Source organism: Phodopus roborovskii, unplaced genomic scaffold, assembly GCF_943737965.1.
Source record: "Phodopus roborovskii unplaced genomic scaffold, PHOROB, whole genome shotgun sequence".
Classification (NCBI taxonomy): domain Eukaryota; kingdom Metazoa; phylum Chordata; class Mammalia; order Rodentia; family Cricetidae; genus Phodopus; species Phodopus roborovskii.
The window spans coordinates 9954777-10243134 of NW_026125295.1; the positions used below are offsets into that span (position 1 = coordinate 9954777).

General features: G+C 47.5%; 3 protein-coding genes across 4 annotated transcripts; 2 read left to right on the forward strand and 1 right to left on the reverse strand.

Moving 5' to 3' along the window:
- The first annotated feature begins 16874 nt into the window (after positions 1-16874).
- On the forward strand, positions 16875-69067 carry Snrk (SNF related kinase). The gene is made up of 6 exons (XM_051202806.1): positions 16875-17017; positions 32297-32991; positions 57271-57412; positions 61714-61926; positions 63592-63726; positions 65632-69067. Exons 2-6 carry the CDS (start codon positions 32403-32405, stop codon positions 66803-66805), a joined length of 2253 nt encoding a protein of 750 aa, XP_051058763.1. The 5' UTR covers positions 16875-17017; positions 32297-32402; the 3' UTR covers positions 66806-69067.
- Positions 69068-73446: 4379 nt separating this feature from the next.
- Ano10 (anoctamin 10) lies at positions 73447-183703 on the reverse strand. The gene is made up of 13 exons (XM_051202817.1): positions 183667-183703; positions 173137-173289; positions 171072-171269; positions 169726-169860; positions 162065-162184; positions 158654-159223; positions 157209-157264; positions 156731-156805; positions 155882-156064; positions 154121-154312; positions 152294-152422; positions 98632-98748; positions 73447-73855 (listed from the first exon to the last, which is right to left on the reverse strand). The coding sequence occupies exons 2-13, from the start codon at positions 173273-173275 to the stop codon at positions 73790-73792; spliced, it is 1980 nt and encodes a 659-aa protein (XP_051058774.1). The 5' UTR covers positions 173276-173289; positions 183667-183703; the 3' UTR covers positions 73447-73789.
- A 36398-nt stretch (positions 183704-220101) lies between these two features.
- Abhd5 (abhydrolase domain containing 5, lysophosphatidic acid acyltransferase) lies at positions 220102-244802 on the forward strand. Of its 2 annotated transcripts, XM_051202829.1 has the most exons (7): positions 220102-220184; positions 229412-229497; positions 231511-231883; positions 238805-238959; positions 242120-242231; positions 243992-244178; positions 244490-244802. In XM_051202829.1, the coding sequence occupies exons 1-7, from the start codon at positions 220141-220143 to the stop codon at positions 244586-244588; spliced, it is 1056 nt and encodes a 351-aa protein (XP_051058786.1). In that variant the 5' UTR covers positions 220102-220140; the 3' UTR covers positions 244589-244802. The 2 variants fall into 2 exon arrangements, with proteins under 2 accessions (XP_051058786.1, XP_051058795.1); XM_051202838.1 differs by lacking the exon at positions 229412-229497 and having other exon boundaries at positions 220120-220184.
- The last annotated feature ends 43556 nt before the right edge of the window (positions 244803-288358 follow it).

Genomic DNA, 288358 nt, shown 5'->3' on the forward strand with positions numbered 1-288358 from the left:
GCATGGTCAGAGTATGGGGAGCTTCTCAGGGGTGTCAAGCCACCACCGGGTGGGAAAGCCTGCTCAGTCTGCAATGCGCTTGCTAGGTTAGCATGAGTACAAGAATTCAGACCCCCAGCATTCATATAAAAGGCCGGGGATGGTATCCTGTGCTTATAACCCTAGCAACAGGGAGTCAGGGATCAGAGAATCCCTGAAATCAGCTGAATTAGCTCCATGTTCAGTGAGAGACCCTGACTCAAAATATAGGATGGCCAATGGTTGAGGAGGATGTCGTACATTGACTTGTAGCCTCCATATACACAGGAACACACACATATACATACCCCACACAGGAACACACATATACACACAAACATACATACCCCACACAGGAACACACACATACTCACACACACACACAAAGAGGAATATACATACCCCACACAGGAACACACACACACACACACACACACACACACACGAACATACATACCCCACACAGGAACACACACACACACACACACAGAGAAGGGGAGTTGGATCCCAGCAGGCAGTCATGAGTACTGAACAAATATAATAAGAGTGGTGGGCATATACAATTGTCTTGTATGCAACTTCCTGTATGTATTCTAATTCAGCCACTTTGGGGGGTCTCCTTTTATGTGTCCCTGAAAATTTGGAGAACTGAAATGAGAGAATCTCCCTCCCTCTGCCCCCAGTCAACCTGGCGGAACTTCCGGGGTGTGACAGGCCCAGGACAGATAAAGGTCATGTTCACCACAGTAGCAGCATTTGACCAGTCCATTTCTGTGGCCTCACCCGCAGCTCCAAGATTGGTTCCACAGCCTGGTGTTAAATACAGAACCCCTAAAACCTTCAAAGAAGTTCACTGGGCTGTTTCTGGGAGTTGACCAAGTGGCCCATTCAGTTTCCAGTTCTATGGGGTTCAATGTACAAAGCTGTGATTTCAGAAGACCACCAGACAACTTGGAGGACAGATGTGACACTGGAGAATTGCTGTATTGTCAGTGCAACTGACAACATAAGGAGCTTAGGCCATGCCAGGAGAGCAGAATCTCTCCCACTCCAGCCTGAGTGACTAGGAAAGCCAGGTGGCTGCATGCTGGGCCATCTATTGACTAGGGGAGGAAAGGTCGGTTTCCAGAGGACCCAAGGGGTGTTTGGGAGTGGCATTGGAGGTAGCAGTGCCATGGTGGGCTTTGGGGCTCTAGTGCAACAACCATTACTGGTTGGGTTTATAGTCTTGGGCAAACATCCCTTAACTACACTATGACCAAGAACTTCCTTCATCTTTTCAAGCAAGGGCCTCTGGGTAAAGGAGCATGTCAGTACTCTTCCTGCTCCCAGTCTTGCTCAAGTGTGTCCTCTTCCAAGGTTGCCTCTTCTGAACAGCATCTATCTGTGGTTGTTGGAGCTCGGCTTCCTTAATGCCCAAATTCAGTCTCCTGGACCCTGGGACCTCACCTCCTAGCACTGACCAGAGCTGTAATTGTGTAGTTGCTGGTGGGGTCACTCAAAAAAAGCCTCTCTTCCTTGCTAGGCCTCAGGCAAGGCCTGACCATAAAGGAGGAAGGAAGAGAGAGGGAATCGGGGAGCGAAGGAAGGAAAGCAGCCAGCCAGCATTTCCTCTATGCTCTGCGTGGCCTATAACACGGTGTTTGACTTACGCTCTTTGCTCTTTAAAAGGGGAATAACAGATGGCCTCCTCGGGCCAAATGCTAGGGTCCTCAGGATCCTGCCTCTGTCAAGCAAGAAATCAAGGCAACATTTTAGCCACCCCCTCCCTCCAGCCTCACATTTGAACCTCTGCAGGCAAAGACAATTCCAAATAGGCTCTCTACTTTCCCCTATCACCAGTGGAGTGATTGCACAGGCAATGTGCTTTATTCTGCAGCTCAAAAAAATCAGGCGGTATAAACATAATGACTTCTCAGTAGTTGGACATTGCCCATCCCTGTGCACCTAGGCTGGGATGTTTGTGGAAACACTGGCAAAATCTGAATAGGTTTTGTGGTTTTGCTAATGGTGTTGTACCACTGTTAATACCTTAGTTTTGACAAATGGTCTATAGTTACATAAGATGTTGCTACCAGGGGAAGTCAGGTGAGAGGAAATGAGAGATATATTATGCCTGAGACTTCTGTGTAAATCTAAAATTACCCCATCGAGAAGAAATTTTAAGAAAAGACTTTACCTAGTTTCTTCTTTAAAGTGCCGCGAAATATACATTTCTGGGTAGAGAGGTGATTAGTGCCTTTAGTGATCTTCCTTTCCCTTCATGTTTTCCGTAATTGCAGATATTTCTTTCCCAACCAGAAGAAGGGGTGTTTTATTTAAAAAAAAAATAATGAAATAGTGTGACCTAGGAATTGTCTGTATGAGCGGTTTTGCTTTTTAACTGAAGAGACATTTAAAATCAAATTGTTAGAGACAAATGTAACAGCCTGTAATTCGTCACTGCAGAACTAGACCCACAGTCTTACATGGAGCCATGCACATGCAGATGCCATTCTCTGATTCTGTAATCAGAGCTGGGTGGTCAGTCATTAATGTGGCTGTGTGCTTCCCTGTCTAGCAGGTGTGACTGAAGCGGATTGGGTGGTGATGGTCCCCCACTGTGCCGCTGCCAGTGCAGACCAATGTGCTTGACACATCGCTCTCCCAATAGGCGTGGCCAGTGCAACAGGTGCCGGCTGGGTGGATATCTCTCTACGCTGTCACGTTGGGGATATATAAATATTGGATGCTTTATGTGGGATTTTACTTTGTACATGAAATAGGCTGTAAAAAAAGGTCAACATGTCCAAGATGGCTGGCCTCTGATTTGGCCCTCCCTTCCTCCTCTGTCACTGGTCTGTTCTAGGAACATTGTTGCTTAATTTGCACAGACACATCTTCTGAAGAGTTCGTCCATGAATATGTAATTGGTATACACACACACACACACACACACACACACACACACACACACACACACAAATGGTGCTGTGGAATTATGAGGTCTTCTTAGCCGATGGCATGGGCTAAGGAACCTTGTATGATAGACAGCAGAGGTCTACGTTGCTGTTTTCTGCTGTGTGGTGCTCCTTGAATGGGTAGGTAGTGTGGAAGCCATTAGCTAGCGTTTGGTTTTGAGTTTTCTATGTATGGGACATGGTGTAGGATACGGAGCAAACCTCAAGGGATGGGGCCTAATGGCAGGTCTTCCGTCATGGACAGTCCTCTTGAAGGGAACTGTGGAGCCCTGGTGAGGGCGTTTGCTTTGCCAGGCGCTCCCTCCTGCAAATGTGCAATGGGGCCAAGCAGTCACGGGCTGGAAGCTCCAACACTGAGAAATAAATCCAGCCTCTTCATAAGTTGATTATCTCAGGCATTCGTCACGCCGATGGCACACCAAGGGCGTTTAGGTGTTTGCAATTTCCCTGATCGCACAAGTAACACTTTAGTGAGCGTGCCCAAACACACTTCCTCTCGGCACAGTGTGTGGGTTTCTTTAAGGTTAAAACTGTGGCCGGCTGAGTGAAACTGCCGGTTAGGGAGGGGGGAGAGTTTTGTGTGGTGTGTGAGGCAGCTGTGGCCCTCAAATCTTCGGATCTTCCAGGCTAATCCCTGTGTTTTCAGGCTGAACATTGTGTTCTCGGGGCATCTGAACTTCTGGTCCAAGGATGTTTCTACTCAACTCCCCAGCACCAGGGAAAGCTCGCCCTGTCCTTCCTCAAAGCTCCCTGGGAGTTCATCTAATCTTCTTGCAACCCTTAGAGGCAGCCCATGTCAGCACCCTCTGAACTGAGACCAGTCAACAATAAAACAGACCCAAGTCTGTCACAGTCAGTGTCCGATGCCTGCCGGTGTTGGTTTGAAAGAAAATGGCCTCCAGAGTTAGTGGCACTATTAGGAGGTGTGGCCCCGGAGGAGGAAGTGTGTCACTGTGGGGGTGGGCTTTGAGGTCTCATATATATATGCTCAAGCCAGGCCTAGTGCTTCAGTCCACTCCCTCCAGCACCAAGTCTACCACCATGCTCCCTGTTATGATGGTAATGGACTGAACCTCTGAAAAAGGAATCCACCCAATTAAATGTTCTCCTTTATAAGAGTTGCTGAGGTCACGGTGTCTCTTCACCAATAGAAACCCTGTCTAAGTCACTGCCCTCTCTGATCTTTGTGGTCCTCGGGGGCCAGGGACCCTGCTGGAATAAAGCTGCTTAAAGATTGGTTTAAGGAGCTGGAGAGATGACTTGGTGGTTAAGCGCACAGCTGGCTCTTGCACAGAGCCACAGTTCTCCTGGAACCCTTGTTAGGCAGCTCACAACTGCCTGTAACTCCAGCTCCAGGGCTGTTCTATGACTCTGACCTCCGTGGGTATTCACACTCATGTGTGCCCCCCACGGAGAGATACACATGTATACATAACTAAAGCAATAAAAAGAAATCTTTAAGTAAATATATTGTGTTAGCTGTGGTAAAGGTCAAACCTGGGAGCTTTCGCAGGCGAGGCAAGCACTCTGACAGTGAGCTGTATTCCCAAGCTTTGGATCTTTCATATAGGGTCTTATCACATAGCCTAGGCTGCCCCAGGCTCAGAATCTTCCTAACTCAGTTGCTGAGTGCTGAAATTACAGGCATGTGCGGTTGTTCTGGCTCTCAAGGCTGTTCTCATCTCTATAGTTGACTCCTAGGGAACTAGCTTGTAGCAAATCTGGTAAGATTTACATTGTAGTAGTCCTGGCATATAGCTAAGATAAGTTTCAGGAACTTTATCTGGAGACCTGTAGATGGGTAAGAGTTTCTACAGCCACAGTACACATTTCTGGAATGCTGTCCTAAGTGCTATTAAAACAAAGTCAAATATAGGCCAGCCAGTTGTTTTTGTCATGGTCCCATCGGTGAGAGTGAGTGTGCTCAGACCTCAGCATTTCGGTCTCCACGATGTCACATTTTTGTGTCAGGGAACAAAAAGACACTGAGCTGATGTACATTTTCCAGAGAGGGTTTCTTCCTGGGTCTCTGGGGGCCATCATGCCATGCACTGAGTTCCAAAAACAGTCCTGATCCCCAGCTCTTCAGAGACACACTCATTTTTTTTTCTTTTGACACTTTTTACACTAAGAAAAATGTGTGACTTTTCTTGATGAGCAAACAGCCAAAGGTGTTTGGGAAAGGCTTGTCATTTTTCTGGTGGTAAGACACTCTAAACAAAATTAATTAGCCGGTGGAGGTTTAAAATATCCCCTGACCTATATAAACCACTTCTTATGCCCTCTGTCAACATAGAGAAACTAGCTGGGAACATGATGCCTGCAGAACAAGGAAGAGCAGAAAGGAACTTGGAGATTATTCTCTTACTGGAGAAGATAACGACATCCACACCCCACTTCAACTCCTTCTGTGAGATCTACGGTTTTGTGAATAGAAATTAGCTTTTTTTCCAGGCATTAATTCCAATGTTATTTTTAGCTTTATGCATTTATGCCATTGAATTGTGTGTTTTCATACTTTCCTACCTTGTAGAAAAATCTCAGAGGGATGCTGGGATAGGACTTCAACTGTGTTTGTTCTACGAGTAACTAGAAGGAGTCACATGCTAAATGTTGGGCTGATGACTGTCACTTCAATCCACCGGTTCACTTCTCCCCACCTTAGTTTCCCTTTTCCCAAATCTGAAGGACGCTCATTCACATCTACCTGTATCTGCAACACTGGTCTCTTAAGTTCACGTGTACGTGTGACGCTCTGGACTCTGCTTTACACCGTTGAAGAGAAGTGTAGAGCTACAGTGATAAGAAAATTACCAGAGGGTCCTGCCTGTGATGGTTGCTCTGGACTGTCAATTAGGGCAGCCTTACAGTCACCTAGGGAACGCACCTCCAGACCTGTCTGTGAGGGAATTTCCAAGAGGTTTAAGTGAAGAGGCATCATCCCGTGGGGCTGAGGAAAAAGCAACGCCCCGAGCACTAGCATCCGTCTCCTGCAGCTCTCTGACTGCGTAGGCAAGTGAGCAGCCATCTCACATCCCTGCCTCCCTGGCTTCTCTGCCACGATGGACTGACTATACCCTCACACCGTGGTACAGAACAAACCTTCCCTTCTTTAAGTTGCTCCGGGTCAGATAGTTGTCACGGCAACATGATAAGGGACTGACACACAACTGGCTTGAAGTCTGTCTCCTGCTGCAAGCCTTGAAGAGCCAAGAATGCTGAGGTGTCAGTCAGAGCTGGTGCAGATGCCTGCTCATGGGGACATTCCCCTCTCTGTTGAAAATAAAAGCTGTTCAATTTCTACACTGCCTGTTGGGACAAGTTGGCATCAGATGGATTGTAATCTGGTAGGCAGCTGAGAGTTGTCATAGCCCAGTGCGTAGCATTAGGGAGTAGCCAGCTCTGAGCCTTGAGTATGGCTTTAATCCCTAGGATCGCCTTTTCCCAATGGCCCTGTAGTGGGACAGGCGCTGTATACGCTACTGAAATGGCAGTAACTAAGGAAGGGTGACTGTTGGAATCCGTGGGACAGGTACTTTATAACAGCGATGGTTTCAACACTTCGGGGCCTGGGTTTATAAACACGTGGAGGCAGTCCATTCCACATTCTTTTAGTCTACAGAGTCACCTTCCTCCCTTAGTTTACACCAGGAATGACAACCGTGGAGAGCTCTGGATTTGATTGATTTCGGCTGCTGTGGGATTAGGCAGAGCTCACTGCCTGTTAAAAGCAAAGCTCTGTTTCTGTTGCTTTGGATTTGGTCTGGCCTGTCCCTTCCCTAGGGTGCTAGCCCCCACCCCCAAGCACTTCCTTACCTTGAGTAACTGAGAGCTTAATGTGCGGTTGTCACACATAGCTCTGGCCCTCCCTCCCTTTGCAGAGTGAACTCTAATAACTAGCGCCAGTCCCAGACAAGGGGGGGGCCTGGTCAGGAGGGGCCGAAGCACCGATTAGGATCAGAGTTAGTCACCCTCTGGTGAGTCAGGTTCCATGAATCCTAAGGTGGGAAGTGTTAGAAAAAGGCGTGGCCTTTGCCTCCGGTCTTTGTCCCTCTCTCGCCTCTACCCTTCCCCTTAGCGTTCGTTCCTGGATTATTTTTTTTTTTTATGTTTTATTGTTTATTTCTATTTATGTGTCTGTGTCTGCCTGTGGGGAGTGCCGCTGCCTTTGGAAGCCAGAGGTATCAGACCATCTGGGAATGGGAGTCACAGGCAGTTGTGAGCTGCCCGGTGTTGGTGCTGGGTAACAAACCTGAGTCCTCTACATGATCAATGTATGCTCAAAACTGCTGACTAACCTTAATCCCTCCAGCCATTCCCTGGGTTTCAGAGGCAGAGGGGGGACCGGCCAAAGACAGTCAGCTCCCAGGCTGCTCATTCCAGGAAAGGCAGCTTCTTGATGAAAGGAGCTAAAAAGAGAAACAGAGACACCACATAACTCAGGCCGTCTTTCCCACAGACCTTTCCATCACTTTCTGAAGACTATTACACTGACTCCCCTTAACATAACTCCTTTAACTTAAGATTTGTGGACAAGGTTCCCTTCTTAATGAGTAGGGACAGACTAACTGCTGAATGTCTGAACTTCAAAGTTATTTACTCAATTACAAGGCTATTCACTAAAATATGTTTAACCTACGGTTACCACCTGTGGGGCACCGGGAACAGAGCTGAAAGTCTGGCGGTTCCTACCCAGGTGAGAGTTAAGGGGCCACCGTAAAAGTTCACTGGAAGAGCTGTGGCAGCTGTTTTGTGATGGGCTATGAGAGTAAAAAGTACCAAAGAGGCCACTAATCCAGATGGGAAGTCATAGCTGTGACACTGATGGTCAAGACCCAAAGGAACTTAAGGTCTAAGCCACTAAGGGAAGAGACAGGCTGGATTTCCTTTGATGACTATCAGGAAACAGGTCCCTCATGAAGGCGGATGCAATGTAGCACGGATGGTAACCTTAGGCCAAGGTTTGGCTTAAATGATCGACATGGCTTAGAGAAAACCAAGGCATTGTCACTGGGGTTGGTATGAGAGGGGGCATTAAAAGGGATACACTTGAGTCTGGCAGAAGAGGGCTCCTTGGGTCAGGCATGAGGTTCAGGAGTAGCAGCTTAGGAGTAGGAACTGTAATTTTGGGTTTACAGAAAATTCTCCTGTTCTAGGCCAGGAATCTCCTACACTTCCTTGGGCATAAGATATGGTGACTTGGGTCCTTTTTGTCCATTATCCAGTGTTCCTGTGGGATCTCTTTTTCAGATTTGATTCTTTCCCTCTGGTGTAATTTAACTCTCTTCCATTCCCTGTAAACTGGATTTGATTCTTGGTTAGGAAATGCCATGTTAGATGCTGTGGACTTTGTGAATATCCCACTCTAAGAGCTAGGAAAACAAACAACAACAAAAACAAGTTCAGTTTCCAGCTTGTTCCATCTATTCTAGACAGTTCTGTTAGCTTTACTCAGCAGTTGGTGATGATCAATGTCTAGTTCACCATTTTAGGAGGTGGCTTTCTACTTTGTTACCCTTCTTGAGTAGCTGAAGTTCTCATATAAGAACTTGTCATTTTTGTGGTGTGTGTGTGTGTGTGTGTGTGTGTGTGTGTGTGTGTGTATAAGCATGTTCATATGTATGTAGGCATGGGCACACATGAGTGTGCATGAGTGTAGAGCCTAGAGGACAATCTTAGTGCCATTCCTCAGGTGCCATCCTTTATTCTGTCTCTCTGTCTCTCTCTGTCTCTCTCTGTCTCTCTCTCTCTCTCTCTCTCTCTCTCTCTCTCACACACACACACACACACACACACACACTAGTCACGGGCTTGAAGCCAGTGAGCTTTGAGGACCTGGGCCTCTGTCTCCTGTCATGACAAACACTTCATAGACTGAGCCTCTCCCTAGGCTTTGATTTGAAAATCAGGGAAACCATCTATCCGCCCCCCACACTTTACCCATTTTCGACTTATTTGTAATCCATCACAATCATCATTTTTTAGTGCTCAAACTGTTTCCTGTTTCCTTCTTGGTCAACTGAAGTTCCTTTACGTCATTTCCGTATCTTATTTGATCTGGCCATAGTCATCTGATGTCCCCCTGCTTTCAGGAACAATAAGCAACCCTGTCTTCTTCCTGACACATGATTGAGATCTAGAACACCCTTAGTGCGCCTCCTTCCTGCCTACCTTTGAGTCTTGTTGGTTAGAACTGCTTTCAGATATAGGTCAACACAGTGGACAGAGTTTTCCGTTTGGACACAGAATGGGAAGTCTGGAGCAGGCAGCTGTTAGCATTTGTTCAGCTGCTCATGAGGTGCAGAGTGAGCATTGCTGTGATTCTCCCAGCCTCTCTCACAGCTTTAGAAGAGCAGCCCCGGATCCAGGCAGAATGCCCATAGTCAGAGAGGAAGGAAAAGGGGAGGCCAGAGCCAGCGGCAGCTGTCCTTTTGTATGAGAAAAACAAAAGCTATTCCCAAACCTACTGCCTTGGCCCACAGCTGAATTCTACCTAGATACCCTGGCCAGAAATTTAAAAAAAAAAAAAAAAAAAAAAAAAAAAAAGGCTGGGAAAGTGAGTAATTAATTATTCTGGAGCCACAGCCCAGGCAGGCAGGCGAGTTAGTGTTGACGGCAAACGTAGGGCTACTGTTTGGTCTGGGAGGCTGTTCTTAAGTTCTGAATCAGATTTACTTATTCGACTTTTCATTGTTGTTAATTTTACATACCTTTGCTCCTGATTCTGATGTACAGTAGGAAAGCTAAGAAAGAAATATTGGGGTTTGGGAGATAGCTCAGTCAGTAAAGGGCTTGCCTTCCAAGGGTGTAGAGGAGCTCCATGTAGAAAACTGTAGATGTACTGATGGATGCTTGCAACCTCAACTAGGGGAGGTAGAGACGGGCCAGACACCTAGACTGCTTAGGGTGTTTCAGGTCAGTAAGAGATGCTGTCTAAAAATCAAGGGAAGAGGGACCTGGAGAATGTCAGGCATTCTTGTCCTCTGGCCTCAGTATGCACACCTGTACACACATGTGCACTGGCATGTACATACACACAGCCATGGACTAGAAATGAGGAAAGCTGTATTTGCAAGGCTAACCCTCAGGAAATGAGTTTTGCTATTTTGACATTTGTGCCCAGATGGCTCATGCTCAGCTCCGTTCACTCATCAGATGCCAACTTCAGCCACAGGTCACCCTGTCACCTCCTGTCTGGAATGGGCAGTCTCACCTTCATCAGATGGACGTGGCCTTTGAGCTGCAGTGGCTCCTCAGGATCATAGAGTACCCGGTGACCATGGGGTCAGCAAGGGCTGCCCAACCGTCACGCTGTCAGCCTTGATCCCCTCAGGTCTAATTCCTAAGTTCTCTTTGCCTTCAGTATTCAGTCTGTAGGCGAAGACAGACCACAGAAGAGACCCTCTGGGTGATTTCATCTACAAGAAATTGAGTAAGAGGCAACATGTGTAAAATCTGTTCTGTGAAAGCAGGCAGTTGCTTGGAGTAGATACTGGTGGGAAAGGCCTTGAGAGCTTCTTGGATGCCTGTCTCGGTCCTTTCCGTGGTCTGGTCTGGATGTTTAAGATTTAGCCCAGAGTCCATCCTCCTCTTCTTCCTCTCAAAGACCTCCTTTCCCTGTTGGGCTAAAGGGAGCATGTGGTTGCCTGAAAACTACATTTTCCAATCTCTTTTGGAACTGGATCTGCTCATGTGACATACTTGGCCAATGAGAAGCAACTGAAAGTTCTTGGTGAGACTTAAAAAGTATCTCCTTGAGGTGGACAAGCTTTGTGGCTGCATTCTTCAGTCTTGTTAGGTGCCATGGGACTTGGCCATCTCAAGGGCCCATTCATTTGCTCATATGGGAATCTCTCCCCCAAGCTGTTTTTTCAAAAATCAAACTTACCAAGTGCTCAGTAACGGTTGGCATGTGTTGACTAGATGTGTTCCATGTTTTGGGCCAGGTCTAGGAAATGTCCAGGTGATAGGCAGACATGAACTGGGAAACCCAGATTGTGGATAACAAAGAGGGTGTGAATAGTCACTGATCGGACCTTGGCTGACAGGGAGGGTATAAAGAGACATTGATATTTAGATCTCAAAGTATGGGGCTTCTGACTTTTGAATAGAATGTAGAATCTTATTTTATTTTTCAAATTAACTCTGCCAGGAGGTAGGACTTCTAATTTTGACATAGTAAAACTATACTTGCCTTATAAATAATAATAATAAAGGAAATACTTCTCTTTCCTCTTCTCCTCACCTTGCTTCTTTGCTTCTGTTGGACGACAGGGTCTCTTGTAGCTTGCCAAGGGTGACCTTAGAATTCTCGACCCTCCCAACTATGCCCCCCCAAGCGCCGTGATTTTATGGGTGTACACCACTCTGCCTATGGATATTCCATTACTTTTCTACTGCTGCACAACAAATTTCCATACACTTGGAAGTGTAAAAATCTGTATGTGATGCTTAGTGTCTCACCAGGCTGAGGCCAAACTGCCAGTCAGACTGGGGTCCGAGGCTCCGGATAGAATTTGCTTCCAAGCTCATTCAGGTCGCTGAAAAAAAAAAAAAAATCCAATCCCTCACAGCTGCAGGAACGATGCAAAGGGTTCCGTTCCAGCTACAGTTAGGGATGGCAAAGCCGCCAGAGTCTTTAGGGACTCCCTTTCGGTCCCTTCTGTGCGTCCCTCCATCTTTGAACTCTTCTCGTGCCTGGATGTCTTCTGTCTCTCCTTGAACCTGCTTTCTCTACTCCCCCACTTGTTGGAGGGGGGCTCACGGGCGCAGGAGGGCCATCATATAATTTCCTTTTCAACATTCTATAATGGTAGGGGTGACATCTCCGGTGAACACTTTCATTCATGTTTAAGAAGGAAGGATTGTCAATGTTAGGCCCTAAAACAAACCCTGATATTACTCAGAAAACCAAAAATCTCCACAGTGTGGTCTCTGAGAACGACAGAATAACAAAGCCTGAGGGCAGAAGTAACTCTGAGATCTCAAGTATTGGGAACTCAGCGGTGGAATTTTTAATAAACCATGGGTTGAAGATGACCACACAGCAAAGTAGACAGAACCACAGCCCCTCAAGTGTAGGGGATGTGGATAAGTCCAGTTTCAAAGTAAATGTAGTTTTTGATGACTAACGCAGAAAAGAAAGGGTTCCAGAAGAGAGCAAATTAAATTCCTAACAGATGACAGATGCTAATAATCAGAAATAAAACTGATAAAACCGTGAAAATAAGGGAAAATAGCAAAAGCAAAAGTCAAATCTTGGAAAAGAAAAGATAATAAAAAAAAATCTTAGCAAGTGAGTGAGTGATGTTGCCATCAGCAGAGGCAGAGAGGCTTGCTAAGAGATGACATGAAGGATAAATGAGATATCTTAAGGGAAAGGTAGGTGACACTCTCAGAAACAGACAAACGATCTAAGCAAATTTGAGGAGAAACAGAAAGTCAGAGCAGAGTAAATAATTGAATTACAAATTAGAAGTTTTTCCATTAAAAAATGTCTGGGCCCTGATAGTTTTACTGGTGAATCCTGTCAAACATTTAAGAAGAGATAATGACAAATGTTAATGAGCTTTTTCAGAAAAAGAAGAGACACATGTTTTCTGATTTTGTGAGGCCAGAGACACTGGAAAATAGCATGTGAACACACACACACACACACACACACACACACTCCTTCTAAAGTGTCAGAAAGTTGAATATAGCAACATCTAGAAAGGACAAAGCTGGATTTATCCAAGGGGTGCAAGGTTGGTTTATCATTTGAAAATTAATGCTACACACCATTAATAAAGGACAAAGACCAAGTGGCTGTGTGAATACACACAGAAAAATCATTTGGCAAAATCCAATATTCATTCGTGATGAAACTCAAACTATGAAGTGTATCAACCAGATAAGAGGCATCTGTGGAAAGAAACATCACACTTTATAGTGACGACCTACAGGTGCACATAGATTTGAGGGAAAAAAAGGCAAATCTGCCCCCTTGTTCCTGTTCTATTTAATATTTTGCTGGAAGTAAGCAAAATTAACTAAGAAAGTTAAGTAAGAAAAAGAAACTCAAGACAACCGGATTGCAAAAGAAGATGTCTGTAGGCGCTACGGACAGAGGGTGTGCGTTTCCAGAGCCCCGCTTCAGGTTGGAGTGGGGTAGTAGTGGGTACCCAGCGGTGACTGGGGTTTAAAGCTAAGTATGGATTTAGTTGGAAGCAGAAGAGGAAGGAGGTTGTATTTTAAATCGAAGGGGACATAAAGGCAAAGGCTTGGGGGTGAAACAGCCATTCTCTTTCTGAGAAGTAGGAAAGTTGGAGGGACACAGAGACTACGGTGAGCACGAGGCGTCTATAATCTCTCATTGAGACTGATATGAGAGCATTGTGAGTTTGAGGCCAGCCTAACACAGTTTGAGAGAGAGAGTGTGTGTGTGTGTGTGAGTGTGTGTGTGTGTGTGAGACAGAGAGAGAGAGAGAGAGAGTGTGTGTGTGTGTGTGTGAGAGAGAGAGAGAGAGTGTGTGTGTGTGAGAGAGAGAGAGAGGGCTATGGTAAGGGATTTAGTAGGTTATATAGAAGCTTTGGACAAGTGATTATTTGCTACAGGAGTAAAATGCACATGTAACTTTGGGGCAGGGGGTTGTAAAACTGTGCCTTTTGACAACACCATGTTGTGTTGTTTTTATAAAACTGCCATTGATATGCTGCTCTTGGTACGTTAGCACCGTCTGAAGTTTATGTACAGTCAATGCCATCAACAGTGGCTCTCAAACTTTATTTCCACCTTAGGCACCTGGATATCCCCAAACAGAAAAACTAGAATTTCTGACTTAGTCAATCTGAGAGAATTCAAAACTCAGCCAAGGTTCCCGGGAGAAGTGGATCCTGCTGCTCGGGGGACCTGGTTTAAGAATTACTATTTTACCCCCACCCTTTGAGAGAGTTACCATCACCAATGACTGCGAGTGAGATGGCTCAGTTAGTAAGACTTACTGACTGGGTCTGGATCCTCAGAACTCATGCACAGAACTCATGCATCCCTGTGATCCCAGGGTGAGTGGGCTCCAGGCTCAGTAAGAGATGCTGCCTCAAAACACAAGCTGGAAAGATATTGAGAAAGACACCTGATGTGTGATGCACGCATGCACACACGCATGTGAATTAATTCACATCTGGGGTAAGAGAGTTAGGAGGTGTTAACTGATGCCAGAGAGTGAGGAAGGGGTCTATGAGGAGTCTTGAGGCCATTCAAATGAAGAAGTGTTTGTGTGTACTGGGATGAAGCCAAGATTTACAGATGCATCAGAAAAGTTAAAAATGTATTAATGTACGAAATGACTAGTTGAAAATGTAAGAGAAAAATCAATAATCACAATTCAAAATATTCACTTTAGGTGGATGATCAATAATCGTTGCTTTAAATATACTTTCGACTCTTTTTGTAATTGATGAAAGTAATACTGCCTGGGTAGGATAACCTTTTTTAATCACATTGCTTTTGAGGGAGGGTCAAGAACAGAACAGTAATTCTTCATGGATCTGCTTGGTTTCCACATTTTGATCTAATTCATCACACCTCCCTGGTTTTCTTCTAATAAACAACTTCTTCCTTAAATAGTCACCACTCTGTTGCTTTTTGAGACCTGAATCAGAGACTGTAACACAAGCTCCATCCTGTCATTTTGTACTGTGTATCTAATTAAAGCTTCCTGCAAGTCCATGAAAAAAACAAAAACCCAACATTAAAAAACTGTATATCAAAGACAGCCTTGAGGCAGATTCGCGAAGGGGTTTCTTTATCAAACTAAGCAAATTTGATTAAAAGCCAAGTAAAGTAATAGTACCTTAATTTGTATTTAAATATTTTTAAAATATTGCTCAAGCATAATCATGTCATGTTAACTAACACATTGAAGTATGGCGCTGAAAATGGATCACCTTCCTGTCAGCAGTGCCCCAGCCTCCTAGGAGACCCTGCGGGTGCGTAAATGACCACCATGTGCATCTCAGGAAGAGAACCGAAGCTGATTTCGCTTAAATCTATTTATAATTTTGACTCACTTCAATATATTATTGTTTTGGTCAGAGTCCGTGTTACACAGCTGTAACATAAACACCCGATTTTAAAGGGCTCCTGTGCGTAGTCACTGTCTTGTGCTTATGGATGCCCCTTTGGGACACAGACTCGAGGCCACTGGACTTCCCCTGGGAGACCTTTAGAGTGATACTTTTACTCCGTTGTGGGCCACAGTGTCCCCTGACTAGTGATTGCTCCCAGAGGGGAAAGGTCATGGTATTTCAGCAAAAGAGTGAGTTATGCAAGTCCACATTGGGAGTTAGGAGTACTTGCTCAATGCATGTCTAAAATAGAATCTCCCTGTCAGGGCCTCTGAGATGGCTTAGTAGGTGGAGGTGCCTGCTGCCATGATTGGTGGTCTCAGTTCATTCCCAGGGACCCACATAGTGGAGGGATGGAGGGACAGAGCTGTCTCTCCTACAGTTTGCCCTCAGGCTTCTACATGGGTGTCACATCACACACAACACACACACACACACCACACACACACACACACCACACACTAGCACACCACACACACAGCACACACCACACACACAGCACACACCACACACACAGCACACACACACACACACACACACCACAGGAAAGAAAGAAAAGAAGAAGGAAGAGGAAAAAGAGTGAAAAAGAAAGAATTTCCATGTCAGAATGGCGCTGTCCTTTCAAGATCTTAAGTCAGAGCGATTGCAGAGGCAGGGCCTGAAGCATCAGGGGCCAAGTGTGAGGCTCTCCTGCGTGCACTCCACTACCCAGGGCTAAACACACCCCCTTTTCAGCAGAAGATCTTGCTATTACCCAGAGACCACCTTCCCACCCATTTTGCTTCCTGGCCATCTTCAGGCATGCAAAGTAGATGTTGTAGCAATAAATAAATGAATTAAAAAGGAAAAAGACTTCTGACGTTGTCTCACCGACAGAGAGGTTGGTTGGTAAAAGCCGTTTAGGTTCCTTTGTCAGTCCAGGCAGCTCATTTTGCTCATGTCTTCCTTTCCTGGAGACCTTTCTTACGGGATGAGGGAACACAGTGAAAGCAGCTTGGTGTGTGTGTGTGGGGGGGGGGGGGGACCTGGGACCTGGCTTCTCTGCACTCCTCTTCAGAAACCCCAGAGGACGAGTTCCCAGGAGTGAGCTGGGAGTCCTCCCTCTTGTCCTGCCACCACTAAGGTCCCTTCCGGAGTCACCGTGGAGCAGGACTATGAACAACCACGTTAAGGCCTGATATGTACTTCTCCGTGCTGTCTGGCCTGGCCGGTGTCTTCTGTTGACTTGTTGGAGACAAGCCTGCGGGTAGGTGCTCCTTCCTGTTAAGTAGTAACAAAATCAACAGAATTCTTCAATTGGATTCCGAGAGAGAAGAAACAGTAAAGAAAAAAAAAAGTGTGTGTGTATGTGCATATGTGTACGCATGTTTGTGCATATGAATGTGCACGTTTGTGCACATGTGCGCATGTGTACGTGCATATGTACATTCCTCTGGCTGTCTCATTGCTTCAAGCTGGATGGAAGATGGAGCGAACCTTCAGGGATAAAGCGCGTGTGCTCCCTGCCCTCCACCCCAAGGCGCAGCGCCTGCCCTCAGCTGTCGGCTGAGAGCTCCAGCTGGAGCTGCGTGAGTCCCGTGGCTGGCCATCGCCTTGGCGCATCCCCCCCCCCCCTTCCTGTGCAACCCGTACTCTTCCGCAGCGCCCCAGCCCTCCATCCAGAGCCGGCAGTCAGTCCCTGGCGGCGCGCGGGGCCTAGCAGGTGCGCCTGGCCGGCCCCGCCCCGGCCGGGCCTAGGCCCCGCCCCCCCACGCGAGACCCCACCCCGTCGCCGTCGTCACGGTGACGTAGGGCCCGCGCACGCGCACTGCGGCCGCACCCCCGGCCGCTCGCTCGGTATTATGATTAGCGCTGGGTGCGGGGTTCCGGCGGTCGGGAGGGAGTTGTCGACGCCGCGGCCGCTGCGGACCGATGCCCGCCCGCCGGCTGAGGTAGGGCGAGTGCGGCGCGCCGGGCCGGGCCGGGCGGGAGCGTGGGCCGGGCCCGCGCTGCTCCTCAGCGGTCGCCTCAGAGGGGCTGGGCGGGCGCCGCCGCGGGCGGAAAGTAAGTTGCGCGCTCGGCCCTGCCCGACCCGACCCGACTCGGCCCGGCCCGGCCCGGGGCGCCCTGCGCGGAGGACGCGGCCCGCGCGCGGCGCCACCCCGGCCCCGAGCTCGCCGGGGCCTGCGGGCCTCGCGCAGTCTCCGGCCCTGCCCTGCCCTTGCGGCGGCCGCGGGATTGCGGCAGCACGGGGAGTCGCCGCGGCGCCGCGCCCGCAGCGGGCCCCGGGGCGGCACGGGCTCCGCGGGCCTCAGTTTCCCCGTGGGCCTCGGGTCCGGCCGCCGCCTCACGGTAGCACGGAGACGCGGGGCGTGTGTGCAGAGGGCGCCGGGCTGCGGAGGGGGCGGCGGTGCGGCTCCCCGGGGACTGCTAGGGTATATATGTGTATGTGTATATATGTATTTTCTTTCCCCGGCTTGGGGAGACGCCGCTCTTCTCCATGGACGTCGCCTGTTGATTTCTTTCCGAAGCATTTAAAATAAATGCAGACGCCTTTGCTGCCTTTTGCTTGGGTTCGGTCGGGAAGCTGGAAAGTGGCAACCCTTTATGCTTAGGCTTCCACGAGCCGTGTTAGTGCCTTCAGCTAGAACCCAGGAGCTCCGCTGTGAGTTCGGGTCAGGTGTGCATTTAACTCCGGGGTTCCAGGGCTGTGGAATTCAAACGATATGGGGACCTCACCGTCCGGGTTCTTACTTTCCCTTCCATTTAAGTGAGCATATTCTCCAAGCCTCAGGGGCCTTGGTGAAGCCACCTCAGTGCTTGAAGTGTCTTGTCAGGGTTAAGGTGAAGTAAGCAATGGACCTTCTGCAGAGTTTCCTCCAGATTCCTGTTCGACACTAAAAAGGCTCAGTTTGGATTATTTGTAGGGATTGGGGACGCTCTGTCCCAAATCGGTCCTTAAACTTATCACCGTATGTATCAGTGTAGTCAGAAGCCCAGGTTGTCAAGGATTATGTAATCAGCTTGTTAATTTCTAATCTTGTTACAGTGCTTTCCAGATTTATAAAGCCATTCCCTTCAGAAAAAAAAAAAAAAAAAATCTGTCTTCTACATCTGCTTGAATATGTCTCTTGGAATCGGGTTCTTGAAGAGGAATGTTCTGTGCGTGTGGTGATTAGAACGTACAATTATAATTAGACAAGTTTCTTTGTAAGAACACCAGATACATAGCAACTTTTCTATCTGACCATGAGTGTAAAATTGCCCCATTTTACAGACGTAGGAATGAAAGAAATTGCGTGACATTCCCAAGGTCACGTCTTGAAACTGGGTGAAAAGTCAGGAGCACAGCACGGCCTTCATAGTCCCATCTCCAAGGCTTTGGCGTCAGAAACTTTCCGTGCCATGCGTGAAGTTTCCATCCGGTTGCACAGCCGGTTATTATTTTACTTTGTGCACAAAATTTTCTCTTATCCTGTTAGTAAAATTTTATACAGTTCTGAGTAAATCTTAATGACTGATTGCAGTGTGACACAGTAGCTTAGACCAACTTCCCATTGCTACCACCTCACAGTTGTGGTGACCCCCAACCATTAAATTACTTTGTTGCTATGTCATAACTGTAGTTTTCTATTGTTATGAATGTAAATTCTGTGTTTTCCAGTGGTCTTAGGTGACCCAGTGAAAGGGTTGTTCAACCCCAAAGGGTCATGACCCACAGGTTGAGAGCCAAAGGTTTAGAGTATCCAAGAACTCGAAAGTTGTACTGATTTTTATTTTTGTACTGTTAATAGACCAGGCATACAGATTAGATCTTTATTTGGTGGTCATGTGACTTGACCACACAATTACAAAAGGAAGCCTTTTAAATGTCTTTTAATTAAAACCGAAGGACATTTATGTTGTTTTTACTGGGCACATCCACACCAGTGAGGGTGCTTCCCTGAAAGTGAAACTAGATAGATAACGGTTATTTTGGGGAGATGTTGAGTGGTTGTGGTTCTAAGCACTGCTATTAAGTAAGACACAATTTCTTCCCTTTCTGAACATCGGCCCATTATACTCTCTAGGCTGAAAAGGGACAAAGGAGCCTAAATTTTCTGACTTAAGCACATAGGTGAGAAATACTGAAGGCCTTAATTTAACAGCATCTCAGCTATGAGATAGACTTTTAGCTGAAATGTTACTGTAAGAAAATAATTCTGCACCTTGTCATATTGGTACTTTGGAGTCAGAGATAGGTTGGGCCAAAGTTCGAGTTATGCGTAATGTATATGCCATCTCAAGAACAAAAGAGTGCGTGAAAACACACCATGTAATTCCAGCACTTGGAGGCTGAGTTAGGAGGATCACGAGTTTGAGGCTGGCTTGGGTTTCTTAGCAAGTGCAACCATAGTGAGACCTTTTCTCAGAGTACAACAAAACCCTGCTGTTGAGAATGCAGGTATTTCCAATTTGTGCAGGCAAAATATTAGGTCTGCTTGGGTAGAAGGGCTGAGGAGATCTGGGAGGATAAACCTAGCCTTTCATCATGTCTTCCCGGGTCTCTATCTGTTTGGATGCAGTAAGTGCTTAGGAGCTATTGTGGAACACCAAGGTGAACCACCCTGGAGAGAGCTGCACAGAGCATGAGGCAGTGAACAGTACGGGGTGCTTCTCACAGGCTGTGGCTGAACCAGTCTCAAAGGCTAGAGTGGCAGGGATGATGGGGTCAGCTGTGAGAGAACTCAGACTGAGTGTGTGGAAGGGAGTCGAGGTAGTCACGACCCAACTGCACACTCTATAAAGCGTTTGTAAAGGAAGGAGGGTATGGCGTCAGCTTCGGGAGGGGTGTGTTTGCTTTTTGTTGTGGTTTTGGAAGAACCTCACTGTCAGATCCTCCAGGTCTGGTGGCCTTGGGAAGCGCAGCACTGCGAGTGTGGTCCTGCATGGGATGCACCGAATCTGAGCTGTAATGTTCACAGCCATTCCCTCATCTGCTTTTCTGCATGCCTGCTTTAGGTTGTGGCCCTGCATCCTTTGGGAAAGCACTCTTTGCCGTTGGTAGGAGAGAACCCTGCCTCCCTGAACACTCATCTGTCCGTTGCACTTCAAGGGCCTCCTGAGATTGGCCTTGGCCCCACCAGAATTTGTCCTGTGCTCAGCTAGGCTCTTCTGTGTAAATCAGGGTTCTGTCTCTTTTTTTAGGCTGAGACCCCCAGTCTACTGCCGATAGCAACTCAATCCAAGGCAACTCAGTGACAGGGCGTGATTTGTGTCCATGGACATAATGCTTTAAGTGTCCTTAGATGCAAAGTAAGAGGGTCCATCCATACCCTTGTGTTCCCCTTTGAGTTGCAGATTTGCCTGGACCATCTGTTGTTGGGTGTGAAGTCAGCATTCTAGAAATATTGACTACATATGGTGACTGGTCAAATCACAGCCTCAGTGGGCCGGATTTTCCCTGTTGTTGACATGTGGTTACTTTCTCAGGCAACTTCTTGAAGGCTGACTGCTCTGGTCTTTATATCCCCACGTGGGAGTCATGCCTGATACACAGTATGTGCACACAAGAAGTGTCTTGTTCAGTTAAAATGACCTTTATAAGCCTATTAATGGAAAACACGCCTGTTTAAATATAGCTAGACTGGATTTTAGTTGCTTTTCAGCCATACAGTTTCTGAGCTAGAAGGAAACCCTCACTCTGCCAGCATCTACTGCCGCCTCTCACTCTCCTCATGGTGCGTGTCCCTCTGCCTTGCCCCTTGGCACCGTGTTCTTGGATTCTGCCTCTGTAGCGTCTCTTCTATATCATCCTCATCATCCCTGTCCAGATTCCGGCAGCTCTCAGTTTTAAGCAATTAGTAATTATTTACCTGGGGACATTTCTAGCAGTCTTCTCTGCTGTCTGTCTCCCAGCTCTATTTCCCTTCCAGTTGAATTGAATTTTACACCTGGACTGATTTCTGAAGCCACCATCTGATTGCTGTTCCTTTACCCAAGATTCCTTTGGCAGCTCATGTCTATTTTCATTTGTTCATATAATAAAATGTGTCAGTGTGTTTGGATAGATACTATACCTAACAGTTACTATGGGTACAGATACTATACCTGGGTTACAGAACTGAATAGAGTGACATAATTCATACCTAGTCAGTGAGGTTGCAGATGAGTGACTGCATGGTCATACAAATTTGTGACACACAGTTGAGATGATAATGATGTAGGATGTTGTGTTGTGTGTATGGGGAGCTGATGTGTGACAGGAGGTGGGGACAGCACCAGCAATGATCAGGGTGGTGGCCTTTAAGCTGGTGGTAAAGCATGAATTAGGACCAGTCAGAGCTGAGACAAAGCTAATTTGGTACCAGGCCCTTTGGATCTGTGTTACACCTGTGACACTGTACCACCACAGTGTCTCTCAGTATTCCTCAGGTATCTCCCCTGAAAACCTCTTTCCCACATCATGATTTCAATTTGTAGCTCAAGTACAGACAAAAGATTTCTCTGGGATGCCTTTATGAAACCTCCAAGTCATAATCAAGGGAAAGAACACCTCTTTATTTTTATTTTTACTGTTATACATTTTTTATGTCTGTCCCTGCACAAGGTTGTAAACAGCCTGAGGCAGAGATCTTCCCGGTTAGTGTCATGGAGAGTTGTTTAGGGGGCAGTTTGTGGTGGTTGCTAGGGAATATAACAGGTTAGGGAACTAGCTTCACAGTCCTTATTCGCTCTTGAATCTCTTGGGAGGAAGGCAGAGAAGCTGGAGGGGATCTGTGAGTAGCTGTGGTCCCTCTCACAGCCTGTTACTGTGTTATTCTGTGGAACTGTCCAGGGTGGTGAGGGATCTTGCATGCCTCTCAGACCGTAGGTCTTAGGTATCATTCCCACTGCTTTGCCATTTGACTCTGTGTTGGAGAGAGCATAGCTTAGGCTTTTAAATCGTTTTCAGGGCGGTTTGTCCATGAAAGCTCACTTTAGATCTAGGAGGATGTGCTAATGTGCTCGTAGGTAGAGTGTGATGCTGTGTTGCAGAAGAGGATTGTGAGTCTCTTCAGTGATGATGTGCGGCACGGATAAGAGCAGAGAGGTTGAGTTTAAAGTTAGTGCTGTTTCATGTGATCTTCTGTAGGTTATATAGTTTTCTGTTGGCGTGAAGGATTATGATAGTACTAGAGAAACTTGAATGACAGGGTTTAGTCTGGTTTCAGGGACTGACTTACTCCCCTGCTTGATGAATAGTTACCAATCCCCTGAGAAGGAAACTGCTTTTTTGAAGCAAATGGAGAAAAATGTGGTTTGCAAAGTATGTTAAAATTGTACTTTGGAAAGGTACAAAGGATAAGGATTTTAAGAAGTAAATAGAACTTGCTTCGATTTTTCTTGACTTGCTTGCCTGGATTGGTTTGGGAAGACTCTTGGCTGTCCTCAGATGTGGACAAGAAATCATAGGATGTTGTTTTCAAGATGTTCTATTTTAAGGTGACCAGTAATGACCTCAGTCTATCTTCTACAGTTATTTGCCCTTAACTTCCTTTCTTAACTTAAACACAGATTCTCAACATCTCAGAAATTATTTGTTAATGATGCTTATCAGGTGAGCCCTTGCTGGCACTGGGAGTTCAAGACGGAGCTTTCTTAGTCTACTGCTAGGACCAGCACTTCCATGGCATGTCAGAATGGGAGGGGACGAGAAAGCCCCAGAGGTCCACTTTGGTACTCTGGGAATTAGTGGGACCTGCGTAAGAGGGAAGCACTGCATTATTATAGGAAAAATGTTTAGTTCTGGGTGGGGTCAGTGGGCCTGGAGTCCACTGGGCAGCTCTCACAAGCACAGGTGGGAGGCAGAGGGGCCCTCACCCACCTTCATGGCAGTGAATGGCCAATGTGAGGATTTTAATAGTACAACAAATGTAAAGCGACCCTTATGCACATAGACTCCCAGTAATTCTGGCTCCTCTTTCTGATTGCTTAAATTACATTCATTTGTGCGTGTGTACTCAGGCTTGTGCATGGTAGGCTGGAGTGCAGCTTGCAGAAAGAAGGTGGTTCTGTCCTTCCAGTATTGAACTCAGATAGTCAGGCTTGGTGGCAAGTGCCTTTACTGCTTGCTGAGCCATCTTAGTTGGCCCTTGGCTGATCACTTTAAGACACTTCCAAACAAACTGGAATTCTCAGGAGCAATTTGTTGCAGTAAGGAACACTTTAAAATTTGAAACAAGACAATAAAGAAGTCACTGGTTTTGCCATAAAATTCACTTCTGTCTACACAAAATGAGGTAACAGAGTAGAGTACTGTCTGTGGGTGGCAGTGGGTGGTCTAATACATTAACAAAAGTGAATGTTTATGAACTTTTGAAACTAGTTTGAAGTTTTTGATGATCTTATTCTTGGTTGCTTCGCTGTGGATCCTAAAAGTTTCTTCTTTTCTTGAAACCTCAGATCAGCTCTTTGACAGTTGTCTTTCCTGAGCATCTCCAGCGCGTTAGTTAGTTAACCACACTCTGACTAACTTACTGAGTAAATGGTTAGCCTTCTCCTTAGCTTACAGAATGCATTGCACTTCTCCCAAACTGTGTTTCCCTGCCCTGAGCCAGCCAGCAAATGCCATTCTCCTGCTGCTCTGTCTGCCTCTGCAGGAGCCTAGGTCTGTGGCTGACCCTGCCCATCTGTGGTTCCCCTTCTCACCCTGTGACATATCTGAAAGCTGCTTGTGGGCTTTTCCTGTAGGATCCTATGTTCTCTACTGGGTTGTAAGGTTCTAATGACTGAGGTGGTGTGATGTATTCCACTAAGACACAAACTGTCACTTAATAAAAGTGACTCAGTATTCTTCCCCAGCCCAAAAGAGCTGAGTACCTGCTCAACACATAGAGCACAGAAACTGGCCTTCAACACTGTATTTCAGGGAACCTGGCCTGTTCACAGATCTCTCAATGCAAAGCTACACTGAGTGAATAATTATATACAGAAAATAAAATTTCAGAAATCTCTTTCTTGGGTTATAAAATTCTAAAAGAACAGAAAATCTTAAAGGAAAATATATTCTTTTAAAGTAATATATTACTGATTTAACATTTTAGATTCTTACAGTATATATGGTCAAAGTACATAGTTATTAAAATTGTGATGGTGTGCTATGAGACTTTGTGAATGAATTGTGTGTGTGTGTACATGAGTGTCTGCGTGCATGCATGCATGTGGAGGCTAGAGGTCAGCCTTGGGTGCGTGTCAGACTAGGCTTGGCAGGTCAGCAGCCTCCAGTAACTCGCTTGTGTTTACCTCCCTGGTGCTGGGATTACATGTGTGCAGTCACACCTGAACTGTTTTTACTCTGGGATTACACCCGTGTGTAAGCACACCTGGCTCTTTATATGGGTTTGGGCATCTGAGGCAAGTACTTACTGACAGAGCTGTCTACATCCCTCTGGACTGCTTTTACTTAGCATTTTGCAGCATAATGTTAATACTGGGTAGACTAATTCATTTCACCATTTCTGTATTTCGGACTTCTGTGTTACATCTGAGTCTTAATGTATTTAAACATTAATGAACATTATTAAATGTAAAATATTTGTCCTCATTTTCATTTTAGACACACTTAGAACTAGTTGTCCCTTATCTGAAAAGCTTGGGATCAGAACTGTGTTTTGGAGTTTGCTTCCTTTTTGTTTGTGGTTTGAGGATTTTTAGAATGTCTGTAGAGATAGCATATTTGAGGGGTGGGATCCAGCTCTAAACTTAAAACTCATTTATGTTTCATGCACATATCCTGAAGATAATTTTGCAAAATTTGTAAGTTTGTTTGTAAAAGTTAGTTTCATGGTGTGACATTGTCTCCTGTGCCATTTAGATGATTTGGGAGCACTTCAGGTTGTGAGGCTAGGAATGTCCAACCTGTGGTAAGGCTATTAAATCAAGGACATTAATTTTGTTAAGGTTTTTGATATACACACTGTAAAGTTGCTATTCAGAAAGTTATCATTCAGCCTTACCCCTGTAGAGAAACTCTAGTGATTTTTTTAAGTCAGAATCAACCAATACTTTTAGTCTGTGGATGAATTTTCTTTTCTGATCCAGTGTTCTTTTTATGACCATTTTTAAATGGCCATCTTCATCTCAAATCAGAAAAAGAAGGGACAGAGATTTAAAATGAATTTGACAGTGTTTATACAGGCTTTAAAAGAGAGGAGGCTTAAAATATTAAGTTTAAAATTTTCCAACTTACATTCTGTGTTCCCAGGAAAAAGTGAGTAATGGTGGATTGGCTTTTTTATTTCGTAGTAATTTCCTCACATGAGCTTTTGTTTAAGTCATTATTTGTTATGTAAGCACTATGCCAGATCTGTCAGCACTCCAGTTTAAGCTCACTTACCCTCAGGTGGAGGCCTAGCCGAGAGGCACGCTCTGCTGGGGTGGTTGCACTTACCTGTGTTGCCACTCTGCAGGTCTGTGACATGGTGTCAGGGCCACCTGCATGGCACCCCTCTGCTCTGCCTCACTTGCTCGGCATTGTTGGATTGGAACTGGCCTGGCCTCATGTATGTTCCAGTAACAACTTGATCTGCGTAGACAAAAGCACTTTGGTGATTGATCTGCATTGGCCACACAGCAGCTGACTTGAGAGACTAAAGCAGGCCTCTGAGCTGGCATTGCTGTCTTGTCAAGGTCTAAGAGTCCCATACAGCTGCCTACTCAAAAGGAAATTTAGAACATGTTTAGCAGTCATACTGTTGAGGTATCAGGAGTGGAGCTCCCTTTGTTTCTAGGAGACATCATCTCTCCCAGAGTGGATTTTCTGCTTTTTTTTTTTTTTTTTTTTTTTAACAGGCTTTCTGCCCTCTCTTCCATGATGTTCCCTGTGCAGAACTTGTGTTGTAGATGTATCTCTGCAGTTTGGTCAATTGTGGTTTTCTATCATGGTCTCCGAAATCTCATGGGGCCCTACCCCTAGGCAAAAAACTTCAGTCGACTAAGGAATACTGAGAGAATTCCTCTTTTCAGGGATGAGGCCCCCCCTCATTGTTCTCCATTACCAAGTGGTCAGCCCAGAAATCATAATACAAGCAAATTCAGTGTGTGTTGTGTATGGACATGCAATGCATATGTCAGTAACAAAGAAAAAGCCATGCATTTTAGAGGGTGTATAAGGGAAGTCGTGGGAAGGTTTGGGGGAGGAAAGGAAAGGGGGAAATGTTGTAATTGTATCTTAATTAAAACAAACAAGAATACTCAGAACATATTTAGTAGGCGTTAACTTAACTTTGCAAAGCCCTTCGGTTTGGAGGTCTAACTCTTAATTTCAGTGACACACAGATTCCATCTAGTGAGTGCAGACAGAAGCTGCTGTAACTCCACAGTAATTTTCAGCACCCTCCAGCACAGCACTCTAGTTCTCCATGACCTGCTGTGAGTTTTGGAAGTCTTTGCTTTGTAGATTGTATTGTCACCCCTGGGAGGAGGATGTGCGCGCGCGCGCGCGCACGCACACACACACACACACACACTCTTAGAAAGCTGGAGTCTCGATTACTTTGATTAAAGAGAACAGCAGAGAATAGACTAGGGCTGTGCTTACTCTGCTTCACCTGAGGTACCTTCAGGGTTCCTATTGGCCACTGTATCACTTTTGTTGATAAGGTTTTAGCAAAAAGGAACATCACCTTGGTAATATCCACTGAGTGTTATCTGCACCATAACTTCAGTTGACTCTTTATGGATGTTTCAGTCTGGTTGTTCCCATGAGTAAGGATGATAATTTTCATTTTTTGATGTCTGTGGAAAAAAAGTACCAGCTTGTTTCTGTGAGGGAGAAGGTTAAGTTCAGTGATACTTCAGCTTTGCAAACTGAGCTTTCGGTTGTCTGTCATGTGAAGAGCTGCTGGCCTAGTTTGTTGGGTTTCTAGCAGTTAGTACTTTTGAGAGATTTTGTGGACTAGAATATTGATTGTTTCATTTGAGGAGATGTTATATCGTAAACAAAATGTTGAGAGACTTGGGGTGACCTGATGTTTGCACAAAGCCGGTTTTGTTTGATTTCTCAGTAAGCTGTGGGTCTGTTCAGTTGTGTACAGTGGTGTTTTTGATACCTCTCCTAGGAGAGACGAGCTGGAGGAGGCGTGCCTGTTTCAGAGACCCCACAAAGTGTGCTTCAGCAACAGTAACTGTGGCTTCCAAACTGACAGCAGGGTTAGCAGAGGCTGCTTCTACAACTTTCAGCAGCTTGCAAAGTGTGTGTAGGGCCACCCACACTTCCTTCCTCCTCTCTAGCCACACCTACATGCTCAGTCATTTCTACGTGCTTGAGCTGGAAGAGCATCAGTATATTCTTGTAACACCTAGCAGCACTTGTTTCTCAGACAGGAGTTTTCATATTCCAAACACTCTTGACTTAGTTAGCTTGCTTCATTTTAGGTCTAGCCTAGCTGTGCACATGTGTGAGCATGTGCCTTGCAACAAGGATGCTTTAAAGGGGCTGGTTTCCGTGATGTTTGTTCTTCAGAAAGCTATCGCTCAATTGTGGAGTTGTTAAAGATGCTGATTTTGAAGAGCTTAGCATGAGAAAAAGCTTATTCTACAAAGACAAAAACAATTAGCCATTGCGTTTAAGGCATTGGCTTTGTAAGAGTGTGTCAGGTTTGGTATCCTCCCCCAACACAGATTGCAGGTGAGTTTTTCCTTGTGCAGTTTTGCATTTTCCAAATTTGATGAAGTAACTATTAGTTTATTCAAAAATTTGTTTTTGGGAGAGAAATATTTAATAGTTAAAAACCCTTCTCTATGCCTGACAATCATTCTGTGTTGCTTTGTGTATTTCTGTCAGTTTTTCTAAAAAATTGTATCTGGCTGTGTACTAAAGGACAGCTGTAAAGCTGTGCTGTCTAGTTTATTACTAAAGAAGATTTGCAGATGATTTTTTTTTCTTACTATAGTCCCCACACTTTTTACCAACCTATATATTATTATTGATGTTTAATAAGGATCAGGAGAAACAAATAGGCTGAATAGATGTTTACTCAGGGAGAAATAACTTACAACATAGACAGATGAACACCAGCAGGTTTCTGGTCCCAAGGATGCCTCCGGATGTACTTCTGTCCCCATGCTGCAAGCAAGAGAGCTCTCTGAGCCCCCTCCTCAGCCTTAGTTCCCCCAGGTCACATTCGGCCCTGTCTCCACCCCCAATGGGCGTAGTCTATGCCGCAGGTGTGGACAAGGTGAATATCTCACTATATATTAAATTTGAATTTTTTCATAATTGAAATCACACTCCTAGAACAAAGGTGAGTGTGAAACCAGTGACAGTATTGCTAGCATTCATTGCTACTCTTGAAGTGAAAGCTTTCCTTCCTGTGCTTTACAGATTTGCCTGAGGAGTCTAGTACTTCAAGATGACGTGATGATGTAGCCCTATAACCTTGTCATGTGGGAGGCTGAGGCTGAGGCAGGAGGATCTTGAGTGGAGGCCAGCCTGGACTACAAAATGATACTGAATCAAATAATGGGGCAGGGGAAGCAAATACTTAGAGAGGACTCGGATGAGTGGTTGAGCTTTGTTGTACCTACTTTGCAAGTGCACAGTCAGGATCCGGCAGATGCAGATTTGGGACCTTCTACCCAGGAGCCTTTAGAAATGACCAGTGTTCTTGATGTCCATTGCCACTATTTCCTTAGAGCTGTGATTCAAGCTGGAGCTGGGGCTAGGAGTCAGGCCTGGGACTGGGGCTGGGACTTAGTGACAGAGAACTTGCCTAGCGTGAGCTTCAGCCTCTGGGAGTAGGAGGGAAAGGGTAATGAATAGCAGGGAGAAAGAGACTAATAGACTGGGTGACTGTGGACAGATTTGCGGGTTTTGGGTTTGTCCTGTCCTAGAATACATAGTTTTATTTTTAGCAAAATTGAAACAAATAGAATACACCAAAATTATCTTCTACATTTTCCTTTAGGAGAAGGAAATAACTAACAAATAGTGGTAACAGTAATTTGGCATGCAGTTTGCAAAGTATGTTCTGGAGCCATTACAGACTCACGTAACCCTCTCACAGCTACTTCTCAGCACTGCCATGGTGCCTGGCACATGTTCACTGTATGCATGTGTGAAGGCCAGAGGTCATCATTAGTGTCTTCCTTGGTTATTATCCACCTGATCCCCCCCAAATTTAAACATTTACTTACTTATTTACTTACTTATTCTGTGTGTGTGTGTGTTCACGTGCGCACGCACGCGCGCGCGTGTGTGTGTGTGTGTGTTCACGCGCTTTCCACAGCTGTCTCTTGTGAAGGTCAGAGGACAATTTCTGGAAGTCTGTTCTTTATTTTTATCATGTGGGTTCTAAAGATAGAACTCAGGTTGTCAAGCAAGGACCTTTCTTTACCCCTGAGCCATCTCACTGGCTCTGCACCTTACGATGTTCTGAGACACAGTCTCTCTCCGGGCCTGAAGCTCATTGGTCTGGCTAGGCTGCCTGGCCAGTGAGCATGAGCTCAGGGATCCACTGGTTGTGCCCACCCCCTCCCCAGCCTTTGCATGCTGGGTTACAGATATGAGCCACCATGGTCAGCTCTTCTATGGGTGCTGGGGAATGTGCAAACACTGTATACACTCAGCCATTTCCTCTGTCCCAGGTGTAAAATGTCCTCCGATTGATTTATCTAGTCTGGTCTATTTGCCACTTTCCAGAAATACATCTAAACAAAAATAATAGAGGAAAAGAATAAAGGTGTTTGAAGGTGAAAGGTGACATTGCAAGACTATGAAGCACACACATAGACGGTAGGAACCACTGAACCTAGAGTTAATTGAGGTTAGACAGAGTCTATGGCCTAATAAATAAGAGTTAAAGTTGCGGTGGGACCTGCTGTCCATGTGCAGAGACACTTCAGTTTAGATTTCCCAATATATACTGGCCATTGAGATCATAGTCCAGATGAGCCAGGGTAATGCAGAGGACAGAGGAAATTGGCTCTTTTTCCTGACACTTTCTTATATATTAGTGTTTTTTGTTTTTTTAAAGATTTTATGGGCTGGAGAGATGGCTCAGCAGTTAAGAGCACTGGCTACTCTTCCAGAGGACTGGAGTTCAATTCCCAACAACCACATGGTGGCTCACAAGGATCTATAATGAGATCTGGTGCCCTCTTCTGGCCTGCAGGCATCATGCAGGCAGAACACTCTTATAAGTAGACTATATACATAAATAATGTTTTATTTTGTGTGGGTGTGCCTGTCTCTTGCTCAGTTCCCCCTCCCCTTGTGTGTGTCCACAGGGAGATGTGAAAACTGGGATAGTACAGAACTTGTTGTGTGACCGGTGTGTAGTACTCATTCAGAATGGTAGTGCTGAATGAACACAGTGGCTTCTAAAATATGAAACATGGTAGTGAACGTTACTGTTGGCCTATTAAGTTTATTGTATGTGGATTTCTGAGGTGGCTCTAACTAAGTGATTTGGGTAATATTGGAGTCAATGTTTCTATGATAATGATTCCATGCATCGTTTCCATAGATGCATTAAAACTTACAGTTTCAGCATCCCAAGTATAACGTTACTCACTGGTCAGATTTGTCAAGAGAGGGCCTTGAAGGTTGAAAATGTAGCTCAGTGGCAGAGTACCTCTCCAGTGCTAGACTTTGGGACTGATCCAGTGTAGGCCTTGAAATCTGAGTTAGGCTGAATTTTAGCTTTAATACCTAACCTGTCATTTGTATGTAGAGTTTCCTTGGCTTTCAAATGAGACAATCTGACCTTAGATTCCAATGACATAATACAGTCTAACCTCCATGAATGTCTGTGGTAGGGTTTCAGTAAGTGTGGGCTTTTCTTCTGATCTTTGAAATAACAGTGAAGCGTAAAGGAATGGGGTGCTAGTGTTTGAGTGCACTACTGCCCTAGTATGCCTAAGTTTTAGTTTGAGGGTGTGTGTGTGTGTGTGTGTGTGTGTGTGTGTGTGTGTCTCCATCATTAAATAGCACAGGTAGCATATCTGCCTGCCTGCTTTTATAGCACACAGCTAGGAATATGAGAAAAGGCTTTACCAAAGTAGTGTGTGCACATTAATAGGCTGCGGTTTGCCCGGGAGGTCAGCACAGTCTTCTCTGGGTTCTGTACTCATTTCTTAGAGTTGTTGTTCAGCTTGTGGGATTTAAAGTGAGATATTTTAACTGGTTAAAATTGTTTGTTTGTTTGGTTTTCCAGACGGGGTTTCTCTGTATTGCTTTGGAGCCTGTCCTGGAACTAACTCAGTAGACCAGGCTGGCCTCGAACTCAGAGATCCTCCTGCCTCTGCCTCCCAAGTGCTGGGATTAAAGGTGTGCTCCACCAATGCCCAACAAATGATATAATTGTATATATTTGTTTTTCCTGAGTCAAGGTCATTTATAAGAACATATTTGTTAGAGGTTTTTAGGCTGAAGGTTTTAAGTGTGATATGAAATATGGCTTCTAGAACCAAACACTTTTTGAGACTTAAATGATCTGGAGAAGTGCATGCCTGTGTACTCTGGGAAAGTGAGCAGCCATGGTGGTTTATGTGCGAAAAGTCATGGCGATGGGCGCGAGTGAGTGGTCTCCAGCCAGAACTGTTTATTAAGTATCTGCTGTGTCTACAGACTATCTAATCCCTGTTGCCATGAAGCAGATACTTGCTTGGTAGACATTTTGGGAAATAAATTGCATTTCAAATGTAGTAAGGCAGTTTTGGTTGTCCTCTTGGTATCAGTATTGGTGTAGACTTGGGAAGATGGAGAAAATGGTCTTTAGGAACCTCTAGATACTTACAGATTACACGGTATCACTTGGAGATGCATGGACAGAAGGTAAGAGAAGGCTGTGCCTGAGGGCCCTCCATGTACCTCCTGCAAGTACAGCTAGTGTTTGGATGACAGGAGACAGCTGCTGGGTTTCTCACTATGTGAAGGTGCCTCTCCCCTTCCTTGTCAACTCTCATCATGTTTTTAAAGGCTGTTGGAATTTTACTTTTGTATAATATATTTATTGTTTAAACATAGTTTATCAGACGTGTCAGTTTATTTCTGATGCTCCCCCATCCCAAAAAAATACTTGCAACGAGCTACTGCTTTTTGTTTGTGGAATATGGCACTTAACTTCTCAACCTTTATTTTGAATTGTAAACTCTAAATATATAAATAAGTTTTTAGTGATGACCCTGACTTAAGGCTCTCAAAATAAAACAAATAAAAATTAGGAAGAAAGAAAATCTATGTGTTGATTGTCTCTCTTGTTTTACAGGTATCCATTGCTATGCTGATAATGAAGGCTTTATTTCCAGCAGATACGCTCATATGAGAAGACCCACTTCAAGAACTTTACGTATTTTTCCCCTTGTTGCACCAGCATGGCAGGGTTCAAGCGAGGATATGATGGGAAAATTGCTGGATTGTATGATCTGGATAAAACCTTGGGGCGAGGCCATTTTGCAGTGGTTAAACTTGCCAGGCATGTCTTCACGGGCGAAAAGGTGGCAGTGAAAGTCATTGACAAGACGAAGCTAGACACTCTAGCCACCGGCCACCTCTTCCAGGAGGTGAGGTGCATGAAGCTGGTGCAGCACCCAAACATCGTTCGTCTCTATGAAGTCATAGACACCCAGACCAAACTATATCTCATTCTAGAACTTGGAGATGGAGGAGATATGTTTGATTACATAATGAAACACGAGGAGGGTCTTAATGAAGACTTGGCCAAGAAGTATTTTGCTCAAATAGTTCATGCTATATCTTACTGCCATAAACTACATGTGGTTCACAGAGACTTAAAACCAGAGAATGTAGTCTTTTTTGAAAAACAAGGCCTTGTGAAGTTAACAGACTTTGGCTTCAGCAACAAATTTCAGCCAGGGAAGAAGCTCACTACAAGCTGTGGATCTCTTGCGTACTCTGCTCCAGAAATCCTGCTTGGTGATGAATATGACGCCCCTGCAGTAGGTAGGTAACCTACCCAGGGCTACCCATTGGCGTTCTGCCAGCTGGTGTTAGGTGGTTGATTCATGTGTTTATAACTGAAAATAATTCCAAAGAGAATTTTGATATGTGTTTTACTTCATAAGCTTGGCTTCATGCATACTGTGTGTTTCTACACCAGCAGGCAGGTTGTTTCAAACTCAAACTTACATGGCAAATGTCTGAGAGTGTTTTTAAAGCAGAGGTAATTAGAGTGTTGTGGAAGGGAACCCCTCAGGGCACTCACTGCAGCTTTTTCCTTAAAGTCTGAATTAATTTCCTTCCTGTCTTCTCAGATTGTTTTCTGGCAGTGACCCTGGCTGTCCTTTCCTGCAAATGTCCTTTAACAATCATGTCACACTCTGTGTGTGTGTGTGTGTGTGTGTGTAAAAACATGAATACTACAGTATTGAGACTTAGAAACTGGCTTCAGGCTAGCTGTGACCTTGAATAAGTAACTGACTTCTCTGCTTGCTTCCTCGTTTGTCAAATGGATAGCTTTCTTCTACCGTTTGTTTGCTTTCTCATTGTTCAGATGGGAACTTTGCCCCAATGCCGCATAAACAAAAGGCAGGCAGGGGAGAGCTGTGCCCAAGCCTGTGTGTGAGGGCTGTGGATAGGAGCCGGCCTTCCCATTCCCAGCCGCCCTTGCCTCCTCCCCCAGCATCCCTTGTGCCCTTGTGCAGAGTTAGCTGTCTGTGGTGGAAGCACTCGCTGCTTTTCAGGTTAGATCAGCTTTGTCTCCTTGGGACTGCATTAGTTGTGAAGGCCATACAAGTAGTTGTTCTGACTTGAACGGATCTGTTGAACTGTAGGTGCCGGCAGCTTTAAATTTTATTTACTCTCCAAGAAGTCTGTTCTGACACTGCATGCACATGACACCAGACTTCATGGACTCGAGTGTGCAGTGTGAACTGCACACAGGAGATAATCAACGACAACAACATGCTCTCATGTCAGATTGTCGACGTCATAATAAAACACTATGGTGAGACACTGAATTTCCTGTTAGGCTGTTGTGTTCTGGAAAAGATGGCCTCTGCCTTCAGAACCAACCAAGTTTCACTGAAGCCTTTTGTTAAGAGTATTTGAGCCAAAGATTTTGCTGAGTAAAGCCATTTAAATCAGAGAATAAAGTGGGGTTGACAACATAGGCATGGATGTAAATATGTAAGACACCTTCCTGCTTTCCACACCTAAAGACAAGTCAAGTGTTGTGAAAGTCAGGAACTGTTACATAATTTAGAAGGCAGTTTGGCAATACCCTGTAAAGAAAGATGCACATCATATAACCAAGTAGCTCGTGTGAGTGTGTGTGTGTGTGTGTGTATACATGTGTGCACACGTGCACACACACAACCCGTACCACACCCCCATGTGTACACACACACAGGGTATAGAACACTGGCCTGGTGATGCCGGTGGCACACACCTTTAATCCCACACTCAGAAAGCAGAGGCAGGTAGATCTCTGTGAGTTCAAGGCCAGCCTGGTCTACAGAGTGAGTTCCAGGACAGCCAGGTGCACACAGACAAACCCTGTCTCAGGTGAGGGAGGGAGGCTATGGAACATAGCCTTATGCATGCCTGGCCCAAGCATACCCCCCCTCTCCCCCAGGAACATGATTACATTACTGATGAGTAAATTGTACATATTCCTACTGAATTCTGCAAGTTGGTGAAAATGCATCAGGTATGCCCTAGCAATGGATTTCCTTAAGTGTATGTAAGGGCAGAAAGCAGATTGGTAAAGAGCACATACAGCACAAACTCTGCATGTGTCTAAAGCACAGTGTGGTGGTCTGGGTTGAGGGACGATACATATACCAGTCTCCATATAACAATGGAGATTATTTCCAGGAAGTCTTGTTTTTCTGTTCTATTTGGTACTTGGCATTTCTACCCTGATGCTCTAGTATTTTCATTGTGTATCTTCTTTTTCTCTCCCTCCTTCTTTTCCTCCTCCTCCCTTTTCTGTCTTACATATTGCATAATGAAACTTGAAAAACATTAAAGAGAAAGTGTTTGGGAGAATGTTGACCAAGTTGTGTTGGTAAATGTGCACTGGTTGGGGTCATAGTTGATTTCTTTACCTTTGTTATTTGTGTTGATTTTAACTGACCCTGTGCAGTGTGATGGGGATAAATACAGAATTGCTCTCACAAATGAAACAACAGTTTTCTTTTTGTTAACATGCTACTATGCCAAAATGAGTGATGTTTTGGCAAAATGAACATAGGCAAACCTCTGTCACTGAAATTGGCAGGGGTTGCTGGGTGAAGATGTAGGCTCCATGCAGTTCTTTATGGCACATGGCTTCTTTGCCTTAAGGTTTAACTCTGCTGTCATTTTATTCTTCAGGGTATCGGATTTTGGGTTTAGTTATTAACTACACCTTTGTTCTAAGCTGGTGTTTCCCTCTACTGCAATCTCTGCTGCTCCCAGCATCTCACTGTGGAGTTATTGTTCGTCTTCAGTGTGTGATTTCCTGTTGTGCTTTACATGAGTTCCTTTTTCATTTCAAAAGGCATACAGTTTGCTTTTTAGCTTATTGGCTTTTAATATCTAATTTTAGTTCATTGAAGTTAATGAATATATCCAATTGGGTTTTGCTTTAGGGAGTAATTTTGAATTTTTTTTTTCAAAATCATAGTGATTTTTTTTCAGTGGTGACTTGAGTGTTCCCTGCATGATGAAAGTATTTGTGTTGTGGGTGCATGAAGAGTTTTATACATGAAGTTGTTCATTGTGTGACCTGTTCCTTTGTAACCCCAAAGGAATGATGCTGTTTCTCACTCTGATCTGTGAGTTCTGTTATGACCAGCTTTTGCTTTGTGCATGTTGTATTTAAGCTATGTGAAGTTTGAATTATAATTTTATTTCCCATGGTGATATAATTATATTCATTGTGTATCTTCTTTTTCTCTCCCTCCTTTATATTGTAATATAAAAACAACTTGTTTGTATGGACATTCAGCTATACCTCAGTTCCATTATTTATCTGTACTTTAATTATTGGTGTTTAGTAATATATAGCTTTTATTTTTGCATATGATCTGTGAGTCTGTTTTAAAGAGGTAAATTTAGTCTGTGTTATTGCTGGAATATTTGAATTTATTTTTTTAAAATTTGTTCTCTTATATGTCATATTTCCTCAGGTTTCTCTTTCTTCCTTCCTTTCTTCCTTCTTCTTTTTTTTTTTTTTTTTTTGTAAATATATTTTGAGTCAGGGTTTCTCTGTGTAGCTTTGTAGACCAGGCTGGCCTCGGACTCACAGAGATCCGCTTGCATCTGCCTCCTGAGGGTTGAGATTAAAGGTGTGCGCCATTACCGGGCTCAGATTACCCAGGTTTCTTTTCCCAGTTGTTTGCAATATGTACAGTTTGTTTCTTTTTTTGTTGGCTTTTACTCTTAGCAGCCAGAGTTACTACTCATTGTCTATGTTATTTCTCCTCCCCTGCAGTTAAGAAACTTTAGTAGTGCAATTTTGAGTTGCTTCCCTTGGTTTAATGTTACTTTTACTTGTTTTTACAAATGTCTTGGCTTCCCTGTCCTTCACTTGGACAATTGTTTTTCTGTTCCTTATCTTGATGATCCTCCCATGGAGGGTTGTGAATGGTTCTCTATGTCTTTGTCTGTCTAAAATGTATTCACAGTGATACATTCTCATTAATTTTCCTCCTGACTTCTAGATGTTCTCTGCCATCCTTTTCTACAAAAGTGACAGCTGGGTGTCTGGTGTGAGACTGGTTTTGTTTCTTGTCACCGGTTCTGTGTGTCACTTGTCTGTAAGCATTCCGTTAAGTGGGTTTATCTGGGGGTTTATTCTTCTTTGTGATCTTAGTTCTTCATACACTCATTTGTTGTGGGTTGAGGGGACATTAGTTGTTTGTTCATCCTGTGTTTCTGAGATTTTCAAGTAGTTTACCTGTGAATGTGTTGTCTTAGTATTGTAGTCTACTTCTAGTGGATAGAAAACAGCAGGATGTGCACCTAAGCTGGGAGTCTTGATTTTTTTATTTATTGTGTGGCAGATTTGGTATGTTTTCTAGATGCCTACAATCCACTTCTTCTGTCCAGAGCATAGGTCTTCTAGGGCTCCTGTGTAGTTGGGAGGCGGAAAAATCAGAGCAGCATCCCTTGGTTCAATTCCTTCCTGTGTCCAGTGATTGTCTAGAAAGGAGCTGTGTAGCAAGCCCTGTGGGCTGGATATGGGATATGGATTCCTCCTTCATTGGGTCCCAGCTAAAGTCCCTCTTTTGCAAGTCAAGGACTGTGTGTGTGAGTGAGTGTGTATCTGTGAGTGTGTATGAGTATGTTTGTGTGTGTGTGAGAGTGTGTCTGTGAATGTGTATCTCTGTGTGTGAGTGTGTATGAGTATGTTTATGTGTGTGTGTGTCTGTGAATGTGTGTGTGTGAGAGTGTGTGTGTCTGTGAGAGAGAGTGTGTGTGTGTGTGTGAGAGAGAGAGTGTGTGTGTGTGGGGGGGGTGAGGCCAAGGACTGACTAGATCACATGTGGGAAACCATTGCTTTACTCACCTCTGGGCTTCCACACAGTTGTGTCAGGCTTCTTGTAGAGGAAAAAAAATGATGGTGTCCATGAAAGCCATGGAATCTCTTGTTGAAGTCTTGGGAGAACTGTGGGGAGGTCACAGGGTGGCAGTGCAGAGGGGGTTACCCCTTGGAAGAACAGGCAGTGGTATACCTTTCTGTTGGTTTGGGGAGGAGGGATGTGGCTGCTGGAGTGTGGGGGTGGGGCTTCTTTGTTTCCCAGAACAATGCCAGGAAAGCACTTGTTCTTTAAACTGTGCTTTCAAGTTTTCTTTCTTTTAGAACTCCAAGCTGTGAGAACTATATCTTAGGCCTCAGGTTTCCAGCTTTTCTACAGTTGCAGAACCCTGACATTGCTTAGGACTTCTCAGTATCTCTAAAACTTTCAAGTTAAAATTAAAATTGGCATTGAGACTTTTTAAAATCTCTCTTGAGATTTGTTTGGAGTCTTCCTGGGGTTTTCCATTTCTTGATTTGAATTTTCTTTTTTAACTCTTTGGGGTCCTGCCACCCAGCTCCCAAATAAATGCACTGAGAGTTTTTCTTACTTGTGAATGCCCAGTCTTAGTTTGGCTTTTTTTATAGCCAGCTTTTCTAACTTAAATTATCTCATTTCTCTTTAACTACATTTTGCCTCTGGGCTTTTTAACTTTCTTTGTTCTATAGTCATTCTTTCCTTCTTAAATCTGTGGCTGGCTGGGTGGCCGGCTGCGTGGCTGGCCCCTAGAGTCCTCCTCCCCTCTTTCTCTCACCCCTCCCTCTTCTAAACCCTCTTCTTCTGTTTATTCTACCTGCATGCCAGCTCTTTATTAGACCAGTCGGGTGTTTTAGACAGGGAAAGTAACACAGCTTCCCAGAATTAAACAAATGCAATGTGAAAGAATGCAACACCTCTTTGCATCATTAAATATTCCACAGCATAAATGAATGTAACACATCTTAATGTCCCACAGCAAAAACCTCTTCGTTAGATATTTCCTACTTTATAGACAAATATCTCAAAGATGAAATAACTGGTGTCTGAATTAAATTATTATGACCAATTATGGAGTAAATAGAATGAAATCTAAATTACTTTAAGTATGGCTTCACATTAATCAATGTAAAAGTTTAGCTTCACATTAAGCATGTAGTGCATTGGGGGGGAAATACCAGTGTATGCCTATGCTCCAGTATTTCTTATATTTGTGTCTCTGTATTTAATGGTGATCATCCTCCATGAATGTATGTACTTATGCATATTAATATATAAAAGGTAGAATTCTTCCTAAATCTATGCCCCATCATGCATCTCAATACTGGCTTTACATACACTCCATAAACTGGGAAATAGCTAGGAACAACCTCAGCCAGAGACCCAAGCATTGTGGTTTTTAACTGTGAGGGTTCGATGCTGTGCTCCATCTTCAGAAACAAGGCAAACGTGTCTAACTGCTATTCCTAACAGTGTCCCAAAGCATAGTGCGGAGGAAGAAATAAAACTGCTTCTACTTATAACTGACATGGTTAACTACCTAGAAATTTCAAGAGGTCTACAGAAAACTTACTAATAAATGAATTCATCTCACAGGACTTAAAATCATAAAAATCCACAGTTTCATAGAATAACACATGGAGGCCAAAATTTAAAACAGTAGTATTTGTAATGAAGTACACAGTGTGTGTGTCAGCCCATGCAACTGAGTGAAGAGACGCTAATGGAAAATCAGAGATTGAGTGAATGAAGAGCACACCCCACCCACTCTCTGACTGAGTGCAGTGTAGATGCTCACCCTGTCCATGGTGACTCAGTCAGCACACCTAGCAGATGCCCTGCAGCTCTGCACACACAGAGATACCTAAAGTCTGTAGGGAGAGAGAGGGCCTGGAATAGCTAAAAGTGAAAAAAGGCACTAACCAGAATTACGGAGGAATCACTAATACAACCAGATCTTTAATCCCAGCACTCAAGAGGAAGAGACAGGCAGATCTCTGTGAGTTCAAGGCCAGCCTGGTCTACAAGAGTGAGTTCCAGCACAGGCTCCAAAGCTACAGAGAAACCCTTTCTCAAAAAGGAAAAAAGGAAACCAGTGTGGCAGCTTCTTATAAAACAAGATGCATACTTACCATGCAGCCCTGTAGTCACCCTGGTGTGCGGTGTTCCCCAGAGAAATGAGTAGCTATGCTCACATGGACCCGTAAGTCCACCAGTGGGGAAAAGTATACCACCCATACCATGGGGCCTGCAACAATAAAAGATGCCTACTATAGATTCATCTGGAGTCCATTTTAAGGATCAGGAGGTGTATGCTTCAATTCCAGCACTAGGGATGGGGAGGCAGGAAGATGAGGAATTTAAGCCAGCTTTAGTTACAAAGTGAATTGTCTCATAACAAAAATAAACATGAAAACCCCACCTTATAACAGAATATGGTATACTCTATAATGTAATTCTTTTGAAGTAAAATTGTAGGGACATATTTCTGATTGCAAGGGGTTAAAGGTGATGATGGGTAATTTGACAACACAAGGCAGAGAGGGACTTCTTTGTCTGCCTGTGATAAAATTGCATCAAAATTGCACACAAGTATGGGATAAAACACTGAATTCTGAGCAAGCTGTGTGAGCTGTGCCAATGTCTGCATCTGATTTTGATCTACTGTATAGTTAGGTAAAGTTTTGCTCACTGGGGAGCACCACTTGTCACCTGTGTATGCATGGAGTATGGCCTGTGTTGTGAATCTGTGTGCGTGTGTGCACACGCATGTGTGCATGCATGCACATGGGGAACGGGGTGGAAAGCAGTCCATCTGTATCTCACTGAGTCTCTGTGTAATCTGTTGCTGTAGGCAGGGATTCATGGGAAGGGGATTCTTGGATCTGGGTTGAAGCTGTAGTTTCAGGCAACCACCAATTATGTGGAAACAGTTTGAGCCATTTCTTGTAAAATTTGTTAGGTCCTGGGCATTGTTTAGAGACTTCGTCCATGCCTAGACTCCCTAGGACTAGGAAAGCTGAGACCAGTGTGCTGTGAATCGGAGGCTAGCCTAGACTGCATAGTGAACCACAGGCCACCCTGAACTAGAGAGTGGTCAGCACCACGCTAGGGATTGGTCACCTACCCTCCCTGACTCCTCTTTTTGTTAGTTAGGTGGTTCTGATGGAATCTGCTGTGGTCCCTGCTGCTGATCATACTCTGGGCCTGGGCTGTCTGTCTCTGGACTTCCTCATCTCCTGTTCCTTTGCTGGAGCAGAATAGTCTTGTGTCACCAGGTCTGTGAGGCCCTTACGTCTCTGAAGGTGAAGGCCTCTGCATGGCCAATTCTCTAGGCTCTGTCACCTCCTGCAGTTGTGACACAAAAGCCCTCAAGACGGAGCTGCCTCAGTGCCTCCTCTGGAGTCACAGAGTGTCTTGTCTGTGCTGTGGTTGCTGTCCCATGGGGACATTTGGCCTTCGATCCTGGTTGTCTCTCGCTGTGGGAGAAACAGTATCTGAGGTGCTCTCCACTTGAAAACCTGCCCTCAAGGGAACTTCTACCATGTTGGCTGCCATGGGAAAATGGGGAGAAAGGGTGAGCCTGGGACCTTTGCTCACGTTTTTCCACATGTCGGTTTTAGCTTTATTTAACTTCCAGAAAGTCGTTTACATATACGTACTAGAAATGTAAACTGAAAAATGAAAGGTCTGGTATTTATTTCATAGTTGATTAGTCTTTGTGTTTAAAAAGAAAAATGTAGCTTAGTTGGTAGAGCACTGGCCCTAGGTTCAACCCCCAGTGCTGTGTAAAACTGGATGTTGTCCTGACAGAGCATACTGTGACCTCAGCACACAAGAGTTCAGTGGGGTTCAGAGTTTAAAGGTCATAACCTCTGTACCCCATCTTTCTCTTCCATAGCAGCGTGGACATGGGAGGAGGCCAGAACTTCAGAAGTGTTTTCAGAACAGGCAGGCAGCTGTCATTTTAATTCAGAATGCATGTAGGTGCAGAATATACTCATCTTCATTCTGGTCACGTGCTCAAAGCACTGACTCCCTCCCCTTTTTCGTTGAGATGGGCTTGGTATGTGGTCCAGGCCAGCCCCCGGTGCAAAACCATCCTGTCTCAGCATTCTGATTATGTGATTGTAAGATTAGGTCTGTGTTTTCTATTGTTGATTATGTGTGAAATGTATAACTTTTGACAAAGAAAAATTGGCTTGTAAAGCAAAGAATTGAGTGGTTAGAACAAATCTGTTTTTTGAAATGAAGTGTCCTATAGCCCAGGCTGGCTTCAGGCTTGTCTATGTAGCTAAGCATGACCTTGAGCAGTCAGCCGCTCACTTGTCCATCCATGCCGGCTGTGGTGGAGCAAGAGCAGGTGCAGGGTTGAGTTAGCCATGCCGAGTGATCTGTAGAGGTGGAGCCTCTTCACAGCTCTCATTCCAAGCGTGTGGCTTCACCAGCTTTCCCTTCTCACTCCCATCTTCATTTCATGCACTGCATACACCTTTGGCTTTTAAAACACTGATTTACCCAGGTTTTGTTAGTGAGCTTTGTTTTTGTTGTTTTTTTAAACACAGCCAAATTTTGGGAAGATAACTTACTTAGTAAGATGATTGGAGGACCTGAGTCCTATCCCCATAACCCACATTTTAAATGTTAGTGTGTGTTCTAAGGAGGTAGGCACAGGCAGATCCCTGAAACCAGCCTAATCTACTTGGTGAGTTCCAGGTCAGTGAGAGCCCTGTCTCAAATGGGATAGAAAGAGTGAGTGGTGCCTGAGGGACAGCTGAGGCTGTCCTCTGTCCTCCACACGTACGTTTATCCCTGCAAGCACGCATGCACACAAATACATGCTATATTTTATAAAGTTAATGCCCAAACTGATATCCCTAAAACTTAACTTAGAATCATGCTAGCCCTGAAACTCAGGCATACGGCTAGCATGTCAGCCTTTGTGGCTCTGTGTGTGGGGGCTTTCGAGGTAGAGGCCCTCTCCAGGGTAGATCCGAGGCCTGGGGCCAATGCAGTGGGCCTTGTCTGTGTGTATGTGTACATGTATGTACAGTGTTGTGGAGACCGGAAGAGGGCATTGGATAACCTGGAATTAGAGTACAGATGCTGGGAATTGAACCGAACAACCAGTGTTCTTAACCACTGACCCCCCCCCCAACCTTTTCCTTACTGTAGTTTACTATAGCTATGATTTGTGTAGGAGATGATGAGGAAATTTTTGAAGTTTCTAGACAAGGTTGTTCCCGAAGAGGCCATAACCAGTGGACATACAGTGTAATAGACTTGGAGGTGTTCAACACATTTGTTGTATGCTTTTTAAGTCATTTGGCATTAACTAAGTTTATATGCATCAGCTCTTCACTGGATCTTGAAATCTTTGCTAAGGTTCATAGTGGGCTGAGAGCTCAGTGGACAGAAGAAAGCCCCGATGGCAGGGTCCTCGCCGTGTGCCAGGCTGGGGTTCTTGTGTTTCTTTTCAGCAGTAATTACTCTCTAGGGGACTGACAACAAGTCCAGCCGGGCTCAGGTGATGTAAGCAAAGCATATTGAGTGTCAGTTCCCACATCCAAAGTTGCCGTTTTGGTTTGGAGCTCTTAGTGACTTTATGCTTTTCAGACACTTCACAAAGGAGCCTTTCCATCAGAAGATCATTTGCTAACTGGCCTTGGCTGTCGTAGGGAAGCATTGAGGTCACACCTTTGGGCTTGTGTTGGCTTGCTTTCTGCTTCATCTGAGAACGTGTCTCAGCTTGCAGTCAGCCCAGGTAAATGTATTTTCTATAGACAGAGTTTTTGTTCCACCTGGTCCCGCAGCCGTTTGGACCCAAATAAACACACAGAGGCTTATATTAATTATAAACTGTTTGGCTGATAGCTTAGGCTTCTTTTGTCTAGCTCTCTTAAATATTAACCCATTTCTATGAATCTGTTTTAATCTCCATGTGGCTTTAGCTTACCAGAGTAATGCCCAGCATCCTATCTTCCCGAGAGCTACACGGCATCTCCCCACTGGTGTGCGCTCTCTCTCTCTCTCTCTCTCCCCTCTCCTTCCCCCTCTCCCCCCTCTTCCCCCTCTCTCCCTCTCTCTCTCCCCCTCTCTCTCCCTCCCTCTCTCCCTCTGTCTCTCTTCTTCTGTCTCTCTTTCTCCCTCTCTCCCCCCTCTCCCCCTCTCTCCCTCTCTCTCTCCCCCTCTCTCTCCCTCCCTCTCTCTCTCCTTCCCCTCTCCCTCAACCCCCCCCCCCCAGCATTCTCCCTGTCTGGTAGCCCTACCTGTACTTCTTGCCTGGCTAGTGGCCAATCAGTGTCTCATTAAACCAGTAAGCTACAGGCAGGACATTCCCCATCAGTTTTCAGTTGGCACAGTGGGACCAGCCAAAGCTGAGATTCCATGCAGGGCAGAGACCCACTGTCAGAACAACTGTCAGGTCAGAATCACGCTTACAATTGTAATTACAGAATTACAATGTCCAGTCCATTAATATTTGCCAGATTTGGAGAAAATACTCTTATTATCTATTCTATCTTGATGAATCAAACTTTTTATACCTAAACAACTTTCTATCATAACTTGTATTACCTTTCTAAAAATACCTTTTTAGACATAAAACATTGCTTAGATAAATAACAAGTTTTTAAGTCTCTCAACCTTCTACATTTTATATCTCTTTTGTGAGTTTCTTTCCTGAATTAGGTAACAAAGGCCACTGTAACTATAATTATCTAGTCTTCAACCCCCTCAGAGACTCAGGTGAATGTCTGCACTTCCTGAGTGAACAGGAAGTACAGAGCAAACTACTTCCAAAACTACAGAGACAGTAGAGCCCGCTGACTTCCTGGACAGTCACCCAGGTTCCCTTAACACGGGGCTTCCACCTTGAGCCTGCAGGTCTAGAGTATCTGATAGACTTTCCTGCGATGCAGGAAGCTTTGAAGGACTGTCCTACCTTGTCTTGGTAAAGTCCGGCAGTTGCCTTCTTTTGTGTTCTTTTTGTCCAATTTGGAGAGTCAGCAGTTGAAGCAATGGCAGTTTCTTCCCAGGTGGCTGACTTTGCCACATTAAAAGCAGACCCCATATGGAGGCTCTTTGATGCCCATCCTCCTGTTTTGAAGTAAGTTGGTGGTGCCAGGAACAGATGTGTCTCACTGTCGTGAAAAGTGTTATGTTATTAAAACTCCTTAAATGCCATATTCTGTAGGTCTCTGGAGTGTTTGAAGACCATCTATCTAAAATATCTGTGTGACCTTAAAAACATATCTAACATAGCTACAGATTTGATTTTTATAGATGACTAATAACCTGCTTTTCTTATTATCCTGAATAGCTTTCAAAGACTAGAACTTTACATTTTGAATGAGCTGCATAGGTACAGTACCTTAAACAAGAGTAGAAACACACGTGCAGTTTGAATGAGCTGCATAGGTACAGTACCTTAGACAAGAGTAGAAACACACATGCAGTTTGAATGAGCTGCATAGGTACAGTACCTTAGACAAGAGTAGAAACACACATGCAGTTTGAATGAGCTGCATAGGTACAGTACCTTAGACAAGAGTAGAAACACACACGCAGTTTTCCCCTGACTGTGGCCAGCAGCATCTTACAACCACTCCTCTCCCCCAAACAAGGGCAAATCTCCATTGTGCACACAGAAACCGCCCACTCCACTCTTGGGAATGTGGGTGCTGTCTGGGGTGATGTCATTTTTAGGAGACCCATTTTTAGGAGATAATGATGGAGTTCTGGGAATGCTAGCTGTATTATTTTTTGTTCAGTCTCTGTGTGATGGGAAAGTGTGGGGCTTATTTGAAGTCCTGCCTGGATAGTCTGTCTGTGAGACGGGACCATCTCAGCCAGCAGTTTTGAAGCTGTTCTGGGTGCTGATTCCTGAGGGAACTGCAACAGAGACCCCTGAGAGGCTGCTTGCCTTCACTAGTGTCTGCTCTTCTTTTCTGAAAACACACGCATCTGCGTTGACACACGTATGGAATAGTACAGTGTGTACAAATCAGCTAAAGATAATGTTTTGTTCTATGTTTGAGCAGGTAAAGGGAATCTGTCAACTTTATAAGTCTGTTTGGACTATATAACCAAACTGTAATGTAAATTCCCATCCGTGCCATATGAAAGGGTGGCACGTGATAATGAGGACTCTGTCTCCTTCAGCCTCAGAGCTGTTCCCACGTCAAGGGGTCAGCGCATGCGTCACCTGTCTTGTAGTTCTTCTTGGTTTCTTCCTTCATGTCTGTGGCCAAGATTTTCACGAGTTCTCTCCCAATAAAATCTGATCTTTATTAATTTTAAAGAAATCCAGAGCTCTTTGTTTCCTGTGAAAACAAAGGCATAACCTCTCCCCCAATGCAACACATTTTCTGCCTTCTACTTGGAAGTTAAGACATTCTTAAAATATATAGGCTGATTTAATTCAGTAGTTAAGATTTTACTTTACTATTTTTAAACTATATTTCTATGACGGTCTATACTCATTTTCTTTCTTCAGTGTCTAAGCACATTTTTAAGCATACTGTACCCATTTAGAGGTTTTTGTTTTTTTTTTTTTTCCCCCAGTCAGGACCAGGCTTTATTGGTTGCCTGCAACATTTTCTTGCCTTAAACTGCTAGGTGGTGGCTGGGCTGCCTGCTGTGCTGGCGCTCTGCCCCACTTCAGGTTCACAGGCACCAGTGATCACTACATTTAATGGTCCCAACTCTTGGAAGTTGCTGAGCCCGCTTTCGGAAGTCCCTGTGAATAGCAGCCAACTGTCATGAGTGCTGTGTAGAGGCCCAGGTGGCAACTGCAGTGGTCCTTCTGTGTGGCCTTGACACTTGTTGGATGCCGAATGTAGCTAGACTGCCAGCTCCCCAGTGATGACTTACTATAATTATGAAAGCTTGGCATTTATTATAACTTAATTTACCTGATCCTATTCATCTGCTTTATTACCTCCCTTCCACTCTGTGTGTCCTCTTGTCCCGTGACTCTCTCTACCTCTCTTCTTCCCAAAGATTCTCTTGTTCCCCAAAAGTCCCGCCTAGCCTCTCCTGCCTAGCTATTGGCCGTTCAGCTCTTTATTAAGCCAATCAAAAGGTGCCTTTCACATGCTGTGATCAAATGTCCTGCAACAGCTGACTGGAAGGATGCTTTATTTGGGGGAGAAGGAATGGCAGGCCCCTTGGTATGCAGTCTGTCAAATGAATTCTAATTCAACTGTACATGAAGATTTATGGGGGAAAGATGAGGATTCATCTATGCTTGGCCTTTCTGAGCAGATAAAAAGGTCTTATTAAAAAACTTGTGTAGGGAGGCACTGTAGAAGAAAATGTTTAATCTTACAAGTGATGGTAGTATTTAGGATGTAGTTTGACACAATAGTGATCAAGATTGTGAAGAAAGGCTAAACATAATGAAAGAACAGAGGCCATAAATAACACACATATATATATTCAGCTACTTCTCAGAGAAGAAGGTGCCAATGTGATTCAGTGGAGAAAAGGCAATTTCTCAATATGGTTGCAAACTTATAGTACCTTACACCATTTATATAAGCTCACTTTGCCTCACAGGTCAAATGTAAGTCTAGAGAAAATTTTAGAAGAAAACGTGGCAATTTTTGCACTCTTAACCTTAGTTAAATGTGTTTTAGATACCACAACAAAAAACATGATCTATAAAAGAAAAATATAAATCAGATTTCATCAAAAGTTTGTACTCCAGCTTCTTAAATGATACTGAGTCATAAGCTGGGAGAAAATACTTACAAATCACTTATCTGATATAGAACTTGTTTCCAGAACAGTATTAAACATTCTTAGCTCAGTAGTAGTTGGGCAATGTGTCTGAAGCAGGAGTTCAGCTTGAGCTATATCGCAACATTCTGTCTCAAAACACTATCAGAGCAAAAGGACTCACTGATAAAAAGGCAGCCTAGCTTAAAAATGGGCCAAAGGCACCAACTTTAATCCCAGCACTTGGGAGGCAAAGCAGGCAGATCTGAGTTCAAGGCCAGCCTGATCTACAGAGTGAGTTTCAGGATAGTCAGGGCTACATAGAGGAAACCCTGTATAGACAGGTCATCAAAGAAAAGGAGATGCCAAGTGAACACATGTAGGCACTCTGACTCTGTCCCATTGGCCACTCAGGAAATGCAAGCTGAAAATTGCACCTATTAGGATGGCTGTAATTTTTTTACACTGTTAATAGCAAGAAGTGACAGGGACACTCAAGCGCAACTTGGCTTGAATGGAACAACCCAAACTCTGGCACATTTCTGGTGGAACCATAGAATCAAGTTACCTCTTTAGAAATGGCTTGCCTGTTTCTGACACTAATAGTCTACACTCACCTAGCAAGCACCAGCAAGCATACTCTTGGGCATTTACTCAAGGCGAGTGAGCATTTATGTAATATAATAGCCTGTAAACAGCTGGGAGTGTGGCTCAGCAGAGCACTTGCCCTGGGTTCAATCCCTAGCGCCAACCCCCCCCCCCCCGAAGCCTGTAAGCAGAATTGATGCCATTAGCTGCATGGTTCATAATTGCCCCCAGACTGAGTGCTCCTGTGAGGAGCCCCGTGCTCTAATGAAACCACTTGGCTGCATTTTATGACAAAGCTTAGTGGACACAAAGTAGCCCCGTGGGGTTGCACTGGGAGCAGGGGTGACCACAGGGCAGCACAAAGGAACTATGCATGGTGGTTCAGTGAAGCTGCTCTACAGCTGACTGTGGTGTAGTTATGTAACTGCATTTGTCAGCACTTGCTGCATGTACTTTAAATGTGGAGAATTGGGATGTGTGTAAACTATACGTAAAGAACTTGGAGGAAATGATGAACACTGTAGTATCTTTAATAGGCTAGTATTTAGGACAGTCTATGACATCAGTGAGCTTGGGGCCTCACAACAGGCTTCCAGTAGATCAATCTTACTTACATTAAAGATGCTTTACTTTCATAATCAGAGAACAGTACATGTTCACTTTACAACCAAGAAATAGGCCGTCACTTTTGAGAGAACTTTCTAGGTAAAGTTTTCATATGAAGACACAATCTGAAGGAGTTGACCAGGTTATATATTTGCTATAATTTCTAGGAAGCCATACTGATGCTTTTTGAAATCAGAAAAACAATGTACAATGTATGCCACATGGCTAGTTAAGGTGTCAGGTGTGGAGAATTGACCCAAAGAAACTTTCAACAGTGAATACATTGAAGTTTACTTTTCTTTCTCTTCAAGCAAGGAAGTCATCTTCTGGTGAGTTTAAGTTTTCGGGGGCAATGCTGTGTCCTTTGTAAAGGCTGCCTCAGTTTCCCCAAGCTTCGTTTTGTGAAACGCTTGTGACTTCTAAAGGAAGCCTATTTGTCTTAGCTAGGCATTTCTATGTAAAGGGATTTCTGCAGCTGATATTTTACTGGCTTTCCACTCATTTTCAGTCACACCTTAGCCTTTATGCAGAATACAAACCAACAGAAGCAGACGGCAGCTTGCCTTAGCAGCTGTTAAACCAAAGTTTCAAGTTTGTCATGCCAACTATGCTCACTCTAGTTGTGTTGTGCTGACCAGACAAATGGATTGGACCACATTTGTACTGACTTGAAATATTTCTGCACTAGTGGAGGTTTGAAGTCACTGTGTCCTGACAGCATTCTCCAGTGGGTATCTCTTTGAAAGAGCATCCGCACTGAAGCATCACGAAAAAACATGCACCCTTGTCTCCATGTTTTTTACTTTGATGATATGGACAGCTTAGACATTTGAGATCAGTATTAAACAATACTGAGTGTACCTAGATAATTTCCCTTAGAGCTTGTAAAGGAGAGTTAGTCATGAAAAAAGATTTAATTTTGTAAAAGTGTGAATTTATAGCTGATTCTTCACTATACTCTTTAGAAATATTCTGATTAGGTAAAGAATTTGAGGTAATCAGGGTGTTTAGGTAGACTTTGGTAATGTGCCTGGGTGGCTGTCTGTGTTTGTGCTGGCTTTGGTATCTCCTTCACCAAAAAGGTGCAACTCTATCCTGAAGAAAGGGAATGGAAGTGGTCAGAACAGCTGCCAGCACTGCCTGACTCCTGGTTGATGAGCATGGGCTCAGTTCCCTCCACGTGGTCATGTTGAACTTCTTGAACTTTTCCCTGTTTTGACTTGAGCAAACCAGTTTTCACAAGGCAGTAAACAACTGACTAAAGCAAACTTCAAGTGGTCTTCGCTGATTACCCCACAGTCTGCTGCAGGCTTCTGAGACTCTTTCCCCTCTTTGGTTTGTGTTTTAGAGGCTAGAAATAAGCACTACCTGCCCCGTTCCACAGTATCTGAAGAACTGTGTTCCCCACGGTCTTAGGTTCACCCCAGTAATGGGCTCAGCCAGGTCCAGGTGATGTACATTCAGAGACTTCTGCACAATGGTGAAGAACTAATGACAGCCCACAGCTGAGATGTCCTGGTGTTAGGTCTCCAGGTTAGAGGACACTGTGAAGGACCTCAGTGAATGTGGGGGTTGAAGGAGGAGCTCTTTGAGAATTTAAGCATGTGGTAGAATTGTGACCATGACTTGGGAGTAGTGGAGAATGCTGTTTCCTAAGTTTAGACACAGTGTATGCTATGCTGCCATGAATAGGGCCGGGCTGCGGTTTGAGTAGCATTGAGATGCAACAGATCTTGTTGGGAAGCAAGTGTGGAGAAGGAGCCTGGGATGGTCACATCCCTTTTGGCTCTGATAAAGGAGGGACCATGTTTCAGACTATGGAATAGCTGAAACTAAGGGGCAGAGATGCATTGCTGCCTTTGTGAAAGACCTGTCTGGGGATCAAATCCAGGGCTTTGCATATGCCCAGCAAACACCTTACTCCTGACCTGTAACCCTAGCCCAGCTTCAGTCTTAGCAATCTTTTGAGATAACCTGATAGTTCATTTGTGTGCTAGCCTTGGTGCCCTTTGGACTAACCCCAAACCTTGTTTAGAGCAGGAAAAAATCTTTAGTAACCAGCGCTCCTGGTGATTTTGGATGAAGACCATAGTTCTGGTAAAACACAGGCAGTTAGGTTGTAGACTATCATACAGGAAACAAGGGACCTAACGTTTATTGTAGGTCCCCAGGATCCACATACTTCTGAAAATAATTCTTTGCACATCAGTTGTTAGTAAGTGCTCTTGGAGAGAAAGTATGTACATATTAGCAGCTGTAGATGGTGTTGTAGGTGATGTTTCATTAGCAGTGGGTTTAGACCATTCTAGTTCTGTTTATTTATTGACTCGTGACTAATTCTGTTAAAAGAAAGCTTGAGGAAAAATTGATCCTTATGTATGCTGTGAATATATGTTTCTATTATTGGTAGATGAATAAAGCTGTTTCAGCCAATGCACAGGCAGTTTCTAGCAAGGCAGGAAATCGAAACAGGGATAGAAAAGGTAGTAGGCAGAGTCATACCATGTAGCTGCCGAGGAAGCAAGAGGCTCAGGTAAGCCAAGACCACATGGAGATGCACAGATTAGTAGAAATGGGTTAATAATTAAGAGAGCTAGCCAGTAAGAATCCTGTGCCATCAGCCAAACAGTTTATAATTAATGTAAGCCTCCATGTATTTATTTGGGACTAAACAGCTGTGGGACTGAGTGAGACAGAAACTTCCAGCTATAGAAAATAATAGAAGTTTCTATATGAAACCTTTCAGTCTTACTATTTTTATTACTTTCTAATCTTTATTTTAGGTAATTTGCTTTAGAAATTGTTTTTTAATTGGAGTGTTCTTTTGTCTTTTCATTTTGATCTTTTGGTAGCCTGCCTAAAAAAGACTTTCTAATATAAACTCTACACCAACCTAAAAATTAGCACCATTCAGCTATTTTGTGACTGATAATCCTACTGTGTATCAGCAGGGGATGCTTTGGGATTCATTTGGAAAGCAGCCAGTGATTCCTATCTTCTATAACATCAGACTTAGATCTGTCCACATCTTCATGTATTAAATTTACTAAATGAGCACTTATTTTTTCATTTTTGTTAGCCAAGAGCCTGTATATCTGGGTCTGAAATCACAATGTCACTTGAAGTAGTGATGTCTTTAAGTTTGGCTTAGATGCTTGCTGTTTGTTAACATATCTGCACAAAAATCCCATTAGTGATTTTATTTTTTAATAAAGGTAATGTGTTCCCCTGTGTCCCAGTTTCCAACAGTCTGGGCCTAGATGGTGGGTCCTTGCAGTACCAACATCTCAGGCTCAGGCTGTCATCTACATCTTGGGAGTTTGTAGATGTATTGAATTTTTTAATGAAAAAAAATGAAATAGGACTGAAATGATTTTTTTTTTTAATTAAGATAATGTCACTTCCCTTTCCAGCTTGTGAGAGGTAATTTTCTTAGTGGCCTTTCTGATCCTGAGACCTTTATTAGCTTTCTCAGCATTGTGATCAAATGACCTGGAAGCAGCAACCCAGCGAGGAAAGGTTTGTATTAGGCTGTGGTTTCAGGGCATTTCATTATGTCAGGAGCAGGGAGAGTAAGCCTAGAAGCAGGGCTAGGGGTTACCCTCCAAGGCCTGATCCTGACTGATCTTTGCCAGGCTTCACCTCCTAAAGGTGCCACAGCCTTCAAATAGCACCATAAGCCAGGACCAAGTGCTCAAAATAGGAGCCATTGGGGGAACGGCCTAGATCTAAGCTCCTGGCTCCCAAAGGCTAATGTAAAATGTGTTTAGTTCCCGTAGTCATACCAATCCCTACGCTGTTCTGAGGTCCAAAGTTCAAAGTCCATTTTTCTTAGCTGTGAACCCTGTATAATAAAAAAAGAAAGTGAAATATTTTCAATATGCAGTGGATCAGAGTGAACATTGCCCTTCTAAAAGGGGCAACTAAGAGGAGAAAAAGGAGAGACTGTTCCAAAGACTGAAACCCAGCAAGCAAAACAAATCTGATCACCCATGTTTGGCAGCTGGAGCATGTGCTGGCATCATCTGAGTTCCTTCTTGTGGCCCTAACATTTGCAACACTTATGGGCTCTATGCTGGAGAGTTTTATGTCAGCTTGGCACACACTAAAGTCATCTGAGAAGAAGGAACCTTAATTAAGAAAATGCCTCCATAAGATCAGCTATAGGGTAGGCAAGGTTTTAGGCATTTTCTTAATTAGTGATTGATGGGGACAGACACAGCCCATTGTGGGTGGTACCATCCCTGGGCTGATGATCCTGGGTTCTATAAGAAAGCAGGCTGAGCAAGCTAGGAAAACAAACCAGTAAGCAGCTCCTCTCTATGGCTTCTGTATCAGCTCCTGCCTCCAGGTTCCCTCCCTGCTTGAGTTCCTGTCTTAGGGTTTCTATTGCTGTGAAGAGAAACCATGACCACAGCAACTCTTACAAAGAAAATATTTAATTGGGGTGGTTCACCTTCAGTTCAGAGGTTTAGTTCGTTATCATCATGATAGGGAGCATGGCTGCATGTAGGCAGATGTGGAGCTGGAGGAGTAGCTGGGGGTCCTACATCTTGCAGGCAACAAGAAGTTGACTGAGACACTGGGCGTAGGAAACCTCAAAGCCCGCCCCAGCGATGACGCACTTCCTCCAGCAAGGCCACACCTACCAGTAGTGCCCCTCCCTATGAGATTATGGAACCAGTTACATTCAGACTACCATACTCCTGCCCTGACTTCCTCCAGTGAGGGACAGTAATGTGGGCCCCATTTGCTTTTGGTTGTGGTGTCTCATCGCGGCACTAGTAACCCTGACTTATTAGGTTGGCTCCACTCAGGAGCTACAGCTTCTCTCAGTAGGTGCCCTGTGCATTGTGTTTTTTCTTTTGGCTGGGGGGGGGGCACCACCCAGCTCTCAAGTAAATCACACATGGAGTCTTACTAGTTTGGAGTGTCCAGCCTTAGCTTGGCTTGTTTCTTGCCTGCTTTTCTTACCTTAAATTAACCCGTCTACCTTTTGCCTCTGGGCTTTTCCTGTCCTCTTAGTCTGGTAAATCTTACTCTTACTCCATGGATTGCTGTGGAGCTGGGTGGCTGGGTGGCTGGGTGGCTGGGTGGCTGGCCCCTGACACCCTCCTCTCCTTGCTCCTTCTACTTATACTCTCTGCCTGCCAGCCCCGCCCATCCTTGCTCGTGTCTTACTATTGGCCATTCAGCTCCTTATTAGGACCACCACAGCTTCAGAGTTAAAACAAGTGCAGCATAAACAAAAGTCACACACCTTAAAATAACATTCTACTGCTGTGTGCCATGTTCTCTAACATCCTGGGATCTGCATTGTCCCTTGGGCTTTACCCTCAGAGCTTTTTGCATGCCTACTAGGGGGCTTCCTGCTGGGTGCTTGATTGCCTCACATCGCCTGGGCTTACATACTTTTTGGTAGAACACTTGTGCAGACCTCCAGGACACCATCACTCTTGCATTTTGTGTGCCTTCCAAACCAGTACCTCATAGACCGTACTGAGTTCTGCCACCTCAAGAAGTACCTGGCTAACCTTGGACCCCAGCTACAGCAGCTTCTAGGTGCCTGCATGATTTACCCTGGAAAACACTTTTCTGTTTGAACAGGACACCCCTATGGTGCTGTCCTTTTAAATGAATATTTTAAATGGGTTTGCATTTTTACACTCTGGAACCCTCTCCGGGTTCGGTGCAGAGTGCAGCTTCCCTGTCCTAGCTGCAGCTGACTGCTCTATCTTCCCTTAGCTTTCCCTGTGAGCATGCTCTATTTCTTGCCACACTGCTTTTCAAATCTTGCACTTTTATGTCATTCACTGTAAAGTTGTCTGAAAGCTGCAACGATGACCATGGCACACTGCCTTGAAATTTTCTCCACCAAACAAATTAGCTCATTACTCTTGAATTCAGCTTCACTTAGAATCCCAGGAATAGGAAGAATGCATCAGTTTACTAACACAAATGCCCTTCAGTCCAGTTCTTCATAAAGGCCATATTTCTACCTGAAGCCTCACGGACACAGCCTTTGCTATTCATGTTTTTGTCTCTCTAGTCTTCAGACTTCTGACCAGAAGGCCCACCAAGCAGAGGTCATACACTCCGGGGCTTCCCTAGCTTGTGCCTCCAAACTCATCTCTATACTCCCACGAGGCAGCTTCTAGTATTGACGTCTAATATTGATGGTCAGGTACAGCACAGCAACAACACACTTCTGCTACCAGTTTTCTGCATTAGCTTTTGTATCACTGTGACCAAATTTCATGACAGAAATGGAAGAAAGGTCTATGAATTTTCAATCCATCATCATCTTCAAGGCCACCCCTAGTTGCCTACCTGAACCATGCCAGACTCCCTCCTAAGAGCTCTCAACCCAGGAAAATGACACCACTTGTTGGGGACCTAGTGTTCAGACCCATGATAGGACTCAGTTTCTTGAGTCATTGTCAGTCCGCCTCATTACTTTGAAGCCTCCCTTGTCATCCTTTTTCACCATGCCTATCCACTGGGTTTTCTTTCTCTTATCGCCTTGGTGCCTTTGTGAACGTGGCTCTGGCTTGCCTCAGTGAAATGAAAATCCTGTAAAAGCAAGAGTCACCCTGCTGTTGCTGAGTAAGGGCAGCTCGGCCCTTTGAACATTTGTGTTAAACACTTAGCAAGGTGTCAGGGTTTTTCCTTTCACTGCCCACAGTGGCTTTATGGGGATATAGATTACTGCCACACATTTGCATTTTTCTTCCATTTCTCCTCTGTGTGTGTGTGTGTGTGTGTGTGTGCGCGCGCGCGCGCGCATGCGCGTGTGTACGTGTGTGCCTGTGTGTTTGCATGCATATATGTGGAGGCCCAAAGTTACCTATGATAGCTCTTCAGTGAAGCAGAGTCAATCAAACCAGAGATCCCGAGATGGCTAATTTCTAAAGATGGCTAATTACTAGACAGCTTATTATGGGGATGCAGTCTCCTCTCTCCAAGGATAGATACAGGCAGGCTGTCCTGCCCATTTGACATTTATGTAGGTTCTGGGGATGCAAGCTCCAGACTTAACGCATTTAAGCATCTTTCCAGCCCAGATCCACACATTATAAAGTCATTTGTGAATATTTCACATTTGTTTCATGGACTATTTGTTGTTGCTTGTTTTGTTGTGAGATGGGCTCTCTCTCAGGCTTATCTCAACTTGTGACCCTTATACCTACCTCAATCTTGAGGTATATTAGGTAGGTACCACCACACCTGGCTAAAGCCTGTTTTTATCATTTTCCTTTGGCTCTTGTATTGCAAAAAGTAAAGTAGAGAGAAGAAAAACAAATGTGGAATATAAAACAGCCCTCGGTGTCCACAGATGATCGGTCCCAGGACCCCTCATATGAACTCCAGAGCATTGAGGTCCTTGTGTATCTGTGGGAATAATACTGCTAGCATAACTGTCAACCTGACGTAGCCTAGAAGCACATGAAAGAGTCTCAGTTGAGTAATTGTCTTCATTGGGCTGGGTTCTGGGGTATGTCTGTGCGGGACTGTCTTATTAATTGATATAGGAGGGCCCAGCCACCTGTGGGTGGCATTACCTGGACAGGTGACCCTAGGCTGTATAAGAAAGGTGATTAATTGTGAGCCAGCCTGCAGTGTTCCGTGGCTTTCTGCTTCAAGTTTCTGCTTGAGTTGTGGCCCTAAGTTCCTTCATTGATAACCTGAAACCTCAGAGTGTCAGCCAGATAAGCCCTGTCCTCTTGTAAAAGTTGCTTTTTGTCATTGTTTCATCACAGCAAGAACTGCAGCAGTGTCTGCATAGACATTCCCATGCATGTGCTGTAGGAGTCTGTGGATTCCCTTACATAATGCTACATACGCTGTTAAAGCTACGCTGTGGATGGTAAGGACAAGTCTGCATGCTCGGTGCTGACCCCTCTTCTTCATGGAGGGCTGTCTACTTCAGCTGTCTGTTGTGTTACCATATGGCTCTTCTGGAAGTGCTTTAAAGTTGTGTCCATTAGTGCAGCGCTGTATTTCTAAGTTCCTCAACTTCTAAGTAGTTCTGTACGGAGAAACAATACAGTCTGTGGTGTCTGCTTGTTGTGTTGATCTCCTAGTAGTTGCCCCGCTAACCATGCACCATGCAGCAGACAGAAACTGTTCATTTGCTTGAGGAACTGACCCTTGTCTGTCTTATGCTTGTATTGCTGTCCTAAGGCATGGTAACCAAGGCAACTTATAGGAGAAAGAGTTTATTGTGGGCTTACAGTTTCAGAGGGTGAGTCTACTGCTATCATGGCTCTCAGCTGTTTCTAGCAATGTGTGTTGTGGGATGGGGGGCGGGCATAGGAGTGCAGTGCCCATGGAGACCAAGAGAGGGCATCAGATCCTCTGGAGTTTGCTGTACAAGAGGCCCTGTGCCAAGGGCAGCCAGCTCCTAACAGGGAAGCTGGCTCCCAGTCCCCATGTCTTAACTTTTCTGTTGAGCAGTTTGCAGGCTGAGTACTTAACCCTTAGGCCCAGCTCTACTGTGTAATGTGGTACAGACCCAGTTTGGATTTGTATGGTTTGTGTGATAGTCTCTGAGCTGCAGAGTGAGAACAACATTTGCAGCCTCAGTTTTAATGTTTTTAATGCTAGGTGTGCTATAGTCAGTTGGAGAAAGCAGATCTCATCCCTTGGCTGAAGCCTGGGCACACAGATTTCCTAGTTTTCCTCTGACCCCTCTGCTCTGTTGAGGGTTTACAGTCTGCTTTGTGTATTTTTACTTTAAGTATAAAATACTTATTAGCCTTGTCCTAATGTTCTGGTTTTCTACAAACTATGATACTTAAATGTTGTCTTTCCTTTGTAGACATATGGAGCCTGGGTGTAATCCTTTTCATGCTGGTGTGTGGTCAGCCACCCTTCCAAGAGGCCAATGACAGCGAGACACTGACCATGATCATGGACTGCAAGTACACTGTGCCGCCCCGTGTGTCTGCAGGGTGCAGGGAGTAAGTAAAGCTGTGCACATAGTGCACCTCCATTAAACAGGCACTAACTCACCAAAGGGGACGAGAACCTGACATAACTTCAGTGTGCGAGGATTTGAGTTCATTTAACTCATGAGGTTAATGTTTCTACTGTTATTGTTTGGGGCCACCCATTAGTATTTGATAAGAAATTCAAAGGAAGAGTACATTCAAGTCCATTTTGCCTTTTCAGCCTCCAAAAAACGCCCTGCCCTGGCAGCTGCCTTTTTCTTCAGTGGCAAAAGCAAGACTGTTTGGAACTGTTTGAGATTCCAGAAAAGACTTGGGCTTTCCTCTTGGCAGGAGCATATCGTTGCGGGGTTCCTCCTGACTGTCTCGTGGTGGCATGTCTTGAATTCACGTGTCTTCCCACAGCACAGTCAAGGCTACGCTCTGGTGTGTGCCACAGTGGGAAGCCAGCACTGGCTGGCTTTGGGGTTTTTCTCCCTGTGAGTTTTCAGTGCTGTCACCGGTGCAGTGAGGAATGTCATCATGGAAAGGGCTGTTTGAAATTTGTGATATTTTTAAATGAACCAGCTGAGATTGTAGTTACCAGTTAAAATGTTTTTTTCTGCATCAACAAAGTTTTAAATTTTTCCTGTCAGCTGTAAGGAAGAGCTACAATAGATTGAGGGTTCTCTTCCCGTAAGAATCCCACCCTGGGCTCAAATACTGGCTTTTTTTTTTTTTTTTTTTTTTTTTTTTTTTGCTTACTACTGCCTATGTGAGCATGGTACAGTGTACTGTGAAAATGATATGAGGGTAGTGTAAAACCTAGTTCAGCCTGGAGCATAGTGTGAGGCTCTGTGTGTGTGATGGTGGAGGTTTGGGGATGGGACACATGGGAGGCTGTGTATGTGTTGCTGTTGGTAGTGATTTTATGCTGTAACACACAGGAGGCTGTGGAGGCAGTGATGATGATTTTAGTCTAGCACACATGAGAAGCTCTGTTTTCTGAATTGGTGGTTGTTGATTTTAGGCTGGAGCACATGAAGGCTGCATGTATGTTTATGTTAGTCAAGGTGGTTTTACACTGTAATACTCAGTAGATCCTCTGTGCTTGTCGATTTTAGGTTAGTTCACATATGAGTCTAGAAGTGTGTGTGCTGTGAGTATATGTGTTGGTGATTTAGGCTGGGGGCACATGGGAGGCTCTGTATATGTGTGTGTTGGTAGTGATTTTAGGTTGGAGCACACAGGTGATTTTGTGCTGTAGGACGGGGGGGGGGCTGTGTGTGGGGGTGGTGATTCAGGTTCTTGCTCTTACTATTCCCCTTAGGAAGCAGGTATACACCAAGTGCAGGTCAGATTATCTTCTTTGTCCCCCATTAAAAACAAAATCTCACTTTACATCAGACTACGTCATTAAACCTACAAGTTATAGAATCATCATGGATACTCCTTTCCTAAGGTCTGAGAGGTTGCCTCCGTGTCTCCTTCCTAGGATTGTTTTAGTAACTGTAAGACCATTCCGATAAGAAATAAAACAGTGGATGGTGGTGCTGCATCCCTTTAATAATTCCAGTCTTCCAAAGGCAGGGGCAGGTGGTTTACATAGCTTGTTCCAGGACAGCCAATGCTACACAGAGAAACCCTGTCTCCAAAAACAAAAAAAACACCAACTTTTTCTAGTGTTTTGCCAAGTGGCATATTTTAAGGAACTTGCCCATTTTATCTAATTGTTCGATGTCCTGGCCTTGAGTGGCTGTGAGACCTTTACTAACCAGGGTGCTGCTGTGTGCGCATGCTTCCTCCTCTTGTCTGAAGCCTGCTGCTTCCTCTGTCTCTTCCCGAGGACTGGCTTTGATGCTTTCTGCCTGTCCTGGTGCTGTGTTATTTCTTCTACCTGAACCAGGAGCTGATTCTGTTATTCAGAACCGTAGTTATTCAGCTCATAGAATTTCTTTTATGATTAAAATATTTAGGTTTAGGGCTATAAATTGCTTCTGGGACAGGTTAGCTTCATCATACTGAATTTGATCAATAGTCCTTGTTATTCAACTCATAGAATTTCCATTTTTCATTGTCTTATTTGATGCCTGCCTTGTTTACAGGTGGTTTTATTTCTACTTAGCTGATGCTTTTGATTTCTTAGCTACATTATAGTTAAAGAATATAGTCTGTGTGTTACAATATTTTCACTTTTTTTCAGGTTTGTTTATGCCTATCAAGAAGATAATTGTTATAGTCTTGTTCTTGATAGAATGTATCTTCAAGTTGGGGTCAGAGGTCTACATACATCTTTAAGGTCAAGCTCATTAGTTATATTTTTTCATTAATTACATTTTTAAAAGTTTTTTGCATCCAGAGTTTTCTTCACCTACTGAGATCATCTTCCACTGTGATGGTAACTTTATTCTTACGCTTTGTCAGTTTTTGCTTTAAGAGTTTTGAGGTAAAGTTCTTAGATGTAGGTAAGTTGAAAACTACTGTCTTCTTGATGAATTGAATTAGTTCTCTGTCAGTTTACACCAGAGTAATGCTCCCTGTTCAGGCTGTGTGTGGTGTTTTCAGGGCCACGCACACCTGCCTTGGTTGGATCAGCATCTGTGTGTGATAGTTTCCCTCATCCTTTTGAAAGGTCTGGACTTTGTTGAATTTCACAGCAGTCGCTGTTTTTGAGCTGTAGAGCTTGTTCCGTCTGCATTTGTTGTGGCCAGGGGTAGATACAAGTGTGCGTACGTCTCTACACTTCTCCTTTTGACCTTCTGCCTTGGAGGGAGGTGCTGCCATTTATCTTATGTTTCAGCTAGCTGGGGAGTTGTAGGCTATTATTTTAGTTTTTTTAAAAAAAAATCTACACTTAATACTTATCTATATTGTCTTCTAAAACAAAATATTAACTATCATCTAATACTTTAGTAAGTTTTTCTAACTGTACAAATTTAATGTTATATAGTTAGAAATTGTTGATAATCTTCTAGATGTTTAACGTGAACTTTGCCAGCTCCCTTCTGTTAGAATTACATTCTTCCACAAAAATTACTTCCTTCGTATTTTCGTTTGCTGTTGGTGGTTAATGCCGCCTTGGGAATGTCCTCATGCTATGTATCCACGAAGGCCACCCCCTGACTAGAGAGCCCTGGCCCTTCGTTCTCTGCGCTGGATGTCCTTCCAGTGCTTGTCGGAGTCCATTGCTGCACTGAAAAGTCAGCGGTCTGCCTTACAGCCCTGCTGCAGGCTCCGCTTTTCTCCTGGGGCGTTCACGTGTGGGGCTTAGACGTTAGGCTCTCTAGCTTATGAGTCACATTCTTCATGAATTTGGAAAAGTCTCAGCTACTACCTTCCCAAATATGCTTTCTTCCTTTTTTTTTTTCATACCCTCTTGGCACTCTGATGTCCGGCTGTTAGCTATTTGCACTGTCTCATCTTTCATTCTTGGTATTTTCTATCTCAGCCTACAGAGAAGTGTCTCCTAGGCTTTGTATTTCATTTCCTGAATTTTCTTATATTTAAGATCTTAAATGTGTCCATTGGTAACTTTTGTTCAATGACGGTGGTTATTTCCAAGTTTTGTTTCTATGTGAGCACAGTAACAGTGAAAGAAAATCTGTACGGGTGTTATGCATTGTCTGCAATATGATTTGCTGTTGCGGTCTTGCTGATGGCTCCTCGTTTCCCCTGTGGGTTTGATCTGCGCTAGTTTTTGAAACATTGTTCAGAAGTTCTTTTAAGGTAATTGTACAGAAAGGAGTGGTGTCTTCCAGAGCCAGTGCTAAGCTCACAGCTTCCTTCTCGTCCTCTGCTGAGGACTGGGTTTCTTTCTCGTGTCTCACTGGGCACTGATGTAGCCCTCCTTTTCTGAGGGCTTTCCATCCACTGTCACTAGCCACTGCCCCTTGTGTTCAGTGACATGAACCCAGTGTAGCCTTCCACACGAAGGGGAGACAGTTGGAGCAACCAGCTGTTTGTCCCCATGAGCCCTGCTTTCACTGTTTCAGCATCAAGTATTCCTTGTTTACTTTTGTCAACACAGTCTTAAAAAGTCCATAGATGGCATTGTTTCCATCAGGAGTCTTCCGTTCCTGTGAAACAAGCTGCGCACTGCAGTGTTTGTGTGCACTAGGCCAGCTTGCGATTCAGGGGCAGGGGTTGTCATTTAAAAAGCAGGGACGTCAGGACGACAAGAGGCTGAGAATGTTTTATTTTATAAATACAGCAACACCAGGTTCTCATTTGTCAGTGAGCCTTGAAATTGTGACTGTTTAAGAAACCATGTTTGTGGTGACACCATCGTTGCTTGCAAACAGTCTGCTTCAGTAACCGACTCCCTTCCTTCACAGCCTGATCACACGGATGCTGCAGAGAGACCCCAAAAGGAGAGCCTCTCTGGAAGAGATTGAAAGCCACCCTTGGCTCCAGGGAGTGGACCCCTCACCAGCCACCAAGTATAACATCCCCCTCGTGTCCTACAAGAACCTCTCAGAAGAGGAGCACAATAGCATCATCCAGCGTATGGTGCTCGGGGACATCGCAGACCGAGACGCCATCGTAGAGTACGTCTGTGTTTGTCAGTACTAGGGGCATCATGACAGGCTCACCTCTGGCTGCATGGTACTTAGCAGGACGGAGTGGCCCCAAGCCTAAAGAGTTTGCTATCTACTCCTTGGGGCCATCTCTGCAGCATCCTGCAGCTGCATATTATGTAGTTGCTCATGAAATCCATCAAAACCAGCCATTTTTAGTAACGTCAGTAGTGCAGTTCAGGAAAGTGCAGGATGATAGTGCTCCTGCTCTGTTCTAGTGATGAGTCAGTTAGGTAAGAAGTCCTGTCTGGAAACAGTAGAGCTCGTCCAGACATGAAGAGCAGCAGTTACTTAATGTGTTTAATGAAACAGATGCCCCCACTCAGGAAAGCAAGCAAGAGGTAACCATGGGGTGGCCACTTGGGGCTGGCTGTAGATCTGTTCCCTGACCTGGGAAAGAGGTAGGCGCAGGCTTGACATGGAGCCTTGTGTGTTGGCTCCTAACAGTCGTGTCCAGGGGGAGCTCTGGTCTCTGGGAATGATCATATCTATAGAAAGGGCGGATTTGCAAAAATAAAGCCAGGATTCCAGGTACTTGTGAGTTTTCCGTGGTTGGTGCCCAGCCATGTAAACAACCTGAACAAGGGCAGGATACTTGCAGTTTCTGCACAGACACTCACTCTCCTGTGTATAGAAAGCATTTTTTTTTTTCATTTTTGGACTCGATTCTGTAGCTGTGTGCAGTGGGGTGTCAGATATGAACACTCAGTGCAAACTCTATTACAAGCCCAGAGGTGACTACAGCTTGCCAAGCACATGGCTCCCAGCCAGGCTTACTGCTGGCTGACTGCTCACACTTTGGCTGAGTGTGCACACTCTTGAGACTCCGCTTACTCTGAGAGCAGTTCCTGGTTTAAAGGCCTGAGCATCTTAAAGGATACCCCTGAACACAGACAGCTGCTTTCTTAAGAATGTTTGTGAGAGGTCACTCTTCCTGAGTTTCACCCCAGTACTTGAACCCATATTTCTCATGTGTACTGTAGTTTACCAAAGCCGGAGGCTTCCAGAAACCAGAGCTGTGTGTTCCTGAGCCTTGTGAGTTGTCCCATGACACCCAGCTGCAGGAGGTGGACAAGGCCCTGTGCTTAATTGTTACGTCTCCAGCACCTAGCCACCATGCTGTGCTGTGAGCACTGATGTTTAAATGGAGCAGACACAGTGATTTTACTAAAGGAAAGGAAGAGAGTATCACCCTCTAGATCGCTTTAATCTCTCTCCGGTGCCTAAACTGCCAGTCCATGCAAAAGTAGAATTACCTCCAACCATTCTGATTGGTGTGGCTAACAGAGTGCCTTGCCTTTCCTTCACTCTTCTCATGGAAGCAAAGGGTCTTCCTCAGCAAAAGTCAGCTCCACCTGCCAGCTTGCTCCCAGAAAACACGCATGCTCTTAGAAAGACGCTCATGGCCTTTTCTTATGACTGCGGTGCTGATTCTAGCAGTTTGCTCTTGTCTCACTGATCTGAACACTTTTATTCCATTGCTTTTTTTTTGGATAACAGTAACAACCTAAGTAACTCCAGGGTTTAGTGCTCTCTACTTTGTATTCTTGTTTCACTTTGAAAGCTTCCCAGACTTTGGATTGATGAGGGTACACTGTCTTTACAGTCCTGTAGAACCTCACTTTGTTTCTGCAGAGCCCTGGAAACCAACAGGTACAACCACATCACAGCCACCTACTTCTTACTCGCTGAAAGGATCCTGAGAGAAAAGCAAGAAAAGGAAGTACAGACCCGATCTGCAAGCCCCAGCAACATCAAGGCCCAGTTTAGGTGAGAAAATGCCCTCATTGATTGATGCTAGGGAACTGTTAGTGAAGACCCTCTTCCTCACCGGGATGGTGGCTGCGTCCACAGAGGGAACACTGTGTTCCTGTGCTAGTGGTGGGTGGTTCCCAGTGCCTCACCTCTTACATCCGTGAAGGTTTCCTTCCTTTTGGTTACTTGGAAGAATTTTTTATAGGGACATTTAGTTAGGATGTCAGAGATTAGACAGCTGTATCAGTTAGCTGTTGGGTCTCAGGAAGGCATAACATCTCTGATTTGATGAGGAGGGGCTCAGTGAGTTAGACCAGAACCTTCCCTGAGGGTTAGCAGTCACTATCCTTCAAGGCTGTGTGACCAGTCTTGTGTTCTTTACCTGCAGAAGGGAGTAGTTCTAACTCCTTTCTAGACTGGAGTTCAGAATATTGGCCTTCACAGGCACTCTGCATTAGTCTTCTTCAGTCTCATCTGCAGCTTTCCTAGCGGCTTTTCTTCTCTTCCATTAAGAGATCTTTGCCCTGTTGGGCTCTACCAGTTGTCACCAGTTTGGACAGGTGAACCATGTGCCATATGCTCAGGAAAGGTGAGCTGCCAAACTGTGTTTTTTCAGTGAGAGCCGATGGTAGGGAGTGTTCATTAGGTATTTGCCAAGGCCAGGCCCGCTCTGGGTGTGGCTCCTCAATGGGTTTTGCTCTAAACTCATGGAAAGGGGAAACAAAAGGGGCCTGCATCCTGCTGCGCTGCATCTCTGTGGCCTGACTCCTACTGCAGGCATCGCTCAGTGCTCTCTGGTTATCTGTTCATCTGTGGCCTTAGCCCCACTGAACACATGCCTGTTACAAAACTCCAGCAGTGGCTGATGCAGGTAGCAGGTCTCCTTCCCTACAGTTGTTGAGGCTCCAAGTTGGGGAACTATGTCTGTGCAATGGTATTTTACAACTGTAGTTTTAATTGGCATGAGATGAAGATGCCACTAGGAAAGGAGCTGTTGTAAATGCCTTTGGCATCATTACAGCCTCTGTAATGTCTAATTAACAGTTTTGCTCTCCAGTATCCTTCTGTGGGTATTGAGAAGGTAGGTATTTATATTTAGAGATTTATTTCCATTACTCCGTCATTTAAATCCATTACCCATTTCCATTTATTTTGATCTGTGAAGTCTGTGCTGGGCATTCCAGGTGAACCACATCTGTACTGTGAGAGCCAGAGTGTGTGTGTGGCACATGTACATGTGTAGATAGATGATTTGTGTGATAACTGACCATGTGTAATTGTGAGTCTGTCCATGTATGCATGTGTGTATATGTAAGAGTATCTGAATGTTTGTATGTGGGTGTACTGGTCTGTATATGTGTAGATGTGAGCGTGTTTATGTGTGTATATATGATCATGTATGCAGATGTGTATGGGTATATGTAGAGGTACGTGGTGTTGAGGTTTGGGGAGAGCTTGTGCTCTTTTTCTGACAGCTGTGGTGTGCTGAGGCTGCTACATCTGCCCCCTGACATCCTTGCTGATGGACCTGAAATGCTTTTCACATCTGTGGATTTTGTCCTAACTCTGTGTGTATGCAACTTTGTATGTGAGGGCTTGTGTGCCATGGCTTGTGGGTAGAGGTTCACAGATACCTTGGGTTTTGGTTCTCATCTTCTACCTTGTTTGAAACAGGGTTTTCTCTGCCATGTGTGCAAGGATTTCTGGCCAGTGGTTCTGGAACTAATCCAGCCTCCATCCACCATCTTGTGATGGTACTGGGTTACAAGAGTGCTCAGCCTGCCACATCTGACCTTCCATGGGTGGCCACAGTCTGAAGGCAGGTCCTCACACTTGGGCAGCAAACACTACCACTGAGCTGTTTGCCTTCCCAGGATAGACCAGCGACTACATGACGATTATTTTTCCTCTGTCACACAGGCAGTCATGGCCAACCAAAATTGATGTGCCCCAAGACCTTGAAGATGACCTCACTGCCACCCCTCTGTCACATGCCACAGTCCCACAGTCCCCTGCTCGGGCTGCCGACAATGTTCTTAATGGCCACAGGAACAAAGGTCTGTGTGACTCGGCCAAGAAAGACGAGCTCCCAGAGCTGGCTGGGCCAGCACTGTCCACTGTGCCGCCTGCGAGCATGAAGCCTGCTGCCAGTGGGCGGAAGTGTCTCTTCAGGGTAGAAGAAGATGAGGAGGAAGACGAGGAGGACAAGAAGCCTGTGTCCCTGTCCACGCAGGTGGTGCTGCGCCGGAAGCCGTCAGTCACTAACCGCCTGACATCTCGAAAGAGTGCCCCAGTGCTCAACCAAATCTTCGAAGAGGGCGAGTCGGACGATGAGTTCGACATGGACGAGAACCTGCCGCCCAAGCTGAGCCGGCTGAAGATGAACATCGCTTCTCCGGGCACAGTGCACAAGCGCTACCACCGCAGGAAAAGCCAGGGCCGCGGCTCGAGCTGCAGCAGCTCCGAGACCAGCGATGACGACTCTGAGAGCCGCAGGCGGCTGGACAAGGACAGCGGCTTTGCTTACTCATGGCACCGGCGTGACAGCAGCGAGGGACCACCGGGCAGTGAGGGCGATGGCAGCGGCCAGAGCAAGCCTAGCAGCGGTGGTGGGGTGGACAAGTCCAGCCCGGGAGAGCAGGGCACGGGCGGTGGCGGCCAGAGTGGCTCAGGCGGGACCCCATCGGGTGCAGCGGGCTCCTCCAGGCGCTGTGCGGGCCCCGACTCCTCTTCATCCTCCCCAGCCTCCGCCTCCGCTGCTCCACGTGGTGCAGAGCTTGTGCAGAGCCTCAAACTTGTGAGCCTGTGCCTAGGCTCGCAGCTGCACGGCGCCAAGTACATTCTGGACCCGCAGAAGGCCTTGTTCTCTAGCGTGAAGGTGCAGGAGAAGTCCACGTGGAAGATGTGTATCAGCGCCCCAGGCCCCGGCCCCGGCCCCTCTGCTGACCTGGACCCGGGCAGGACCAGGAAGCTGCGGAACAATGTGCTCCAGCTACCTCTGTGCGAAAAGACCATCTCCGTGAACATCCAGCGCAGCCGCAAGGAAGGGCTGCTATGCGCCTCCAGCCCTGCCAGCTGCTGCCACGTCATCTGACCACGCCATCTGACCTGCAGAGCGCGTTCCTCTCCATTTGTTCTGACGTGACAGTGCATGGTCTTTGTGCATGCTGCTACACGCTACTTTTCTTTTCCAGCCGAAAAGTCTACTGTGTGATTTTTACATTCATGATTTCAGTGTGGATGACCAGAATGAAATTGTATATCTGGAACTCAACGTAAATGGAGCGCTTAGAAATTCATGTTCTGACTTAACCTGGAGGGAAAATGCTTTCATTTCCTTGTGAAAAGCCCAAATTCCTGTCTGACCTCCGGTGATAGGTAAATCCATGCTCTGAGGCACACCGGTGCCCGAGACAGAACCAAAGCAATAACGTGGTGATAGCCACAGGCCTGGGAGGCGCCACAGCTGCTGCCAGCCACCCAGGGCCTGTGCACCAAGAACCCAGCCACGGTTTGAGCGCCCACACCTGTTTGTCTTAAGCGATAGTGTGAAAACAGTTGGGGCTCTTACATTTTCATTGACAAAGATTTTCTTGTTTGTAGTAGGTGAGATCAGCTACTTAGGTTTGTGAGGCAGCTTCCCCTATAGAATTACAAGGAGACAATCTTTTGTGAGGTGATGAGGTGAACTCTTGTCTTAACTACTTAGAGTGTATGTGTTTGACAGAACAAACAGAAGCTCGGGGAAAGTTTTCCCTATGGACATACAGCAGGGCTCCTTCACACCTGTGGAGAGGAGACTGGAGGGCTTGCCTGCTGCAGTAGCCACAGCCACACGGGTGGCTGCAAAGTCACACCCACAATAAAACAGCTTCCTGGGTTGGTTTTTCAAGAGCCTGGTGGTTAGGTGGCCCCTGGCCTCTTCCATTCCCTGGCAGCGTTTGGCTCAGACGCAGAGAGCAGCTGAAGAGAAACTGCTCAGGAAAGGGTAGTACTAGAGCCCATTCTGTGGGCTGCCTGCCTGCCTCACACTGCTCAGAATTCTAGTCCGGACTGATTATCATCTCCCCAGGCATCTTTTCTGATGCACTAGCTTCCCTAATCTTGGGGAGCCCAGATGCTGGTTTGTTTTGTTTTTCACACTGTGCCCTGTGGGTTTCGAAAGCAGTACTTACAAGTGACCTGTGGGTAGGTGTGGCTGCCAGGCCCAGCGTCCCTCCCACACTCCGGCTTCCTTTCCTGACTTGAGTGGCAGCAGAGGTGCATCTGACCATGTCATTCAGGGCAGGCGAGGCACAGGCCAGTCACTTCCTTAGTGGCCACTTTGCTACCTTAGGGTTAATGTATATTACTCAGAACTTCACAGTAGAACCTGATACACTAAGTAAAATGATAAGATACTCCCTAGACCTAGGCTAACGCTCGTGCTTTAAGCTACAGTCCCGTTCAGCGTGGCGAAGATAGATGTGTGGGTGAAGCCATAGAACACATTTGCTGGAAATTCTTAAGCAGGGATCTTCAAAGGGCCAGAAACCAGTGTGGTTCACAGAGACGGTGAGAGCTACGTCTGTGTGAGCAAGGAGAGACGTTTATAAGGGGCATTGCAATAAACTTTGTCGCAGCCGTTTTCCAAGGAATGTACATACTTGTGTGGTCACGTCCAGCCTCAGAGTAACGCCTCTGAACTCAGCCGTATGCGTTTGGTCCCCAGTGGTTTTATATTCAGGTGTATATATGGTGCTCACTTTAGATCAGCAGTGTTGGCCATTTATGCTGCAGAGCTGTATCATAGCCTTATTAGTTGTGTGTGGTTGGTGACCCTTTGGGTACATAAATGTCTGTCCATTTGTTGACAAGTGGATGTTTGTGCATGTGTTGTATGTCATGGGATGTTGTCACGGGGAGGGAGCAGAACACCATCACACCAATAGTGGACCAAACTACTTCTTGCTCTAACCAGTTACTTGTCCCTAACCTGTCTTCAGAAGTCACATAGAGTTACAGTAGTGTATAAATTAACTATTGTGGGAAAAGTTAGTCTTGTATTTTTCTGTGTGTGTGTGTGTGTGTATATATATATATATATATACATATATATATAAAATTATGTACTTCTGGAATTCTATCTGTATTTAAAGATGTGACAATCTTGACACCGATTTTAATAGTCATGAGACTGAACAGACATGTCCTACCGAGCCAGAGTGGGTGTGTGCCGAGAGTACACACTTGTCGGCTGATTGGTCAGTTGCCTCTAGTTCTGGCCAATCTTCCTCCTTGTGTTAACGTTGACAGGTATGTGACAGCTGGGAAGTAATCCAATAATAAAGTGACATACTGGTGTTCAGCAATACAAGCTGGAATCTGTTGTTTTTCTCATGAGCGCAGTGCTGTGCTTGCCTGTCCAGCACACGGGCATGGAGTTTGCTTCCCATGGGCAGGCCCTGTGTTCTAGCGCTTGGTGGGGGTGGAGAGAGTCCTCTCTGCCAGTGTCAGGTGGCGCCAGAGTGGCCTAGTATACTATCCAAAGGGCAGCATTTCCTTTAAAACTGTCGGGACACAAGGGCTACAGCACGGTGACTATTCCATGCCTTCCCTCGCTTGGCTTGCTTGTCTCTGACTTAGCAAACAAGGCTCGGCTGTCTCCCTGTCTGCCCGTCTTCTGCCCTTCAACCAGTGTGCTTCCAAGGTCAGCTCTCTCCCTGGCAGCCATCATGCCTTGCCTCGGTCGTTGCCAGCTGTGGCGCTCTGCGGCAGCCCTGCTCCCTCTCACATTGGTGGCATGCTAGGTCCCTCTCCCCACGGAGCCACTGTGGCTGCTGCATCCAGGGCAGATGGCTTTGTTGAGTCACCTTAACCTCCACTTGCAAAACCTGGGCTCTTCACGCTTAACGGCTTTTTCTCTCTGCCTTAGAATGGGATGGCTCAAAGTTCTCTTTCATGAACCCACGCAGGCTCAAACACACATGCTTGCAAGTCTTCCAGACACCCCACCTCTCCCCCAGGGACATGTTTCAGTCCCCTCTTTGACAGAAGACCTAGATACATCCATTCACAGAGCATTGCAGTCTCCAAACTCCAAACACAGTCTTTCCTTGAAATTCTTCCTGTCCATCAAACGACAACTGTACAAGTTTTGGTAGCAGCCTGCACTAGTGACTTGTCTCATCCAGCATCAAAATACCTGGCTGGCAGCCTGGGGAAGGCAAGGTTTATTTGGCTCAGGAAAGTCCACTATGGCAGGGAAGGCGGGGCTTGAGGTACCTGCTCATACCGTATCCGCAACCAGGAAGCAGAGTTGCATGCTGGTACTCGGCTCTCCTTTTATTTGTCCAATATTGGGGGTGGGGGTCTTTCCACTTCAGCTAATCTGTAATTCCTCAGACCTTCCCAAAGGCTAAGTATAGACAATCCTCACAGGAATGGACAGAAGAGTGTCTCCTAGGTGACTCTGGATCCTGTCAATCTGACATTACAAGTCTACCCCTTGCCAACTTGATATCCAAACAGCAATTTTAAGCTGTAACTTCCTACCCCTTTCCATGGGTTTATGGCTATCTCAATGCAAAATACATTAGTACAACTTCAAAAGTCCCCATAGTCATTAACAGTTCCAATACCATTCAAAAGTCCAGAGCCCTCGTCTGATCTGATGCTCAAGCCGGGTCCTAGCTGTTAGTGCCTACAAAATAGTTACACGATTTCAACACATAGTGTTAGAGTGAGCAGCCCATACCCAAAGAGAGGCATGGGTGCCTGGTAAGGAAGACCAGACCTAAGTGAGACAGACAAGCCACTAGCTTCTCCTTGGTACTAAGTAGCTATAGCAGCGTTGCTATATACATTGCTCTTCTTCTGAGACTTTTAAATTTGCTCCAATTTTTCCCAGTCAAACTGAATATTTAAAATGCCTTGTGTTTTCCACTCTGGGTATCTATTAACTGTGGTAAGTCGCCGTGCCATAGCTTGAATGTTCTACTTTCTTGAATTTTCTTCCATCAAACCCATCAGTCTGTTTCCTTCAAGTTCAGCTGTATTCAAGATCTTGGGAGATGGATAGAATAAAATGGGTTCTTTGCTAGGATATAATTTGAATGGTCTCCAGCTCAGTCCTTGAGAGTCCTTGTCCCTCTGGAACCTCATGAAGGGGCCTCAGTGGCTCTCATCTCTCTCAGCATGTCTGTCTTCCAGGTTCCTTCCAAAATGTCCATTGATCTCTGCTGTGTTACAGGAGTCAACAGATTTTTTACTGGCCCAGAATTCCAAACTCACATTCCTCTCACAAAATGGTTCCAAAGACCCAAAAAGCAGAGTCAGGTGGACAATGGCAATGAGCCTGCTTCTCAGTACTGATTTTCTGTGGTTACTTCTATTGTTGCTGAGTTAAAATGTCTGATAAAGACAGTTTTAGATGGAGGGCAAGAGGTCCTGGCCTCAGAAACGTAAGCAGGCAGGTACATTGATTGGATCTCAGCTTAGCTTCAGGATGGATTTTCCCACCTCAACCCAGTCTAGACAATCCCTCACAGGGTGAGGCAAGATCTAATGGCTGAGCACCCACACCCACCGTTCTCTGGGCTCCTGGGGATTCACTGTGTCAAGTTAACAATCAAATTAGCATCACATACCCTCTTCTCTGCCATCCCAAGGCTCTACCTGCAAATGCTTCTTTCCTGACCTTTGTGCCTTCCCTCTGGTGCCGCTACTGCTGGCTCTCAGGACCTCCCCACTTGCCCAGGTTCCTTCTGGGTTTCTATTTCTGTTGCCTGTTCTCTGCCCAGAAATGGAAGATACTTTTCCGCTACGCCACAGGGATGGAGAAGTGGCTTGGTGGTTAGAGCACTAGCTGTGCAGATGACTGGGTTCAATTCCTAGCACCCAACCATCAGTGACTCCAATTCTAGAAGGTTCAATGCCCCCTTCCGGCCTTCATGGACAACACAAACATATGGTGTACAGATATACATGCAGGCAAATACTCCATACACGTAAAAATAAATCTGAACTGTGACGTTTTAGGGGAGGTGGGGAAGGGGCTTAATTTCCAAGTATGGGGGGTTTCCCACATCAGTCTCTGCTGAGTTTTCTGTCTGGGTTCTTTCTTCATGGGAATGCAATCACTTCAGTGTTTAAATGAACAAAGCTTGTTTTCTGGGATGACACACACAGCCTGTTTGGCAAATGTTCTGTGTGCACCCGTGGGTGCCCACACCGCAGCTGGTTCTTCACCAACCCTGCCCTCTATGGGTTCACCTGTGCCACCGGGAACCACCACGGGGTGCTCTGGGCTGGCGCTGAGCCACCCAGCAGAAAGTACTGAGGGAGGGGTGTGATGGGAGGTGCCCAGGGTGTGTCTGTGACTGTGAAGTGACTGGCCTCGGGCCAACCCCATTGCCATCCAGTTCTACTGACCTGTGGGACTCAGTGGCAGTTGTATCTCGCACTTGAAGGAGGCAAGTTTGAGTTGCATGTGGTGGGGGGGAGCCGGTCCTTCAAACCTTCCTTAGTTAGGCAAAGTGAGGCCCAGGCTCCACAGCCTCTGGCACAGGGAGTTAGGTCTCCCAGTATCTAGGATCCAGAGCCTTGTGCTCTGGATACAGCCCTGGAATCTTCTGGAACCTTCTGGGATCTGCTGGTGCAAGGACTTGGACACTGAGGTAGCTGTCCCTAGGAGCACCTCCCTCCTGGTGAGGGCTGCATCCACACTCGGCTGCTTCATGTCACGTCTTGCTGGGACTCTTCCAGGCAGGGCCTGTGGGACAGGCTTGTGTGAGAGACTGAGCTAACACTTGCCTCCCTTGGGCCTAGGGCTCTTCCCACGGCTGCCCTACATGGTGTGTCTCCCAGTGACTTTTGGGGAAGCCTCTGGGTGGCTAGTAGAATAGCAGGTATGGAGTCCAAAGGCACCTCTCATTTCCCATTGGTGAATGTGTCCCTTTTCCTTCTTGGGCCTCAACCACCCTGCTCTAAGAAAAAAATGGGTTGAACTTTATTCTGGTCTTTATAGGCCTGTCCCTGGTGGCTACCACTATCCTGGGTACTGACTCATGGCACTGCTTACCCCGGCCAGGTGGGGGCAGACATCATATTGTCTGGGCCTACTGATGAGAGCTGGGGGACTAACCTTGGGGTTTCAGGGCTCAGGTCATCTTTGGTGGCTGCCATTTACTGGCTGTTCAGAACATGAGCTGGATCTAGAATGTTCCACCAGGAACCCAATAAACCACAGCAGTACCATGCCCTGGAGTACCATACCTCCTTCCAAAGTAAAGGACAAAGGCCAGAGTCAAGGCTTCTAAAAACAAGTGATACCAAGCCAGCTGCCACCTCTTCTCTGGGTAAGTGTGACATGAAGATGCAGGACCACTGGGCTGCTCGGGACAGGCTATCGGAGCTCATGCTGGGAGGAGCCGGACAGCTTGCCTGCTGCCAGGCGAGCTCACAGGGTCCAGCAAGGGTGCCGGCTCCCACCCTTCCAGGCCTTGCTTCCTGGGTGGGCTCCGTGGGTGGACATAGGTTCAGGTTGGGAGGCACACGTCACTGCTGGCGGTACCAACACTCTGCTACACGTTCCCACCCACTCTGGGCTTCCCTCGGGTCAGCAGCAGCAGCGCCCCCCAAAAACCTGGGCCTGGCTGTGAGCTTCGGGGTTTCGCTTGACTCCTGGGATCCCCATCTTACCACCCAGCTCTGCAGGCAGTTGAAGCATGTATGGAGTCCGGGAGGGAGTACAAGTCAGGCGAGGGCGGCCTTTAATAGCTCCTTTAGAGTTTCAGTTAACACACAGCCAGGGTCAGGTGTGGGGCCCTCAGCATGGCTCCTGTGAATCAGCATAATGAGCACAGACCCTAAGCCAGGAATGAAGTTCTAGGGCAGCGTGAGGCAGCTGGTGGGGCGTGTTGACCTGGGAGGGTCCAGATATGAGGGCACCAGAGAGCTACCAAGGGCCCACTGTGTGTTAGCCCCGTCCCACAGCCAAGCATCTGGCCTGAGTGCAGATTGTGATGGGCGCCCTGTGCAGGTGTGAGGCAGGCTTCCCTCAGCAGAGGCTGGGGCAGGGCAGCCAGCACACTGGGGCTCAGGGCGCTTCCTTCTCATCTTCTGGGGACTCCTCCTTTAGGTTTTCCGACACCAGCTTCATCTGCTGTTGAGAGAGCACAGGACAGTGGATAAAACGCACGTCAGGTGGCAGAGGCCCCATTCTGCAGATGCTCGAGATGGAGGACTGGAACTCCAGGAAGGAGAATCGCCAGGCCCCTGCCCACAGCTTACCTCCTAAATGCCTCACCTGGCCTGGAGAGAATGATTAGTATAGGTGGAATGCCACTGTGATATTGGGGGCCTAAGAAACAGCTGGTTTTCCCCTGGATGGGGTGGGAGGGCTGTGCCCCAGAAAAGACACTTCACCAAAGTAAGGCCATGTGTTTACTCCATCCCTGTGAGCTTAGACTGTGAAGCTTGGCCTCGAGAGCCCAGGCACCCTATCTGTGCAGACAGCATTGTGCCCACAATACAGGCAGTCTACCACTTCCCTCAGTTTCTGCCCCCGCCGCCACAGGGCTGCTACTGCTACCCACGGTTCCCACAGCCTCCCTGGGGAACACCCTTCCTGCAGCGCAGAAGAACGTGGCCGGCCGTCTCTGCTCTGTTAATTGATGAGCACACAGAGGCTGCTGGTGGCAGGCATTTTAAATACCTGTGAAAACAAAAACTCTTTAAGGATGAACAGTGCTGGCCTCTGCAGGTACCAGGCATAAACAGAGTCTGCCCCTGCTTCGACAGAGATGGTCCTGGGTCTCCCCTGGTCTACATCCACACAGGGGCAGAGTAGTTTTTGACGGGAAAGGCAGGAAGGGCCTAGGGCACTGGGAAGACACAGGATTAGGACTGGCTCAGGGCCTAACCCCTGCCCAGTTATGATGTGTCCCCAGCAGAGTGATGCAGTTGGTTTGAATTAGTCCACAAACCTGCACCTTCCCCAAGGTGAGACCCTGGTTTGTCACATTTTCTATCAGCACCCAGCCTCTCACAGCCTTCCATGCCTGTCAGCTACCGACGTGAAACTGTCCAAGTCATGACAGCAACACCACAGCCCGGGTTCACCATGGCCCTGCCAGCTGGTGTCCCTGAATAACCATGAGCATTTAAAATGCCTTTATGAAGAAAGAATGAACGGACGGGTGGAAAGCGTCTACTTCCTGGCTGATGAGTAACTACGAGAAATGGAAGACTGTTAATTTAGATAGTACTGTTCAACCTCAGCAGAACTGGGCGGCTTCTGAGGCCCCTGTGAGGTGCAAGCTGCCCCTTGCGGATCTGTGGCTACAACAGGAGCAGATGACTGGACAGATGTGCAGGACAGGACAGGAGCCCCTGCTGGGATTCAGCCCAAGGCGAATGGGATTTCTTCCCTGAATGGCCACACTCTATGTGACCACTGTCCCCATTTGATCTTGTGGTTGCTGCATGCCCTTGGGGGAATACCCAATGACCACAGTCCCTCATGCAGGGTTCCAGCCTGCCTGGCTCAGGACTGCCCTAGAGACCAGTGGTGTCAGAGTTCTCAGAGCCTGTTGCTCTGCTGTGGCAGGGTTTGAGGGTGGTCAGGTTTTACAGGCAGTCTGGCCCTTATTTGCCCTGGAGCAGGGCCATGAGGGATGGATCCTAGTGGCTCAGCCAGCTGAGTCCATGTCAGCCCTGTGCTGACTCTGTGGCCAGTCCTCCAGGCTGAGGTCACCCTCACTGGAGAGTCCTGGTTGAGTTGGGCCCTAGCTGGAGGACATCTACTCTTCAGCTCTTTAGTTTCTCTGTAGCAGCTCTGGCCCAGGGTGTGTGGGGAGGAAGGGAGCAAAGTCACCCTTTTAGACATCAACTGCACTCTTTGGAGACCCTGAAATTAAAGCCTACGTAAAAGGCAGGCAGCTTAAGATAAAAGAAATAACTTTTCCCTATAAAATAGCAACAGCTTAAAGAAAGAATGGAATGTTTTTTTAAACTTGTGATTCATTCATTCACTCAAGCTCCCGAGCTTAGCCTGGGGAGGTGTGCAGCTGGCACCCTCCCCCTCTCCCTGTGAGGAACTTGAGAAGGATCTTCTGAGACTGCCCACACGTCCCCCCTCAGGCCCCTCGCTCAGCCCACACTAAAGTGTCAGGAGACCTCTCTGTTAGAAGCACTTGGAAACCTGCTTCCCATCACATCTATTGCCCAGCTTAAGATCTCTCAGCTCACTAACCCCTGGCTCCCAACATACACATTCTGAAGGAATCTGAGCGACCTTAGGCTGGTGTGTCAAAGCTCAATGTTGTTCAGGGGAGAGGAACACACAATGGTCTCCTGGGGCTCCATTCCCTGGAGCACACAGCCCTATGGCAAGATGGAGCTGGGCACCGGGTCTGCAGGGATTTACAGTCCTAGAGGTAGCTTGCTTAGTTGAGCAGGGCTGCCTGCCTGGGATAGGGATCCTGGTTCACAGGCAATGCTCACTTCAGTCCTGATTGAACCCATCTGGGGCGGGGCAGCTGTCTGGGTTTCTGACTATATCCCAAAGGCTCCCAAGAGTCCTTTTCAAATAGGTAATGCTGTGGCAGCTAGTTTAGCATCTAGATGAGGCATCACACACCTACCCTTGCCCACCTGAGAGAAACAGAGATGTTAGGATATTCCTTATGCACAGCGAACACAGGTGGTCACCAAATCTTCATATATGACTAAAATAGTATTATCCATTCAGAATGATTAGGAACTAGAACTAAAGCAATAGGAAGAGTCCCAGATGCACTTTCAAAACTACTCGTCTCTTCCAGTGTCCATCATCTATTTAAATAATGGCTTCCATTCTAACTTTACCATACATGATGCAATGTGCTTTGATCTCATCAACCCCATTCACTTGGCCTCTCAGCCCTTTTATGCTGGTCTCCCACTTTGGAGGCCAGTGACCCTAAGGAAAGCTAAGCAACCTGAGGCTCCTCTTGGCTGGGCCCTCATCTGCATGGAGCTGTGCACACCCTCCTTCAACAATGTAATACTGTCTCTTCCCTAGCAGTGCCCTGTCCTGGCCAATTTTCATTCAAACATGTCCTATTGGGCACAAGAGGTGTGTGTGTATGTGTGGGGGTGTTGAGCCTGAAGAGATTTGGGGTGTCTGTGCAGTAAGACAAACTGCATCCCAGAAAGCCATATCCCCATTCAGCATCTTATGCCTGTGCACAATTGGATATGCATATGATTACAATCAGATGCATCGTGGGAAAAGACATGCTTACTGAACAAAAGCTTGCATAATCCAAACCTGTCAATCAAAAAAGGGAACCACCCACATACACCCCTTAGCAACAAACTCCTCCTCCTGGCCCCATTTAAAAAAAAAAAAAAAGCAAAGCCGCAAAGAGTAACCTTGAGCCTGGCCGCTCATGGCAGGCGCTGTTCTCCTGCCTCACAAGCTACCACTTTTGTGAATAGAGTCTGTGTTAGTTCTCTGAAGACCACCAAGACCCTAAATACCTGGTCCAGACGGCAGCCCCTCAGTAACCCTTCCATCTTCCTGACTGTTGAGAGCCAGGCCCTCTCATGAGGGGAATGTGCATGTGTCTTTTAATTCCACTCATTCTCCTGTAAATGACGAGGCCATTCTGTGTATGCCCCCCTTTCTCTCTCTCTCTCTCTCTCTCTCTCTCTCTCTCTCTCTCTCTCTCTGTGTGTGTGTGTGTGTGTGTGTGTGTGTGTGTGTGTGTGTGTGACATTTTCTTCATCTGTCCCTGTTGCTGGCTCCTGGGCAGACCCCATTATTTGACTGGTATATACATGACTGCACAGCTGTCCACTGAATACTGACTGATCTGAGGTATATGCTCAGGAATGGTGTCTATTTTTAGTTTTCTAAGAACCCTTAACTACACGACTGGGCACCCCGCTAGCATACCCAGGGCCACACACCCACGCCTGGCCAGCATTGGTTGTTGTCTTGATGACAGCTGCCCTGAGTGGGGTGAGATGGGGTCTATGCCATCATTTCCAAAAACTGATGCCGACTGCCAAGGGTAGAGATGCCCTGGCACTCAAGTCTGACAGCAGCGGCTTCCTTTTCTGTTCCCACTCCACGCTTTGTAAAGCTGGAACAGTCTAGAATGGCTCCTCAACCATCTGAATAGTGCTCTCTTTGACCTGCTCTTTGGCCAAGAGATTACAGACACACTTTTGAGCTTTGCCATGGCCAATGTTGACAAGAGACACTGGGCTGCAGAGGTTTCCATGTAGAAGCCACAATGTCCAGGCCCCAGGTCTTGCTCCATCGTGCTTTTCAGATAGATGAGCTGATCTATCTAATAGGTGTTGAATTAAGCATACCTTTAGGATTTGTTCGTCTGATATTGTCTCTGTGTTCTGTGTGGATCCAAAACCAGCAAACAGCACAGGAGGGGAGGCAGACTGGTTGTTACCTAGCCCTAGGACTCAGTGAGAGCCAAAGTTACACTTTAAGCCTAATTACCATGCCTAAGAGAGCTATCAAACAAACAAACAAATCCTCTGATTTGCAAGCCCCTTGCCCAAGGACAGATCGTTCCTGAAGTGCTGGAGGCTGTGTTGATGGGAGATAATAAGCCACATTTCTTCCTTTCCCCTAAACAAGTTCATTTGACCCATCTTCCCAGGTGGGCAGGAGGTTCACAGGAAGGGTATACATCGGGATGTACGCTTGTCCCTGAGTGGATGTAGGCAGGACATATGTCAGGATGCATGCTTGCCCCAGACTGGACATGATGGGAAATGTGAATTCTGAGTTTGACCTTCTTAAGCTCCTGAAAAATGTGACAGATTTGGGGCCACTTCCCAGGAGCCTACATATGGACCTGGCCGGACCCCTTCCGCCCATCCAGTACTTAAACTGTGGTAGTGTCCCATCTGACTGGTGGAATTAACAACTCCCCTGGTAAATGTGTGGCTGCTGCCTGGGATGACCTGAAAGCCATTCCAATGAGGACATGGGATAAATGCTTCAGGAAAATATGGTCAGGGTGTAGTGGAGTATGGCAGATTCGTGGTTAACTTACATGTCCTTGGCAAAGGAAATGGAAACCACACTTCTCAGAGTCCTTTGGGGTCAGACAGTCACAGGCCGCACAAATAACCAGGCAACCTTCCCAGACCCTGGGTGTCTTCTAAGTGGTCCAGACAGCACTCATGCACACTTACTCACGCACACTCACTCTTGCACACTCACACACTCGCTCACACTCAAACACACTTGTGCACACACAACTCACACACTCATGCACACTCATGCACACTCATGCACACACTTGCTCACATACACTTGTGTACACTCACAACTCACACACACTTATACACACTCACTCGCACATACTCACACACACACAGACAAGCAGAGACTGTGTCCCTGTAGCTGGCTGGGAGAGCGTTTCTAACAGTGAGCTGTGTAGAAATGGAAAGGAAGCTAAGATGGAGAGAGCACCGGCTGGCTTGCCAGGCCTCCCTTGTCTGCTGCAGCCTCACTTCTGACTCGGGCGACCTTGCAGCCAACAACCCGCTGTCCACACCGCCTGCTCATGCAGATTCCTTTCCAGTTTCCTTTCTCCTTGTCTTCTCTGCTCTCCTCCCTCCCTTTCTTTCCTTTAACTTGTGACTGATGAAAAGCATTAGAATGCAAGGTGAGCTGCTTGGTTCCTCCTGACTGGTAGATTACCTGTTCTGTTCTGGCTCTGGGGCTGCAGCTCTCCCAGCACCCCCTCTGCACACACCAGCACCCCCTCTGCACACACCAGCACCCCCTCTGCACACTCCAGCACCCCCTCTGCAGGCCTGGGCTTCTCCCACTGGGTACGCTACTTTCATGTCGGAGCCTGTGAGGAAACCTTCCAGTCCTTCACCACGCTATGCACTGGCGTTCCAAAGCCTCCAGTTTCCCGCTCTTCCTGTCGGGTGTGCCCCAACATTGCCTTCAGTGTCAAGTCTGCCCATTGTGGGCACACTCTCCTGACAGACGCCACGCTGTGGGCACTCTCTCCTGATGCCACGCTGTGGGCACACTCTCCTGACAGAGGCCACGCTGTGGGCACACTCTCCTGACAGAGGCCACGCTGTGGGCACACTCTCCGGATGCCACGCTGTGGGCACACTCTCCTGATGCCACGCTGTGGGCACACTCTCCTGACAGAGGCCATGCTGTGGGCACACTCTCCTGACAGAGGCCATGCTGTGGGCACACTCTCCTGACAGAGGCCACGCTGTGGGCACACTCTCCGGATGCCACGCTGTGGGCACACTCTCCTGACAGACGCCACGCTGTGGGCACACTCTCCTGACAGACGCCACGCTGTGGGCACACTCTCCTGACAGACGCCACGCTGTGGGCACACTCTCCTGACAGACGCCACGCTGTGGGCACACTCTCCTGACAGACGCCACGCTGTGGGCACTCTCTCCGGACACCCAGGCTTCTGACCAGCCTGTGCCGCTCCTGCTGCTTGCCCGCCCCCTGGTGGTTACACTCCCTGCTCACACTATGTCCTATCCTATCCTCCAGTGTCACTGGCTCCTGGATGGTGGTGTTTGGGTGTGGCCTGCTGGGCTTCCTCTCCTCTCTGTCTTTGGACATGGGCATAAGAGACTGTGGTGCCTGAAGCAGGGGCAGCCACCTTGAGACCATGAAGAAATGAGCATGCCGAGGACAGCGAGGTGTGCAAACACAAAAATCCTGCCTAGGCCTTTAAAGGCAATGCTCAAGTTCACTTCATGATTTTGACTCTCTGTATGGAAACCACCCAGAGCTATTCTAGGCTCTTAAGCCCTAAAACCTCTCATTCTTTTGGAAACTGCTGGGTACCCTCTCCATTGAGCCTGTGGGCACAACTCCACAGAGTGGGAAGGCCTGTCTGGGCATTGTGCTAACCCTGCCCACCTTAGAATCTGAATGCCCTCAGTCACACTGTCTGCTCTTAACAGGCTTATCCTGGGGACTCTGAGATTCTTTGTACTCTCTGGTGTTAGGCCTGGCTTAGAATGCTAAACTGTGGGCTTTGCCATCCATCCCATGTAGCTGCTTTCCCTCCAGCCGGTTTTTACCTGGACTGCTAAGTACTTCAGGACCTCATGAGTGAGCTAGCTGCCATGGACCAGGGTTCTTGTACACTTTCCCTGGCCCCTCGCCAGGCTCCTCCCACAGGCTGGGGCTCCTTTCCCATATCTGTTTCTATTGCAAGGAGATGAGCCTGACTTAGCACCCTCCCACCCCCTCCCAGCAGAGTAGGGAGTTCCCAGAGGCTGCAGCCAGGCAAACTTTCTGCCACACACTTCGTTTGCACGAGACAGGAAGTTGTCCTGTGGTTAGGTAGACTGGCAGACTAGCTGTCCACTCTGGAAATCTGATCAGGAGCCAGCCGGAATCCCACTGGGCCTCCCCAGGTTTCCTCCAGTGGGGGTTGTGGTCCTCCCTTTCTGTGCTCAGCCTTCCTCCTCCAGTGGGGGTTGTGGTCCTCCCTCTCTGTGCTCAGCCTTCCGTTACAGAGTTAGCTGCTTCCCTCACAGTAGCACAGACTTTTCCCTTTCCCTGTACAATTCTTCTCCCGTGGCCTCTTGACTCTCAGCCTCTTCTGGTTGATTGTTTCCCTGGCTTCCTCTCTGAACTTTTTCCATCTTTCAAAGGAATACATAATCTTCTACAAACAGTAGATCGGCTAGAACTTAAGGGGAATAATAAACAACCATCCCCTGAATTTCCTACCTTGATAGTTTCCTGCTTTAAGACTGCCCTTCCCAGCTTTCCCACAGACTGCACACACACACACACACACACACACACACACACACTCTCTCTCTCTCTCTCTCTCTCTCACATACACACAGTCACACACATACACACACACTCACAGTCACACACACACAGACAAAATGTTCCTTCGCCATGAACAAACATGGACCTATCTAAGAGCAAGCCAAGCCTCTCTTTCTCTCAAGAGGCCTCAAGATTCTTCCCATGCCACGAACTCTGGAGGGCAGGTCACAGGGCAGATGTCCACTGAGGGCTTTGAGGATCTGCAATTCTGTGGGGAATCCTGACTGGGCTTCCGTTCCCACCAGTGTATAGAAGGACAGCAGAACACAGAATTCCAGGACGGGGCACTGAGCTCCAGGGGCGGGGGTGACCCAGGCATAGATTCCCGCAGATCCCTGTCTCTCTCCCATTTTCCCTTCCTTCTCCTTCTCTCCTTCTTTCTAGTGGGATCTTACCATGTAGCCCAGACTGGCTTCAAACCCTTGCTCTTCCTGCCTCTACCTCCTGTCTGAGACCTATACCTTATTGTACAACGTCTCTGAGATTTGGCCTTGTTTCCCCTAGGACTTGCACTCAGGTCATGACCTTCTTGGGGATCAAGTGTGGGTCTGAATTGGTTTCCTGTCTGTTGACATGCAGCCCTTCCAGAGAAAAGTGCTGCAAATATCTCCTCAAACCTGCAAGCTCTGTTGGAAGCCAAATGCTTCCTGCTCTGCCCCCCTCCCCCACCGCTCTTCCCTGCCCGTCTTCACTGTGCTCTGCCACACACTCTGAAAACATTAGCTTTAGTTAGTCTTCAGTTTCCTCCTTCTCTTCAGAGCTTGGCTTCCTCAGGTCCTTTATTTCCCTCGTCAATTTTAGAATCACACTTATCAGCTTCTACAAAAACACAGATCAGGGGCTGCCAAATCCTCAAGACACAACAGTCAATGCTTTTCTAGTATCCATCGCAGGGGGTCTCTGCTGCTCTATGAAGGGGCAGATGCATGACCTATAATGAATGGGTGGCTGCATTCCAGACCCCTGGTACCCTCCTGCAGACTTAGTTTCCTATCGTGGATAAATTAGAATCTGGGAAAATGAACAGTCTGACGGATGCTTATTCAGGGAGAAATTACTTACAATAGAAACAGATGACTGCTGCAGGTTCCCGTCCCAAGGAGGCCTCCAGATGCTCTCTGTCTGCAACCAGGACCCCAGACCTAGTCCCCCAGGTCACATCTGCACCTGTCCCCACCCCAATGGGCATGGTCAGGGCAACAGGTGTGGGCGGGGTGGAAATAGCACTACAGTCCCTACACATGGTCAACCACCTGTGAACAAGGACCTGTGTCTCTTCGTGTAGATGCCTTGTATCTTTTTCCTCTTCATTTCTCAGCTTGACTCTGCCAGAGTCTTTAGCACAATATCGACTTTCCTCCTATTGGCTCTCACAGCAAGCAGCCAGCAGTCACCCACGCAATGAGAGCATTTATGGATTCATCACTGATGCCCTTCTTCAGCTTGCGAAAGTTCCTGGCGCTGTGGCACATCCCACAGTTCAGTGATGTCACTCCTCATCTCTAAAATTTTGCCCTGTCTCTTGGCTTCATTTAAGTTTATGGATGTGTCCTTAAATTTACTAGTTTTTTTCCTAGTGTAACATCTCATCTGCCGCTAATCCTACTTACCGTGCTTTCTGATCTAAGGCTTTAACCTTTAGAAGCCAGACACACATGTCCAATCATTCATGTCTTTGTGTAACTGCTCTAACACACGGGCTATGGATTTAATGACCACACTAACATCTTTGCTGACTAATTCTGTCGTGGGCTTCAGCTTTGGGTCAGTCCAAACTAACCGGCTCTCCCCACAACTGTATGTGAGTGTGTCTATATTCAGGTAAATGTGTGTATTGTTCTGGGACACGGTTATAAGGTCATGTCTTTGTGGTTTGTCAGGTGGGTCCTCAGGAGGGCTCGGTTAGGCTATCCCCTAGTAACGTGACTGGCTTTCCGAGTGTCCTCCCAGCTCCACATGAGTTCAGAGCTTTCTGTCTGCTACAGGACAGCACTGCCCAGCCCTGCACACCGGTCCTCCTCCTCCTGACTGTCCTCTCCTCCCTTCCCTGGTCGATTTGCTCACGTTTCCTGCGGGCCATGCAACAGAGTCTTGGTGGACTTCTGGGGCTTTCTATACACCCTACTCTTCCATGGCTCTGCCTGTCCTGGGAGCCTCGGCAGCCCTGGTCTCTCTGACCCCTCAAGGTGGCAAACCTGAGTTAGACTAAGGGGCCCACTTGTCCCTGGAGCACTGGGCAGGGTCAAGCTTCATTTTTAAAGCTAATGACAAGATCTTTAAATTATTTAAGTACATCTGAGACTCACTGTCCTGTAAATAAGCGTCTAATGAGTAACCACTGGCCTCTGTCTTCCCTGCTGCTCCAGCTGCCTTGAACAAATGGACCATCGGGCAAAAGCTTGTGTTATCACCAGACGTCCCGAACATTACACAGTGCCCCGATGACTACAACCGAATACAGTAGCTACTGACAGCACTGTTGAGGCCAGCGCTGCCTCAGTTTGAACTGGACATGTCACAATCCTCAGTGACACCTGGGTGACTCTGCAACCATTTCTACTTGGGGCCAGCGTGGGGAAACTTCCCCTTGGTGGCCTGGAGAGGCGCTGCTGTGAGGAGTGTTAAAGGCAAACACAATGTTCATCTGCACATGGTCCAAACACAAACCTTTACTTGTGTACTGGGGTGAGCTCTTGGCGCTGCCTGCTCGGGTGAGCGCTCTGCAGAAGGCTGTCTCTCCCTTCCCAGCACTACTCCTCAGCTCTGGCTCTTAGCAGCTTTCCATTTCACAGAAGCTTCTAGATGATTGAGGTGGTTAGCTGACAGTGCTTTGGTTTTCAACATTCTTAATGGACTCGTTTTCATACATTTTCCCTTTTAAAACAGAATGGTTTATGGAGGAGGTCCCTCCTTCCCCTGCCCAGGAACGGCTGAGGATCGAGTTTCTGGAGAGAACGCAGCAGCTGTGCGAGATGACTTATGCTACAGGTTTCTTCTACCAGGGAACCCGGGCCCCACAGGAAAGAGAATGGGTGGTCCAGGCCCGAGGAAGACAGAGGTGGGACCACGCCCAAGGCGGAAGTCGATGCTGAGCCAGGTCACTCTCCTTGGCCCTCTTTCGTGGTGGATCAGCCTGCCTGTCTCTTGGAAGGAAAGAGACACTGGGTTGGTATCTCTAGTGTCAAGCCTGTTGCTAGCAGAAGAAATTGAAAAGTCAGACCCAGACTGTCTTGTCCCTCCAAGTATCAGGTTCTCTTCTTCTTTCTTGGTTTCAGTTTTTGAAGCAAAGTCTCAGTATAAAGCCCAGGCTGGCCTCATACTTGTGATCCCCCTGACTCAGGCTTCTGAGCGCTGGAAGCCGGCGTTGCCATCCCCCGTCCTACACTCTCATGCAGCAAGCACAGCAAATACTGAAACAAACACTAGCTCCAAAATCCCTCATGGTTTTAAGTAAATGGAGGCTTTAAAAAATGGCTAAGATTTGTACTATAGTTTTTAGCTGCAAACTGAGCTAATATTTTCTAAACCCTCAACTCTCACGTGTTGCTTGGATCTTCTAGCAAGCTGTTTCTAGGTTTTCAGGATTCCAGTGCTTTCGTCACAAGGTGAACTCTCAACACCAAGGCACAAGCTTTCATGGGATGGGGGGTGGGGTGGGGATCCTAGGGAAACAGATTGGCATTCTTTCTTAGGAGGATCTGTGTGTGGGAGGCAAGGCGAGGCAGAGAGGTAATATGATGGTGGCCACCTCTACCCAGGAAGTCCACAAGGGCTGAAGGTTGGTGTCCACCATTCAAGCTGGAGCCAGGACACCACTGTGATAACACAAAAAGGTGGGGGTTTGGGAAGTGGCTGAGCCATCAGGAGTTACAGAAACAGACGGGCTGGGTACCAGTTGCAGAATGTTTCCTGAGCATGTATGAGGGCTGAAGCCCTGAATTCACAACAACAACAACAACGTGTACGTGCGCATACCTACATACATATGGACATGCTTACACACACACACACACACACACACACACACACACACACACACACTGGGGGATGGCGGTGAGACACAGAGAGAGACAGAGGCCTGAGCAAGCTGCCTCTGCCCTTGACTACGTGAGCTTGCAGCAGCAGCAGCAAGGACATCTCTGAGACTGTGAGCGAGGCCTCTCCAGACACAGAGTCCAACAGAGCCGTAACCTTGGCTTTCTGGCCTGCACAACTACAAGCAATGCACATGCGTGGCTTATAAAGTATTCAGGCTAGGGCATTTGGTCACAGCCCCGAACCGACAGAGGCAGCGTCCCACCGACTTTCCAGGAACTCGCTGTGTAGCGACTTTATGGATTCTCAGCTTTCCTTCAGCTCACAAGAAGCTGGCAAATTATTCCTTAGCACATTTTAATCTCTATGCTTTTGTTCAAAGGTAGAATTTTAACCTAAAATACATGGTTCCTACTGCCTAATTATTGATAAATTCATATGACACTGCTCGATTCTCAATAGCCACTTTGCCAGAGGTAATTGCCTACTTTTGGAACTGGAGAAAAACAATTTTCTTTTACTGACTTCAAGTAGTATAGCAGCTAAGGTGAAATATCTAATTGAAGGTGTGATGTGAAAAAAAGGAGGAAAATGGACCATAAACCAGAACTTGCTCCACTGTCAGCCCCCATCCCCAGCCCAGCTCTGCCCTCAGCAGCCTAAGGGTACAGGGTCCCCTTGGGGACCATGAACAGAGCACCCTAACAGTGCAGACAGAGAGTCTAAGGAACCAGAGTGAAGCAAAGCCATGGGGTTTATCAGGAGCAAGGGATGGTGGGAGAGGGGGGAGGGGGAGGGAGAGAGGGAGGGAGGGAGGGGGAGGAAGGGAGGGGGAAAGGGAGGGGGAAGGGAGAGATGAAGAGAGGGAGGGAGGGAGGGAAGGGGAGGAAGGGAGGGGGAAGGGGAGGGGGAAGGGAGAGATGAAGAGAGGGAGGGAGGGAGGGAAGGGGAGGAAGGGAGGGGGAAGGGGAGGGGGAAGGGAGAGATGAAGAGAGGGAGGGAGGGAGGGGGAGGGAGGCAGAGGGGAGGGAGGGGAGGGAGGCAGAGGGGAGGGAGGGGAGGGAGGGAGGGGGAGGGAGACAGAGGGGAGGGAGGGAGGGAGGGGGAGGGAGACAGAGGGGAGGGAGGGAGGGAGGGAGCAGAGGAGAGGGAGGGAGGGAGGCAGAGGGGAGGGAGGGAGGGAGGCAGAGGGAGGCAGAGGGGAGGGAGGGAGGGAGGCAGAGGGAGGCAGAGGGGAGGGAGGGTTTACTTAAGTGAAATGCAGTTTGAGTTCAGGGATGAGAGCAGGGTGGTGACAGGAGCCCAAGGCTGCAAGCACCCTGGCCCTAAGTGAGCACCTGTTTTTCACGTCCTTGGTGGGTGTTTCCCTAAGAAGAAATGCACTGGCTCCATCACCAACTTCCATTCCTCAGCCTTGTTAAAGACCCGGCTGGACTCTGGAAGGAGGGTTCTCCTTCCTACCATCCCCAGTTCCTGCCTCTGGTCCCTCCCTCCCCTCCCTGCTCCTCATCTTTTTAGACAAGCACTCACTCTTCCGTCTGGACTGGCATGGAACTCACTATGTAGTTCAAGCTAGCCTGGAACTTGCAGCCATCCTCCTGCCTCTGCCTCTGCCTCTGGAATGCCCTATTTGCCGGTCTGTGGGTTCTGCCTCACCATCAGGATAAAAGCACGGTAACCCTGCATGCTTCTATGGAGAACATGACTGCATGAGAATTACAGAAATGCAGCTCACCCCAAGACTAGCTTGCCCCAGGACGAGTCCCATCTTCTTGGAAACTGCCCCATGCCACCTGCCCAGGGCTCCTGTGCAGCCTGGGGTGGCATGGGGCTCTGCTGCCGGCTGCGTCTTGTCTTGAGGGCTGCTGTGCTCTATGCTGACTCAGCACACAGGGAACAGCCACCATGTGTCAAAAGCCAGAACAGCAGGTTCTTTCAGCCCCATACCCGACACCGCGCTTTTGGACACTGTAAACTTCACGGATGCTGCCACACTAACAAGTCAGCAGCACAGGAGAATGGTGTCCTGTGCACCGCTTGTCGCTCACAAGAATCAGCTGTGCATGATACCGGTGGGCTTCCACAATCTGTAAACCTCTCCCTGTCCTTCCCGATGGGCCTAGAAAGTCAAGATGCTAATTCCACCACAACATTCCAAACTCCTTCCCTACCTGTGGGAACATGGTACCCATAAGGATGGTGCTGGCTTCTCCCATGGCTGACCACTGTGGGTCAACCCACCCCACAATGCATATGCTGAGTCTAGCCATGGGGATTCTTCAGGGATCACCTGGCTAAAACCAAGGCTATTTGACTTGTTACAGTTTACATGTCTCCTATGCCATAGCTCAGACGTGACCCAGTCCTGATGTGGGATGCCCTTCTGTATTCTGCGAATATGTGTTATTACCATTGGTTAATAAAGGAGCTGGTTTGGCCAATAGCCAGGCAGAACAGAGTCTAGTGGGAGATCCAAGCAAAGATACAGGGAAAAGGCGGCAGAGTCTGGGAGAAGCCATCAGTTGCCTAAGGAGAAAGATGTCCGGGCATCACTGGTACGCCACAGCTACGTGACAATACACAGACTAATAGAAATGTGTTAATTTAAGTTATAAGAGCTGGTTAGTAAAGCCTGAGCTAATAGGCCAAACAGTTTGTAATTAACACTAAGCCCCAGAATGATTGCTTGGGAACTGGCAGGCAGGAGAGAAACTTCCAGTTACACAGTCCTCAGAGTCACAAGCTTAAGAGCTCTCCCAGAATCCCTTGGCCTAAGGATGCTGCCAAAGGATGCAGGTCTTGCTGTGTGCTGGTGATGCCTTTAATCCCAGCACTTGGGAGGCAGAGGCAGGCAGATCTCAGTGAGTTCGAGGCCAGCCTCGTCTACAGAGTGAGTTCCAGGACAGGCTCCAAAGCTACAGAGAAACCCTGTCTTGAAAAACCAAACAAAAATGGAATGCAGGTCTTATTCTCTGACTTTCAGGCAGGGGCCTGCAACCTCCCTGGAGAACAGGAGCGGGCTGTGGAAGCAACGGTTACCTCACCTTTTTGGGGATGGGGGTTAGCCTCACTGGGTCAGGGGATGATATCACCTCACATGCTCCATGGCTGGAGGGGTCTTTGAGGAAAGAAGCCGCACATCAATTTTATCAATTTTCCCTTCCTTGTTTGCACTTGTCAGGAATGTGGCCAAGATGTCCAAACCTAAGCGCAGAGTAGGGTAAGAGGGAAGGTGCTCTCCGCATCAGCAGCACAGGCACACCATGAAGTAACACCTGGGTGCCCCTCTGCCCCTCCACGTCCGGTTGCTTCTCTCAGCCCCCTGGGGTACATTCACTTCTGCGCTCCTACAGCACAGCAACATTTAGAAGTGACCTAAGCCAGGACAGGCTGTGCACACCTAGACCCAGCTACTTTCAATCCTGTGGCTAAAGGATCTCAGGTCAGAGGCCAGCATGGGCAACAGCAGGATGCTGTCTCAGAGTGAAGAGGTCCAGTAGAGCAGTTCCATCCCTGGTACCACAGGCCCATGCACATATACATATGCACACATACCTACACGCACACACATGCACACATGTGCACATTCATGAATTCACAACACACATGCACACATGTGCGCATTCATGCATTCACAACACACATGCACACACATATCTTTGTCACTTCTTTTGAGAACAGTCATTCAAATCTCAATAGGAGGATCAGGGTAGACTGTCAACCTTCCCCTCGCCAGCTGTTACCAGAGGAAACGCCCACACATATACGTTAACATACAAATAAATGAATGCAAAAGCTTGTATAGTGCGTACTTGAAAAAAAATTCAACACATTAGTAACATTTCCTCTTGCCCCCCACCTCCCACCAAAAAGCAACCTAGATTTAATCTGTCTCCAATGAAAACAAACTTTATCACGAGTGAAAACGGACAGGGTAGGCACTGCCTCTCAGACATAGGTTAGTTCATTGTCTCACACTGTCAGGAAACCCAGACTTGCAAATTAAAAATATGCCTGTCAGTTTCTGCCAAGACAATGCAAACAGAAGAGTAAAAAATTCCCTGCTGGAGTGAGGCTCTTGATGGAGAGACAGCCACTTACGTTTCAAATCACACGATAGGAGCTCTCTCCCCCCACACAGGCTTGGGATCACGATCTGCACTACAGCCTACACCTTCCTAGCAGAACTGCCCTGAGGGCTCTAAACCAGAGCCAGCAAGACAGCCAGACAAACCCACCTCCCAGATGACCAGGAAACACTGGCTTTTTCTCAGTCACATCCACAGAACAGGGAAAAACACGAGGAATGGGCTACTGTAGCAGCGCGAGAAAAACTAATGGAATCAGTTGTCTGGTTTTCTGAGGTTTGCTCCCTAGGAGGTCTCACTCCCATTTCATGTCCTCCGTAAATGGTATTACCAAGAGCACCTAGCTAACTGTCTAGGAAACTTGTCCCAGTGAAGCAACCTGAGTCTTACTTCACGGTCATTCCAGAGATCACAGGGTCAGAAGGACCCTAGCCAGTCTCCTTGTCTACCTAGGGTCCCAGGTCTAAATAGGGCAACTCACCAGCCACTCAGGGGCCAGTCCAGGGAGGTGGATGTGGGTTGATCCACAGATCGTGTACCTGACAGGTTATTTATGTCCCACACCCAGGACAATGGCTGACTGAGTTGTCCATCAACATATCAAAGTAGACACTGACCACCAGGCTCTCTCTGGGTCCCTCAGTTTCTACCTGCCCCCACCCTTCCCCTGCTGCCCACACCTATGTAATGTAGCCATTTTGGTTACCTGGCCCTTTTTTGGTCTATCCTTTGCCCTCCAGGTCAGTCTTAGCCTAGGCTGCCCCTCTTGGTTCTCGACTCCTCTCCTCACATGGTCCAGCTCAGTCTGGCCATGCTCGCTCTGGACTCCCTCAAGGGTTAGCTCATCCCACCTCTTGGCTCTGGCCCAGTGCACAGTATAAAGGGGCAGAGATAGCCCAAGATGACCTGACAGCAACACTGGCATCCAAGTTCAAGGACTTCCACTGCATGGAAGTTGGGGCCTAAGGCGGAATATGACGGTGGAGAAAATAAAGTCAACGATCCCGTCCCAACGCTTGACTTCACTGATTAAGAACACATCTCTGGCTGTGTGGCTGTGCGTGTCCACTTCCACCTCTTGGTACTGCCCACGCTGTGCCTCTGTGGTCTGCACACCCAGAACTCTGCAGCAGCGATGGTACGCCTTTATGTCATCTTTATGACTATTATGAAGGACGAGGAAGTTAAGGGAACACAGGCCTCAGAGTCAGAGGCCTGGGGTGGGGCGTTTGCTTTTAGCCAAGCCTTTCTACTTGAATCACACAAAGAAAGAACCTCGGTGTGCCCATGTCCAGCTTCATCAGCAGCAAACATGGCCAAACTTGGGTCATGGGTCAACAGCTAGCCTTTTGCCTGGATTGCTGGTATATAACAAATTAACAAATCATTACCTCACACTTAATGTAGGCCAGGAATGTGGAAGCAGCTAGTGGGCTTCGGTCAGAGCTCCTGGAAAGCCTCTGGGAGTGGAGTCAGACTGTGGTCAGCAAGCTGGCATGAGGCTGACGGAGGTGACTCCGAATGAGCACATCGGTGTGCAATCTGCTTTTGTGAGTGTGCCATTCTTTTCTGTTGACAGACTGTGTGCAGGACTCGGCACTGTGACAGAGGCTACCGGTCCACACATCTGGGACTTCGCTGTCTGGTTCTTCTGTTGCCAACTTCTGGGACAGAGAATCCGAGGTGCTCAGGGCAGGGCTGCTGGCAGCAGGCTATGTCCCTTGTCACACGGGTCTCTGCTGGCTTCTTGGGTGTCCTTATGACATGGCAGCTCGCACTTGCCAAGAGCAAGTGACTTAGGAGGGAGAAGGCCTTTGTTTTAATAGCCCAGCCTCTGAAGAGACATGCATTTACTGCTGCAGGACTGTTCTGGATACACAGGCCACAGGGACAGGCGAACCTCACAAAGGTATGGCACCGGTGGCACAGAACACTGCAGGCTCTCTTGGAAGCTCACAGCACACCCTTGGACACGTTCCTACTCTGTGAGGTCAGGGGTGGGGTCATGGTCATTTCAACAGGGATCTTCTGCTCTTAACACTTGCCAATCATACCGCGCAGATTCTGTCTCATCTACTTCACGTTTAAGCTTTGATCATCACATGTGGTCATCCCTCAGTGACAGTGAGGGATTGCCTTCATGGACAGAAAAGTCCTTGCACCAGTGACCCCAAACCTGACCCATACATCCTCCCCCAAGTCAACCACCAGTACCTACTACAATGAGGACACTACGAAGACAGATGTGTCATACTACTTAGGGAGCAATAGCTAGGAAACACATTGACCCACAGACACAGAGGGCTATCTGAAGTGAGTATTTGTAGAGATGAATTTTAATTCCCTGTATTTTCATTTTGAGTTACAACATTGTGGTTTGTGTTTTTAAAACTTCCCCTTAATTTGGTAGTCTTGGTGATTTTTCAAATAATTACTGAATTCAAACAGTCCCTGTGTTCTGCCTCCTATGTTTGGGGGAGGGGAGAGAGAGAGACAGAGAGACACAGAGGAGCAAATGTGCAGTTCCTAGAGGTCCCTCTAGAAACCCATGTCCCCCAGTCTATCCGTCACGACCTTTGTCACAGTTCCTTGTCTGTGGTAACACATGTCACTCTACCCAGCCATGGCTCTGAGACTCCCAGACAATATGAGTGAATTAGTAGGACAACTAGCATCGCTTATTCCACTTAAAAAGACCTCCCATCTCAGTCATTAAAAGTTTAAAAGTTGTTTTTCACAGGGTGTTTTGAGGCCATCTGTAACCCCAGCCCTTGGCAGGCTGAGTCAGCAGAACAGTAAGTTCTGGACTGCACCCTGAGACTCCACAAAACAACCGCCTGTGTCCTGTGTCCTGTGCACGTAGCGTGCTCACCAGTGGCTACGATATGTAGGTATAAGGAGTGGAGAGTAATTCAGGAGTCAAAGACTGGCATTTGGTAGTTTATAAAACATGTGCAGGCTCTGACACCAGTGCTCCTTGAGGGTGACAGAGTCTGTGTCTGGGGCGAACCTTTCCTAGGAAACCTCAAGCCAAGTCATCACAGGCAAGTTATCTCTGATTGATGACACCAACAGTAAATCTTTGTCTGGAATAATTTCTTTTTGCCATAGTAAAGTATATGTAGCAAAGCTTTTCGCCTTGGCCATGTTCACTGGGAAAGGCAAACACAGTCCTCAGGCTCATAAGAGCTGCAGCCATATTTGAAGGAATGAGTGTACTTTGAAGACTTCTCTGGTGAGGATGGAAAATTCTGAGGGAAAGGGGTCAGAGCAGGGTATGGGCTGCTCCAGACCCTGCACTTGCTAGTTTTCAGCACAAGGACTCAGGGCGATGCTTCAGAACTCAGCCTGGCTTAACCTGGGTTATACTGTAGACCTCGTGAGCCTTCCTTATTGCTGGTGGGGGCCGGAGAGCCTGACTTTTATGACTAGCACGGGGCCCTTCTGCAGGGCTCACGTGGGGTCTTCGGGGCACATTCTTTCCCCTAGTGAGCCCAGAAAGGCAAATGACTTGTTTCCATTTTTGCCTGTGTCTATTTTAAGACTCTTGTTTGTCACTTATTTAATGCACTGGCTTCTGAACTATGTGCACGTCAACAATGTCTGAGATAGTTATCGAGAGGCTCCTGGATGCCAGCCTTGTACTGTGCAGTCCTCTGCCTGGACCTGAGTACCGGAGAGCTAGCATTAGAGACACTGCCCAAGTACAGTGGTCCACATAACGGTGGCAGATGAAGACTGAGACCCCAAAGTGAGAGGAAGTGGCAGGGAAAGAAGAGAATGAGATGCCCAGGAGCCAGGGTCTGCTGTAGCATCCCCTCCCCCCTCCTTTCCCCCTCCCCCTCTCCCCTTACCACCCTCTTTACACAGAGAGGTCAGATGAGGACACCAGGTGTCCTGCCCTATCGCTTCCCTACCTTATTCCCTTGGGACAGCATCCCCCAGGGAACATGGGGCTAGGGTAGCAGCCAGCTAGCCTCAGGGATCCTCCTGTCTCTGCACCCCACGGTGCTGGCAAACAAGACTGACAAGCCACATCTGGCCTTTTGTTTCTGTGAGCACTTGGATGTGAACTCAGGTCATGTTTATAGAGCAAGCACTCTCATCTACTGAGCCATCTCTCCCACCCAGGCACCGGTAAGGATAGTTATCATGCTGGCTATGGTGGCACCAGACAGATACGCTGACGAGGCTGAGGCAGGAAGATCAGGGTTGACTCGTCAGCTGGGACAAAGCCACAGTGTGAGGAGTCACCTGCTAATGGCTAACGGATCCCAATCTGAGGCCCTCTGGGAAGTCACTGGTGTGGAAAGGCTTTCATTAGTCTGCAATTCCTACTCTCCCCAGTACACACCAGCTGCCAGAGACAACGCCTAGAATTTCCCTCAGCTGTGGAGGGCCATGGCGACAGGTGGGGCTGCTGCCAAGGTACGATCCTCTTTGCCTCTCACTGGCTAGTTTTATGTCAGTCTGATACAAACTACAGACACCTGGGAAGAGGGGACCCTCAGCCGAGAAAAGGCCCCACCCGCCTGGCCTGTGGGCAACACTGTGGTGCATTTTATTGGTTGATGATTATTGTGGGTGGGTCTAGATCAATGTGGGTGGTGCCACCTCTGGGCTGTTGGTTCTGGTGCTGTCAGAAACCAGACTGGGCCAGCCATTAGGAGCAGGCCAGTACGCAGCTCCCTCCACGCCTCTGCACCAGCTCCTGCCTCCAGGGTCCTGCCCTGACTTTTCTCAGCAATGGGATGTGACCTGAGAGTTGTTAACTGAAGTTTCTCCCCAACTTGCTTATGGTCAGGTGTTTTATCACAGCAATAGAAATTCTAGGACACCACCCACCCACAAGTGGCTGCAGGTGTCATTTTATCCTAGAGTCCCCTGCTAGGTGACCCGAGCGAGGGCTCACACACATGGAGGCCTTGCTCACTCCGCATCCCCATGTCCCTCTCCCCACGCTGTCTCATTGCATCCTCCCTGGGTCATTATGACCTGTGTGCGAAGCACCATCTCCCCTGGTCCCGTGGAATAATGAGAAGACGCCACTTGGCCAACAGCATCACAGGGCCGAGAGATGAGCTATGTGACCCACAGGGCCGAGAGATGAGCTGTGACCCAGGAAGAGAGGAATGAATTGCTCAGGTGGCGCCTGAGCTCTCGAGCCCGGCAAGGATGGGATCGCCTGCTGGAATAGGGTCTGCCTGCCTTGGGCCCTGGGAACCTGGGGGCACTGAGTTCCATGTTCTCACAACCGCCATTTCTTTCTTTAGATCACAACAGAAAAAAATTTTTTTCAATTAAGAAACTTAAGTTTTAGAAGCCCTAGATTTCCAGAATGATACAATAGGCAATGCAGAGACACACACCCTATTCCAAACATTCCACTCTGAGTCAGGTGTCGGCGGATCATCACACCATTCTGTTTAAGTAAAACGCTCCTACATCCGCATTCTCTGCTGTGAAATCTTACATGCTCCGTTAAAAACGTGTTTCCCATGATACGAGGGCACAGAAGTGGGGAAATTCAGAAGCTCTCATGAGATGTTGGAGAAACGGTTACAATGTATTAACCCCAGGAAACCAAGACAATGTCTATTCTTCCTATGCTCTCTGCCTCTGAACTCTAGCCCAGCTAGACAGGCAGTGTCTGGTGAGGAGTGACCACCAGCCTTCTGAGCCAGGGTCCTGTGCTGAATGCTGTCCTTGCCTTGTTCTCTGAGCTTATTTCAGAGACTACCTCTTTCTAGGAGGCCCTAGGTGTCTGTCCCTGCTCCCTGGCTCATCCATACACTCTGGACTCAACAAGGCCTGGCCACCCAAAGTGGCTGTCTATCTAAGTGGCTACTGACGGCTCCCAGGTATGTACTGGGCTCCAGTTACCAAATGGTTCTTGGCTAATACTCCTTTCTATTTTTAATCTGACCTTAAGATTACTGGACACTGAATAAGCCAATCTGTAAAGACCCAAGGGCACCCTGTGGTCCCCACCCAAGCTCTTCCTGGCGGTCTCTTCTGAGCTGCTATTCCAAATGCACACACCCTGCTTGCTCTCACCTTACACATGCCTAGTTTGCCTGTGTGTTTAGGAATGCCCGTCACCTGCTGGGAAGGACAGGGCTCTGCCTCTGGCACTTTTCCTTCCAAGTCCACTGCATGAAGCTCATCCCTGGGAGCTGCATCCAGGCTCCAAGTCAGGGTCACTGGCGTGCTGGTTAAAAGGCAATCCCAAATGAGCACAAGTGATCACCTGACGGGCACGGTGGCAGAAGCTGCTTAAGCTTGCTCACCAAGGCAACACAGTCCTTAGCTCTGGAGTGGGACCTGGGGAGGGGGTAGAGCAACAGGAGGGACTTTAATGCATAGGTCCTGAGATGCTGCCTAAAATGTACGGCCTTATTTAGGAATAGAGAACTTAAAACTTTAATCCATTTTGTTCTTAAAATGGGAATTAAGTGGACATAATAGCCACTGGATGTAGCAGAATTTTTATTAGAAACTAACAACCTCTCTCTTTTATTTTATTGATGTTTTTCCTTTATGTGTGTCTGTGTGGGGGTGTCTGACCCCCTGAAACTGTACTTATAAACAGTTGTAAGCTGCCTCATTGGTGCTGGGAATTGTACCCTGGTCCTCTGAAAGAGCAGCCAATGCTCTAAACCCCTGAGCCATCTCAGCAGCCCTAACTACTGACTTCTAATCACTTCACAGGGGCAGTGAGGGATGGTCATTTGTGGATGGGTTCTTAGATACTCTTCATAGGTCCACTTTTAACCTGGGCCCAAGGACTGGTCATGTGACAGAAGCCTCTCTGTGTACAAGGCAGAGAGATGCTGGAATGCCAGGCTGAAGAGGGAGAGGCCCCTCAGGCTGAAGTGCTCAGGGGCACAAGCAGGGCGATCTGAAAGCTGCAGGGCTGCAGGGCATCCCTTCCTCCAGCTAAGTGGGAGAGGTGAAGGGAAGCCAGACTCTCCCTGTGTTTGCTTCTGCATATCTGACTGACACCACATTTCCACAATACTAAATACTTTCTTCTTTTTCTATTTCCTTGTGTGTGTGTGTGTGTGTGTGTGTGTGTGTGTGTCCCTGCATGCGAGTGTTTGTGCACATGTGTGTGTGAGTGCATGTGGAGGTCCAAAGTTGATATCAGGAATCACCCAGAATCTCTCAGTCAAACCCAGACCTCCTCAGCATGGCTCACCCTGCTGGCCAGCGTGCCCTGGGGTACCAGTCCCTGCCTTCTGAAGCTGAGTTACAGGTGGTATCATGTGGTTCCTAGTGATGTAAACTCTGGGTCTCATGCTCTAACTACGGAGCCATCTCCACAGCCCAAGATAGAATTTTCTGATTCCAAGAAGTTTAAAAAAACACTCTTCATCCATATCATTTAATAAGTTATCATCTAAAGACTTTATATTCTAATTGTTACTGTAAATGGGAAATTTTCAATATTTAAAATTGCTCATTATTTCTTATGAAAGAAAACAAATGATTTTATATAGAATTTATAAATGCCTTACTTTCTTTGACACAGGATTTTACTATTGTGACTGTTTTAGGATTTGTTATGTAGTCCAGGATGGCCTAAAACCTGCTACAATGTCTAGCTTCCCATCGCTTCTGACATTTGTCTTATGGGTTTTAATGTGGAGGCCTCTGTGCTTGCAGTCATGTAATGTCTGCCTCTCCCAGTATGTGGCCTTCTTGGTTCTCCAGAATGAAGTTGACCATCACAGTGCTGCTTCACACGGAGGCTGAAGGAGGCTGAGCTCAGGCAAAGACACACCAAGCATGCACAAACACCCACCTGTCTAGCAAGCCCAGGAACCAAGTCTTGTCACCTATGTTGGGACAGTGAGCCCAGCTAACTGGGGACCAGATTCTCGTCTCCTCTTATGGGCTGAATCCCCACATCAGGCACAACACTCTAACATGGGGTCCCCATCTGCAACACCGCCTGCCCTGCGAGCCCTCACTCCGATCAGAGGGACAGCTGGCGTGGGGACTTCTCGCATTCCCCTCCAGTGCTCCAAAGACTGTGGGCCTAGAGGCACTGAACCTAAAGTTAGTCCCCGAGAAGACCTTGTGGCTTAAGCTAAAATAGCTCTCTCATTGGAGGTAAACAGCTCTGGGCGCCTCGAAAATCACAGTGGTAAAATCCAGCATGAGCACCCCTAGCCTCTCTCTCCCTTTCTCCCTCCCTCTCCCTCTCTCTCCCTCTCCCTCCCTTTCTCCCTCCCTCCCTCTCTCCCTCCCTCTCCCTCCCTCTCCCTCTCCCTCCCTCTCCCTCCCTCCCTCTCTCCCTCCCTCTCCCTCTCTCTCCCTCTCCCTCTCTCTCCCTCTCCCTCCCTCTCTCCCTCTCCCTCTCTCTCCCTCTCTCTCCCTCTCCCTCTCTCTCCCTCTCCCTCTCCTTCCCTCTCCCTCTCCCCCCCCCCCTCTGTCTCCCTTCCTCTCCCCCCCCCCCCCCCCCGTCTGAAAGGTACTATTCAGGGCCCACTGACTGCCCCACCCCCCAGCCCGTGTTTCTACCATAGGTAGCTCTGGAGTGATTCTTAGAGACATGCTCTGTTCTTTTCCTCCAGCCATCATTTCCCATTGCTTGGATTCTTCTGCTGGCTTAGCCTTGCCCTTTAAACCCATTTCTTGCTGACATCATAGGTCCTGGGCGGGCACCCCACCCATCCTCTACTGGGGCCCCCTGTGTTTAACCGGCAATTCAATGCTGAAGGAAATGGTGGCTTGACTCCTGTGACACAGGGATGCAGTCTGATAGATGATGCTTTACAGGGATGCAGGGATGCAGGGACACAGGGATGCAGAGACACAGAGACGCAGGGATGCAGGGACGCAGGGATGCAGGGACACAGAGACGCAGGGATTTGGGGATACAGTAGTACAGGGATGCAGTCTGATAGATGCTTCTTCCAAGCACTTGGCCCTTACCTGCTGCTTCAGTGCCTCCAAGGACTCAAATTCCAATCGGGCCAGCTTCATCTGGATGTGCCGTGGTTTATCAGGGATGGCAAATGCAAGTATGAACTTCAAAGCCAAGAGGGCATGCTGCAAAGAGAAAGACCTTATGTTGACACTGTCTTGCACCACGTGTTGCTAGCAGACAAGTTCAATCCTAAAGGACTGAGGACCCTTTCTGTTAATCTTCAGAGACTCTTGAATTAATGAATGCCTCTGACATAGCAGACACCAACCTGGCCTGGAGGAGTTGTACTAGCCCATCTGGTGTGATCCATCCAGCAGTTGCTAGCTTATTTTTTTTTTTATTTTATATTTTTATTATTTATTTATTCATTTATTTTTCCAAGACAGGGTTTCTCTGTATTGCTTTGGAGCCTGTCTTAGAACTTGCTCTGTAGACAAGGCTGGCCTTGAACTCACCGAGATCCTCCTGAGTGCTGGGATTAAAGGCGTGTGCCACCAATGCCCAGCTGCTAGCTTATTTTTGCTTTTCCCTTTTAAAATGAGTTGTCATAGATCGATACCAAGTGCCACTCCTGGTACTTTGTAAAAAAGTAAAGTTTATTCCAAAATCTTCCACCGAATGTTTTGACCTGTGCATTAATGAGCAATGTGCTTGATGTATGACATTCCTCATCGGCTACATTCTGTGCCCATCGGCATGTGACTGTGAGGTAGCCTGAGTAACAGCCAGCGTGCGTGCCTTGGAGTCTCCACACCCCTGTGGTGTCCGGTGTGGTTTCTTTCCTGACAAGATATTTGTTGAACATTGACGGCCAACTGTGATCTTAAACTGCCCTCCCTGCAGAGCAGTGAGGGACAGACTACAGACACTGTGCCCTTTCAGACATGAGCAGTCAAGGGCAGACAGTGTGCCCTTTCAGACATGAGCAGTCAAGGGCCAATGTCCTCTCTGGCATCATTAAGTACCTCATATACAACATGCGGTTTACACTCAGGTGGACAGACAGCATCCCTCTAATGAATCCCACACAGCAGATGCACAGCCCCATCCAAAGACTCCCTACACACCCAGCACTGCCCTGCGGTCTGTGGATAGGTTCAACGCCCTCAGACACCTGAACCATCAAAGAACAAAACCTGTGTTGGGAAAGTATGACCGACAGCAATCTTTAAAGGTTAGAAAGAGTCAGAAGGTGGTAAAGACAGCAGCCAGAGACAGACAGCTTAAGATGAGTTACTCACTGTTGACAGGAAAAAAGGTAGGTGGAGGAAAATGAAACAAATTCCTTACTGCAAGATTTCAAAAGATGGAAGAGACATAAACAGTAACTGGGAGTGGGAGGAGGGAGGGGACAGGAGTTGGAGGAGGGAGGGGGACAGGAGTGGGAGGAGGGAGGGGACAGGAGTGGGAGGAGGGAGGGGGACAGGAGTGGGAGGAGGGTGGGGGACAGGAGTGGGAGGAGGGTGAGACACAGGAGTGGGAGGAGGGAGGGGACAGGAGTGGGAGGAGAGTGGGGGACAGGAGTAGGAGGAGGGTGAGGCACAGGAGTGGGAGGAGGGTGAGGGACAGGAGTAGGAGGAGGGTGAGGCACAGGAGTGGGAGGAGGGTGAGGGACAGGAGTGGGAGGAGGGTGGGGGACAGGAGTGGGAGGAGGGTGAGGCACAGGAGTGGGAGGAGGGAGGGGGACAGAAGTGGGAGGAGGGTGAGGCACAGGAGTGGGAGGAGGGAGGGGGACAGAAGTGGGAGGAGGGTGGGGACAGGAGTGGGAGGAGGGTGAGGCACAGGAGTGGGAGGAGGGAGGGGGACAGAAGTGGGAGGAGGGTGGGGACAGGAGTGGAAGGAGGGTGAGGCACAGGAGTGGGAGGAGTGGGGACAGGAGTGGGAGGAGGGAGGGGACAGGAGTGGGAGGAGGGAAGGGACAGGAGTGGGAGGAGGGAGGGGACAGGAGTGGGAGGAGGGAGGGGACAGGAGTGGGAGGAGGGAGGGGGACAGGAGTGGAAGGAGGGTGAGGCACAGGAGTGGGAGGAGGGAGGGGGACAGGAGTGGGAGGAGGGTGAGGGACAGGAGTGGGAGGAGGGTGAGGCACAGGAGTGGGAGGAGTGGGGACAGGAGTGGGAGGAGGGAGGGGACAGGAGTGGGAGGAGGGAAGGGACAGGAGTGGGAGGAGGGAGGGGACAGGAGTGGGAGGAGGGAGGGGACAGGAGTGGGAGGAGGGAGGGGACAGGAGTGGGAAGAGGGTGAGGCACAGGAGTGGGAGGGGGAGGGGACAGGAGTGGGAGGAGGGTGAGGCACAGGAGTGGGAGGAGGGAGGGGACAGGAGTGGGAGGAGGGTGGGGGACAGGAGTGGGAGGAGGGAAGGGACAGGAGTGGGAGGAGGGTGGGGGACAGGAGTGGGAGGAGGGAAGGGACAGGAGTGGGAGGAGGGAGGGGACAGGAGTGGGAGGAGGGTGAGGCACAGGAGTGGGAGGAGGGAGGGGACAGGAGTGGGAGGAGGGTGGGGGACAGGAGTGGGAGGAGGGAAGGGACAGGAGTGGGAGGAGGGTGGGGGACAGGAGTGGGAGGAGGGAAGGGACAGGAGTGGGAGGAGGGAGGGGACAGGAGTGGGAGGAGGGAGGGGACAGGAGTGGGAGGAGGGAGGAGACAGGAGTGGGAAGAGGGTGAGGCACAGGAGTGGGAGGAGGGTGAGGCACAGGAGTGGGAGGAGGGAGGGGCACAGGAGTAAACATCATGCTGGACTGAGTATGCTGAAAGGAAAAGATGTAGGAATTTAGTGGCTCCCAGCCAGGTCCTGCATTACAGTGCTCTGGAATGACTTGGGATGGGAGGATGGGTGGCCTTGACCTCACTGTGGCTGCCCAGGTCAATGCACGCAGACACTCAGGTGGACTAGAACAGAAAACAGCACTGAATGGATGCTCTCACGTGCTATAGATGATAAGACTGAATATTATCCACAAAGGGTAAACCGGCAATGAGGCCAGGGTGCACCATTATTTTATTAGTGCACTGGGATACAAGTGTATATAAGATAACGTCATTCAATGCATCACACAAGAAACAAGTTAGTGGATGAGAAGAAACCTTCTGGAGTTTGCAGCTGGAGCCACACCCACCCCCTGATCCATCCTGCCTCTCCTAACAAGTCAGCACCCTTGTTTGTGACCTTGAAGTCTTGGTAGGAATCAGTTCAAAGGGGGCAGAGCGTTTGGAAGGACAAAGCCGTCTCTAGTTCCCCATCTTTTTAGGATATGCTCTGCCAGGCTCCTTGCCTTACCTGATCAAATCTGCCCATTTGCCCAGAAAACAATTAGAACTTGGAGAATCTGGAACTCAACAATGAAGCAGCTCTGGAATGGGACCACCTGGCTGGCTGCTGCTGAGCCTCTAGCCTCTAGCCCTACTTCCGTCCTCGTCCACCAGGGGCTCCCCGCATCAGCACCACACACATACTGACTTACTAAGGGCAGAGCTGATGTGCAACAGGACATATCTGAGGGGAAATGCACTCTAAACAGGGAGTTGGGTGGAAAGAGCCTGTCCATGAAGGAGGAGGCATTGTTATGAGGCATGACCGTAATTATTCATCATCACTACCCTTTGCTTTTAAGTTGGGTGCTTTGATGTTTTAGAGACAAGCTTTTACTATGCAGCCATTCTGGCCTCAATCCCGTGACTTGAGAGTTGCAAGCATCGGTGGGGTGACAGGTATGCACCACAAACACCAGACTCCAGCAGCATTTTCTTAAAAGTAAAACTCACAAAACTGTATCCCAAACAAGAGAAAATAAATGGCGTGTGTGTGGAGGGAAGGGTCAAGTGGGAATTTTAAAACTAATAAGCAAAACGCTGGTTCCACACAGCAGTTTGATTGAGCAGTGTTTACAGAAGAGAGTAAGAAAAGCAGGACCACAGGAAACGAGTTCAGCACCTCCCTCTGCTGGCCACCAGCAAGCAGATCACTCTGTTCTCTGCAGGGTTCGATGGGGACGCCTGCGAGTCTCTAGCCAGGAGCCTAGGGAGTGGAGCCATTTTGTTTAGTGAAAACTAGAAAGTTTTGGTATGATCACGAGTAGCAGCTGTGTTTTCCTAGCAGTGTGTGCCCAGCCTCCTGGCTTCTGAAACAAAATGTAAATCAGAGTGGAATTATTGGGATCCTGAGAAGGAAATTTGACTCCTACAGGGCTTGCCTTGTATGTAGCAGCTTCAATCCGACCCAAGAAACTTCCTCAGAAAAATAAAAACCTTCCTGATCATCAGAAAAATTACCAGACAAATGCTAATTTATAAAACATGTTCATGGGGAAGAGCTTGAAAAAACAAATGGGTACTTTCTTCCTTTACCAATTGGTAATGTTTTGTATAGTTACTTTTATATTTTTATCTTTTAATTTCATCAGACTTATTTTATTACATATGAGTGTTTTGGCAGGCCTGGTGCCCTTAGAGATCGGTCAGAGGAGGGCATCGGATGTCCTGAAACCGGAATTACACATGGTTGTGAGCCACCACATAGGTGCCAGCTGAGAACAGAACCCGGGTCCTCTGCAAGAGCAGTAAATGCTCTTAACTCCTGCCCCATCTCTCCAATCCCTGTTTTTAAATGTTAAATTGATTCCCTGTACTCTCCATCCACACTCCTGTAAGATGCTCCTCACGTATGCACCTGTAAGTTGCCCAGTGAACTCACAGGTCCGTCAGCCCAGACATGGGTAGAATTGTTGCTTGGGCCTGCTGCACCCACATGGGGTGAGGAGAGAGGCATCTGTTCACATGTCCCAGGGAAAAGTCACAATAAAACATCACTGATCTGTCGTTGTTTCAGTGAGATAATGAAATAGGAGCTCCTTCGGAGTTTAAAAAGGGTCTTCACGGTGTCTTCTACCTGGGTTAGAGATGCTTTTGGGCAAGGGAGAGGGGCCAGAGGCTAGGGGGCTAGGGGGCTGGGGCCAGGGGCCAGGACAGGGGCCAGGACAGAGGCCAGGACAGAGGCCAAGACAGGGGCCAGGGCCCAGGGGCCAGAGACCAACTGCCATCAAGCTGTAGCCATGAAATCTGTTTGTTTAGCAAATCTGTTGGGGATAACTTGTCATATAAAACTTCCTGTGCCCTGAAGGCATTTCTTCTTTCCTTGCTTCTGGGGTACTACAGATTTGTCTGTCCTCTAAAGCAAACTATAACTCCTGCATTTATCTCCCTTTACTCCCAGTACATGACAGAGCCCAGGAAGCTCAGGAGCATGCAGGGAAGGAGGCAGGGGCAACATCTTTTCATGCAAAGCTCACTGCTGCATGTCTGCTGCATTTGTGGGACTGCAGTGGTGTCAGAGCTTGTGGCTTTCAACGGCTGCACAGTGGGACGTCCATGGTCCCTCATTCTCCCATGCTTCTGTGTAGATCCCTCTGGATGACACCAAGTGACACTAGTGACCACAGGAGGGCAGAGGCAGGTACAGCATGCTCAGACCCTCCCACAGGACACTGTAATCCATGAATCTCCTTTCCCTACATGGTGTGAGAAACGGATGTGGTCATTTACAAAGTCACCCCCATGGCTAACTCAGCTCAGTGTGGGCCTCTAGAAGTGAGTGACAGCTGTTTGCCTGCCATCTATATTTTAGCAGAAAAATATTATTGGGATGAATGTTTATGTCCTTCAGTAGCACCCCTAAAAAAAAAAATCAGACCAGGTCTGTTTATAAATAAAAAAAACTCAGTGTGCTTGTTCAACACACACAAAACTCTGGGTTTGATCCCAAGTGCTGCAAGAGAATGAGAAGAAAAATCTTTCCTGAGTTTTTGTATGAGGAGGGTGCATGTGTGAGCTTGCTTGTATGTGTGTATATGTGTGCTCATGTGTGTGTGCATGTACACATGTGAAGGATAACCACAGTGTCTTCCTTTCTTTTCTGAAACAGTAGAGCTCACTGGCCTGCAGCTTGCCAAGTAGGCTAGGCTGGCTGACAAGGATCTACCTGACTCTACCTCCCCCTGCTGGGATCATAACTACATGTCTGTTTTTCCCATGTGGGCTACAGAGAGTGAATCAGGTCTAATTCTCACAGGACAAGCACCTCACTGACTGGACCGCCTCCTAAACCCAAACTCTGAAGCCTTCAATCAACAACGGGCATCTGCACACGCAGATGCTTATTTATCCATCCTCGTGTCCCACACCGACCCTAGGCCTTGTCATGAAAGTGAAACACACCACACAAGAGTGACAGCGTCAGCGAGGGCGTGCTCACCAGTGTCCCCCAGGCACTGCTGGGGCTGCTAACTCATGACATGCGGGAGGAAAGGCAAAGGGGATGTGTCTAGCATTTTTAAAAGCCACTTAAGTATGTGCTATGTGCTCAAGTAATTAATGTCTTTAAATAGAAATGGGTGTGCATCACTTTGCCTGCTCCTCAGATAACTTAGTTGGCTCTCTCCCTTGCAACCTGGTGTTCAACAGATGCAGAAAAGCCACCAACACCTGCAGAGTCATTAGGAGAAAAGGAAAGGACACTATAAAAATAGACTCGCAGACGCTGAGGTTTATAATTAATGGCAATTTTCACCTCACTTCTGAATGCCACCTTTTAGTTAAAACATGAATATTTTAAGGTCCCAAAAGTTTTATAGCACACCAGGTTTCCTTTGAAGATGCTAACAGTCTGCTCACCAAGAGCGTCTCCTCACCTGAGCTCAAAATGAGCTCTGCTCACAGCCACAAGGGAGGGCACACGGCTGCACCCAGAGGCAGAGAGGGTGGAAACAATATATTATATATGCAGCAGGACAAGCGATGAACCAGATTCATACACAGTGATGTACACATAATGAACATGATTCTGAGTGAAGAAGAATGAGCCACTCAGAGCCCCGGGCCCTGATCATATATCCAGTCTCCCCTGCCTCATAGAACTTAAATACATGCATGAACAATGGACAGACAGACAGAGAGGACGTGCACCGCACACACTACTGTGGGCACTCGACGGGGAGAGGACCCCAGAAGTGGAAATGAGCGAAACATCGGCAAAAATGCCTGTGCCATAGATCAAGGAGCAGAGCCAGCAGGCTCAGTTTACCTGAGGAGGAGGAGGTGGTGGTCTAAGGGAGAGGTACATACAGCATTCTTGTGAGGGAATAGCAGGGTCAAGGCTTTCTAGTATTTGTTCTTTCCCAGAGCCATTTATGACATACCATGATGAGGCACATACCATGATGAGGCACACAATGGAACATCACCATTCTGTAAGCTTGACATGTGTCGGCACCATCATTATCTCAATTTGTGGATGGCATTTAATGGGAGCTAGGATAAGCGCTCAACAGTGGAACCAGCTAAAGCAGAATCTGATGGGGGTGTGGCTTCAATCACATTAATATAATCCAGTGAAACTACCTCCTGCAGAATCTGATGGCTTCCATCATACTGAGGTAACCCAGAGAGAAAGGAGCCAGGCAGATGGCTTAGTCGGGGAAAGTAACTGCTGCAAAGATATGAGGATCCAAGTTCAGGTCCCCAACGTCACGTGGTCCTGCATATTCCGTGACTCAAGGTGCAGGACAGATCCCGGGGCTTGCTGACCAGCCAGCCTAGCTAAAGCAGTGAAAGACCCTGCCTCCAACAACTGAAGAGTTTGTGATGCTGATGTGCACACACAGACACACATGCACACAGACACACATGCACACATGCACACACAGACACACATGCACACACAGACACACATGCACACACAGACACACATGCACACACAGACACACATGCGCACAGACACACATGCACACACAGACACACATGCACACACAGACACACATGCACACACAGACACACATGCACACATAGACACACATGCGCACACAGACACACATGCACACACAGACACACATGCACACACAGACACACGCACACAGAGGAAAATGTATACACAGATACACAGGCAGATGCACCCACAGAAACCCATGTGCATTCACAGGCAAAGGTACCCACACACACATACACAAACATCACACACATACACCACCAACAAAAGCTCTATAGTTTGGTGTCACATATAAATGGCAAACCCTCACGGTGTTTCCTTTAAAACCAGGAGCAAAGCAAGGGCATCAGCATTCCCCTGGAGGCTCCAGCCAGCGCAGCCAGGCAAGCACAGACAGGCCTGGAGAACAGAAAGGGGCGAAATGGTCTTTATCTGCATATGGCTAGGCAGCGGTAGGCATTAGAGACCCTAAGTTTCACTGCATATAAATCACATTACTATTGCTGACTGGCAGAGCCAGCAGAGCTGTGGAACGCAAAGTCAACACAAAAATAAAACCTTCAGCCAAGCAATCAAAGTTGAAGATTAAAATGTACTCATCTACGAGAGAGACTGGTGAGTTTAGTACAAATCCTGTAGAAAAAACTATAAAGCCATCGAGGTGGCCGGGTGGGTAAAGGTGCCTGCCACGTAGCCATGCGAGCCTGACCGCTTGAGCAGGAGCCCCAGATCTCACTGAGGAAGGAGAGGGGTGACTCCTGAGAGTTGACCTCTGACCTCCACAAGCATACTCACCCTTCTTTCTCTCTTACACACATACACACAACCAGCCCTGCTGTGTGGCTACCGGAGCCCCCATGGAAGGAGGCACACCATTTTCTTGGAGTGAAAGACTTGGTATTGTTAAATGTCAATCATCTTCTCCAGATGGAGCTACCAAAGCAATGCAGCCCTACAGACACTGTGGGGGCAAAAGTGCATATTAATTCAAACGGCCATGTGAAGATGCAGGGCCGTGAACTATAAACACACCTGGAGAGGACACAAAGCGTGGAAAGGTTAAACCTGTGCTATGAATGCCCAAAGCCTCAGTAACTACAGGGTAGGGATCAGACAAACAGTAGCGTATGCTATGTGGACCTAAAACTGGGGCTGGGCAGACTGCTCAGTGGATACAGAGACCACTGTCTGCTCCCCGAGGACCCAGGTTCGATTCCCAGCACCACACGGCAGCTAACAACTGTCTGTAATAACTTCAGTTCCAGGGCATCCAACACCCTCTTCAGGCCTCCACAGACACACATGCACAACCCACGGATACACACGTAGGAAAAAGGGAGAGAAAAGAAAGTTCTAACACCGAGTCACACATGCTCAGGTAGGAAAAGATGGCAAGGACTCTGTGAGTGCAAAGGGCCTCTCTAACAAATGACGGAGAAATAACTGGACAAAACAGCCCACCCCTGTCCCAGCTACAAGCAAAGGTAACAGAAAATGGCTCAGAACAAAATTACTACAACTGTGGGGCTACTAGAAGAAAGTCTTTGGGAGTGAGGGGTAATCAGACATTGCTAAGGCAAGATGCAACAAAACAATAATCCCACATACAGAATGACAAGTTAAGGTTTACTAACAGTTACAAACTTGTCTTCAGAAGTTTTTGTCCTTTGTCCTCATGAAGTCCCTGAGAAGCCCAGCCACAGACCAGGGACACACCTTAAACGTCTGCTTTGGCACTGGTCATGTTAACGGAACAAACAAGAACTCTAGCCCTCACTTATGGAAAGAACAGTCTAAGACGGTAACATTGTTTTAAGATAGTGTTTACAACATACAAAATGCTAGGGAGAACATGGGGAAACATGCAACAGTGCTGTCACCAAGTCAATGTAAACTAACTACACGGCATGTCAGTGGGTTCCCACAAGACAGGCTGACACCTAAGCAAAGCAAAAGACGATGTAACAATGCTGGCAAGGCTTGGGACATGCGGCTGGCACTCTTGATGGTTGGTGGAAAGGGTCTGGCAAGTTCCCCTAGAGCTGAAGGTGTATTTACCATCAAGTATGGCAATTACCTTGTGGGGATGGATGTAGGCACATGGACAGTACAGAGGGTGTATTGTCTGCAGCCTCGCCTGCAGTGGCATGGGCATCTGAGAGTTCCATATGGGATGCATGAATAAGTAAATTATGGTGTGTTCATACAACACCATAGACTGTTTGGAATATAAACAAACTACACACATTGATGGATTTCCAAAGCCTCATGGTGAATAAAAAATTCACTTTATGTGTTGTTATTCCATTGATAAGTAGAAGAAGTGATTATTTTTCTACAGCATTTTTAAAAAACAAAACAAAGAACCAAAAAAGACATCACCTGACAGTGATAACCTGTGCTGAGACTATCTGGGGAATGAGGGCAAGCCCTGGGGTGATGGAATGTTCTACGTGTGTCAAGGCCCATCAAACCAAACCTCTGAGGTGGAACCCTTTATTCTATGGCAGTTTTTACCCCATAAAACTGGAGAGGGCCTCACGGAAACAGAGTGACACAGTGATGCTCAGCTGATCTCATTCAACTGCAGCCGTGTGACTCGGATTGAGACCTGCGCCACCTGCATCGCCGGGGTAGCAGGGATCGGAGGCAGAGGGAGCCCAGGGCTTCTCCATCGGCAGGGTGTCATGAAACGCAAAGCAAGCACCGGCACTTGCCTGTCTTATCACAGAGATGGCGTCTGCAGCTCTGATCTCATCTGTGCACAAAGAGACATTCCACGAGCACTCTAGATCACTCCTCAGCTCTCATCACAAGTTCCTTTCCATCCATAGCTGCGATTCTTACAGAGAGTTAACCACTTCCCTGTTCTGGTCATAATATGCACTCCTACATGTGCAGACATTGTGTGCTGTTTTAAGGCTGGTGGCAGGCAGTTCTCAATGACTGAAACAGTAATCAACCTATTCCACAAGTTGGCTCTCTAGCTCCTCTGCTGCTCTGGTTACCATCATGTCCCAGGGTACGGTTCTGTGCTAGCCCGTGGGCTCATCTTTGACCCAGACGTTGGCCTGCTGCATAGTGAGCTCTGGAGGAAGTGGGGGGGGGGAGGTACACTGAGGTGGCAGAGGCTGCGTGGAGGACCTGAGTGGCACACATAGGAGGAAGAAGATTCTAGAATTCTGGGAGCCTGTACAGCTAAAAGCAGCTGTCAATATCTGTGTGCTGACATCTCCCCTGCCAGGGCAATTAGTCCATTAAGTTCCAATTCATTTCCCACAAAGTTTCCGGGATCGGGCACAGTAGAGACAGATTCTTGCCAAAGCACTTTCGGCTGGCAGTCCCCGTGCAGTCCTGTGTCTGCACTGCCCCACATCCTGGGCCACTGGATTTACATATTCAGGGCTCCCAGCATTCTAGGCTTTCTCAAAGCACTTCCAAATTCTCCCACAAAACAAGCTTAAGGACCATAGAGTCTCAGGGTGGTTAAAGAAATGAGCCCCTGAACCCTTTCTGTATTAATTATGTTTTTGTTGCTGTGATGTAGACCGTTTAAGTGAGGAGATGTTTATTTTGGCTCATGCATTCAGAGACTTAGCCATCATGGGGGGGTAGCTCGTGGTGGGGCAGCTCAAGCCACATCACAGCAAGCTAAGCAGAGAGGGAAACAATCAGCAGCCAGAGGACACCCGGAGCCCCTGCCGGTGAGATAGGTGATATACTTTCTCCAGCATGGTACCAGTTACTAAAATTTCCACACCCTTCCCCAATTCCCACAATTTGCTATGAGCAAGCACTGAAATCAGGACCCTGTGGGTGACATTTCATATTTAATATGCAGCAGGGCATATGTAAGGAGTACGATTTTTCCGCCCACCACCTGGTCTTGTCCCGCCGCTGCGCCAGCCCCAATTAATGCACAGAGACGCTGTATTTGAAATAATTCTGTTGGCTCGTTACTAGTTTCTTATTGGCTAGCTCTGTCTTAAGTATTAACCCATTTCTGTTAATCTATGTATTTCCACGTGGTCTTCTTACCGGGGAATGGGGCCAGCGTCTCGTCTCCCCAGTCTCTCCATGCTGACCCTCCTTTACTACTTCCTCCAATCCTCCTTGTCTCCTAGTCCTGCCTATCTTGCTTTCCTATTGGCTAACAGTGCTTTATTCATTAAACCAGTATGAGAAACATATACAGAATGACATCTCCTATCATCGGCGTGCTGTTAATCTTCACCCACTGACTACAGTATCCACAGTGTCTTACAGGCATTCACATGTCTGTGATGTATTACGCTCTGTATGACACATACACTTATCTTAATCATAACCCAGTCTCTTTCCTACATCAGACTGGAAAGCTCTGTGAAACCAAGAACCTGATGGCTAACAGGTGCTGTCTAGAAGTATTCTTCTGCATAGATGGGCAGCAAGTCAATGAGAGCTAACAAATGGGTTGGTTCTCACCCCAAGGGATGTATTGACTGTAACCACATACTTCAAATTAAATCATGGTTGATAATAGTTTTATTTATGATTACCAAAACTAGAAATCACCAAAAGAAAACCCTTCCAATAGGCGATGGGATAAGCAAGCTCCATTATACCTTTGCAATGGAATATTGCCTCAGTGAGAAGGAGAAATGAGTTAATAAACCATACAAGCCACAGAAAGCCTTAAAGGTATGCTGATATACAAAAGGAGCTAAGTCTACATGGCTCCAGATTTCTAGCTACACAACACCCCAGGGACAGTAAGAGAGGTGGTGTGAACAGCATTCTATTCACACAACACTCCAGGGGCAGTAACCAGAGAGGTGGTGTTACAGAATTCTATTCATACAACACCCCAGGGGCAGTAACCAGAGAGGTGATGTGAACAGCATTCTAGTCACACAACACTCCAGGGGCAGTAAGAAGAGAGGTGGTGTGAACAGAATTCTATTCACACAACACTCCAGGGGGCAGTAACCAGAGAGGTGGTGTGAACAGCATTCTATTCACACAACACTCCAGGGGCAGTGAGAGAGGTAGTGTAATCTGCCAATGGAATCCATCACTGTTGACGCAGACGCCACTTAATATAAATAAGTCTCAAACAACACGGCGGCTGTGTCAATGGAAGACACATGGCGACTCTACTTCTCTGTACATTTTTGCAAAAATAACTTTTCTCTTAAAAATGCATGTTAATTAACGTAAGTTATTCTGTGAGTCAAGATGGAAGAATTTTTAAGGTCACACCTTTAAGTGGACAAACTCTGATTATACAGTAATTTTCATTAAGTGTTTTTAGAAGGAAACACTAATGACTTCTCTTACATAACACCACTGGGATGACCTGCAAGTACTCCAAATAAATAAACGCTTTTCCCCAGTTGGAAACCTATTTACAGAAACACCTCACTGCAAAAGTGCATCCAATTAAAAAGGACATTAGGTAAAAATACTGTCCCCATGCTTACTTTCCCCAAATCTTTCTTCCTTTCCTCCATTCCTTCGTTTTTTGGTATGAGTGCTCTGTCTGCATGTATGTCTACCCACCAGACGAGAGTATCAGATCCCATTAGAGATGGCTGAGAGCCACCACTGTGGGTATTGGGGAGTAAACTCAGGACCTCTGAAAGAGCAGCCAGTGCTCTTAACCACGGAGCCATCTCTCCAGCCCCAATAACATATTTTGAAGCAAGAAAAAAAAAAACACTAAAATTCTATGTGTAGCAAACAATATTGTTTCCAAATCTCAATATTTTTATACTTGATCTGAAACCTCATCATGTCCTTCACTGCAAGGGATGCACATAATGGCATAGTCTACTCTGCAATCACGTTTCTAACATTTCTATGCTGATAACACCCACTAGAGCCTGCAGCTGGGTACACTGTTCTGGCTAGTAAGGCTGTGCCTACAGCAGCCAAAGAGAACTGTGCTGAAGCCCAGGCTCCAATGACCTGCCCTGTACTGCTGGTCTATGCAATTGCCCACTCTGTCTCAACTTCTTTCCCACAACCCAGAGGTTTAACCTGCCAACTTGCTGCATCCATGACCTTGCTAAGCATCCTACTAGCTCCCCGATCCTGGAGGAAGCCACTGCCGTGCATGTGAGTAACACTGAGGGCTTTACTCATTCTTTCTATCCCCGTACCATGCACCACTCCCTAAAACTTCTCACCCAGACTCAGTACAGAACTGACTTCTGGGGAAACCAACCCAGACTCTTCAAATATGAACAGTCATTTCACTCAACAAGGCGGCAGACGACAAGCCACTTGGTCAGTATTCAAATACAGGTAGGTAAATTCAGTAACACACCTACTGGGAAGCCGCGTGCTGACAAGGACTGGGGTCAACCGAGTCACACAGTGCTAGTGGGGACACAGACGCACGCCCAGACGGAAAGCCGTCGGAAGTTTACTTTAACGCCAAGTATTCCCTTATATCGGACTTGGCAATTCTACCCTCACATGTTTAGTGGAATGAAAACCTGTGCTCATGACAGTAGACTGACTCAAAGTCACACAAACCGAACAGAACTGAAGCACCCATCTTCTTTAGAATATATAAACCCCCGAGGAACCATCCACCACCCACCACCGACAGACACAAACTATTGGTAAATACAGTAGAGTGCAGAAATGAAAATGCATTTCGTTTGCCAAGCGGATTAAGAGCTGCACCTCCCCAGCAAGGCTCTGAAAGTAGAGACTGGTCTATCTGTGGTGCTGTTTTCTTCACCCAACGTAGACACACAGAGACCAGGGTGTCTAAGGAAGGTGGGAAGGCCTGCCAATGCACAATTATTACAGAGGTAACTGTGGCGAACAGAGGCCGCTGCTCTCAGCACCAGCCTAGGTCAGTGGGAGACCAAAGTCCCAAGTTCAAACACCAACGCTACCTCATTTCCACCCAGCAGACTCGAGCTCGGAGGACTCAGAAGCAAGCCACTCCTCGGGCTGCGTCTTGGTCCATTTGTTCCCTTTCATTGTATTGAACTCTGCTTCTCCTGATTTCCCCGTTCCCTCTGCACTTCCGTTATCCCATTCACATACTATCATTGATGTACTCGCCCTAAGTGACTTCTAACGTCATTGCACACTGCACAGTCCGGTTGCCGTTTTCTGCTCTGTGCTGGTGGGCGCTGTGCTTAGAGCGCCGGAGAGACTCTAAGAGAGACTCTAAGCACATCTATGCCTTGTTCAGTTGGGCGCCACTGCTGTTATTCCAGTTCGTTTTGTATTCTGAGTGAACCCTCAAGAGTAAAAACGATTCCCGAATAAAGCGGAAGAGCTATCCAAACAATCCGATGCACAAAGCACACATAGCACCAAAAGAAGCAGGAAAAGCATGGCAGCAAACTCATCCAGGACATGGTAACTCCTCAGTGATCTGTCACAAAGTCAGCCACACTGAAATGGGTGATGTGACAAATTCAAAGCTCCACTTGTACAAACGGTCAACAATTTCCTGGAAGATGAAAACAAGGAAAGGAAGGAAATAAGGAAATTAATTCAGAACCTGGAGAAGAACACAACATGGATAAAAACTGGAGACACAGAGGAGGGAAACCGCCACCTGCACGAAGAAGTCAGTATCATGGGAAAGAAATCCATCAAGAAAATTGAAATTCTGAGAAGAATAAAAAAAACACTGAACATTTAAAGCTCAGTGAGCCAAATGACACAGTAGAAAGCATCAGCAGCAAACTCAGTCTAGAGGGAAAAGCGTAAAATCAGACAAAAACTGCATTTAGGCATCAATAAAGAAAAGTAGATAAATATGCATATGCACATGCTCAAGAACTCAGGGATACGATCAGGGACCAAACTTAGACTTCATGAGATACAAAAAGGGGCTTAAATAAAAACTAGAGGCTCAAAAACCCAACTCAGTGAGCCTGCAACAGCAGAAACCTCCAGATCCAAGGGGAGCAATGGCTAAGCAGGTATTAACGACCCCAACAAACATGGCCCGAGAAGAACCTCTGCATGGCATCCCAGTCAAGAGGCCCAGGCGCCAAGCAAGGAAGGGACGCTAACCGTAGGAGGGGACACAGTCTGTGCAAAGGCGAACATCAGCCACCAGCAGACTTTACAGTAAGACTCAGAGCTATGACACGGACTGTATACTGAAGACTTAAATAGCTGCCAATAAAGGCTGCCATATCAAGAAAAGATAGTTTCCAAGCTGACATGGAAGTTAAGCCCCTTGACAGGGTGACGATCACACAACTGTGTAATTATGTGTGTGTTATTACCATTAGACGACGATCTCAGAAGACTCAGCCTGCTGCCTAACCCTAATGCTCACTGATTTGCTTGCAGTGACATTCTCTCACTAGGGCGGCTCATCATTCCTTTCTTCTGAGCACTAACTCCTGCAGTGCCCGATTCTTCTTAGCAATCTTCTGCCTAGTTACTGTGTAATTAATTATATCAAATTCAAAAACAAAGTCATTTGCGAGAAAGCCCCACAAAATAACTGCCAGTGGTAGTTCCCTGCTGTAGTATCCTTCTACCCAGTCTCTGGGTATCACTGTGCCCTGGGAAAGGCCCTTACTTCTCCTAGACTCATATTTACTATATTTAATTCTCAGGGCACAGGCCCAACTGTCTCAGGACGGGAACATGGGTTGGCTCTTAGCATCCTCCTCAAGCTGATTTGTCTTGTCTTTCTCTTTTTTGTATGCTATCCCAGGTATCGGTGTCCACAGGGGTAACAGACACCACCTCTACAAGTGAGAAGTCAAAACGGCAGGACACTGTGCTCAGGAGGACACGTGTTCTCAGAGAGCTCTCACCTGCTGACATGGAGCTCTCACCTGCTGACATGGGGCGCCGTGTACTCAGGGAGCTCTCTCCTGCTGACATGGGGCGCTGTGCACTCAGGGAGCTCTCACCTGCTCACATGGAGCTCTCACCTGCTGACATGGAGCTCTCTCCTGCTGACATGGGGCGCCGTGTACTCAGGGAGCTCTCTCCTGCTGACATGGGGCGCTGTGCACTCAGGGAGCTCTCACCTGCTGACATGGAGCTCTCACCTGCTGACATGGAGCTCTCACCTGCTCACATGGAGCTCTCACCTGCTCACATGGGGCGCTGTGCACTCAGGGAGCTCTCACCTGCTGACACAGCGCCCGCGCACTCAGGGAGCTCTCACCTGCTGACATGGGGCGCTGAGCCCCTGGTACACACTGCCACTCTTTTGCCTGCTGCAATGCCGCATCAGACACACCGCATGCGTAGTAGACAGTACAGCATTGGATCGAATGTGATCTGACATTTGGCAAAAAAACATGTTTTTTTTTTTTTTTTAAAGTATAATAGATCATTAGGAATTCAAATTCTCTCCCCTTACCCCTCAACGTTAGAGCATTTAAAAGCAAAGTCAAGGGTCCAGGTAAGGCTGCCACAGCATCTGCTGCCGGGAAACATCTGACTGGCTTCATCACACTAAGGCCCCTGACAGTAGATATCATCATGCAAATCAAAGCTCCCATCCAAAGAATTATTTGAATGCATATTTGAGTTTAATTAGAAAACGTATTTCTGGAGGTAAGAGAGATGGCTCAGTGGTTAAGAGCACTGGTCGCTCTTCTAGAGGACTTGGGTTCAATTCCCAGCACCCACATGGCGGCTCACAACCAGTTCTGGGGAACCTGACACCCATGGCAAACCACACACATGCAATAAAATAAAAATAAATTACAATTCATTTAAAAAATTTTAAATGTACTTCTAAAGTTCTAAAGATGAATTTTATGCTTCTTTTATCTATTTAACCAAAAAAAGATGGAGCTGGAGTAATGGCTCAGTGGTACAGGATAGGTATGCCGGCCTACAGAGGACCTGTGCTCACAACTCCAGAAGACTTGACTCCCTCTCCTGGCCTTCTTAACATCTACACTCAAGTCACATGCATATGCGTACACATGTGAAAAGAAATAAAATTAAAACCTAAGACAAAAACCTAAAACAGAAACCCAAGATGCTCTACATTTGCTCTACATTTCCCCTCCGAGATGAGAGGACACTGGAGATGGAGGCCAGGCCCAGCTCCATGCGGCACTCCAGTGAGTCACCTCCTGTGAGCTCACAGCAGCGGCCTGTCACCTCCCATGAGCTCACAGCAGCGGCCTGTCACCTCCCGTGAGCTCACAGCAGCCTGTCACCTCTGTCCCGCTGCAAAGTTCATACTAAGTTACCCGCCTTGTATTCGTTCTTTGTTGTTATTTTCCTAAAGCAGGGAAAAGCAAAAGTCAGAAATAGGTATTTCCCTAAGACATTACTTCAGATGAAAGCTGAAGTCCAACAACCAACAGGAATGACCAAACTCATAAGGCTCAATGACCGAAAAGAGAGCCAATTAGCCATGACCTCCGGTCAAGCAAGAGAGGCATTTGCCTTGCAGAGCTGTTTCCTAGGAGCCAAAGCCATGTGCCCACACTTCTACATAGGGAGCATCACATACACAAAGTAGGAGAGATTCACTGCCAGATGCTTAAAGGAAAATGTGATATTGGGGCTGGGACATTGGGATACACAAACTTTTTCTAAAGCTCACTGACATAACAGCTTTCAGTGCTAACCCCTGGACAGATGTGAGACCCCCCCAAGGCCACATCTGAGTTTTTTCTTATAGCTGCTCTGCTTCCCACAGCATGTGGCCCAGCAGGCCAGAGCCAAGAGTTCCCTCTTTACAACTCTCCCAGCAGGGACCGCAGCTGACAAAGATGGACGCATCTGCAGCAAATCCAAATCCAAAAAAAAGGACTAGGAGTGGTCAGCTGACTGGAGGCTCTGGTGCTTACTACCTGGCAGGGAACAGAGTGAGCACAGGCACAGTTCCCACAGGAGCCATGAGCACACCCACTGTCATCGGCTGGGTAATGGGCAGGGCAATCCAATCAACAGGACGCCAGTGTTGAAGACAGAGAATGTTTATTAAATTTGTCTCCTAAGAGCTCTGACTTTTGGTCATGTTTAAGAGCTATTTAATTACATCCTCTCTTATAAACCCTGACGGTCATCAGCACAGGATGCAGAGTCACTTTTTCTGTCACTCATCTGTGAGTCTGTGGAGCTGGGCATGGCCTTCTGTCCTCGATGAGTTTGGTGATCTTATGCAGCCTTAGCCCAGCTGCCGTGGCTTTGTTCAGTGAAGGAAGGAGCCATTCTACTAGAAATATATCCCCGTGTGACAGATCATGCTGGTGACAGATCATGCTGGTGTGGCCTAGGGCAATGCATAACACGTGGCTGGGTCTCTAACTGTGCCAAAGTCAAGAAGATTAAAAGCAGGCTAGAGAGATGGCTCAGTGGATAAAAGTACTTGTTGTGTGAGTATAGAGACCTGTATTCAAATCCCAGCTACTATGTAAAAAGCCAGCCAGGTATGGCCATAAGCATGCATGCTGTGGTGGGCAGAAACAAAATTTTTCTGGGGCTTGCTGGCTTCCAGCCAGCTCTAGATTCAGTGAGAAACGTGTGTGCATAAACTACACACACATGCAGCTATAATAAAACAACTTTTAAAAATTAAAAAAAGAAAAGACGAAACGCAACCAGCCCAGCATGCAGCTGCTTACAATGCTGAAGCCAGAGCTTTCCTCCCTGTGATGGTTAGGGGGCAGCGTGCCAATCAACCATGCACTGTGGTGTGTGTGTGTGTTCCCACCACAGTGCTGAGGAGGCGGTGGCCCATGCGTGCTGATGCGTAAACTTTGGGGTGACCACCAAGGAGGAACACAACAAGCCTACAGCTCTCGCTCTAAGTGGAGACCAGAGTCTGGCAGAGAGGTCCTGGGGTGCAGTTCAGGTAACGGGGATGGAAAGCTACAGGAAACTGCTGTTCTTTTCTTCTGAGGACTATTCTACAGAACACCACCATCTCTTGGTGACAAACAAAAGGCTGGCTCACTGGCATGCAACGTAATGGCCTGAAAATTGAGGTTGCTGAGCCTGATTCTGAGCCTCTTTTCTTGTGGTCCTGACTTGAAGAGCGACATGGGTAAGGGAGGGATGGAGGAAACGCTCTCCATAGGTCAACAACTGCCGACACTCGCGGATGAGACGCTCCTCAGCTGACCGGATCTTCTGCTACAGCTCACCATCTGAGGGAAGGGAGCACCCTCACATCCGTCCAGCCCTCCGGATGAGGGACTGGGCTGTAGGCTCATTTACCGACACAACCAAAATTTCTTTGTCTGCTATTTAAATAATTTTTTCAGACGACAGTGATACTGCAGTGCATGAGAAAAAGACAAACCATTCGAAAAGGAAAATGGAAAAATGGCTCCTCAGCCTGACAGTTAAGAATTCTTTCTCCCTGCAGGTCAGAAAATAAACCTAAATGGGCATCTTGCCATGCTGGTCAGGTATTGTAGCCAGGTAGGACTAGTAACTGCCTCCTTCCCTTGTACAATACCCTCAGCTACCACAGGGTACCACAGGGTATAGGAAGACCATTTCAGGGTAGAAACTGCTACAGCCATCTGAGACATGTGTCCTAAGTGTGTGGTGTCTTCAGCAACAGGGACTCGCCTGAAGGTCAGAAAGTGGCACTCACTCACGTGTTGGTGGGAACCAGCAGCTGTGAACTGGACCCACGGTCCACTCAATAAGAGGGAAGTCATCTTAGCACTAGAAACTGAGCCATATCCTGGATCTCTAACGAAGTCAGGGCTCTCAGAAGAGAACATGTTACTGCCACTTTGCTAACATAATTTAACTACGCTCTAAGTCCTTATACCCACAGATAGATACAGCTACCTCCTCAGAGCAAAGGACAGCAGATGGAGACAACCTCAGGAAACAACTGGACACGATGCAGAGATCACCAGATCGTGGGGAGCCCAGCCCCAGCAGAGACACTTCTATATCACAGCTCCTCAGGGAATCCCACAAGAGGGGAAAGGGAGACAGATAAAGCAAGAACGCCACCAGGAAGTCTGCTGTGAAACAATGTCTCCTAAAAATGGCTCATAAACAAGGCCAGAATAACAGCTGGATCAACAGATATGATAAAGTGGGAGGGGCAATTCTCGCTCGGCCCCTGCCTGTAGACAAAGAGCTACAAGCAACTGGTGACTCCTGGGGAAGGAGAATCGGCCCCCTCCCAGGGATGAGCCTCCTTATTGGTTATCCAATACACAGTGGTCAGCCATGAAACCAATTATAAACAAACAACAAAAATTCACTTAGCATGTTATATTTATATATTCGTGCGCGTGTGAAACAATAATCACCAAAGTCAGAGTGTGGAGGCATGCAAGGGTTTGGGAGGAAGGGACCTGGAAGGGGCAGGAAATACATGGCATGGGGAGATAGGGCTCCGGCAGGGTACTTGGGTAATTGTGTGCAATTATCTTGCTGTAGCCATTACAGTAAAGCTTGTGCTTTCTCTCTGAGCCAGCATTTGCTTTTGGGAATGAACACCCTTTGGGAAAAAAGGAGTATGCAAAAGTTAACACCGGCGGTAATTCAAAATATCTGAAAAGAATCCAAACGGCTGACAGTAAGGAAAGGCCATGGTAGAGAGGGGGAGGGCTGCCTATGAACTCACTGGTCCACAGACTTCATGTAATATTTTAATAACATTTTTTACTATGATATAATCAGAGAAAACACACAAACTGGCAAATCTAGTTAATGTGAACATGGGCCTCTCAATGTTCATTAATTTCTAGTTTAGTTGCATAATACCTGTGTTTCTTTTTATTTTTGTTTTCAAGTCAGAGTTTCTCTATGTAGCCCTGGCTGTCCTGGATCTCACTCTGTAGACCAGACTGGCCTCAAACCCTGAAATCCGTGTGCCCCTGCTTCCCAAGTGCTGGGATCAAAGGCGAGCAACACCAGCAACTGGTCCTGTGTTTTTCATATACCAAGACTTGCTGAGAGCTGTTTTCACTTATTACAGAAGTAGCATTAATACTCTAGGTATTAACCCACCAGAATTAACTTCTGGTAGAGAAAACTTGCCTTGCAAAGTCTGCAAAGAAAACAGACTCCAGAACATCTGTTATGAATCTGGCTGCATAAGCTTGATATACAGAATATATACTGGGTACTTTATATTCTCAAAAAGGCCCCAGAGAAAGGAAATCCCTTCTCACTGGGATGTCAGTGTTAAGAAGCCACCACTTGCCCTGAGGCTGGGGGCAGCAGCCTCTGGATCTCACAGTACATAGCCTTAGTTTTCCCCTTTGATATAGCGCCGAGAAGTCCCCTTTAATCATGAGGCCCCTTGCTCTTTAAGACCTTATCTGCCTTCCTGGACTTAAGAGATACGCACACCTGGTATCTTTTTTCTTTTATTTTTTTTTTCTTTCCTTTTTTTTTTTTTTTTTTTTTTTTGATTTAAATTTGAAACAATCTTATTTTACATGTCAGTCCCAGTTCCCTCACCCCCTCTCTTTTCTCCCCCCCCCCCAACTCCCATCCCCTTTCTGCTCCCCAGGGAGGGGATCTTCAAAGTCTGTCATGTAATTTGGAGCAGGGCCTAGGCCCTCCCCCATGTGTCTAGGCTTATTGAGTATCCCTCTATGTGCAATGGGGTCCCAAAGTCCATTCGTATACTAGGGAGAAATACTGATTCATGACTAAGACCATAGACTGCCCAGTCCTCTAATACCACATTCAGGGAACCTGCAGTGGTCCTATGCTGGTTTCCCAGCTATCAGACTAGAGTTCATGAGCTCTTCCTTGGTTCAGGTCAGCTATTTCTGTGGGGTTTTCCAGCCTGGCCTTGACCCCTTTGCCCATCACTCCTTCCTCTCTGCAACTGGATTCCAGGAGTTCAGCTTACTGTTTAGCTGTGGGTGTCTGCTTCTGCTTTCATCATCTACTGGATGAAGGCTCATGGATGGCATATGAGGTAGTCATCAATCTTATTATTGGGGAAGGGCATTTAAGGTAGCCTCTCCACTATTGAATAGATTGTTAGTTGGGGTCATCCTTGTAGATCTCTGGACATTTCCCTAGTGCCAGATTTCTCTTTAAACCTATAATGACCCTCTCTATTATGGGGTCTCTTTTCTTGCTCTCTTGTATTCTTTCCTGACTCAATCTTCCTGCTCCCTCATGCCTGCCTCTCCCCTCCTCTTCGCCCCCTCTCTTTCTCCTAACTCCCTCTTCTTCCCTCCCTCCACCCGCATGCTCCCAATTTGCTTGGGAGATCTTGTCCTTTTCCCCTTTTGAGAAGGACCATGAATGTCTCTCTTAGGGGCCTCCTTGTTTCCTAGCTTTTCTGGCAGTGTGGATTATAGGCTGGTGATCCTTTGCTGTATGTCTAAAAGCCACACATCAGTGAGTACATACTATGTTTGTCTTTTTGTGACTCGGTTACCTCACTCAAGATGGTTTCTTCTAGTTCCATCTATTTGCCTGCAAATTTCAAGATTCCATTGTTTTTTCTGCCGAGTTCATTGTGTAAATGTGCCACATCTTCTTTATCCATTCAGTTGAGGGACATTTAGGTTGCTTCAAGTTCTGGCTATTACAAATGAACATAGATGAATGAATGTCCTTGTTGAATGAATGTGCATCTTTTGGGTATATGCGTTAAGAGTGCAATTACTGGATCTTGTGGTAGACTGATTCCCATTTTCCTGAGGAACCACCATACTAATTTCCAAAGTGCCTGTATGAGTTTGCACTCCCAGCAGCAGTAGAGGAGTATTCCCCTTTTTCCACATCCTCTCCAGCATAAGCTGTCATTGGTGTTTTTGATTTTAGCCATTCTGACAGGAGTAAGTTTTGATTTGTATTTCTCTGATGATAAGAGCACTTTCTTAAGTGTCTTTCAGCCATTTTAGATTCCTCTATTGAGAATTCTCTATTTAGTTCTGTACCCCACTTTTTAATTGGATTATTTGGTGTTTTGGTATCTAGCTTCTTGAGTTCTTTGTATATTTTGGAAATCAGCTCTCTCTCTGTCAGATGTGGGGTTGGTGAAGATCTTTTCCCAGTCTGTGGCCTACTGTTTTGTCTTGTTGACTGTATCCTTCACCTTACAGAAGCTTTTCAATTTCAGGAGGCCCCATTTATTAATTATTGATCTTAGTGTCTGTGCTACTGGTATTTTGTTCAGGAAACGGTCTCCTGTACCAATTCATTCAAGGGTATCTCCCACTTTATCTTCTAAGAGGTTTGGTGTGGCTGGATTTATGATGAGTTCTTTGATCCATTTGGACTTAAGTTTTGTGCATGGTGATAGATATGGATCTATCTTCAGTCTTCTACACACCAGCATCCAGTTATGACAGCACCATTTGTTGAAGATGCTTTTTTCCACTGTATAATTTTAGCTTCTTTGTCAAAAATCAGGTGTTCATTGGTATGTGAGTTAACATCAGGATTTTCAATTCAATTACACTGGTCTGTCTATTTTTGTGCCAATACCAAGCTGTTTTCAGGACAACAGCTCTGTATCAGAGCTTGAAGTCAGGGATGATGATGCCTCTGGAAGTTCCTTTATGGTACAGGGTTGTTTTGCTATCCTGGGACTTTTGTTTTTCCATATAGAATATTGCTCTTTCAAGGTCTGTGAAGAATTGTACTGGGATTTTGATGGGGATTACACTGAATCTGTAGATTGTTTTTGGTAAGATTGTCATTTTACTATATTGACCCTACCTATCCAAGAACATGGGAGATCTTTCCATTTTCTGGTATCTTCTTTAATTTCTTTCTTTAAAGACTCAAAGTTCTTATTATATAGGTCTTTCACTTGTTTGGTTAGCATTACCCCAAGGTATTTTATGTTGTTTGTGGCTATTGTAAAGGGTGATGTTTCTTTCTATTAGGGGCATCGATGTTCAAAATTGAGACTTCATCTTGGTGGATTTCTCCTGTGATGAATAAGAAATGACCTTCTTCATCTCTTTTGATTGATTTTAGTTTAAAGTTTAAATTTGTTAGATATTAGGATTGCTATACCCACTTGTTTTTGGGGTTCATTTGATTGGAAAATCTTTTCCCAACCCTTAACAGATGTAACATCTGTCTTTGAAGTTGAGGTACATTTCTTGTATGCAGCAGAAGGATGGATTCTGTGTTCATATCCATTCTGCTAGCCTATGTCTTTTAAAGGTTAAGACCATTAATATTGAGGGATATTAATGACCACTGATTGTTAATTCTTGTTTGTTTTGGATTTGTTGTCAATGGAGGTATTGTGTGTAGATTCCCCCCATTTTTCTTTTGGCTGTTGGTAAAGTGGAATTATCTATTGTGTTTGTTTTTATGGGTGTAGTTAACTTCCTTGGGTTGGAGTTTTCCTTCCAGAACTGACTGTAGGGCTGAATTAGTTGATAAGTATTGTTTAAATCTGGTTTTGTCATGGAATATCTTGGTTTCTCCATCTATAGCGATTGAAAGCTTTGCTGGGTATAGTAGTCTGGGCTGGCATTCGTGGTCACTTAGTGTTGGTAGAATATCTATCCAGGACCTTCTGGCCTTCAGAGTTTCTATGGAGTAGTCAGGTGTAATTCTGATAGGTTTGCCTTTATATGCTACTTGGCCTTTTTCCTTTGCTGCTCTTAATAGTCTTTCTTTATTCTATATATTTGGTGTTTTATTATGTGGAGAGGTTACTTTCTTTGGTGGCCCACTCTATTTGGTGTCTGTAAGCTTCTTGTACTTTCATTGACATGTCTTTCTTTAGTTTGGGAAAGTTTTCTTCTACGATTTTGTTGAATATATTTTCTGCACATTTGAGGTGGGTTTCTTCACCTTCTTCTGTACCTACTATTCTTAGGTTTGGTCTTTTCACGCTGTCTCATATTCCCTGAATATTTTGTGTTAGGGATTTGTTGGATTTAAGATTTTTAGTTGATGAATCTATTTCTCCTAGTGTATCTTCAATGCCTGGAATGGGCTCCCCCATGTGCAGGCTCTGAGCAGGGCACCAGAAGGCCACATGCCCGGTATCTTGCTGTTGTCAGAGAACTGTTAATTGTATCTGTGGGTATATAAACTGGAAGCCTTGTGGAATCTGAATTTTTAAGGAGGAAAATTTTTACGAAGAACTTCAAAAGGGAACTTTAAGAGAGAGCTTTTAGAGAGAACTTTTGAGGTATAATCTTGAAGAGAGCCTTTTGAGATAGAACTTTTGAGCAGAACTTAAGGGGAAGAACTTTTTCTGAAGAATAAAGAGCCACGAGAGAAATGTGTGTGTGAACTAATTGGTTCGCCCTCAGATCTTATTAGTCAGTCTCAACCTGCCTGAACCCTCCATAATGGACTCACAGCCCATGAGCCTCCAGAGTAAACTCCCAGGTGAATCAAGCATTAACAATCTGGTAACACTGTTACAGGTTTAAGTAAAGTGAGTCCTGCACGCATGTATTTTCACAAGGCATGAAGTGAGGCAGCCTAGCTCTGAGGTCTGCAGTGCCCCTGCAGAAGGTCAGCCTCTCTCTCCAGATCCAGCCGATTAAAGTTAAGTGCACAGTGGGGATGGGGGTGGTTTCCTGAGAGGGAGTATATCTGTCTTCCTGAGAGGGAGTGAATCTGTAATAACACCAACAGGAGAGACCTATTCCTGTGTTCCAGGAAGTAACATGAGCTCTCATGCGATGCGCGGAATGTTAGGTGAGGAATAAACACCAGGCCAGAAAGATTCCAGGACCCTGGTGTGCACAGAGGTTATCAGCGATCCTATCCTGCAACTTCCAGGCTGGACTGTATATCATTACACCAGGAATGTCTGCTAATGCCATTCCTCATTTCCAGTACATGTAACCCTTGCCCTCATTCTTGCCCATCTTCAGGGAGAAGCAAGAAAAAAGCAAACCACACTCAAATCTGGCATTCTACAGAAAAAAAAAAAAGATGGTGTTGCATTTCTTGTACTCATTCCTATGTAACTATTTCATCCTTGCTATATGTATGAAAGCCATGTACATACAGGATACCCCCCTGCACACACATGACAACACATCCACACATCATACAGGCAGAGGCACACACAGTGGGTACTCATTCACCACCAAACTATGCAACAGGCTGGATGGTGGGGCAAACCCCAGACCTGAACTCTGCCAGGTGCTGGTGAACCCTGCGGTAGAGCCTGACCTGGCAGCATAGGTGTGAGGTGTGAGCAGGGGCCAGCGCCCGGGCACTTCACAGACTCAGATCTCACTAGGCAATCGGCCAGAGGAGCAGCTAGCTTAGCTTGCCTTTGCCTTTGCGTGTGCTGTGTCTTCTTCCTCCCAACCATGCTTCCAGCAGTGTCTGGCAACACAGAGTAGAGCTACTCAGTGCACATTTCCAGGCGACACCACCACACAACCGTAGGCATTACGGGCTCAGGATTCAGAAGCCAGAACAACAGGGCTCCCTCTAGCGGTGTACAACATACTGCCGTGCACGCCCCTATCTCTTGCCTCCCAGGCCCTCAACGCTGTGAACTGCTCCTGACTTTTGATTTTAGGGAGAGTGGCCTGGTTCTTTTCCTCCTGGGAGATCAAGGGTTACAAATGCATCCTTCGTGCCCACAGCCGAGGTGCAGGGGTGAAGGAGAAGGCACAGGGCCAGCAAACCTGCTTCCCTCAAGTGCTGCTGTGGAAAGCCCACCCAGCAAGGAAGGAACAAAGGGGCGGGGACAAAACTAGGACAGCCAGTGACCCCCGTTTTTGGAAGAAGAGGAGGAGGAAAGGGACAGGCTGGAGGCAAAGGAAAAGAAAAGCCTCAAAGGGAAGCAAGAAATCAATTTCCTCCTGTGTTGTATTCAGGGGAAAAACAGTCTTAGGCCAAGAGGAAGTAGTAAGGAGGAGTCAGGATGGAGAGCCTGGAGAGAACAGAACCGCCATTCCTCTGCTCTCGGTAAGACCACGTGGAAATACATAGAAATGGGTTAATAATTAAGACAGAGCTAGCCGATAAGAAACAAGTAACCGGGCCAACAGCATTGTATCTAATACAGAGTCTCGGTGTATTATTTGGGGCTGGCACAGTGGTGGAACAAAACCGGCAGCGGGAGGAAAAACCTTACTCCTTACAGTCCTCCACACAGGTAGACACAAGTGGATACACACACACGTGAACGTGAACAAACACAAAAGCATGAACTACTCCCAAGGCTATAACACAGATAGTAAAAACCTTTTTCCATATATGTGTGCATGTATGTTTGCATGTGTAGGTACATGTGTATGTGCAGGGGTGTGCATATGTATATGTATTTACATGTATTTTTTAATATATAGGTACATATGTATGTACAGGGAGGTGTATACGTGTATGTGTGTGTACATATGTATATATGTATTTTTGCATACATAGGTACATGTGTATGTGCAGAGGTGTGTGTATATGCATTTTTGCATGTATAGGTACATGTGTATGTGCAGGGAGGTGTATACGTGTATGTGTGTATATATATGTATATATATTTGCATATATAGGTATACGTGCAGGGATATGTGTGTGTGTGTATTCATGTATGCATGCATGTGTGTGTGTAGATGCCTAATGTTGTATTGGGGTCATCCTTATTCACTCTCTAGTTATATACTGAGACACAGTTTCCCGCTGAGCCTGGAACTAACTGTTTCGACTGGTCTAACTGGCCAGCTTGCTCTGGGAAGTTCCTGCCTCTGCCTCCATGGCACACAGTTACAGGTAGACCACCAGACATCCCTATCCTCATGGTGGGCAATGGGCATTTTCCCCACGGCATCATCTCCCTGGTCCTGAAGGTAAAAACGCTAATGAAAGCCCTCTGGTGTCCTGCTCTGACTCGCTGTAGTACAAGGAGTGCAGAGCACATCAGAGCAAAAGCATGAAGCGTGGCAGGCCCTTCGTGCTCAAGTCTTACTAAATGCAAAGTGCATGGAGAGCTCTGCAAAAATGTCAAGTGCCAGAACCAATTGGAATCTTTTCTCACATTACTTGTCCAGGGAAAAATCAGGGTTGAAGAAAAATTTATCGAACTTTTGAGCATTCCTCCACTCAGCATAAGGACGTCCCCAGAACCAGATTCCCTGAACCATTTCCCCAGTGACATGACTTGAACATGAAGATGTCACTGTCTCCAGAGATTTGCTGAGGGGCCTGTGAGCCACACCAAAGCCTGCCCTTTGAGGTCTGCATGCATCACTGCATTAGCTGGCAATCTCACTGCCGGGACCACGTGGCACATTTCTCCACATGCTCTCTTCAGCGAGTTCTGATCACAAGAACTCAGATACTTCAGATCACGAAGCTGAAACTGTTTTTGTGACAGGTATCCCAGTGAGGACAAACTCACTTAACAGGCAGGAAGCCAGGATACATCAGCCGCTGTGGTTTGCTTGAGCCAAGCTCACATGACACACTGGTTTCCTTGTCGATACACAACTAAATGGCATGGTCCCTGAGAGCTGAGGTTGGACTTCAAAACATATTTACCGTGTGTGTGTGTGTGTGTGTGTGTGTGTGTGTGTGTGTGTGTGTGTGTGAGAGAGAGAGAGAGAGAGAGAGAGAGAGAGACAGAGACAGAGACAGAGAGACAGAGAGACAGAGACAGAGAGACAGATTGTGTGAGAGAGAGAGTGTATGTACAGGTACCCTCAGTCCAGGTTGTCAGGAACTGAACTTGGGTCCTCTGCAAGAATAATAACCCACCCTCCAGCCCTCAGGTTGGACTTCCTCTTCCTCTAGGGCTGAGCTGTAAGTGCTCAGAACAGACAAGTGTCTTGTGGAACACATGAACATCATATTTCAGTATGTAGCGGACACGCCTTCCTTCTCAGAATAACTAGAAGTGGAAAGAGGTTTAAGATGTCAGTAATTAAGGGATAATGGGGTGGGGGCTATTTTCCAAAATTGGATAATAAATGTATTTGAGTCCCATTACTCCTGAAAAACTGTCAGCAGCTTAATGCATGTTAATACCCCATAACCTTCAACTTTCAGAACTGGTCCAGCATGCTCCCAGCATTATCCAGACCTTGCCCGCTATAGACCATGGGCCATGCCATCTCAGAAAGAATGTTCTCATTTCCTCCACACCCTTCTGTGGTACCAGAGTGATGCCATTCACATAAAGACAGACATGCAGACAGACAGACATGTACACAGAGACACACTTAGACACACAGACACATACACTCAGACAGACAGACAAACAGACAGACAGACAGACGCATGCTCTGCTCAGGTCCCTCAGCAGGCTGCCCAGAGTGAAGCCATGACTTCACACATCACAATGAGTTCCTACTCCCCAAGCTTCTGCTTCTGCAATCTTCTCCTTTACCTCTCTTCTCATAATGCACAGCTCTCCAGCGCACACACCAGGCCTGGCCTGATGGAAGCTGGCTGACTATGCTGCCCTAACTCCATGCCAATCCAAGTGTCACTCAGCTCTAACTCCACACCTCTCTTCAAACCTCACTCAGTCGCTCGTCTCTGGAAAGCCCTCTCCTCACAGCTTTCTTAGAGCTGTCTTGCTATTCCCATGACATTTCCCTTCACAACCCTTCATTCGACTGTTCTCCCGAGTGCTTGTCACGGATTTGTGCATTTTTATGAAGCTAATTAGGGTGCTTCCCTCCCCAGAAGCATATGTGCCCCATGAATGCAGACGTAGACATGCCTCTCCCTCGATGCCGGATCACCATTTGCCAAGAGTGTCTGGCACCAAACAGGTGTCGATAATCAAATCCTTACAGAGGGGTCTGAGCGAGCGCGAATTCCTACTGACTGGAGGATTCCACAGGCTACTTCATTTTCATGAGAGAACAAGTATACCTCGGGACGTTATATGTGAGTGGACATGTTGTTTCCTTCTCACACCTGAGGGAATGTAGATGCACTCTCTGCACGCATGCCCAGAAAGGGTCTCTACAATGCCTGTGAAGGAGGCAGGCTGGGACTTATCTTCCCCAACTCCTTCTTCAGATGAAGAAAGGCAGCTTGGGGCCAGAGCTCTGAGCTGCCTGGTGTATTCTCCCTATCCCTTGGCTGCTTCTGTCCATACCCCAGCTTCTGCCACTGGGGCTCAGCACTGCATCAGCCAGGATGCCTCGCTGCCAAGGCTGACCCCGTCACAGAGGGTCAGAAGGCGGACAGGGCACCATCTTACAGCCGCTGCGGCTGGTGTCAATCTCCAGCTGGCAAGCCATCCATACTGCAGAGAGCTGCTCCCCAGAGAGCAGGGGGAAAGACACAGACGTTCTCCAGAAGAGCTTTGTAATGGCAAGCGGACATCTGAAAAGATGCCAACGTGGGGCCCTGACCACCAGGAAAGCAAGACTTGGAACCACAGTGGGGGACGGGCTTGACATCGTGCCACGTGACAAATGCACGCGTGCGCACTCTTTGCCTAGGGCTGAAGTGGTACTGCCCTGGAAATCTGCCTGACCGCTTCATGGAGACCAGTCCACGTGCACCACAGAGATGCAAATGTATGCTAACGTGGGAGCCTGTACAAAAAACGTTCACAGCAGCCTTTCCTGTAACACACAGCCCACGTCTGAAGCAGGTCATGTTCAAACCCAGCAATGAACTGGTGTAGTGCTGTATGAAGCGCACACCCTGACGGGCACACCCTGACGGGCACACCCTGACGGGCACACCCTGACGGGCACACCCTGACGGGCACACCCTGACGGGCACACCCTGACGGGCACACCCTGACGGGCACACCCTGACGGGCACACACTGACGGGCACACACTGACGGGCACACACTGACGGGCACACACTGACGGGCACACACTGAGGGTTCATTTCCACAGTGTTGTTTAAAAGACAAAGGACTTGAAGAGGGAGGCCAGACTGGAAGTCACACCTTGGCCCTTGCCCCTGAGGCACATGCTTTGTTAGGGGAGGCTGTGGAGCCTGTGGGAGGCTCCCTAGGGTAGGCCTTGGTGGGTGGGGTAGAACCTGGCCCCCCTTCCTGATTCACCAAGAGGTGAGAGGTATGTTTCCACTGCCTTGTGCTGTTCTGCCCAGAGCTGTCCCTGCTGCCATGCTTTCCTGCTACCATCCATCGTACACCTCAAACCACAACCCAGAATAAGCCCTTCCCCTTCCCTACGAGCTGCTTAAGTCAGCGGCTTGGCTACTGTAACAGGAAACAACTGTCAGTCTCCGGGCGAACATGAGGTTCACTTCACACTGGATGAGGCTGCAGATGAGTTCATAAGTGGGTGGGCCTTGGGGGGGGGGGTGGGCCACTAGGCTGGCTCTTACTCCCTTAGCTCCATCCCTCTGCTCCACGGCCATCTGAGGGACCCATCACGTTCTGCTGGCCTCAGGCTGAAACCTCAGACCACAAGCCAAGTAAGCCTTTGCCTCTTCCAGCTGTTTCTGCCAGATACTCTGCCACAGTGATGAAGAGATGACTGACATGCACACGCCTTGCTTTCAGTTCTAGGATGTGCAGCCTGAACAAAGGGATCACGGAGCCACATCTATCACTGGGCAAAGAGACTGGGGACACAGTTACAAGTGGGAGCCCTTGGGATGGAACAGTGCAGTATCTCCACTGCTGCTATGGGCACGTGGACCTGCACCTGCAGTGACACTACAGAGAGCCATACTACAGACACATACAGACACACGGGCATCCAGACACTCAGACATGCACCTGCACACAAACACAGATACACATGTAGATTCAGACATGTACACATACATATACACACACATGGATGCATAAACAGACACACAGAGTCAGACTCATAGACATGTACACATACACAGATACCTGCACAAGCACACAGACTTACAGACACACACACATAAAGACACATACACAAGCCCACAGACACATGCACACACAAAGACATATACACAACTCACAAACACATATACAGACACACACATACAAAGACATATATATACACACACACGCGCACACACACACACACACACACACAAAGACACACACAGAGTACAAGATCAGGGGATTTTATGACTGACACTCCACTCTGTAAACATTCTCATTAGTGGAAACTGGATAAAGCAGGCCATGCTATCTTGCACATATAATTATAATCACATGTGAGTCTATAATTATTATAATAAAGAACTCAATTTAAAAACTATGAGACTCCTACACTAACACAGACGGGGGAGATACCTGTCTCCAAACCCTTGATGGATGTGCTGCTAGACGCAGGAACAGAAAGAGGGAGGAAAAGACGTAAAAAAAAATTTACTTGGTTCAGTGAGTGCTTAATTAAAACCCATCAAATTTACATAAAAACCTGCCAATAATAGTCCTCTTACTATGGTGGCAGTTGGTTGGGATTATTTATTTATTTATTATTCTGTATGGTAGGAGACAAAGACATAGGAAAATTACAGTCGGAGCAATTATATTTAGGGTTGACATAATCACAACTCTCTCAAGACAAAAATCAACTACTATTCTACCTAGCTTAATCTGAAGACTAATAAGAAACTAGCACTATTCGATTATTGTGAACAAACAGCAGATTTTTATAAGCAACCTTCAAAATTTCAGGTACTCTACTGATTCCATCTGTAGGGCTTACAGCCTTAAATCATATGAGTGACTTGAAGCAGTAAAGGAGCGCAACGCTCAGGAAATCAAAGTGCCACCATGCCTCCAGCAAAGTCACTCACCCATCTCACTAACTTCTCACTGCAGCTCTCAGCAACGGAGAGAAGAAACAAGATAGAGCTCACACATCAACCTGTTTCCCTTCTTGGCAGAGCAGGAAACTTAGGAAATGCCTTTAATGAGGACCCTGCCTCCAGGCACACCTCCTTCCTGCTTTTCATCTCCTCCCCCTTAGGAAACGGATGTTGGTCCAGGACCCACATATGCCTGGAAACCACCCTGTCCTTTATAAAGCCAAATTCGATCTCCCTCGGCATATACATCACGCCTCAGACAAACAGAGGAGAGGTGGTCTCACATCTCGATCCCCCATCAGAGCACTAATCAGGTCCAAGCCTGCTTGGCTTCCAAGTTCAGACCAGGCTGGTGTGTCCCGGGGGCTGAGGAGATAGATACGGAGAGGCTGAGGAGAGGAAACGGACTGAAGTAGCTGCAGCCTGACCATGTCTGCATTGTGACCCAGGATGCAGCCATGCAAACCGTGAACACAGTGAACCTCCCACTCTCAGAGAACTCATCAGCAGAGGAAGAGATGGGGGCTGGTGATGTACAACGTAGCACCTCATCACGATGTGGGGAAGGTGGGGAAAATGGGAAACACCATGTTTGGACTAGATCTTGAAGGGTAGGTACAGAGTCCTCCGATTAGCAAACATTGGGTGGGAGAAAGTTCCAAGCCACAGGAAACCCCACAAAGACACGTAGGCAGGAGATGAAAATCACGGTGGTGCCCATGCAAGGTCTGCACGCTACAGGAAGCTCATGAGCAAGAGGACGGTGTGTGACAATGGCTCCTCAAAGGAGGCACCACAGAACGCCACAGAGCGGTCAGTCTGGAGGCAGAAGCCGCGAGTTGGAAAGGAGCAGCCACCAAAGACAGAGAAGGCTTCATGCATGCATGTGGTTTCCAAGTGAATGTCAGTAAAAACTCATCCAAGAGGAGGGCAAGGAAGAGCTACCCAGCCCTTCTCCGGGGTGGTGGTGTCTATGGAGGAACCATGGCTGTCCTGAGGTGGCCAGGCCACACAGACACACCCTGAGCATAGCTTCCTGCTGTAATCACCGAGCTTACGTGTAGCTTCCCACAAGAATCAACTACCTGATTGATTAGTTTTTCTAATGTCCAATCCAGTTTTAAAACCCGTTTTCTTCTAAACATTCCACACAGGACAGTTCTGTTCAATGTGATCAATACTCAGATTTTAACTTAAAGAGTCTCCTGCTTCAACACTAGTTAGGGTTGATTGTGCAGTCATACTCCTTGTCCACTGTGGGTTGCCCACCTCTTCATCCCTTTGCCAAAGGCCCAGCCTCCAGTGTGACTGTGTGAAAACAGGGTCATCAAGGAGAGTAAGGCCACACACATTCACAACAGTGCAGCCCTGATCCGAGATCCACTTCCTAGTGAAGGGGCATCAGGAAGCTCATGCTACTCAGGTTGCTCTGGGGTCTGTGCACCCAGGAAGTCAAGAGATGCACGGGACTGAGACCCACTGGGCCAGCACTCTCATGTTGGACTTCCGGTCTCCGGAACAGGGAGCAGATAGCTTCCTATTGGCTTCCTATTGGCAGTAGCACGCAGCTCATTGAACAAGCAGAGTGCCACCCTAATGGGCCCATGATGCTAAACCCCACAGCAGTGTCAGATGTCACAGGCGCCAAAGATGCTAATCTTCAAAGCTACAAGCTTATCTCAAGGCTCTGGAAATGAACCCAAGTGCAGACTCCACCTTCAGCAAAGACAGCATTCCGTCCATGGGTGTCTTAGAAAAAACAACATTCAACACTGAACACACAACCCCAAATGAAGGCACTAGAAGGCAGCGGTGCTGCAGGATGAGGGTTAACACACAAGCTCCACTCTCATCATTCCTGAAAGAATCCCGAGAAGACGCACAGCACGGGTTCTGCAGAATTAACTGCCCTGCGCCTTGTTGTATGGCATCTGTGTTTGTTTCCCTTCAGCTCCTCCATCAGGCTCTGTAATGACAGCCAATGAGTGCACAGCAATTGGATTACAAACTCACAACTGGACAATTAGTTCTTCTGTCGAGAATATCTGCTAAAATCACAAGACAAAATCAGTTTGGCTCTCACGCTGCAACCCTTTAATACAGTTCTTCATGTTGTGATGACCCCCGACCATAAAATTATTTCATTGCTACTTCCATAACTGTAATTTTGCTACTGTGATGAGTCACATTGTAAGTATCTTACATGCAGGATACGTGATATGCGACTCCCAAAGTGGGTGCTGTTGAGAATTGCTGCCTTAGGGGCTGCTGCAGTCAGAGAACAAAGCCACTTTAGTCACCCTAACCTTCTGGTCCATATGAGGCGCCATGGGGCTTCTTGCTGGTTGCTCAGAACTTTCTATGCATCCTGCATTTGGTTTCCACTCGAGTCATCACGATGTGCATCTCCATCTTCCCATAAGGGAGTGTTTGTTCATCCTCAAAAATCTTCACCCAGTGGGCTTCCCAGTCAGGTAAGAACCAGTTACCCTGTCAACTCACGTGGGGACCGCAGGTCAGCAAAGCTCCTTGGAGCAGACTGTCTGGTGGCTGTCGAGTCTCATTTCTCCTTCCTTCTAGATAAGGGCTAGATTACACATCAAGCTTCTTGGGTGTTGTATGGCTGATTTCCACAGATACAGTTCTCCAGGCTGGCCTGGGCTTTATGGTGAGACGCCGTCTCAGAGACCCCGTAAGGAAAACAGGGTGTAGTAAGACACTTATGTGGGTGCTGCCGCTGGCAGACCTGGACTCCTCACGTGGGCAAGGCAGCTTTGCCGACTGTCTGATGCGGCGGGCAACAGGCCCACTCAGGAGGAGGGGTCAGGACGGTGTCTGCCCCAACTGCCTTGCCTCTTTTATGTCACATCAAGGGTTAGGTCTGCAGTCACTGCAGGCTGCTAGGTGCAGGTCCATCCTCACCCAGCTGTTCTTTCCCTAATGAGCTAACTTCACACTCTCGTCAGGTACCGGCCTTGCACTGAGCTCCGAGCCCACCCACAGACCTACCCATCTTTGTGCCAGCATGCTGCTACAGCTTGCACACAGCTTAGAGTTGGGAAACACAGGTCTGTGACTTTGTTTTCTTCAGGGTTGTTTGGTTCGTCATATCTCTCTGCACATGGATTCTGGGATGCAGGTAAGTTAGCCAGCTCTACCGTTTAGCTCTTGACTGCTCCCCATCCCACCCCACCCCACCGAGACCAGTGAAGAGCCTGCTCTAGGGTGCTGCTCCTGGGAAAGGCAAAGCCTCTAGGAGAGCTGTGGGACATTACCAGCGTGCCCTTAAGAAGAAGAAAGCATGGACCCTGGCTGCTTTCTTCAAGCCACAAGGTGCCGCCTACAAGCCCAAGGCCACAGGGGTAGCTGGCCCAGGATGGAAATCTCCAAAACCCATGAAAAGAAGCCTTTTCTGTGTGAGCTGATTGTCCCGGGACTCTGCTACAGTGACAGAAAGTGACACACAGGGACTGTGAGGACTGTGACCCTCGAGCTAACCTCAAGAGCCACGCCCGACTAAACCACAGACTTCTGTCTGGTTCCCTCTCTCCCTCCCTCCCCTCTTCCCTTCCTGAGATAGGGCCTCCTGCAGCCCAGGGTGGCCCTGAACTCAGGACCCTCCTGCCTCAGCTCCCAAGTGCAGGAACTACATGACTATCACCACTGGCTGTTTTATGCTTTCTAATGGCAAATGAAAGGGATCTATGCTCGTTTTAAATTTTTAAACATTTATTTTTATTTTCATTCCTATTTTACGTATGTGGGTATTTAGCCTGCATGTGTGTCTGTGTACCATGTGTGTTCAGTGCCAGCAGAGGCCCTCTGAAACTGAAGTTACAGATGGTTGTCAGCCTCCGTGTAGGTGCTAGGAATTGAACCTGAGTCCTCTGGGAGGGCGGCCAGGGTCTGTAACCACTGAGCCACCTCTCCAGCCCTGGAACTGGGATCTTCATTTCACTCAGTGTCTACTGATGGATGCCACAGAGAACCACAGCTCCTGTTTCCCAGGCTGTTCCCAGAGTCTGTAAACTTCCTGGCATGTTGCTTCGTCCCACGTGCTTTTTACTGGGTGGGTTAGGGTCTCCTCTGCAAGAGATCTCCCCGTCACAGACAGAGGTCCCCTTCTGTGAGGTGTAAGTGTCCTCTCTTCTACTTCCTTGATCAAATGCTGCTGTGTGACATTCTGTTTGTGTTCTGACACATGGGACGCTCAAACCTCTAACCCCAGCACTCAGGAGGTGGAGAGGGGAAGTGATACCGTAGGCAGAGATTGGGTCTCAGCTTTTCCTGAGAGACGAAGGAAGCAACTGGTGGCTGTTCCGGGCTCTCTCATCTCCTAGGTCTTTACCCCAGTAAAAACCTAGCTTGTTGGTTTTGATTGGTAAGACTGATTAGGATCCCGCTTCAGAATGCCTCACTAACCTTTCGGGAAGTGCTCAACCTCGAGGCGCCATCCACCCGCCTCTTGTCCCTGACCTCGGTGCCCAGTTTTTCACCACTGATTGCAACCGGAGGGGCATTTTGGCTTTTTTTTTTTTTTTTTTTTTTTTTTTTGATAAGAAATTCTGTATAGAATCCTAACAGCAATGGAGCGGTGGGAACTAAGGCCCTTTTCACATGCACCCCTCACTGCTGCCCAGATCAACAAGGCAGACACCTGCAGAGCTTGCCAAGCCTCAGTTTTTTTAGGAACTGTTTCCTCCTCCAGATCAGGCCTCCAGCTTGTACACGGTGTCAGCATGATCTCCCGCCAGCAGTAATTTGTTCTGTTTTATAATGGAATTACTGCTCCCGTTTGTGATGGACACAGTATACACTCACACACTCCACCTGGGGACTGCACATGAACAGTCGTGGAAGCCAGCACCTAGAGGGTGATGGTGAAACACGGTGTCTGTCGGCAGGCCTCACCAGTCAGAGAAAACGGAAACATGGGCTGTAAAATCACCTCTTCTGTCTGAGGTTCGCTGGTGGCGGATGTCCTTCTGCATATATGTTTCCCTCATTGGTTGATGAATAAGACACTGTCTGGCCAATGAGGCAGGAAGGTAGGCAGGACCAGGAGACAAGGAGAATTCTGGGAAAGGTAGGCAGAGAGAGTCCGCCAAACACAGTTACCATGTAGGCCACAAACGAGTAACGGGTCCAGACCCTTCTCCGGTAAGATAAGACCACGTGGAAATACTTAGATTAGTAGTTATGGGTTCATAACTAAGTCAGAGCTAGCCACTGGCCAACAGTTTTATAAGTAATATAGTATCTGTGTGCTCATTGGGGACTGAAGGGTGACAGGACCAGCCAGGACAAAAAAGCTCATTACAGTTCACTTTCAGAATTAGTGACATATCCTTTGTCCTGGTCAGTCACCAAATCTTTAAGTATCTTCATATTTTATTAGTCTCACTCATTAGACATCACTTTGACAACTTATGATGACTAACAGCCAGGAGAAAATCCACTCAGAGCATCTTGGTGGTGAAGTAATTCCAACATGGGCTAACTGAAAAACCACACAGAGAACATACCACATCCTACAGTGCCAAAGACCTTAAAAAGAACACCCAAAATGTCAGAGTTTGGGACAGAAGTTACTGTTGGGTAGTGGTGACCAGCGAAGGCACACAGGAACTTCTGGGAAAATGTCTGTTGGATGAATATGGCCATTTCTAAAATTTATCAAGCTTGAGATCCACAACTAGTATATAAGCATGGACGTATGTGTATGCATGTATGATCTATCTAGCTATCTAGCTATCTATCCATTCATCTACTAATCTATCTAACCATAAATCTACTTACCATCTATCTACCTATCAATCTATCATCTATCTAGCCATCCATCCACAGTGTAGTTGAGTTCAAAACAATTTGCATACTTAGATTACCCCATAAATGTCATAAAAATTAGCGCTGCATTATTTTCTGAGCTTCATTTTAAGTAGTAATAAAGATCTTTATACCGTGTCCCTACATTGAGCAACTGTTTCGACTTCCTTTTTTCCTCTCTACCCTTTGAGACAGGATCTCATGTGGCCCAGGCTAACCTGACTCACTGTCTGGACCAGGCTGGCCTTGAACTCCCAGTCTCAACCTCTTCTGTACTGGGCTCAGCAGTTTTTAGTGTGGTGTAATGAGAACGGGCACAGAACGGGCATTCACGGCTCAGATGCCTTTTACCTTTTGATGTGCCCGCTAAGGGCTTTTTCTTACATTAATATTTTAAAATATGAAATGAAAGTTACTGTATGCTGCTTCTGCTTTCTCATTTGTATAAATATATATAGCAGGTCTCAGAAATAAAAATATAATGTGTGATCTCAAAATTCTGCCGTTTCCATGGTAATTAAAACATAACACAGGAGTCGACAGCTGCCTAAGTCTGGTAATGTTTCACCCAGGAAACAGGGACGCTCACCAAGTCACCATGGATGTAGCCCTGTCAGTACCCTGTAAATCCATATTTGCCAGTCCCAAGGCACCCATGTCTTGCCAAGAAGGACACGAGTATCATCACAGCCAGCCAAATCAGTGCCAAATCAGTGCCAATGTTCCACCCAGGTCAGAGCAGGGTGGCAGACGCCATGGAGAGAGTGGGCTCAGCTGGTCACTTTTAACCTCAAATTCTAGCAAGGAGCTGGACAACACAGTGACAGCCATCACCGCCTTGCCACCGTCACTGAGTTCAGGACGGATCTTACCCTGAGTGTGAGAAAGTGAATGGTACCCACCAGGAGAGGGGGTAGGTGGCAGGGAAGGCCTGCCCTGAGCAATCTCCACTTCATGGAGGAGGCTGAAGAAACAACAGCATCAACAGCCACAGACAAGTCTCTACTGTCACGGAACATACGAAATTCTCAAAATGCTTTGGTCTGGTATGCTATTTACTGTTATGTCTGTGCGTTGTTTTGAACCCAGATCCCCTGCAGGAGCAGCCAGGGCTTTTGACCATCCCTCCCGCCCCATTAATTTTCAAAACATAACAGAATTGGCTTTTTGTGCAACTTTATGAGCTTGAACTCACACAATCTTAGAAACTTCTTTGTAATGGGTGTGCAGTGTTAATCCCCAGGAGGGATCACCCAGGGGACATGAAACAAAGTTTCATAAGTGTTATCCTAATGCTTTTCACCCATGAAAGAATAAGAAATGACAAACCAGTTCCCCCCAAACAGCTGTGGCCACAGGGCCAGTTACAAAGCCCAGGGCGCAGTGGAGATTATGTGTGTGCTCATCCTGCTTTTGCTGAAACACACGCCACACTCTATGTCCTGAGTCCTGTGTCTTGGTGGCCCATTACAACGGACACACATTCTCTGTATTTTGCCTATGTGCCCTGTGGTGAGGTCAGGCGCCTTTGACCGGTCCCAGGCCAAGTCAAAATACCTGAGAACGGAACAAGATGGAGGTCCACGACAGGGACTGCCATGTCGGAGCCCCGCAATATCAAGAGAAAGGAACAGGGAGCTGGGGGCAGCGGAGAAGGGAGTGAGGGTGAGGCTAAAGCCGGAAGGGCGGGGAAGGTGCCCTCCAGGAGCCGCCTACATGAACCACTGCTCACCCACTTAGCCTTGAAGCCTACTGTAAAAGCCTCAATGCTTCCTAAGCCCGCACCTTTGCTGAGCTATACTGGAAACAAAACAAAACAAAAACAAAAAAATACAACTCTTGGCCAATGCTGTTCGACGCCTGAGGACAGTTCTAATAGTCTACTCTTATTTTTTAAACCAAATATATCTACAAGTACACCGGTCTTTTGCTTTGACCCCAGCCCAATCCTAATGCCAGTGAGAGCAAGGCTGACTATTTGTTATCCATGAGTAATGTTTGCTCTTGTCAAGACTTGAGATCACCGGTATGCCAATCACCTTCCTTGGCCTGTCAGTCACTCATGGTACACAGACTTCTTAGGAAAGGTCAAAAGCGCTTTGTACTCCACCATAGGCTGCACATTCTAACTACTGAACGCATCAGGTCAGCTGGCGTGTTCTAGACAATTAAGTATAAAGCAAACCCGTTACAGCCCGCTCTCCAATCATGCCGACTAACCGTGCTCGCTATTTGTACTTTAAACGCCACAAAAGCCGGGACAGGGAGCCATTCGTTCATGCTGTGTGCAGCAGGGAGAAACTCAGCGTCTGAGCCGGGTAAATTCTGAATCGTGTCACTGCGTCGCTACTCAAAGATGGCACACATGGAATTAAACAAAGGTGAACTCCCTACTGTCGGGAACTGCCTCTCTGGTTTCCCCACGCTGTGGAGTAACTAAAAGTGAAACGGTGTCAAGAGACAGGTATCGAGGAACCATTGTTGTGCATGTGTGAGCACCTGCATTCACAACCACAGCAAAGGTAAAGACACATCTGTGACCCTGCACTCCTACAAGCAGACATGTCAGCTAACCCGGGGTACACAGAAGTGAACAATGCCCTGGCTCAAATGAGGTGGAAGATGGTGATTTACAGCCACATACGTGCTGTGGCGTGCAAGTACCTGTGTGCATACACGCAGAGGTTTCCTTTTAGGAACACAGTTTCTCGAAGAACTAGACTGAAAATATGTTTAAGACAAGAGAGTTGAGAAGCAATGCCTGGAAATAGTCCTTCCTCTCAATGGATAAAATGAGCAGTTGACACCCTCTGTTATTTTCACGTGTGTGTGTGTGTGTGTGTGTGTGTGTGTGTGTGTGTGCGCATGAATGTAGCTGCAACGTAGACAACACTCCCAACAATGACCCGAGTTCTCTGCAGGGAGGTTAGAAATGGAAATGACACAGCAGACTCCAAATCCAGGGACTGCACGGAGACCCAAGGCGCTAAATGGCAGCATCACCAGCGCAGGGTAGGAGAGGCTGAGGGCAAATGCCACCAGACAGCATTGAGAGAAGTGGCCCCTATGTAGGCAGAGCAATGTCACCGTAGTCTCGGGGCGAGTCGTAACACAGCAGACAATCCCGACAGACGAGTGCTCTGATAGATTATATATATATATATAAAGCCGGCCACAGGCCCTCACAGAGCTCTCAGCATGGGACAGCCCCTGGCTACCCTTTCTCTTTCAGTTCCCTTTCTGTGGCTGGTTAGCACAGAGCATCCACAAGAGTAACTGCCTGCTCCCCTCTCACCCGACCGTGAACTCCTCCAGCGAGTGCCTCGCACCGCACTGGCAGCCTCATCGTGGACCTCATTATCCAGGGCGCAAATGGTGCCAATTAGCTCCTGTGTGAGGGGCTGATGTGCAAAGGGCAACGGAAACCTGTGTGGGTCATTTGGACATTCATGCCCGTCGGGACCCCGGAGACGGCAGCGCCTTTACCTTCTGCAGTTCATCGTCCACTTGTGCCCAATCTGCCAGAAGGCGGTTTTGACTTTGAGGCTCAGCTTGAGCCCATCTTACCACACACACACACACACACACACACACACGGACACACACGGACACACGGACACGCACGCGCACGCGCACACACATGCATGCATGCACACACACAGTAGGATCATTCATTTTTTTTTTTATGTAAAACTAGAAATTGAAACACTTTGCCCCATGGCACTTAATAACATTAAAAAGATGTAGTCCTTTTCTAGTAACACTGGACACACCGGCCTGGGAGAGCACTCTATTAACTAGGGAGAGAGCAGCAGCAGCGTTTTACACAGCCGCCCTCCCTAGCTTCTGGGTTGACCCTGTCTGCACTGTGGCACCGTAGGGGCCACAAGAGAAACCAAACCCCTCAGAAGCTACTGACTGACCAGCTGGAGGAGCAGAAAGACAGACGGCTCAGCAAAGCAAAGCAAATCCAGCATGTAAGTAAGTAACAGGGACCATCATGAGTCTCTGAAGTGGTGTCAGAGCAGACCCGACAAACACAGGTTTAAAGAGCATTTTACAGCAAGAGGAAGCCCTCAAAACCAGCCCCAGCCCTCCTGGAAAGGGAAGAAGTTTGGCTATCTTCTCTCCTCCAGAACAGAACCTCAGCGGGGCTGTGATCAAGTCCCACAGGTCAGGTTGTATGAAAGCATAAGGCTACAGTAGATCACCGCTCCTGACTTCCAGGAGCCTCTTCTGGTTATCACCGGCTACCACAGCAGCTCCTCCGGAGGCAGGCAGGCGCCAAGAGCCAAGCACGGGGAGTCCCTTGATCTAGAGCAGATGGAAGGGCAGAGCTGGGAATGGTGGGACCAGACACAGGGATGGAGAGCCTCGAGAGGCAGAGGGTGGCTGCCAGCCTCATGCACACCGCCATGGAGATCAAGCTTGAAATGGGAAGGCACAGTGCTGAGCTTATTTACAAAGGGAAATGAAAAGCAAAGCTGTGCGAGGCCACCCTACCCATTCCTTACCCCCCGCCCCCCAACTCGTGCCCTGGATGGCCTCCACTGTGGCGCCACCATTCCCTCACTACCGCCCCTTTCAAAGGGTCTCTGGTCACACAAAGCCCCACCATGTCCCAGCACTGCTATAACGGGCAGAAAATTCTTATGGGCTTCATGTTTTCTTTCAGTTTTCTGAAATAAAATGTGGTCTCTACCCTCAGTGTGTAGGGGGAGGGGGGAACAACCCCCAAATGCATTATTATCCTTCTGTTCCCCCGGCAAGGACGGCCTAGAATCATGAGGTACCTGCTGGGCAGGTGCTCAGCAGGGGGCTGCTGAGCCATCCGGTTACTGAGAGGGGGCTCACAGCCAGTGAGAGAGGGGGGCGCTGACAAAGATGCCCAGAGCAGGCTGAGAAGAGGCAATGAGCGGTGAGCGTCCCCAGAGGTGGACAGCCCAGAAGCGAGGTGGCTCTCTGTAGATCCACCTAAGGCCCGCCCTGTGACCCACCGCAGGGCTCTGACACTCTGACACTGTGGGCTGTGAGCTTGCTAATTTACCCCACCTAAGAAGGATTTTCTCAGCCAATGGCACCGCGCAGGAAGAAGCATCCTGTCCACAGTGGTGGCCTGCCTTTGCCTGCATTTTAGGGCAAGAAATAGGTTAACCACCATGATACCCTATAAATGGAATCTGTAAAACAGTTGTCAGCAAAATCATACTTAAAAAGACCACAAGTTTCAAGGTCTTTGGATCTTCGACAAGGCAGACATCTGCCATTCACTGAAAGGACGAAAGGCCAACCCTCTAATTCAGCAGTCCCTGGGAAGTCCATTCGGGGACAAGGAAGCGAGCAATGCCTCGGAGAATCCAAAAAGTTTATTCAGACAGAGAAACAGAACTGTGTCCCCGTGTGCTGTGTGGACCACAGAACTGTGTCCCCGTGCGCTGTGTGGACCACAGAACTGTGTCCCCGTGCGCTGTGTGGATCACAGAACTGTGTCCCTCTGCAGTGTGTGGATCACAGAACTGTGTCCCCGTGCGCTATGTGGATCACAGAACTGTGTCCCCGTGCGCTGTGTGGACCACAGAACTGTGTCCTCTCTGTTTTGTGTGGATCACGCATGAGGAAGTGTGCACAAATAAACCCCTGCATTAGTTACTTTTCTTCTTATGACAAAATATCCGAGAAAAGCAGCTTAAGGAAGGGTTCGTTTTGACCAGTTTGGAGGGAAATCCATGACGGCATCGAGGGCCCATGGTGGGGGAAATGTGGGTGGTGGGGGAAATGTGGGTGGGGAGGCATGGCAGGGGCTGGGGGACACACATGCATGGCGGCAGGAGCTGGGAGGACACACATGCATGGCGACAGGGGCTGGGGGACACATGCATGGCAGGGGCTGGGGACACACATGGCACAAAAGCAAACAGCAGCTGGGTCACATGGGCTCTGCGGTCAGAAAGCAGAGAAAATGGTTCTGCTCAGTGGCCACCAGCACACAACGGTGCCAACCACACTCAGGGAAGGGCCTCTTCCAATTAGACCTTTCTGGAAACCAGAGCTGAGTCTAAATCTTAGCTAGTTGACAGTCAAGATTTAGCCACCACATCCTAAGACAATGACTGAGTTTCCAGGGTCCGTTTCCTCTCAAGAGTGAAAACTTGAAGACACTAGGGAAGCCGCGTAAAAGCCACATCTGGAACATGTCCAGATTTTCATGATTTCCCCCTCGTCACTTTTAACTGCCTCGCCCTCACCCATCCGATAGCGATTTGCCTAAGCGATGGCTCTGCCTCAGCAAGTGCTTTTCATCAGTTTTCATTTCATTTAATTAAATTACATCAATCACGGTAACAAGAACGCCATACATAAACAAATTTTGGCGGGAAATCTCTCTTTACAAGCACTTAGCAAGCAGACACTGCCCACAGAGCCTACTTCCCAACCAATTCCAGGGGAATGAGGTTACAGGAGAGGCCTTCTATCACACTGGAATGTCTCTCGGACAGGTTTGTAGATGCTTACAAAGCAAGGAGCATATCTTACTGGTATCTGGTATGTTTCAGCATAAAATAAACACACATCTTATGCCTCTCTCTAATTATCCCTACACCACCCAAAGAGCACAGAGCCACATTTTAACTGGATAAGGACAGAAGATGAGAGGCAGCCTAGAGTAAGACTAGGAAACATCAGAAAAGACCAGCAAGAATGAATAAACACAAATAGGGAGACAGGCTGGGTGTGGTTGCTCACACCTGTAACCTAGTCCTCAGGAAGGTGAGTAGACACAGGGTTTCACAGTTCAAGCCCAGCCAGGGATATCTCATGGGACTGTCTTAAAACCGCAGGCACAGATGTGTGTGTGGAATCCAGCCCATGATTCCACCTGAGAGGACCCAAACTGGAGCCAAAACCCAACACATGCAAAACACCGCAAGCAGAGACCATGGGCAGCACCGCTGGCTGTGGTCTCTGTCCTGGTCACGCTCCCAATTAAATCCTCAGACTCTGAGCAGAGTGGCTAACCCTGCGGGTGCTTGGGGTTCAATTCCTCACACGCAGAGGATGCATTTGAACTCAGTAAAGACAAGGCACTGTGTGGAGGGACGTCATAGGCGGCAGTGAGCTGCCCGGTGTGGGTGCTGGGAACTGAACTTGCGTCTCTACCTCGGAGCCATCTCTTCAGCCTCCACATCGTATTCCTTGATTGTGCAGTATCTTCTTGCAAACAACAGAACTTTAGGATTTTGCTGAGGCTTTTTAAATTAATGTATTTAATGTCTGAGCACTCTATCTACATGTATACCTTTATGCCAGAAGAGGGCACCAGATTCCACTCTAAATGGCTGTGAGCCACCATGTGGGAACTGAACTCAGGACCTCTGGAAGAGCAGCCAGTGCTCTTAACTGCTGGGCCATCTTTCCAGGCCCCCCAAGGTTGTCTTAATATGCTTCCCAAAAGTATAGCCAGCAAGCTTATCAACTATAACTCTGAAATTCTCACATAACTATCACTAAGAGCACTAGGGGAAACGTGATTCATTTGCTCTCGAACAAATCCTTGGTAAGAATTGCTTCATCAAGCTTCATCGCTTGAAACCACTCAGCTCCTGGGGATCCACCCTGGAGAGGAAACAGTGGGGACTAGGCAGGCCTGTGGATTAAGGGAGGAAGGATTTGCTTTGGCTCATGGTTGGAAGGTTCAGTTCATGGCTCCTGAGTCCAGGAGCTCAGGGAGAGCATCTTAGCAGCAGGAACACAAAGTAAAAGTTTTCTCCACTTCTTGGTGAACAGGAAGCAGAGACAGGGTCATACAATACAGGAAGAAGCTACAAGCTATCGCCCCAGGACAGGACCCAGGGACCTACCTGCACTAAATCGGCCTCATCTCCAACCTTTCACCACCTCCCAATAATGCTCTAACATTACAAATCTGCTCTCCTGATCTCATCCTGTCTGGAGACACACACCCGGCTCATTTCTGTCCTGTCAATATGGCAATAAAGTTAACTATTACTGTGCTCAAAGAAGAGACAGCAGGAGAGCCACATGCCTGGTGAGGCTTGCGGTGAGAGCCCAGGTCATACACAGCTACACTCAGCAGAGTGTAGGTGGCAACGGGTGGGAACGGGCTCAAGGCACACCAGTACTGAGAGACGGAGCAGAGTCAGCAACCGGGTGGGGGTGTACGGGTGGGAGGGTGTGCAGGTTGGGCTGAGGGTGTGGAGAGGAGGAGGAAGGGTAGGACGCCGACGTGAGGGGCAAACTGAGACACAAACAAAACCAGGTGAGTGTGTGTGGAGGCACACAGCTGGGAAGACACAGGCGCTAACTGCTAAAAGGCGAGGCCGCCAACTTCCTGTTGTGGGTCAGGTACAGTGCCTGCCCCTTTAGCGCATCCCCAACTGAGGCTGGGACTCACTGACTCTCACTCAGCTACCCGCTCACCAGGACGACCTTCGGCAGCCATGATGCAGAGGGACAAGAGTGTGGGAATCACGCCCACGTGCCCTGGACGCGGGCATGTGCCCTCGTCTCACTCGGACCTCACCTTTGGCAGCAAGCCCTGCCCACCCCCGACACTTGCGGTTATTTCCCAGAGCGCTCCTGCAGGGTGTGCAGCTGAGGGCTGCGTGAGTGCTCTATGTGGAAACTCGGGGACCAACTCCACGGTAACCAGTCTCAAGCAATCTGTTACCGCAGTCCACTCCACTCCAGAGACGGAGAACACACACAAGGGAGTGTTAAAGTAAGTAAACCCTGGCATAAGGTAAAGAGCAATTCTCTGCAGTGAGCTCACTAGGAAACTAAGTCCCAAGAGACCACTCACTCTCAGAGGGCCTACAGTGAGACACACAGACGACAGTCAGTTCGGTTTCTAACCAGTAGGGGGCGCTGCATCATATCAACTTACTCTCCCCACACCCACAAACCAGTAATTCAACAAGAACAGAGACAACTCGCTGGTCACTAGAACCTAAAAAGTAGGACTGCGGGCTCGCTCCCAGTGTGAGAAGCCGGCTTAGTTCCACCTTAGGGAAACACCCCGCCACCCCGTCCCTCCCCGCCATGTACAAGGGAAACAAACGGTGAGCCTTCAGCAGACTGGAAAACAGAAACGCTATCTATCCACACCGGATGTTTGCACCGTGTGGCCCCTTGCTATCCTCGGGATTCTGCACTCACGGATGTGGCCCTCTGATGGAAAGGAATCCGAGACCAAGGGGATGTCTCACAAGCGAGGTGGCTTCTGCCGAGCTGATCTGTGAGCTGAACTTCATGGCCTTTTTAACACCTAACTTTTAACTCATAAAAACGGCACATTCAGCATGCTCTCTCTGTCCTGTCACGCTCTGGTCCATTCCCAATTAATCTATTTTACAAAGCCATGTTTTTAAAGGCGGCACTAGATGGCGGTAAACACACAAATGCCACAATGGGGTTCCCCCCCCCCCCCTTACTCAACTAGAGGTTGCAGTAACTCCAACTCTAAGGAGGAAAGAAATAAAGGCACAAAAAGAAGTAAAAACCACTGAAGTTATCTAGTGTTGCAAACATGAACACAAACCATACCCACGCCACACGGTGGCTGGAGAAGCTGAGCCGATCAACATGCCCTTCTAAATCTGAGTCTGAATTTCATCATGGCTTTATAAACTTACAAGGCCACACACCCAAAACGTATGCCTCCTCATTTATTTCTAAATGCTCTTTTTTTTTTTTTTTTTTTTTTTTTTTTTTAATCACAAGGCCACAAGGCATTCAGCTGAGGTCTCAGTAATGCTGGAGTAAAATTGGGTAACTTACTTTCTATTGTTATAACGTCATTTCTAACATTTTTTCTTTTTCCTGTCTGAAGTTGGGCTTTTACTGCCACAGAAAAATACTCAACTTATCAACCACAGCTGGGGAACTCTCAGGTGATCTTCACAGCTGCCCTGGTCAGCAGGACCTGGGTCAAGGAAGAAGCACCAGGCCCACCCTGGACCTGATCAGAACACTATCAGACACAAAGGGAAGCAGCAGCCTGGTCCCTGAGCCGCTGAGCCCCCAGGCCGTCGGCCCTGAGCCGCTGAGCCGAGCCTGGACGAGACCTCTGCAATCCCACCTCCCACTGGAACTGCTCTGCTGTGTGGACCGGCTGCTATCAGGCTTCCCGTCTCCCGGGACTGCCACCCCTCCTTGCTCCTGCTCAACTCTCACCAAGAACCCATTGGACAGCCAGGCCCACCTTAACCTCGGCTCTGAGGATCACAGTCCTGGGAAATCGCCATCCAGCACTCCAGCCGGCCTCTCCTGCATCTGGGAGCTTTTAATTCAGTTCCCAACACTTGCCTAACTCTGGACTCAGTACCAAACCAAGTCGAGACCTGTGGAGCCGCAGCGCATTTCTGGAGCCTCCAGGCTCCCACAGGCCCTGACGAATGGCCTCTGTAAGCCCAGGCAGCTTTCGGGTCTTTCCCCTTACACTCTGCAAATGGCTCTCCCAAACCCTGTTCTACTCCCCAGATTCCACAGACATATTGGCACCCACCAGGGTCATCTTTCTCCCCTCCTAATTGGTGTCTAAAAATTGTTCTCCCAAATGCACGACATTGTGTACAGGGCACCCACTATGAGGACAGAAGAAAGGGCCCAGCAGCATGGGCCTCTTCATGGGATACAGCAAGCTCTGCGGTAGTATGGATTTAACTGGCCCCATTAAGCGCATAGGGACTGACACCAAGGAGGGTGGCTTTGTTGGAGGAGATACTGCCTTGTTGGAGGAAATATGTCACTGCAGGGGTGGGCTTTGATGTAAGCACTGCTTAATCGGCCACGCTAGCGGCAGTATGGAAGACAGAGGTCGTGGGTGTGATTTGCTGCACTGGAGTGTGTGTGTGAGGGTGTGACCTCAAGAAGCTTGGGAGAAGAATTTTCGTATGTTGCCTAGAGATCATTCTTGTGATGTTTTGGTGAAGTGACTGAGTTTTGCCTTTGTCTGAAGAGTCTGCCTGAGGCTAAAGTGAAGAGTTTTGGATTAATTCCATTGGCAGAGAAAATCTCCAAACAGCCTAGTATAGACCCTGTCGTGTGGTTGTTAGTGGTAACTGTAATGAAGATTTACAACCAAAAGGAGCGAGCTCAGCAAATAAAAATACAAAATGTACAGGTTAAGAAAAGAGGCACCAGGTAGAACTGAACTAAACCCTGTGTTCAAGAAGACAAATGGATTAAGAAATGGAATAGAGGGAGCGGTGACCTCAGGGCGAGACCCCACCCAGCTACGTTTCCAACCTGTGAAAAGGAGCTAACGAAAATCTTAGAGCCGGGCGTGGTGGTGCAACCTTTGATGCCAGCACTAGGAAGGCAGAGGCTGGCAGTTCTGAGTTTGAGGCCAGCCTGGTCTATAGATCCAGTTTCAGGACAGCCAGGCTTAGGCAGTGAAGGACAGACAGACATCTGGTGAAGATGTAATTGAGCGAGAGGGCCATGCTCCAGCCCCAGTGAGCAGCAAACCCGGCAGCTTCAGCCTCGTGGTTGTGAGTTAAAGATGAATAAACGGGCTATGGAATTTGCCCGAGACTAAGGAAAGCGCTGAGGCCACGCATGTGTCAGGAGGCCTAGGGAGGCCACTGTGCGAAGCTGTAAAGTTGAAGCCTGGGTTGCCTTGTAAACTCCAAAATGTTAGAAATGCCAGAGTCATGAGACACCTGCCGAGGAGAGCGGATAACGGGTGGAGCCAGCCCGAGACAAAGCGTGCTGCAGTCAACAGAGCTGGCAAGTGTGGCAGACCTGACCACAGTTTGACATCAGACATGGAGATGTGGAGTCTGGCTGGAGTGGTCTGGCTTTGGTCCAGTATCTCCTCACCATGCTCCCTTCCCTATGGTTAGAATGGTAGTGTAGATACTGTGCCATTATATGTTGGAAGTATGTGATCTGCTGTTTGATTTTGATTTTACAGGGGATTACAAAAGAGAATTTGATCTTTAAAACATTGTTGAGACTGTGAAAGACTATGGATGTAGGGTAAAAGGGCCACCCAAAGAAACACACCCTGACCCTGAAACCAGAGCCAAAGAAACACACCCTGACCCTGGGTGCAGAACCAATTCACTGGCCCTGAAACCAGAGACAAAAGGTTAAAAAGCACCATTGGGGGGAAAAAAAAAAATCCACAGCCTGGCCCTGAAACCAGAGTCAAAGAAACATACATTTAGCCTTGAACCAGAGCCAAAGAAACATATCCTGACCCTGACCAACCTCAGGACAAAAACCAGCCAGTTCCTGAACATGAAATCCAGCCAGTCTCCAAACTTACCCAAGCTCAAGGATTGAAATTCAACATTCCCACCCTGAGAACTCTTCACTCTGGAAAAACCCCACCCCTAGGAAACTATGTATTAGCTCCTATCACCCGTGTAGTTTGAAGCTGCCTTTTTCCACCCTGGCAGTGGCAGCCACTCTCCTGGATTCCTCCCTCCCAACAAATCTCTTGAATAAGGCTTGGACGACAGCCTTCTCTTGCTTTCACACAGAGCTGTACGCATTACCTGGCTTCCGACGGCCAGGACACCTTTTCCTCCAGAGCTATAACACTTACAATGGGGACTTTTGAAGTTGGACTAAATGCATTTTGCATTATGATACTGTTGTAAGTTTATGGGAGCCAGGGAGTGGAATGTAATTGACCCTCATAAACTCATAGAGGCTGACACTATGAGGAGGTGCAGCTTTGTTGGAGTAGATATGGCCTTTTCGGAGGAAACATGTCACAATGGGGGTGGGCTTTGAGGTCTCATGTATGCCCAAGCCATGCCCAGTGCCCCAGTTCACTTCCTGTTGCCTTCTGATCAAGACGTACCCAGCGCCATGTCTGTCTGCACGCTGCCATGCTCCCTACCATGATGACAATGAACTGAACCTCTCAAGTGTAAGGTAGACACTCCAATTAAACAATTTCCTTTATAGGAGTTGTGGTGGTCATGGCGTCTTCACTGCTAAGACAAGGTCACAACTTCATTTATTTGTCATCCCCAAATCCAGAATCCTTGGGTGTATGACACCCCACTCATCCGTCTTACCAGGTTCTGTTCCTATGCATTCCCACAAGTATTACATTTTTAACTGAGGCACGAAAGATCACAATGGTCTTTGCTGTTGAAAATTACCAACAGCTCTGAGGATTTCCTGCTCACGTTTCGTCCTTGATTAATTTTCCAGACTTGGTGGGAATGCAAACACAGCAAACAGAACAATGAGACCCACACAGCCAGAGTACCTGTGTCTTATGTGTGAGGCCATGTGCCTTTCTACAAATCAGCACAGAGCTTGAGTGTTTTATAGTAGACAGAGCTGCAGAGAACCAGGCAGAAAATGACAACTGTTGGCTCTTCATGTCAACTAAGGTGGAGGGGACATAATCTTCCCCGTGGAGCTCAAAGCCACTCATCGTAAGCCCCACCCCTAGAGACTTCCAGCCGATGGGCTTCACCCCTAGACTACTCTGGCAGCAAGATCTGACTCCTTGAGGCTCAGGCCTAAGGAGATCCAATGGCTAGGCCCCATCCCCAGACTACAACCCCTCAAACCAGGAGAGTGGCTAGACCCCACCCTATAGAAAGAGGATGAAAGGCGCAAGATCATGCCACAGAATCCCACCAATCCCTGAGCTTGTACCAGAGTCTGACCACAGAATCCCACCAATCCCTGAGCTTGTACCAGACTCTGACCACAGAATCCCACCAATCCCTGAGCTTGTACCAGAGTCTGACCACAGAATCCCACCAATCCCTGAGCTTGTACCAGAGTCTGACCACAGAATCCCACCAATCCCTGAGCTTGTACCAGAGTCTGAACACAGAATCCCACCAATCCCTGAACTTGTCACAAGATCAGGTTGCGTAATCCCTCCAATACCAGGCCAACCTGGAAAGCAACTCACACACACACACACACACACACACACACACACACACACACACACACACACAGAGAGAGAGAGAGAGAGAGAGAGAGAGAGAGAGAGAGAGAGAGAGAGAGAAACCCTATATAAACTCTGTTTTCTGATCAGTTCTCTACCAGCCACCCTCCTGGGTTTTCTCTCCCAATAAATCATGTGTGTGAGGTTTGTTGTATGGTATGACTTATGGTATCCATTGGCTTCTGACTGCCAGGATACCTTTCTCTTCTGAACTGTAAAACTTCCATTGGAGAGCTGTAACACTCACACCAACAAGAGTTTCTTAGAATTTGCTTAAGAAAATAGAAGGGACATTTCCCTAGAACAAGCTAAAACCACACATTAAGTCCACAGAGCGTCCATCCCAATGATAAACGAAGCAGCGTCTGGAAGGCCCCCTCCTGCAAGCTGGCAAGCAGCAGCCCCGCACAGCCTGCACTCTCCAGCCTCCTGTCCTGGCAGGATTTGCCTTCTCGCCACGCAGGCATGCGTCTCACCACAGACTGCAGGCGCAGCTGGGCTGGAGGACAGCAGAGGCCTATGGTGCGGATGACACTGTCACTCACCTCCACAGCCACCACGATCAAAACCAGGTCCGTTTTGGATTCTGGAAAGACTGCATTCACTTGTGGTGACATTCCAATCAGAGCGCAGTTAGTGACCACAGATATAATACTCATCGTTTCAAAAGCCAACTGAAAGGGGAAAAGGCGTGGCATTAATGGCAGCAACAGCCTTGTCCAGTGTTCATGTTATCCGGACCCCAAGGGAAAGCCGTTTCCTAGGGTCTGTGTAAGCTACAAACATGTTAACCCTCTTAAGAAAGCTGACCCATTGGCGGGCATCTTAGACTCCTTCGGCTTGCCTACTCCTGAGTAACATGTGCAGCCTTCCCACTGGGGGTGGCCTGGCTTTGGGTGTGGTATGCCTGCAGCACTGTTTGTGTTACTCAGCCCTGCTTGTTTGTGAGAGGAGTTTAAAGAGCATCACAGAGTATTAGCAAACACAGAAGCCAGGCTTCACTGGGACTTGCAGAACACTGGCAGGGGTCCCACAGTGAGGTCCATGTGTCTATCCCATGGTGTGTCACTGGGTAATGGTGGGGAACCTCTGTGCTCTCCTTTCTGTTACGGTAAAGCTCTTGGTGGCTGCCACCTGATAACTGAAGCCACTCCGACAGCTAGTGCATGAGGACTGAACCTCTGCCTCTTCTTCCAGTGGCCAAGGGTGCATAAAGTAGCTGCTTTGTCCCACAGAGTAATTTTGTGAGTGACTGTGTTTGATCTGTCCCTTCTGTTTTATGTTTATAGTCCTTACCCTTCTCTGACGGTTTAGATAGTAATTATGATCCTATTGAACATCAAAAGTGATTTTACACATCCCTTATCCACTGGTATTATTTGAATTGCTTGGCCTTATGTCACTTGGTATTTTCAGTGAAGCTGATGTATAGTCTATACTCTGTGAAGTCATACCTTCACGAGGTGGCTAAGTTCATGCACAAGGTCTGTGTATCTTTATGTAAGTCCCACTCGCCTTTATGCCATCCTCACATAAGAAGCTTGTCTGGAAACGACAGTACAAAGCCACGGACAGGGAGAAAACACTGGTACAATACACCCATCTCAGCTTTACTTGCGCCCATCTGTGTGCATGCACTGTGCCACAGTGTTTTGGGGTGAGGGGTTGTTTTCTGAGATTGGGTTTCTCTGTGTATCAGCCCTGGCTGTCCTGGAACTTTCTACACCACGCTGAGCCTTCTCCACTCTTAGTGACTTTCTTCTTCTATCTTGGGGAAGGGGGTATTTTCATCTCTAACTACAGGGTTCCTCAAGTTCTCCTTTCTGTTCAAGTGTTTCTCTCTCTCCCCCCCCCCCACCTCTCCTCTCCTCTCCTCTTCCTCTCCTCCTCCCCCTCCCTCTCCTCCCCTTTCTCATGGCAGACTGCTCCTCTCTGGTAACCTTTGCCTCTGAAGTATCCTTTATCAGATAGTGTCATAGCTACCTCTGCTAGCACTTCCCTTCTTTCCAGGGATGTCTTCTTATTTCTCCTTTGACTTTCACCTTTCTATATAATCCTTTGTGAATTGCTTCTGATAAACAATGCATTATCTGGTCACATTCTCATTCATTCTGCCAATCTCAGTCTTTAATCTGTATCTTTAGGCCATTTATAGTTAGTGTAATTGTTGGAATGTTGGGACTTAAGTCAGATGCTTTTTTTTCTATGTGACCCCTGTTTTTATTATTTTATTTTCTTACTGATAATAATCTTGACCTTATTTTCTAGTAACTTTTAGGGGTGCTCTGGGTATTATATATTTTCTGCTTTTTAGAGTTTTTCTTTCCCCCAACGACGACTACTAGCTTTTACATTGTTTTTCATGTAGTTACCTGCCATACACCAATACTGGCTGAAGGTTCTGCAAATGGTCGTTTGAAGACCCTGCACATTTTCAAGGCATCTGAGTTGACTTCCGTGAGGTTATTTAACACAGCAAAGGCAGCTGCTAATGGGTAAACACAGGAGAAAAGGCTCACATAGCCAAATTGCAGGAACAACTCCAAGTAATCATCGAAGGTTCCCTGCAATGTAGACAGAAGGCAGTGCTCAGTGTCACATGGAAATCTGTAATGCTTGCAAAGGTGGTCTTTATCTACTAAAAACTCAAGGTCTACTCTAATCCTTACTTCTCAACCATAAATTCATACAAACTTAAAGGTGATTTTGCACTAAGTTGCTCAAATAAGGAGTCAAAAATTATTTAGTTGCTTATTTTCCTCATATACAAATCATTGAACTTATACCCACCTCCCACCACCACCACCACCACAAGGCAAACAACAGAAAGTCTAAACAAAACATGGCTGCTCTTAACGATCCAGTTAAGAGATAGCCTTGACAGGCAGTGATCACATATGCCTTCAAACCCAGAACTCAGGAGACAGAGGCAGGCAGATCTCTGTGATTTCAAAGATAGCCCGAGCAACACAGTGAGCTCCAGGACAGCCATGGCTACACAGAGAAACCCTGGGGGGGAGGGGTATCCTTATCACAGGCGCCCAGCATGCCCTGAACTCCAACTGGGAAGATGCTTCACTGGGTATAGGAGGCCGCTGCCAAGCTTGATCCTGCATTTGATTCCAGGATCCACACAGTGGAAGAGAATGACCAGGTGTCCTGTAATTCCACATAGGCACACACCCATGCACATACTATAAAGTCAATAGCAGATGAAGAGGTCAGGGTGACTTTTTAAACTGATAATGATCATAACAACTCTCCTCAGGAGCAGGAACGGTTTGTTGTGGTGCCTATCTGCAGTCTAACTGCAAGCTGACAGCGTTTGTCCAAGAAAAAAACTGGATTTTGTGGCATTTTAGCTTTATTTCATCTCCCTAACGCAGTCATGCACTGGTAAGAGATAGAATAGTTTGCATCATCATCAGAAGGAACAGAGTGTGGCTGGAGCACTCCCAAAGCCGCGTCATGAAGGTTAAGAATTTTTTCTTTTATTACAAGCAACCAAACTTCTACTAATCCACGTGTATGTCCTCAGAACAACTGAGGAGTCCTCCAGTCAAAACAAATGTCTTGGGGCAGAGAGATGGTGGCTCAGCATCTGGAAAAGACCAGGCTCTATGACCTTCTCAATCCCCAAACTCAGCCCACACTGAAAGCAGGGTGCCATGACATGTATCTGCAACCCCAGCACTCACACCACGAGGCAAGAGGCAGAGACTTGAAACTCTGGGCCAGCTAATCTGGGGTCTGCAGAGCAGTGGATACAAGGGGGGGCTGAGGACTGACTTCCAGAAGTGTCCTCTGACTCCACATGCACGGGCTCTCTCACACACAACACCTGCATTGATCAGTCCTGGGTGGGTGCCTCAGGGACCGCCTCCCCTGTGCGCTGTCACACTGGAGACCACATCCCTGCGCCCCTCTCTGTGAAGCAGCCAAGGAATTTTCCACCCTGCACCTCCTGTTCAAGAATCAGGGCAGAGGCATCCTAAAGCATGGTTCTCTCCTGAAGTCAAAGGGCTCCTGCCTGCAGAGGGAGCCCACTGTAGAGCTCTACCAGCAGGGGACAGGCATCGGCTGAGACAATGAGCACACAGCAGGTTATACACACTCACCGAAGTGTAACTCACCAGGTAAGTTCCCATTTCCTTCTCCAGGAGGACTTTCTCATACAGGGTTGTGTCAACATCTGCCTTTAAAGCCTGCACCTTCTTCTTCACCTTCGTGCAATACTTCCGCTGGAGCCAGTAAGGAAGAAGAGATTCTACGACTTGGTTCAGGATCTGGGAGGTGATCAGGAGTGTGGCCAAGCTCTGAGAGGACACATAAGCATCATGTTTAGCAAGATGGAAACAAAACCACAGCACACACAGTCCTTCCGTGTTCAAAATGGAGTCATACGTTGTCATAAACACAGCATTAGAAAGCTGTGACTCGTGAATAATATCAAAAGAAATTAGCTGGGCTGAGTGTGGTGGGACACACCTTTAATCCAGTACTCCCGAGGCTGAGGGAGGCTTGATCCACATAATGAGTTCCAGGCCCACCCAGGACTCTTCACGGTGAGGGGGGAGAGAGGGAGGGGAAGGGGGAGAGGGAGGGAGGGAGGGGGAGAGAGAGGGAGAGGGAGAAGGAGGGGGAGAGGAAGAGAAGGGAGGGGGAGGAAGGGAGGGGAGGAGGGGGAGGAGGTCAGCTTTGCAGCCTTGCATGACTCATTTTGCAAGAGAATTCAATAAACTAACTTTCCCACTGAGTATGACACACTGTGGGAGCTAAAGCTTATTATTTAAAGGGGGGTGGAAACAGACAAGGTGGAGGCATAGGTACACTCATTTCTAGGATAGGAGACCATCGGGGGACCCTGCCCTCAGCATCCCCCAGCTCACTCACCTGGGGACCCTGCCCTCACTCACCTGGGGACCCTGCCCTCCCCTCACTCACCTGGGGACCCTGCCCTCAGCATCCCCCAGCTCACTCACCTGGCGCAGAAGCTTCATGTCCCTCAGGACAAAGGCAATGTAGAAGAGCGAAGCAAAGCAATTCAGAAAGTTGAACTGTGGTGGAGAAGAGGACAGTGTTAAGGGCCCTGCAATGTGGCTGAAAAGCCCCTGGAGGCTCAGGGAAGGGACCACTGCTCAGAAGTGTTCTGGGACTGCTTCCCCTCCCCCAGCCCTGAACTCAACTCCAGAAGTGAGTAGATGCCAAGAGGAACAGCTCAGGATCAATCCCACCTGGGGCTGCATTCTGTCCCACAGAAGGCCAGCCAGGCTCCCTGCTGTATGTGTAAAGCCCACTTGTACCAAGAACACCCCCCCCTCCCGGGCACATGCAGGTGAAGGGCTCTCCTTTTCCCTCCATGGAGCCTAAGGCCCCATGGAAAACACCCCACTACCCTGAGCAGCCCAGACTTGAATTCTCACCCCACACCAGGGGACAGCAGGGTGGCAGGACACTTACCACCAACACTTTCAGGACAAGATGATTCTGGTAGGCAGACTCCAGTCTGTGATTCTCTACAATATTGAGAGGGAGAGAAGACAGCTCTCAGACAGGAAGCGATGCAGGTGTGGTGTCAGGGTACAGCAGCGCACTGTGCTGGGAACACAGGCACCCAGCCCCAGAAGTCCCTGGACGGCTCAGCTGCTACACACAGGCATCCTTGCTACCAAGAACACCAACAAGAGGACCTCCTCATCCACTGCCATAGCACTGTGGTTGGGAAGGATGGTTTTTCTAAATTTGGGAAAAATGAAACTGGGAATGAGCCTACACCCAGCCACCCCAAAAAAAGAGCCCACACACTAACGGTAAAATGGTTCAAGAGGACGCAACACAGTTTCTGTACAGGGGCCCTTGGACAAGGACTAGCTCTGGGGACACAGTACGGTGACCCCACGACGACGACGGGAGCAGAAAGCACCATGGGGGCCCTGCAGAGAGGACTGGGCTGCACTGCTGCACACCCCGCGACCTCAGGCCACTCAGGCCGCCCCTGTACTCAGCCTCCCTCCCGCCCTGCTTGCAAGGACTGGCCGCTGCCCGAGTGGCTGTGGAGATCCCAGCATATGACCCAGTACAAAGAAGGCCCTCAGCAGAGTGGCTGCTGCTGCTACAGAACAAACACAAACTTCAAATTTTAGGCCCATGAAGCAAAGGCCCGAACTTCTTCCCACAGGATAGCACAACGTATTTGTTTGAATGGATAAGTACTGAGCGGCCTATGAACTCCACTTTTAAACTCTACCCAGGTTCTTTCTTTCCACAGATGCATGCATGAGCAAACCCCTTGGGCCATCCTCAATGACAGTAGGACACAAACATCTCCCCTGAGACGTTTTCTATGTCTTTTACCCTCAGCATGGAACACGGTGCTAGGGTACTGAACTACCCTGACTGTACTACATAGTGAGTACGTTGGCAAGCATCACTACCTCCTGTCCAAAAGAGGGAGAACCTGGAGTAGCGCTCGGCGGGCGCTCAGAACCGACAATGTTACATTGCATTAAATGAGCACTATGGCAACCACAATATGGAGATCAGTGGAGGTTCCAGGGTGGTGAACTGTGTCTCAGGTCTTGGTAGCAAGCCTAGAGGACAGCTATCTACTCTGGAAGGCGGCAGCAGCCATGTTAACCCAAGAATCTAAGTAACATCTTTTTAAATTTTTATTGTGTGGCGTGTGTAAGTGTTTGAGTATATATGCACATGTGTACACATGTGGGTACACGATTTCCATTCTGTGCGTGGGGGGGGTACATAGGTCAGAGTTGGTTCTCTCCTTCAGTTATTTAGGTCTTGGGGATAAACCTCAGGTCCTTAGACTTGAGAGCAGGAGCCATCTCTCTTGACCCTGGACCTCAAGCAGTACTTCTTAAAGGCAAACAAAATGTGCCGAGGCTTACCCCATGACGTCAGGAACTCGGCGGCATACCGATAGAGGCGGTTCATGATCTCAATCACAATGGCGTAAATGATGCTGGGCACATACAGCAGGAGGCTGGTCCACACAGTCTCATTATCCTCATGGAGACGCAAGGCCCAGACCTCCAGGTCGAAGTAGATCATCATGACGTAGAGGGAGAGATAGAGGCAGAGGCACACGAACGGCAGGGAGACCAGGTAGATCCGCAGTTGTCTCTTGTAGCTGGAGTAGAGGGGCTCCTCCCTGCCCGTGACAGAATTGATGCCCAGGACCCCGTGGAACCCTGGCCGGGGCTCCTCAAACTGCCTCTTCATGACCAGCGTCCCCCAGCGGTAGGTCATGTTGGCACAGCCACGCTTCCACACCTCCAGGATCACCGTGGACCAGATGAGGTTGAACGAGGCGAAGATGACATACTTGTCGTAATCTTCCCACACAAACAGGTAGTAAGGCAGCCCGATGATGGCCATGGGGATTAAGGCAAACGTGAAATACTCCAAGAACCCAAAGTACAGAGCAATCGTCTCTCCAAAGTAGCCACGGATGCTGTCTATGGCAGGGAGAATTGAAGAACAGGTTACCAAAGACTGCCGTCTAACCACGGCACAGGCAGGTGTGTGTGATCAGTGGTTGGGGGTCCTTAGCACCTCCGTTGCCAGTCTATGTGGGGCACACTTGAAGACCTCACCTGTCAGCATGACAAGCCTTACATTTCCCAGGGGCATAGCTCAGACCTCAGCTGCTGGGTGACTGTCAGGATCTTCCTTTCTAAGGCTAAGTTGAGCCCTGGACCCTGAGCCACTGTGTGGGCATCTATAAACACACTGCCTCCCCACCCGTGCAGCTCCATGCAGCTCTTGGTAAAGACGATCCACATCTACCGTGTCTTGATCTCCTAAAATCAGACATTGTGAGATGTGACAGATTCCCATGCAGCCACCACAAATCATTCACAGACTTGAAACAAGAGTTCACACATCAACGTCCAGCTCCAGCACACCCTACCGAGAACATTTGCACACTGGACAGGAGAAAGTCCCAGCAGCCTGCTGACAGGCAGTGAACCAAAGAGGACATTTGGACAGCACATCTGCCAGCCTTGGTCACGTGGGGACTCCCTGCGCCTCAGAGCAGCCAGGCTGGGACAAGAATGGGATGAGGGGGTGGGAGGGGCCAGGAGTAGTAGAGTAACTGGTTCTTAATCATACGTTAGATTATAATTAATTTATCTTAGTTTGTTCTTTGTGTGCACCCAAGTGTATGTATGTACACTATATGCATACAGTGCCCACACAAGTTACAACAGGGTACCAGCAGATCCCCTGGCACTGGAGTTACAGAAGGTTATAAATCACCATATGGGAGCCAAATCCAGGTCCTCTGTAAGAGTAGCCAGCGCTCTACACAGCAGAGTCATCTCTCCAGCACCACTGCTATTTAAAAATATTAGTATTAAAAAAAAAAATGTGTGCGTGTGTTTGTGTGTGTGTGTGTGTGTGCGCGCGTGCGCGCACGCATGTGTGCCATGTGCATGCAGGTGCCACAGAGCTAGAAGACACTGGGTTCTGTGGAGCTGGAGGGACAGGTAGTTGTAAGGTGCCCACATGGGTGCTGGGACTGAACCTCGGGTGCTACAAGAGCAGAGACACCCTAACCAGTTAGGATGAACTATTTACTCACACCTTCTCCTAGCTGACCTGGAAGGGTATTAAAACCATGGTATTGTGAGGGCATCTTAAATCTGAATCAGGGCACTGCATTTCCAGTCTGCACAAAACACAAGGGTTCATGTGTGTGCCGGTCTCCGGCCAGCGGCTTTCCCCTTTGCAGCTCCTCCCAGCAGGCCCAGCCCTCCCCAGAGGCTCAGTGCACCACAGCCCGGGCCCAGAGGCTCAGTACCCAGGCCCAGGTTTCTCCCTAGGCTTTCTTTCCCTTTCTAGGAACTAGTTAATAGAGCCGGTTCCCTACAGTCACACAGGCAATATTTAAATAATTATTGCCATTTAAATATTAAACAGTGAAAACTTTCCTAAGTGTAACATAAAAATGAGTATTGTGTGCCTGGAATTATCAGAACAAAGCTTTCTCTTTTAGAGACAAGAAAAACTTTAAAAGGAAATTTCAAAGTTTGACATAAAAAACTAAAGAAATAAAACTTTAATATTTTATTTTTAAGTGTGTGTGTGTGTGTGTGTGTGTGTGTGTGTGTGTGTGTGTGTGTGTAGTTGTAGGTGGTTGTGAGCCCCCAAGCATGGATGCTGGGAACTGAACTCAGGTCCTCTGCAAGAGTAGTAAGGGCTCTTAACTGCCAAACCCACCCTCCACCTCCAACCTTGCTTCTTGTTCGACATTGTAACGGTTGTTTGTGGAAATGGAAATTAGAAAAACATACAGAAATAAGCTGTCTCTTAAAATCGGAGAGAGAGAGAGAGAGAGAGAGAGAGAGAGAGAAAGAGAGAGAGAGAAATGTCCTTTAAAGAAAAAATATGACAGCAACACTTAGTGACGTTCCAGCTTGAATGTCAGCCTTATGCTTAAAAACGTAACAAAGGGCAGGGTGCGGCTCCACATCAGAACACTTGCCTAGCATGCTTAAGGTTTAATCCCCAGCACTGACAAAGAGGTTTTTTTCAAATACATAACTGACCAAAAATGTTTGAACATTAATAGTGACAAAACTTTCCATAAAGTAACATTTAATGCATACCAATACATAGTGTCTTATAACTGTCCAGAAAAAAACAGAGGGATCCCTCAGATAAGATGTCTAAGGCCAATGAGTCTGCCTCAACTCAACATTGGCTTGGCCACCTCCATGGGAATAGAAACTTCAAACACAAAATATTGAAGACAAGCTACACTCCTATGCAGACATGGATTCACCCATGCTAGAGAGATGGCTTAGCAGGGAGAGAACTTGCTGCTCTTCCAGAGGACCCAAGTTCAAACCAAACCACATCAAGCAACTCAGAACTGCTCCAGGATCTGATGCCCTCTCCTGGCCTTTGAAAGCACTTAGACCCATGTAAACCCCCAATTCCACCATCTACATACTTATAACTAAGAACAAACAAGATCTTAAAAAAAAAAAAAAAAAAAAGACATGTATTCACAGAGGCTACTCTGAACTGCCTATGTAGTAGATCAAATTTAGCCAAAGCTTTAATGACATTTTAAAAGGAACAAGTGTTATGAGTATGTTTTTCCCACGGACAGAAAAACATACTCGTACCAGGCCGGCAGGGAAAACCTACTCCTAACAAACAAGGCCACCAAGCTATACTCTTGCCCTTGCAACTGCTAAGCACTGGCCAGGAGGGCACTACGGCACAGGGACAGTGGCTTCATCGGGACTCTCTTCAGTGGGACACAGGCAGCGAGCGGCACATACCTATGGGCTGGTACTTCAGAGCAAAGCGAGTATACCAGGAGTCCTCCAGCTTCTTCAGGGCCTCGGTGTCGTGCAGTGGAAACACCTGGGTCACGATGCCAGACGTGAGCAGTCTCCTCACTGCAGAAGGAAGCGTGAGAGCTGCCTAGAACACGGGACAGTTTAGGGTGCCTTGAGCAAACGGGGCAAGGACACCCCAGTACAGGGGTGGTGGCCCAGTACGCAGGGTCATGTCCAGCTGCCCTGCCAGTTCTGAATGTGAACAACATATTTCAGAACATAAATATCTTTCACTATGAAAGCAGTACAATTTGAGTAAAATCCTAAACCATACAAACTGTATAAATCAGAAGCACACAAGCTTTCTGTTCTTCTCTCTATATAAAAATAGCCACTATAAACAGCAATTTAATGTATAACCAGATGTCAAAATACACACTGAAAATCTGTGCACGAATATACTGACGTTAAAACACAAAACAGGGATCGCCTTACACAGTGCTCTTGGTCGTTTGAGCCACGGTATGTACAACTTCTCAGTGTTTCCATGAATCTAGAGGAGTTTGCCCTTCGCAGTTCTAACGTCTCCCAGCTAAAGAATAACTGTTTCTAGTTTCTGCCATTGTGAATAATGCTGAAATTTTTTTATCCTTTTAGATTTACCTATTTCATGTATATGAATATTTGCCTACATATATGATTTATACCATGTGAGCCCCAGAGGTCAGAAGAGGATATTGGGGTCCCTGGGACTGGAGCAATAGATGGCTGTGAGCCACCATGTAGATGCCCGGAACCAAACCCAGGTCCTCTGCAAGAGCAACGAGAACCTTTACCCTGAGTCATTTCTCCAGTCCCCCAAACACACACACATACTAATATATCATCTCACCTCTTCATTTGTCCTCATCCAGGGCCAACAGCAAATGAATTTTAAGTCTGAACACATCTTACAAAGTTGCCCCCCCACCCCCGCCGCCACCAATGCATTAATTAACCTCCCTCCCTTTGCGCCTGTTAACACCAAGTATTTTCACCTTTCTGACCTAATGACAGAGACATATCCACAAACAGGAACGTCAAAAATCACATTGAGTTCCCTCTGTTTCTATGCAGTTGGGTGACAAAAATGGTTGGAACATTCACACACAATGTGGAAAAGACAAATGCAAGCAGATCTGGCCCTCCTGGCAGAGACCCAGAGCCTCCTCTCTGCTGCAGGTACCGAGAGTGACCCACTAGTGTGGCGGGGTCTTCATGATGGGGGACGGTCTTCTGTGTCTATGCTTGTCTTATTAGCTGATGAATAAAACACTGATCGGCCAGGCAGGAAGTGACCTAGCATGGCGGATACTGCCACGAGCTAACCATAGAGGTCTGGAGGTCTGTACAGACAGGCAGGAAGTGACACAGCTGGGCAGAATCAGAATATAAGCAGGGACAAACAGGAAATCGCTCTCTTCTCTGAAGAAATGTAGGAGGCAAAGGAGATGTAGATCCAGCATTCCCGGTAAGCCAAGACCACATAGAAATTCTTAGATTGATAGAAATGGGTTACTATTTAAGACAGAGCTAGCCAATAAGAAACGCTAGTAACTGGCCAACAGGTTCATAATTAATACAGTGTCTCTGTGTGTTATTTTGGGATTGATGCAGCTGTAGGTCCAGGATGATGGAAAACTGCTCATAACACTGCGGTCCTAAGAGCCATCCCGGGGAGCTGGGGTACTTTTCCCATGAGTCCAGGAAAACTGGGCCAGTGATAGGTCCTCGGCTGTACTAACTGGAGGGAAAACAAAGCATCCTTCACTAGTAGCCCCCTTTCAACTGCTCTACTCACACAAGCTCTACACGGGGGAGGAATGGACTGAAAAAGCCCCCTTAATGCCCGGAAGGTACCAGTCCAAAGTGCCACCGGCGAGGGTGAGAACTTACGGTGTGAGGTCCATCAGCTTCGGGTGCTGTCCAGACCATTCTGTACGTTCTTTACGCAGGAGTCTCTGAGGACTCTTCTTTGGGTACCATGACTTAAGTCAGTTGCACACAAGCCCTCAGTGGTGGCCCTCAGCCTGGGTGCACAGCTGCAGAGGGTCTCCATCACAGCCTCTCGCCACCCCCCACCCCCACACCCCGCTTCACAGGTGTTTAAACCCTGGGCTAGCTTGTGGCACTGAAGTTCCAGGTTCTTCTGTAAGAGATGACTGACTGCACTGTGGAAGGCTCTCCAGCAGGCACACAGAACCCGCTTGTATATCTCCAAAAATAGGTCAGCAAATTGAGCCCCTGGAGAAGCTTCAAGCCCTAAATTACCAGCTTCTCATCATCCTCAATGCCAGAGCATGGTTCTGGTTTCAACTCTAAAAATAAAGGCTGGCTTCTTTAACACCCCACCCCCAGCCTCCTGTGTCAGCCTGACTGTAATTACAAGGAAGGACTCTTACCTTGAAAGGGAAATGGGAGGGTGATTGGGGCCAGGGCCTTCAGCCAGATTCCCTCCTTCCTGGGTGCCAACAATCCACACCAGTAAAATCTGACCCAGGGAAGCCATGGGTGGCCTGGTCTGCAGGACACTTTAGCCAGGGAAGGCGGCACTGTTAATGGTACCGCTGCCTTTGGCTGATCAGATGTGTTCACCTCGAAAGGGAGTCTCAGGATGGGGGTCGGGGAGTCGGCACTCCTCCTGAATCTGACCAGAGAGCAGCCCTTACCCCTGTGGCTGCTGAGCATCAGAGTATGGTAGTTTCAATGTAATTGGTTCCCATAATCTCATAGGAAGTAGCAGTTAGGAGATGTGGGTTTCTTGTCATGGGTGTGGCCTTGTTGGAGGAAGTGTGTCACTGTGGGGGCGGGCTTTGAGGTTTCCTATGCTCAGGATACCGCCCAGTGTCTCACTAAACTTCCTGTTGCAAGACAGGACTCTCAGGTCCAGGACAGTGTCTGCCTGCAGGCTGCCATGCTCCCTGCCTTGAAGATAATGGACTAAACCTCTGTAATTTTAAGCCATCACCTCATATAAATGTTTTCCTTTGTAAGAGTTGCCATGTTTATGGTGTCTCTTCATAACAATAGAAACCCTAAGACATGGGGTAAGGAGACCATATTCATCCAAACTGGAAGAAAGCTACTTGAGGAGATACCTACGTCTCCAGAAAACACTTTGATATTCCCATGTTTCTTATTTGGTAGAAGTGAGTGGACAAGGACAGTGTGCATCTTTGCTGCGTGCAATAAAACATAAACCTACATGTCAATGGTTGAGCATTCTTACTTACATTCCCAATTGTGGTAGCTGAAACCTATGTCATTGTGCTTGTAATGCTGGCCAGGATTTTAGAGACCGATTCCCTCTACTCCCTGTGCCCGTCATACACACAGATAACGTCCTAGAGCTGCTGCTGCTGCATTCTGAAGGGCAACCACACAAAATAAGAGACATCAACATGTCAAAATGCACATTAATCTGCGCCTTTGTTACATAATGGAGGATGTGAGGCCCTGACTTTGTAACAAAAGAAATTCCTTCACATCACAGTTCTGGAGAATCACAAGCTTTGCACCATCTCTCAGCTCTGGTGAGAACTCATGCTGAATAACCTAGAAACATGAGGAGCTGTGATCACGTCACAGAACAGGAAGCCAGGGGTGGGTTAGAAAGAGCGCACTCCTGGTGAGCTCCACCACAGGATGTGGGGGATCTCCAGAGGCTTTGGTGATGCCTACTTGGAAGGTTGATGGCTACAGGTGAAAGAGAGATAGAAGCTTCCAGCAGCACCAGGACCACACTTCAGGGTGTCTGTCTATCCTGCAGCACTACCTAGAAGTATCTGGAATGTGTCTCCCAACCAAGAGAATGAAGACTACACATGCCCTTTAGAGAGGACATCAATCAAGTGTTGGTTCGAGTGTGGTAACCCTGGTTACCTGGAGAACGTGGTAACCCTGGTTACCTGCAGCAGTGGGGACGCTGACACCTTACTTGTTCGTGAGACTAAATTAAAAACAAAGAAAAATAGAAACATAAAAACTAACAAAAAAATGTTTTATGAGACCAAACTAACAAATACAAATTAAAAGCCACAAAACAAAACCTTTAAGATCAGCAGAGGGTAAAACTGGAATCTCTGAGCCTGGACGGGGCAGGTGATGGTGGCCTGGCATTCTGGAGTGACTGAGACACACAGGAGACTCCGTGAGCATCTGTAGTATAACCCGTGGAAAGGCCAGCACCACGGCACTGAGTCAGGCCCTGCTGCACAGAACCCCTGCAAGGACGGGGCTCCCTGGAAACCACAGAACACAGCCGCCTCGAGGAGAAGTCACTGCAGGGCAAAATGTGAGCCTCTCGCTAACACCGCTCCTCACTGGACATGGTCCCCTTCCTCCTGCATCCTTCCTCCCCAAACTGCCAGTCTGGGGATGGGGCAGGACTTCACTTAACGTGAGCTAGAGTGGCTCATACTTGTTAATCCCAGCATTAGGGAGGCTGAGGCAGGAGGATTGCTGCAAATCTGAGGCCAGCCTGGGTTACAGACTGAGCTCCTGACAAAAACAAACAACGGAAAAACTATGATACCTAATAGTCACAAAGAAACTAGTAAAAACAAGTCTGAAACCAAGGTCAATGAGAACACAAAGCTAACGGAGGGCAGAGAGGACAGGAAGTCACAGTGCCACACAGGGAAGAGCTGATGGTGACGGGAGGGGATCTGGGCAAGTGTATCTCCAAAATTCAACTCCCTGAGAACAGAAGGAGAGGCTCCAAAAGCAATGTGGGGAAGACGACTATAAACTCCAAACCAATAAAGTTACAAAGAGGGAGAGAGAAAGAGGTGGGAAATGGTTTGCAAGCCTTGGACAATCAACACCCTACAAAGTGAGTGTGTAAGAACCGGTACATACATAAGCCCCACCCCTACATCACAGGAAATACCACCAGGGCAACTGAGGAAATGCTTCCTCCAATGACGGCCGCCCCTCCCTACACAATACAGAGAGAAGGACAGACAGAAGCCAGTGTCAGCCTTCCCCCTGGCTGCCAGCTCTTGGGTCACACCCTGTAAACCAGGAGGAATGTGTTAGAGCTCTGGCAGCCTTCATCAAAAAGTCCAGGGAGCTGAAGTCCCTGAATGGGTGGACACGGTGCCGCTGGCCAAACACAAAGGGCTTGCTCCCGTGAGAACGGCTCCCACAGTACCAGGGCCTCCGAGGCGGGGCGGGGGCTGGCTCCACGGCCCAACCTACAGAGGACTGCAGAGAAACGGCATCCATCCGAATGCAACCACTTCAGTGGAGCCTCCAAGAGCATGGCCCACTGGGTCCTCCAAGCAATGGGGTCAGAGTAGACTAAAAATGGTGGGAAATGACCAAATTTGGGGGGGGGGAGGCACAAGCTAACACTTCATGGCAGGAATGCCAGACCCTGGCAGCTGCCAACAAGAAGCAACAGGATATTAGTACAGGATACTGGACTAATAAACTACTTCCTTCATTAAAAAAAGAAAAAAAACTAAACTAAAAAACACACCATCAGACACACAGAGCCAAAAGTGGGTTCTAGGCCGAAAAAGGGAAATTGCAGACAGTTGACTCAGGAGACAACGTGCATAGGAAAGACAGCTTGGCGGGTCTCTCCTCAAAGACACAGACACCTGTACTCTAACGGCACTCTGGGGACAGAGGAACACACTAGAAAGTCAGGAATAGGATGGCAGATGGAACAGCAGGTACCCTGCAATGGGAACACAACAGCACAAGTGTAAGATGTGGGTGGGTACAGCTAAACACCCCCTTGTGTGAGGAGTGTCCTCTTCAACAACGTCTCCCGTCTGATGACTATAGCAATCCTGAGGCCACTACAGCATGCCACAGAAGGGTTACCTAACAAACATTCAACCAGCCCTGAAAAACTGTCTCTCTTCACGGTCTCCCTTTAGAGAAACAAACTGTGCAAACTGCCCCAGGGAACTGTTTTCTTGTTTTATGGTGTGTACATTTTAAAGGATGGTTTTAACTCTTCAAAAGTATAAACCATGGGAGTCTGAGCCACCAACCAGCGAGCCTGCAGGACTGACCCAGGCCCTCTGTGTATGTGACATACAGCTTGGGGGACTCCTGGCAATGGGAGCAGGGGCTGTCCCTGGTGCTTTGGCTGGCTCTTAGGAACCCATTCCTCATGCTGGATTGCTCTGCCCAGCCTAAACACAGGGGCAAATCCCCATCCCAGGACACAGAGGCCATGGAGGAAGCAGGCAGAGACCCCGCCACTGATACAGTGTTGCCACACACAGATGGAAGGCCTGACATCGCAGAAATCAATGCTGTGAAAAAAAACGCAAATGAGAAAGTGTGCTCTCCCAAAAGCTTGAAGGCAGACAGCAGCAAACGAGGCAGCAGCCTTCGCCTGGGCCTTGCTTCGAGCACACAGGCTTGAGAGCACATCTGGAGGCAGCTGGAAAGTATGGGGTGGTCCTTAGGGCTCCACGCTCCTGCATGGAGGCTGGAACCAGCCGGGGTGCAGAGGCACATGCCTGTGATCCCGGCTCTCCTGAGACAGAGGCCAGTCTGGTCTACAGAGCCAGATGCAGTGACCCAGAGCTGGGAGGCTGGAGCCAGAGCCCCAAGGCCTTGCTGCTGTGTACACTGGCGTGCGTTCACCCTGAAGCCACCATCACCATCAAGGGACGTTATACCGATGCTCATCCTATTGCACCCTCTGTTAGGATGTCTTAACTTACTCTGTTGTGGTCACCTCAGTGAGGTCCCAGGGAACAAAAGCAGGGCTCCAGGATGAGCCCTTGCCTAACCCACCCACTCTGTGTGGCTGGAGTTCTAATTGGTCCTATAGATAAAAACCCGGAGTCAGACATTAGGGGGTGAAAGCTGAGAGATCAGAGAAGCAGAGAGCAGCAGCCACGAGTTCTTACCTCTACCTCAGCCCGAAGGAGCAATCCTGTCCCTACGAATCCTCAGACTGAATGCGCTGAGCTTCCATCCCCTCCCTCCTTATAGTCCTCTCTCCACCCAGCCATATCACTCCTATCTCTACCTCCTTAGTGCTGGGATTAAAGGCGTGTGACCCCCAACTGCTACGATTGAAGGTGGGAGCCACCACCTGGCTCTGTTTCTCTTTTAGACTGATCAATCTTGTGTAGCCCAGAGCGGCCTTGAACTCACAGAGATCCATCTGCCTCTGTCTCTTGAGCGCTGGGATTAAAGGTGCACATTACCACTGCCTGGCCTCTGTGGCTAACTAGTGTGGCTAACTCCACACTCTGATCTTCAGGCAAGCTTTATTTGTTTCTTTTCTATTCCCTACCCCCACCCCCCAAGACAGGGTTTGTCTGTGTAAGAGCCCTGGCTGTCCTGGAACTCATTCTGTATACCAGGTTAGCCTCAAACTCACAGAGATCAGCCTTGTTAAAGCACAAACAAAATATGACCACAACTCTGATTTTCACTGGGTATAAGATGAGCTCTGCTGACATGAACTGAATGAACATTAAGAGCCTAATTTACGTGGACCTTCGGGCTAACTAGACACTGCAAAAACCTGGATAGCAGCAGCAAAGGCACCATAGGAGGCTGTGGATTCTCTCAACAATTGTGGCTAACAAAGAGTTAAGAGTAGGCATGTGAGCGCTGGTGGACAGAGACTTACTTACTCAGAGACTTCCCAGGGTACAGTTTGGCCTGGGGGTAACCAGGGATCATCTTCTCGTCTCTAGCTCTAAGATTCTCAAGTTCGTGTTTGATAATGAACTGACACTCGGCCATGGTGAGGAAGTCATCGTTGTTATCTAAAACCAACAAAATGTCTGGTTACTTTCTTAGTAGCAATATAAAACCAATAATGTTCAAGTCGTTACGCTTATGGTTATGGAAATGCCGTAAACAACCTACGGAGCTGCCAAAGTACAGAGTGGAAAGTTAACAGCCGGCAAAGCACTTTAGATATGAGGTTACCACATCCGCTCAGCTCCCACTGCTGACTCCGCCCTCAGCCATTTCAAAGCTTCTCTGGCACCAGAAGTCCATTAGCACAGGCTGCCCTGGCTGCACTCTGAATTGTGGATGTTTTTAATGGGGATATGGGGGGGGGGGGTGATGCTGCTAAGCTTGCAGATTCTTCAGTTGTAACAATGTTTCTAACTCAGATGGACAAGCTGACTTAAATGGGAAAGGCCTCACTCCCTTCTGGAACCAAGCATCGTGGAGAACAAAGTCTGTAAGAAAACAGTAGCTCTGACAGACACAATTTTTTATTGAGGAAAATATTTCCCAGGTCACGGTGACACTGAGGTAAAAAATTCTACAGTGATTTGGTACTAAGAGGCCTAATTCTATATTCTAATTCCAACAGTGCTGACAGGTGCCCACACACCTAAAAAGCAGGTGCCCTCCTTCAGAGAGCCTGAGACCCCAATTCTTTCCAGAATATTCTCTTTTGAGATTTCCTGGCATTTAGAACAATGTAAGTAAGACACACATTCTAGTTTGTGTTCCTCTACTCTAGGGAGGGTAAGTTATGGCTCAAGGATTCCCATACACTCAGTCCATTAATTTACTTATGGTCAGGGGCTACTGTTTTGCTCCAAACAGAAGAACTGAGTAACTGAGTGCAGACTAAGGTCCACAAAGCTTAGGCATTGGTAGTAGATATTGGTACTATGTAGACCTCAAAAGCGTGGTAAATAAGTCTGGGAAATGATAGGCTGATGAACGTTTATTCAGGGAGAAAGCACACCAGAAACAGATGACTGCTGCAGGTTCCCGTCCCAAGCATGCCTCCAGATGCCCTCTGTCTCCAACCAGAAAGTAAGAAACAGAGCAGGGGTCCAGGACCCCACACCAAGTCCCCCCCAGGTCACGCCCACACCTGTCCCCACGAAATGGGTGTGGTCAGTGCAACAGGTGCAGGTGGGGTGGGTATCTCACCACAGACCTCTGATCTCATCAAACGATTCCCTGCAGCAAACACATTTGGCTAGAAAAAGATCACGGCGCTTACCATGGAAACCTTTGAAGCTGTGCCGCGTTCCATAGGTGAAGGCCCGCATGGCAGCATCTGTACACTCCTTGACCAGGCCTACTGCCTCTGCCCCAAGTAGCAGCCTTATGCTGGAGGCGCCAACGAGGTATAAATTCTGGTTTTCTAGTGTTTCCCTCTCGTATTTATTTAACAGTGGTCTAAACAGCAGCTGGGCACCTGTCAAACACAAGACAGTGCGGTGTGGATCAAAACAGACACAAACCTGGAAAAAATGAAAATCTATAGAAATACAGAGTTTCTACTTGGTATGAGGACACAAAATTATATTAGCAATTTAAATCTGTTATCTAAGTGAAAAGAAATATGAGAAAGTAACAGAAATTAATACTTGTGCTTGTGCGAATGTGTGCTCGAGTGCACATATGAGTATGTACATGTTTGAATGTGCACATGCAGGCCAGAGGTCAATGTTCAGTGTAGTCCTCAACTGTTCCCATTATTATTTAAGCCATGGTCTCTCACTGAACTGAAACTCATCAATTTAGCTAGATTGTCTGGCCAGCAGCTCACAGGGATCTCCTGTTTCTGCAGCCCCTTTTCTGGGATTACAGAATTTCACCAACATCCCTGGGTTCAGTCCTGGAGACAAAGAGGTCCTCCTGCTTGCATGCCAAGAACTTTCTCCACTGACCCATCTCCCCAGCCCCTGCTGAGCCATATATGTCCTACATGAACCATCTCCACAGCCCCTACGAATTGTAGGGTGGGCGACAAGGCCATTCCTCTGAGTAGAGTTCCTCTGGCTGATGCTTTTTACAGAGGTGGACCGAGTTCAAGGCTGTCCTTGAACAAGCGTCACAGCTTCACTGGGCTGCAGCTTCCTACACACGCTGCTCCGTGCGTTTTTCCTTAGTGTACCTCTTACACCTTCAAGTCCCAGCTGAGTGTCACCTGCATGTGGAAGCGAGGAGGCTTGTCTACGGGAGCGACCTGGTGTAGCCTCCAAGGTGACTCGCATCACCAGCTCTCACTCACCAAAACTTCTGACTCACTGCCCAATCTACACCTAGTAACTCTAATTTCTGTGCTCTGGGTAAGTCTCCCGTGACACACTGACATAAGGGGACCCGGTCAGTACCTTTGCTGGACGATCCTCTCTGTACTCTGCCCTCTCCGCTGTCAGCTAGGTGTCCCCAGGGCTCCTTCAGAACTGAAGAGGATCCCGCTGCTCCTACAGCAGAAGCGCTGGACCTGGCTTTGCTTTCGCTGTTCCAGCGAAACTGCTGCATCTTAGCCCCCGGGGTTCTGAACTCACACTAGTGCAGCTGCTCACGGGCGGGCGCACGCTTTCCCTGAGTGCTGGAATGGGTCCTGAGATCCTCTCCACTGTTTTTCCTCATCCCCATCCTTCTAGGTGGAGTGAGCTTCCTGGGCCGGCTCTGCCTCCTTTGCCCTAACACTTTGCTCTGTGTTCCTCAGCGCACAGCTGGTGGCTCGGTGTATTGGGGGGGGGGGGGGGACTGCGGTTGTCGGAAGCTCCTGACTTTTTCAGCAGCCCAAGCTCCTGCTGCCCTTCAAGAGATGGCTAAGTCACGGTGTCAGAGGGCATCTCCGCCGGTCCAAAGCACTGCCAAAGCACCCAAGCCTTTGCTTCCCCTCCCTGTATTCTAGCAGCCACAATTATGGCTCACATGTGCACACTGTGCACTGCTCTGACAGTTCATCCACTAGCTGGGTTCTCACTTGACTTTTCTCCCACCTGGACAGCAGTGTCTACAGGCAGAGATCACATGTGTCCTTCCCTTGGCATCGAAAAAAACTGTGGTGCTCAGCACACTGTGTCTGCTCACATGACAAGTACTTACGACACTCCTACCACACATGTGCCAAGCTCCCTCTGGGCGCTGTGTTAGGCATGGCCTTTAGAAAGGATTCACGTGGCCCATGATCTAGTGGGGATTTTCAGTCTAGTGCTAATTTAAGATTTCCTTTCAAGCCCCAGACAGGTAGTGTGTAAAACACATCTGCCGACACATATCAATAAGTAACCATGACCAAGCTGGTAGATAACTATTTCTCTAACCTCCGTCTTTCTTTTTAGCGATAATTCTGTTTTTGAGCCATTCTTTGGTTTCTTCTTTGACATCCTGGGCGAGTTCTATGACCACCAGAGGTGTGAAGGAGCTCTCACAGGTATCCAGTGTTGATAAAGTCACTCTCATCTTTGACAAACTTACTGGAAATGAAAACAAAAAGCAAAAGTCAGTTATCCTAGGAAGAAAGCAATATGCTAGTCACTGGACTATCCACACTGGGCAGAGCCACTGAAGAAACTTTCCGTCTAGCTATGCATGTTAACAGTGACACACCAGGCAAGAACACAAGCCAGAACTAGATGAGGGACTCAGACAACCCCTTCTGCTGAAGACCAGACAATGCAAACACACACACACACACACACACACACACACACACCAGCAATTCTGACTCAGGTCCACTAGTCAATTGTAAGGAGCAGTCTGGCCCTAAGGGTGGAGTCTTCACTGCGTCTGTGACCCGAATGAAATGGAAGGTGGACAACCTGGCAGACCCAAGGCAGCAAGCACAGCTGGCAGCTTGGTGGAGGCTTCCCATCCCCCTTGGGAAGGAGGAGGTGGCAGTGGCAGGGACCACAGTGGTGCAGCAGCTGCACCCGCAGCAGTATCGCAAGCACCTTCTTTCTGTCTTGCGGGTGTAGTCCTCTGATTTTACCTCTTCATAAATTCTAACGCGATCCAACCAGCCTCCCTCTTTAATGTATCTACAAAGACCGGGCCTCACAATGTAGCCCTGGCTGGCTTGGATCTTGCTGTGTTCCATTTGCCGCTGCCTCCTGAAGGCTGGGGTTAAAGGTGTGCACTCTGTGTCTATACACACATAATTGAAAGAAAAAGTCTGGATTTCACTGCTAATGATGCAGCGAGGACAACGGCAACCACAGTCGAAGGAAACGGGGAAGAGCTGTGTTTCCTGGGAGAGCAGAACCGGGTTAAGGACACAGAGAGGCAAGCAGGACTTCCGGTTCAGCAGGGAAAGGCTCACTTGACCGAGTGCTCACCAGGCTTACCAGGAAGGCCTGACCTAAGATCTACTCACCTGGTTCCACTAAATCCTACTACTTACAATTTATTGTGGTTCTTTCTTGGTTTTTAATAAAAGAACTAATTAACCTGTATCTGTGTAAGTGTATAATGAATGCACGTCTCTGTGTTCTTTAGAGTTAAGGTGCTTGAGGGGCCCCCAGTTCGTTACATTGTAGATGCTGGGGTCTGACAGTTAATCCAGCAGAATTAAATGTGTCAAAGATAAAATAACAAAAGCTACCAAAAAACAAAAATAGAAAACAAAAAACTACTCAGCTACCACAAAACAACCTTGACCAGTGTTTCCACCCTCCAGGGGCAGGTGCAGGGGAACTGAATGGAATTAGAAATTCAGCAGAACCAGGGGATTCCGGGTGAAGTAGGGACAGAGAAGCAATGATAAAGGCTGAGTAGCTCTCATCACTTTCACCAGAGGGCTGAACAGGGCTGTTTGCATAATGTCTTTGAATGTGCTAACTAGGGAGGGGAAGCTCTGGCCTAGGGCATTCCTTCCAGGGTAGTAAACAAAGGTCTGAGGGCTCAAACACAGCAGGGTACTGTAGGAACGTCTATATTTTATACAGACAGCACCCAGCTCTGGCAAAGGGCCAAAGACCAAGAGAGCTCCACCACTGACAGGCGGCTGTCTGACACTGAATGAACACTCCCTGTCTTCACCCTTGTACAGGCCTGGACTACTTGTCCCAGTCTGTGTCTGTTACACGGACACAGACTAAATTCCAGCCACTAAATCCCAGGAATTCCAACTCCAGGCCTGTGCCCTCCGGGGAGGAACCAAACCTCCCCCACACTTTTTTCTGCCTTTCCAGGGATCCCTGGGAAGACAGAACAGTCCGGTTTCCTAACCCACCGAGTGGAACTGCACTGCCCACCGGAACATTTCCCTCCAGCAGCTACTGATCATGAATTCTCACGCACTGGGAGAGCGAACAGGTAAAGCCAGTGTGCTCCTCTCCTCTCGCTCCTGTAACCCTCGGGTTCGTCTCTATAGATGGGGCTGTGGTACATTCAGTAGTCATTTTCCTCATCACTGTGGCCAAGTATCTCACAGGAAACAACCTGGGGAGAAAGTACTGATTCTGGCTCACAGTCTGAGGAGACAACAGTCCAGCACGTTGGGGAAGGCGTGGTGACAGCGGGCTCCATGGGAGCAGGACCCTGAATGAGTCTGAAAGACCTAAAAAGTAATGTTAATGATGGACTAACCTGGAAACCAATATCTGTTCCTTGGAATTTGCTAGCTTCCTCTCACAAGGCCCTGAGATAAGAAGAATTCACACTGCCCCCCCTTTCCTGTGAGTCAACAGGTGGTAAATAGGGTCAAGAGATAGCTGTAACTCTCCTTTGCCCAGACAAGATTAATTAGCACACTCCGAGGCCCTAAGGTCTGCTGACCCTAATAGCAGACCATCCGGCCTCCAAGGGTCACATACTCAATGGACAGAGGGTCCCACCCCCTCCCTAAGCTTGTGGGTTTGCCTTTAAAAACACCTGGGCCCAGGGGAGGGGGCTTCTCCCTAGCCTGCGTGCTGGAGGAGCCCGTTTGCGCAAACGTTTCCTGTTCATTAAAGCCTCTTGCTTTTTGCAGCAACTGGACTGGACATTGAGTTCTTGGGGTATTGACCGAACCTGGAAGACTCCTCATTCTGAGGGTCTTACAAGTCAACAGGAGAGTGAGCTGAAGGCTAGCATTTGCCAGTCTGTGTCTTGACTTGAGATGGCATGTGACCCACTGCCACGCCTCCCAACCATGATGCTTTGTCTCCCTTCTTAAACTGTGAACTAGACCCAAGGGCGCTTTCCATGGGAGCCTCTGAGCCGGGATTCCCCAGGTCCAGGGCAAGCCTGAAACCTTACTTCACACCCTGAAGGCTGTGTATACCTCCATCAAGGTCAACGACTCCAAAGTCTGAAATCATGCCTGCACATGAAGTCATGCCTGCACACGACACAGATCCAGCGGCCACAGTGCCCTTTCCATGAACCTTGCAGCAAAGCATCTGAATAGACAGATTGCTTGGTGTGGACTGATCAGCCTTTCTCCCTGCCCTGAAAACAGTATAGGCTTTGTTTGGGTCTGGCCTGTAACAGGCCTGTAACAGGCCTTTGAAACCAATATAGGGTTTAAATTACACACTCTCTCCCTACTAGAGCTGCCTTCTCCATTTATGTCCAAATTACTAACTTCCATAACAATGCCTTAGATTTTTTTTTTCTTCTCAAGACAGGGTTTCTCTGCGTAGCCTTGGTTGACCAGGCTGGCCTTGAACTCACAGCGATCTGCCTCCCAAGTGTACGACTACAGGCTAACGATGTCTTGGAAACACGTGTGTGATATTAGATTTAAATGTCAACTTGCCACACCTTAGAAGCTGCTTAGAGAAGAGCTTCAACTGAGGAAGTCTGGATAAGGTTGGCTGTGGCTACAGTGGTGAGAGATTTGTAATTATTAACTGGTGTGGGGGATCCAGCCCCTTGTGGGCGGCACCTAGGCCGGGCCATGAATGTACAGGAGTGAGGAAAGCTGGTGAGCTTAAGGCTAGCAGGAAGCTTGGGCACATTTGTTTCTCTCTGCTCTCGGCTGTGGATGTCACGTTGCTGTGGCCAGGGACTTTTATCCTAGCAGCAGAAAAGAAGCTAGAACTGTAAGAGCAAGGAGAACTGGAGAGGAGGGAGTTAACTCAGAAAAAGCCACCTTGAGAAATTCCCTTAGAAGCAGAAGGCTGACTCAGCTCCAGCCAAGGAACCATACCAGTTCCGAGTACCCAAACTGTGCCCACCCCGGTCAAAGCGTCCCCATCCGGGTGGTCAGGCAATAACTACTTTTGGTAAATAACATCTTCTCGACACAACTGTCCTTGTGGGCAACCGTTAGTAATAATTTTGGAAATTCCCTAGGCCCCACATCTAGAATCCAAAGATCACCTACTCTTACCCAATCCTGAGCAGCCAAGCACGCACCACCCTGCTTGTGTTCTTTTCCTTTGTAAACCTCTTGCAGTGGAGGCCAGGCACCCTTTTCCTGCAGCTGCTGCACCGGTTTGCTGGACGGGATCCCCGCCGAGGCTTGTGACTTCACATTAAACCTTGTGTGTTTGCGTCATGGAGTCAGTTCTTTGGTGGTCTCTTTGGGGTCTCATGAATTTGGCCTAACAAGAACACAACTATCTCCTGATACATCCAAATTCTACGTGAGGATCCATGGAAACCAAGGGTCATCATCACACTAAGTCCTTTCATCCAAGTCTGGAAGAATGTTTAGACCAACATGCTAAGTTCCATGAAAGCATCAGCTAGTACTTCCAAACAGCTACTAATGTTGGCTAGGGAATGACAAGCTTCTGTTCATCACACATAACCATAAGGCTTCCAAGTGAGTGAGTGAGAACTCTCGGAAAAGAAAATGCGAAGTGTTCAGAGTGTACGGACATGCATCAAAGGTCAGTGCAGCTGTACACATCTATATTGTCTGATATGGTTAATGGTCTACCTTCTTCATAATTATCAGGTCATAAAATAATCTTGCAGAGAAAGCCAGAACAGGCTTCTCTTCAAAGCAGGTATAAGAGAACTCCTAGAAACCCATAATGAGCATTGCTTACTACTTATTCTCTCTTAAGAGACTATGTGCCACTCATTGTCCAAGGCAGACCCTTAACATTATTGGCAACATATGGCAAGCAAGTGTTAATATCCCTCACCTGGAGAGTTCAGAAATTAACCGGTGACAAAAACCAGCAAACCACCAGACACAAAAACCACAACTCTCAAAAGAGCATACCAGCTGCATCTGAAAAGATGTTCAAGACCACTGATAAAACAAATCAAAACTAACAAGACACATCCCCGTTTCCACCTTGCCAAAGCTAAAAGATGAGAAGAACTCAGCTTGTGTACAGGTACGGGAAATCAGGCATTTTCACACACGGTGGACAGACTCTGTAACCTTCCACCTTCCAGAAAGCAAACGAGCAATAGGAAATACAAATGTCTACAAATTAACATCACAGTATTATTTCCATGAATTTACCTCAAGAATAAAATTAAACAAAATGTATCTAGATGTTAATTACCACTATATTAACACAATTTGTCTCTAAAGGATCTTTGAATCAAATGTGAATATAGAGGTCCAGATTACAGATTTTATTGTATTTGTGAACTTATACAAAGAAACAACAACAAAAGAAGCGATCTACTACCCAAACACCCACCAGATGACTATGTACTATGTGGTATGACAGGACCTCTCAATAGGATCCAACTATATTCATTAAAAATTATACTTAGTTATTAATTCAGATGCTAACTCCTCACACAATTAAGAAAACTATACACATTGATTCCATATAAAATGTATACTAAACACACAGTAATATCAGAAGATGTGAGCTGAGTTCAAATCCTCAGAACCCACATAAAAAAAACTAGGTGTGAGCTGGGTGGTGGCATATACCTTTAGTCCCAGCACTCAGGAGGCAAAGGCAGGCAGATCCTGTGAGTTCAAAGCCAGCCTGGTCTACAGAATGCGTTCTAGGACATCCAGGGCTGCTACACAAAGAAACCCTGTCTCAGAAAACAAAATAGCCAGGTGTGGACATACACATCAGTAACCCTAGCTCTCTGGGCTTGCTGGCCACCCTCTTAGTTTGAGAGATTTGTCTTGAATAAAGCAGAGAAGGATAAAGTCAGAACCCCAGTGCCCTCCTCTGGCCTCAGAACGTGAGTGCACAGGAATGCACACCTGCCCCCTCCACACACACACACACACACACACACACACACACACACACACACAATTTTAATTCTATCACAAGTGCCAGGGCTGCCTCGGCTGCACTGAGCAATGCGAACCACGAGAGAAGGGAAAGGAAGCAGGCAGGCCCTGGTGCTTGCAGTCCTGTGAGGACCAACTACTTTTCTGTGCCTCGGCTCACCGCCCGGCAACTGTGCCTGCCATCCAGAGCTGCAGTATACCAGAAGAGCTTCCTACGCAGCAGACAGCTCCCCACCACTGACCCCCTCCCCTCCCCTCCCTCTCCCCACATCCCAGCTGCGAGTGCCCTCTCTCAGTATTTATGTCCCCACACTGCAACAGCACTAACTCAGCCTCGGCCTCTCCTGTCCCCATCTTGGGTGGCTGGGGCAGGGGAAGGGGTGTCTCTGTGCTCTGCCTGCATTGGGGACACGGGTGTGACAGGCATTGTAATAACTGCCAGTGAGATGCCTGCTCCACTTTGGCCACTGACGGCCCTGAGGGTCGGGCTGGGTATGGGGAATGTAGAGAAAAGCAGCCGTAGCCTAAACTCACTTCCGTGGCTCACTTTCACCAAGGGTTTTAACAGGCATCTGTTACACAGAAAGGTGGAACCAAACTATGGGGCAGGAACATGAGGCTTCAGGGTGCTGCAGGCGCGGCTCTGGCAGGAGATATCCAAAAAGTACCCACGATTCAACAGACCAACCTGCAGGGAACCAGGGGAAAGAAGATCTTCCCTTCTGTGTTCAGCTTCCCCCTTGGTGAAGACTGCAGGCCAAGGCAACAGCAAGAGCCACCAGAAAGCTGAGCGGGGCCCTGCCAGGCTCCAGACAGCTGTGCAGGGCTTCGGTCCCTTCAAAGGTTTGATTTACCAACGGAGCACAGACGTCTACTTGGCAAGTGGGTACACCTGGCTTTCACATTAGCCCACCGGCTCCCTGACCCACAAGAGGTAGATCTGAAAGGTGCTCAAGATGCAGAGAAAGACAGAGCTCACTTGGGGGGGGGGGAGGGGTCAAGGGTGGAGACAGTGGAGGGGATTCTATGAAAGACCGAGGAAAGAATAAGGGGTACTGTGTCCTGGAGATTATGCTCTTTGTGGTTTTAAGTCAGGGGAATTGTCACAAGTGCCAAGATTACGAAGGAAACTGCACAAGAGTGTCCTTATCAACGAACCATCTTATTAAGCTAGGATTGGTAGCACAAATCTGTGATCCCAGAACTCTGGAGGCTAAAGCAGGAGATGACAAGTTTGAGGCCAGCCTGAGCCACAGAGTTCCAGAACAGCCTTGATTATAGTAAGAGCCTGTTCCAAACAGAACCACATGCATACACTTGCACACACACGTGCAAACACACACACACACACACACACACAGGGCAAGGGGGGGGGAGAGAGAGAGAGAGAGAGACAGAGAGAGAGAATGCCACCATATTTCAGGAGAAATAGGACCGATCACTCTCAATAGTAAAGCAGAACAGGAAAGTCTACATGAGAGAATGAAGTGTCTCTGAGCTCGCTGGAAATGGGAAGGATTGCAAGAAGACAGGCTGTAAGTTTCATCTTTAGGGCTGAACATATCTGGAGAAAGGTGGTGGCACTTGGCTGGCACTTGGCACACTGCTTTTAAAGGAACTCCTTTCGTAAACCCTATCCTAATAAAAAGTTAAGACACCTGGATTACCTGCTCAGTCCTTCTATTCCGTAACACCGTGATAACTTGGAATTGATACCTGAGTGTAATTAAAGCTGTATGGTGGGGCTGGGGACGCAGCTCAGTCAGTGAACTGCTTGGTGTTGGGATCGTGAGGACCCCAGTTCAATCCCCAGAATCCACATTAAAATGCTGGGCATTGAAGCCTAAATTTACAATCCTAAAGCTGGGCAGGTGGAGAGAGGTGGGCTCTGGGGACTCCCTAGTCAGCCAGCCTAGCTAACTGATGAGTTCTGGACCAATGAGGCACCCAGATTTAAAAAACAGGGTAGAGAGTAACTGAAGAAGACACCTGAGGTTGACTTCTGGTCTTGAGACATACACATGAGAAAGGGTACCCTTCAGGGTGTGATTTACTCAATTAGCAGCTTGTGTGCACAGGAAAGGAAGATGCGAATCCTTTCTGAGCCAAGGTGTTCAGAAGATGAAGTGGAGAAAGGTCGCTGGCTTCCTGGCAGGCCTGCTCTATGGCATAGCTCTGTACCTGGTCGTCTTGACTGGGAGGAAGCCTTTGTTAAAAGCTAAGGACACAGCACAGCTAAATACAACACTGGATCCTGTGTGAGCAGGGGACCGGTGTGCTCTGACTAAGGCGCGCAGGTCACGAAAGGAACTGTGTCGGTGTTGGTTTGTATTCTGTGTTCTGAGCACACAAGGAGTTAGCATCAGGGAAGCTGGCACATGAGAACTCAGTTTTCAGATTTTAAAAAAAACTCAAATTATTTCAAAATAAAAACCATTTAAGACTCCTCCCCCCCCAGCCAAAAAAAAAATTCATCTTCCCCTTTCCAACAACTACACATAAACAATGGCTTCAGATCATAAACAATCTTAGAGTTTCTATTGCTCAGATAAGTACCGTGTCCAAAACAACTTGAGGAGGAAAGGGTGTACGTATTTGGCTTCCATCGCCAGGGAAGACAAGACAGGAACTGAGGTAGGGAGCCATGGAGGAATACTGCTCATTGGCTTGGTCAAGCTGTTTTCTTATACAACCCAGGGCCACCTGTCTAGGGACGGCATCACACTCTGTGGCTGCGCCCTTCCCCACTAATCATTAATCAAGAAAATGGCCCACAGGCTTGCAGACACGTCAAGTAAATGGAGGTATCTGTTCCAATAAGAATAACCTGTCTCAAGTTGAAATCAACAACCACACACCACACAAAGGTCAACTAAAAAAACAACCACCAAGTCAAACACTCGGCATTCTGAGACGGCATCTTCCAAGAGCAAAGGTGAGATTGTGTGTAAAGGCAGAAAGGTACAGATAACTTATGAATATACTGGTAAGGAATTGGCTCACAGCAGCACAGATGGCATTTAAACACTTGGCAAATATAACTGCCTTGATCAGCCCTAATTCTTCACTTCCAAGCATGTATGAAACACACAGCTGAAATAGTAATATTTTTTAAGTGAATAATTGGTTACTCGGTGTGAATTTTTAATGAGGGAAAATATTAAGTTGGAAGAGTTACAAATTACTATTGGAAGAGTCCCCCATTATGCAGTATATTTACATACGCAAAAATTGCCGGTGGCGGTTTTGGTAGACGCGCTTGCCGTGTAAACCTGACTGAGCTCTATCCCCAGAACTTCCAACATCACATAAAGATGGAAGGAGGGAACTGGATTCCAAATTTTGACCTCTGACCTCTACACACATTCCATGGCACGTGCACAACTATATTCACACACACACACAATAAATTTTTAAAAAATCTTTTAAATGTATGAATTAGGCAGAAAGTCATCAAGATGTTAGCAGAGGTCATGCAGTTCAGAGCTTTTTTACGGGACATTTAAATTCATCCTCTTTAATGTGTTCCAACTTTTCCCGTTTACCTCTTCACACACACACACACACACACACACACGAGCACTTACACTACAGTTCACCCAAACACACACCCAAACACTCACAAACACACTACACATCGCCGGGTCTTGTCTGTACCTGTCCATTATTCTGAACCTTTCATTTCTCATCAAAAGAACCTAAATGTGGACCCCGAGAATGCACCTTAAGCCAGGCAGTAGAGCGCTTCTGTAATTCCAACTCCTAGATTGAGATGCCGAAAGGCCGAACAGCCTAGCCCTAGCATGGTCAGCACAGCTGCAAAGAATCTCGAGGTGGAAGGTAAGGGCCTGCACCTGTGGTCCTGACCTCCAAGCCTGCGGGGTATTCTCGTGCGGACACTCGCACGTGAACACACACACATGCATACACACATACAGTTAAAAGAAAAAAACAAAACTATATGCTCACTAAGTGAGTACACTCGGTTCTTCAGATCAGGACATCGGGTAGAGAGCCCTCAGCGAACATCTCACAGTTCATCCTGGTTGACAGATGCACGGCTGCGCTTACAATCGTTCAAAGACAGAACGGGCCCTTAGAAACATCTAGTCCTCTAAGGCTAGTGTGACTTTAAATAAAAACCAGGCACCCCGCACGCAGTGCGCCTGAAACTTTTAAAACCCTCAGGATTCGGTTACACGTCCGTCCGTGCAGCCTTTAAATGAGCAGGACACAACTGAGTTTGTAGGGGAAATGAACCCGAAGGGTACTTAAGTCAGGACGTCTACGCACCGCCCCAGCTCTGGGGGAAGAGAAAACAAAAAACCAGGATTTTCAGGTGTCCGGCCTGCGGGGCAGGGCTCGCTACCCATTCAACCGGAGTCGAGCGACACCTACCACGCAAAGCGCACCATGGGCCGGGTCAGAGCTCTGGAGCCGGACCCGATCTGTCCGCGACCCTGGAGCCTCCCCGCCCGCCGGGACTCCGAGCCTCCCGTCCCCCTCCAGGCTCAGCCAGAGCCGCCGGGCCCCCAGGAGCCCAGGCCTCACGCCAGCCCAAAGCCCGCACGCATCCATCCCCCTGCCTCCGCTGGCCCTTACGCTTGCAGAGCTCCAGCCCCGCCCGGCGTGTCGGCCGCCCTCTTCCCCGCGGGGAGCGAGCCCGGCAGGACCCCCGCCCCGCCCCACTCACCGGCCGCCCACGCAGCGTCCTCGGGGGCGTCGCCGAGCCGGGCAGACCGGACGCGCGACCGCGGCGTGGCGCTATGGGCCGCCAGGGGGCGTCAACGACCGGGAGGGGCGGGCGGGACCACGGGGGAAGGGGCGGTGCCTCGGGAGCTGTCAATCGGGAGGCAGCGGGGCGGAGGTGTGCAGGGGGGCGAAAGCTCACTGGCTGTCCCTCGGGATGGGGGCGTGTCCTCAGGGGTGGGCGGGGCCCTGGGGGGCCGTCACTTTGGTGGGATGGAGCAGAGCTGAATGGGCGGGGCCTCGCCGGCTGTCACTGTGCTGAGATGCGGACCGAGCCGCCGCGACGGGGTGGAGGCGGGGCCTCGGCGGGTGGGGCGGGGCCTCTCTTGGGGCGGGGCCTCGCCGGGTGTCACTGTGCTGAGATGAGGAGATGACGGGGTGGAGGCGGGGCCTGGGCGGGAGAGGCGGGCGGGGCCTGGGCAGGGCGGGGCCTCGGCGAGTAGGGCGGGGCCTCGCCGGCTGTCACTGTTAAGATGCGGAGATGACGGGGTGGAGGCGGGGCCTGAGCGGGAGAGCTGGGCGGGGCCTGGGCGGGAGGGGCGGGGCCTCGCTGGCTGTCACTGTTGAGATGCGGAGATGACGGGGTGGAGGCGGGGCCTGGGCGGGAGGGGCGGGGCCTCGCCGGCTGTCCCTGTGTTGGGATTGGGGCCCGGGCTCGCGGGCCAGCTCTGCCTGGCGGGGTTAGGGAATGGGAATGCAAGGCCCAGGCTCCTCCGCGTCCTCCTAGACCAGAGTCCAGAGTGAGCCCAAGTCTCATTTCAGTTGCACCAGGTGACGAGAAGCTCGGGAAACGACTTATAGCTGGAACCTCACCTTCCGGCATCCACAGGGTTCCCTATCCCCTCGCACTTCTAGAACTCTCAGACACCCCCACCCCTACCCTCCGGCCTCCACCCTTCCGGCTTCTGCCCTGGCCAAACAGGGTTGACTTCCTTGCTTCTCGCTGCCGCAGTGGGGACAAGGCCTCCGACCCCACCCCTGGACGTGTGCAGCCTCCTCTCTGCCTTAAGGATCAGTTCTTGGCTGTTTCCGCGGCGTCCTGAAGTTCTCTCCTCTCTGACAACCAAGGCAAATCGTTCACGAACTTTATTAGAGCCAACTGATGATTCAGTAGACTTGCGGGGTTATAGTTGCGGGGTTCCTATTTTCCTCACTACCGAACTTACATTCATCCTTGTATGTAACTTAACCTTTAGGTATTTTATAGGAAATATTTTTTTAAAAACACCGTTTGAATGGATTTTTGTTTTTGTTTTTTGGTCCTTTTTGCCCAGATGATCCTTATACTAGAGATTCAATCCAGGGCCTTTTACACGCCAGGGAAGAAAGAGTTTTTGTGAGCCCAACACAAGCTGCGGTTGTCTAGGAAGAAGGAGCATAAAGGAATGGCCTCCATCAGACCTATAGACATGTCTATGCGCATTTTCTTGACGATGTGGGAGGGCCCAGCCTACTATGGGTTGTACCATTCTGTGCCCATGTTTAAGAAAACAAACTGAGCAAGCCAGTAAGCAGTGTTTTTCTACGGTGTCTCTGCTTCAGGTCGTGTCTCCAGGATCCTGCCTTGAGCTCTTGCCCTGGTTTCCCTTGATGATGGACTGTAACCCAGATAAATCCTTTCCTTCCCAAGTGGTTTTTGGTCCGTGTTTTATTGAAGCAGGCTAGGTCAGGCATGAAGCCCTGTCTTAATTGCTACATAACAAACCACCCAGAATTAGGCCCCTTCAACACCCCTTTCAAAGATCCACACTCCGCTATTTTCAGGAACCCCACTTTCCAGTTGCTCTCTCTAGAACAGTGGTTCTCAACCTGTGGGTCACAAACCCTTGGGGGCAGGTCAAAGGACCATTTCACAGGGATGGCCTAAGACCACAGAAAGCACAGATGTTTACATTATGATTCATAACACTAGCAAAATTACAGTTATGAAATAGCAATGAGAATAAGTAAGGAAGTGTGACCCCCACACACACCCGGGAGTCAGTACAGGACACACTCAGACACCAAATTCTCAGCACAAAGGAGATCTGTTAGACTTATGGGGCAGGTGCACCCGAGCCTGGGGCAGGGGTAGGAGGGAGGTGGGCGTGCAAAGGCAGACAGCAAGCCAGCCGCAGCAGCAAGCAGGTGTTTTTTTTTTTTTTTTTGCAGGCATGGATTATTAAGGAGAAAAGGGTCTGTGCTAGGGTGATGAGACATGTTAGCCAAACAATGAATTTTGAGTTTTGGACCTTGAGTTCTGGTCAAATAAGGAAGTGTACCGTGGGGGACTAAGTTTAGAAATGTAATCTAACAGCTTTAACCAAGGAAGAGGGAAAGGGAGAAAAAGGCAAAACCTGTGAGTACCACGATTGCCATGCGCCAGCCGGTTAGAACTGCGTTAAAGGGTCGCAGCTTTAGGAAGGTTGAGAACCACTGCTCTAGAAGGACAGCTTTGTGTTGTTTTTTCTCCATGTTTTAGTTGTCAGCTCCCTGAGCAGGCTAATCTCAGAAAGGGAAACCATGAGTAGTTCACTACACTTGATCTTGCCCCTGGCAGCCTTGTGTCCTGTCTTTGTGGCTGGAAGCTTAGGCTTCTTGGCTTTGTTTTCTGATCCTTTCTGATTGTTAGTTCCCCGTGCCTTCAGATCAAAGCCAGCAGTTAGTGGAGAGGAAGGAAGAAAACAAAACCGAAACAAGGAATCCCACCCCTCCACTCTGCCATGTCTTTCTCCACCCTTGAGTTCCCTGTCCAGTCCACGCTCTGGCTTCTACTTCATTCCTATTGCATTTTGCCAGATGTTTTAACAATAAGGCACAGGCTGTAGTGGGCTTCCTCTAGTTAGATCAGAAATAAAATCTATCAATGCAATTAAAGACCATTTTAAGAGCTGAGGAGACAGCCTAGCTGGTAGTGCTTGTCACACAAGCATGAGGTCCCGAAGTCCCTTCACCCATGTGCAAAGCAGGGAGTACCAGCACATGCAAGTAATCTCAGCCCACGGGAGACAGACCAGGAGGGGGGCCCTGGGCTTGCTCGAAACCAATCTAGCCAAGTCAGGAAATCCCAGGTTCACCGAGAGACTGTCTCAAAAAATAAGATGGGGAGTGCGTGATATTGACCTCTGGCCTCCTCAGGCATGCACACACACACACACACACACACACACACACACACACACACGTGCAGACAGGAATCCATACACAAATGTGCATGCCCATAAAATATTTAAACAATGTTTTTACATTGCCATTTGTTCCAGGTTAACAACACCACCTAATGTGGAGACATTTGTATTTGTGTGCCCAGTGTTCTTAATTAAGGAAATTCTTATAGGAGAATAAAAAGTCCTTTTTCCTAAATACAGCTCCCGTCTTCTGAGTTTTTGCTTCTCCTGTGTGCAGATGCTCTCCTTTCCTAACTAGCCAACCTTGCCGTTACACTATCATCTGCTCCCGCTGTTACACCTACAAAGGCCTTTGCCCTGTGTGTATCTGTGCATATGTGTGTGCAAACATGTGTGCATATGTGTGTTTGCAAACATGTGTGCATACATGTGTCTGAGTGTGTGTGTATTATGACTGGGACATGAAGTGTCCCTTACAGGGCTCACATGTTGAAGGCCAGGTGTCTAGTGCAGCAGTATTCAGGGGAAAAACTTTAAGGAAGCCGCTGTGTCATAGGATTATGACCTTCTGTGAATGACCTAATGGTGCATTCATAATTTGATGGCGATATTAGGAGAGAGCTTAGGAGGTGGGGACTAGGTGAAGCCAGTGGATCACTGAGGTCACACCTTTGAAAATTCCACTGTGTCCCTCCCTGCCCCATTCATTCCTGCCCTCCCCTGTCTCCTCCGTTCTCTCCCTCTCTCACAAGTTAGGGTTTAGGCGGTAAACTGCTTAAGTTTGTACCATCTAAAGCCAAATTCTTTCTAGGCTACAGGATGGTTTTCTTGCTGACAGACTGAGACCAACCTTCCAATGTGTGGCTCACTGAATTTTGTTCAGCCCTTCCCACATAGACTTGGCTTGCCATCCTCCCCTCCAAGATCTTTACCATGGAATTGGAATGTCCATCAGCCTTGTCTGAAACCGGGAGCTGTGAACACACACCTCTTGATGGCCGGCCTGCCCACTGGGACCAACTCCCTCTGCAGTTTGTGTGGTTTGGGTTTCACCTTGTGATGCCAAAAGTGGTGTTTGCTCTTCTGTTTGTTTCTTAGTGTGCTTATTCCTTCTGGATGGTTTCTAAGAAAAACGACAAAAACTTAATACCCCCCCCCACACACACACACACTTCTCAAGCTGCCCATTTCCAGTTCTGTAAGTTCGGGTTTTACTAGCTAAAATTGAAGCAGGAGTTCTGGCTTTTAAAAAGTTTTTATAATTGGCATACACATCATAATACATTTTCCCCCCTTAGAGTTACTTTAAAATACTCTTATCGTATAAGTATGACTCAATAAGTAATCTCTGGTTGTCTCCTTGATTTCTTTCAGCAACAGAAAATATCTCTAAATGAAATTTGCACACTTGAGACTATCCTCTCCTCCTGTGCAGTCTGCGTAGCTGCAAATTAAACAGGTTCCTTGTCTTTCTTCCTCTCTCTGTGTGTGTGTCCCAAGAAGCTGGCTCACCCCATGGACCACAGCAGCGGCTTCCTTGTCCTTTGCCTCTGGATGGGTTTGGCTGCTGAGGCATGGGCAGGAGAATGGGTGGAAGGAACAGGAGGTCACAGGCTTCATTGTTTGGCTCTCTGTGTGCTGAGTCACTGAAGGCTGGAGAGCCGGCTGGCTGTGTCATCCACTGAAGGCCACAGCTGGGGCTGGGGAGCCTTCTGTATGGTTGAGTCAACGACTCTCCGGCTCCTTGGCTCCAGACCTAGCACGGGGATGACTCCCAGTCACCACTAGTGTCTTAGTCACCGTTCTATTGCTGTGAAGAGACACCATGGCCGCTGCAGCTCTTATGAAAGAAAGCATTTAACTGGGCCATGCCTACAGTTTGAGAGGTTTAATCCATTGTCATGTCATCATGGTGGGGAGCATGGTGACCGGCGCACATGGTGCTGGAGAAGTAGCTGAGACTTCTACATCCGGATCTGCACGATGCCAAATGCCATTTATTGAGGGGATGGAGTGGGCTGATTACTGACTCACAGCACAGTGGAAAATAACAGGATTTTCAGGCTTAGCTCCTCCCCACCAGGCGTGTGTTACAGTACCAATAACAGCTCTGGGGCAAGGAGTTGTGGCCAACAGCTTCAGGCTTGCTCAAGGTGCCTCAGGGGTCCATGCAGGGCCCTACACACATGTATGTATCTGTGCACACATATAACAATGTAAAAAGTAAGGTTCTAGGGAGCGATGGATTAAAAAGTCTATATAAATAGCAATGTTGGTGGAGAATTACCATTCTGATTATACAAATTTACATTTAAAATGTAACACCTGATAGTAACCTTTAAACCAAATCAATTATAGTCAAATATTTTGCACAATGTTTAAAATGTCTCAACAGATCAAATAGAAATAAGTGGGAAAGAAATGACCTTTAAATTTTCATTAAGATTTTTGGTTTTTTTTTTTTTCCTTGTGGGTTTTTGCATGCCGGTATTGAGGAATGAAAAGCAGAAGCGTATTTTCATATTTTGAAGATCTGTTCCATCTGTCTAGAAAGAAAGAATGTAAATTCTTTGTGTCCTCCCCGTAGTGTGACATGCAAACCCCTCTTTGTTAGATGGGGTTGTATCATGTAGGTATCTTTAATATCTGGTTAGTTGTGCTACTTTAGTTCTGGTGTGTTTTGACTGAAAGCCTATTACATAGAGTAAGGACTATTTCTCATCTGTAGAATAACCAAAGACTCAATTTGGTTCCAATTGCCTTTTCGGTTTCTTAGCAGAGAACAGGCTAAATGTCTCATGGTTTGTTTGTTTGTTTTGTTTTGTTTTTTATTCTTCTGTGTGTCTAATACACTCCTGGGATAGAGCCATTGCAGTGATAGAATCCCCCTAAAATTGCTCACCTGGGAGGCACACATTGTCAATGCTGGGTTTCATGATTCAATGGGTAATTTAGCAGAGTCTGTTATCAGTAAGGCAAAGAACCACACATGGTTTGAAATTGTATCCACTTGTGAGCTCACAAGTTAGTCAGTGTCATGGACGCTGCCAAAAGGCATGAGTGGGTAACTGGATCGGAGACTAAGGATACTCCCGCACTTTGTTGGTGGCAGTCACCGTGCATGGGCTTTGTGACAGTGGTCCCTGTATTGCCCACAGGGTCACAAGAACATCTAGGCAGCCTCTCCTGTTCATCCTGTTGGCTAGCTCCACACAGCATCCTCAGCAGGAGACTTTGTATTCTTTTTAAGAACTGTAGGCAAACTGGCATTGGTGACTTTGGAACTTCTAGTAAAGAATTACGGAATTTGCCAGTGGGAAGCAGAGTAGAAATTTTACTAAAATTAGGAAAGGCTCAAGAAATGACTGGCAGAATCTAAAGTCACACAGGAGACAAACTTTGGTTGTATCTGTGAGGGAATTAATTGAGGTGGGAAATCCTAGTTGGGGACAGAGCCATCCCATGGCTGAGTCCTTGGTTGAATAAAAAGGGGGAATAGAACAGAGTACCAGTATTCATACACCACCCCCTTTCCTGACTGTGGATACAATGTGACCAGTGAGTACCAGCATTCATATCCCTCCCATCACCCCCCCTTCCTGACTATGGATACAATGTGACCAGTGAGTACCAGCATTCATATACCCCCATCACCCCCACTTCCTGACTGTGGATACAATGTGACCAGTGAGTACCAGCATTCATATCCCCCCCATCACTACCCCCCCTTCCTGACTGTGGATACAATGTGACCAGTGAGTACCAGCATTCATATCCCCCCATCACCCCCCCTTCCTGACTGTGGATACAATGTGACCAGTGAGTACCAGCATTCATATCCCCCCATCACCCCCCCTTCCTGACTATAATACAATGTGACCAGTGAGTACCAGCATTCATATCCCCCCATCACCCCCCCCTTCCTGACTATAATACAATGTGACCAGTGAGTACCAGCATTCATATCCCTCCCATCACCCCCCTTCCTGACTGTGGATACAATGTGACCAGTGAGTACCAGCATTCATATCCCCCCCCATCACTCCTCCCCCTTCCTGACTGTGGATATAATGTGACCAGTGAGTACCAGCATTCATATCCCTCCCATCACTCCCCCCCCTCCTGACTGTGGATACAATGTGACCAATGAGTACCAGCTTTCATATCCCCCCCCACCATTCTCCCCCTTCCGCTTCCTGACTATGATACAATGTGACCAGCATCTCAAATTCCTATCACCATCACTTCCCACTACCATGGACTGTACTCTCAACTGTGATCCAAAGTTCCATATATATATATATATATATATATATATATATATATATATATATATCCCACAGAACAATGTTCAGTAGCAGGATAGTGTGACTGGTCGATAGGCTCAACAGATAGCAAGCAGTTTAAGTTGCTTTTGTGGGAGGGATTTTATCCCAGTGACAGGAGAAGTAGCTGACATGACACCTTAGTTGTGGTTTTTTTTTTTTTTTTTTTTTTTTTTTTTTTGGTTTTGGTTTTTTGATTAAAAGACATGAAAAGGAAATCTGTCACAGTTTTCCTCTTGTGGTCAACCTGCTTCACCAGAGACTTTCAGATTTCCTTCATTCCCTGCTAATGACCACACAAGCAGAGCCTGGTCTGGGGGTCCGGGGCACACACAACCATTCCAGGAAGAGAAAGGACAGCGTGTGCAGGGGCCCAGAGAAGAGACTGTGGAGGGTGGTGAAGAAGGAAGGACTCAAAGTGGGTACTGAGGCCAGCGATACTCTTCTGGGGCTGTGTGAAGCAGCCTGGTCTTGTGTACTCCTGCAGAGAGTCTATGTGGCAAGCATTTGGGCACCCTTCCCACAGGCCTTCCTTGCTTGCTTCACTGAGCCTCACAGAGCATCTGAACCCCAGTCCAAAGCACTCACAGAATGGTTGAGCTTTTTCTTACCCTGTGCTCTCTGCTCTCTGCTCCCTCTCCCTCCCCTGCTATTGGGAGCCTCCAAAACTGAAAACCGCTGGTTTCTGTCTGGGTTGAGAAGGAGCCCTGCCCAGAAGGGCTAAGGGTAGTTAGCTCCCTGGTAGGTGAGAGGTCCAGTGTTTTATTCTTATTGGCCACCTGGGTGGAGTTCCTCCCGGTATGAAGCACACTGTATGTCAGAGATAAGAGACTGACTCTTAGATGCCCCATTTTAGGGAGCTAAACCAGCTCAGCTGCCCCCTCCACTGACTGATTTTTATCCTTTGTGTCAATGGAAATGACAGAACAAAAGATAAAATCAGCACCATTGGATAGTAAGCCTGTCCCAATTACATCATACATTCAGAGTTATTAATGAGGTTACTTTTGGAACTCAGGCTCGAATTGTTTGTTGAGAATGGTTTCTTTTCCAAAATGAAACATTTAAGTAATCCTTGGCTAATTGGACTACAAAGTATTCATTCACAACCTTCCAGTTCTCACCAAAACAGAGGTCAATTGAGAGCTCACTCATTTTTCACTAGCAAGAAATTTGTGCATGCTAAAAAAAAAAAAAAAAAAAAAAAATCACATTTTTTTTTTAAATGTAAATCTTTGTTGATCACAACTGAGGGGAAAGTTAAGGGGAAAGCTTGCTTGTGATATTTTTATACAATGCTAATAAAAAAGACTATAAATTGGACATTTTTGAATCATAAGTACTCATTTAAAAGCATATGTCACTGTGGTGTGATTTTTAGCTGTCAAAAAAATCAAAGCAATTAACACATGTCATGCAGGATACTCAATCTGCTCCATGGGATATTGTGACAAATCTTACTATTCATGAAAACTGAATTGTATATTTAAAGGGTAAAAGTACTTAACTCACAAGGGTCCATTGACAGCTTGATGATTTGTGGGTCTGAGTCCCATGGAGGTGTGTCTCAGCCAGGTGAGGAGGGATTCATAGGTTGTGCTGTTGAACAACAGCGCCCCCAACTGGGAGGGTGAGCAGTGTCGCTCCAAACACTTAACTGAGGCTTTACAAAACCCTCCTAGATAAAACAACTGAACAACACATATGTGATTGCTTTACAGAGTTTCTGAGAACCAGGGCAGGATGGCTCAGCCTGGCGTTTCAGGCTGAGTCTTTCCTGCTCAGACTGTCACCTAAGGCTGCAGTCGCAGAAGGCTGGGGGGGGGGGTCTGATCCCACAGTGACTAGAGCGCATGACTTGGCAGGAGGTCTCAGTTCCCCACAGAGCGGCCACTGGGTACCCAGGACAAAGCAGCTGACAGCCTGCAGGGGGGGGGGAAGGAGGGGCACTACTGTGGCACTGTAGTACCTTTTAATCAGCCAATCCTCAGGCCACACGCCATGATGTCTGCCTCTTCCCCTTTGTTAAAAACAAATCACTGGATCCAGCCCACATTCCAGGGCTCTGCCATTTGAAGAGAGCGTCAAAGACCACCGTTTCAAATCAAGGCTGCCAGGCAGTATGGCTAGACACAGATGACTCCGCAGGCTCCATTTACACCCTTCAGTTGTTCACAATGGTTGCGGCTCTAATGTTAGATCCCAAGGGCATGCCTCTCAAAGAAGCCAAGGAATCGGTGTGTGCTGGAGACACAGACAACTCTGCTTTCCATAAAACAGCATCTGATGTATGGGGGCTTCCTTGAACAGGAGGCATTGCCACGGCGGCCCTGCTCTTACAGGGGACATTTACGTTATTATCATTGGCACAACTGCTTGAACTCATGGCAGTGTCACTGGCCTAAATTAGACGCCTTGTGCTGAGAATTGAGCTCATTGTACTGAGAGAGCGCGGAGTGGCAGGAAGAGAGGATTTACTGGAACCTAGGAGCATTCCTGGACTGCACCTCAAGGTAAGCCACTGGGTGAAGCTTCACCAACACCCACGGCTGTCCTTTGGCCCCCACACATTCACTGTGGCCTATGGGCATGATGGCTAATGTCAACCTGAGACACCCTGAGAAGAAAGACTGCCTCCATCAGACTGGCCTGTGGAGTATTAATTGCTAATTGATACAGGAGGGCCTACCATCCCTAGGAAGATGGGTGCAGGCTATGTAAGAAAGCTACCTACGTAAACAAGAAGAACAAAACCCCTAAATTAAGCAGAGTCCTTCCCGAGTTTCCACTTTCAGTTCCTGCCTCAGTTTCCCTTGAAATAAACCCATCGGAAAATTCCTTTTTTGGTCATGCTGTCTATTACATTAACAGAAAGCAAACTAGAACACACACACACAGAGAGAGAGTATGAAAACAAAATGTAAGATTAAAGTGTACCCTAGCGTTCATTGTGGGAAGAATTGCTTAACGCTGCCCCATCTGTTCCAGTAACTCCACTGTGATGTTTCCAAACCAGCATGGAACATGGCACAAACAGAGACATCTGGTCACTGTTGGCTGAATCAGAAAATCACCCACTTTCTGCCACGGCTCCATCTCACTCCACAGCCTGCATCAGGACCCCAGTGTACCAGGCTTTTCTCATTGGGGCCACCAACCAGCTCCCATCATGATACTGCGACTTATTAGCTATGAATGCTCGGTCTAGCTTAGCCTCATTTCTGGTTAGCTCTTGTTAACTTCAATTAACCTGTTTCTCTTTATCTACTTTTTGTCCCGGAGCCTTTTACCTTCCTGTATGTCTTACTTTCCTGCTTCCTCCGGTATCTGTCTGTCTGGCAGCTGCCTGGTTTTTAGTCCCAGGCGTGTGCCTCTCGTTCTCCCTCCTTCTCTTCCTTCTTCTCTCTCTTCCTATTTATTCTCTCTGCCCACCAGCCCCAACTATTCCTCTCTTGCCTCGATATTGGCCCTTCAGCTTTTTTATTAGACCAATCAGGTGCCTTAGTCAGGCAAGGTGAAACAAATGTAACACACCTTTAGACAGTTAATGTAGTCTTCTGCAGCATAAACAAATGTAACACATCTTTGCACAGTTAAAGTAATATCCCACAACACACCAGTCAGCAGGCACCCCTCCCTCCAGGTTTCTGTACGGGACGTTTTGCAGACTGGCATCGATCCCAAGTCCCAAAAAAATTCTAGAAGGTTCGCTTGCCATTTTTTTCTCACCGTGTAGTCAGATATAAATTCACGCTTACCCTTTTACCAGCAGCATTCTATCACTCAGGACTGTAGTGGGATATTCACTTTGTCTCCTTCTGTGGCACTGACCACACCCATTGGGGGGTGGAGCCAGGGGCGGAAGTGACCTGGGGAACTAAGGTGGAGGAGGCACAGGAGAGCTCTCTCTAGCAAGCCACACAGGGACAGGAGGACTTCCAGAGGAATTCTTGGAAGCAGGAACCTGTTGGTGTTCACCTGTCTACGTAGTGAGTTATTTCCCCCTGAATAAACGAATAAACATCTGTTCGGCCTAATTGTTTAACCTGATCCTTATTAAGCCGCGATACAGGACTTTTTCAAAATATGTTTTTCTGTTCTATTCCCGCATTACAAGGACAATTAGTGTCCAAGTGATGACCTTAAAGGTCTGTCAGACCCGAGAAACCTAAAGAATAATTAAGAGAGTAAAATGGTTTTTCCAATGAGATTTCATGCTTACTGAGTTTTGGATTCTAAGGGTTTTGATGAATGGTCAGGGATGGTTGTCTAATTCCCAGTCGTGCAAGTAAACAGATTTGCTCTGTTTCAGAGACACAGCCATGGTGTCATCTGAAATGTGATACAAGTCCAGCCAATTCTAACTTGGCTATGCTACCATCTCCAGTGACAGCCACAGGGAGGTGGGGATGGCTGGGACCACCCAGACCCACCTCCAATCTGCCCTTGTAGACTGGAGAACAAGTATTTGTTTTCAAGGCATAATCAAAAGCATATTTTAATAGTAGTTGAAATAATGTGATGATTGAAATGAAGAACAGTTACAAATTACATACCAAAATATTGTCCTCTAAACAATTATTCCTACTTATTTGTATATCTGTGTCTGTGCCACATAAGTGCAGGTGGCTTGCAGTACAGAAGAAGGTGTTGGATCTCCTGGGGCTGGACTTACAGGTGGTTGTGAGCAACACAATGTGGGGGCTGGGAAATGAACTCAGGTCCTCTGCAAGAGTGTCGAGCTATTAACCACTGAGCCATCTCTGCAGCACCCCCCCCCATTACTGTTCTTAGAATCGAGGAGCCATGTGTTGCGCTAACCTGGACTGCAGGGTTCCTTCCCAACTGCAGGCATCGCCTCATAGTCTGTCTCTCTTGCTGCTCTTGTTACTGGCAGACACGTTGTCCTACTTGGAGATAGTTTCGAATCACTGTTCAAAGAGGCAGAAAAACAACTCTCACATCTGTGTTTGACAGAGGAAAACTACGATCTGAAAGGTGACAGCACTTGCCCTGAATATATATAACAGGCCTGTCACAGGGCCCAGAGACACCCATGTTTCTTAATCCCCACGCATTGAGGCCTTTGTGTGAAGTCCTCTGCCAGTACAAAGCTCTCTACCCACTGTAGCCAGAGAAATGAAAGGGACAATTAAAAATGCTGGGAAATATTTCGATGAAGTTTCTAACTAGCAAGGTTAAAGCATCACTGGTTTATTAAAAATAACTCAGTTGGGCTGGGTGTTGGTGGCTCACAACTTTAATCCCAGCACTCGGGAGGCAGAGGCAGGTGGATCTCTGTGAGTTCGAGGCCAGTCTGGGTCTACAGAGGGAGTTCCAGCGGGGACAGGCTCCAAAACAATACAGAGAAACCCTGTCTCAAAAAATAAGACAAAACAAACAAGCAAAAACTCAGTTGGAAGGATGCCAATAGCTTTTAGTAGATCAGCACATGCCTGGAATCATTCACCTTGACGGTATCTGAATTTCAGGGCTGGAGAGATAGCTCAGTAGTTAGAAGCAATGGCTGCTCTTCCAGAGGTCTTGGGTTTGATTCAGTGCCCCCACACAGGGTAGCTCAAACCACCTGCATTATGAGTATATTTTTCCTGCCGGCCTGGTCCCAACCGCCGCGCCAGCCCCAAATAACATGCAGAGATGCTGTATTAGATATAATTCTGTTGGCCAGTTACTAGTTTCTTATCGGCTAGCTCTGTCTTAAATATTAAATATTAACCCATTTCTATTAATCTATGTATTTCCACATGGTCTCATCTTACCGGAGAGAGAGGCCTGCGTTCTGCTCTCTCAAGTCTCTACATGCTGACTCCTCCCTACTCCTTCCTCTCTCCTCCTTGTCCCGCCTATCTTGCTTTCCTATTGGCCAACAGTGCTTTATTCATTAACCAGTATGAGAAACATATACAGAATGACATCTCCCATCACACCTGTGACTCCAGGTCCAGGGGATCTGATGCCCTCTCTGATTTCTGTGGACACCAGGTGTGTCTGTGGTGTACAAACAGACTCGCAGGCAAAAACACCCATACATACAGAATGAAAATGAAATTTAACTAAAAAGATCAAGGACTGGGAACACAGTCACTTAGATCTTCCTGTAGTGTGTGTTCTCTTGGCTTTGAGGCCATGTGTGAAGCTCACATCTGGGTACCAGCTCAGGTCACACTGAGCACAGGGCATGGGCTGATTAGCTTGCTGGTCACCCGCATCCACAGTGTGTCTGAACCACTGGGAAATCCATCCTAAATGGCTCAACACACATCTCTCAAAGGCAGGGACATGTTGGTTGTTAGTGAGGAATGACGTTTTGATATTAAGATCCGGAGTGAGGGGTGTTGCCGGTGTGGCGTCATTCTTGTGGGCCCTCCCAGGGTTCAGATCCGAGGAAATCCTTTAAAGAAGATGGTTCTGTGTGGAAGGACTCAACACCAGTTTCTTCTGATAATGGTTTAACTTTGACTTAGTGTTCTTTTTAATTTTTCCGTATACTTATTTACTGGGGGGCTTATTCCATGAGGGTTCCCTTGATTGAACTCAGGCTTTAGCCTGAGTGTCTTTACCTACTGAGCCGTCTCACCAGCCTTCTGTTATTTGTTTTTGGCATTTACTTCCTCTTACACCGATAATCTGGGTGTATAATTATGTAACATTTCTTCCATTTCTGAATTACATATCTCTGTACTAGTTTAGAACTTTAATACTGTGTTTAACAATAAATAACAGAAACGCCATGGCTTTCATTTATTCTTAGACCGTACCCTACTGAGGTCTGTAGCGAGACTTCTGAAATTAGCTCCTTTGTTAACTGTTGCTGCCACTTTTGAAATGAAGTTAGGCTCATTTGGACCAATTTGTTTTCCATTTTAAGATTTTATTTTTACCTTTTTTTAAAAGTAGTGAATGTGTGAAATGTTTACACAGTGCCAGAGTTAAAAACTGAGCACAAAGGTAGCCACTCCCAACCCTGCACCCTCACAGCCTCCAGCAGGGAACTGCTTTTAGTGCAGACACCTGAATGAATGCATTCTTAGGCCTCTTTTTCTCCCTCTACATCCTGCTGAGTGCTCACATCTTAAATCTAAAAGTGAGTTCTGGGAATGAGGTGGTTCACAGTCACTTTCCTGTTTGCTTTTCACTATGACAAAAAGTATTGCCTTACACAAACTTGTGCAAACAACTGGTTGTCTTTGATGTATTTTCAGGATAGAGTCCTAGAAGAAAAGTCCCATGCATATGTTGTTAGATTTATTTTTTTTCCCCAAGTCTCTCCGTATTCATCAGGGGAAGAAAAAGTCCATTATCTTAGAGGGATAATTGTTCCCCCTGTGTTCTTGCCCTTCTGTAAGATAATTTGCAAATGTCCCCCTTGCCATTTATCTCTTGATTTAGGAGTATTCAGTGTGTTTCAGGTAACAATGACATTCATCTTTTCCCATTTCTGTTTGTGGGTTTTAAAAGGGTCACCTCATCCTTTGGTTCCACGTATTTTGTTTTGACCACTGACTTACTGGGAGTTCATTTCAGTGCCAAGTAGAGACTCACTTCATGCATCTCCAGATGGCTCTCCCAGTGTCCTTATGGGACACAGAGTCAAACTGGAATCTGTACCTTTAATGCAGAAAAGAATTTCAGGACCAGCCTATTTATGAAGCAACACTGGAACTTAAAAAAGATATTCTAGGGGCTGGAGAGACGGCTCAAAGTTTAAGAGCACTGGCTGGATCAGTGTCCAATTCCCAGCATCCACATGGTAGCTCACAACCATTTATAAAGATGATCTGGTACCCTCTTCTGGCCTGCAGGCATTCATGCATGGGGGACACTGTATATACATAATAAATAAATAAATCTTTAAAAAAGAAAGGTTGTGGGTTGTTTGTTTTGTTTTGTTTTTGGAGACAGGGTTTCTCTGTGTAACCCTGGCAGTCCTGGAACTCACTCTGTAGACCAGGCTGTTCTCAAATTCACAGAGATCCACCTGCCTCTGCCTCCCGAGTGCTGGGATTAAAGGAGTGCACCACCACTGCCCGGCCAAAAGAAAGGTATTCTAACAGAGGCTTAGGTGCAGGCTTAAGAAAAAGGGGTGCTCAGAAGAAAGACACATTCCAAAGTCAGGGCCTGGGCTTTCCTGAGAGCCACAGAAAGCAGGAGGAACCCAGGTGTGGGGACGGACTCTTCATCATTTATGCCGTGAAACATTTGTTTAATGATGCAAAGATGTGTTGCATTCTTTTATGTTGCCATCTGTGGAGCCGTGTTAATTTGCCCGTACCTTTAATCCCAGCACTAGGGAGGCAGAGGCAGATGGATCTCTGTGAGTTCCAGACGAGCCTGGTCTACAAGAGCTAGCTCCAGGACAGCCTCCAAAACCAAAATAAAAACAAAAACAAACAAAAAAGAGCTGAATGGCCAATAGCTAGGCGGGAGAGAGAAACAGCTGGGGCTGGCAGGCAGAGAGGGTAAACAGGAGAAATCTAAGTGTGAAGAGTGAGGGAAAGGAAGAGAGGAGGGTGTCTGTCGGGGTCAGCCACCCAGCCGCATAGTCGGCCATGAAGTAAGAGGAAAGGGTGAAATATAGAATAAGGGAGGGTAAAACGCCCAGAGGCAAAACATAGTTAAAGAGAAATGGGGTAATTTAAGTTAGAAAGGCTAAGGCCGGACATTCATAAGTAAGAGTAAGTCTCTATGTATTATAATAAACACTAGAGCTGAGCTGAAAGCCTGAGTCCTGATGAAGAAATACAGAGCAAGGCCAACGTCATTCCACTTGGACGTAAGGCACAGTATAAATCTAGTGTTTAGCTTTTAACTTTCTCCTTGTTGTGGTGGCTTGGATGGCAATGGCCCCCATCAGCTCATATGTTCGAGTGCTTAGTCATCAGGAAGGGGCACTATTTGATAAGGATTAGGAGGTGTGGCCTTGTTTGAGGAAGTGTGTCACTGGGGGTGGGGTTTGAAGTTTCAAAAGCCCACGGGAAGGCCTGGTCTTCTCTCTTGACCTGTGGATCGAGACGTAGCTCTTATCTACTCCTATAGCACTATGTATTACTATGTATTGCCATGATAATGGAATAAACCTCTGAAACTGTAAGCAAGCCCCCCATTAAATACTTTATAGGAATTACCTTGGCCACGGTGTCTCTTTACTATAATAAAATAGTGGATAAGACATTGATTTAAAAAGAGAAAAATATTTTTAAACAGAGGCTGAAGGGATGGGCCGGGGGTTTAAGAACACTGGCTGCTTTTGCAAAGGACTCACATGGTGTCTCCCAAGGGTCTGCAACTCCAGCTCCAGAGAGTATGATGCCCTCTGTTGGCCTCTGGGGGGCACCAGCATTCATTATGAGCCAAAACAGACCTGCCCCTCTGTAACGATCTGGGGTAATTTTTAAAGTAGCATCACAAGGTTCTCACCCACATAGATTAACGTCATCCTGGGACTTATACACCTACAAGAGGGCTGAGAGCATCACAAGAGTATCCCCCTTGTAGGTGGGAGGGTGCAGAACTCACCAGGAACAGCCGTACCTGGGCGGAAGTGGGAGGTACTGGAAACATTTTAAGCATCTGAATGGATTTATGTGTGTGATGTGGGGGAAGCAGCAGCTGAAAACAAACACGTAGAAACCCAGGAAACCCCCCAAAGCTACTTGAAGAGAAAAATCAAGGACACCGGGTATCAGGAAAGACAAACAGTAAGAAATCAAAGTTAAAAATAACACAGTAACTTGACAGGGGAAGGGCCAAGTGAAGAGTCATCTTTGTAGATGTTATAAAGTATCTGACAGTAAGACTGTTACCAAAAGGCTTCAGAGTAGGGACGAGATGGGGCTTTGGGAAGAACTAAATCCCTGGACTGTTCTTCTCCAGGTTTGAGGCTGTCCTGAGCTTCTCCTGACAGCACTCAGGATGTATTTTAAGCCAGCTGCTGGCTTCCTGCTGTTTCAGCTTCTTTCCTTTGCTGTCTGGTAGGTTGCATGCTATCTTAACATTAATGTAATATGGGAGCAGTTCACTATGTCTGAAGGAAGTCACCAGCCTCACACATACTGCTCGTCCCCAGGAGCAGCACAGTGGTCACCTCCTTCCACAGCCTTACCCCTCCGTTGATAAAAAAGGAATTATCCAAGTTGGATGTGCCATCAGGCATCAGTTCTTCCCATTTCAGGTGACTGTACTTTGGAGAGGACAGTGATACTAGAAGTGATGGGTGAGGACTCAGAGGAAATTTAGGGTGAAATGGTGATTCATGATGTCTTTCAGATGTGTTCATTCATTCTGCCCTGAGTTTACAACTAATGAATGTCCATAAAGTGACAGGCCTTAATACTGTCCAGAGGAAGCCTGAAATGGAGTCACTAATTAGGCATGCAAGCTCACGCATATTAATCAGGGTTTCTATCGCTTCTAAAAAACACTGTGATCAAAAGGCAAGTTGGGGAGGAAAGGGATTGTTTGGCTTGCATTTCAGCATTGCTGTTTACCAATGAAGGAAGTCAACAGGGCAGGAACCTGAAGTCATGAGCTGGTCTCCCAAGGAGACCATAGAGGGGAGCTTCTTACTGGCTTACTTCCCATGGCTTGCTCAATCCACCTTCTTATAGAACCCAGGACCAGGAGCCCAGGAGTGGCACCACCCACCATGGGCTGGGCCCTCCTCCGTTTATTGCTAAATGAGAAAAAGCCTTACAGCTGGCTCTTATGGGGGCATTTTCTCAACTGATGCTCCCTGCTCTCTGATGACTCTAGCTTGTGTCAAATTGACATACAACCAGCCAGGACACCATGCAAGGTCCACAGCCTTTAGACTACAAAATGCTTCCTCCAAGAAGAGTATTGTAGCATGTGCGCAGTCCACACCCACTGAAGGGGCATGGTTTGTGTGGTGTGTGTAGTAGATCCAACCTTCTAAAAGATAGGTGCAAAATATCTAGGGCAAGAGGTTTCTTTGACTGCTCTACAGAAATACAGTAGGGTAAAGGGTTGCAGCCAGGTGTGTGTGGGATGACGATGAAGAAAACATCACTCTTAGCAAACAGGGTTCCAGAAGGCTCAGCCCTCTGAGTTGCACACACCGACAACATTACAAAGGTTCAGTCTCTCCTCCGGCCATCCTGTCAGAATCTCCTGCCTGGCACTTAGCTAACACCCAGAACAGACTCCATTCTGAAATTCTGCTTTTGTCCAGTAAAATCCCAAACCCAGTGTCCTGCCTGACTCAACAGCTTCCCTCCTAGGCACAGTCACAGGCTGGTGGGTGCAGAGTTCCCCACCTTTCTCAATGGCTCCTTGGGGGATTGAGAGGGAACTGGGAGTGGGGTGCGGGGATGTTATTTGCCTTCAGAACAGTGTTCCTTTGAAGTGAAAGACCTAAAAAGTAATGTTAATGATGGACTAACCTGGAAACCAATATCTGTTCCTTGGAATTTGCTAACTTCCTCTCACAAGGCCCTAAGATAAGAAGAATTCACACTGCCCCTCCTTTCCTGTGAGTCAGCAGGTGGTAAATAGGGTCCTTAGGAAACAAAGAGATAGCTACAACTCTGGTTTGCCCAGACAAAATTAATTAGCACACTCTGAGGCCCTAAGGTCTGCAGACCCTAATAGCAGACCATCCGGCCTCCACGGGTCACGTACTCAATGGACAGAGGGTCCCACCCCCTCCCTAAGCTTGTGGGTTTGCCTTTAAAAACACCTGTGCCAGGGGGAGGGGGCTTCTCCCTAGCCTGCGTGCTGGAGGAGCCTGTTTGCGCAAACGTTTCCTGTTCATTAAAGCCTCTTGCGTTTTGCAGCAACTGGACTGGACATTGAGTTCTTGGGGTATCGACCGAACCTGTAAGACTCCTCATTCTGAGGGTCTTACAGAAGGAAGTTCTAAATTAAAGGAAAGATACCCCACTTCCTTGAGTCTGGAGACTTAACAATGCCAAGATGACAATAACCTCAAATTGATCTGCAGATCTGGTGAAATAAGTTGAATTCCAGGCATTTATTTTGCAGAAACTGAGGAACAGATTGTAGTATTCATATGAAAACGGAGGAAGGGACCCTGGAGAGCCAACTTCCTTTCTTCCTGAGTCTGTGTTTTACATCTGTATAAAGGTAACAGGTGGTGATCAGATACCTGAACACAGTGTGTGATTACTAACCCACGGGAACAAGCCCTTCCACCCTTTTAGACATCGGTGGCTCTGGGTTGGAAATTTTGGACGTTTCTCTGTCACTCTGAAATACGTCACAGATGGTTTGAATGGATGTGACTCTGCTGAGCTACAGGAAAACAGAAGCAGTTCTGCTGTGGTCTCAGAGCCTCTTACGGAGTGGCCCCTCCCTCTGCCCCTCACTGCCCTCCCAGGGACTAGCCTTCACCTGTCCATTCAATTCTTGGATTAATGCTTCACATGAGTGAGAAGGTGCAGTAGGCACTTACCGTTCTGGGGCTGGCATTTTCCTTGTAATATGAAGACCTTTCACCCCTCCCAACTTGCTGCTGCGTACAGGATTTCTTTCTTTCTTTCTTTCTTTCTTTCTTTCTTTTTTTTTTTAATCAGGTGACTAATATTCTATGTGTATATGCACCAGTTTCTTCAACAGTACATCTGCTGGTGGGCATATAGGCTGACTCTGTGTATTGGCTGTTGTGATGGTGCTGTCATAAACATACATGCACAGATATGTTCGCTAAGTAATGCATTCTCACTGGTAGAACTCTTGGTGTTATGCTGGAAGCTCCACCCCAGCCCCTGGCATCCATACCCGAAGAGTCTGGGATGCTGTGGTGAAAGTTCCACCCAAGTCCCCCTCCCCCATCTCCCTCCTGGCTGGAGGGCCACCCAGGAATGTTGTATCCATTAAACATGGGCTTTTTCTAATTCAGTTTGATTTGGTCTGATTTGGATTGCTGCATTGGCAGAGAGGCTTATCGGGGTGTAGAAACTTTTCAGTTGGATCTCATGGTTATTCTTGTTTTGTTTTTTGTTTGTTTTGTTTCCTCTTTGGGGGGCCCTTGCCACCCAGCTCCCAAATAAATACACAGAGATTTATTCTTACTTATGAATGCCCCGCCTTAGCTTGACTTGTTTCTAGACAGCTTTTCTAACTGAAACTATCCTGTTTCTCTTTAACTACATTTTGTCTCTGGGCTTTTTACCTGTCTCTACTCTATATAACTTTCTTTCCGTCTTACTCTGCAGCTGGCTGTGTGGCCCCTGGAGTCCCCCTCTCCTCATTTCCTCACTCCTCCCTCTTCTCCTTTTCTCCTTCTATTTATTCCTTCTGCCTGCCTGCCAGCCCCACCTCTCTCTCTCTCTCTCTCTCTCTCTCTCTCTGCCCAGCTATTGGCCGTCCAGCTCTTCCCTAGACTAATCAGGTGTTTTAGGCAGGCAAAGCAACACAGCTTTACAGAGTTGAAGGAAGGATGCAGTACATCTTTGCATCATTAAACAAATATCCCACAGCATAAACAAATGTAATAAATGTATCTTAAACTAATATTCCACACAAATTCTAATAGGCATCTTCTAGCTGTTCTCCATAATGGCTGGACTGGTTTACATTCCCATCAACAAGACAAAAGTGTTCCTTATCTCTACATCTTCACTAGCACACAACAGCCCACCGCATTTTAAAAGAAAACCAAAGGTAGATGGTTCACAGTTCCCAATTTCTAACTTTAGGTAGCAGACAGAGGCGTACAGGCAGACATACAGAACAGGGGAACAGAAGTGAGGCTCCAGAAAAAATCCTGCAAACTTGGGAGCATCTGACTTGCAACAAGAACGCCCACACGGCTTAATAAAGGAAAGTAGGCTTTTTTGACACGTAATATTCAAACAACTAGATTTCATAAGCAAAGGGATGAAACTGGGCCACTTCCAAACATCATAAATATAAAACCCAAAATGAACCACAGAGTTAAATATATCATCTGTGGTGATGAAGTTGTTCTAGTTAGCATTCACTGTCCACTTGTCACAGGTTGGAATCACCTGAGGAACTTACTCGGGTTGGTCTGTGGGCATTTCTGTGAGGGATTGTCTTGATTGATGATGTAAGAAGATCCAGCCCTCTGTGGGCAGAGCCATTCCTGAGCAGGTGGTCCTGGGCTACACAAGGAAGCTGGACAGCATGAGCCAGCTTCATCTAGGCAGTGAGCAAGGCAACAGGCAGCGTGCCTCTACCATTTCCTTCTCTGCATTTCTTCGGCTGTGAGTGAGATCTCTGGTCAGAGGCAATGCTGTGTGAGACAGCGAGCACATCTGAGTTCAGGTTCCTGCCTCGTCTTGCTTTCAGTGTCTGGACTATGACCTGGAAGTGTAAGTCCAATAAACTCCCTTCGGTTGCTGCTGGATTTGTTTCATTTTGCCATAGCAACAGAACAAAACTATTCTAGAGCAGTGATTCTCACTCTCCCCAATGCTGTGACCTTTAACATAGTTCCTCATGTCGTGGGAACCCCTAACCATAAAATTATTTTTTGTTGCTACTTCATAACTGTAATTTTGCTACTGTTATAAGTTGTAACGTAAACATCTGTGTTTTCTGATGTTCTCAGGTAACCTCTATGAAAGGGTCATTTGCCTGCAAAGGGGTCATGACCTACCAGTTGAGAACCACTATTCTAGGGCCCAGAAAAAAGTAATATATCCTAGGGTTGAATCATCAGCAACAACAACACATACAAATCTAAACATGAGGTGAAGCTGACATTTGTGTAAGTCCATGGGTAAACAAAACCACTGTGTATAGTACATTATGGGGAGATTTTGTGGTTTATAAATTATAATTCAATAAAGCTTAGAAGGGATTTAGGGATTTACAATAGCTTCTAGAAAGAAGGAACAGTTGAATATTTATATTCCCTAGCATCAAAGGCTTTTCTAAACAAGTCACTACAGAAAAAAAAAAAAAAGTTACAAAGACTATCAGTAAATTTGGTTATAAATTATGCTCATAATTTCCATATTAAAAATCATTTAAAAACCCTGCGATATAGATGAAAGACTTCACAATGTTGCCTGAGCTCATCTTTCACTGTTCCAACAAAATACTTGAGGCTGGACACATTAGGAAAGAATGAGGTTCATTTTGGCCTTCAGTTCTAGAAGCCTTGTATCAGCCTTTCTCAGTATCTAGAGAAGGCAGTTAGAGAGAAGGGTAGTGAGCAGAAAGACAGCCACTTTGTAACAACACACTTCAAAGAGACAAGGAACCTGGCTACTTTGTAACAATACACTTGGAAACTAATTCCATTAGTTACTTTTCCTTTTGTTGTGATCAAATACCTACCCAGAAACAGCTAACAGGAGGGTGGGTTTATTTTGGCAATGCAGCCTGGGGATACAGTCAGTCAGACAGGGCCAGCACAGCTTTCATGAGCGCTACCTTGGCTGCAAGGCACCTTTGCAAAGTCAGGGGCTTCTAACAGTGTCGATCTCCTTATGGATTTCAGCTACTCTGTTCATACCAGCTCTGTCTTCTACTTTAGCCAGACTTAGCTCCTATCCTGAGTAATTTTCCCCCTAACAGCTTTAACTGAGTCCCATCCAAAAGCTACTAACACAGGACATGACTGGTCCCAGGCTTCAGCACCAGATGAATGAATAAATAAATAAGTAAGTAATAGGAAAGGACAGGACTGTTCCTAGGTACGGTGGAGGAGAAGATTTATTGTAGATAAAAGGGAGAGCATTGGCAGAGGCATGGACATCTGGGAGAGTCCAGAGTGGATATGACCAGACTGAGCTGGGCTATATGAGGAGAGGGGCTGGGGGAAGGGGAGAGCAGGACCAAGAGGCCAGGAAGGTAAATGGTAGGCGAAAGGGACAGGTAACCAAAGTGGTTGGATGATATAGGGAAGGGGACCTGGGGGAAGGAAATGCCCAGCCCAATACGTGGTGTCTTAGTTCGGTTTCTATTGCTGTGTGGGGACACCATGACCAGGGCAACTCTTATAAGGAAAGCATTTAATGGAGGGGGCAACTTACAGTTTCATAGGTTCAGTCCATTATCATCATGGAGGGGAAGGTGACAGCATGCAGGTAGACATGGTCCTGGAGGAGTAGCTTAGAGTGCTACATCTTGCAGGCAACAGGAAGTTGACAGGAAACCTCAAAGCCCACCCCCACAGTGACACACTTCCTCCAACAAGGCCATGGCCATTCCAACAAAGCCACACCTCTTAATGGTGTCACTCCCTATGAGATTGTGGGGGCCAGTTACATTCAAACTATCATACCTGGGATGGAGAAGTTTAGGGTAGGGGGCAGTATGCCACCCAGGAGCGCCCTGTAACAGGTAGAGATTGAGGGGTGCTGGGAGAACCTGGCAGCCAAGTCTGCTTTGACATACTAAGTGTGCACTCCCAGGTTTGAGACCTAACAGTCAGGTATTGGGTTTACATTGCTCAAGTTTGGGACTTTTCATTCCATAGGTATGTGTGATTTTAGTGTTGGCTATTTTTGTTGTTGCTATTGTTGAGACAAGGTCTCACATAGTCCAGGCTGGCCTGAAACTCATCATGTAGTAGATGACGACCTTGAGTTCCCTACTCCCTCTGCCTCTGCATCTTGAGTGCTGGGATGATGGACATGCCCCCTACTGTACCATGCTTGCAATGCTGGATATGAGTTTGTTTGGGTACCACTATCACAGAAGACAGAAGGGAGATGAATGTGGGTTTAAGTAATTGACAGGTTAAGGAAGGCTCATATTTAAAAGAATAGTGTAAGTCTGTCATACAATCAGGAGCTTTAATTCAAACCCTGATTTGGATGCTGTCCAACGTGCAGACTTCAGCTTTAAAATTCAAGCCGTATTTCAAACATTGACGATCATTCAGAAGGGAGCATTTAATGTCTGTCCATCTCTCCCTCTTCCCTTAAGTAAAAGCCAAACTGCAGGGACGATTCCAAAAAGCGGAGAAGGAGAGTGTGGTGAGTGTTAAGCAGTGTCTGTGCCTGAGAGCTGAGCTGGCTAAACCGGCATCACTGTTCTGCAAGCTGTTGCGATGGCTAAAATTACATATATGTGACCTGATTCTTTGTGAAATTCAGTTTGCGTGTGTGTGTGCAGGCACATATGTTCACACACACAGGCAAACTGAATATATCGTGGTGGTGGGAGTTGGAGGTTGTTCTGGTTTGGTTTTTATTTTCTGGCCTCAGCCTCCTGGTTGCTGGGATGACAGGTGTACACCATGACAGCAGGGCTTTTTCTTTTTGTAATTGTTGTTACAGATTGATCTTTAGAGTGTGGGTGCTTGGAGAGGCTGGGGTGCCAGATCCCCCGCCCCGGCCCTTGCCGGCAGTTGTAACCCACCTGACATGGGCGCTGGGAATCTAAGTCAGGTTCTGTAGAAGAGCAGTGCATGCTCTTAACGGCAGAGCCGTCTCCAGCCTCCCCACCCCGTCCCCTGGCTGGATTTTGAGACAGGAACTTGCTAAACAGCCCAGGCTAGCCTTGGACTTGCTCCGTACCCCAGACTGGCCTCAAACTTGCAATCTTTCTAAGCCAGAATTCCGAGTGCTGGACTTACAGGTGTGCAGTAGTTTATATATTTTTTTTCTAAAGGGATGAGCGCTCTCTTCTCGATTGCTTGTAACAACAAATCCAGGATAATTAACGTACACTAATGAGATCGTAATGAGGAGAAAGAGGACAGTGTGTGTCCACTTGTCTACAAATCATACAAACATTTTATCCCCATATCTCTATCTTACCCCATTCTTGAGATGTTGTAACAAATCATACTCATCTGAGTAATTAACAAACAACAGAGGTCAAAGTAAGAGCCGATGCATTAGTCTACTTTCAACATGGCCCCTTCCATGTGCTTATGTAGCAGATCCCTCTTCAAAAGAGATTCATTTTATGTCTTATTTACTTTATGTGTGTGTGCATACAATAACACACACACACACACACACACACACACACACACACACACACACACACACAGAGTCTCATGCAGCTCTGGCTGGCCTAGAACTTGCTATGTAGATTAGGCTGGCCTTAAACTCACAGAAACCCATCTAACTGTGCCTCCTGGGTGCTGGAATTAGAGGTGCGCCACCACCACACCACATCCTTTACCCCAGTTCACGAAATAATGCTGCTCACACTCGGCTAAAACACTCTGAAAGCATTCTCAAAGGCATACCCAGGAATGATCCCAGATGACTCTAAATCCAGTCAGGTTGGCAAGCATAGACAGGAAGTTCCCACACAACTCACCCCCACAGTTGTACTGATACTAGAGGGTACAGGGGAAGGTCGGGAGTGGCTGAGAAATTTCTCTGGCGTGTCTATTTGAAGACAAAGGGTGTTACCTGAAGATTCACTCTGGTCTTGAACATTTATTTGTTCTGCAGAATCATACAGAATCTGTGGGATGCTGGTTTGAGATTCAGAGGGCACCACTTCCCCTCAAGGCCGGCCTCTAACAAGTAAACTTCCAGGTTTTGCAGGACAGCAGCAAGAAATAAAGCTGTCAGGCTGGGCGTGAAGACCCAGGCCTTTGATTCCAGCATGGTAGAGGCAGAGGCTCAGGCAGGTGGACCTCTAAGAGTTTGAAGCCAGCCTGGTCTGTATAGAAAATTCCAGGCAAGCCAGTTACACAGTGAGACCTTATTTTGTTGTAAATTCTTCTTGGGGCTGGGTAGAATACCAGATGAGAAATTTAAATTTTTACTTGTAAAAATATCAATGCCTTCAGAGAGGATACAAATAAGAACATACATGAAGTAAGAACAGGAAGAAGAAAGTCTCCAACATGAGTAGGAAAGCCAGTAAGGAAATTAACATTTTGAAGGGAAAAAAAGTAACAATGTGTGGGTATAAAAATTCCAGTCAAATCAGCCATTAAAGGCTAGGCTATTCAGTCAAAGGCTAGAAATTCAGTCAAATTTTTTAAGAAATGGAGGGAAGCAACATTAAATAAACAGAAGAAAGACCATCTGGGGTGAAGGACAAGGGCTAGGGAAAAGCAAACAGTATCAGCAAACCACAAGCATGACCACAATTCCAGGAATTCTGGGATAGAGTCATGAGCCTCAAGTTAAGAATCCATGTCAGATAAATAATTGAATGATATGGCCTGAAGTCTTAAGAAACAAGAACAAGCCAAACCCCCAGACAATAGACAGGAATAAATAATAAAGACATTAGTAAACTAGAGGTAAGGATAAAATACAAACACCCATTTAAACAAAGATCTGCTTCATTGAAACAAAAAGTGACTGAAAAATCTTTAGCAAAAGGAAACTCTAAAAACAAGAGAAAAGATCCAATTGGAAAAAATTAAACTGAATAAGGAGTCAACACAGTAAAGACAAATGAAATCAGAAGTCATTTGGGGATATTTTGAAAACTTATATAAAAAAAATGGAAAATCTAGAAAATGGAAAAAGCCTTATATGTAGTTTGTTTGTTTATTTGTTTGTTTTCTTTTTTACTCTTTTCTCTTTATGAGGGCATGCCACCCAGCTCCCAAATTATCACTCAGAGACTTATTCTTACTTATGAATGCCTGGTCTTAATTGGCTTATTTCTAGCCAGCTTTTCGTTTCTTTCTCTCTCCCTTCCTTTTTTTTTCTTTAATATAAATTTTCGTTTAAATTAAAAACAAGTTTATTTTGCATATCAATCCCAGTTCCCCCTTCCTCCCATCCTCCCATCCTCCCAGACCCCCACAGATCCCCCATTCACTCCCCAGGGAGGATAAGGCCTTCCATGGGGATCATCAAAGTCTAGCCAGCTTTTCTTAAGTTATCCTTCCTACCTTTTGCCTCTGGGCCTCTATCTTTTTCTATTCTATGCAACTTTCTTTACTGACTCTGTGGCTTGCTGTGTAGCTTTGGGGCTGGCCCCTGGTGCTCTCTCTTTTTCTTTTTCTCTCCCCACTCTCTATTTATTCTCTCTGCCTGCCAGCCCCACCCATTCCCTCTCCTGCCTAGCTATTGGCCATTCAGCTCTTTATCAGACCAACCAGGTGTTTTAGACAGGCAAAGCAACACAGCTTCACAGAGTTAAACAAAGGCAACGACATCTTTGCATCATTAAATATTCCACAGCATAAACAAATGTAACACATCTTAAACTAATATTTTGCAACACTTAGCTACATCTGTCCTACTAAAATTAAAGCAAAGTAATATAACAACTTAAACAGATGTATGTTAAGCAACTAAACCAGGACCGAAATGATTCACTGCCAAATTCTACCAAGTCTTTAAAGACCATCCAATGCCAATGCTCCACCTGATCCATAAAGTATAACAGGGAGTACATGTGCGTGCAGTACAACGTGTAGATGAGAATAGGAAAGGCTGAATATCAGGGTGAGGAAGGGCTGAATGCAGGTAATGGGCATGACTTAACAAAGAGGATATAAAGCTAATCGCTTTTCTAGTCCTACCTCTGTGTGGATTTTCTATTTTTGGTGGTGGATGAGTCCATAAAAATATATCAGGTAGTAAATGTATTAAACCCAACAAGAAGCTCCACAAAGTCTAACTATATAGAAGGTTATAAAGTTGTATAGACTTTGGGCCTGGTTAACTTCAATGTGTAATATTTTTTATTTGCGAGTTCTTTACAATGAAGGTTATTAAAAATAAATAGTGAAAAAAAAATTCTGAACATCTTCAGGCACCAGGAAATGTAAATTAAAATTACATGGAGTATAGCATGAATAATAAAAACACAGAGATGGATATTGGGGTTCAAGCTGAAGATCAGAAAAGCAAAGCAGCCAGCCAACCAATGCTCAAAAGGGGCCACAGAGACTCTTGGGCATTCATTCTTGTGTTGCTTGCCACCATCTGGAGGTCTTTCTCGTAACATGTCTTTTGCCAGTTTTGTGTTGGGTTGCTCATTTTCTTATCATCATGCTTTAGAAGCTTTTAAAAGATTTTATATTTATATAAAATATAATATATTTTATATATATAGTATATTATATATTATATATATTTATAATATATTATATTATATTATTATATATAATATAATATAATAATATTTTATAATGTATATAAATATATATTTATAATATATAAAAATATATAATATATAATATATCTCATATATATAAATATATATATTATATAAATATATATATAAAACCTCTTTAAAAATTTTTAACATGTGTGTGTGTTTTACATGTTCTTAGCTACGGAGCACATGTGAAGCACATGTGGAAGTCAGAGGTTAATTTGTGGGAGATTTCTCTTCCCACCAAACTGGTTTGAGTATTGAATCCAGGTCCTCCAGCTTGGCAGCAGTAGTCTTGGTCATCTTGCTGGCTCCTAGAAGATAAATTTTGTACTCTGGATAATAGTTCTTCTTTCAGACATGTCTTTTTCAAATATTCAGTCTATGGTCGTCGGACTTTTCATCCTCTTGATACCATGTTTTGAAATTCCGAAGTTTCTAGTAGAATTTACTTTTAACATAAAAACACCATCACTTTTGTTTCCTATTCCAAAGAACCCATGTGAACATTTGTATTCTCATAACCCCTAAAGCCTGTCTTAATGTAAAATCAAACGCTTTGTACTCCATCGCCATGCTCGTGATCTTAAATGAGATTCGAACGAGAGGCCTGATTTGAAACTCCAAGTTCACTCACTGTGCAGTGACTTGGGTGACCTTTATGTTTCCTGACCTTCCTTTTCCAAACAGAGATCATGCAGTCCTCAGTGGCAAAAACATGTCCTGCCCATCTCTCCGGGCTTCTGGGACATGTGACAGTAGAGCCTAGTGCAGTGACAGCATGTGACAGCAGAGCCTTAGGAATGACAGCTAATCATGCATAGACTGCATGTACATTTTCTATACTTGTTTTAAAGAATTACTTAAAGCCGGGTGTTGGTGGCGTATGCCTTTGATCCCAGCACTGGGAAGGGTGAGGCAGGCAGATCTTTGTGAATTAGAGACCAGCCTGGTCTACAGAGCTAATTCAAGGACAGACTCCAAAGCTACAGAGAAACTCTGTCTCGAAAAACCAAAACGGAAGCAAACAAAAAAATCCAAAACTAAAAATATCAATGAAGTAAGCATTGAAAAATTATTAATCATTGACAAATTATTAATAAATATTAGTATCAAAAGAACTGGGATCAGTAAGGTATTTATTAAGCTTCTAGCCTAGCATGGCAGTTTACTATTTCTGAACATAGCGTAATAGGTAACACAGGGAGTGTCTGGGAGTCCCTGTGGAATGGCTGTTAGTGGTGGTAGAATTTTACCTGTCTGAAGCTATTTAGATACAATTCAACATCAAAGTTTGACTTTTAAAGGTTATTTGTATGGCTCAGGTTGCCTGTGTATTTAGACTACTTTCTTGTTAAAGTTTAATAATCATTAGGAAGTAAAACACATAAGGATTATAGCTAACAATACATATTACAATGAGGGTATTTTTAAATGAGTAAATCATAGCTACATTTCAATGGGAGCCAGAAACTATGAAATGATTGACATGTCCATTTGTTCTATCTTCATATCCATTTTACTACATGTGCATCTTGTGTGAAAGTAAACTAAACTTTGTCACCATGATCTTCAAAATAAGTTGAGCTCTCTTACAGAAAAAATAGTGAATTGAAAAATATCTTCATATTTCAGGTACAATGCTATGACTTGATGCATATACATCGTATAATGATTTACACTGAAATTACTTATTACATCCATCACCTTCCACACTTATCACTCAGTGGGTATCACAGCAGAAGTTTTAGATTTTAATCAAGTTCAGTTTCCTAATTACTCCGTGGATTGTAGTTTTATACTGTATCTAAATGTCAATGTCATATTATAACGCCATCTAGATTTTTGTTGTCTTTCAAGAGTTTTGTGGTTTAACATGTCATATCTAAGTCTAAAATCCATTTTTTTGTGAATGTGAAGTTTCACACACACACACACACACACACACACACACACACACACACACACGCTCAAGTGCTGCCTAGTTATTAAGACTTTGCTCTGCTGCTTTGCTCACTGACACCGTCTGTGACTGTGAGTTTATTTCTGAGCCTTCTTCTCTGTCCCTTTGGTCTACTTGTCTATTCCTTTGCCAGCACGATGCTGCCTTGAGAGTGCAGCCTCATTATACCTTCACAGAGGTCAGGTAGTAGCAGCTGTTCCCCTCCCCCACTTCATTCTTTCCTTTAGTATTACGCTGATCCACTGGGTCTTTGCCTCTCCGTATAAACTGTGCTTTAGGGCGGTGTCTCCATATAAACTGTGCTTTAGGGCGGTGTTGTAGTTTCATTTCTGTTGCTGTGGTGAAATAACCCAGGCGCTAAGGACATGGCTCAGCAGTCGAGGGCATATATTGCCTGCCCTTGCAGAGCACCAGACTTCGGCTCCTAGCACCCATGTTGGGCAGCTCACAACAACCTGTATCTAAAGTTCCAGGGGAACTGATGCTCTCTTTTGACATCCACAGGTACGGGCAGCCAAACGTGCATACCTACACAGATATACATGAATACATAATTTTTTTAAAAAAGAAATCTAAACCAGCAAAACAGCAACCCATAAGGGAAAGGTTTTACTTTAGCTCACAATTCAAGTTTACAGCCCATCCATCATAGTGAACAAGTCACGGAGCTGGAACTTAAAACATCAACCCATAGTCAGGAGCAGAGAGAAAAGGGTGCAGGTTTGCTTAGTGCTCAGCTAGCTTTCTCCCTTCTTATGCAGTCTAGGACCTCAACCCAGGGGATGGTACTGCCTACATTGCAGCTGCACCTTCCCATAGGCACGCCCACCCACATAGGACACGCCCCACATAGGCACGCCCACACGGGGCACGCCCACAGGCCATCCTCAGCCAGGCAAGGCCTTTTTGAGACTCTGTCTTCCCAGGTGACTCGATCTTATGTCAAACTGAGAGTTAAAAACTATCACAGGTGGGTTCACTACTGAGAGCTTATTTTGGAAAGTCCTTTTGGAATAATTGCATGCTACTGTGCAAAATTAGTTTTGCTAAAAATGAATTTCTATAATAAATGAAAATCTTGTACAACTACACGTGTTAATTATCGCCATAATTGTCACTTTTGTTCAATGTACCTCCCTCCAGGCAAAGCATGCACCACACATCTAAAGAAGCAATGGTTAAATGTGCAGGCTTAGGACACTAAGGAGTTAAATGACACAAAAGTAACAGCAATACACCCTGTTTACACTTCTGGACCTAAAGTATCTGACAAGAGCCTGCTCCTTGCACCTGCAGCAGAAGAAATTACATTAGATCATAGACTACGCTAAGAAAAGGGGGAAGGTAGCTTAGCAACACCTTCCAGTTTCAAGGTTGAAAAATGTTTAAAATAAAAGCCCTAAATTTAGCTATCAAATGTATATTCATCAGCACAGCTAAAAATGTTCTCATGGCTGATTTGCAGCATCTAATAGAGAAAAAAAAAAAAAAAACTAATCTGGCTCCATGCATATCACACACCTCAATGCCAGAAGGTCAGAGATTTGTTCTTCTACTGGGAGTCATCCTCTGCTTGCATACCTGCCTGGACAGCCACGCTAGGGCTTTCTATCAGAGGTCTCTGTTCTCCTTCAAACCAGCTCTGTATTCTGGATGGCGCTTAAGTGGGTGCATCCCCTGGGTGGTAACCATTACGATTTGTACTTCATACTTCAATTAAAGAGGCTTGCTGTCACAATTATTTTCATAAATGTGTGTTGCAATAGAGTCTCGACATCTCTCAAATCTGGAAAGATGCTTTATCCGCATCTTCATAGAAAGGTGTCCTGCATGGTCCTCCGTTCTTCCTGTGTGTTTCCTATTTGCTTGTATGTTGTTCTCTTCTCTTTCTGTCTCTTACCCTTTCATGGTGCTGAGGAGGTAACTCAGGGGCTCAGGCATTCTAGGACAATGTTCTACAACTAATCTGCACCTTCATTCCTGCCATTTTAGTTTTCCCTGTAAAACTTTAAATTCTTTGCCAGCAGAGCAGAGCAGACAATGGTATTCAGAAATCAGGCCACAAAGGAAAAAATGTAAAGGCAGCCCTACACTGAAATGATTGATAAGTCCTGTGACATACATTACTTCCTTCCCATTTGAAAGTTCCAAGGCAGAGTGCTCAAGATGTAGTTCATGCTTTTACTATTTAACAACTGGTTCTCCCAAACAGACAAAACAAAAACAAAACAACGAAAACAAAAAACTGACAAAACAACTCTGGTCACGCAAACAATATGAGTGGTAGACCAATACAAGTTCAGGACAGCATCTCCAGTAACATCTGTTCACCCATGGCACAGAGCATCTCCAGCTGTGGGAGCAGACAATATTTCAGTGTGTAATCGATGACTGACAGTGAAAATTGTCCCATGTGCATCCCTGTGGAGCTGAAGCTAAAAAGGCCAATTGGCCGCATCACTTAGAAGCAGGCACTTACTGCACTGACACCAGATCATTTCCTGCTTCTCAGGAAAGGTAATGGAGTCGAGACGCCCTCTGCTTCTCTCCCGCCACAAGTGCAGACTAAATGTAATGGGCATTCAATAACTCACATTAAATATAGGATGTGCTTTCAAGGTGGCGAGGGGGCAGATGAGCTGGCGGCATCAATGTCTGGGGGAATTGCGGGTATGAACATTTTCTTTCTGCTACTGTATAAGCATGTCCCTGCTAAAATTTGTTCCGTGGCACATATTATGTCTACGTAGATGAGTTTTGCTCTTGAAGATGCAAATACAAAAAAAGCAGTGGACATTTTTAATGCTACCGTGTGGAGGGCACTGTGTTTTTTTTGTTTTGTTTTGTTTTTTTCTGGTTTATTGGGATGTTCATTATTTCAGCATGAGTTTACCAGAAATTAAATAGTCAGAACAAAAATGAAAGATAACAGACCTAAAATATAGTAGGGGGAAATAAAAAAGTATTGATTTTACTGAAAATAAAAACCCAGGCTCTTCTATAGTTTCAAATGGGATGCAATTCAGAGGCACTGAAGACTCCAGAGGCTCCTGCTAATCAACAGGACTTCAAAATTTCTGGGGCCAGAAGGACACCAAAAGGAAGTTAAAGGTTAGCCCTTCTAAAATCTCTTCCTCATTCACCTGGCCACACCTCCAGTGTCATCAGAGCTTGAAATCAGACAATTCCATGGCTTCCTTCTCAGGAAAATTTAACCGTAAGACATTATGATTAGAGCGGGAATAAACTTGGGTCCTATGGATTGCATCTTAAATGTTTCCATCAAAGGGCCATGAGCTAAACAAAAGCTTGATCATTAGCTTCCTGAAGTATGATGCAACTAGGAGGCAGACGGCTAGGGAGGTGGGGCTTTGAGAGGTGGAGCCTTGTGGAGGTGGAGCCTTGGGGAGGTGGAGACTAGTAGAAGGACCTGGCTTTGTTGGAGTGGGTATGGCCTTGTTGGAGGAAGTGTTTCATTATGGGGATAGGCTTTGCGGTCTCATATATGCTCAAGCTATGTCCAGTGTGGGTGGCACAATTCACTTCCTGCTGTCTGCGGATCAGGATGTAGACCTCTCAGCTCCTCCTCCAGCATCATGACTGCCTACATGTGGCCATGCTTCCTTCCCACCATGATGATAGACTAAAACTCTGAAATTGTAAGCCAGCCCCAATTAAATGTTTTCCTTTATAAGAGTTGCTGTGGTCAAGGTGCCTCTTCACAGCAATAGAAACACCCTAAGACATGGCTTCAGGAAATTCTGATAGGATTTACATACTTCAAATGGAAGGGACTGGAGACAAAAGGTAGTACTCACAGAGGCTGATTAAAGCTAGGTGCTAACGCTCCAGAATCAAATCAGCTGCAGGATTCTGGAGGAACTCTCCTAACAGGTAATTTTTAAAAAAGGTTGATTTTTACATTATTCATTTGTCTTTAAAAAAAAAAAAAAGTATGGTGGGAACATTTCTGTCCAAACCTAAATTCACATACCTGCTATTTGTTAGCTCTCTGGGAACCAGGAAAGGAAACCTTATCACAATATGGTTTGAAGGCGCAACCAATTAGCTTATATCAGGCTACTGAACAGCCCCAGGCAACTATACCATCCAGGTGTGTCTGAGCTAAGGGAGCTGACTGCATATTCTCAGGATCCTGTTTTAAATGGAGTGGGGTGGGGATGGTGATGGGAATTGAACCTAAGGACCCATACATAGAAAGCCCACTGAGCTGCAGCCCTAGCTGCTAGTCACAAGCCTAGCACAAAGAGCTAGGCTACTTCATATCACTTTCTCCTGACCCAAGGGATCTGCCCCTAGCCAAGGAAAACATCCCTTATGCAACAGCAAGGTGCTTCTATTTGTTTAATCACAGTGAGTGTTGTGGTTCTGAATTCTATTTTTAAAACACAACCTTGGGCTTGCTTGCTAGCTGCTGACTTCTATTCGCCTACTGAGCTTGGTCACCTGTCTTTATCAGTCTCATACATTTGCTTATGTCCCTTGGCCAACAAACAAAGTTAAAATTATCCTGTGTGTGTGAGGGAATGCTTTAAGGTTTAAAAAGGATTAATTTTTAAAAGAATTATGTGTATGTATGTGTGCCTGTCTGGGCATCACATGCACTGAGGTGCTCTGAGGCCAGAAGGTGTTGATCCCTTGGAACTGGAGTTACAAGCAGTTGTGGGGTCCTACATTGGTTCTGGAAAACAAACCCATTCTCCTCTACAAGGACAGTATGCACGGTAACCACTGAGCTATTTCTCTGGCCTCCCTCCCTTTTACATTTATTTTAAAGACAGGATCTCACTGTGTAAGCTCTGGCTGGCCTGGAACTCCCTAGGTAGATCAGGCTAGTCTTCAACATCCAACTCACAGAGATGGGCCTGCCTGGCTCTCAAATGCTGTTATGAACGACTTGTACCATCGCGCCTGGCTCATGAGAATATTTTTATGAGCCACCCATCATTTCAGAATGGATTCTAGAAGTTCCCTAGAAGCTATGGTGGTGGTAGTGGGGTGCATATGTCCAATTCTAAGTACCCACACATAATGTTATGCTGGAAGCTTCACCCAGCCCCTGGCATCCATATACCCAGAGTATGGGTATGCTATGGTGAAAAGTTCCACCCAAACCCCTCTCCCCTACCTCCCTCCAAACCCTGCTGCATCTCAGAAAGCCCGCCAAATGATGTCTCCTCCCGCAGAGATGCTTAGGACCACTTCCACAGGGTACTTAACATCCCCCCACCCAAAAAACAAAAAACAAACAAACAAAAAAAAAACCTAGATGTGTGGTTTTTTCCAGTCTCTCCTGGCTCCTCTCTGGAAGGCCATCCCGGAGCGATGTATCTATCCATTAAACGTGGGCATTTTCTAATTCTGTTAGATTTGGATTGCTGCAACTGCGGAGAGGCTTATCGGGGTGTAGAAACTTCTCACACGGGCTCCCAGCCTTCTCACGTGTCTAGAGCCTGTGTGGGAGAAGTGCAGGTTAGGGTCAGAGGAGCGGCGCACTGAAGGGTCCCGTGGGCTGCCCTCTCCCGGTGGCCACCAACGCCGTAGCACGCCCACCTCTGCGTGTGGCCCGCAGACTCAGGCTCTCTCGGGCTTGGCTGCGGACTGCTTGCCTAGCGCTCCGCCCGGGACCGTCCATGCGGGCGGCGTGACGCATTAATGGTCACTACGCAGATGAACGCCCGCCTAACTCTCCCGCGCGGGCGAGCCTCTCCCGCAGCAGCGCCGGGTGTACCTCCCTCCCCAGCCCCCCGGAGCCAGGGCCGCGGCGCATGCGCAGCCGGGAGGAGGCGGGGCTGCGGGGAAGAGAGGCGTGCCCGTGGCGTGGCCACGCCCTCGGATCGTCCTAGCGGGTGGACGACGCATGCGCGGGCGGCGCGGTCTTAAGGGCGGCCGCGGCCCGGGGCCGCCCAGTCGGCCTGTCAGCCGGCTTCGGGGTGCGCTCCTGCGCTTGCGCGGCGGCGGCGGCGGCGGCGGCGCTGAGCGCGATGGCGGCGGAGGAGGAGGCGGACTCGGCGGACACCGCTGGAGGGTGAGGCTCGCCCGGGAAAGAGGGACGCCGTGGTCTGGGGGCGCCCCGGGGACGAGCGGTGCCGGCAGGGGAGGCGAGGGCGCCACCGCTCCCGGGCCGTCCGGGATGACCGGGCCGCGCCGCGCCGCCGGGGGCTGCGGGGACAGCGGCCGCTCAGGACGCCCGGCGACCCCGGCGGCGGAGATCGGAGCTCCGCGCTGGCACCGGCGGCCGCGCATGGACGCGGGAAGCCGGGCGTCACGGGGTGGGGAGTGGGCATGTGGCCCCGGAAGGCGTCCGACTTCCGGGCAGGCTGACGGTCAGCTGTCCGTGTGCGCCCGCCTCTCACCGCCCCGGTGCCTGCCTGGTGCGCTCCCGGGGCCCCGCGCCCTGGCGCTGCTAGGAGAGTCGGCGAGTGAGTCTTCCCGGCAGCAAACTTTGTGGAAGCTGAAGGGCAGGCAGATAGATGCCTAGCAGGGAGCCCTTGATTTGTTTTTGTTTTGTTTTGTTTTTGTTTTTGAAGCTGTGTGTGTGTGTGAGTGTAGACCGGGCTCGCTTCCAGTCCTTTCGCCTCAGCCGCTCAGCGCTGGCATCAGGTGTGAGGCACCACACCCAGCTTTCCGATAGACTCGTTTTAAGTCATTCTCGCCTGTCTTTGATATATGCCATGCTCTTGTGAGTAGAGTAGTAAGCTGTTGCATTGGTTCCCAGGAGGCTGCCCTTTTTGGATGGACAGGGCTCTCTCTCTCTCTCTCTCTCATAAATACTTCGACAGATCCACTGCAGATATTTGGAGACATTTGCACAGGAAAGTTGGGTTGTGGTACTGTGAAAGCAAGTATTGGAAAGGAGTATTTTGAAGCATTAAGAAACCACAATCTCCTAGTTTTCGATCAAGCGGTAAAAGTTGGGCGCACTGTTTTAGGAAATGCAGAGTGTCACGTGGTGCAGCCAGGAACTGGCAGCTTGTGTTCCTATCAGATTTGTCAGGAAACTTTGGCTCTGAGACTACCCGCTTTGGAACTTTTTGGTCTTGATGGCGTGAGGCTCGGTCCAGAGCACAACAGTGAGAGAGAGAGCAACTTATGGCTTGGGTGATGGCTGGAGGTCACTGACCAGCCGCACTCCCTAGACAGGGGTAACCCTCCTTGGTATATTCTTGGCAGGGCATTTGAGCAGTGCTTTGTATCTGCACAGAGATGGCAAGCAAGCACGGAGAAGACTAAGCTCCTGCTGGGTGTTCTCCCAGTGTGGTCATAACAACCCTAATGTCTAGATTTGACTCCCCCCATTTTCATTTGGAACTGCCTCTACCAAGTAGTAGAGCTAGTTGGAACCTACGCCTTCAGGGATCTGCATTTAGTTTTAAGTCATTTTCCTTCTTTCTGCTGCTTCTCCACTGCATTGGAACCGGTGGGATGGATATCTGCCTACTACTCTGAGTCAAGTTCTTCAGGACATTTGGGCTTAGACTGTGCCGTAATTTGGCTATGATCTGAGTGTTCAGATTTTACCCTCATTGTGAGGAATTAGCAAGTGGGACTTTAATCTGATGAGAGTGCATAGAAGCAAGGCTTAGGGAAGCGATTAGGATCAGATGGTGAGTAGAATGGAGTCCCAGTGACTGAATCCTTGTGGTTTTATGAGAGAGGAGGAAAGGTCAGTATTTGTACCAAGTGTGTCTTCTCATGTGCTACCCGGGGTTTTACCAGGAAAAGTTCAACACCAGAATGAATCCTGCTGAATCTATTTGTACCTCCAGAACTATAAACAAAATACCTAACTTGCTAGTTACAAAGATGACATTAATAAAGCAAGTGGTTATAAAACAGTCATCTCACAGCTATATAAGTCTTGTCTTTCCCTTTGTGACTCCTTTGTGGAGACAAGTGTACTGGGAAGCTTTCAAAACCCAACCCTTTCAGTTGCAATACAGTTGAGAAAGCCAAATATAATAATAATAATAATAAAAATAGAGTAGATGCCTGTGACTTACTGTAATGGTGTCCCAGAGAATTAAGTGCTTATTGAGTTTAGGGGAAAGTTATCACAGAATCACACCATTACAGACTGGACTATAAAATAGGTGGCTTGCAGGGCAGGCTAGGGTTGGTATGTGCTGGCAGACCATTGCTGAATTTTCAGAAATTTCATAGCACCAGCACCCTGAAACCAGCCATTGTGAGAGAATTCACACCATGGAAGTCATCAAATGCGACAGGATTTCTCCCTTGCTGCCTCCATGGATGTGGCAGCACCCTGCTGGATGTATGTCAAAGCCTGTGTGTAGTCCTGTGCTTTGGAGAGTCATGGGTGAGCTTCTTTATCTTACCTCCTTCAGAACTGCTGGAGTCTGTACTTCTTGCTGCTACTGCTCTGCAATCCTTGCCCCTTGACTTCTTCCAAATCATGAAATTCTGCCATGCCAGTACTTATCTGACTTGGATCTCACACACACACACATGACATCATGAGAGCACTGCCCCACTAAGCTACATTCCCCAGCCCTCTTGAGTGCTTTTCAATATTTAGTACTATAGTGATAAACTCTAATTAGACAGCTAACTCTTACAACATTTTGTTTACTCTCTTAACTGAGGCCAGCAGTTACTTTTATTATCTTTATACTTATTACTATTACTTTTAACTATTTTCTAAATACACCAATTCTCTAAGAGGTTATTACTATCTTTATTTTTATTTATGCACAGGCCTGAAATCTCACTCTCTTCTAGTATACTGTAGTATAGTTTGTGTTTGCCGGCTGTTTGTATCCAGTTTCAAGTGTGACATGTCCATACATGGCCTGTTTGTGTCTCCTTCCTTTAAGTGTGTAAAGTACGTAGCTCTTCCCTTTACTCTCCTGCTTTTTTTTTTTTTTTTTTTTTTTTTTAAAGACCATTTCACCCTTCTGGCTGTCTACATTCTTATAAATGGCCTCTAAGTATCAAACCTGCTCCCTTGTCTCTGGATAACAAATCAATTCTCAAGTCCCCACAGGGCCTAACAACCTGCCCTTTATTGTCCTGTTCTTACCTGGGAGCCACTTAGTTCAAAACCTTCATATCCATCCCTTGGACTTTTGCAAGTGTGGTAACATGCACGGCACATAGTTCCTTTCCAGGAGGAACTCATCTTCACACACAGTGGCTCTATTACAGTTGTGGTATATCCTCAGTCTGACTGTGTGGCTTCCGTTCAGCTTTGCAGTCTTATTTCCTTTCTACACACTGAACTCTGGAAAGCTATGTTTTTCACGCTTCCTAAACATGCCGCCTGCTTCACTGTCATTCTTCATGGTTTGTTACTTCGCTTTCTGTAACCCAGGATAGATGATCACCTCCTGTCGCTAAGGTCATGGTGTTTAGTGTATCTGTGTGATGCATGCGTGTGTATGTACATGTGTGTGCGGGTTGCATGTGTAAGCCAGGTAAGGACATCAGGTGCCCTCATCTGTCACACTGCCTTATTCCTGAGGGACAGGGTCTCTCACTGAACCTGAAGCTTGCTGGTTTGGCTAGTCTAGCTCCTGGGATGTGCTCCCAGTGTTGGGTTATAGGCATGCTAGGCCACGTTTACTCACATGGGTGCTGGGATGTAAGCTCAGGTCCTCATGCTTGCACAGCAAATGCGTTTACCTCTCCTCAGCACCCCCCCCCCATGGCATTTCTTTTAAATACATTTGTTGCTTTTGAAAGACAAGATCTTATATTATGGTCTTCATCTTTTGAATTTTCTGCCTTTACTTCTCAAATGCCAAGAGGGCAGGCAAGGGACCACCACACTCAGCTCCAACATTGCTTTGTCTCACTGGAGTACTGTTAGTCACATTCTTATTTATATATTTGTTTTGTAGGCTCAGAACAAGGCTTTTGTCCTTCCAAAATGTTTGGTGTCTTTAATAATTTTTTATTAAACCTTTAACTATTATAAACTTATGCAGACATGAGCACTAAGCTTACAAACCTAGTAGTAAATTATTCATATCTCGAGTGTGTAGCTTATTTGTGTCCCTAAGACATTCAGGAATTTTTGCATGTGAGTAGGACAACAGTTAGAATCACACACTTCAATTTTGCTGGGATGTTTGGAAACAGGATTCTGTTTCTCGACCTCAGATGAACCAATCCACGCCTCTCTGTCCCTGCACTCTAGAATGTCAGTCACAGAGACTACAAATGCAGATGTCAGCCCTGTAACCGAAAACAAAGGTTATAAAATCAGGGGTGGGCCATGTAATCAAAACAATGCTCAGCAGTATGTTTCAGGACTCAAAGATGTGACCCATACTATTTTAACACCCATTCTGAAACATTGTGTTGCTTTTTAAAATAATCATGATTAATTAATTGTTAAATTTTTACTTAAACTTAATATACCCCCAATTGTAGTAAGTTATATAAAAAAACTAAAAAGATAATTTTATTAAAATTATTAGGTTTGAGATGTTCTATTAAAATTATTAGGTTTGAGACGTTCCTTTTCTGATGGATAAGGTTATTTTATAATTGACTTAAAGAAACATTTCTCTGACTTGTTGAGCAGTATGAGTGCCCACATGTAACTGCTTTAAACGTGTCTGATTCTTCTGATCAGTTAACTGTGAGGGGAGTTAGGAAATGCCATAGAAAGGGTGTGTGTGCGTGTGTGCGTGCACGCGTGGGCTTGTGGGTATTAACTTCTTGGTTTTGTAAGACAGGGTATTTCTGTATATACTAGACTGGCCTCAAAATCTTAATCTTTGTATTTCAGCCTCCTGAGTGTTGGCATCACAGACCTGAGTCACACCACACAGCCTTGAAAAGGATTCTAAACTATAGTCGGTATATTGGAGGGCTGTGCTGTCATGGATACAATGGCCAGTGGCAACCTGAGTCATTCTAGTACCGTATATCTAAAGATGCTATGTCCATCATTTAGGTTGTATACTTACATGTTATGTACCCTCCTTCTCCCTCTTTCACAAGGAAGGGATTTAAAAAACTCGGTTCCCAAGAAAGGAGAAACTTTGGTTGTGTTGCAGTCCCAATTTGAAAGGTTTTAATTCTTCTTTGAGGAATTATTTCAGAGGAATGTGTATGTTACCTCTAACTTGTTTGTTTATTAAAGAAAAAACAAAGCTTTGTGGCTCTTTTAAGATAGAATCCTGTGCTTAGATTACAGAGAACAATAGTAGTAAGTGCACTTTCTCCTCTCGATTACACCAGTAGAGGGATGAGGCTATTTTAAGCAAAACTGTAACATAATGAAATCCTCTTTACTTATAACCTAATTAGACATGTTACGTTAAGTGGCCAAAAGAGTATGTGGAAATTGGCCAGGCTTCTGTATATTTTCTTCAGGATACTTTGAAACCTCTTTCACAATTTCACAATATTTATAGATTGTGCAATTCAGGTTTAGTAACACTATAGATAGTCAGATGGCTCAGAGAACAAAACAGGAATTACCAGGAACTTAAGTGTCCATGGCATGAGGTACAAGTACATTGTTAGTGATAGTTACAAAAAACTTAGGTGGAAAGTTCAGGGGGAAATGCAGGATACTTAAAATCAGATGGGTTTTTTGGTAAATATACTCTAGTGTGTTAATCCCAACTACTTGGTTTCCCTAAGAGTTATAACTTTTAGTTTCATCTTCTAAAAACGTTCCTTAACCTTTTTTTTTTTTTAATTTCCATTCCAGTGATTATAGATCCAGATCAAGAATCTTTTAATTATTTACTTTTTTAAATTAGATGCTTCAGGGCTTATACCTTCTGCTGTACCAACACAGTCAGTGCCCAGGTCATAGGGCTTTTGTAGAAAACCTTTTGGCACATACTGACAAGCCTTCGTGGTGTTATGTGTGTTTACTTTGGGGAAGTTACAATCTTTGCAGTGAATGGCTTTTCCCTTGTATTGCAGTCGACACTTCCATCTGTTCTGAAACCACGCCTTGGCTATGGGTGTAATAATGCTTATTGATTGTTGCTTAAGTAGGCTACCCATTTCTATTTTACAAAGCTGTGTAGAGAGACAGCTATCCTGTTTACTGCTCTCCAGCTGGCCTGTGAGGATCTTTGCCTTGAATCTGTGACAGCCTTAGATCCAGTGTCCACATGCTAAGCCCAGGGAATGCCAGACAACTGAGTGACCTCAGAGGCCCAGTAGAAAGTCACTGTCCCTTTGGAGATGTGCTTAAGTTACTCTGCAGACACAAGAGAGGATTGGCCAGGGAATAGCAGAGCTAGCAAGGGAGGAGAGAGGGTTTCTGAACAGGAGACTGAAGGGCAGGCAGACAGACCAAGGGCTTTCACTTTTGCAGGTATTCCTAGGAGCCTGCTGTGTGGGTGTGGTATTTTGTCTTACAGGTGCAGAGTAGAAGTTCACTTCTGTAAAAATCTTACCAGTAATCTGATTAAAGCAAACTTGGAGAGAGGCACTGTTAGGCTTAGGGGAAATGCTGTCTTCATAGTTCTATTAGGAAAGAAAATATGTGTGTTTTTTTTCCCCCCACTGCAAATAATACTATAGGAAAAGCTCATTTGTAAAGACTGGCCTTGTGCTGATGAAAAGGTAGCTATGAAAATATAATGAAAATTGGTGCCCCTTAATTTTTGATGTAACCCACTAGGCTTACAAACAGTAAATTGAACTAGCCATTAGGAGTCAAAATTCACAGATAGTTCTAGCCTTTGAAGGTTGTTTTGTGGGCCCCATGATAAGAGTTGCTTTTTGAAGTGGCTAGTCAGTGCAGGAAGGCCTACGCCTGTATTACAGCCTGTTTAGTTACTTTTAAAATTCTAAACCCCTGTGCAAAGGAGCTTTCCAGTCTGAATTTTTGGCTTGCTTGGTTGGTTCTTGTTCTTAACGACTGATGCAAATATTGCATTTGTGTTTTCTTTACCCCAACTTGGGTATGCCATTTGGAGCAATAGTAGATCATAGTTCATTTTTTTTTTTTTTCCTTTTTTCGTACTGATCTCCACCTCTGACAGAGAACTATGCTATGATCTGAAGGATACTTGTTTAAGAAAAGTTATGAGATCCAGTTACACATAACTTCTTGCTTATAGTTTTATGATCAAATAGGGACGAGATGCAGGTATAGAAGAGGATTTAACGATGATTTTAAAACAAGCAAAAACGCATGACCCTCCTTATTGAAAGTTAAAACATCGGCAATAAATTAAAAAACTAAATCTAAATCTAAAGATGAAGACGAGAAGAAAGTTAACTGTCACTATAAAGGGACAGACGCGCTTATTTTGGAGAGTGCAGCTATTAGGTCATGGTCCTCTCCTCCGGTCGCCTTTTGTGTTACATGCCGATGGTGTCTCTTTTCCTGGATGTCTTCTCTGTGTCAACTTTCAGCTACTCTTTGTTTTGAAGTTTCAGGCCCTTCCCCTGCCGGCACACCTTGTTGCTGTAGAACCCGAGGTACGCTAAGCTCTGGTTGCCTACAGAGAGACTCCATCTGCCTTTCTTGATCACACCTCTGTGAGGCTGCTGACTGCAGCCTCCAGTTCCAGTCACATTCCCAAGGGCTCACATGACCACTGGCTGTCGTATTTAGCACTGGATGTTAAGGTCAGCTTTGAGACAGATTTAACTTTGGTTGTGTTCACCATGCAGTAGGCAGATAAACACGAGAACACACACACACACACACACACACAACTGTCTGTAGCAAGGGCCGGCTTCTGATGCTTCTGGAAAAGCGAGTGTTGGGGCCAAGGGAAGAGCTGGGTGAGCCATAGCGACAGGCAGTAGTGTGAAGTTTTGAGAGAGATGATGCAAAACAAGAGAGAAGCCGGGAAGGAGCAGAGTGGACAGGACCAAGGAGTGTGGGCCACAGCCAGTTCCACGGGCATGCTGAGGGAGGTACTGCCCTGTGGTCAACAGGGATGAGGGGGTCTTTCAGAATGGAACTCAAAGATCCTCTTTTGTTACTAGCTGTGTATCCTTCTCTATCCTGGAGTTAACTGAACGCCAGCTTTCACATCTGCGAACTGGGCCTAATCATCCGTCAAACACTAGTTACTGACTTCCTGTTATATATAAATTATTTTATAGGAAAAGGAAATGTAGGGATAGTCTATGGCGTTTAGAAAAAGCTAGAGCCTGATCATCCCTTCCCGAACCTAGCCTAATTCTCTGCCCACACCACTTTGTTCCTCTTGTTGCTTGTTTTATTCTATTTACGGTACAGAGAGTCAGCGTCAGGGTGTCTGTTTCTGTATTTCATTTGTATCCCTATTTGTATTTAGTGTGTTCTCTGTCATGGTGGTGGTACTCTGAGGTAAAACCCCAAGAATCTGTATTACACGTTCTAGCCGTTGAGCAGATTTAGTGTGTTTGAGCTTTAAATACTCTTTGGCTAAATCTTCATGTCTCTGTCCCTCTGTGGTTCAGGCCCTTAGCTTTCATCTAGAAATGGCCCCTCCTCAGATTCATCTGTCTTTCATCGGGAATGTCTCCCTGCTCCACAGCACCCTTCCCAGCTGTAGATGGCTGCTAACCGGTGCCGTGTGTCCGATTACTGCAGCAAGGTTTTGCCTGCCGCCAGGCCCGAAGTTGAAGGTTGCCCCACCTGGCAGTTGGCTCCTGGCAAGTGTCAGCTGCAGCCCCTCTATATCGTCCTGCTCTCTCAGGCTCGCTTCCCGTGTTCTCTTGGTTCCACCGTGTTCTTCTCCTCAGCTGTTTATTGGGGCCAAGGCTGTTCCGCCCATGAACGGTTAACCAGCTGCTCTAGGCAGGTTGAGCACAGGCCGTCAGCTTTTTGCACTTTCTCACGATTTCTGAAGCTTTTCCTTTTTCTGTTTTTAAAATGAGAATTTTAAAGTTTTCACTGTAAGGCAGCTGTTCAGGTGAGGCGAACCTATTCACTCATAGACTAGTGTATTCACTCATAGACAGCGTTTTGAACGTCTATCCTGTCAAGAGACTACCTTACTTTGAGAGTGGTGTCCCTCCCTCCCCTCCCTCCCTTTTAGCCTTTCTATAATTATTGGGATTTGGCTGTCCTGAAAGGGAAGGTGGACTTGGCTGTGTCCCTGTAGTTCCTATCCCACTGGCCTGCACCGCCGGTACTGGCCCTCCCTCCCACGGTGGTGGGGCTCCTGGTGGGCTCCTGGTGGGGCTCCTGGTGGGGTCCTGGTGGGGCTCCTGGTGGGCTCTGCTGAGGCTTGGCTTTTCAGGGTGCCATGGCTGGGAGTTGAGAAAAACATGACCTCACCTATTTGCATTTTGCTTTTGGTATTCTAGGTCAGGATGGCTAACAGGGTGGCTTCCTACCTGGTGTCCCACGTCTACATCACACCTTAAAGAAGCTGAAGAGAAAATGTTAAAATGTAAGGTTTTCCTCTTATAAGCTACTTAACTATTTACTAAAATAGATCTAATATATTGCATTGTCCTGAACGCGCGCACACTCTACACACACATTTAAAAAAACAAAATATTTATAAAAGAATAGCAAATAAAGCTTTAATGAAAGTTTTAATATCCTGAAAACCTCTGGAAGACCTCCCGATGTGCCCAAACCGTATGGTTGAAAGCATGTTGTAGTGTTCCAGAGTTGCATTAGTGGACACAGTCCAGACTGAACTTAGCAACTTGTCCCAGACCTGTGAAGTGGTGGCAGCCTTTGGGCCGAGTCACCCTGTTCAGCCTCCCATTCATTACCATGGAGCGACAGGTAGGGCGCTCTTGGCATTGCTTTTGACTGTGCTACCTTTACATCGCGTCTGTATTGCCACGGAGTCCTGTCGTTTTTTCTTATGAGCACTGAAATCGATCGAGACTTCTGGTATTTACTGTACAGTTTTGTCCTGCTGATAGAATCTGCAGCGGTGGGTAAGGAAAGGGCTTCTGGTTGTGATTATCTGTTTTGTCTCTGCTAATGTCTGTCTCCACCCTCTTGACTGTCCGTGACTCCCTTGTTTGTACACTTGGCAGTTGCAGAGTAACTGACCATAACTGCTTACATTCTTAGGAATGGCCGTTCACCCTGTGGGTTTTAACACAAAAATGAATCTCTATTCCACATACCCTAATGATGTTGCTCCATATAAAAACTAGCAGAATTTTCATCGTGGTTTACCAATGTAAACTCGTTTTCCCTAAGACAGGGTTTCTTTGTGTCCTGGAACTCAAATTCATAGAGATCCGATTCTCTGCCTCCCAAGTGCTAGGATTAAAGGTGCCACCATCATCCAGTGGTGCTAATTCTAGATTCCCAGTGTGTGTGTGTGTGTGTGCGCGTGCGTGCGTGCGTGTGCGCATGTGTATGCATGCGTGTGTGCACGCGTGTGTGCACGTGTGTATGCGTGCGTGTGTGTGTGTGTGTATGCATGCGTGTGTGCATGCGTGCCTAAGAATTGGCCATGCTCTGATGTCAGACATGAATGTAAGTGACTGAACATCGGGATGAGCCTCTACTAAACATTAAAAATAATTCTTATGGGACCTCTCAGGCCTGTTTCAAAAGCTGAAGAGATCCTGGATCAACTCCTCTTCTAAGCGAGGGGATTCCTTCCCAGTTAAGGCAGGGTCTGTCACACCTCTGAGCACACACTGCCTTCCTCTTTGCTGCCACCATGAATACAAAACCTAAAGTTAGTTCTTTGACAAAGGGAAGAAACACGTGGCTGTCCACATTTCGTTTGTCACACATGTACATGCACAGACGTTTAAGGACATTCCTGAAGTGTAGCCATTCAGTTTACGGTTTATTATCAATCAACTTCAGTTTCATCTTTGGTCAACTTGAGGGGTTTAAAGTGTTTAGCTCTATGTGGTTTTTAACACAGGGGTTCTGATGTATAAAGCTGTATTGTTTTTATTTTCTGGGCAATCGCTTGAACTCGGGTTGCCTCGTGATGAAGTTCTTGCCATGCCCTGTGACCGCCCTTTTCTACTAAGCTTTAAGTGGCTGTTTAGTGTTTAGTGTAGATCTGGTCACTCCTTCCCCCAGTTCCTGACGACTCTGTGTCCTTTCGAGTCTGACCTCAGTCTCAGATCCAAGGTGGAATTCTCTCATTATTGTCTGCAAAGGTAGGGACCTTAAAAAAATGGGTTAAAGGCCACTAGGTTCTTCTCCAGTTCCAGGGATGTAATGGCCTCATGTGCTGCTAGAGTGGAGAGAAGTCTGGAGGTCATACACGTGAGGCTTATCTAAGGTAAGTCTTCCCACGTAGTTATAAAACATGGTCACTTAGACTCGCTTGCTTTATTTATCAGGTATATACTCTTCTGGGGTTGATGTAATAAAAGGTGAAATAGCATGCCGGCTGTCCATTGAATTTGCTCTGAGAGTACTGGGAAGCAGCGAGACTGAGTAGTGTGCTGTCTGTTTCCACCAGGTGTCCCCTGCACTTACAAGAAAGAGCCTGTCCGCATATCCAACGGAAACAGAATATGGACACTGATGTTCTCTCACAACATTTCTAGTAAGACGCCACTTGTCCTCCTTCATGGTTTTGGAGGAGGCCTTGGACTTTGGGCCCTGAATTTTGAAGATCTGAGCACCGACAGGCCCGTCTATGCCTTTGACCTCTTGGGCTTTGGGAGAAGCAGTAGACCGAGGTTTGACGGCGACGCAGAAGAAGTAGAGAATCAGTTTGTGGAATCCATTGAGGAGTGGAGGTGTGCCCTCGGGCTGGACAAAATGATCTTGCTTGGACACAACCTGGGAGGATTTCTGGCTGCTGCTTACTCACTGAAATACCCGTCAAGGTAAGTGCCAGCAGCAGAGGGGAGGGTCACAGCCCGCATCCAAGTGTTAGCCTCCGGGGCCCATTCTTGGTAGATACTAGTAGTCCCCTAAAAGACCCTATAGGTGCATGACCGCAACCGGTAGCCAACTTCGTAGCTGGAAGAATGATACCAGATTTTGTTGATAAGCTTGACAGAGGACATTGTACTTTTAACTCATAATTATACAAAATCTAATGTCTAAGTTCTTGGGAGCCCTGACTGGCCTGAAACTCACGATGTAGACCAAGATGGCCTCCAGTTCACAGAGATCCCCCTGCCTCTTGGCTCCCGGTGTTGGTAGTAAAAAGACATGTACCACCACAATGCCAGGCCTAGTGTATTACTAACTTTAAGCCACCAGTAAAATACTATAATGTTATTGCTTATTTTTACCATAACAATTAAGACTTTGGACCCAGCAGGCTTTCCCAGACTTTTTGCTAAGTTATAGTAAGTTATAATGGGAAGCAGGCTACATCTTTGTGACTGAGCAAATTGTGTGAGCCGTGGGCTTTAGTTTCCTTCATATAGTGTACCTGTCACTATATGTCATATAGTGTACCTGTCATGGTTTTTTTTTTTTTTTTTTTTCCATTATATCCTTCCCTAAAGGTTTTCACTATAGAGATTTTAAAGAAATAATTATTTTGAGACGGGAGCTTTTGGAATGCCAGGCTGACCTGTAACTTACCATGTGACCCAGGCTGACCTCCAACTTGAACCTGAAGCCTTTTTCTGTGTGAGAAGTGGGATTGTAAACTTCACCCACCTTGCTCAGGAAGAACGATTTTTCAGTCCTTGAATTAGTGGCTGTTTTGCTTTAGAATGTTTCTACTGTTTTTCTTTTACTGTTTCCTGTGGTATTGGTATTCCAGCAGAAGTCACCTTTTAGTTGAAAGGAAATAAAAGGGAAAGTTATCTCTGTTTGAGCCTTCTTTGTGCAGTGGAGTATCAGCGGTCTTGTGTTGCTGGTGGATTTTCCCGCTGGACCGTGTTTTAAATCTAGAACTAAAGAGGCCATGGGCCTTGAAGATGGTGAGTGCGGCACAGGATGGCCACTGGCCGAGTGTCTGTGCCCTCCGCGAGGCCGCTCTGTTTCATAGCTGCAGGCGTGTGGTCTGCACAGTATTGGGCATGTGCAACGGTATACTGTGATTTCCTCTATCTCAGTTCCTTTTTTCCACAGATTTGGTGCCAATTTCAGCCTGTGTACCTGAGTTTTCTGTTGGGTTCAAAGTTCTTTATATGCTTGACAGAGACAGTCTTGTCACCCGGAAGACCTGTTCATTAAAACAGCAAAACCTGTCACACTGGCTTTCCTTGGTGGGCATTTTAAGGCAGCTTTTAACTGTGTCCCACTCTGGGGAGCAGAAGCTTAGCGATGTCTGTGAGAGACGGAAGGAGGCAATCTTAGGTCAGCTTGAGGGTTGGCTCCATGTGTGCGTTGTGGCATCTCTGAGGCCAGAGCATGAGGCTGCGGTGTGGAAAATATGTGTAATCTTTTAAAAACTTTTATGTAAAAGGATGCAGTTGTTAAAGACTTTAAGTAAACCCTGGGGTGACAATGGAAACCGTGATTCACTGGGGGCTGTAAGTGCCCCGGGCCACCTGTTTCTACCATGTCCTTTATTTCTGAGGTGCAGTCTGAAAAGAGTGGAAACCCCTAGTTTAATGTGTCTACTTAGAGAAAACAAAGTGTCTGTCTTTGTGCAGTTTCGGTGGGGTAGGTCAGTGTAGGTGGGGCATTTCTGAGTGGCCCTGCCCACCAGAGCCATTTCGCAGCCTTACATGGCCGTATTCCTGCTGCTGATAAAAGTTTGTGTGCCGTGTCCTTGACACCTCACGGTGACACCTCAGGTCTTCCATTGAGATACTGGCGATGAATGCAGCGTTCCAGTAGTGCATTCTAGAAGACTGGTTGTCTACTGGTATTTAGTGTGTTTGGGGGAGGGCATTTTGTTTAATTCTCTTCTTTAAAATGTCTAGAGGCATCCGAGCTCTGTGTACACTATAAACTTTGGTGGTTTTGAGTCACGGCGGCATTTTCCCAGATGCTATTAATCATCGAAGAAATGCTTCAAACTCCACCATACCTTGTTGGTGTGTCCGATATACATGCCCAGTTGTGCTGTGCACAGGACGGAAGGTGGCTCAGGGCCACGCGTGCATGCTGCGTATTGGGAGAGCACTTTAAATACCCGCATAGGGGCTCAGCCCCTGTGAGGAGTCCTATGGTGGGGATGTAGGCAGCGCTGTGAGAGCCTGATCTAGTCTCCTGGTGCAGTGATGGTGTAAAGGTGCATTTCTTGAGCTAAGATCTAAAAGAGCAATACTGGGTGGCAGGAGATTATTGTAGGCAATGGGCGTATGTTACAAAGGCCCGTGCTGACAGGCACCTGTGCCCTTTAGGAAAGGCCAGTGGGTACAGAAGTTATGGGCTGGCTAAAAGATTCTGAGTCTATGAAGGCGCAGCCCCTCGTTCCTTCCCACACAGCAACCTCACTTCATCTCAACCTTTTCTTTAAACTAGTGTGTGATGAGTGGAGATGCCTCCTGGAATTTCATTAGTAGATTAATATGGTGGGTCACAAATAGAGCTACTTGCTGCTTTTGGAGTCTTGGGCTGTCTCCCCCTAACAAGAGTGAAGCTAGCCAGTAACCAAGACACTGGCCCCTTCCTCTCAACTGTTCAGCTTTTGCTATTAGATCTCCTTCCTTTGCGAAGAAATGTCTGTGTTGCAGGCGTTTGCTATACACTAAGAAGAGGATGTGACAGACGTTTAAAGGGAAGACTGCAGCCCCTGAGGGGCAGAGGGGACAGAGGTGTCTCTGGGACACACCATGGCACCTTGTTTCAAAAGAGAAACAGGTAGAGAGGAGCTAGCAAAGAGACCCGTCCCAGGCTACGACAGCATGTTAGAGTTTGTCCCCAGTGCCTGACTGCGTCCGACAATGCAGACTTGGGCCGAACGAGCGTCTTCCTGGCTCCTCTTACGGAAAGGGCTTTGGTGGTTTCAGGTCCTTCCCTTCTCCCCAGTGGTGTGGTGCCAACAGGAGACACCCCGCCACCTCCAGTCTGAGAGTGTGCCTTTGTGTGGACTGGGACTCTTGTTTGCGCCTCTCCATGTCTCACGGAGGCCCTCTAGATTCCCCGGTGCATTTTAGTTCTGGGACTGATTGCTCTGGCTGTATCATTCTCACTGGCAGCTGACCAGATCTATAAAAATCAAGTGTGTGTAGTCATGTGCTCATCTAGACAGAACACCATCTCATGCCAGTAGATGTTGGTGCAGATGTGACCCATTGCTTTGCCCCTTAAAGGTGTAAGCTGCGTGTGTGGCTACCATCCGGAGAATGCCTTGTTTTTTTCAGCACTGATGGGCTGGTGTAAGCTGCGTGTGTGGCTACCATCCGGGAGAATGCCAGCATTGATGATGGGCTGGTGTAAGCTGCGTGTGTGGCTACCATCCGAGAGAATGCCAGCACTGATGATGGGCTGGTGTAAGCTGCGTGTGTGGCTACCATCCGGGAGAATGCCTTGTTTTTTTCAGCACTGATGGGCTGGTGTAAGCTGCGTGTGTGGCTACCATCCGGGAGAATGCCTTGTTTTTTTTCAGCACTGATGGGCTGGTGTCTTCTGGTCTTGGTCTGTCCGATAGTGTAATCACACTCTAGTTCTTGAGGAAGGTGTCTGATAGGATGACTCAGGTATGCCGCCCTCTCAGACTCCCTTACCCTGCATGTGAGCTGACAGTCTGCCAGGGTGGGGCCAGTTTGTGGCGCAGGTCTGTAACTTAGCTCTCGGGAGGCAGAGAGGCAGGAGGGGTGCACTACAGCTGTGAGGCTGGTACAGGCTACCCATTGTCTTCAAAAGATAATAAATCTAAAAACCCTCCAGTGTATCCGCTGTGGAAGAGATTTGCTATGGCAGCTTCCCGTACTGGATTCTCACCATGCATGGTAGCCTGGTAGCCACCAAGTGCAATGCCTTGTGTGGTCTGTTGTATTGAAAAGGCTTACAATGAAGAGCAAGGACATTATCTTGTGGGGTCTTTTACATGTAGCTAAAGTGGATGCAGTCTGACTACATCTCTGATGTTGGAGGCTTTAAAATTTTATTTTTAAACATTTTTTTTTTGTTATAAGTGTTATGAAGAATTTGTGGTGTGTGTGGTGTGTGTGTGTGGTGTATGTGTGTGTGTGGTGTGTGTGTGTGTGTAGGGGGGGTTAATGCTCATGCTTGTTGTATTTTTCTATTCCAAATAATACCTTTTATTGAAAATGAACAGTACTGGCTTTTGGCCCTCTGTAATAACTTGTATTATAGCAAGCAGCAGTATGACCAGGCGCTATCTGGGGGACCACACATCCCATCCCAGACTAAGATGGTATCGTAGAACATTTGGATATTGTTACCAAGGACCAACACCAGACCTGCAAATGCTTACTAAACCTCTACCATTTTTGCCATGCTGAAGACAGGCTTGGACAATCCTGGGTCAACTTTCTACTTTTCAAAAACAAACAAACAAAAAAGTGGTTCTTCACCCTGGTTTATATACTTTGCAGAATGTATTAAGCCACCATTTCCCAGGGGATGATATTTTGAAAAGCATATTAAGCAAGGCAAGCAAAAACAAGTCACTAGAGCAAGGTGAGACTTCCTTTCTCAAGCATAATGGGTGTTTAAATGAAGAGCTCACTTCTTTGTTTGGGAGCTGTGTCAGTAGTGAATTTGCTTCTTCGCATTATTTTTGTTGTTTCCAGTGAGGTGGCCATTCCATTAACTTAAACCTACTCCTAGCATGTCTCTCCCAATATCTGAATTGAAAGGACTCTGCCATTTTGTTTTCAGGGAAAAAAAAAGTTTATTTCCGATCTTTTCCTCACACACCATTGGAAATATTTTTTTTTTTTTTAAATTTTAGGCTTGAAACACACTAAGTATGCATAGCTGTCATGTACCACATAACTCCCTCCAAATCCAAAGTTCTATCTACAAATGGTCTCAGGGCTATACAGTTTGGAAGACAGCGTTTGAACTGGCTGAGGGTTGGTAAACTAAAACTTACTGTTCTATTGCTGCGGATGCTTCAGGAATGAAAGCCTGCCCTGTGAGGAGTTGTCCTCTGTAGCTTGCTTGAGTGGGACTGAGGTTCAGCCCTGTTCTGCTTTACAACCATTGCGTGCTGGTACGTGTCCACTGTGTCCACTGTGTCGGCTTCCTTCCCTCTGATGAGAGGCTAGACTGACTTTCTCCGTGCTCCTGCACTGTGTTCTAGTGCTTTCTGTTTGGGGGTGAGGAGGGGAAGCCAAGTAAACACTGTTACTCGTCCTTACATGCGCTGGCTGACGAAAATAATAAATCAGGTTTTCATGTGAGGAACAAAGCCATGTGGACAGTCCAGTTGCTCTACCACTGTCTCAGGTATGGCTGGAGCCGTCAGAGACGTTGTCATCTCATTCTGGGGTCAGCTGGCACTGGGTGACGGCCGTGGTTACAGTTGGAAACGCTCTTGTGTTAGGGATGGGGCTGTGCTTCAGTTACCATCTTTATGACGAACAGAAGAAATTACACCTGTCACATGGCAGCAATTCACAGTTCTGCTTTTTCTTTATCAGGATAGGTTTCATTAAATCAGGATTTATATCTATTAATTATATGAAAGTGTTGGCTAGTGAGGAAGTTGTTTGGGGGTGAACTAGGAAGAGAATTATGGCTAGAATACCATGATGTCATGGGTGGGGTAGCTAGACTTGTGCATTTTACCACATCACGAACTAGAATGTATTTTGTTGGCCTGGGTTATATTATTGTCATGTTTGTAGGGAAATCCTAACTTGCCCTAAAATTTTAGAATTATTGTCCCATGAGAGATTAACCATTTCATGAGTGTAGTGTTGACCTCTCGTCATTTCTGCAGTGCCAGCCTCGAGATGCACAGAACCACTGGGCTCTTGGGTGTGGTCAGTGATGGGTATCACCTGTAGGACGTCATCCCTTCTTCCTCACTTCCTCCCCTCTTCCTCTTCCTCACTTCCTCCCCCTCCCTCACTTCCTCCCCCTCCCTCACCTCCTCCCCCTCCCTCACCTCCTCCCCCTCCCTCACTTCCTCCCCCTCCCTCACTTCCTCCCCCTCCCTCACCTCCTCCCCCTCCCTCACCTCCTCCCCCTCCCTCACTTCCTCCCCCTCCCTCACTTCCTCCCCCTCCCTCACTTCCTCCCCTCCCTCACTTCCTCCCCCTCCCTCACCTCCTCCCCCTCCCTCACTTCCTCCCCCTCCCTCACTTCCTCCCCCTCCCTCACTTCCCCTCCCTCTCCCTCACTTCCTCCCCCTCCCTCACTTTCCCTCCCTCTCCCTCACTTCCCTCCCCCTCCCTCACTTCCTCCCCCCCCTCCCTCACTTCCTCCCCCTCCCTCACCTCCTCCCCCTCCCTCACCTCCTCCCCCTCCCTCACCTCCTCCCCCTCCCTCACCTCCTCCCCCTCCCTCACCTCCTCCCCCTCCCTCACCTCCTCCCCCTCCCTCACCTCCTCCCCCTCCCTCACTTCCTCCCCCTCCCTCACTTCCTCCCCTCCCTCACTTCCTCCCCCTCCCCCTCCCTCACCTCCTCCTCTCCTCTGTTCTTTTAGGATCACAGTTATTTACTTTACTTTAATGTGCCTGTTGCTACCCAAGTTTGCAAAGCCTTCCCTTTCCCGCCTCCCTTTTGCCGTAAACCCTCAAGTCTTTGCAGTCGTAGACGTTGACAGCGAAAGCATGATACAGCCTGGTCAACAGCCAGCGCCTTCTCTTTAAGGTGGTTCGGTCCACCTTGAGTTTGTTTAGTTAGCGCTCTACAGTTAGAGGGTGAATTTACCAAATGAACTTAAATCTGTTTCCCCCCCCCCCCCCAACAGAGTTAGTCACCTCATTTTAGTAGAGCCATGGGGTTTTCCTGAGCGACCCGATCTTGCTGATCAAGAGAGACCAATTCCAGTTTGGATCAGAGTCCTGGGAGCAGCACTGACTCCCTTTAACCCCTTGGCTGGCCTCAGGATCGCAGGACCTTTTGGTGAGTATTCATGTCCTGGGAAAGAACAGGGTTTATAGTTGAACAGTAACAGAGTGTCAGCTTCCTCCCACGTGGGATAGGACGGCGCTGCATCCCATGAAAGCCATGGTCAGCTCAGAGTACCTACCTAGCATCATGCAGTAGCAGTGGCCCACTGTCCTGTAGAACCCTGTGTGTGGCTGTCACTTCTGTCATCACAAGAGAGTGTGGTCCCGCATGTCAGCTCAGGAAACTATCAAAATTCAAAACACGATTTTAACTGAAGACCATTTCTCCTCTACTGTCCTAAGTTGAAGCACCATAAATAGGGGGCCATCTGTGTTTACTGATCACCATTGTTAGTTAAAGCCACGAGTAAATCAGAGCTCGCTCTTTTTCTGATTCTCCCTTAATGTCAGGCTGAATGATAACAAGATGAAGCCAACTGCTTTCCTTAAAGAGGGAGCTTTTATATTGTAAAACATTACAGCAGTTGGCACAGCAGAGACACAGGGAAGCGCTGGGGATAGGGTAGGTCAGTGTCACCACGGAAGAGTGACGTGTGAGGACCTCTGGTGACCATTTGAGAGTATGTGGCTGCCAGGGAGAATGAAGCAGTCGATGGGTCACAAAACCTGACTGACCGTGGAACTGGCCAACGTCAGCGTGCCAAGATTTCTTCTCTCTTCCTCCATGTCAGTGTGAGGAAAGGTAAAACCATCCTTTGCACAAACACTTTGAGGACTCCCGACTATTTGTTTATTTTCAGTACTGGTGTTTAGACTCTCAGCTCCAAAGTCTTAGCTCGTGGCTACAGAAATTTTCTTTCCTTGTTGACTCAGACGGTGACGATCTGAGCCCGCACTGTGCCCCCTCACAACGTGTGTCAGCTGGGAGTGCTTTTAGCAGTGAGCAGCTGAACATGTGATAAATAGCATAGACCATGAGGGCCTTTATTACTCTCCTAACAAGCAGTCTGTAACGTTGGCTTCTCTGCCTCTGATGATAATTATCAGCTTGAGACAGGGGCTCACTCTACAGCCCCAACAGGCCTGGAACCCGAAATGTAGCTCAAGCTGACCTCACATTCACAGATCACCTGCCTCTGTCTGCTGAGTGGTAGGACTAAAGGTGTGAGCCACAACCCTGGCCTGTGTCTGTGATCCTTGTAACAATCTTACATTTGTGTGTGTGCGTGTGTGAATGTTTTGCTGCACATATGTCTGAACACCATGCATATGTGTGGTGTCCTAGGAGGCCAGAAGACGTATCAGATAACCTAGAACTGGAGTCACAGATGGTTGTGAGCCATCGTGTGGGTGCTGGGAACTGAACTCAGGGAGACCAACCAGTGCTGTTAACTGCGGAGTCCCATCTCCAGCCCCGTGTCTATGGCTGCCCCTCCCCCAGCAGTTACCCAGCGATTCAGTGACAGGAACCCTTGTCTCACAATGTTCCTTGAACAGGGAAAAATGTTTTCTATAATGGCCTGTGTCAGTGAAGAAGGCTGCAGTGGACCATCCTCTCTCTCTCCCTCTCTCTCTCTCTCTCCTCCCTGTCTCTCTCTCCCTCTCTCTCTGCCTCCTGCTAGCTCTTTGGCTTAGAAAGGATAAATGTCTGTTCCTGATGACAGTTTGCTCCACAGCTCAAGGGGAGGCAGCCTCCCTTGGCAATTGCTGCCTAAATCATCACTAAAGAAGAAAACTGCATTCTGTCCTCGGGAAAGGGGGAGAGATGTGGAAAGTGGGTAAAGGTTATGGAGTGACTGCTACCTGGCTGGCTAGATTCTGTTCCCTTCTTTCCGGGCCAGGAAGTGTCCTTGCCCTTTTGGTGAGAGCAGTTGGGTAAGGGTGCCATAAGAGGCCACACAGGGTTAAACACTTCTCCGGGGCTCATTCAGGTACGATTGCTGGTCCCTTCAGTCTTCAGCCCCTTGAAAATCCACTCCTTCCTGGATATCTGGCTGCCCTCTGGTAAGCTCCATGGGTACTCACAGGCACACAAATGACAGCTACGGGAAAGGAGAGTATGAAAAGGAACTAGAAGGCTGTCTTAGTGAATTTCCACATCACTAACCAGAACACCTGACCAAACAGAGGGCAGAGGGTTGGTGTTCGTTTGGTTTTAGGGGCTTTGAATCACTGTAACTGGGAAGGGATTCGTGTCATGGTGTGGAGGATGTGAACACCAGGAAGCACCCGTTCTAGCCGCCCACTGCCACCAGCTAGGGCCTGCCTCTGCCTCCTCAGTTCTCCCTGGCCTCCCAAAACAGTGCCCCAGCTGTAAAGTCAGGGACCTGAGCCTGTAAGCAGCATTTCAGGCTCCAGCCGGCAGGCGGTGGTGGGTGGGGGAAGGCACAGCAGAGGGGAGAGGAGAGCAGTTGACATTCCGACTTCTGCTACCGCCTGTGCTTGGGTGTGGCCGAGGTGACACAGACATTCTCCAAGTAATGTGACCTTTCAAAAGTGACACAGACAGGCCAAGCAAAGAGGGGGCATCACACGGGCGTGTCCACAGGAGGCCTCCGCCCCACCCCATAGCGCACGGACGTGCCCACGGGAGGCCTCCACCCCACAGCGCACGGACGTGCCCACGGGAGGCCTCCACCCCACCCCACAGCGCACGGACGTGCCCACGGGAGGCCTCCACCCCACCCCACAGCGCACGGACGTGCCCACGGGAGGCCTCCGCTCCTCTTTCTGTTTTCCTTGAGGCCTTGTGCATTCAGATGACTCAGAAGAGACTATCCAAGTGCCCAAACAGAAGTTCTGAATTTATTTTATCATAAAGGAAAAAAAATTATGAGTCTCCTGGTTTGCTTATAGTGTATTGTTATTATATTACAGTAATGTGATTTCATGATTTTATAAGTTGCTCTATTCAGTGACCTCAGTTAAATAATTTATTCTACAAAAACAAGTCCTAGGAAATCAGCATATTTGGAGCGCCTAAGGCACACCTGTAGGTCAGTGTAGAACACCTTCAAGTGTCCTTTCATCTGTCCTTGGCGGAACTCGAGAGCATCTTTCAGGATTTATGCTTCTTTTCAATCTAAAGTACATATTTAAAAGCACATATAGATGTATATACATAGCATTTACAAAATAACAAGCACTGTATTTTATGCTGTGAGTAAGTCAAACAACTTAGAAGATAAGTGCTTTTATTTTCTGTCCAATAGGGTTAAGTCTAGTGCAGCGCTTAAGGCCTGATTTCAAGCGGAAGTACTCCTCCATGTTTGAAGATGACACCGTGACAGAGTATATCTACCACTGTAATGTACAGACCCCCAGGTAAGGGTTACGACTCCTAAGTTTCTATTTTGAGCATAGTTACTGTTCCCCCAATACCTCCCATAATTATCCCTCTTCACTACATACCTAGCTTTGTGTCCTTCCCCCCCCCTTAACCCATCAAATACAGTTGTTGTTGTGCATATATTGATATGTTGGATGTGTGACCTAGAGGGTGGTTGACCTACCAGGGAACACGCCATAAAGAAAACCGGGTCTTCCTCTCACAGAAGCTATCAGTTGCCAAAAGCGCCTTAGCCAGAGGTAGAACTTTATGCCCTCCTCCCCCTCCAAGCTGGGGATTTTTCTTGTTTGAGCTTGTACAGGTCTTGCATGCTCTCTCATCTGCCCTTAGTTCCTATGTGCAGCTCCCTACTATGTCTAGAAAACTGATTCTAAATTTACCGTTCGTGCTTCAGACCTTTCTTTCTATGAATATGTGTTTATTGGTAGCTAGATATATTTTAACATTTCTGCTGCATAATTCTGTGTCTTTTCATTAAGTGACCATCGTGTAAACATTGTATATCCCCATGGATGTCGTAAATAAAACACACTTTCTTCCCCTCAAAGTTCACAGCTAATCCGAGGACAGAGGACGGCTTAGGTTTAGGAATCTCAAAGAGGTCTAGGTTGGGAGAGACAAGAATTTCACTTCAAGCTTATTCCTGCCCCCACCAACCAACCGAGTGGGAAGGCTCCAGAACACAGGAAGTGTCAGAGTAAGCAAGGGGCGTGGTCTGCATTGGCGCTTCCAGAGCCTTGCAGGCTCGTGCCCCTGAAAAGGGCTGGGCAGCATTTCCAGTTCACTGGGCTGTTACCACCCACCTTGTTGGGCATCTCCTACGTCTGTGCGTCAATGTGAGAAGCCTGTTTTCACTGGGCGAGGGCTGAGAAAGGATGCGTGAGTCAGGTAGCATTCTGCTTGTCAACTTCAGGACTAGAGAGGGGAGGAATACTCAAACAGGTGCCGAGTAGCCAGAGAAAGCAAAGGGCATAAACATACGGCTTTCTAAAATAGGGCTTTTGGGTACCAGGTGCAAGGTGGCAGTAGAAAGCACACTCTGAAGACGTGGGGCACAGGGAGCAGTCTCAGGTCCTCAGGTGGTTTGTGGTGTGACAGCAGTGTGATCCCAGCTGGGCATGGGGCATGAAGTTCAGGCTTGCAGCCAGACTGAGGTGCAAAGCGAGCACAATGCCTCCTAAGTGCAGTTTAGGACTGACTCCGCAGTTCTAGGGCGCGTCAGTGACAAATGCTTGAGACAATCCTAGTATGTGTAGCGCAGGCCAAGGTGCACACCAGCCTCCTCCTCTGCTTTTCCTCCTTCTGCCCTCCCTGCTGGCAGGTGAGACCCAGGGAAGCCGGCAGCACTGTGTTACAGTCAGTCAGAGCCTCCTTCAGTAAAAGAACTGGAGGCCACTGACCCTGAGAGATCAGTTTGTTAAGGTCTCTGATGCCGTCGACTTGCTCGGCAGTTTCTAGGGGCTTCTGCCGAGCGCCCATTACTCCCAGCTTCCGTTTCTTAGTGTGAATTAGAAGAAAACTTTGAGTTAGCTCCATTATGCTACAGCTTTGTTTATCTAATAACAGTAACGTATGGATCTCCCGCTTACATTATCTAGTAAATTGTTTGAAAGTTTCAATAAACACTTTTCTTAAACGCTGGAAAGTGAAATGTGAATATGTTTTAACCGATGAGACAGACTGTAGTGCAGAGTCACACCCCAAGATCGTGGGATGTAACTTCTCCTCTCCACAGTGGTGAGACAGCCTTCAAAAACATGACCATTCCTTACGGGTGGGCGAAGCGGCCAATGCTTCAGCGGATAGGAGACTTGCACCCTGACATTCCAGTTTCTGTGATCTTCGGCGCCCGGTCCTGCATAGATGGCAACTCCGGCACCAGCATCCAGTCACTGCGACCCAAGTCCTATGTGAAGACAATAGTGAGTATGGACCTGGCCTTGGTTGTCACTCACAGCCCCATTCAGAAACCTGATGTCACAGGGATGCGGGCAGGTTTGAGTCCCTCATGGGTTTATGTCCCAGTAGTGAATCACCTTTCCGGGAGCCTTCCCACCCTGTGAAGACACTGGAAGCCTGGTCCAGTGTCACACACAGCAGGTGGGTTGCTGCTCTGGAGTGGGGCTATTAAGGTTCGGGAGGTTTTCCTGTGATTGGCGGATGAGTTCCACTCATCTTTTTGTTTCTGAGCACTGTTGTTCAGCTCACTGGCCTGCCTGCTCTTCATTCCTAGGCTATCCTGGGGGCGGGGCATTATGTGTATGCGGATCAGCCAGAAGAGTTCAACCAGAAAGTCAAGGAGATCTGCCACATGGTAGACCAAGCTGCGTGAGGCTGTGACTGACGCACTCCAGAGCAATATCCTGTCCTACAACCATGGGAAGAGTAACAAGTACAGCTAGAGCCAGGCGGCCTCCTGGACTGGACTCATGAAGTCACTTCCCCGTTTAAACCAATTAGTGCCTTCTAGCAGAGCGGCTTTCCTTTCTCCTGCACAAGAGTCTTCCAATTTAACAGTAGCCTGAAATAAAGGTTATTTGTCCTTCTGGTATACTCAAAAATTGTGGTTTTTCAGTTGACACTTTTCTGATTTTTACCTAACTTTGCTAGTCAGCTGCTTTTCATATTTCGGTCTATATGCCAATTTAACTGAGTATCTTCTGAGTCTGTTATCTTAAATGCTGTGAAGGTGCACTTTATTTTGTTTGCATGTATTTACTGTCTCTAACTACTAACATAGTTAATCCAAGTAATTTTAAGTTAAAAAAAATTTAAGTTTCAAATACTTCATTTTTGAAATGGAGTTTAGGGTATTTCATTTTGAAATGGAATAAGAGGATACATTTTGATTAAAAAGATAGGAATGGGGCACTAGCATAACTCCTCCAGCTTTCCTGTTTGATGCTTAAGGCTGCAGAGCTCTGTTCAGCAATTTTAGTGTGCTCCATGATGACATACAAGTTGCAGCATCACAGCGCCTGGAACCCTCATTGTGTGTCTAGTTCTGGGGTCTGTGAAATATTGCACACTTACTCAGCCTGAACCCAAAGTCTGTGCCCTTCCCTTCCCAGGAACGCTGTTCCTTGCCGGGAACCAGGATATGGCGAATGAACGGTTTGCGCAGTTACAGGGCTATAAAGACTGTTGTCACCTTCCAGTAAACCAAGTCATTCTGTGTTTCCGTGAACAACTAACTCATATGGTGCTTAAGCCGGATTACATTTTTACCACTAACACTTTAAAATAGGTGGTGCTATTATGTCTCACTGCACCAGAAATGAGCTAGAATGTGTGTTTACTTTCTATTGACGATCATGTTAATCTAATCATTTATATACTTGAATCAAGATTATAAGAGAAATCTATAATGTTGTTTGAATTGTTTGGCAGAGACCACCGTTGAATTTATAAGTTTCTCACAGTTTTAAAGCGAGGGAACCTTCGGAACTATGGAAAGGCTCCGTATGGTATCTGGATGCTGAGAAAGCCCCCCTGTTCAGAGAACAAAGAGGATTGTCCCCAGCGTCACCAGCATTGTTTGTCCAGGAGAAAAGCAAATCACACAAGGAAAAACTGGGCTAGCACAAATCATGGCTTTGTGATTTGGGCTACTACATTTTTAGTGGCTAAGTAGGAAAAAAAATTTTTTTGGGGAAATATAAGATTATATTTCAGTTAATTAACTGCCAGAGAGATTAACTGTTGTGTTTTCAAGGCCCTTACCTACAGGAGGGTGTAATTATGCCAAAGCCGGGAAAGCAGCTTCCCAGGGACCCTTTATCTGACTTGTTAAATGACCTAAGCTAGACAAGAAACCAGCTGGAGACCAGAGGTGCTTGCTTTCTCCACCTGAGAATAAAAATAGCCTTGTCTTTGCAGTTAGAGGTTTGGATGGCCAAGTCCAGACTTGAGGGTGTATAAGATCTGGGCAGCAGTTTTGCTTGAAACCCCCCCCCCCCCAGTTTCGGCCTCTGCTAGCTGGAGGAGAAAGTTCCCACCCAGCTGTCAAACAGCGGAGCTGCCCTTCCTCCTGACTGCTCTGCTCTATGGGAGACATCACCATGCTTCTTAAAACAGCTTCCCCTTGGCCTATGTGATTTTGTAAAGATTGAAGCGGAGGAGTTTATAATCTGAGAATTCTTGAGGACGCGATGGCTGCTAAATGCTCTGTCTGAGTTATTTGTACCTTTGCCTTATTTTACAGAATAAACTTGACATTGCTGGCACCCGTGAGGCAGCTGTGTATTTTCTTGACTCTCTGTCGTGGGCCCATCCGTTAGAGTGGTTGCGATAGGACCACGGGCCAGTGAGTGTCCTGTCAACACTGAGGTTCGGAGGGCTGGCTAGCCGCTCCGCGCTGTGCCCGTCATGTGCAGCGCCAGTCATGTCCAGGCAGGGACCTTGAAATGGGTCTTGTTCTCTTGTCAGAACTCTTTGGAAATGCCTTTGATTAAACAGCCATGCCAGGTCCCAGCAGTACACTTTCACCAGAGGAGAGAAGTGGACCCACCTACAGACACGAGCCCAAGCTGTTGATGAAGGAAACATGTCATTGGTGGGGAAACACTTAACATGGCACAAGTGTGGATAATCACGTGGAAACTAAAGCAGAACCCATTCCTCTCCTGTACAGGGTTGAAGTCTGAATGGGCCAATAACCCGATTAGAAGAGAAAAAGCCTCTGAGTACTGTAGGATTAAAAGTCTGAAACCAAACATGGTTCGATAGCTATAATGTGATCATCGTAATTTCCCCACGGCTGGGACAAAATACGCAGCTGGGAGAAGGAGGAATTATTTCACCCCAGCCTTGTAGCAGGCAAGGTGTGGCAATATTCAGGGTGGCAGGCCGCTTGTTCGCATCTCATATCAGTGACCAACCAGGGAGCAGAATGCTCAGGCAGGGACCAGAGCCGGCTATCACCCTTTAGCCTTGGTCCTTCAGCCGCCAGCTATGGCCAGAAGCCACCAGCTGAGCACCAAGTGTATGTCCGTATCAGTAACAGCCTCGGGGACCAGACACACGTCCATATCAATAACAGCCGTGCACTGGAGATCTGTAAGTTACGTGGCTATATAGGACATTCCTAAAACATCAAATTTTGAAAACCAGAAAAATGCAGAATATTACATGTATATGTATGCAGGCACACAAAAATATGTGCATGCATACAGAGTAGTGTGTGTGTCTGAAGTTTCTTAAAGTTATGCTTAACACACATATGCTCATAGATATGTATAGACAGTTTTTGGAAGAAAAATGTGTACTTGAGTTTGTTAACAGTGGTTAGCTTTGAAGAAGGACGGTTCTGTTTATATATATATATATACATATATATGATATATGTATATATATATATATATATATATAAACTTCAGAGTCTTGTACATTCGTCATGTTTTAATAAAAGCCACATAAAATACAGGGAGGAAATCTTGGTTACTACAAAGTGGCTAAGAAAGTAACTATGGGATTCCGCTGGCTGTGTCGACTTCTGTATGGCCACGTAGATCCATATCAGGGCCAAGGGTCAGGTTCAATGTGTGGAAGGCTGTGTGCCAGCTACTAAAACTTGAGCTATGAAGTCATAACTTGGAAGCACAAAAACCTTTGTTGTTTTGAAACAGGATCTTGCTGTGTGCACCCCGGGGCCTCTCTGCCTCTCTGCCCCTCTGCCTCTCTGCCTCTCTGCCCCTCTGCCCCTCTGCCTCTGCCCCTCTGCCTCTGCCCCTCTGCCCCTCTGCCTCTCTGCCTCTGGCTCCCAAACGTTGGAACTGCAGGTACAAGCGAACACACCTGGCCTGCTTTCTTGTTGAAGGGTCTCTGGCACTAGCATACACATTTCTCTACTTTATGATTTGTTTCTTGAGCAGGGGACGAAGCTCATGTTAAGTAGAGTGTGTGCCGAACATGAGCTTGGTCTCCTGTGCCAATGGCACATGCCAGCGATCCCAGCACTCAGGGGATGGGGGGAAGAAGGGTGGGAAATTCAAGGTCATTCTTAGCGATACACTTACTTTGAGATCAGCCAGGGCTGCATGAAAGACTGTGTCTAGGGAAATAAAAAACCACATTCCCTATTCAGCTCATGTTTGCTCACATCTCTCATGCTTTTTTGCCCTAAAAATTCTCCTTAAACATTTTTAAAAATGTTATATTAACTCAGAACTGGCTGAATTTATTTGCCCAGTTACAGACTTTATGGTCACTTTAAATTTTAAATCTGAGAGCTAAGCTAATTAAAAACTTCCTTTAAAAACAAAACAAAAAAAAAAGAAGAAGAAGAAAAAAAACTTAAAATTTTCTAAGTAATTTAGGTAAGTTTTATTACAGCATATTTTTAGTCCTTAAAGGCTAGAGTGTTAAGCATAAAGCCAGGCATTAATGGCACATGCCTTTATACCCAGTATTCTGGGGGCTGAGGCATGCAGATCTCTGTGAGTTTGAGACCAGACTGGTCTCCATAAAGGGTTCCTGGACAGCCAGGGCTGTTACATAGAGAAACCCTGTTTCAAGAAACAAAATGACAAAAATGTTTCCATGAAATGCCTGTTAATTGAAGATTAGACTAAATGAGGCCTACCTTTTTTTCTTTCAATATATTGCACTCATTTTTGAAGGAAGAGTCCCTTGGCTGGCAGATAAGAAGGCAGAATATTCTTTGTCACATCATGTGATCCCTAACTCCTGTGGAGATGGGTATGAAAAGCCAGCTGAGAAGCCTATTTCTTCCACGGTAGAGCTAGGAAGTTATTAGTCATGGCAGAGAGGGGATAGTGGCCTGACAGGCCACTGCTGTGTTTACAGTGCTTGTGTGAGCCTGTTTGCCAGTTTTCACAGTCTGATATTACAGCAACACCATTGGGTGTGAAATCTAGGCCGCCAGACACCAAAGACTAAAGGTATTCCCCTCCCTGGTACTAACCAGCTCAACCGTTTCTGCTGACTATAAAATCCCAGCAGATCTTTCTTTTTCAGATACCTGCTGCTGGGTGGTGGTGGTTATTGTTTCTGAGGTGTGTGTGTGTGTGTGTGTGTGTGTGTGTGTGTGTGTGTGTGTGTGGATTGAGGCTAGGCTAGGGCACACGGAGAGAGTAAAGAAGAGAAGCCACATGAAAGTCTGCATTCTGATGAGCTAGCTGGGGAACGACCACCGACCATGGACCGCCCTCTGTGTTTCAGTGGCAACTGATACCAGACTCTCTCGTTCTCACTCACAGGCCTGACTCAGCAGGAGTCTGAGCATGGCATGGGCAAGGCCTACTCTCAGAGCAGCAAAAGGCAAGCTCGGGCACCTCGGAGTTCTCACAGCTGCCTGCACAGATGCAGAGCCAAGGTGCCGCTCCTAAGAGAGTCGTCACACTGACGGTGGCGGGCAAGGCCTGGGAAGCTGCAGAAATTACACTGGGACTCTGGAACTCCACCATTGTTCCTCTGTCTACCACTCCTTCATTTCACAAGGGCCCTGAGCTGCCCTCTGCTCCATCTTTTGGCTCTTGAAGTCAGAAGGACTGCTGGGTCCCCCCCCCCCAGAGGGGGGTGAGTTTCCTCCTCATTTCCTGGAGTTGTGGCTAAAAGCTGTAGACACTCCCTTTTCTAGTCCGAGTGTTGACCCTTCCCTGAAGTGCCTTGCTTCGTTCATTCTCCAGTGTGGCCATGTTGCCCTTTCTTGATGCCGTTACGGGTGGGTGGTTTGGCCCCTATGGGATCTCACGCTACTGTGTTGGAGGATGAATTCCTGAGTCCCTCTTCCCTCCTGCCCCATCAGACCTGGCTGAAGGCCAGCAGGGCTTGCACCCTGTTTCCTCACTCACCTCCTGCCAGCCTGCTGTGACACATCTGGCAAGCTCTGGCTACTCCTACTGAGATCTAGACTTGCTGGAAACAATGCAAGAGAGCATTCAGTGAGGCAATCGGCTTATGTCAAAGCATGGTTTGCCGTCCACGTATGTCAGGGGCCACCATCCCTGCTTCCCGCCATCCCTGCTTCCCACCATCCCTGCTTCCCACCCATTTGGGCCTGTTGGCTTTGGCAGGCGAGGCAGGCCTCCAGAGGCTGTAGCATGTTGTTGCCCGGGAATTCTGCTCATCTTAGTTAGCATGGCCCTGCTGTGGTCAGAGCTGTTTCATTGTATCGGACAAGGCTCATGCTGTGGATTAAACTAGGCAAACAAAAGCAAATGGTTTAAAATTTTGGGAAATGCCAAATTCTTGTAAACTGGGGCAATGTAGGGACTTCTAACAACTTTGGATCATGGGGACCTCGATGTGCTGGTTCACTGGAAACCCCAGGGGCCAGCTACAATTGAGGAGCAAGGCAGGAAGTCGGCAATGTTGAGGGATGAATGTTTTTCAAACGTCTGCATTGCTCATGGGGGGGGGGGGAATTAAACAGGATAGCATTACATAAAGTTAAAGAGCCATGGAAAAGGGGTAGAGGCAACTCACCCCAGAATCTGGAACATGAGCTACATTTACAATCCAGTCAAAACTTCCACACAGCTGACAAAATCAAGGCTGGTACAGAGACCTCAGAATTGTGTTAAGCCAGCGGGTCATGTTTGCCTAGGACTGGAGAACAGATGTAACCTTTGAGTTTATCAGAGTCAATAGCCTCCCTACCCTCAACCCTGAAAAATGTGCCTCATTTACAAGAGAAAATCCTTTGAGAGGAGCAGTAAGCCAGCTCATATATTTTTATTTAATGTTTAAACTTTGCTTAGTCTTTGCACCGGATTGTAAACTGCGTGCCGTCTGAGCACTATGCCTTTATAAGCCACAAATCCAGTAGAGGCTGTCGTTCCCTCTTGCAAGAGCCCTTCCCAATGCTCTATGGGACGGGCTGTCTCGTTTTTATTCTACTTTATGAGCCCAGGTCAGCTTCCCACTGCGTCCTCCTGTCATTCTTTTGTGTGGTTAAAACCAAGCTCCCAGTTTGATGTGAATAGAAGTCTCTGAGGGGGACAGTCCTTGGCTACAGGTAGCTAAAGTTCTACCAGTCATGGCCCCCTGAACCCCAACCCTCTGTTCATGCCCAAGAGGTGATGCTCCTGAAAGGGTCCCTCCATACCTGAACCTGACATTCTTGAGATGACACTGGTACCATGTTTCCTTGCTGCCCAGAGATGGGTGATATGGGACCTGTGATCTGAGTCAACATCATGTGACCTACTAACTGCTACCTGCCTGGTCACCTCCAGAAGCCAGTCATCAGGTGACTCAGGGATCACATACAGAGCAGCTTTGGCTATCAGACTCATCTGGGGACACAGGAAGGAAGAAGGAAGGAGGTCTCAGGGCTTGGTGTGGGCTCAACACCTATCCAATAAGAACTAGCCCTTCACGATGGGCCAGGAGACCCCCCCCCAACTCCCCTCACCCACCCACCCCAGACATGGGCCTGTATTCTCTTTGCATTTCCTAAATGCTTTTTAATCTGCCTGGCAGGTTAGAATCCCTTTGCAAAAGTGAGCTCCTTTGCTGGGAAACACTGGAGAACAAGCCGGTTGCTTTTCAGATGTGAGCTGTTGAGGCTTGCACCCCAAGTGCCCCCTATGGGGGACACTGGCTGGGCACACACAACAGAAGGGACCTCAGAACGAGAGAAGCCGAGAACACAGGGCTGGAATGTGAAGTGTGGTCAGGTAGGTCATCTCAGGTGATGGGGACCATGGCATCCTGACTGTGATGGCGGGCTGTAGCAGGCTTTTCTCTTTTGGGCCAACAGTCAGGTCAGCTCCCAAGTCACGACACAGGGACTTACTATTAGTTGTGAGTGCTTGGCCTAGCTCAGACTCATTCCTGGCTAGCTCTTTTAAGTGAAAGTAACCCATTACTCTCTACCTTTGATCTCAGGGCTTTTTACTTGTCGTCTTCTTTCCTTTCTCTTTTCAACACTCTTCTGAATAGCTTACGTTCACTGCTCCTTGCGTCTGTCGGTGGCCTGACTTCTTGCCCCTGCCTCTTTCTTTCTCATTCTCTTCTTCCATTCCTTCCCTGCCCCTCATTCTTTATCCGAGATTTCTCACTCCTATTTATTCCTTCTGCCCTCCGGCCCTGCCCACTCTTTCTCCTGCCTAGCTATTGGCCACCCAGCTTTTTATCAGAAACTCAGCTGCCTTAGGCAGGCAAGGTGAAGCAGATGCAGGGCGTCTTTACATAATCAAACACACATCACACGTCCTTGCAGTGTCAACACATGCAGCATAAGCAAACATAGCACGCCTTTACACAGCTAAAAGTTTTCACCGCAGTGGGCAAAGCACAGCTCGTTGGAAAGGGTACCACGGATGCCTCTCTTTTTACTGCCCATCTTGAGGCCTCACACATTTCGGATTTCATCCTACGAGTAACGTGTAATTGTGGATAAAGTGAGTCCGGGTACAAAAGGGAGCGAAGTGAGATACGGTGGGATGTGTGGATGAAGGGACCAGGTGAATTTCTAAGGGAAGGACAGAGGGACGGGGGGAGGAGGGGTTTCTAAGGGAAATGAAGCCCAAGGCACATAGCCAGGGTCTGGGAACCAAAAATCATCTCACTCCCTTTATAATTACTTTCTGTGTAGTATTGCCAGAGATTACAAATGACAGGGTCAGGTAGGTGTGCCGTGGGTTACAGTGGTCAGAAAATTATAGATATGACAAAGGTGGATGCCTTCATTGTTCAGCCACGTTTGGATCAAGATCTTACAAAGCTGCCAGTGCCCTGGCGAGGTGGGCAGGTGTGTCTGGAATGATTCTGCATCCAAGACAGCAACAACAGCACAGCTAGTACTGTAGTCCATGCCACAGACTTCACTCAAGAACCCTCCCTGCAGGGTCTCTGCCCGTCCACAAGCAAACATCTATCCCTAATTCCCTTGTGCACTTTCTGTTAAACTCAACTACAAGACAAACTCTCCCGTCTGAAAACACAGAGACTGCATCTGACCCAGAGATTGGCAAAACTGGGGCCAGAGGTGGCATCGACCAGAAGGAGCTGGCGGTTGTATTCCATTCACCACGAGTAAGAAGCAGTATTGACGGGCCACTCACCACAGCCTTCAAGCCTCTCCACACGGTGTCCTTTAGTCTTGGGCAGGGGGCAGATGGCCTTTTCTGGGACAGCTTCCGCTGCTGGTGGCCGCCACCTGAATTTACCCACCTCCCTTCCAAGGGAGGCTCTTGGAGTATCCCGCCTGAAGACATAAGATGGAAGATGAGATCAAGGAAACCTGCTCCCTGACAGAGACAGAGGGTGAGAAGCAACTGACAGGAGATTTAATCATAAACAGGAACAAACCCAGTCTGTCTTTACTACAAGGTAGATGGCTGTCAAGCCTAAGATGGAGGCAGACTGGTTCGTCAACAAGAGACATGAACACTAGGCTGCCCTACTTTTTACTTTGCCTCACAGACATTCCGAATAGAGAGGGCGAACGCTGTTTTATGTAAGTGCAGGAATAGCAAACTATCCATTTTTACAACAAGTTGCTTGAGACGTTCTCAAGTGGTGGACAGTAGTAGTGGAAGAGTTGAGTGGACATCACCCAGTGAGACTCAACCCAGTGTGGGTGCCAGGGACCCTTGGCTAGAGCTGATGGGACAGAGCAATGCAGAGATTTCCAGATAGAGGCCACACACTTTCAGCAGTCAGGATGGTTCATCGTTAAAATAAGAATTATCTAAAAACTTGGACATTCTTTTTAAGGAAGATGATTTGAACTTAGAATTTCACACTGAGTTTTCTATATGTTATAGTTGGAATCTGAATTGTCCACCACAGGCTCATGTCTTGAGAGCGTGATGCTACTTGGGTATGCTGTGGAACCATTGAGAGGTGGGATCTAGCTAGCAGAAATGGGTCACAGCTATAGGCAAGCCCCGAATCTAGGGCCCTCTCTGCTCCCCGGGCACCACGTGAGTAGTCCGTCTCACACGCATGCTGCCAAGGATGAAGACCATACATTTCCCCTCAGCGGTAGATTGAAGTTGCCAAAATAAGCCTTTCCTCCCATAAACTGTCTACGTTGAGTAAAGTTTGCTCACAGAAAAAGCAAAACAACTAATGCGTAAGAGGTGAACAAAGTGTGGACACTCTCCACATGGCATGTGAGGTAGTGGAGCCCAGCGCAAAGCGAAGATGGGAGACTCCTGTTCAAAAACGATGAGGAGGTCCAGACGAGCACTGCAGAACAGAGCCCAGCAGTGTAAAATGCTCCTGAAAGTGATTCGGTTGTCCAGGCATGCCCAGGCCTTATGTCTAGGAAGCTGACCACACCCAGAAATTCTTCCTGCATAAAAGGCATTGCTCATCCCCGCCTGCTTGCCCTGCAGTGTGCAACCTGTACACTGGTCCTCAAACTATCGTGGAAAAAAGAAAAAAGACTTACACTCTGGAATGTCCTATCTGGAAATAGTAGACCCTGAGACCCAGAAAGGACCCTGCTTTGTGGTGCGGTGACAAATTTTAAATGAACCTCAGAAAAGAAATTGGGAGGACTGTTCAGTTCTTAGACAGCCAGGCTCCTGTGGCCATCAAAAGGGCAGGCATGAGGTCTTGTGATGACCTATTTTCCAGAAGGGGGAGGAGGTGGCCTCTACCTGGTGATGTGACGCTATGGAATTCAGCCACCTTATCTCCTGGCACTTGGCCATGTTGGCATTACATCACAAGCCCTCATGAAGCAACAACAGAAGATTGGTCCATCTAAGAATGGACCTGGAAAATGACAGGTCTTGCTCCCTTGGAACTCTGTCCCTGGGTTCTCTGAGCTGTTGGGAATGCAATGCCACGATTAAAATCGGTTAACCTTTGGCCACTGTCTCATCACCAACTGCTTCAACAGCTCAAGGGCTGAACAAAGTGCAGGTCAGAGCTGACAGTGTGGGCTGACTATCAACACCAGAAAGACAGGAAACCCATTTATCGGATGTGCTCCAAACTGGCAGTCACCATCCATGGAGAGCCAGTCACCTTTGGACAGGGGGTCTGGTTCAGCAAAGGCTCACGAGCAGGATGCCCTGTTCATGAACTGGGAGGTAAAGGACACCATGCTAGACAAAGAGACTTGGAGATGGGAAGGGACAGGCCAGGGGGAGACAGAAAAGGTCCAGTAAAGTACTAGCAGGCTTTTGTGAGGGCCTGAGTTCACATAAAAACCAGGTTCTGGGAGTGGAGTAAGAGACATTCAGATGCCTCGAGCAAACTCATTGGCCAGTTTGTTTCGTGAGCTCTGTATTCAGTGAGATCCCGTCTCAAACCAAACCAAACCAAACCAAAACAACAAAACACAGAGTGTCAGGAAGTTGGAGAGATGTCTCATTGGTTAAGAGCACTTATGGTTCTTGTAGAAGACTCAGGTTTAGCTTCCGGCACCCACGTGATGGCTCACAACTGTCTATAACTCCAATTCCAGGGGATCCAGTACCCTCTTCTGGCCTCCCAAGATGCACAGACATAAATGTGGGCAAATATTCATAGACATTACTGTCTTAAAAAAATATGGTGGAAAGCATTGAGAAAAGTAGATACCTAATACCAACAGTTGACATCTATGTGCATGTCACACAGTTTTACATGTGCATACACACATATACACATGTACACACGCACACACATACACAGTTTTACATGTACACACATGTGCACACACGTACACACGTGCACACATGCACACACACATATACACAAGCATGCACGCACACACGCACACTTTGAAATAAAGACTGTTTTGCAAAAGTCCAGCCTGCTGTCCCAGGAGGCACCAGCCCCAGCTCCAGGGAGAAAAAGCAGCTTCTATTCCTGCCTTTTTTTAAACTCCTGGTCATGGCTATGGATCCAGCCAAGGATCCAAACTGCTTCCCAGGAAATAACAGCAGAGATGAACTCTTGACTCTTGCTTTTCAGGACAGGGTAACAAGAGAGAATGTTCTACCAAACGTCCTGAGGAAGAAGCCTTCCTATGTGTCCCAGGGTTGTCTTAGGCCTGCTCTGGGAGACCAAGAGACGCCCAGATCACGGGTTCCATGTAGACTCATGAGTTAGACTCTCCTGGAATGCAGGAGAGCATTTCCTGGGTGAGGTGGATGGGACCTGCCAGAGACTTCTGCTGCCCTAGAACAGATGGCTGAGAGGAAGGTGAAGAGTTGAGGGGTAAAGCGTTTGTGACCCCACAAATGCACATAATGTCTTCTCCAGCCGCACAGGGACCTTGGTGGGGGTAAATGTGACCAGATGAGAGTGATGGCTCAGGGGGTAAAGGTAACTGATGATTTCAATCCCTGGGACCTTCTTCATGACGGGAGGAGAGGGCTGACCCTCACAAACTGTCCTGGGGCTTCCACATGTAACCCGTGGCACACACCACCACCAGCCACTAAATAAAAGTTTAATAGAAAGTTTTTAAAGTTGCCCTACTGGCTTCTTCCATATCAGGTAAAAGCAGATTTGTCACCTCACATTGTCCCTGGACTCACTGTGTCTCACAAGCTAGCCTTGAACTCAGTCCTCCAGCCTCTTCCTCTCCAGAGCTAGGCTCCAATAGTCGAATAGTATGCCCCCCATACCTGTCTACTACCTCGGTTTCTTTCCCCTTCCTTCCTCCTCCCTGCCTCCCTCCTCCCTGCCTCCCTCCCTGCCTCCCTCCCTCCCTTTCTCCCTTCCTCCCTCCATCCCTCCCTCCCTCCCTCCCTTCCTCTCTCCCTCCCTCCCTGCCTTCCGTTGTTGTTGCCTGAGATCTGACAGACTGTACCATGCTACGCTCAAAGACAATCAGTACAGATAACTGTCTGTTTCTATCTTCATGCTTCAAATTCTATCCATGAAGCCATTGTGGCGAGAGAAGGAGGGGGAGGGGAATAACAACAGGAAAATGAGCTGAAATACGAAGAGAATACCATAGATGTCCAAAGAGCATACAAGCCTAGAATATTCTAACATTCCATACTGACGACAAAAATACATAGACACACAAAGTGGGGGTGTGTTTTCGGCTACAATGATACAGGAAAGAGGTTACATCGTGACGTCATTCAGACGGAGCATTTAACTACTGCCCATGCTCCAGGACTATTCGGTGTTTGGTAAAATCCCCAGGTGAACTTACCTGGGCCCAGATTTTCTTTTTTGAGAGCCTTTAACTACAAATCCAACCTCCTTGATGGTTGGTAGTCCTGAAACCATTAAGTAATCTGAATGCAGAATTGTTTTTTTTTTAAACGTAAGTTTTTATCGATTCTTTGGGAATTTCACATTATGCACCCCAATCCCACTCATTTCCAAGTCCCTTCACATCCACTCTTGTAGCTCCCCCAAGGAAAATAAAAACATCAAGACAAAACAATAACGACAAAACCTGTTCTATCAACTGGAGGCTTCTCTCCCTCCGGTCATCACAGCTGTCTCGTCTCCAGTTCCGGTATCCTCCAGTTCCGGTGTCCTCCAGTTCCGGTGTCCGTGCACTTACTATTCCTTTCCTCCATCTTTCCTGCCTCCCCAGCAATGCTTGTTTATTGTGGTGGCACTGGCATCTGTGGTTAAGAGCACTTGCTGCTCTATTCCCAGAACCCACTTTACATCGTCCTGACACACATAAACACTAGAATTAAATGAATGAATTAACTAAAGATGGAAGAGATGCAAAGGTGTCTGGTAGCTGATGAACAGCTTGCCACCATGGGCAGGGTTGCACCAGACTGACCGAGAGTACAGGGACATCAACACACTTAAAACAGCTGGGGAAGGATGCTCAGGACACCAGAAGGGACCAGAAACCAGCCAGTTCTCCAAGCTCTTGCCCAGCAGACCCGTGTGCAGATACCATAGCGGCCACGTTGCTCTTCCACCCTTTTGGGGAGGCGATTTAGCAACCGGTATCAAGGAACTCCAAAACTTGAGCCTGTGCCCTTTCACCCAGGAACTTGGATTCTAAGAAGCTGCTGGGGAAAATGGACATATTGGGATCAAAGGTTCACACATGTGTCTCTGTGCTCCAGTCAGAAGGAAGGAATAGAATATGCTAAGTGTTGGCAAGTTAGGGTTGGGTAAACAATTCACAGAACATGAAACGCATGCTTAAGGTTTTTAATTGCATTGTAAAATATTCATGATGTCAAGGGAGAAAAGGGATACAAATGTGCATAAATCACATATTCTCACTTATATTAAAAAATAACTAAAAGGAATACACAAAATATTAGGAGATGGACATGTGGGTGGTGGCTGGTGCGTTGACTGAAAAATGCAGATGTATCTTTTGTTATACAGCTCAAACTTCAATAACAAACACACTCATTTTGTACTATTTACTCTTTTTTTAAAAAAAAAAAAAAACAATTTTCCTGAGCTTAAAAACCTTTTGTGGCTACAAAATTAAATCAACTCTGAAAAGTTAATTAACTTGAACAATGTGTTGAAATAATTAAATTGATAAGAAAAGTCACTGAAATTTTTTAAGGCACTGGGACTACTGTGAATGTACAAGTACTGTATACAGAGAAAAGTATTAGTCTTAATGAGAGGAAAAGCAATGTTTATGGAGAATTAGAAGTAGAACCAGTGTGAGTGTGGGGCATAAGGGGTGGAGGGGTGGGAAGGGAGAGGAAGGGGGGAGGGAGAGTGAAGGGAGGGGAGGGGAGGGAGGGAGGGAGGCAGAGACAAAGAAAAACAGAGATGGGTTTCTTTTCTTTTTAAAGATTTATTTTTCATTTTATGAGTGTTTGTCTGCATGTATGCATATGCACAATGTCTGTGCTCTGCCTGCAGAGGTCAGAAGAGGTCATCATATCTGCTAAAACGGGAGGCAAGGGTGTTTGTGAGCCACCATGTGGGTTCTGGGAACCAAACTTGGATCCTCTGTTAGAGCAGCCAGTGCTCTTAACAGCTGAGCTATCTTCCCAACCCTGGACAAGGGTCAGGGGAGCTTCAGGAAATGGTAATCCCATGGTCAGTACCATCGATGAGTGAGTGTTCGTACCAAAGCCCAGCTTCCCGGCTGCTTCCCGGAGTATTGCAGAGGAGCCTGTTGGGTCATGAGGAGCTTAGTATTCAGATTGTGGGGTATTTTTTAGTGCTCACAATGCCTTTGCAAGTGCCCTAAATCTTTTACCAAGACACACACTGAGGACCAGCTTTTGGGCTGTTCCTGCAAAGGGCTGGAGAGAGATTAGGCCTATGGTTCTAGAGTTGGTGGAGAATTCCGATGACCTTTGTTGGCTCTGTACTTGTGACTAGGAGATGATCTGATTCTTGTCAGCGTCCAGGAGTTCGTGGGACAGAGCAGCCTCTAAGACATCCTCACTTCATGTTATCTCCAGAGTTTCCACTGTGAAGGGCAGAGTCGCCCCTTCAGGTGATGATAAGAGCTGGCCATGCCCTGGGTAGGCTGGAGCTATTGTATGAGGATCCTGGCACGGGGGAAGCTAGCACTATCAGGAGCCCCGGGAGAGCACAGGCTGTATTAGGAAGGGTTCTGAGTAAAGCACTGCCCAGGGGGAAATGATGACCCTGGCTGCTTCTGTCTCCTTTTGGGGCTACAGAGATGAAATGGGGGGAGTGCCTGTGTGTTATGGGGTATTTGATTGCACTGTGCAACTCCCTGACTGTGTTAATAACATTAATCTTGGATCAGGGGCAAAGTCTGAGACGAGTTGACAAGAATCAGCTATAGAGAGTATAGGGGAATCTGGGAAGATGGATAGAGAGATGCACAGGAAGGGACTTAGACATTCGTGGTCATTTTTGGTTTGGGATGAGTGGAGAGACACTTTCTTGCTGGGTTTCTGGCCAAAAGGGAAGGTCGGCTGGTCATTTGTCGGCTTCTCTGATCTGGCGGCTTTTCACTCCAACATCTGACTCCCAAGTCCTTATTGGTTAATAGAACAACTCAGATAAAACAAACAAAACAAAAAATCTGTGGTGAATATGCTTTGAACACATCACACAGGGCATCATACTCCCATGAAGTGAGGGATTCTGTTACTTTCGATACAACCAAGAGTTACGGTTTCCCTAGAGCAAAATTCTGACTCCAAAGTGCAAGTGCTTCTACCAAGAAGTACAAACTTGTGGAAAAGTTGTGTTCAGGTGGTGCATGCATGCACATGCGTGTGTGTGTGTGTGTGTGTGTGTGCGCGCGCGCGCGTGCGCGCGCTCATGCCTAGCTAGGATTAACTGTAAGGATTCAGGCATTACACTGGCCTGCCCCTGTCACCTGGCAGAATGCACCCAGGCAGTCCCCTGGTCAGCCCAGGTGTAAAGGACCCTTTAAAAGAAAGACCCGCCCACTTACGCTCTTTTCCCGCTCTTTCTTTCCCACTCTCCTTCCCGCGGTTCCCCTGGGACAGACAGGACTTTTCCTGCCTCCCTCTTCTCTGCTGTCTTCTCTGTGTCTCTGTACCTCCCTGCTTTCTAATAAAACTTCTCACTTAAGCTCTGTCTGCCATGTTTGTCCCTCCCCCTCAGTCACCCTCACCTGCTATGGAACCTGCCAAGGTTCCCCAACACTAACCCTGTAGGAAGAGGTGGGAGGTGATCCACCCAGTAAGGCAGGCAGTTTAGTGTGGATAGAGGATGCTTAGATGCCTTTGATACCATCTGTGGTCTGGGGGAGGCGGGGGGGGGGCAGGAGGTAGAAAAGGACCAAAGAGACTTGGCAGGGGAGACCAGGCCAGATGCTGGGCAGACTGAGTCACAATGGGGTGTGAAATTAGAGAGGTGAGCATAGAGAGGAAGGGCCCTCTTTGTTTACCCTTCCAGATGGCCAGAGACACAGTGAAGGATGTCCCTCTGCCAGCCTCTCTGTCCACTTACTCTTCCATATCAAGGTAATGGCAACCCTAATTCTGAGCTGACTTCAGAGATGAAAGCAGGGGCTGGGGCATCCCATCTTCAGACTCAGGACTCCCAAGAAATGAGAAGCATCTGGCTGAGTCTGGGATACATGGAATCTTTAAGCCCGGGAGATGAGGGCGCATAAGGAACCTGGCCCGCGGGAGTGGGCTGGATAGCTCGAGTCCAACTCTCACGCGGTAGGGAGCTCTCACACGGTAGGGAGCTCTGTCAGCAACTGGGGATGTCACCTCTTGTCAGAGCCAAGCCGTCTTGTCTCAGGAAAGCTCCAGCTTCCAGGTTAGCAAGATCAAGCCTGCCCAGCTCCGCGAAGGAGACCTTCCCCTAATAAAACACGGAATGTTCCAAACCCTTATCCGCGTTAGTGTTATCCCTCCACCCTGGATGCCTGGTCCTCCTCATTCACACACTCAGGACAAACTCACCCCCCCACACACAGAGAGAGACCCTGTCCAGCTGTTGGGGGGGGTTGTGAAAGAAAGAAGCCAGGCTGGGGAGGGTGGGGGCCGAGGCCAGGGTTCAGAAGAGGAACATGATGCGGTGTGTGCTGTTTCCTGTCTCCAAGAGACCGCATATTAATTAGTGTGCTATTTCGCCTCACCTATTCTGGGATGGATTCCCCAAATTAGTAGAAGAGGAGAGTTCTCTCCTCCCACCCTGGCCTGCACCCCCAGGCAGCTGTAAGTGCCTTGGGAGTTCTCTGGGTGAGAGGGAGGAGCGGTGGGGAGGAGCTGAGGAAGGTGTTATAATCCATGCACATCAAAGATGCTTGCTTTCATCCAGCGTCAGAAAAGAGAACAAGGAACTCACACAGCTTTAGTCTGATCAATTAGCTTACATCCTTCTCAGAGACATTTGAAAAGAAGAAGAAGAAAAAAAATTACCAGGCTAAAGAAAGCCTTCTACAATTCAAAGCACCTTCTCTGCCATATCTTATTGCCTGGCTTCAAGAGGCCACACTGATGGCGGATGGATTTTGGGAGGGGCCCTGAAACCCCTGGTGGGCAGCCAGCAGGTCTCTCTCACAGCCAGGCCATGCTAGGGCCTGAGCTCCTGAGCCCTGGCAGGGGTAGGGGTCAGGAGGGAGCAGTTCCAGGTCAGGTCTCCTATCTGTCCTTACACTGTTGTTGCTAGAGTGCAGGGACTCTCTAACCCCGGAGGACCCTGACAACAACACATGATTAAACTTGAATTTGAACCCGGGCCCTGCTGCTGCTGCCTGCCAGCCAAGTGATGCTCAGAGTCTGGGTACCACACAGACTCACTGTTATTTGCATGAAAGCATTTTTTACCAGGGCTTTGTGGATACAGGATGCTTGGTTATGCCAATCAACACAGACATGGATTCTAGGTCTGCCTGACTCCTGGTCGACTCTGTCAGCCTTGGAATATAGGTGATATGTGTGAATCTGCCCCATGGAAGGCACAACCCATGTAGATCACAATGACATCTTTGTGCTGAAGGACCCTTGCTCTCTTTACCGTGGTGGAGCTGAAATCTCAGCAGCCGTGGCCAGCCAGTCTGGCTGGGTGGGCAATAAAACAGTTTGCTGGCTTTGAAGAGATAGAAACCCCACCAAGGCAGGTGGCTCCTTTCTGGGCGCTCTGGTGTGACTCCCCTGGATGCTCTATGTTCAGAGGCCAGCTGCTTGCTGTGAAGATGTGTTGTATATTGGCCCAACACCTGAGAGGCAGAGGCAGCTGGATCTCTGTGAGTTCAAGGCCAGGCTTCACAGTGAGACCCTGTCTTCAAACAAACAAAACCATTTTTTAGAAGGGCTTGACAGGCATTAATTATGTAATGTCCACAGCAGTATGTGAGTCAGGGACCATTACCACCATTTAAACATTCTAGCAAAGTGAGATCCTGTTTCAAAAACCAAAATATTTTTAGCATGTACCCACTATCCTAGTAAGCATTCCGAGCAATGCAAAGATAACAGAAACACAGGCCTTGCCTCCCAACACCCCCAATGAACTATCTTTGCTGCTAGGGCCGGGATCCCTAGTGATTGATGTTCATGGGCTCCTCTACTGGACATTCACACAACCTCCCCTTTGAGCCAACACCACCATTGTGTGAGGTCAATACATTCCCTCTGCTCAGGTGTGGCTTTATCTGCCCCGTCCCTCCCAAGTGGAAACTGGTTTGGGTTTGCTCCTCCCGTGTACTTTTTCTACTGTTGTTGAGACCGGGGTGCAGTGTGAGGCAGATGGTAAGGGCTTGCTTGACTGAAGCTGCAGGAGCAGAAGAGACACACATACCACAGGGGACAGTCGAGTCAGAGAAATGGCTGAGGAGATGGGTTGGTCTGGGTGCTCCTCACAAGTGAGGAGGTGAGCTGGGAGTTTGCACGTTGGCCAGGCTGACCCTTTTAGGTCTTGATAAGTGGGAGAGGCTTTAAAATCTTTCAGGAGAAGAAAAGATGTGGCACCTGGCAGGAAACGGAGGAACGGAGTGCACGGGTTTTCTGACTTGTCCCTGTCACTTCTGACAAAGCCACCTCACCCACTCAACAACAGGCCTGCCAGCATTTGTTTGTCCAAGACTGAGCCAAGGCTGTGTGGCCAGTGTGAAGGGACAGCAGAGTCAGACCAGCCTGCAGAGCAGGTGGGTAGAGGCTGGCTGCCTGAGCCACGTCCCCCAGGCTTTGGAAGTTTCCAAGCTCAGTGCCTGAGCACCCCACACCCGACACATCCCCTGCGGGCAGCTCTAGAACACAGTCAGGACACATCACTCCTCTGCCAGTGACTCAGCTGCTGCTACCTGAGCAGAGTCTAGGGAAATCCTACTCTGACATCCTGAGCAATCTGCTATCAGTCCATTCACTGCAGTGTGTGTGTGTGTGTGTGTGTGTGTGTGTGTGTGTGTGTGTGATGACACCTGCTGCCTTTTAAAGCCTGTAGAGCCCCCTGTTGTCCACAGATACAAATGCAGAGCTTGTGATGACTGCACAAATCATGACATCTGGGTCAGAGGTCACTGGGAACGTAGATCCACAGTGAGGGTGAAGACTCAGAGCCACAGGATTGCCTGAATTCAGAGAGAAAGGCAGCCCAGGGCCTCTGCCTGCACCACAGAGCAACATAGCCCACTGAAGGCGGAGGTAGGCCTCAACCCCCACACTGTGTCTCTTTCAGAGACTCATTCTGCCTCTTGTGCAAACTCTCAGGGTTTACATAAGGAGCCAGGCGTTGGGACATGAGTCTGCCGGTCCAGCATTTCGAGAGATGGAGGCAAGAGGATCAGGAGTCCTAGGTGGTCCTGGGCTATGTAGTGAGTTCAAGGTCAGCTTGGGCTACATGAGCTACAGCCCCCCCCCACACACACCCAAACACACACAGAGGCACCCACAACAGAAAGGGAGGGAGAGGATGGCTGGGAGATGGCACAGGTGGCCCACAATGTGAGCCAGGCTTCCATTCCATTTGGACACCTCAAATTCAGGCTCCTCATCAGCAAAATCAGAACAAGGGCGCCTACTCTGCGGCTCTTTGGCGGAGTAAGAGGCCAGGCCTCTACCACACACGGGAACTGCTGTTGTCTTGCAACTTCAATACATTTGCATAAACATTTGCTGCATGTTTATGGCTTGTTAAATGGTGTGTGCAGTTGTGCACAGCACCTGTTATCCTACAAAGAGGAAACTGAGGGTCCGAGCGGTGGGTGGGGACCTTGGCTTCCCTGGGGTGGAGCCAGAGAAGAAAGGAGACCACCTGTGTCAGGCAGGGCACCGCAGCAAAGCATGACTGAGGGTGACCCGGGAAAAGCCAGTGTAGGCTTTTATCATCACTCACAGTTTAATCTGTCCACACCATGAGCATTCAGCCGTGCCTGGCCTCTGTTAGAATACTCACAGCTGCTTGAGACAATTGGTTTTTATTACGTAACCTTTGGGAAGGCTTCCTTAGTCTCTGGCTTATTTTTCCATCTCTACATGTCTTGTTTTGTTTACCATTTGTAAACAAAGCTCTGATATCAGATCAGTGATGTGCGCTTTATGTATTTTTATCATTATACATGTATTAGTATGTATTACATGGTTTTTTATAATTACATATATAAATACATATATTTTTATAATATAGCAGTATGGATTTATAATTTGGGATATTCCCCACCCCTGACATGATGGGGTTTGAACCCAGGCTCTGCACATGTCAGACAGGCCCTCTGTCGCTGAACTACACCCCTGCCCTGCTTTGCAAGGCTTCGTTGAAATCTTTCCCACCCTGTGGTTGTTTCTTCTGCGGGTTTCCTTTTCTGATCAGCTCTCAGTTCTCCTGTAACAGGCCTGGCAGAGGTGAAAATATTCTAAAGACACTATCAGACTGTGGGAACGATGGGCCCCAAAGAAATGAGAATTTCTCCAGGAATTAATTTCATACTGGGAGAAGGAAAGTGCTCTAGGCGGAGAGGAGGCTTGTCTCCTGGAAGGGCAGATAGGAGACAGAAGCCCAGACAGCCATGGGCCAGTGGTGGCAGGACCCCTCCTCCACCAGGGCTGTCCCATGTGCGCCTCCTTGGCCCTCGATTTAAACTTTGATTAAACTTCAGGACCCTAAGATGGACTTTGAGGTTTGCTAGATCTTTGTCCCTCTTCTCAGTGTGGATATTAAAACTTACGCTACTAAAAATCACGCTCTTTTTACCGGCTTGTTGAGGCCAGGTGACTAGACCTGATTTGGGACACAGGTGATTCCTTCAAGTTCTACAACAGCCTCCTTCTCCACGGCCCACAGCTCTTTCAAATCTGTTTGCTGTACGTCCTTATACATGCTCCGTCTTGCGTCTGTTTTTACTTTACATAATGGGATTTTTCTGTCAATCTCATCCCGGCTCCAGCTCCCGAGTTTCCCACTCTGCCTCTTGTGCCACAGACTCTGTTTTATTCCCTGGTGTGTATTATTCGGACAGCAGTGTCTCAGCTTCCGAATCTACTTTCTAGGGAAACATATTAATGCATCTTCCCAGGATAAAACCGCATCGCGGACCACTGGTACGTTGTGAGCATTTGTGTGGGCAGACAGGCTCAGTGGATTCTGAACAAGGCTTAATGCCAGCAGGAAGTTTTCCAGAGGTTGGTCCCAGCTTATACCTCACAGCAGAGCATACTCCCACCCTCATTTGTCTGTCTCCTTGAGTCCTCTGGTGGGTTCTGTTTGAATGTGGAGTCCTGTGATCACCACCGTCGGCACACACGCACAATCTGAGTTTTAGTTGAACACAGGCTGCATTCCTATGCTGCACTAAATACTTGTCTTTAGTTTGGTTCCCCCTGAAGCTTATCCCGGCATGAGAGGTTTATTTCGTCAGTGAAGGTAACACGTTAGGGTCATGGGGAAATGACCTGTGGGCTAGGGGCCAAGCTAATAAATGACACGCTATCAATCAGGCAAGTTACCATGCTAGCTGCTTGAGCCTTCATCCTATAACCCTGCAGGGAATTCTGGGAGCCACTGCAGAGCGTGCCACTCAGAGATACACTTTCTGGGAAGCAGGGAGTTGGGAGGGTTAAACACCCAGTACTTCTTGCTTATGCCAAGGCAAAGGAAGTTCTCTGGGAACTCCAGCCCGCTAGCCTTCAGGCAGGAACTGACATGGTGGGGGGGGTGACAGGCCAAGCGGAGGAGGCTGCATGCATGCTTTACTGCAGGCCAAGCGGAGGAGGCTGCATGCATGCTTTACTGCTCTACATATATTATCCTAGACCCAAATAAAACAAAGCCCTTACAAGAAGGTAGAATGTGGTGTCTTCTTAACCATCAGTGTGACTAGATTTGGAAGCACCTAGGAGACACACCTCTGGGTGTGTGGACATTTCCAGAAAGGTTTAGCCTAGGAGGAAGCAGCCTCCTTGGATGTGGATGGTACCACTACATGGGCTGGGGTCCCAGCTAGAATACAGAGAGAAAAGGAAGCTTCTGCTGTCATGAATCTTGGTTAAGTTTTCGTCAACCTAACAGAAGCTAGAGTTATCTGAGACCCTCAGGTGAGAAAATGCCTCCATCAGATTGCCTGTAGGCAAAGCTGTAGACAATTTCTTGATTAACTACTCACGTGGAAGGACCCAGCTCACTGCGGTTGTTACCACCAGTGGGCTGGTGTTTCTGGGCGGAGAATGAAAGCAAGCAGGCTGAGCAAGCCGGGGAGAGCAGGCCAGTAAGCTGCTCCCTCCAATGGTTTCTGACTGTGTCCCTGGGATGCATAAGACAAATAAACCCTTTCCTTTCCAAGCTGCTTTTGGTCATGGCATTTATTACAACAGAAACACAGGCCTTCCTCATAGTGAACTGTAGCTGCCTAAGCCATGAGCTAAAATGAGTTCTCTCCCTTAGGTTTTTTCTGTCTGGTATTTAGTCACAGAGAGGAGAAGCTTGTTGAACCATGTGGCTGCACCCCTTTCAAAGGGCCAGGGCTAGTGGAGTGAAGTAAGGTGCCACGTTATCTGTAGAACAGGGATTCAAAATAAAAAATGCAAAGCTGTGCTGCCTAGGCAAACTAACAGCACAGCCCAGGTCTGGAGGCTGCTCTGAGACATGCCTTTCTTTTTAATTAAAAATATTTTATTTTTACTTTATTTACTTGTGCCTGTTCTGTGTGTGCCTATGTGTGCTGGTGCCCTCTGAAGCTAGAAGAGGGTGGCAGGACCCTAGAGTTGTAGTTGCCACCTGATGTGGGTGCTGAGAACCACACTCAGATCATCCACCCCTAACCACTGAGCCATCTTTCCAAACACCCCTAACCACTGAACCATCTTTCCAAACCACATATCTGCATTTTTTTTTAAATCAAGGGTCTGATAGCATAGCTTGAACACCCCAAGTCTGAAAATCCAAAAGGCTCCAAACCATCTGAGCATGCACTCAGTGTAACAGGTGGAAAATTCCCCTGATCTCATGGGAAAGGGCCAAGTCAAAATGCAAGCAAGATAAAACCGCACAAATAAGCTGATGGCCTCATCCCTAAATATCTCATTGTGCCTATATTTCCAGCTCTGGGCCTAGAGAAGCAGCTCAGCAGTTAAGAGCAATGGTTGCTCTTCCAAAGGACCTAGGTTCAATTTCCAGCACCCACATACAACTCTGTTGCTACACTCCCTGGAGATCTGGTGCCCTCTTCTGACCTCTGTGGGTAGGTGCATGAACACGGTTTATTCATGCATGGAAGCAAAACACTCAATTAAAAAAAAAAAATCCAGGGGCCTGGGAGATGGCTCAGCAGCTAAGAGCACTGGCTGCTCTTCCAGAGGACTGGGGTTCATTTCCCAGAACCCGCATGGCAGCTCCCAACTTCCAGACTCAAGGGATCCAACACACCTCTGGCTTCCACCTGGCACAAGGCACACACGTGGTGTACAGACATACATTCGGGCAAAACACCCGCACACGCACAAATTAAAAATAAGTTATATCAATACACATTAGCTTCAAACAAAAATTAACACCTCACATAGTGTGTGAGCGTCAGGAATCACGTGGTTTCAACATATTGTTGCCCTGTCCGTTTTCAGGTTCATGCGTAAGTTCCTCCCTCGCTGTCGGTGATGAATCTGTGGGAGTGGCTGACTGTGGCGTGCTATGTGATGACAGGAAGAATAGAACTCAGCACACATGTGAAAAGGAAATCGGGGGGGGGGCACTCATGTTTCATATCAACCACGGTCTCTTGGTGTGATATTTTATTGTAGTTTTGTAAGAGACTGTGTGTGTGTGTGTGTGTGTGTGTGTGTGTGCGTGCACACGTGGCAGATCTCTGCTATTCTTCACAGACTCAGAAACACCTACACTTATTTCAGAATTAAAAGTCTAAGTTTTTTAAAAGGATTGAAACGTGAATTCTCACAATAGGGTTATTTATAATTACTGTATTAAAACCACCCCAGGCCCATCAGACAGACGTAAGCCTGGATAAGGAAACTTGGTAATGCTTGCACAAAGGACCAGCTCAAGCTGTGAGCAACGAGAGAGAGCACATCTGTAAGCACTGGGAATGGTCTCACATGGGTCATACCCGGTGAAAGCCAGGAGCAAGAGTCTGTGCATGAAACACCAGCAGGAAAAAGGGGGCCTGGAGGGTGAAGGCAGGAGAGGACAGAGGTTGCTGCAGGTGCGCAGGCCCTTTGGAGAACTGGTTACACCCTCCTTAGCCTTACTTAGAGCTGAGCATCCTGGTCAGGAAGCGTATTGAGTGCACCGTGATGGTGTGAGCACTTTGGTACACAGGCACTTAAAGGTTTCGTGTGTGTGTGTGTGTGTGTGTGTGTGTGTGTTCATGTGTGCACTGCTGTGAGTACATACACATGAGTACATATGTATGTGTAGTCAGTCAGTGCTGAGGGTTTGTTTATATTGATATATGTGCCGTATGGATGCTGGTGCCCTTGGAGGGTATCGAATCCCCTGGGTCTGAGTTCCAGGATGTTGTGTGTGCCCATGGGTGCTGATAGCCAAACTCGGGTCCTCTGCAAGAGCAACACATGCTCTTAGCACTGAGCCATTTCTCCGGCCCTCTGCTTTATTTTTTGAGACAGGATCCCTCACCGAACCAAAGCTCATCAACGGGGATAGTCTGGCCGACCAGCGGTGCTCTGGCCTAGAATTGGAACTACAAGAATGCATCACTACCAATACTTCCCTGTGCGTTTATTTTTTATGTGGGTCCGGGTTATCAAACTCAGCATGTTGCTGACTGAGCCTTCACCCCAGCTCAGTACGGGTTTCTCAAAGTGTCTCTAGCCCACGTATAACAGTGCCCAGTGTCCCGGGCTGGGGTTCCCCAGGCATCTCACATGCACTACATCGTTTCGGTTTTCCATGAGGCTTCTGGTATTCTCATTGTGCAGGTGAGAAAGCGGAAGGTAAGGGATGCTTTATGGGGTTACCCAGCTGTCCTATCTAGCGCCCCGAAACCACTGACAAATGGTCTTTATCACCTCGAGGCTGGGGCTAAGCTGTTAACAGCATCCGCAAGCAGAGCGTGGGCGCTGCTGCAGAACACACCTTCGAATCCAATTCTGTGTTGCCAGGGAGGGTAGGTGCACCTCTGCACTATGCAAAAAGGGTGATGTTCTGACCTAACTGCTCTGCCGACACCGAATTCGATTATCTGGTTCACACCACACAGGCTAAAGACCCCTGCGGAGAACACTTGTGGAACCCAAGCCGCTTTGTCTTGCAGCTGATGAACTGTTAATTGCTGAACACTGTAATTAAGTGGAGGGGGCCTCCCTTTAAGCCACCAGGATTGTAGTTGACCATGGAAGCGCTGAAGTGCGAAAGGGACCATGATTAATGAACCTGCTAACAATGTGTCCTGTTAATGGCATCCTTTTAGGTCTTGGGGGGGGGGCACATGCAAAGATTTCAGACTGGCGGCTCGGGAGTCCGTGGAACCTTGCCTCCCACTCTGCCTTGCGGTGGCGGGGAAGAGGGTTTTCCGGGTCCAGACCCCAGGGGTGCTTAGCAGGGCATCTGGTTCCTGTTTGCCCCTGCCCACAGTGGTCTTCCGGTGTGGTAGGGTCTGATGCCATTGTGCCACGGTTTCTGCCCCTACGGTTTCTGCCCCTTGTGCAGTGGATGTAGCCACGGTTCTCATCTGGTCTCGAACTCCTCTTGCCACTTCCTTCATTGCCTTGCTAGAGGGGGTAAAAGGCACCTGATGTAATGGTTCCCCAAACCCTTTCTCTGGGCCTCTCTTTGTAGCTTGCCCTGTCAGCAACTGTTCTGGCCAATGGGAGACACCAGCTCTCCATGGAGGAAAGTGAGTGGATCTTCCTCCCTGGGGTTGCCGTGGCTAACAACTGAGTAGGGTAATATATGGAAGCAAACTTTTCTCCTGGCTTTCCAGTGAGCAACCTTGAAAGGCCTAGATGGTCCAGTGGGGACCACATCATCGCATCCTTGCCTGGATGCTTCAGTGAGGACCGCATCGTTCACCTGTCTCTTCCGTCTTCTTTCTATCACTCTAATCTCTTAAACTGTTTTTACTCTTATATTTTTGTAGGTGGTAGAGAGGTGGGTGCTTACAGAGCATACCCTGGAAACATGACCCCCACAGCACACTCCATCTCAACCCTGGCTTCTAGGGATCTGTCCTAAGTCAGAGTTCTATCCCACGAGGCAGGGCATGCCAGGAAGTGTCTGAGGCTGTGAGCCCTCAGTGTGGGGCCCTCCTCAGCTGTCTGCTCCCTGCCTCTCTCTCCCCAGGCTGGCATGCCTGTCTCAGGTGTGTGTGAGTGTGAGTGTGCGTGTGTCTGGGGTAAGACGGCAAAGCTCGTCTCCTCCATGTTTGTCACCTTCTACCTTCCTTTGAGGTACAGATTCCTTCACCCTTTGCTATGGTTGAAGTGTGGAACATTCCTCACGTGCTTGGACACTTAATCTCTGGCTGATGATGTTATCTTGGAAGGTTGTTGAACAGCTAGGTGATAAGGACCTAGTGGGCTGGGGTTGGCAGGGGGTGGATCTCTGCAAAGGGGAGACATGTGGAGGTTTAATAACCTGACACATTTCCTGACCCACCTCCGCTTCCTTGTCCACAGAGTATGGACAAGAGGCTACCCTGCCCTTCCCTGTTACCCTGCCCCTGCCTCCATGCCTTCCTACCATGAAGGACTGTATCCCTTGAAACTATAAGCCAAAAGGAAAACCTTCTCCCTCAAGCCGCTTCTTGTCAGATACTTGGTCACAGAGATGAGAAAAGAAGCTACAATAGCCCTCAAATCTCACTTTCTGTTGGGGCTGGGGATTTTGCTCAGGGCAGAGTGCTTGCCCTGTGTGCAAGACGTCCTGGGTTCAATCTCTGAAGAGAAGAAAATGAAGAAGAAAGAAAAAGGGGGAGAGTTTCTGTTGGTTCCAATTCCTTGACCCAAAGGTAAAAAATAAACGGCTTCAAATCACTCTAGATAACTCAGCCGAGAGCCGACTCATTGGGTGGCTTTGGGGCCAAGTTTGATGACAGCCACCACACTCTGCTCCGCCAGGATCCTCTCCACTTTATCCTCTTATAAGTGTAAGCACCGTCTTCTTCTGTCAAAGCCAAGGAGGCTCAGGTGTTGGCTCATTCCAGATCAGCTCTGGCTCAAGGGGAGGGAGATAGAACCATTCTATATGAGCTTCTAGCCTTAGGGCAGAGTGGAGCAAGCTCTAAAATCTGCTGGGTATGGGGTGGGGAGTGCTCAGTCAACTTCTGAGTGACTCAGGTTCAGGGTCAGCAGTGTCAAGTTGCTCTTGTCACACACCACCAGGATATAGCTGCCGACTGATTTTTTTTCTTACATTTATTTTATGAGTGTTTTGCCTGTGTGTGTGTGTGCGCGCCCGCGCGCGCACCTTGTGCATGCCTGGAGGCCAGAAGAGAGTGTCAGACCCCCTGAAACTGGAGTTAGAGGTGGCTGTGAGCCGCCCTATGGGTGCTGGACGCTGGTCCTCTGTAAGAGCAATAAGTGCACTGGGGACATCTCTCCAGCCCTAGCTGACAACTTTTATGTCCTATCCTCTACTCACTACTCTGTACCATCTAGGTGGGGGACCATGATACAATCTTTTCCCTTAAAAGGCTACATAGTAAATACTTTGTAGCTTTGTGAGTCTATGTTACCTCTGCAAAGCTGCAGAGGTAACACAGACATGAGTGTAATTGTGAGCCAATAAAACTTTATTTATAAAAAGACAAACAGCCAGCTGGATCTGTCCCTGTGTAGTGTCATCTGCCCTTTATTCTGCACGTTAGTATCTGGCTCTCTGCACCCACCCAGCATCTCTCTTTGTCAACAGCGTCACTTTTGAAGAGAATCCATCATTTCAACATAGTGCAGTTCTATCCAACTTTCATCTGGGTTATGATTTGTGGTTTTTAGATTATGTGATAAGCCTCTTCTCCTCCCCACTCTTCCCTCCAATTAGCTCCAATTTCTCTTGGCTTTCATGCTGTGAGGTCCTGGATCTTTCCACTTGTGTGATGTGAGGGGCAGCTTGTTTCTTTTCCCTGTAGTGAGCTATTTTTCTCACCCCGGCAGCCAGACACACCCTCTCTCCCAGGTCTGTAGTGAACAGAACCTTTAATTCTAGAAAAGGAATCTGCTGGAAGGCTCACCTCAGAAACCCATGCTGCCGGGGGAATCCTGTCCACGTGTGCTGGATTTGACAGGGTCCTCTCTCCTCTATTGTACCATGCCTAGCCTTGCCTCGTACTTCAAGCCTCACCTCAACAGCCAAATGACTGGCCTAAGCCTCCTTCCTTATTTCTTCACGCAGATGCAGATTTTGCTTCCCTGCCTTAGCTTTGCCTTTCTCTCTCTACTGAGCACGAGCTCCATGGCAAACTGGGAAATGATCATCCAAACTCCATTACTAGTGAGCAGTCACCCCCCTGGTGGCTGGCACCCGGCACTTCCGGGAGGACTGAGGATGTAGCTTGTTTGGTAGGATGCTTAGGCAGCATTCCTGAAGCCTTGGGTTTCATCCCCAGCACTAAACGAACCCAGGTGTTAAGGTGCACACCTGGAATCCCAGTGTTAGAGAGGGAGGTGGATACTGCAGGATTGGAAGCAAGAGATCATTCTTGGCTACATGGGTTCAAGACCAGCCTGTCATGCATGAGACATATCTTTAAAAAAAAATCCTAGAAAAATAAAACCAGGTGTGTTTGTTGCACCTGCGTTTATTCGTAGCTGAATTTGAGAGTCCTTGCTAACTCCCTAAAATATCTGATTGAATTTCATGTGGAAGCGAGTGCCACAGATTAAATATACGTCGTGCTAAGAAGTTTCCCGATTTACCACGGCCTGTGCACTGCCAGAAAAGCATTCTGCATGTTAATTACGGCGGCTGGGGCTTCTAAGTCTTCTTTTTCTCCTGTTAAATTTCTAATGCATGCACGGGGAGGGAATGGGGGAGCTCACAGAAAAGCTGTAAAGATCCATGCCACTTTGGGGGTGGCGAGGGCCATGTGGGCAGGCCACAGAGCAGGCTGCCTGTGAGGGAGCACAGTAAGGGAGGAGGCTCTGACTTCTGGCTTCACTAGGAGCTGTGCCCTTTTGGCCCAGAATGAAGTTTCATCTAGGGAACAGTGAAGCAAGAGGAAGGGGTGGAGAGAGGTCAGCTCCCAGAATACAAGTGTACAAGATGAGCCGGAATACCGAGGGTGTGGAAAAACCTGACCTTGCTCCCCATTTGAACGTCAGAGGAGCCTGGGCGGTGGGTGTGGCAAGACCATGGGGTTGCTACCAAAGCCACTTTGGCTGCAGGTAAGATTCCAGCACCCCAGCCCTCACACACAATGGGCCCAGACTCAGAGGCAGCCAACTGATGTGAGTTGTTGAGACTGGTTCGAGTCCTGGCTCCGGAACTCGCTTTGGTAGGTCAGTCTCTGAGAATCCACTTCCTCATCTGTGGAACGAGCCCAGGGTCACTGCTTGGTGTAGAGGCCACGGGTACCAACCCCACGCATGGGTGTGTCACTTGCTGCCATAATGCAAGAATCTGCGGACGAAACTCTGGGCCCTGCCCCTCACCTTTGCTCTCCCTGCTTGGCTCGAAGCTGCTGTCTTGGAGTGCAGGGAAGATGTTGGGGACATGACTTTCAAATGTTCGCATAACTGCTAACTTTGCTTAGGAGGACACACACACACACACACACACACACACACACACACACACACACCTAGAATCACACTGCTGCTTGTCTGGAGCTTCCTCACACATTGCTTATGAATTAGGCAGGATCACACAGAGTCATGCAGCTGGGTAACTCTCGAAGCAGCAAACAGATGTCTGCCCATACCGCCCACCCCCTCCCCCACCCCCTCCCCCACCCCCCTTCTCTCTCCCTCCTTGATGCTCTACCTGGACCGAGATTATTGATGTGCCTTTCCCAGATGTGACCAGCAGGGGGAGACCTCCCCTTGTGTGCATTTCCACAATACTGACAGGGCTCCCTGGCTCCCCACCCTGTCAGACCTCCCAAACACTGAGCTAAGGTCCATGTTTCTTTCTCCTTTCATTGGTCAAGCCTTAGAGACCTGCAAGAAGCCATCATGGCCACGGGCAGGGCAAGGTCTTCTTCTAGGCTGGAGCACAGGGATTTTGGCATCCTTGACAGTGTGTTGGCTGGTAGTTATGTACATGTACAGGCCACAAAGATGCTCAGGCCTGTCCTGTCTCTGACATGGACAAAAAGGGAGTCAGAGACTCTCAGTCATGAAACACACCTGTCAAAGAGGAGATGTGCTCAGAAGGTACGCCACCTTCCAGAGATGACACATGGAAATGTAATATTCTCCAAGGAAGTGGCATTCCAGATATGGGTGGCATGTGCTCAGAGGTCGGGTATGTGTCCCACAAACACATCCTGACTCACTGAGGTAACATACTCCACAGAGTCCACGGGCTACAGAGATAATGCACACTCACAGAGGCATCGTGCTTCACAGAGGTGACATGTCAATCAAGGCTCAGTACTACCCAGCCTACGGGTGTCGGGCATGTCCTGCAGCGTCCACCTTCAACACACTGAATTAGTTCCAACACCTTGAAGAAAGCAGCTTAATGCTTGTGTCCCATCATCCTTGGGGTCCTCAGAAAGGGGCCTTTTGAGCCCTTGTCCTTCTGCTCATAGGAGACTATTGCCTTTTCAAATCTAGTAGATATTCAGTGAGAGTAAGCATCATTTATGATTTATGAATAATGAGATAATTTAATCCCAGGCTTCTTTTGTGCCTCCCATTTAGTAATCTGTTCCATTTCTTAATGGCTTGAGCTGTTCATCAGACTGTGGCAGAGGGGTGCATGAGTCACCACACGGGGGATTGGAGGGTGGCCTATATATCAGGACCAGGATAACTGCAAGCTCCACCTCCCACGCCTTCCCTCTGGGCCATCACCAAGTTGGCACAGCTCCTGTTCCTGAATCCAGGTAGAGGGAAAGGATCTGGCTTGGGTGGCTGTTTGGGGGAGCGGGGTGCCACTCTGCTGGGCTTGGCCTGGGTGCTGGGCACCCTCATATAATCTTCCCTTCAGCTACACTGCCAGACAAGATTTTGGGGGGTCACTGGCCCTGGCTGCCATCACTTCATCTGACCCAGAGCCGGGGAAAATCTCCCGTCTTGGGGCCCCTCATCCTGCTCCCTTGAACTTGTTGCCTAAGAGGAGCATCTCAATGAGGAGGAAAGAAAGGTCTGACTAGACGAGAGGAGAGTGGCACTCTGGGAAGGCTGGAACAAGGACCCCAGATGGACCTATGGATGCACGGACAGACAGACCTTCGAAGGTGAAGGTCAAGGGCGCTTTGCTGTTATGCTGGGCTCCAAGGCTCCACGGTGAGCCAGCAGATCACAGCACAGGGAAAGCAGAGGACAGCTCAGCCCTCAGATTAGTTAGACGGGGGTAGAGGGAGCAGGTCTCGTTGATGACACAGTTAGCAACATCTTGTGGGCATTTATCGGGTGAAGTGAAGGTCACTGCGCCCACTCTGTAAGCAGATACACTCGGGGTGAGGATAATTGCCTAAGTGGCCCAGCTGGTGTGGGAGAATGGAATCTGCCTTCTCCCAGACTCTTCTCTGAATGCTGTCACACCGCCTTTGCCAGCCCCAGTTCTGACGGGGTGTGGGTGGACGAGGCTGGCTGTTCCATGGTGATGGCTGCTGTCCTCTCCTGACACTTGGTGGTGTAGAGATCATTGTCAAGCCTCTCGGCCCATTTGACTCTCACAGCACACTGAGGCAGAGGCTGATCTGAATGAGGGTTACAGTGTGTGGATGGAGGGGGGTAGAAAAACAAACTTAATTTCTTAATTCTTTTTTTTTATTCACTTCTGCAGATGGACCCTGTAGCTTTGCTTATGCTAGCTAGTGCCCTACTACCAAACCACACCCCAGCCTCAGGAATGAGCTTGTCAAATGTCAGATCTGGAGAGACGTCTGAAGAGGACCAAAGTTGGGTTCCTGTACCCATGTTGGGCAGCCCACATCTGCCTGCAACTCCAACTCCTGGGAATCCAACACCTTCTTCTGGCCTCTTCAGGCAACACACTCCTATATACAAATGTGATATTTTGTTTGTAATCTAACACAAAGCTTGCCTGATGATCAGAGGGCAAAGCTAGCCACTACTAGTTAGCCATAGAGGCCAGGCCGGTGGTGGCGGCGCACACCTTTGATCCAAGCACTTGGGAGGTGGAGACAGGAAGTGATACAGCTGGGCAGAGAGAGAAATATAAAGATGGGAGGAGACAGGAACTCAGACCATTCAGTCTGAGGATTCGGTAGAGGTAAGAACCAGTGTCTGCTGCTCGGCTTCTCTGATCTTTCCGCTTTCACGCCCTAATACCCGACTCCTGGTTTTTATTGTTAAGACGATTGGAATCCGTGCTATATACTAACACACACACACACACACAAAAGTAATGAAAACCCTTTAAAGTGTAATATGCAAGCAGGAAGTATTGTGGGCGCACAGTTCACTGGCTGTTCACAAGACCCATTGGCTGACACTCATTTATTGGAAGAAAATTGGGACGGGATGGGATCCCTCCAGGTCTGCTGATGTACCAAGCGGCTGCAATAGGGTTCCAGTCTACACCTCTTACTGTCCACACTTGGAGAGGGACCCTCCTTTTCATGTGTGTGTGATGTGTAATGTGTAAGTGCATGCCTTCCTACTTGTGTGGGCGTGTGTGCACACCTGGGGGTCTACATGTGGGCCCCTAGGTGGTGTTAGGAATCACCCTTACCCGGTCGCTCTCATCAAACCCAGAGCTGGTCTGATAGCCAGCTTGCTTTGGGGATCCCTGCCCTCACCTTCAGGGGCTAGAATTACAGGTCTACCACCACATAGCCAGCATTTACATGGACCCTTGGGGATACAGATTCCGGTTCTCACAACTGTGCAAACGCTTCAGCCACTGGTCTGTGAGATGGATTTTCATACTTCAGGCTCTGGCTTCTTCTGAGAACAATAGCGTCATGGAGGATACGGCACTTCTGTTTGATTAGCTCCGTTACCATAGGGCTGCAGGACAGAGCTGCAGGGTAACAACTCACTTTTGTATTAAGACTCTTTATTTCTCTGCAGAGAGTTTCTTCTGCAGAGCACTGTGAACACAATTTGCTAAAGCCTTGTAGGATAGGCCCAGGATGTGGCTCGGCTGGGAGAGATGCATGCGTGAGCCCTGGCTGCGTTCCACCCTCTGCAATGCATAAGCTGGCTACAGTGGCACATGCCTCAATCCCAGCACTTGCGGGATGGGGGCAGAAAGACTAGGGGTTCAAGGCTATCCTTGACTCCATAGCAAATTGGGAGCCCAGTCTAGATTACATGAGACCTCATCCCCCAAAACAAAAATAGTGGTAGGATAAATTATTTAGAAGACTTGAGGAAGGTGCATGGTATACAAACTGCCTCTTTCTGCAGGACTGAATCTAGTAGCCATTTATATCAACCCTTTGTAAAACCCGCAAAGCCTTCTTAAAAGCTGCTTGATCCTCAATTACAAATCTGCTCTTTAAAATGTTTTTTTTTGAAACAGTGAAATGGCCTTTATAATCTACATCCTAAGACGAGGAAAACATGGCTGTTAGGCAGAGGAAGAGGGGGTGCTTCCCATCTGTGGTCACGGCAGAGCCCCTGTTCTTAGGATACCCTTTCTAGGGAGGGGACCTAGATGCTTATGTGGATGATCCCAGGGTCCCTAGTGAAGGCAGGGTGAGGGGTACACTGGAGCCCCTTCCAACTCCATGGGAGCTTAACTTAGGGCACCTTGAAAGCCCTCCCACCCGAGTCATCTCTCTCCTTCAAAGGCATGCCTGAGGACTTTCCCTACAGGCTTTGGAGCAGGCGCAACAAAAACCCAATCGATGAAACGATATCTACTACTGAGACAGACTGCGTCTCCAGCTGGGATTGCTGGGGAAGCAGAGCCTGGGAGGAGGCCAGTCTGACAGGTAGGGGCTGGGGTGGGGTGGGGTGGGGGAGACACACCCTAAGCATGGTGTATGTGGGCCCACAATCCTGCTCTCAGCCAGACTAGACCACTACCCATCATTAGAGCAGTCCTGCAGCTCAGTCAAGGCAGCAGCAGCTAGGGACACTGTTCTCTGGCCCAATCAAGCTAGGAGGGAGGATTGGTCTGCCAGAAAAACCTGCAAGTCACCCTGCCTCAGCTGCTGGCCCACAGAGATCCGGCCCTGGCAGCAAAGAGGGTATGCAGAGGAGAGCTGCCTCTTACAGCATTTTGCTTTGGGCTGGAACATTCTGGCAGGATTTCAAAAGCACTTTATCCATCAGTTAACTCTGTCCTGCATGCCACTCCCCAAAGGCCATATCCACCAGCCAAACAGGTACTCGGCTCACACATCTCCCCACACAAATACTCTAGACCACCCACTTCTGCAGGTACAGGCACGGGGGGAGGGGGCGACATACTCTGAGTATGGGACAATTGGCTGAATGATCTTGTGAGTTTGAGGGAACAGGTCCCAACCTCTGAACTCGACCTTTTCACACGCAAACCCCCAACTTCTAGCAGGTTAGCATCTCTGGTGACACCTGCTCCCCTGCCATGATGGCCGGTACCCTCAAAGTGTAGCCAGAATAAACCCTTTCTTCCTTAAGCTGCATTTGCCAGGGATTTGTCTCAGTCCTGGGCCAGTGTCTGGAGAGGCGCCGTGCCAGCCATGGCTAGGACTCTCGTGGGCATCTGGGGTGATGCACGGGTCTCGGCACTCCTGGGCATCACCCGGGCAGGACAGGTGGCCTGGTAACCTGTCAAAGCCCCACCTTAGAGGGGTTCCTCCTGCTGGTGTTTCTTTTGCCTGTGTTGTGCTCAGGACATCAAGAGATGCACAACTCTCCCCCAAGACAAATATCCTTCTAGCCAAATTTCAGCAACGTTTTACACTATATTTCTCTCCTTGCTTCTCCCATAAGAAGTCAAGGACCCACATTGCCTAGTGAATTAGAGACGATGTTAAACAGTAAGAGGCACAGATGCGGTAGAAAGATCCCTTGATATCTCTGTCCTTGCCTCCCTTCCCTTTCAAGGGTGTTAATTTTTATTTACATGTGTGCATGTGCGTGAGAGAGCCCAGGGAGGCCAAAAGAGGCCTGGCATTGTTGAGCTGCTAAACCAACATGGGAGCTGGGAGCCAAGCTCAGGTCCCCTGCAAAAGCAACAAGCGGTTTTGACTGCTGAGCCATCTCTCCAGACCCTCCTCCCCTTGTTATAGCCAGCCCTGCTATTTGGCTCAGGGTGGCCTGGAACCCTCATTCCTCTTGCCTGGTGTCACGACAGCGCCGGTGGGATTATTACACCCACTTCACACTTCTCTTTACCCGTGTACTCCTCCCAGGAGCCCTTGTACCCCTGGTTCCCAAGACAAAACCGAGGAACAGCAGCACCCACCCTCCCGCTTATGGGTGACTTGCTCCTGCAGATCCACGGATGAGCAAGATTACCCGAGATTTCGGTTCTTGCTGAAATCCAGCGTAGCCCACAGCCGGGTCCCTTCCTCCCAACTTGGAGCTGGAGGTGGTGTCTGCAGCAGAAAGAGAAGGGGCTTTCTAACTAGAACACTAAAGAAAGGCTCCCGAGGAATGTGTCCAGAGAAGATGGCTAATCCACAGCAAGGCTGGGAACAGAGTGATGGGATCCTCGTTGTCCTACAGCCCAAGAACTAGACCAACAGAAGAGGGTCACCCTGTCTGAAATCTCAACAAATACGCAAAGCGAGGATTCAGGGATGGAGGTGAGGTTGGGAACCCTGTCCTTCACACAAGCTCCTGTGTAATGGCGAGGCTATATGGGTCGCTTTACTTAGAGAGGTGTTAGACAGCATCTCATTGTACTTTCCTAAAGGAAAGAGGCTGGAACGGTCTAACCCGAAGAACCATAGCTTGCAGCAGCAGCCTTTGTTGAGGTTTTTCCACTGAAAACCATCCCTACTCATCCTATACACATTCACTCATTGGGCACCAACTGTAGGTCGGACCCCACTCCAAGCCCTAGAGGTCCAGATGCAACAGAATAGACGGCACCCTGTGAGAGCTGGTGGGGGTGTGGGGGTGGCATTTGAGTCAGGCTCACAAGTAGCCTAGTAGAGAGTGACAGAGACCATAGTGTACACCGACCAGAGCCTAGAGAAATTCACTTCTTAGCCTGGGGATGAGAGGCAGGAGTGTGTATGGGCAGTAGAGGGCACCCGGCTCAGCCTTAAGAGACTGTTGACCAGACAAAGAGGACCTGGTGGTGGGAAGAGGGAGACAGAAATAAGAGCAATGAGATGTCTTTGAGCCTTAGGGGAAAAAAAACTTTTTTTTCCCCAAGTGTCCCAGTTAAGTGGATCCCGGGGCGCGCAGAGGCATGTCGAGAAGGCGGCTGCCATGTTCAACTTTCGTGTGGTCCCTTTTCTTTGAGTGTGGGCAGGGCTTGCTTTTAACTGAAGGGACATGGTGAAGGTGCCACTCCTTGGTCACATTAGCAAGGTGACATCCACTTAGCAGAGTTCCTCTATGGAGGTTTGCAGAGGGATGGCTCTCCTGGACAGAACATGATGGTGACTGGGAGCCAGCTGGACTCACTAGCCAAAGGAAGTGGTTCCTTCGCTCTTCAGCTCCATCTAAACGTCTCCCATCACCAGCCTGTGTGAGCTTGGATATAGCTGCTTCCACAGGTGAGTGAGATGCGAGGCCAGCCTGACTGCACCCGGTGGACCTTAAGCAGAGGCCTATGAGCAGACTCTGGGCCTAAGACCCTTCGGGGGTAACTAATGTGTGTTGATGCCGTGCTCTGGTGAACCTGGAGTCAGACAGGGGCCGAGTCACAAAAGGTGGGCAGGAGGGGTTTTGATTTGACCAGCTTTGGGGAAGAGGAGGGCATTGGGGAGTCCATTGCCGGGACGCAGCAGGCTCAGGTTAGCAGAGACAGGATGAGTCAGAGGGGGATGGTGGGTTTGGTGGAAAGATGGAAAGCCATTCCACCCGAGCTGTGTCCACCCGAGCTGTGTCCACCCGAGCCGTGTCCGAGTGGGCAGTGCTCCTGGTCTGGCCAGTGGGAAGATGGAGGCAAGAAACGATGCCAGGTTCAGGAGGTGAGATTGGTCTGGCTGGAGACCGCCTGTGTGTATGTGGTCTGGAGAGCCAATCAGATTTCTCTTGATTAGCCGAGTCCTCCCCTGATATGCAGAAGTGATCAAAGACCTTTTAGCCTGGCTAACCTCTCCCTTGCCTATGTTGGACCAAACCGGCTGCTCCTTCATGCTCAGTCTGAACGTAGACATGTATTTCCTTCCAGCCTAGCCCACAGCTCTCCATGGGGAAGGCCACAGTGACACAACACAAACTAACTTCTTGTCCCAAACCCCTCTGCGCTCTACCATCTTCAGCGACTTCCTGGCAGCTAAGAGTGGCCAGCAGGAAATGAGATCTACACATGCCTTTGGGTCAGGTCACTTAATGAGGAGTGACACCTTCCCTTCTTTCTTCCTCCTGGCAGAGGTAGCCAAAGCAGGAAGCCATCTTTGAGGGGAGAGGGAGGACCACACCCCAGGACGGCAGAGGGGTCCGACGGAAGAAGCCAAGGCTTTGCTGGGCACTCTGTGGGGTGTTCCCCATATCCTCGCTGAAGCGTACCTCCCCTTGCACTCCCCTCGATTGTGGTTGGAGCGATGGCTGCAAAGCATTATGGTCTTCTCCATTGTGCAGAGACAGTGAGAATGAGCCAAGGTCTGTGGAGCCCAGAACAGAGTAGCCCCATGCTCTCTGTCATTAGCTTGGCGTGGAACCCAAGGCCAGCGCCGCAGACATGCTGACCTGTGTATTCTCCTCACAACCCCACCCCAGCCTCAGTCCCCACGGCAATGCACACGTGCCCAGCCCATAAATATCTTATTTTGTGTTCCTGCCAGCCCCCACTAATAGGGCTAATGCTTCCGGAGGAGCAGCCCAAGGCTGCATTAGTCGCAGATGCTGGATTGATTTAAAACAAAGAGCCTGACCACCAAGCTCTCTCCATGGTTTCTCTTCCGGCCACTTTGCTTACAGGGTTATCTCTGAAATGCAATTAAGGCATTTAAAAGTACATTTTCAGGAAGATGCAGAATTGATGAGCAGAGCTTGGTCCTGTGGGTGATTCCGGATTATTCCAGTCCAAGGGAAGGGAGCTGGCCCTACCCTGAGTGCTCACACCCACAAGAAGTTTGGGGTCTTCAAGGTGGGGAGCTGCCCCAGGAGGGTAGGTGGGAGGGTCTGGTCTGCCTGTTGATGGGCAGCTCTCCCCACCTGGATCTAGATCCCTCTGAGGGGTCTAGATCCCCTGGAAGGGGACAGGGCTGTAGAGTAGAATGTTCTTGACCCCTAGCTTCCCACCTTCTGGTTGCAGAGTCTAGCACCAAGCAAGGGGGTTCCCGTTTAGATCGTGCCGCTGTTGGGTTCTGTCTCGAAAGAGCCCTCTGCTAGCAGCCCAGGTGAGGCTATCCGATGGCACCATGAGCTACCACGCTAGAAGCCCAGGTGAGGCTATCCGATGGCACCATGAGCTACCACGCCGAACCCAGTGCCTCTTTTCTCAGGCCCCCATGGTTCTGGCATTCCTCTCTCTCTGCTCCTGGGATGTCATCAGCTCTGAGGGTCCCTCCACATCAGCAGAGTGGCCCATGCTTGTGGGGACAAGAGGATGGGGTGGCTGGAGAAGGCACAGTTGGGCATGCACATACCCACACAAGCATCTCAGAGGCAGGTTAAAAAAAAAAAAAAATAGAAGACAGGTAGACAGAAACCCCAGCAGTGGGAGCAAGGCTTATCCTAGGGGCAAAGTAAGACAGGTGACCCAGAAGGGGTCAAGAACCAGGGCATGTTAGTGTTGCCACAGCTCGTGGGGAGAGAGGAAGGAAAAGAATGTGCTTATGAGAATTTCCTGTAAGAAACGGTTTGCACAGCTGAGGGGCAGCCTGAGGTGGTGAAGTAAAGACAGAAGAATCCACAAGGGTTGGTGCCAGTGACGACAGGAGCATCGCCCAGGGCTGTCTGCTTACAGGTGCGTACTCAGCCGTCTGTGTGTCTCCACCACCTACCACTGAACACAGTTTAAGAATGTCAGGCAGTAAGGACATCACATATTCAGTCCATGTATGTAGGAGCCTTTCCAGGCTCCTTACTGTGCCACGAAGGGACCAAAAACATCTTCTGCTGAAGTCGTTGGTGAAAGTTGCGTCCTGGCACACTGACCGGCAGGGTTTTGAAGGACGGTCAGAAGTCAACAGTGGAGATTCCTGTGGACAGAGGAATAAAGGGAAATGGAAGGTCATTGAGGGTACCTGTCGATACTTGGTTTGTGAGGCATGATGGGAAATGAGTTAGGAGAGCAGGTTGGAGGTAGGTGGAGAGAGGCCAGATAGAAACTTCTGAAAGATCATCCTGGCTGGGAATAGCAGAGGATGGAGATGTTTATACAACGGTTTTACCTTCTCTGGCTCTAGGAGGTGCTTTCTGTCTCTATGGAGCATACAGTTCTGACAGGAGGACAGGACAGTCTAGGAAGCTTCAAGGGGACGGCTAAGACCCAGCCTGCTTGAGGATCTGGAGCCTGAGGTGCTAACCTGCCTACTCTCAGTATCCTGTGTCTGAGCATTGCCACAGGCACCAGCCCCTGCTGATCTGGGTCACACAAAGCAGACAATCAAATTGCCTAAGTGGGGGCAGTTCCTGGGGGGACATAAAGACAGGCAAGGCTTCTCTCCTGCTCAGTCCCCTCACCGTCCATGTTCCTTTTCCTTCATCTCTTCCCATCACAATCATACCTCTCAGAAGTGAGACCTGTGATCACAATCCCCATTCCTCCCTCCCACTGGCATCCCAAGCCTGTTTGGTTTGGTCTAAACATTCCCCTGGGTCCTAAATAGTTAACTCCACTGGACCATTCTCAACTCTCAAATGCTGACCCTTCCACACCATGGATCGTGGATGCCCTTCTCCACTCATTCCTCCAGAGCTCAGGACCTCACTCCTACTTCTCTGAGGTCGTGTTTTCTGACCATCTAGGGGCCTTTGGGCTGGCCGGTATGACTTCAAATGGCACAGAGTCACTCAGGGCCTCCATTCCTTTCCACGGAGGGCCACACCATTAGCTTCCACTGCCCAAGAGATGTCTTTGTGTGGCTTGAATCTTCCCATGATTCCCCACTCACCCAAACAGCACATCTGGGCCTTGTCCTATTCCAGGCCACTCATACAGATGCAAGCATCTTTCTACCTTCTTCTTACCTTCTCCCTAAGGCCCTGGCACTGCCCAGCCCATCCCTGAGACCGGATGAATTTTCCTCCTACATCTTCCCAATGGCAGCTCCGACTCTGTCTCCATCACTCACACAGCTCCAAGCTGCCATTGTCCTCTTAGATTTTGCTATCACCTCTAAGCTTGTGTCCCGTCTGGCTCCTTTCCAGCTTTCTCGGCCATACTTTTCACATCATGTTGCTCTGTGTGTGTGTGTGTGTGTGTGTGTGAGAGAGAGAGAGAGAGAGAGAGAGAGAGAGAGAGAGAGAACAGTACAAACTGGATTACGCTCTACCTCTGCTTATCATCCTTACTTTCTTCTCTCTGCTAACCTGACGTGGACTGGGAGACCTTGAAGGGCCCAGCCTCTACCTGACTACAGACACCTCCCACACAGGCTTCCCTCCCCTCTATGGCCTCATGGGCTCTCTGTCTGGAACGCTTTTTCTTCCTCTTTTCCCTCGTGAGCTCTGACTTCATTTCTTTGATGACAACTTCCTGAAGGTCTCACTATCCAGAGACGAACCGCCAGGATGTCATAAACACAATTTTAGTTCTGATTCATGCTTATTCCTGCCATGGAGCTGTGAGTAAGGGTGACATCTGGTTTGGATGACCACGGGATCCTTGTTATTCAGTACGGTATCTGGCCACCACAGATGCTAAATCAATGTCCACCCTGTGGTCATAATCCAGTCCTGTGACATCTGGGTTTGCGTCAGTGTGTTTACCAGAAAGATGATGTTTCTTAAAGGAAGAGGGGGCACAGACATCAGCATCTCTGCAATGGGACCAGATCCCTGATTTATTCATGGAAAAACAAAATGCAAAGACATTTGATTGATGTCAAGACCAATCGACATACTGTGTTGGGTTCACACCCTGGCTTTGGCACTTGCCAGTCTTCCTGAGTCTTCATCTCCTGCTGTGTTATCTAGAATGGAGCTCTAAGGGGCAACTTGCTTTCAAAGTGGGAGGAGACAGCAGGGAGGTTTGCTGAACACACTCAGTTCAGCCCATAGGGAACCAGGAGCTCTTTAGGGAAGGCAAGAGGGAGAAGTTGGGCATCTAGAGTTCTGGATGGAAGCCAGGGAGCCGCTCAATTCATCCTTGAAGTCAGCTGTGAGAAAGCCATGTGTCGTAGAGCTTGCTTTTAGATTCCCGATGTCTTGGCTATTCCTCAAGCAAGCTGGTGAAGACCTGGATAGTTTCATCTCAGGCCTCCATCTTGCTTCATGGCTCCTGTGTTGACTCACTGCTACGTGTAGGGATTGCAAGGCGGAAGGTTTTAAAATAAGGTTATTTCATCGCCAGAGGGTTTGGTTGGTTCTTTCCCCCCCCCCCTCCAGCTATACAACTGAGCTTTCAGTAGAGTGATTCATGGCCATGCATTTACAGCTGAAGTTGTAGATCTGTTTTTAGAAATTATTATCAGGCATTAAACAAAAACAGGCCTTATTAATAATTCACCAGAAGATATGGTGGTGCAAGATCCCACAATAACAATCTTTAATGCCGGAATAAGTCGTCCGCTTTTAAAATTCCTTCACTCTGACTCCATGATCTGCAACCTGAAACAGAGCGGAGCTGAGGGTGGGTATTTATCATCCGACAGGAGTTGGCCCCATTTCTAGATTCCCCCAAAATTCAGGACAAATTCTTGGTGTGAGCACTTAGAAGCAGAGTGGAACCATTTGAAGGTGAAATGGAGTGCAAAGGTTAAGCTCCCAAGAAAAAGCCGGCCTCTGCCTTCCAGGCCTTGTCTTAGCTCCAGTGTCATGGCCCCAGAAACCCATGAGTGTACCTGACCCTATTGATAACACCCTGAGTGTTACTGTAGGCCGTTCCTACTTGCCGTCTTTTTCTCCAGGGTTTCTCAAGCATGGAGCAGATTTGGGAGGTAGCGGGAAGTGTTCCCTTCCAGAGCTACCTCCACCAACGAGGGAAGGGAGGGGGTAGACGAAACCCCAGCCTTCTTGCCTCCCTAACAGGGCAGTACTGACTATGCTCCACAAATCTCCCGACGTCTCTGCACCCCTAAAGCACCAGTTAATGAAAGCTTTATTATCTTTCTGGAATATCTGTACCACCTTCCTTTCTTCCTTTCCTTGCTTCTTCATGGACACCTCAGCTGCACCCAAGTCCTCATCTCTGGGCTTGTGGGGACAGCGTGGGTGGGACCAAGGAAGGAAGAGATCAGTGAGAAGATGCTAGAGAGCCAGCAGGTTCCTGGGACATGTATAGGGGTTTCTGCGGACCCCAAAGCTACACTGACTCTTCCTAGGAATTTCCTCCCAGGGCGAGAGGAAGGCTGGAGTCTCTATTCACCAGCTTTTGTCTATAACTGGTTGAGGGTTGGTCCCATGGCCCTTAGTCCTTCTCTGGACAGTCACGTCTTTTTCTTTGACCCATGTCAGAAAAAGTTCCTAAGCATGAGAGAAAGACACATTGCTAGAGCCAAGACGGTGTGGGCATGTTGGGAACATCTCTCGTGGCCGCTGCGACACTAGCACATGGACCACTCAATGTGGCAGAAGAGGTAGAGGGGCAAGGTATGACAAGCAGGGTGAAGATGAGGTATGGCTAGCTGCCTCCATCCATGCATAAGGATTTTTAGGCCCATATCCTCTGCAGGGGAAGCTCTGGGTATGGCTGGACCTGGAGTACCAGTCCTGAGGGCAAAGTAAGCTTCCTGGCCACAGAACCTGAGCCTGGATATTAAAGCAGCCAGCAGAACCCAGGTAGCTTTCATTAACTGGTGCCTCCCTGTACGTGGGCTGCAGGCCGGTCTCTCTGTTGCTTCCTTCCCCCCCCCGCCCCCCGCCTTTCAGAGTAGAGAATACTCTCCTGCCTCAGCCCCAGTTCTAATTTCTTTTCTTTTGCTATGACAAAACGCTGTTACCGAAAGCAACGTGGGGCCGAAAAGGGTTTTCAATTTTGGGTTGACAGAGCTAGGTTGACAGAGCTAACTGTCACAGCCACTGGTGCTCTCTGCACAGACTGTGGC

Coding starts and splice junctions, on each gene's coding strand:
- Snrk (XM_051202806.1), top strand. CDS start 32,403: ATGGCAGGGTTCAAGCGAGGATATGATGGGAAAATTGCTGGATTGTAT. Junction 57,413..61,713: donor GTGTCTGCAGGGTGCAGGGA/GTAAGTAAAGCT, acceptor CTTCCTTCACAG/CCTGATCACACGGATGCTGC. Junction 61,927..63,591: donor GACCGAGACGCCATCGTAGA/GTACGTCTGTGT, acceptor TTGTTTCTGCAG/AGCCCTGGAAACCAACAGGT.
- Ano10 (XM_051202817.1), bottom strand. CDS start 173,275: ATGAGAGTGACTTTATCAACACTGGATACCTGTGAGAGCTCCTTCACA. Junction 162,185..169,725: donor GTACCCTGGGAAGTCTCTGA/GTAAGTAAGTCT, acceptor TTCCTTCTGCAG/TGAGGAGACTGCTCACGTCT. Junction 156,806..157,208: donor TTGTCCTGAAAGTGTTGGTG/GTAAGTGTCCTG, acceptor TCTCCACCACAG/TTCAACTTTCTGAATTGCTT.
- Abhd5 (XM_051202829.1), top strand. CDS start 220,141: ATGGCGGCGGAGGAGGAGGCGGACTCGGCGGACACCGCTGGAGG. Junction 220,185..229,411: donor TCGGCGGACACCGCTGGAGG/GTGAGGCTCGCC, acceptor TTGGTATTCTAG/GTCAGGATGGCTAACAGGGT. Junction 229,498..231,510: donor TGAAGAGAAAATGTTAAAAT/GTAAGGTTTTCC, acceptor TGTTTCCACCAG/GTGTCCCCTGCACTTACAAG.